The sequence below is a fragment of the Cuculus canorus genome, chromosome 22 (assembly GCF_017976375.1).
Source record: "Cuculus canorus isolate bCucCan1 chromosome 22, bCucCan1.pri, whole genome shotgun sequence".
Lineage (NCBI taxonomy): Eukaryota > Metazoa > Chordata > Aves > Cuculiformes > Cuculidae > Cuculus > Cuculus canorus.
In genome coordinates this window covers 1,717,173-1,972,039 of record NC_071422.1, presented here as the reverse complement: position 1 = coordinate 1,972,039, position 254,867 = coordinate 1,717,173, and the positions used below count along the sequence as shown (strand labels likewise).

Sequence of the window (254,867 nt, the reverse complement as noted above, 5' to 3'; positions counted from 1 at the left end):
ATTACAACATATGGGAGAACATGTGGTTTCTACAAGTTGACGTCCCCATCATCAGACCCTGTGTCCAGTGATGCTTGTGCAGCACGGTCTGCAGTGGAGGGAGTTGAGATGCACCTGAGTTCAGCACATGGTAATGCCCTCAGGACTAAACACCTCTCTCTTCCTTTCCTGCATGGTCACCGTGTTTATGAGCCACCTTAAAGAACAAAGGGTGCAGCACAAATTGCTGACTAACGCGCCTCCAAAGCACAATTCTGACTGCACAGAACCCTTGGTTTTCATAAGCAGTTCAAGGTCTCTCAGGCTTAGTGGCAAATTTAAGAAAGCTTCAAGAGGGTTCCTGTTCAGAGACTCCTTCCACAACTGGCTGCTGCAGGACAACCTGACTTTATGGCTCACGAGCTTCTCTTTTGCCAGCTTCTTCAACCCCAGCTTGCTGCCCCCTTGTCTTTCTATCATATCGTGTCCTATTCTGGACTGCACCTCCTCATCGCTCCAACTCCCTGCCACCAAGATTTGATCATTTTATGCAGGTCTCCACCTCCGCATCCCTTTTTTCCTCCTGGAGGAAAGCCTTGCAGCGCTGCGAGCCTCAGTACCTTCTCTTTGTGCAAAGATGGTCTCCAGACAGGAGAACCCCTGGGCACGTGCCAGGACATCCTGATGGACAACTGAGTGCACCCTCAGCAAGTTTGCAGATGACCTCAAGCTAAGTGGTGTAGTTGCCACACCAGAAGGACGGGCCGTCATTCAGAGGGACCTGGACAGACTGGAGAAGTGGGGCTGTGAGAACCTCATGAGGTTCAACCAGGCCAAGTGTAAGATTCTGCACCTGGGTCAGGGCAATCACTGTTTTCAGTACATGATGGGAGATGATGTGATTGACAGCAGCACTGCAGAGAAGGGCTTGGTGGTGCTGGTTGATGAGAAGCTCAACAGGAGCCGGCAACGTGCACTCGCAGCCCAGAAGGCCAACCGTGTCCTGGGCTGCATCAAAAGCAGCGTGGCCAGCAGGGCGAGGGAGGGGATTCTGCCCCTCTACTCCTCTCCTGTGAGACCTCATCTGGAACACTGTGTCCAGTTCTGGAATCTTCAACGTAAGGAGGAGATGGAGCTGTTGGAACAGGTCCAGAGGAGGCTACAAAGATGATCAGTGGGCTGGAGCACCTTCCCTATGAGGACAGGCTGAGAGAGTTGGGGTTGTTCAGCCTGGAGAAGAGAAGGCTCAGAGGAGATCTTATAGTGACCTTCCAGTACCTGAAGGGGCTACAGGAAAGCTGGAGAGGGGCAGATTTAGACTGGACATTAGGAAGAATTTCTTCACCATGAGAGTGGGGAGGCCCTGGCCCAGGTTGCCCAGGGAAGTTGTGGCTGCCCCATCCCTGGAGGGGTTCAAGGCCAGGTTGGATGGGCCTTGGGCAGCCTGAGCCAGTGGGATGTCCCAGCCCACGGCAGGTGGGTTGGAACTGGATGATCTTTAAGGTCCATTCCAATCCAAACTATTCTATGATTCTATGACACGTGCACCTCTGAATACAGACACCAATTCTGTCCAGACAGACAGGAAAGTACAAACAGCTAAGGAAGAATGAGTTTGGAAACTAAACGTTTTGGCAAGAGGTGTGCCCAACCAAGGCCATGAGGAAAAGTTCATTTCTTCACCACTTAGGTTTTGATTCCAGCTTTGCTATCCAGACTCCCAGAAGCCGTAAGTTCAGGAAGAACAAAGCAGTGGGTGGATGGCACCACAGTCCCTGAACGCAGCTCTGTCTCCTCCCACATCCCAGGCTTGAAGAGAAAACAAATTTGGTGAAGTGGTCCAAGGGCAGCACAGCGAGGAGGCAAGTGGGAAGGCAAAGCAGGGAGGGGCAGCGATGAGAGCTGCAGGCAGAAAGGCTGCCGGCACAAAAAGGCTGCCCAGTGCTCCCAGTAAGGATGGAGGGTGCGTCTGCAAAGGTACGGGGCTGGCTGTCCCCCCACCGCAGGCGAGAAGGAAAGGCAGCACAGCGGGAGGCTGGATGTGCTCCCAGGGGAAGATGCTCGCTCAGCGCCTCTGAACTCACTGCTGACTGATCTGTGAAGCACATTCAAACCCCGACCAGCTGAACCACGCTGCCCAAACCTCCCTTGGACACAGGGGCAGACGCAGAGAGCAAGTTTTGTTCTTTCTCAGTGGCAGCTCATAAAAAAAAGAATTTCTTCTACAGAGATTTTGTTCTTTTTGTTTGTTTGTTTGTTTGTTTTAGGAAGCAGCACATTTTGGTTTAAAGCTACAACCTCAGGTGCCTTCCAACACAATTCATGTATTCAATCCCTAAAACAATTCCACACAAGCAACATCTGCCGGGTAGCTGTAGACCTGCCGAGGGGAGAAGGCAATCCTGTGCTAAACCCGAGTGACTTGGGCTCAATTCCCACTTCGGTTACACATTTCCTGTGTGAAACCAGGCGAGTCATATCAGCTACGATCCGTGTTAGTCCTCGTTTCTAAAATGGGGATACTTCCTTATTCCACAGATGTGTTGTGAGTCACTATTCATGTCTGCGAACCTCTCGGATACTACGGGAAGGGAGACACCCACAGAGATAAACAGCGATCCATATAACCAGAAACAGATGGGAAGGCATCCAGGAGACTGTCTTTACTCATTAAAAATGTCTAGGACTGAACGCTGTGCTTAATAACTTGTACTTAGACCCTACATGGTTTCAACAACTTCCCTTCTCACCTTTCCAGGCAGCAAAGGGCAGCGGGACCTGTACCACCAGGACCACAGACAAACAAAAGCAGTTCTGCCTTTTGCCAGTAAGGCACGTGCAAAGGGTTAATCTATTTTCTTAACTTTAAGCAGTTCTTCCAGAAACGCATTTAAGTCAGAATAGAGTAATTACTGCAAAATCTGCATGTTTTAGAGCTAAATATTCCAAGAAATATCACCACTGAAAAGAAAAGCAACAAGCTCTGTGCAGCCCGGTGAGCGTCAGAGCCCACAGAATCGTGGAATGGTTTGGGTTGGAAGGGACCTCAAAGCCCATCCAGTGCCACCCCCTGCCATGGGCAGGGACACCTCCCACTGGATCAGGGGCTCCAAGCCCCATCCAACCTCGCCCTGAACCCCTCCAGGGATGGGGCAGCCACCACTGCTCTGGGCAGCCTGGGCCAGGGCCTCCCCACCAGAACAGCAAAACATTTCTCCACAAGACCTCATCTCCATCTCCCCTCTGGCAGCTGAAAAACGTTCTCCTCATCCTCTCCCTGCCCTTCTTGATCCAGAGCCCCTCCCCAGCTTTCCTGGAGCCCCTATCAGTACTGGAAGCTGCTCAAAGGTCTCCCCAGAACCCAGATATGGCAGAGAGCAACCGAGAGCTCCCGTCCTCCTGCTCACACTCACACAATGCAGAAGATGCCGCGGTTCCTTCCTACCTCAGCTGACAACACTCAGCTGTGCCCCAACCAATGCAAACTTTAGTTCAGCTTTAAGGCAGCGCCGCTCTTGCTCACAGACCCACGTTTGCTGCCTGGACCGGGTAGTGGCTGCTCCATTTCACTGCAGACAAACTCATGCTTGGGAGCAGGACATTTCACTAACACCGTTTCCATCATTAAGAGCAACTGGGATTTGAAGTCAGGTTCCTGCTGACAGGCAGGGCATGCCAACGTATCGTTCTTATATTCCAGAGGGTTTAGGATTTGGTTTTTTTTACATTTGTAATGAACCTAATCCTGTTTCCTTGCAAGCAAAACTGAAAAAACCCAATTTCTCTCACCATGTTTACGACAACCCTCAAGAACCGTTCAACACCGGTGACTGTGAAGAGGGATTATGTGCATCACCATTGCGTCTCCTCCAGAGGATTGTAAAAATCTCTGCTGCTTTCACTTCTCACACGCTCACTGGTGCAAGAAAGTCATTAGTAAACTAATATTTTGAAACTACTGCTGCGTAATGATTCTTTCAAAATGCATCTCAACTGAGAACTCCAGGCCTGCCAAACCAAGAGTGGGAAGCCAGCTCTTGGCGAGATGGTGGTTCTTTCCAAAGCAATGTGTCTTGCACACAGCTAAAGCAGTAATTGCCTTTCCCTGATAATACGTTCACCCCGCTGAGACTTATGGCTAAACTCATGCATTGAGAAACCTTCCAAAACGTTTCTACATAGTTTCAAACCACAGGAGTGGAAAAAAAAGAAAGGGACAACTACAGTTCAGATGGAGTTTATGATTTCTGCTCAATCTCATAATTGCAGGGTGAATCAGTGGGGGATGAGGTTTCAGTCGATACCACAGCCCCTGCTCTCATGGGCTTTGTAGAGATCAGCTTTGTAGAGATCAGCTGAAAATGGTTTCCCTTGAGCCTCCTCTGGCTTGCTGATGAACCTCACCTCACGGACAGCCTTGCCTTCCTTCCATGGATGCATAAAGCCATGTCTTGCTGAGCACAGGAGTCACCACACACCAGCTGCTCATTTCTCCATTTGCTTTGTGTAAAAGTCAACTGGACAGTGGACAGGGGAGGCCTAATGCACACCCCAGGCAGACAGAGTGAGTGCCCCAGATTATTTTTCAGCGTGAAAGGCAGAATCTTGCTTCAAGATGAAGCACACCCTTCTGCAGAGAGCACTCAGAAAGCCCAGACACCGCTATGAGCAACGTCCTTCCATGTCACTGGCCTTCAGGGTCCGACAATCTGTCCTGGCTCCTATTATTTCATAGAATCACAGAATCACTGAATGGTTTGGGTTGGAAGGGACCTTAAAGCCCATCCAGTTCCACCTCCTGCCATGGGCAGGGACACCTCCCACTGGATCAGGGGCTCCAAGCCCCATCCAACCTGGCCTGGAACCCCTCCAGGGATGGGGCAGCCACCACTGCTCTGGGCACCCTGGGCCAGGGCCTCCCCACCCTCACAGCAAAACATTTCTGCCCAAGATCTCATCTCAATCTCCCCCTTTTCAGCTCAGAACCATTCCCCCTCATCCTATCCCTGCTCTCCCTGATCAAGTGCCCCTCCCCAGCTCTCCCGGAGCCCCTTTCAGCACTGGAAGCTGCTCTAAGGTCTCCCTGGAGTCTTCTCTTCTCCAGGCTGAACAACGCCAACTCTCTCAGCGAGTCTTTGTACGAGAGCTGTCCCAGCCCTCAGATCATCTTTGTGGCCCTCACTTTACAGGTGTAAGAGCAGCCTTGGTTACTCCAGCGTTGGAGAGTGGATGTTTGGATCCCCAGGTAGTCGCTACTCTGCTTCCCCTGCCCCAGGGAACAGTCTCTTCTTGCTGTCTGGTGAACCCTGAGGAGCAGAAGGAAGTGCAGTACGGGAAATTAAACAACGACGTGAACCGCAGTGGAGGTCAGGCCACCAAAATGTTAAGAAACAGATTACAAGCCAACTTTCAGACATCACACTCAATGCTGTGTCATAGCAGTCAGAAAGGACTGGTAAGCAGTAGTCAGGACAAGGAGAGGTCCAAGCCATACCCACTGCACCCTTGCAGCCAGGTTGGTCTGCAGACCTGCAGGAAGTCAGCTCGAGTGCAGGGCATGAAGTTGCTGCTTTGCATTCGAGGACTCTGGGCTCACTGCACACATCTTGATAAGCCCTATGCAAATACCTCTCAGACCCAGAATGTGGCCACACCACAGGCAGAGAGCATCAACTGTGTTTGAGAAGCTAAATTAATATTCCAATAACACAGCAGTGATTTTAGCAGTCAATGAAAAAAAAAATTGGTCTCCAATCAAAATGGAAACAAGTTCATCCCAGCACTTTTCCTATTCCATATTCTCCTGCACCGATACACAGTAAATCCTAGGTCCTGGCTCCTGCTCAAGCACCTGGACTGTGCTGTCCATAGGGAGCAGATTTGGAACCTCTTCTCTCATAGACTTCAGGAGAACAATTAATGCAGTAAGGGGCTGCTCAGCTGGAGAGCCTGGAGCTACAGAAATTAGGTGGTCGGTCATTCGCTATGTAACCCAGAATAGTACGGTACTGAATGAGAGAAAAGAGACAGCAGTGAGGAAGTCAGGACTGTGCATAACGCTGAGATTAATTCCTTTTCCTTGCAGAGTACTCTCCAGGCATTCACACACACACAGATTTTACCACCTGTGATTTAGACCTCACACCAGGCTATGTCACTCCTACCCGGTTTTGCTTCATAAGCACACAGAGAAAGCTCAGCAAAAAGGTTGCAACTGTGGTCTTTTCAGATCGGAGTTACTAATAACTCGTTCAGCCTTCCCCAGCTCTTCACAGCAGGGGTAACGCAGGCACAAGCCTGCATGTCCCAGCTTCTGGCATGATGCTCACCATCTGAATTAATATAAGTCCTTTCCAGCATATTTTGCATTTTCAGAGCAGTGTTCCTCTCCAGGTTCACTAAAGCTGGTGAAGGGGTTGGAGAACAAGTCTTACGAGGAGTGACTGGGGGAACTGGGGTTGTTCAGCTGAAGGGAAAGAAGCTGAGGGGAGACCTTATCCATCTCTACAACTACCTAAAAGAAAGTTGCAGAGAGGTGGGGGTCTCTTGTCCCAAGTGACAGGTGATTGGACAAGAGGGAACGGCCTCGAGCTGCATCAGGGGACGTTTAGATTGGACATTAGGAAATATTTCCTCACAGAAAAGGTTCTCAGGCACAGGCAGAGGCTGCCCAGAGAGGTGGTGGAGTCCCCATCCCTGGAGGGGTTTAAAAGATGTATAAATGAAGTGCGTAGGGATATGATTTAGTAGTGGACAGGTATGGTTGGACTTGATGATCTCAAAGGGCTTTTCCAACCTAACGATTCTATGAAAGAAACAAAATTTGGGGTAAAAAAAGCAACAAGCAACTGTTAACTCAGCCTCTGGGTTTCAGATAGTTGATTCCTGCAGGAGTTGAAGCCATTCCGCAACAAGGAAAACGAGGAATTTTGGTGCATTGCATAGATAAAAGCAGACTGCTTATGACTGGTTGCAGAAATGACCACAAACAAAGGACTGATGGCACATTCAGGCAGTGAGGTGCTACCTTGGTCAAGTGTAAGCAGGGCTGCGCACCACCCTACCCCATGGAGAACTCATCCTTCTTCCATGGTCCAGACAAGTTTGCCCTAATGATGTACTGGCAGGACACAGAGGGGTCAGTGATGTTGCCTGCAAGGCACAGCAAGTTTGTAGGACTGAACAAGTCCAAATGAGGGATTTGAAGACAATGAAAACAATAAAATGAAACATTTAACATGCAAATTCCATCTCTGCTCCTTGATAATTTTACTCTGTGAGCTATTACACAAACTGCTTTCTGTCTCATTAACAATAAAGCAGAAGCAATTAGGCAAAATGCAATAAAACTTCAGCAAAATAAACCAGGCTCCAGGATTATTGTCTAACCTCACTAAAATGACAAAGTCATCTTTCAAGCTGACATCATAAAAAAAGCTTCAGTTTGCTTTGAATACAGAAGCAAGGAGAAGAAATGTTACAGAAAACATCTCTATACAAATATCTCTCATCAGGAGTGGAGGGCATCGGTGGCTGCGAGTTGTATTATCCTTTATCCCTTCGCAGAAATAGTCCAAACCGACAATAAGGCTCTGTCTCTTCATAATCATAACAAAACGGGGCAATGAAGCACAGAATCATGGAATGGGTTGGGTTGGAATGGACCTCAAAGCCCATCCAGTTCCACCCTGTGCCAAGGGCAGGGACACCTCCCCCTGGATCAGGGGCTCCAAGCCCCATCCAACCTGGCCCGGAACCCCTCCAGGGATGGGGCAGCCACCACTGCTCTGGGCAACCTGGACCAGGGCTTCCCACTCTCACAGCAAAACTATTCTTCCTAAAACCTAATCAATCCTAAAGATTAGATTCACATCCTCTTCGGAATGCACTTGCATCCTCCTGCATATTTACATAAACCCCACTGTACGCAACGGCAGACAATGCTCAATCTATTCATCACTTGAGTTGACAAAACAGAAATAAATGCTACGGTTTCCCCAGTTTTTGGTTTGCGGCCCTTTCAGTGCCATCACATGCACACACCCAGGCTGATGCCCTTTCCTCTAATGGTCTAATTATTTTTCCCTGCTGAATTAATTCATGCAAGACTCTACAAGGAGTTTTGGTTTTCTGCCCTTCAGACACGCGTTAGGTCTGAAACCCTAGGTATTTCTCAGCACCGCATCCATGAGTCGGTAGGACTGGGCAGCAAACAGTGCCTTTAAATGCTCTGCCCCCCAGCTGCAAGGTGAGCAGCTCAGAGGTGTTGAACAGAGCCCCTGATCCACCACCTGAAGACAACACAATGTTCTGTGATCCAGGCACTTCCTACACACACACATTCCCAAGGCCTCGCAGACAGGACATCTTCCTGTTGGGTTCTGTATCCATTCCTGTGAGCAGATGAAGATGCTCTGACAGCTGCTGCTGGCTGACACATGGAAAACAAAGCAGAAGCCAACCGAGCTGGAAGCGGGAGCCGCTCCTGCCCGAGCCAAGGCTCCGCACTTGGCAGATGCAGCATCTCCCGTCCTGTCTGGATGGCACGGAGGGGGACTTCTCCTATAATTCACCAAGAGGTGGCAGGTTCATCTCTGTGATATATTACCTACAGCCCAACTCAGAAGTCCATACTTTGTTTTGGCCAGCCCACACATGGTTTCTCTCTTTCTTTTTTCCCCTTTTAATGTTTTCTGGTTTATCCTTTAAAACAAATCATTAAATATCTACGGGGTTTTGTCATTTCCCTCTCTGAGAAAACAAATTTACAGGGCTTTAGCAAACTCTCAGAACACGCCAAGGGCTGCATCCTTCCAGAGTTGAAATGCCAGGCACTGGGAAAGGTGAGAGGCATTTGAAAGGCAGCCAGGAAAATTCAGAGCACCACGTTTGACATGGACAATACTCAAAGAAGCCAAAAGCACGCAGGCCACAACCTCCAGAGCTCCTCGCAGCGTTCCCCCACAGCTTCAGCAAAGCCAACACATGCTCAGCAGAAAGTTTCCACTGAATACAGGAAAAACTTTGCCCTCTCAGCTTGCTTCATCGCACATGATGAGAGCAGAAAGAAGGCACTTTTGCCCGATAAACTCTAACGTATGTGAGGAATGGACCTATCTGTCCCTAGCTCTAGCCCACTCTCCTCAAAAAATATACCCCAAGCCCACCATAAAACAGAGGAAATGCACTTTGAGATTGCACACCCACACGATGTTCCTGAGGCTTTGAGCACCCTGATCTAGTGGGAGGTGTCCCTACCCATGGCAAGGGGGCTGGAACTGGATGAACTTTAAGGTCCCTTCCAGCTGAAACCATTCTATGATGATTCCACGGCAAGCAGACAGCAGCAGGGAACCTTCTCTGCCTGCCCAGCTTCAGCAGAGCTTGGGTGCTGCTGCCTCCAGCAAAAGGACTGAGTTATAACCTGGGGAGCACAAGAGCCAGGCAGAGCCAAGGGAGTTCTGCACTGCAGGGTCGTCCTATAAGTATTCTAACTGTGGTAGGAGCTCCATAGGAGTGGATCTGTTCCTCATACCATTCCGAAATTGTGCTACTTCCATGTCACACAGGGCGAGTTACTCAATCTGCATAACCGTGGCTCAGAAAGGGACAAGTCACCATGGGACAGATCTCTGAGGGACAACTCTGCATAAGGAGGGTTCGGGTTTGGGGTTCCCTGCCTAGAGTTGTCCCCATGGAGAGGTCGCCATGTAGAGCTTTTCCACAAAGACTCGGCTGCAGAGAGTTGTCCCATGGAGAATTGGCCACTCAGAGTTGTCCTAGACCCACTGCAGTTTGCCCAGAGGCTCCAAGCCAGAAGAAAGCAGTTTTCTCCTCCACACAGCAAAAATCAAGCTTATATTTTTTGCCTTCCTTCCCCAGATCACGTCAGGACAGGTGGGTAATCCCTACTGCTGTGCAATTTTGCATCACTTCAGGTCATGACCTCACCAGATCTCACCGGCTACATCAGGATCTGGAAAATATTGGTATTTAGCTACAAGCCCTGCAGGGAAATCCAGGCTGAGACTCAGCAAACGGCTGCCCTGCCCACAAGGAGCAGCTACATCCGTGTCCACAGGCTGGGAGCTTGATGGAAGCTGGTGACTGAAATCTGAGGACCCATCATTAAAGATCCCATAAGCCCTTCTGGGCAACCACAGTCTGAAATTCCCACGCTGTTGGACAGGAGGTTTTTCTTTCCTTGCTGCCCTGCAGCACTATGCGAGGTTGTTGCATGCTCTCACCCAGCTGCCCTTTCTCCATGCCCAAGATTCCAGCAGCAGAAGAGATGCATTGAGTTAACCAAGTTCCTAAGCGGAACTTACCCAGTAAGGATAGAAGACACTATAGAAATACAAATATTAATTCTCTGAATGAGGATGATGCAAAAGCAGGATGTAGATGGGGGATTTGCTACCACTGTCTGCAGCCCCTGATGAGAACGAAAAAAAAGTCACATCTTCGTGAGACCCCACCTGGAGCCCTGTGTCCAGTTCTGGAGTCCTCAGCACAGGAAGGATATGGAGCTGTTGGAGCGAGTTCAGATGAGGCCACGGAGATGATTTGAGGGCTGAAGCACCTCCTATACGAGGATGGGCTGAAAGAGTTAAGCTTGTTCAGCCTGGACAAGAGAAGTCTTCAGGGAGACCTTAGAGCAGCTTCTAGTCCTGAAAGGGGCTCCAGGAGAGCTGAGGAGGGGCTCTTAATAAGCGAGGGCAGGGAGAGGATGAGGGGGAACAGTTTTCAGCTGCAAGAGGGGAGATTGAGATGAGATTTTAGGAAGAAATCTTTTCCTGTGAGGATGGGGAGGCCCTGGCCCAGGTTGCCCAGAGCAGTGGTGGCTGCCCCATCCCTGGAGGGGTTCCAGGCCAGGTTGGATGGGGCTTGGAGCCCCTGATCCAGTGGGAGGTGTCCCTGCCCATGGCTGGGGGTGGGACTGGATGAGCTTAAAGGTCCCTTCCAGGCCAGACCATTCAGTGATTCTATGATACCCAGGTAGCGTGTTCTGCTCTGGACACAGCATCAACGCACAACACAATGCCAGTCTGTACCTTCTTTAACCAGACACAAAGAGGAGATGCTGAAAGATTTCTACTTAAGCGACATTGAAACAATATGCTGGAACCTCAGTGGAAATAATCCAACAAGGAAACTTCCCCCCAGCAATTCAGGAGCAAAGACAATGGGGTTTTTTGCTATCTTCAATGAAAAGAAAGTCAGAAAGAGAAGAAAATGGTTCTTTTATTCCCTACAGGAAAAAACAGAGCTTCTGATCCTATCACTGGGTTGGCAGCCTCCTATTTACAGAAACAGTCCTGTCTTGTTGGGAGCAGGTACTGAAATTCATTTGTATTTTGTCACATAACAGAAATGGTGATAAAAACTAGGAATACACATTACACACTGAGCAAGTGCCTGCCTGTCCCCAACACCACCCTCATCTCAAAGAGCCTCCTTGATAAAGACTTTGCTGTGTTTTCATTACATGGCAGGGGAATTGGTAGACAAGTCAGTTTAACTAACCCAACTTTTCTCAAGATAAATATTGTCTCAGGGAACGCAGGAGTTGCTGAAATGCCATGCCTTGGCAGCTGAGCAGATGGAAGTGGATCAATCAGTGATCTACCAGCTGCAAGAGATGGTGCAGCTCGTGTAGTTTCTCCTCCCCAGCAACATACCTCAACCCTCACTTCACAATGATAACGTACACCCTGCAGATGTCTCTGCGCGCACACACACGTCTACCTACATAAGGGATTCCAAATTACAAGCTGCGCCGCTCTTTGCAAGCAGCTACGAAGGGCGAGAGGACACGTCACCGTCGGAAGATCCTGGCGTTCCTCACACCAGCGGCATGGAGGCTGAGAAGGAAACGTCACGTTTCAGAGCTCTCGTACAGCCAGCAAAGGCCAAACCAAGTCACAAAAAGCAGAAAACATTTTAAATCAAGATATACATTTGTTTAACAGGAAAGAAAGAGGAACCTTGACCGAGTTTGGAGGGAACGTTGTTAGCTTTGCAGGAAGAAAAGAATCAAGTCTGGACAGTGTTTGCTTCCTTGTCATCGCAAGCTCTACAAAACTCCCTTGTGTGCACACACAAAAATACACCTCAAGCCAGTGAAATGAAGCAGCATTTAATGAGAACCAGAATATGGTTTGGCCAATTTCCAGGTGATTTGGCTCTTATTAACAGATACTTCTTGTAGACGAATGCAAATATTTACATAGGGACCCCATCGGCTGAGTGTCCCCTCATAAACCTGTTCCTCAGGAATCCACAGCCCCAGCACTCACTGAGAGAAAACCCAGAGCAGGATTTTCCACATCCTCATCACCTCAGACAGGATCTCCTCTGCACCAGAGAGTCTCCACTCCTAAATCCAATTAGAGTATCAATCAAAAATTCCACATCCCAAACTCCTACATAGGGATGTGGCTGACCAAATAGTCACATCTGCTGCTTCCAATGGGCTGTTGCGCCTCCATCCAAGAGCTGAAGTGTTTTTGGATGGGGAAGCTGCTCTCCACTTTGGTGGGACAAATTTACAGAGCATGTGGCAATATGGCAGGACAAAGAACAATTCTTTACCAAAATGAAGACCTGGAGACTTCTGCTGTGTCTGAGATCCAATGGGTGTTCCTAGTTTTAAAAGTCGATTATAAAACGAGAAATCCGGTGCTACCTTGCCCTTGCCTAGCTCCGAGTCTCCAGGCTGCTTCAGACAAAGCCTCTTCCTTACATTTTCCTTCCCTTTATCTCTGCAAAGATTTGAGAGGTCCAAATGGGATCACACTTCAGGATACAGATCTCGGGTACAAAGTCATATGAGTCCACCACAACATCTGGTGAGACTGCAGTAAGTCATGAGTGGACTTGGAGCGAAGGACGAGCAAGCAGGACCCACCCCAGAAGAGTCTGTGCTACGAGACTTCCATCCTCACCCCGATCCCAAGCAACTGTGCAAACACATCTGAACTCCATAGCATGGGAATGGCCTTAGTGATCTTTGGTTTTGGGCACCTGAATACATCCTTTGGGCAATCCGACCTAGAAGAGGACGAACCTGCCCATGGCAGTGGGTTGGAACTGGCTTTAAGGTCCCTTCCAACCCAAACCATTCTAGGACTGATCAAAGGAAGAACTAATGCATGAGATTTGTGTTAGTTTCACCAATCTACTTCTGTTGCAAAGCAGTTACTTGGACACACCGGTACTCAGGAGAAGCCAACTTTTGTGACTTTCATTAGTGTTTAATTGGCCACTGAAATCATCTAGTGAAGGTACCTGGAGGTGGTAAATTGAGAGGTAATATTGACAGTCATGATTTTTGTTAAAAGCACCTGCAAAGTGACTTACCCCAAACTAAAGGGGAAGGGATCTTATGCACAGTCTGGCCTTCCGGCAACATTTCAGAAGAAACTGTAGATGCTCACATCCACAGACTGGATAAATTACCCTAACATATCAAAGCCATAAGCAAAATGTCATCTCAATGTAGATCGAGACCACTTCAGTGCCACAAAGCTCCACTTTCTAATCCTAATAGACCTATGGAATTTGTTTCTAATGGCTAATGAATTAAGAATCAGCCAATTATGTGTACATTCATTATTATGCTTCTAATGAAATAAAGTCTGAAGTTCTGTTTAATTAGAAATGAGCTCATGCTCGTGGCCGGAGACACCTTTAAAATAACTTTCAACACGACACAACTGAGCTCATCAGGGCTTTGAGCTGGAACGGTATGAAGGAAATTATATTGAGGTGAAATATTAAAGATTTCAAGGCAAATAATATTTTTCAAAGCCTGGTCCCACATCCCCAGCAAAGAAGGTGGAGATGTCTGTGTGCTCATTTCATCCAGGAACGCTGGGATCACATTCCTTTTGCTTAACACAAGGCTCAACAGAAACTGCTTAAGCTTCAGAACAGTTATGTGGCGATATTTTTCAAAGAATCGAAAGGTCTTCAGCAAGAAAAAATTGACAAAAGTTTTCATTAACCATTCCAACTTGATTTTTTTTTTCTTTAAAAGCAAGTTACCTTTCTCTAAGAAATTAAAATACCAGATCATAAAACTGTAGAGAATCTGGATCCAGAAATGATTTATAATTCTCAACCACTGATCCTAAAAGCCTCCTGCTTTGCAAAGCTTCAGGAGGAAGAATGCTTCAGAAACACTGACCTAAGATGAACTCTCACTAATTAAACAGCTAAGAGATCACAAAAAAACCCCAAAACATTATTTTAATGCAAACCAAGAAATCCTTCAGTCAAAGATCACAACCAACTACACATCTGAACTTTACATATAGTGGCTACTCTAAAAACCAACCGAACAATCCCACTTGAAACCATCAAGTCGACATCTGCTGGCAAAATGGATCTTCCACCAGTGCTCATCTCTCCTCCTGGCTCTGCCATAGTGCTATGAGAAATAACAGGAGAAGTTTATGAGTGCACTGACACTCCATTGTTTGTCCTGATGCTTTGGTCAGACCCAGTAATGCTCACATCTGGATTCACAATGGGCTCTCCTGGGATGTCCCATGGCAGCAACATTTTTTTGTAAAATACCATCAACAAAGCACAGCAATAAACCTCTGACCAGGAAAGCCTTCTGTATTGGGCAACTGAAAATGAGCCACAACACCTCCACCTTAACAGAGAATCAGAGAGTCAGAATTATAGAATCATAGAATGGTTTGGGTTGGAAGGGACCTCAAAGCCCATCCAGTTCCACCCATGCCACGGGCAGGGACACCTCCCACTGGGTCAGGGGCTCCAAGCCCCATCCAACCTGGCCTGGAACCCCTCCAGGGATGAGGCAGCCACCACTGCTCTGGGCAACCTGGGCCAGGGCCTCCCCACCCTCACAGCAAAACATTTCTGCCTAAGATCTCATCTCAATCTCCCCTCCTTCAGCTGAAAAATGTTCACTCCCTGATCCAGAGCCTCTCCCCAGCTTTCCTGGAGCCCCTTTCAGTCCCGGAAGCTGCTCTAAGGTCTACAAAGACCCCTCTGATTACTCACAGCAAGCTATTTCTGCTGGGTCCAGGGGCAGATGACTGCCTCTTGAACAACCCTGGACAGAAATACCGAACGCTGTAACAAGACTTCTGTCTCTCCCTTCCCCTCAATGTGCAAAACAACGTCTGCTGATGAGGCAAGTCTGAAACTGCCTCCGTCCTCTTTAGGAAAGGGTAAAAAAATATATTAAAAAAATGTAGATAGGGGCCAGTATTCCTGCTTTAAGCCTGAGATTAAAAAAAAAGGAATAGCTCCAGGCTTTGACAGGAATGAAGAAGACCTTCATTCACCAGTGTCGCTCTGCTTCATGGCTGCTGTGTGCGCAGACACTGCTCACTGGCTTTAGGCAGAGGCTGTCTTTTGTCTGCTCGGCAGCTGAACAGGACAGTTCTGTCACTACAAGTATAAAACAGTGGGGGACAGATTCAAAAATAGGTGTTGGACAAGGTTTTTCTGTGTTCCTGAACAGACGGCCGCAGTCACATCTCGTTAAGGAGGGAAACTCAAGGATCTCTCATTAACGTACCAACCAGCGAGGCTGAGCTGGAGGAAGAGTTCATGGCTTTAAATAGATGAGTTGATATGGTCGGAAACACCCAGAAGAGCTGTCAGCCACACCAGCCCTGTTGCAGGTCAAAAATGCTACAAGAGCAAGTCATCAAAATAAATGAACACCTCTGCCATGAGGAGAGGCTGAGAGAGTTGGGGGTGTGCAGCCTGGAGAAGGCTCCAAGGAGAGCTTAGAGCAGCTTCCAGTGCTGAAAGGGACTCCAGGAAAGCTGGGGAGGGGCTCTGGATCAGGGAGTGCAGGGACAGGATGAGGAGAACAGTTTTCAGCCGCAAGAGGGGAGATTGAGATGAGATCTTAGGCAGAAATGTTTTGCTGTGAGGGTGGGGAGGCCCTGGCCCAGGGTGCCCAGAGCAGTGGTGGCTGCCCCATCCCTGGAGGGGTTCAAGGCCAGGTTGGATGGGGTTTGGAGCCCCTGATCCAGTGGGAGGTGTCCCTGCCCATGGCAGGCAGTAGGACTGGATGGACTTTGAGGTCCCTTCTGACCCAAACCATTCTATGATTCTAAATTAGCAGCTCTTGTGCTGCCAGGGTGGGAAAATGAGGTGCAGCAGTGCAAAAGTACCTGAAGATGCAGTGTAAAAGGGCAGGGAGCTATTAGATCTTGTCGTTTCCCAGCTTCCCCCGCCTTGGTTGGCAAGGCAGTCTACAAGATCAGCAATTCTCTCTGCACATTTCCTTTTGGTTGCCATCGCAGGCTCTTGGGTGCACAGGGTGCACCCCGGAACCAGGGGCAGGATGTGGTCCCACACCTCCTGTGCACGCTGGCTCACCAGTGTGCAACACTCAGCACCCCGGTCACAGCCCAGCGCCCTGAGAGCTCGGAAACCCTGCAGAAAAACATGGCATGAAGGTTGCTTGGATCTCCCCCCAGCTCCTCCACCACCCCAGCAGCTGCCACAAGCCAGCCAGGAGTTTCACTCCACCACCAGGCTGCAAGTAGTGAAGAGCACCTCTATGAACACCTCCCACCATGCTTGCCCCAACGCCCATGGCTCTTCCATCATGCAGAGCTGCAGACCAGAAGGTGGTGCTGCAAGAATGGTGTCGAGGCAACCACCTGCCGTGAGCTGTGGTGGAAGATGCTGAATCATCCTTTGGGCTTCATAAACCCGCACCGCCTATCCACCTGCTCACCCGAAACCAACAGGGTCCAAAGCTGAAGGAACCCAAACAATTAATGAGCCATCTGGGTAGGAGGATTCTTCTGAGGAACCTGAAATTCCGACTTGAGTTTTCTGCTTTGCAAAATTTTCCTCTTTGTGCCTTTTGCATTCATTCATGAACAACAGGATTACGGGGGAGGAGAGCCATAAATACAGCCCTGCTCTCCTTGCAGAGAGAGGATGCTTGGGCAGATAAGTAGCAATCTGACCACACACCCAAAAAGAGAAAAACACATCTTTTCTTTTTCCCTTTTCCTCCTTTTATTCTTGTAAAAGTCAGTTTGGAAGACGCTGCTCCTCCCCACAACACAACTAAGTGGCATTCTTATAACCAAACCTGGGTCCCAGAAATATTACGAAAAATATTCATCCAAAAGAGAGGGAAATTCAAGCCTGAATGTAAAAGTGTTCAATTAAAAGTATATGAACTACATGAAAATTGCACAAGAGCTTCCTTGTTTTCTTCAGAGGGCTTCTGCACAGCTCACAAGACAAATACTACAACCTGTGGTGGTTCCATGGGTTATTCCGCGATGCCAAGTCCTCACAGCAATGAACCAGTGTGCTGTTAGTCCAGCATTTGTCTTGGAAATCCCTATTCTTTGCCCTGGACTGAACCACAAACCACATTCATGCTCAGATTTATGGGGCACTACTGATAGAGAATTTCAGAAGAACAACTACACTGTAGCCCAGACCCTTGATTTTTGGGAGTAAGCATTTCTAGGAAGATTAGAAAGTTGATTTTCAAAATGTGATGCCACAATCGCATGTGGTCTTCAGATATCCACAATTGGTAAGAATCACAGAATCGTACAATGGTTTGGGTTGGAAGGGACCTCAAAGCCCATCCAGTCCCACCCCCTGCCATGGGCAGGGACACCTCCCACTGGATCAGGGGCTCCAAGCCCCATCCAACCTGGCCCTGAACCCCTCCAGCAATGGGGCAGCCACCACTGCTCTGGGCAACCTGGGCAAGGGCCTCCCCACCCTCACAGCAAAACATTTCTTCCTTATATCCAGTCTAAACCTCCTCTCCCTTAGTTTAAAACCATTACTCCCTGTCCTGTCACAATAAGCCTTGCCAGAAGGTCCCTCCCCAGCTTCTCTGGAGCCCCTTTTGGTAGGGTAACGGTCATCTAAAGTCACTCTGGAGCATTCTGTTCTCCAGGTTGAACAAACCCAACTCTCTCAGTCTGTCAAGAAGACCAGAAATAAGCACAAGAAAAGATAGAGCCTGGCCTCCTGCTCAACACCGGCTGCAGAACCTCCCAGACATTCTGCATCAACCTCATCACTTGTCCTTGAGCTAGCTTATCTCTCAGGAAAGCAGAAAATTTAAAGGCTACAAATGGTGGTAGAAGAAGCAGTTCTCTGTTAAGATGTTCCAGTGATTAATTTCTTCTCTGCTAAGATTCTGTTCCTTTTTTCTAGGCTTGTTTTGTTGAGCTTAATCGCCCAAACACTGCATCTAGAAAACTAAATACCAGCTTTTTTTGTTGTTCTTGGATTTCCTCTTTTAGGAGAAATACCCTGACTTTTATAAGCCAAGAATAGATCTTCGTGGGCTCTTCCTAAAGCCAGTCCTATATGTCGTGATTTCCCATCTACAATTACTCCTTGAGATCTACCTGAGGTAAGAGAAACATATTTAAAATTATAGACTTACACAACCCAAACCAAGCCATTGAGTCCATCTCCTGTCCCTGCACAGGACACCCCAATATTCACACCATGGGGCTGAGGGTGTTGGCCAAACGCTGCTGGAATCTTGTCAGGCTTGGTGCTGTGACTGCTTCCCTGGGAGCTGTTTCAGGGCTCCACCACCCTCTGGGGGAAGAACTTTTTCCTATTGTCCAACATAACCCTCTCCTGCCATCTTCCTGCCGTTCCCTCAGGTCCTGTCATTGATCATCAGAGAGAAGAGCTCAGAACCTGCTCCTCCTTCTCCCCTTATGAGGAAGCTGCAGATGGTGATGAGGTCTCTCCTCAGTCTCCTCTTCTCCAGGCTGAACAGACCAAGTGACTACAGCCACTCCTCACACGGCTTCTCCTGCAAACCCTTCACCAACTCCATGCTCTCCTCTAGATGGTCTCCCATAGATTTATGACCTTTTTACCCTGACACCCAAAACTGCACCCAGTGCTCAAAGTGCTGCAAGACAAGCCAGTATCCAAACTGAGCCCAGATATCGTGTTTTGCTTTTTAGCACCATAAGCTTCTCTTTTTCCTTTCTAAAGAATCATGCTGTGAGCAAGTGATGATATTTCCCTCTTACTTCCCTTGCAGCAATCTTTCCTTTGAGTTTGGTGGGGAAGCCTCATCATTTCTTACAGGAGTACAAAAGGATCACCATCTATTTCACTGAGATGTGCTGCAGGTTGATGCCTCCATAGAAAGCTCCAGGAAGCAAGAGGTCTGGAGGGTGCTCGGTACGACATATTCATATGAGAAGGAGAGGAGGTGGAAGATGACAGACTGGCATCCGCTCCTCTGATATCAAGAGGGCTTTGATCTCAAAGAGAACAGGATCTGACTGTGTTTTCACGTATATCATTACACAACCTTTCACTTTCATGATTATAAGAAAGGTGGGGAAAGACTTTTTAGCAGGACCTGTTGCAACAGGACAAGGGGTGATGGTTTTAACTACAAGATTTAAGCTAGATATAATGAAGACATTTTTTACAGTGAGGGAGGTGAGACAAGAGCACAGGTTGCCGAGAGTTAGTGGCTGCCCCATCCCTGGACATATTGAAGGTCAGGTTGGACGGGGCTTTAAGCAACCTGACTGAGCTGAAGGTGTCCCAGCTCACTGCAGGGGATGTCCAAGATGGCCTTTAAAGGTCCCTTCCAACCCAAACTCTTCTATGATTCTATGATCACTGTACTCAAGATGTTTGGCCTTTCGAAGACACTTGACTTCAAAACAACAACTCTGAGATCCTACCACTCTCAGAGACAAACAAGAACCGCTCTTACTCACAGTGAGCTTAGGGGACTTGAGCCATTCCTGCTCCTCCAATTCTTTTGACCTTTACTCCATACTTCACACTCATCCCTAAATCACCACTAAGTGACAGAGGGTCTCAAGGAGATGACACATCTATGCGCTGGACAAGAGGCCAAATGTTTTCTTTGTGAGCTGCTCACATGGTTGGCTGGGCGAGGAGAAATAATGAAGTAGCTCAGCAGAGAAGACTTCTTAAAAACAATGAGCCTGTTTCACATGGTGGCAGCTACAGCAAGAAAATTGTTCCTCCCAAGATGCTGAGATTATTTGGTGACAAAGTGTAAAGGCAGAGTTATTATCTCCTTTCTAGATACTTCTGCAATGCCCACCTCTGCATCACCCAATATCCCCAGCTCTTGTGCCTCTTCCCTGGAGCTCTGAGTACATCCAGACCTTTTAAATCTCCACTCCCTCTCCTAGAGGAACTCTCTCTTTCCTCATTACTTCCCTCAGTCATTGTTTCTCATTGAACATCACAACGGCATCAACTCTGCAAAGCACTGTAGGACACTGTCCACATACAGAATGTGGTGTATCAGCTGTCAGACACATCCAGGAGAAAGGGATACATTCCTGTCCAGTGTTTAATGCAACATTTCAACCTTAGGGCAAAACCCAGCAACAAGAGACCTAATGGGAAAAGTCCTCACGGCAGTGTAGACCTTCATGTATGATCAGTCACTCACCTACATTGTTTCACCCCAGGGTAAAACTGGTAAAGTTCATCTTCTTTCTACAAATCATCTTAAGAAACCAGCCCAAATTAAGGTATAAAACATTGATGTCACAACATACAGAGGAATTTATTTTCAGAAGTAGCTTAAAATAGAGTGTGTTACCTTGCTACAAACATCCCCTCTTTGTTTTGGGAAAGGATGACCTCAGAGCACAAAATGCACTCCTGTGAGGAGAGGCACTTCACACGGTGCGCCAGGACTGCTGCACACCACCGAGCTGAGAGAAAACACCAAAAAAAAGAAGTCCAAAATCATTCTTAACACCATGCTGGCAATGTAGTAAAATCACAGGGCTTAAAAAGAGGAAGGTAAAGGGATAAGACTAAAAAGGGTTTGGAAATAATACTGCATTTCCAACTAAAAGCTGAAAAAATAAAGCTGCATGTAACTTTGGGGAAGGGGTTTGACTTCTGACAGCCAACTCTGGGTCTGAAGGAGAAGGCCCAGAGGATGACAGCAGAGTTGGTAAAGAGTTTAGATGAGAAGCTGTATGAGGAGCAGCTGAAGTCACTGGGTCTGTTCAGCCTGAAGAAGAGGAGACTGAGTGGAGACTGGGAGGTTTGCAGCTTCCCGACAAGAGGAGGAGGAGGAGCAGGTGCTGATCTCTTCTCTCTGGCGACCAATGACAGGACCTGAGGGAATGGCAGGAAGATGCTGGGAGAGGGTTAGGTTGAACATTAGGAAAAAGTTCTTACACCAGAGGGTGGTGGAGCCCTGGAACAGCTTCCAGGGAAGCAGTCACAGCCTGACAAGATTCCAGCAGCATTTGGCCAACGCCCTCAGCCCCACGGTGTGAATGTTGGGGTGTCCTGTGCAGGGACAGGAGCTGGACTCGATGGTCCTTGTGGGTCCCTTCCAACTCAGGACAGTTTATGATTCTGTGAAACAGAATCTGATGAAACGTGAACTCTTGATCTGAAATGCCATTGCTGCTCTGAAGATAGGTCTTAATACAAGGACTTAAGGACATCTGCACCACTGAAGTCAAGGAAAAGGAAAGCAAACCAGCTCTTGGCAGCTGTGTCCACCCCTCTAGACATGCACCCCCAGCACCGATAATGTGCGTTGCCCTTTCCTTGAAATAGGATCCAGCTGGCTCCCGATACAAGGACTTGAGAGGGCATCACATCCTCAAGCATCCACCAAAAACCATCGTTTAATAAAATCTCTGCCAAAAGCAAGTATTTCCCCCAAGCCATGCTGCATCCACTCTGCCCCTCCCTGTGCTCTTTGCACTTTTGTGAAAGCACATGGGAAAATTTATTGGTGGTGACGCTGTTGAATCCTAACAAGATCAAATGGAACCATGAAACCAAGAAAAGAAAAGCTGAATTAAATCAAAAGGGAAAACAGTAGTCACACGAGGTTTATAGAACCACAGAATCATTAAGGTTGGAAAACACTTCTAAGCTGTCATCCTAACACCACCGTGCCTGCTAAACCATGTCCCAAAGTGCCATGTCTACATGTTCTTTGAACATCTAGAGGGATGGAGACTCCACCACTGCCCTGGGCAGCCTCTGCCAGGGCTTCACCACTCCTTCTGTAAAGAAATTCTTTCTAATATCCACTCTAAACCTCCCCTGGCACAACTTGAAGCCATTTCCTCTTGTCCTATCACTTGTTACTTGGGAGAACAGACCAGCACGCACCTCACTACAACCTTTCAGAGAGCTGCAGAGAGTGATAAGGCCTCTCCTCAGGCTCCTATTCTTCACAGGTCCCTCAGCCCCTGTTCTCCAGACCCTTCCCCAGCTCCGTTTCCCTTTTCTGGACACGCTTCAGCCCCTGAAGGTCTTTGATGTAGCGAGGGGACCAAAACTGAACCCAGGATTCGAGGCACAGCCTCACCAGCACCGAGTGCAGGGGGACAATCCCTTCCCTGCTCCTTCTGGCCACACCATGCCTGATCTAAGCCAGGACGCCGTTGGCCTTCTTGGCCACCTGGGCCACCGCTGGCTCATGTTCAACAAGTGACTCTGCTGAGAAGCCTCTGTCAGTGCCCATGGCTGCTGCGTGTGGCTCCACAACAGCAAATCTTCCCATTTAACCGATGAAGATGTAGCAGAACGGTCACAGCATCCACACAGCTACTTTCGCTGTCTTTGAGACTTGTAAAACTCAAAGCCACCTAAATGTTTTGATTGAAGCTTTCCAAGGAAGCTCACTTTGGACTGGTGAATAAACATGAAATGAGTAGAGAGGGATGAATCTGATGGAAAATTACCTCATTTGACAGATACTGTTCTGCAACCTTCGCTATAGCAGATACATATGGGCGAGCACATATGCAATGCCATACAGCTTTGTTTTGTGAAAAATCTGAACAGCTTTTCAGAAATGGAAAACAGTAAAAGAACGAAGCAGTAAAAAAAGTGATGGGAAAAGCCAGTGCCATATGCAAGAAAGAAAAGATACGGCTTTTGGTGAGACAGATGAGTGGAAAAGTACAAGATTGTTCCAGAGGGGAAAAAAAACCCACATGTAGGATGAGGCAATGATGCTACATGGATCACAGAATCATGGAATGGTTTCGGTCAGAAGGGACCTCAAAGCCCATCCAGTCCCACCCCCTGCCATGAGCAGGGACACCTCCCACTGGATCAGGGGCTCCAAGCCCCATCCAACCTGGCCTGGAACCCCTCCAGGGATGGGGCAGCCACCACTGCTCTGGGCAACCTGGGCCAGGGCCTCCCCACCCTTACAGCAAAACATTTCTGCCCAAGATCTCATCTCGGTCTTTCCTCGTGCAGCTTAAAACCTTTACTCCTTGTCCATACCAGAACAGGAGCAGAACTTGGCCGCTGCCAGAGGGGGGGATTTGGTATAACTCTCAAAAAAGAAGCTGCTGAAGAGAAGAAACACATTTGAAGACCCTAGCATGGGGGTAGCTGAGCCACCTACAAATGGGAAACACGGAGAAGGTGACAGGAGATGGATTTACTGACAACAAAAGATGTAAGAGGAGATGGAGAGCTAATGGCTGGTTCTAAATGCTGGGTGTAATATAATTCTTCCTAAAAGGCCAACCAGCCGGAGGCTGGCACACGGCACCACGTCAAAACTATTACTAATAAGTTTTCAACAAAATTCTTTAGACATGTCGTTTTTATTTCACATAAATACAAGCCTGAAAGAGAAATTAATCCTAACTAATCTGATTAAGATTATTGCATCAGTACGGATCATTTACCGGTACCATAAAGTTTTCTTCCCCTCTCCCGAAGAAGAATTTCCTTTGTGTGCCTGCTCTGACCACCACCACATGAGATAGCACAACCAAATATTATTCCATTATGGTTGGGAGAGATTTCATCCACTCAGTGAAATGCAATGAATAAAAATAAAATCATCCACATTAAGGACTCTCTGCAGTGATATTTAAGGCTATTTCCCCCAGAGTAAATCAGTTTTATGTAGTCAGAGTCCTTGAAAATACCAATATTGCAAGCCTGTGTTCACAGAACTTCATTTCTTCTCAAATTCTTTTAACTTTGGGAAAGAGGTCACAAAGGAAGGGACTTGAAGATAGCGCTTCTCACCCAGGCTCACTCTATGACCCAAATGCAACACTGGCCTCCTGCCTCAGTTTCCCTCTTTCCAACACTGGAACAGCGTTTCCGGCACTGTTACACAGGTGCTGGGAATCCTAATTCACGATCAAATCTCTAAAGTCTAAAGTCAAAAGCAATGAGCAATTATTTTTTCTGTTTAAGCTTATATTTCCAGAAACCAAGTTTGATATCAAGAGCTATTCTGACCAACACATAGACATTGAGGTGCAGCTAACAACCAAACCAAGCTTGATGCTCAACCTGAGAGAGGAAGAAGAAACTAGTTCTTGGGTCGAGTTCCTTAGCAACTCATCACCTTTGGGGTCCATCCACTGGTTTTGTTTTCATTTCCAATAGCCACAGGGATACAACCAGGGCCTGTCCACTATATTGCGGTCTCTGGCAGCATCTGCCTCTGCCCTTTGGCGTTATAAATACAAGCTTGGTCTATAAAGCTTCATTTATCAGAACTCATGGACATTCACAAACCCTGGACTACTTTAACCCAATATGGAAACACAGTGTTTAGAATCATGGAATTGTTTGGGTTGGAAGGGACCTCAAAGCCCATCCAGTTCCACCCCTGCCATGGGCAGGGACACCTCCCACTGGATCAGGGGCTCCAAGCCCCATCCAACCTGGCCTTGAACACCCCCAAGGATGGGGCATGGTTTGAGCCAGAAGGCAACAGTCCAAGTAAAGGACACGGACCACCTACCGGGACCCACACTTGCTGCCACCTGCAGCAGCGCCAACACATCCTCCCCATTGCCCACAGCTCCCTCCGCAGCCATGAAACAAAGTGCTTCCCTTCCCCCTGTGTCTCAGCCCCAGACGCTGCTTAATAAGCCAGTATTGGCTGAGCAAAAGAGCAGCTACAAGGTGCGAATGGAAGGTGGGTTTTCCACTGAGAATGAAGGAAAAGACAAAAAATGGAACAAATACATTGGGGAAAAAAGAAAAAAAAAAAATTAGTGTTCTGATTTTCCAAGAAAGCATCGCTTCTACTCTTTCAGACACCTGGCCCCGCATCTAACCAGTCTTGTTCAGGCACCGGGTCTGGTAAATAAACTTATTTCACATTACAAACCTTCAAAGGGGCTGATGAAATCTCTTCCTTTAGGATACAAATCTCATCATCCCACGGAATTTACATCACCTTTGACACCTTTCACTAGGCGAACGCAGCACTGCAGGATGCGCACACCGCCAAAGGGAAGCACGGATTGAGTGGACGTCCAAGGCGTCCAAGCTCTGGCACAATTCAGTATCGTGATAATTGATTTGAATGATGGAACATAGAATGCTTACTAAAATTGCTGCTGATACCAGGCTGGGAAGGGCTGCAAGTACTTCGGAGGCCAGGATTAGGATTCAAAATGATCTTGATAAATTGTAGAAATGGTCTGGAAAAAAAAAAGAGAAAAAGGAAAAGCTAATTCAGGAATGACGAGTGAACAGTGCTACAACAGGAATAATCAATGACATGGAAATTGGAAGGAAACAAATATCAACTCAAAAGGGATATTTTTTTGGAAAAGGATCTCAGGATTACAAACCGAACAGGAGCAAAAACCCATCACGGTGCTGAAAACAACCCCAACATAGAATCACAGGATGGTCTGGGTTGGAAGGGACCTTAAAGCCCATCCAGTTCCACCCCCTGCCATGGGCAGGGACACCTCCCATGTGGCTCCAAGCCCCATCCAACCTGGCCTGGAACTGGGTGGGCTTTGAAGTCCCTTCTGACACAAACCATTCCATGATTCTGTGATAGAGCTCTCATTTAAATATTTGCAGGCACCCTGCTTGCAACAGGAGGATGGGATATAAAAACAGTTTTATTTTTGAACAAATGTGCCTTCCCCCATGGCATGCAAAAAAATTTGTTCACAGGTGAAAGACTGCAACATAAATGCTCTGAGTATTAATTTCTCATTAGAAGTAACCTGCACGGAATAACGATGGGGCTGGAGGGCAGGAGTTTGATGGTGATGAGTGAAAGCATATATTTTTAGCCATTTTCATTGAATGCAAAAATAGATTTCTAATAAGCCGCTCTCTCAGCCCGGCAGGATGCCAACAGCCGCAGCTGAGTCTGCACAGGGCTCCTCACCTGGGCTGGCAAAGGCGCTTACGACTTCCTTCCAGAGCCGGGGGGGCAGTTTGGTCAAGGCTCACCACCAAGGCACAAAATCTTCCCTCTGTAGACCCAGCAAATGGGCAGAGATCTTCACCAACGACTACAAGCCCCTGCTGCCACCCAGCTAGGGTAAGCCAGGAAAAATCCAGTGCCAGCACAAGCATTACAGATGCTTTCAACCAAAGGGAATTTTCATTTTAATATGAAAGTTAAAATAAGAGCATTTCCAAAGCACGCGGTGATGCCAGCCAGTGAGAAAGTGTCCTGGCTGTAGAATCATAGAATCATAAAAAAGTTTGGGTTGGAAGGGACCTTAAAGATCATTCAGTTCCAATCCCCTGCCATGGGCAGGGACACCTCCCACTGGATCAGGCTGCCCAAGGCCCATCCAACCTGGCCTGGAACCCCTCCAGGGATGGGGCAGCCACCACTGCTCTGGGCAACCTGGGCCAGGGCCTCCCCACCCTCACTGCGAAGAATTTCTTCCTTATATCTAGTCTAAATCTGCCCCTCTCCAGTTTATACCCATTGCCCTTCATCCTATCGCTCCAAACCTTTGTAAACAGTCCCTCCACAGCTTTCTTATAGCCCCTTCAGATATCGGAAGGTCACTATAAGGTCTCTTTGGAGCCTTCTCTTCTCCGCCTTAGCAGAGCTTTTCTGTCACATCACTCCTCTACCAACGAGGCTTCTCCAGGACAGCTCTAGTCCCAAAGAGCAGCTGAACTGCCAATGAGAATAAATCCTGGTGTTACCACCTTCCTGATGCATAAACTTCTAAACAGATTTCCTTTCGTACTGTCTTGGAGAAGCCTTTATCGCGATTTACTCGAGCATCCTACGTAATAGTAAGTAGATTTCTACCAATCAGCTACATCAATCTTCCCTGGGAGGCATCTGTCCTATCTGGGTTTTGAACAAAAGATATCAGATTAAAAGGAAAAAGAGGGGCGGAACCCAGCATTCCAGGCACTTTCTATAAAGGAGCTGTTACCATTCACTCTATCAAGGCTGCAGGTTTTCTATTTCCAGGCACTGACCCTCTGAAAACAGTTTGAAAAGAAACTAAATATTCATATCCCAGCCGAGCTGTCCTCGCTCGGCCACAGCAGGGTCGGAGCTCCTATGGCCTTCACTACACAGTGTTGGCAGCACCAGACAAACCAGGCAGCTCGCTACTCTGGCCACCACCTCGGTCGGTGCCTTCACCCAAGGAAGCTTCTCCTTTCTTGTTGCATAAAAGCTTGCTAAATCATTTAGATTTTAAAAAAAAAATCTCTGTTTTGGGTTAAAAATGAAGTCGTAAATCACACAACTGATCTAGCATGGAGATGCGTAGAAAGCCTCCTTTGCAATGGCTCTGAAAGAGGTGATGACACGCCGTTCAGCTCTGCTTTCTGAGGCAGTGGGGGTCTGCAGCGTTCCTGGCAGGATTTCATCCCGTCACCCCCCACCAACGTCACATCCCAAGCAGACTCGCAGGACAAGATGCAAGCAATTAAATGAAAGCATCCACGGTCTTGACTCAGCAGGTGGGAACAGGTACCAGCAAAGCTGTGGTTCTCAGAGGTAACAGCACTGAGGAACTAAATTCCTGCAGTGGCTATTCACCCACTGAGAGAAAAATAATAAACCCCACCATTTATGTAGTATTTCACCCTGCTGAGAGGAAAGAGCTGGAAAGGGCCACTGCTTCAGAGCTTAATTACATCCGATGCTTCTAAGACTGAGGGAAAAGAGTACTTTCGTAAGCCAAAACCCAAAAAGTTAATATATTATACTGCAAGAACACAACATCTTCAAAGCTTTCCCTCCTCACACCCACAAGTGTGAAATCTGAGATTTTTTTTCACTCTCAGTAATGCTTTTTGCTCATTTCTTGCCTGGCCTCATGCTCTTAGAGCAATTAATCAGGATTAATTCACATCAATGTTAAGATTAAGATCACGTCTAACCAGAACTTTCTTGTCATCTTCTTGGGAATTCAACTAAAGCCCACACAATGATGGACCAACCACATTTCCACGTTGGGGTACCTGCTCACCCCTGGGAGCTGGTGCTCTCAGGTGTAACCAGCCTGCAATTTAGAACAACTTTCTCACTCCAGGGAAACTCAGACCATCTCCTTAAGACAGTTTTGTCTTCCTGCACCTCTCCTAACCCCATTATCAGCATTTCTTTATCCAAAACCAGGTTGGCTGAGGCTTTGAGCATCCTGATCCAGTGGGAGGTGTCCCTGCCCATGGCAGGGGGGTTGGAACTGGATGGCCTTTAAGGTCCCTTCTGACACAAACCATCCTGTGATTCCATGGGCTTACGGTTTTCACATTCCCAGGCAGGAAGCAAGACTGAAGCTGTGGTCTGAGATGAATGAGATGCACTTTCAGCATAAGATACTGCAAGTCACAAACAAGTATAAAAAGGAAAACCAAGCCCAGCAGCGTATCCTGCTCTGAAATCAGTGATTTGCAATTGAGAAGGAAATTTCTCAGGATTCCTCCTCCAAACAGGCAGAAATGTTTTGCTGTGAGGGTGGGGAGGCCCTGGCCCAGGTTGCTCAGAGCAGTGGTGGCTGCCCCATCCCTGGAGGGGTTGCAGGACAGGTTGGATGGGGCTTGGAGCCCCTGATCCAGTGGGAGGTGTCCCTTACAGCTTTTTGTAAGACCCAATAGACCAGAAGACCTGGTCTTTCTTGTCTTTTGCTCAGCAGGCTACTGCAAGTCCAAACCAAGTGTTTCAGCAAAGTGGTCATTTGAAAGGGTGGGATGTAACCCCCCTGTAGAGGACAGAACGTGCCTCCTCAGACAGGGAAGGACCTCAGCAGCCTGGCAGGGATCCACAAAACTGCCTTCCAGCCCAGACAATGAGGTGGAGGTCTGCAGCTTCACAAGCACAGTGACATCTTGACTTGAAGACCCTCAGGAGATCTGCAGACCTCGCTTCCCAAGCTTTGTATACACATCATAAACACAATGTTCTCAAAAGAAATCTGCTGTCAAGCATGACATAGTGTTCATGGCAGTTTCTACAGCTACTCATTCATCTTTCCTACAGCCCTATCCACAGCATATCACGAACAACAGAAAAATTATTCATATAGCACATTGCTGGTGCTCGTTGGGTTTACTTTACTGCAATGTGGTATTTTCGAAGCTGTTAAAGATGTTAAAAAGCACGATCTTTGCTTTCAGAAATCATTAAGAGAAACAAATAGAGTCACAGGTATGGTGGGGTCTTGGGCACTTTCTGTAGAGGAAATGTCTTCTGCTGAGCTAAAGGAAGTGGAGGGAGGCTATGAACTGAGATTGAACTAGCAGTTTACGAGTTAGGATGCAATCAGTTATAGAAAAGAGTATCAAAAAGGAAACAGAGTCTCTTTGCAGAACACTGGCCTCCATCTCTGAGCAGAAAGCATCATATAGACATTTATTTCAGTAAAAAATAAGATGGTCAAACCTATGACTGATAAAGATAAAAGTCTTTGCTTAATCTTCCCAGCCATGCAAAATGAAAAATTTCACTTTCCAGCCTCCAAAATACAAATACCCAGGATCCTTCCAAAAGTGCACAAGCAGAAAGGTCACACTACCCCATCACAGAATCATAGAATCATTTGGCTGGAAAAGATGGAGAGCATCAAGTCCAACCGTACCTGTCCACTACTAAACCACATTCCTGAGCACCTCACCCACCCATCTTTTAAACCCCTCCAGGGATGGGGACTCCACCACCGCCCTGGACACCTCGTTCCAGTGCCAGACAACCCTTTCAGTGATGAACGGAGAGATCACACCTCCTGCAGGTCCTACTGCGGTCTGTGTAGTCACACTGAGGTCCAAAGCAGACACCAGAACCTTTGGGGATGGTTAACACTTTAGCAGCCTGATGAAGCTATCCTACGACAAGATGAGCTCTTTTGGCCGCACAGAAACACATTTCCACACTGCCTAGGCTGAAATGCCACAGTATTATCATCTCACTGACAAAGAAGCTCCCACAAATCAGCAGTTTCCATGCTACCACTCACTTTCTTCAACCTTCTCATCTGCGGGACCACATACCAGTGTAACCTCAAGCACAGCATCCAAGATTAATTGTAATTTTTAAGTTTCACTCGTGTCTCCTAGCCGATTTGTACAAATTGCAGCTGGAAGGGGGGTTGCCGTATAACAGATCAAAAATAAGTAGCAATTCTCCTCTGTGCACAGCAGTTCTGTTGTGCTGGATGACACAGACCAAAGAACCACAACTGCACAGCCCAAAGGAGACAAACGGCTGATGCAAACGGAAAACAATGCAGCAAAAGGAAGTCATTCTGTAAGGCAATTACTTTGTTCTTACAGGGGCTTTTTGGGGTATCTTCTTTCCATAGAAAAGTTTCCACTACAGTTATTTAAATGAAACTCGTGTATATTTTTGTCCTCAAACCCATGAGGCTGCGGAGCAGGAGCACTGCTGAAAATCAGTAAAACACTATACAGATGTGCTCAGGTTCAGGTTCTTTGGTCAGAAACGTAGGGAAAATCCAACGAATAACCAAAGCAACCAGAAATCCATTTTCTTAAATCAAATCTTGGGAAGACCTCAAGGTAGCACTTAGCAAAGTCACTGGAGATGGTTTAGGGGGGACAAAACTGTCTGCAACAACATGAAACAGCAAGAGCTTCAAAGGTATCTGCACATGCACACACACCTTCATGGGATGGGGCCAAAGAGGGAAAGGGAAGGGTTCGTGGTTTGGGTTGGAGAGAACCTTTAAGCCCACCCAGTTCCACCCCCTGGAATCTCCCACGGGATCAGGGGCTCCAAGCCCCATCCAACCTGGCCTTGAACCCCTCCAGGGATGGGGCAGCCACCGCTGCTCTGGGCAACCGGGTTGAATGAACACTAGGAAATCCCTCCACCAAGAGTCATCCCATCACCTGAAGCATCTCAAGGGTGGACAAACACCCTGACGCTCCCAGGCTGGAAGCTCTCCTTTCCAGGACGCAGATTTTTCATTACCATCATCTCCATTTTGAGCTCCAGTGGACTTAGGGGAATACATCACCACACAAGAGGAATGTGGTCTGGGTCAGAGCTCAAACCTGAGCCTCCCAGTGATTATGGGATGTCTGTGCCAGCCTCCGGTGCGCTGCAGGCCTTCCCCGGAGTGTGCAGATGGCTGAATATTAAAGCAGCTTTTGCTTCCTGGCACTTTGCAGCAATGCAGTGGCACGAACACCGCATATAAAAGACCATTTCTTCAGAAGATTTACAATCCACCTTTAAACCCTCGAAAGGGGTTAAATAACGTGGCAAGCACGGGTTTCTTGTGGAAAAATGACTCACAGGAAGGATGGCAACAATGCACTGCTATAAAATATTAAACATAATAGGTCTCTCTGCTCAGGACTGGAAGAATAAAAAACAAGGTAAGTGGACCAGTGTTTTTCTCCTGATTCTCGAAGTCACTAATGGCCCTCTGGGTTTGGGAACAGATGTCAACAGTATAGTGCAGGTACCGCAATTTACTCACTGCAAATTATTGCCTGGCATTTAATTAAAATTTTATTGTGGTGATTCCCAGCAGCTCTCTCCGCAGCTCCACACGGAACAGGCTGAGGAGAAAAGTGGATCTTTTGGAGCAAATAAGCCCAGTTCATCAATAAAATACCGTAGCTCTGAAAGAGGAAAAGAAAGTGTGTGGTTATCTGATGTTTTTTCCCTGCGCGGGGGCCCAGCAGTGTTGTTCCCAGCACTGAGCTGAACCAGCCTGAAGTCGGTTGAGGGATGAGCCCAGATCATGGATCACATTCTTCCGCCTGGACTCACCAGCATCCCTTTAGAAGCGGAGGATGGAAGAACCAGACTCAACGGTTCTTTTGCCCAATTTGGGAGGAAAGCACTTTTACTACAAATGCTCCTTATTTACCATTACATTTCATCACCTTGTAGGAATAATCCCAACCTGGTGGGAGGATCTGTCCATCTAAAGTAGACTCCTCAACGGTTTCTGGGGACCTCAACGATTTGAATAACCATTCTTGCTCCCATTGGAGCACTGAGTTCATCAGGGAGTCGGAGGGACAGACACTCCTAATACTTTCAGTAGATGAAGCAGAGGGACCAGTGCTGCTCGGTCCCACACTGCTCCTTCACGAGCTCCACCATGCCCAGATCTTTCACAGTTTCAGCTGGAGGATGGATGGGAGTACCAGATCACCTTTTCTCCTGTCCTGCACATTTTTACTGGTGGTTTCTATAAAAGCCAGCAGCTACAAGCACAACTTTAGGAGACTCAGCAGCTCTGGGGCTTGCATGCAAGCTCCCATATGTCCCAGAGGTCCTGGAAACAACCAGTTCTGCAGAGGTCCCATACATGCTGTTGACTGTAAGGGAAGAAGAAAATCCCATGAGTATCTCATGAGACATATCTGTCTGGGTCATAGATACCGAATCTGTGAGCAAAACAACACAGCCAAGGAAGGAAGCAGTTGCACCCATGACAGCTGATGCTTGATAGCACCAGATTATCCTCAACCTCAGTGCCTTTCTTCTCAGCCAGCTTTGATCCTCAAAAAAAAATAAAAGGAGGGGGAAAAGCCAAAAAAAATATACAAAATATCCTCAGCTGGTTGTGCCTTTAGAAAAACTACCCTCCTGATGCTTGCAGACGTTGCCTGGCAGCCCTGAAGCACAAGACCCAAGGAAAGCAGAGTTTCCATGTCAAGCTGCAACTGCTAAGAAAAATAATGGCAACATCTCTTTGTCCACAGGTGGAGGAAAAAGAGGCTTATGGACACACTGGCTCCAGGGCCAGGATGGATTAACATCATCATCTGCCCTACACCTCACAGCACTGGGAAAAGCACAGCTCTTTGGGCTTAAAACTACGTGTCTCTGAAGACTTGGAATACCCAGAGGCAAAGGAGATATTGGCTCCTCTCTGGAGCCTCAGGGGTTAACACAGGCACTGCTGAGCTGCTCTAAATCAAGCTGCAAACCTTCCCCCCCTAAAGGTATCTGTTGATGCTTCACCTCCCTGTGCAACTACTCTGGAAAGCCAAGGGAGACAGAGCTAGAATGATGAATGCAAAATTAAAAGCTCAATAAATAATTAATTGCTGAGGTCATCAAATTGTACGAATCTGTCCATCTCGCTCTCTGCCCTCCCGTTCATCAGAGGAGTCTCTGTTTCAGCGGTGGGTGAAGTGGTCCTGGAAGAACCATAATTCCTGCATACCACTGCCACGGAGCTTGTAGTGGGTGCCGTATAAATCAATCGTAATAAATCACTTGCTGAAGGTTGTAAAGACTTCAGGAGTGTTAAGCAAACAGAATGCCTCCAGAGATCCCAAAACACAGTGAGAGGCGAGTTTGAGCAACTTATCAAGGTAATTATTAAAAAGCAAAACATCAAATATGTATAGCGTAGACAAAACCTCCTTTCCTCTTTCCGGTATCAGCCTCTCCACAAATGCCAAGGAAAAAGAGCACTCTTAAGGACCACAAATAAAACAAATGGCCTCACCGCCCCCGTATCTCTTTCCCTTCCCCCTGTCTATGCATGGTTGCTCTCTGAGTCTCGACGACGATGCTGAGCTCCTTGAAGCTGGGACCACCTGGCCAGTTTTTCCAATAGGTGTGATTTCCAGCACATGATGGTGATATTCTGGTTATACATAAGTGGTTACTGACAATGAACAAAGATGCCCAGAACCATAGAACAGTTTGGGTTGGAAGGGATTTTAAAGATCATCCAGTTCCAACCCCTCTGCGATGGACAGGGACATCCCACTGGATCAGGCTGCCCAACGCGCATCCACCCTGGCCGGGAACACCTCCAGGGATGGGGCAGCCACAGCTTCCCTGGGCAGCCTGGGCCAGCGCCTCCCAACCCTCATGGTGAAGAAATTCTTCCTTATGTGAAGTCCAAATCTGCCCCTCTCCAGTTTATCCCCATTGCCCCTCGTCCTATCACCACAAACCTTTGTAAACAGTCCCTCTCCAGCTTTCTTGTAGCCCATTTCAGTACTGGAAGGTCGCTATAAGGTCTCCCCAGAGCCTTCTTTTCTCCAGGCTGAACAACCCCAACTCTGTCAGCTTGTCCTCGTATGGGAGGTGCTCCAGCCCTCTGATCATCTTTGGAGCACTCCTCTATGAATGAAAGGATCTGATGTGTTGCACAGCTTCTTGCACCCTCCAGGGACAGGACGCTGAGCCAGGTGAGCCGATGCAATCCAGCATGGCAGGTCCTCATCCTCCAACCAGCAGCAGTGGCTTAATCCCACCTCTGGACCAGGTCAGACCTTGATGGAGGGACTGGAGCACAAGCCTTGTGAGAGGCGGCTGAGGGACCTGGGGTTGTTAAGCCTGGAGGAGGCTGACAGGAGACCGTCATTGCCATCTACAAGTGCCTGGAAGGAGGCTGCAGTGAGGTGCATTTTGGTCTCTTCTCCCAAGTAACAGGCGACAGGATGAGAGGGAATGGCCTCAAGCCTCAAGTTGCACCAGGGCAGGTTCAGATTAGAATCACAGAATCATAGAATCACTAGGTTGGAAGGGACCCACTGGGTCATCAAGTCCAACCATTCATCAGGAAACGTTTCTTCACCTAAACAGTTCTTAGGCAGAGGCTGCCCAGGGAAGTGGTGGAGTCCTCATCCCTGGAGGGGTTTAAAAGACAGGCAGATGAAGTATATCCAAGGATGGTTCAGTAGTGGAGAGATACAGTTGGACGCAACAATCTCAAAGGTCTTTTCCAACCAAATGATTCTATTATAAGGAATAATTACCTCGCAGTATGCAAAACACAATTGGAAGAGAAATAATAGGTTTATTACTACACCAAATAAGGAAAAGGATAAATTTAGCAGCTCAAACTGTAGTTTAGTAAGGTTTAATAGCTAATGTTTGCACAAAATGCCAGAGCTTCAAAGCCTCACGCAAGCGCCCAGGACCTCACTACTTTGTGCTGATACTACAAAATTAGTTTTAAAAGTTCTCCAGAAGTTTCTTCCCAATTAGTGAACAATGTTGTTACTGTATCCATGCAGAAAGGTCATACTGCCTGGGAGGAATACGATGCTACTTGGGTAGTCTCGGGTCCACAGGCTGCTTGGCACGGGAAGCGCATGCTCCAGCTGCTCAGCATCCTCTGCAGTTACACAGAACTGTAGAATCATGGAGTGGTTTGGGTTGGAAGGCACCTCGAAGCCCATACAGTGCCACCCCTGCCACAGGCACGGACACCTCCCACTGGATCGGGGCTCCAAGCCCCATCCAACCTGGCCTTGAACCCCTCCAGGGATGGGGCAGCCACCACTGCTCTGGGCAACCTGGGCCAGGGCCTCCCCACCCTCACGGCAAAACATTTCTGTCTAAGATCTCATCTCAATCTCCCCTCTTGCAGCTGAAAACCATTCCCCTCCTCCCATCCCTTCACTCTCTGATCTACAGCCCCTCCTCAGCTTTCCTGGAGCCCCTTTCAGTACTGTGTGCTTTCCTCACCAAATCCTACCTGCAGGTCAGCGTGCTGAACCACACACAGAGGTGGGGCACAGAAGCTCCCGTGCACGCAGAGCTGAGGTGTGACCCTGAGAACAGGCTCCCAGCTGGAGGTGGCTCCTCCAGGAGCGGCAGGTCCATAGCTCTCCCACCTGCAGTCCACCCCATGCCGTGGTGCACAGGTGATGCTCCTGCACTTGGGCACCATGGAGCATCAACTTCCTAAATCCACCCTCAGCCACGGGGTGAAGCCACATCGTTCTACTCTATAAGAGCCATTTGTGGCCATGGTGCAGCAGGACACCCATTAATGGATCTAAAAACTCCCTACCGACATAACTCGCAGTCTATAACTCTAACTTCTCATATTTCTTTAAGGGTGCAGACCATCCCATCTATCTTCAAAGTTGTTTTCTCTTCACAATAAAAGCTGAAACTGAAACTCCATCATACAATGCAGCACCAGAGTACAAACATCAAACTGCCCTCTTTCCAACATACTCTCCTCTTTACCAACAGGTTGCCCAGAGCAGTGGTGGCTGCCCCATCCCTGGAGGTGTTCCAGGCCAGGTTGGATGGGGCTTGGAGCCCCTGATCCAGTGGGAGGTGTCCCTGCCCTTACAATCCAAACCATTCTATGATTGCACGAGTGTTCCTCGACTCCATTAGAAACACAGCCAGTAAAAATCTCCCCAAAACACTGTTCCCGATTAAAGTGAGCCTTATGAAACCAGTATCACAGCCACTTGCTTAATGTATTTCTCCCTAGAAGAACTTACAGTGTTTCCTTTATGAACACCCAAGCATAACAGTTTCCACAGTGATTACAGAAAAAGCAGTGGTGCCAGAAATAACATTGTTAAATGGAAAACATCCCCTGCACTTGCTCCACTCACACACCCATCGAGCACAAATGGGCTCGTCGGCACCGGGGACGATTCCTCACCGTGACAGCCCCAGCACCGAGTAGAGATCCCAGCGCAAACACAAACAGAGATGGAAATAGAATCAAAAGACCATATCAGGGTCACAAAGATGATCCAAGGGATGGATCATCTCCCATATGAGACAGGCTGAGAGCTGGGGTTGTTCAGCCTGGAGAAGAATCTAAGGAGAACTTAGAGCAGCTTCCAGGACTGAAAGGGGCTCCAGGAAAGTTGGGGAGGGGCTCTGGATCAGGGAGCACAGGGACAGGATGAGGGCAAATGGTTTTCGGCTGCAAGAGTGGAGATTGAGATAAGATCTTAGGCAGAAATGTTTTGCTGTGAGGGTGGGGAGGCCCTGGCCCAGGTTGCCCAGAGCCTCGAGGGGTTCCAGGCCAGGTTGGATGGGGCTTGGAGCCCCTGATCCAGAGGGAAGTGTCCCTGCCCATGGCAGGGTGGAACTGGATGCCCTTCCAACCCAAACCATTCTATGATTCCATCATCACTTTTTAAGCAGATGGGTTGGTGGTGGCCCATGCTGCGTCCTGCCTTGTGAAAGGCGATTTTAGCTCTGACACAGACCTGGTACAAAAGCAGGAAAGGAGAGTACCAAGCACTGGGAGCTTCTCTAAGCCACCCCTCCTCGGCACTCACATTTATTCAATTACTTCACATCTAGGACATGCAGAGCTGAAGTTTCCATTCACATGAAGCTGTGTGTGTAGCTTCAGGACACTTCCATGCTCCTCCTCCCACTCAAGGCTGCTCTACGGATGCCAGTGGACAGAGGCACCACTGCCACGCGGCTGACACTGTTATCTCTGACTTTCCTCATTTATTTACCAAAATAGAGAGAAGGCTTTCAACAAAAACCTTTCTATAGTTCTTTTCTGCAACAAGTGGAGAGGGTTAGACATTGGGAAGAATTTCTTCACCATGAGAGTGGTGAAGCACTGGCCCAGGTTGCCCAGGGAAGCCGTGGCTGCCCCATCCCTGGAGGTGTTCCCAGCGAGGTTGGATGGACCTTGAGCAGCCTGATCCAGTGGGATGTCCCTGCCCATGGCAGGAGGGTTGGAACTGGATGATCTTTAAGGTCTCTCTGGATCCGTTCCAACAGCTCCATGTCCTTCCTGTGCTGAGGACTCCAGAACTGAACACAGGAGTCCACGTGGAGCAGAGGAGCACCTTTATAAACTAACTAGTTTAACGTTCTCCCATGCTAGCTCCTATCTTCTGAACAATTCTGACTTCTGATTAATGCAAATATGAACTCAAAGTTTTTTTCTACCTATGCAGCAAACCCCCACGGGTGGGTGACAGATCAGAACCCGACAGCAGCAGACTACGGCAATGAATTATGGGCGCAAACGTAAAGCAACTCTATTCCATGGAGACAAGGCAACCAACACTTCAGCTGGGACTTTCCCTTAACTTCTTTAAAGACCCAAAACCTGCATAAGGCAGCATAAAACCAACACTGCAGGCAGCTTCTTCAGCAGAAAAACACCACGGCACTGCCTTCAGGTTATGAAGAAACTCTTCAGTTTGGCAGTGATGGTTTTCACCTTCTTCCCTTAGCTGTTCCTGGACACAAACGGCGCCAAGTCAAAGCAGGTTTGCAAAAAAGCTGGCGAGGGCTCAGTTTTAATAAACACTTCTTCAATTAAAGCGGATTACCTTAGGAATGATACAAACCACGGCTGTAAACTCATTAGGCAGTGAGTCATTAGTGTAGGATGCTATCGGATGCAGGATACAGAGGATGCGATCCAGCCTGTAGTGCTGGCAGGTCTGGTACAGAGCAAGGAAGGTTTGGGGCGATTCTCGGATGCCTTTTCCGCGGTGTTTTAAGCTGCCGCTGGTGCACGAGTGCTAAAAAGCATCAGCTTGCCCAGCTTGGAGTGCTCGTGAACCATAACTGTGAAACCTTCCCATAATATGTTTCCAGAGCTATTTGCAGGCAGTCACCGTAGCATGAAGCACTTCAAGTATTATTTAAAATAGCATCAGTTTACTTTTATTTAGCATTTTTGACACGGGTGGAAAAAACTCTGTGGTGTTTCACCAACTGCTGCGGAGGGAGTGTGGCAATGCTCCTGGCACGGAGGGGGAATATTTTCAACCCCCTTTTACAGAAGTGGGAACCAAGGCACGCACTTTTCCACAGAAGGATATCGGCCAGCAACATTCTGAATTCTTGCAGGGTAACTTCCAGCAGAGATCCTTGCTTCCAGAAGAAACGGACGCTTATTCCAAGCTACACTGGTCACACTGTTGTGTCCTAGATAATTTTCTCATGTAAACAGAGTGGTGAAACGGTGGGGAAGAGTGATTTCGTTTCAGGTTTTGTTAATTTTAGCCTGAGAAAGTCACGAAGGAAATACCTGAGCACTCCAGGCCAGTCTGTGGGAGGTAATTAAACACCCGGCTCAACTTCCCTTCCAACTCTGAAAAGCTTCACGTTGTCCTGTAGATACCTACAACTCTTATTTATGCACTCAGTTCTTGTCTGACCATTCATTGCACTGTTTCGTTCCAAAGTCAAATGCTCCACATCCTCCAAATGAAAGCATTTTTCTTTGAAACACAATCAAAATTCTATTTTCCTCTTTAAAACAGGCGAAGACTCAACACATTTTTGATGGGTTCACACACACATGAGAATGCTTTGCCCTGCCCCAAGCACCCCTGACGTCCCCCACAACACAGACCTCTTGGTTCAGAGCAGTGTTCCAGTTGGGAAGCCAAGAGACTCCAAATTACAGTCAAGAAATCCCTTTGCTGCCTCACGTACACAGAATAATTGACGTGAATGGCTCTGCTAAGGGGAGCTGCTGCAGGAACACCATGCGGTGCTCATCCTCCCGGAGGATGGACCCCACTAAGGAACAGGCTTTACTGCTCCATCCTTCCTCGCACCCAGCCAGCTCAGTACCCTGAACTTGCTCCTCTGCAGCCGATCTCACCCGGTGTGGCTGTCGCGAGGGAGTTTATCAGATTTACACCCCTGTGGCCATAGGGTGGAAACTGGAAATCACCGGCCTGTTACGGAGTCACCGCTGACCCAGCCCAGCAGCTGCTTTTGTTTTTCAGGTGGCAGCTGCCATCCCAGTGCTTTCCGAAACACGTGAACTTTATGAAACTTTTTATTTCTACTCGACTCATTTTAGTCCCATCTTCATTTTTTTTTTTCTATAGCTTTAATTTATGTCAGCAAATCTCCCTAGAAGGGAACAAACCCAAAAAAACCTGAACAAAGGGCAGGAGGGAACACAGGAAACCCGTGGGCAGCTATTTAAAAAGGCGGCGATGCCTCATGGAAAACTCTGAAACCCATTCCCGTTAGTGACAGACCTTCTGTGTTGGCCTCAAGACACTCCTTACGTCCCCCGGGCTCCTCACTGTCTGATCCTGAACAGCATGGAATGGGCAGAGCCTTTTTACTCAACTCTGTCTCCTGAGCATCTCCATGCGACTTGGTGCAGGAGGACCCAACCAAAAGTCCAGAGCCCAGAACGTTCCTCCTAGACCCCTCAAAAGCTCCTAGAAGCTCTTCAAGTTTCACAACCCATTCTGTGAACCCTGCACCCCGCTATGTAAGCAACAACCACTCATTCACCTTCACCAGATGAAATGGCTGAAGAACGCACATCATCACTTCCAGCAGTGACGTAGACCTCATTCAACCCACAACTTATCTTACTATATCGCTTTTGAGGAGCACATGTCCAGTCACACGCTCATCTACTTGGCCTTTTACCCCATGACCATACTCTGCTCTTAGAGAGAAATGCAAGCGGCTCACGCCACAACATCCCTTGGGTCGTTTTGTCACCACTGGCTCATGGTTCACGATGATATTGATGACATATGGGGCTATCGAGAGAATAATCATGCATCCGAAGATGAAGAAGGTCAGTCTGTGTGTACCTGAGACTTAAATCTACTGATTCTTATGAAAAGGGACCACAGGCAGGCACAGAGCGAACAGTCATGTCTAGTTTGTGCCTTTTGAGTTCTGCAAAGTAGTGAACTGCCCTTCCAGAGAGACTATCTCAGTAGTGCAGAAGTTGGATTTCAATCCAGCCATAGCAGCGTGGCAGTAAAGACTTGAGGGGAAAACTACACTTAAAACCAGATTTGCTGGGAAAAGAGCCAGGTTCAATTTTATTGGATTCTCCTGAGGTTTCCCCTCTAAACTGCACCACCAAATGAGGGCTCGGCAAACCCTTCCAGGTCTTCATGCATTGTAGAGCAACAGCAGCAAAGAACCCCAAATCCGATGTCAGAATTCCAATGGATCTGGCCAATTTTTCACACACCTTGCCTTCCTGCCTAAAATCTGTAAGTCTAAAGCAGAACAAAATAACTGAAACCCCAAAGCCTCTCTGGGCTGCAAACCTGAATAATGGTTTAATGAGCAGGTGACCCTCCAAAGCCTGAGGAAGGAACAAGGGAAGGTCTGCATAAGTGGTGTGGAAAAGACAAATTAGGATCTAGAGACTGAGGAGCTGCTGGAACTGAAAACCTCATTTACACAGAACAGATTTTTAGACCATCAGTGTACAGTAAGGTTTCCCACAACACTGAAGACAGAACCATAGAATCATTTGGTTGGAAAAGACCTTTGAGATCAACTCCAACCGTACCTGCTCGCTACTAAACCACATCCCTGAGCACTTGGTCTGTCCGTCTTTTAAACCCCTCCAGGATGGGGCCTCCACCACCTCCCTGCGCAGCCTCTGCCGCTGCCTGAGGACCCTTTTGGTAAAGAAATTTTTCATGATGTCTAATCTGAACCCGCCCTGGAGCAAGACACTCTGCTGTGAGTTTGTACCAGTGGCTGACGCCCCTGCTTGCTCCTCCAGCGACAACCTACAAGCACTTTGTGCCCCCACGAGGCAGTACACAAGCTCCAAGGCAAAGAGGAGCGAGCAGCCGCTGCTACTATGAGAAGTCCATTTTGGGAAGGCAGGAAAACTTGATCTCATGTTTTCCTCTTAGTTATCCTTGATTAAAAGCCACTGCACAGTTCCCAGAAAGAAAGTGCCCCCAAACCAAAATTGCTGTACAACTGGAAAGAAAGGTTAGAAAAATACCACCTAGGTGTATTTAAATGGGTTAATTACTGTTCCTATTAGGAAAAAGGCTTCTTGGAAGATGATTTCCATGCAGTAAATACTCAGGGACGCCTCTGCTCACCTCCTTTAGCTCTGCACAGCTGAGCTCTCCCCCTCACCCTGCTGCACGTGCAAGCCCTGCTCGCTTGCTCCGAAAGCTCAGAACAGCGGGCAGTCAGCGCAACCCAGCGCTACGCCAACTACTCCTGGACTTCCTAGGGAGGAGGGGCTGAGCTTGGCTCAGGGCTCTGCAAAGAAAATGAGGCAACCTAGTGGCTAAGGAAGATTTATTGCACATTTACTTTCCCCAAATGTTTCTTGAATGACTGAATAATCCCCTCGTCTCTCTAACCGGGGCCCTCCCTGACACACAATGCCTCTTTTGATGCTCATTAAAAGGTTCACCTTCTGCAGGCGCGTAATTAGAGCCAGGCAGGATAAAAATCTCCATTCTGATTACAGCACCGATTACAGAGACGGAGATCCCAGCCGACTGTGCAAAGCCAGCCTGGGAAAGACCATTTCCTTGAATTCAAGTTGTGGCACAGCGGGAGCGCTAATCACAACCGTGCTCTCACAAGGTGGTCTCGGCAGAGCCCAGGAGAGGGAGCACCAGTGAGAAATCGGTCTGGATTAACAAGTGAAAGGTGGGAAGTGTTCAGCAAGTGTAACAGGCAGGATGGAAAACAGAATAACTATTTCCCTGCATCCCAACCAGCCCTACCGACTGCAGATCCCAGCAGAGTTGTAAAGCTCTACTAACAAGAAGCCTTTTTAAGGAGACAACAGTGGCAAATATCTATTTTAAATAAATTGCTTTCCTTTCCAGAGGGTAATTTTTATTTTTTCCCCCTAAATTTGACCCCCCGTTTGCCAAGAAACCAAATGCTTTAAAGAGCTTTAGAAACAGCGAGTTTGCTGAAACACTTTCTGCATTCAACATGTGCAGCTAAACGCGGCCAGAAGTTCTGACGGCAGAGCTCCTCTGAGCACAGAGTCAGCAGGAACCTTGGTGATTAGGGGAGCTGGAGGAAGCCAGAGGAAAGCCAGCTTTCCTAGCGCAGGAGCTGCCCCAATGTGGCCATGCGACTTTGCCAGTGACGTATGTTAAGGGAGTTCCCAGGAGCCCCTCATTAATGACCTGCCACCCAATCAAGAGGATGGCCACGGTGATTTCCCCAGCTGGGATCCACTTCCCCGCTCTCGCCGATTACTGCTAAACCACCCGTATCAGCGATGCCGCGTCCCCGCAGCTCAGGAACAGCTTTTCAACAGCGCTTGTGTTGTTCACTTCAGAACAAATACTATTTTGGAACCCGTTTCTCTGGGGACTCACCCCACCAGATCCCCTTCAGAGTCCCCCACATCCGATCCCTGCTCGCACACGCTGCAAATGCCGCGAGCCGAACACTGAGCTATTCTATTGACGGCTGCCGTATATTTTTCAAGAGCAAACTCCAAACATTTCTGCGTTTGCTCCCCCCCTCCCCGGCTCCGCTCTCTCCTCCACCCCGGCTGTGAGAACGTGCTTTTGCTCCGACGGGAAAACCAAACGAGCAGAGCCTGCGGTCCTGCCTCTTGTTTTTTCTGCCACACGTGCACCCGGGCAACCACTCATCAGGGCAAGGAGGGGAAGAAAGCTTGTAAAGGTCCCTTGTTAAGATGCTAAAAGCACGGTAGAGAAGCTGCAGCGGGACATACAAATGGATGATGTCCAACACGGAGAAATTAGAAGTGCCCAGCACAGATTAGGATGAAAATGGTCACTCAGTGAGTAAATCCCCTTCCTTTACGCTCCCAGAAGAGGAAGGGGCTCCTCAAATGCATTTCTCACACTTCTGCGTGTGCTGAATGTGTCCCAGAGGACACAAAGCCCAGCCCTGCTACAGCAGTTTGGTGGGAACACACTCAGTAATTTATCAACTGGCAACTTCTGGAAGTTTTTTCTTCGCTGCAGAGTTTACATGAGTCCTCTACAGATTTGGTTCTTCCTTTCCTTAATAAGGACTGCAGTGAATCCCGCACCAGTCCGAGAAGCCTGATGGCAAGCCTTGGAGGCATCTTCTCAGAAAGAAGTCAGGACAGCACATACCAACAATACCCCCCTCCCCGTGGCCTACACCAGTATCTCTGCAACCTCCACTGAAAGATACTTCTGTAGGGATTAAAGATATCATATTGCCAGAAGCCCTTCAGTTAGACCTGTCTGCTAACAAGAGGAAGGAGATGGTCAAAAGTCCTTAAACAGGCTTTGAAGCCTCTTGACACCTGTGAGCCCAGCGAGAACCAAAACACTCACATGAATCCCACCTATTCTTAGTGGGAAAATGCACTTTTGACAACACCGTGAACCTTTTCCTACAAGAATCAGAAAGAATAGTTCCCGGAACACTGAGATTGCGAGAAAAACATGTCAGTCCCCAAAAAGTCCCAACAGCTTTTTAGGAGATCACTGAAGCCTTATTAAAATAAGAGAGAGAGGAGTTAGGACAAAGGGGCTGTCAGGACACACAGACACTGGAGGTTAAAACTGCCTCTGCACCCTGACGCTAACAATCTTTCAACACCAGGGAAACTAAAAGCCTGGAAGCTACAGGTTATCCTCCAGCAGCAGTGCAGGGTTTGGATTGTATTGCTCACACCATAAATCACCGTGTCAGCTGCCCAGCGCTTCCACTTGCCAGTGTAACTGGGTAAAAGTGCCAGGTGCTTCATGATGGTCGGGCAATTAGCTAACGAACGAGGAGGGGCAGGATGAAATAATAATGTATGGTGTCTTTTTCTAGAATAACAATCCACGTATCTGCATAGAGCAGCTCAGCGCCTGCCCGCCTTCCTGATCACACCTCTGGGTGCATCAAAAGGGTTATTAATTTCCATCGAGGAGGATTAAGAAGCTTAAATTGTTAGCACTCATTTAGTCAGACTTAATGCATTTTTAAAGCTGCCTCATTTTATGCTGATGTGCAGGTGCTAATCATCTGTGAGAAACGCTGAAAAGGGATAAAACACCCCAAGGGTCAGCCCCGGGTCCAGGCCCTCCTCCCCACAGCCCGCACGTTCAACCTCCTCACCTGCCGGCGGATACATGCGGCATCATGGAATGGGTTGGGTTGGAAGGGACCTCAAAGCCCATCCACTCCCACCTCCTGCCATGGGCAGGGACATCTCCCACTGGCTCAGGGGCTCCAAGCCCCATCCAACCTGGCCTGGAACCCCTCCAGGGATGGGGCAGCCACCACTGCTCTGGGCAACCTGGGCCAGGGCCTCCCCACCCTCACAGCAAAACATTTCTTCATAAAAACTCATCTCAATCTCCTCTCTTGCAGCACAGTTTGGACTCTGGCTTGGGAAAGCCAGCTCGCTGGGAGCCCAGGCAGGGATTTTACCAGCACAGCTCCCCGCTCGCATCACGTGCCGCCCAAGAACAACCACTCTGCTCCCCACTTGCTTTCCTGTACGAGTGATAAGGAGGAAATCCGTCCCAGACAGACAGACAGACAGACAGCTCAGCCCCACCACACGCTGCAGCCAGCGCAAGTCCCCGGCTTTCAGGACTTTAATTAGAGGTGGATGCCAATTAAGAAGCGGAGCTTCTCCCCGTGCCAGCGCGGGCACTCGTGCTGCCTGGCGGCAGCTCAAGAGCAACAACCCCTCGGTGTTTACAGTGTACGGCAGCCCAGCATCCAGTAACTCCCAGTTCACGCCGTGACCTCACCACCCAGCCATTCCCGTGGGTTATGAGGGCGCTTCATTCCGCCTCGGCGCCTAATTACGCCTCGTCGCCTGCCCTCCGCTCTCAGAGCTAAGACGAAAAATACCATGTCTAGATGTTAAAGCGCACAAACCCACGGACAGAGCCCTGGACCAAGCGGTCGTCCCCGTTACCTGCACTCGCCCCCCGCAGGGATGCTGCCGCTCGCCCATGGCTCTGCCAGGCTGGGACCCTGGGCTCCAGGGGGATCTTCTGCCGGGCTGCAATAGAAAAGGTTACTGTAAAGCTCCTTATTTGGGCAGTGATGTAAAGGGAAGTCGGCCAGGCAGCGCCACCCCCTTTTTCCATTCACTACACATTGTTTCCTGTTGTCAAAAGCAGCGGCTCCGAGGAGGGAATCCTGCTCCCTGCGCTGCCCGGGATGCTGCTGCCCCCCTGCATCCCTGCCCCGGGGAGAGGGGAGCAGGGACAGCTATGCCTGACGGATCCACCGCCTCCCTCCCAGCTCCATCCCTCCCTCCCAGATCCATCCCTCCCTCCTCTCTCCATCCCTGCCTCCCCGCTCCATCTCGGCTCCATCCCTCCCACCTCTCTCCATCCCTCCCTCCCACCTCTCTCCATCCCTCCTTTCCCACTCCATCCCGGCTCCATCCTTCCTTCCCCACTCCATCCCTCCCTCCCGTCTCCGTCCCTCCCTTCCCTCTCCTTCCCCGCCTCTCCACTCCGTCCCTCCCAGCTCCATCCCTCTCTCCATATGCTTCCCTTTCCCTCCCTCCCTTCTTCCACCCTTTCCTTCCCTCCCCATCCTTTCGTCCTCTCCCCATCTCTCCCTCCTCTCTCCATCCTTCCCTCCCCTCTCCATCCCTCCCTCCTCTCTCCATCCTTCCCTCCCCTCTCCATCCCTCCCTCCCTCTTCATCCTTCCCTCCCCTCTCCAGCTCTCCCTCCTCACTCCATTCTTCCCTCCCCTCTCCATCCTTCCCTCCCCTCCCCTCTCCATCTCTCACTCCCCTCTCCAACCCTCCCTCCCGCTTCATCCCTTCCTCCCTGCTCCATCCCTCCCTTCTCTTTCCATCTCTCCCTCCCCTCCCCTCTCCATCCCTTTCTCCCCTCTCCATCCTTCCATCGCTGCCCTCCTCCCTCACATTACCTCCCCTGCTCCCATCTGCCCGTGTTCCCCCCTATCGCTGATGGAGCGGAGCCCAGCACAGGAGCCGCTTCCCTGGGGCTGCAGCCTGGGGAGGGGACAGGGACACGGACAGCCACAGCCCCGGCCGGCCCATCGGGAAGGGGGGGATGCACTCCCAGAGGACCAGGAGTATCCCCAGGAGGACCCTTGAGCATTACCAGGGGACTGGAGAGCATCCCCTAAGGGACCCAAAGGCATCCCCGGGGGACCGGGAGCATCCCCAGGGGGGATCCAAGAGCATCCCCAGGGGACAGGAAAGATTCCCAGTGGGGACCCTTGAGCATCCCCGGGGGAAAAGGAGAGCATCCCTGGAGGGACCCTTGAGCATCACCAGGGGACTGGAGTGTATCCTCTAGGGGACCTTAGAGCATCTGGGGGGGACCCCTGAGCATCCCCCACGTCTGTGGAAGGGCCGGGGAGAAACTCAGAGCTCAGCAGCCAGGCCACAGCGGGAGCGGGCACTGCACCCCTTTTAACTGGTGCTTTGACCCCCAGATGCACCCTGTCTCTTTTTTTTTCTATTTCTCATCTTTTTTTGTCCTTTTTTTTTTTTTTAATCTTTTTTATCTTTCTGTCTTTTTTTTTTTTTTGTCTTGTTTTTTTTTGGAGGGTCTGGGGTTCTTTCCCTGTTTTGTTTCTTTTTTTCCATTTTTATTTTTTTAATCTTTTTTGACTTCTTTTTTCTTTGGTCTTCTATTTTTTTGTCTTCTCTTTAAATCGTTTTCTTCTTTTTTTTTTGAAAGCTATCACTGCCTTAACAAACTACCAGCCTGAGCCTAAAAGGGGGAGACAAAGCACTCCTTCAGAGGCTGCAGGGAAGGCAAACCGATCAGGCAGAGTTTGTCCCTCTTCCACATGGGGCTGCCCAAAGGGTGCCAGTGGCATTTGTCCTGGCTGCCAGGCGGGACCCCAGCTCAGGGCAGCCCCTCGTGAGCTCAGAGGACAATAAGATAACCCTGGGGTTTCAGCCAGGCAGCTGGGAAGAAGCAGAAGAAAGAAACAGGGTAGCCTTGCATCCCAGTCTGGGTTTACATCTGTGCGCTTATGTAGCAAAAAGGTTTTCTGCAGTCATTAGAAGTGCTCCTGTAGATAGAGTTTTATCAACAAAAATGAGAACTCTTCCCAAGGTTATTTATTTTGCTCAGCTCATCAATACACGCTTGATAAACTCATCTTAGCACTGTACGTCCAGCTGGAAAACCAGTCTGTGGTGAAAGCAGGTATCGCTCTAGCAAAACTGCATCTGAATCCCCCGTCTGCAACACAGGCTACTCAAAAAAATCCACCCCCCAAAAGCCCCCACCATTACCAAACCTATCACAGAATCCTAGAATGGGTTGGGTTGGAAGGGACCTCAAAGCCCATCAAGTTCTACCCCCCTGCCACGGGCAGCGACACCTCCCACTGGAGGATCAGGTTGCTCCAAGCCCCATCCAACCTGGCCTTGAACACCCCTACATTCCCATCTGACTCCAGAGTTCATAAAGTCAAGGGTAAGCGAAAAGAAAAGTCACCTAGCAATGAAACGATGATGTGAGGTCTCTATAATGCAAAGGATTATACTGGCAGCTAAACTAGAAACTGAGCAGGATGTGCTTTTTGGAGTGAGCATCAGCATAGTCGTTGCTGCGCTTGGAGAACAGCATGTTGCTCTTGAGAAGAACTAATGATGGGAAACCTGCTCTCGAAACATCAGTTTGGCCCGTTTCCAACCCGCCCCAGAGCAAACTCCTTGTAAACTGCAACCCCAGAATGCTTTCGGTGCTAAAATACCATGTAATACATGCACTTTTTGTGAGTGTATCATCTCCTCAATAGCCCAGTTTCACACTCAATTTCAGCTTCTCTCACTCCGGATAGAAATGAGAATTAGAGCACGATGTAAAAACACTTCGTGGTTTTGTTTGATTTTGCTCCCATGCTGCCCCAGTCCCGTCCCCCCCAGCCTGAGTCACTTTGGTGAAAGCAGGTGTGGTTGCTTAAGGTCTTTAAGGAATCGTACAGATGCAGACACTGGATATGCTCACTGTCCCATAAGGACTCTCAATCAGCACACGTGGAGCGGCCCTGACCCTCCCAAACCTCACTTGACAAACACTGCAGTCGGGTGTGTTCCCCCCTCGAGCGAGCTTCCATATCCCGCTGGCTGCGGTTATGACGCTGCTCTGTCCCAGTCACAGGGGTTACAGCCCCAGCTGCACTTCCAGCCTGCTCCTGGCCATGGAGAGCTGATCATATCCGGAGCTCCACAAGGACCTATTCAGATGGGCCAAGAGCAGCGGAACCAGGTTTGTCACCTAAAGGCCACCTAACGCAACCTGGGCTGACAGAAGGTCATTTTTGGGTTACAGGGTTTGATTCCACAAAACAATGGGACTGGATATGGCAAAGCATCCGCTTCCTTCATCAAATTAAATTCGAGTATTCGGATAGACATGAAATAAAGCAATGTATAGCTCACAGGAGCATGGACAGAAGTGCAAGGACTCCTAATCATAGAATCAAAGAATAGTTTGGGTTGGAAGGAACCTTAAAGATCATCCAGTTCCAACCCCCCTGTCATGGGCAGGGATGCCTCCCACTGGATAAGGCTGCCCAAGGCCCATCCAACCTGGCCTCCAGGGATGGGGCAGCCACAGCTTCCCTGTAGCCTCTTCAGGTACTGGAAGGTCGCTAGAAGATCTCCTCTGAGCCTTCTCTTTTCCAAACTGAACAACCCCAACTCTCTCAGCCTGTCCTCATAGGGAAGGTGCTCCAGCCCTCCAATCATTTTTGTAGCCTCCTCTGGACCTGTTCCAACAGCTCCATATCCCTCTTAAGTTGAGGATTCCAGACCTGGACACATTATTCCAGATGAGGTCTCACAAGAGAGGAACAGAGGGGCAGAATCCCCTCCCTCGCCCTGCTGGCCACGCTGCTTTGGATGCAGCCCAGGACATGGTTGGCCTTCTGGGCTGCGAAGGCCAGAATGAGAAGCAAATGCGGTAAAGAAACGCAAATGCAGTGTCTCATTTCCTCTTTACCAGAGGGAAAGATCAGTTCTATCTCAGCTACTCAGCTTCCAGCAGCAGCCTCATGATGGTTCTGACCTCACTAGGCCAGACAGACCCATCAGCTCTTCCCAACACACCTACCATCCTCCTTCCTTTCTTCGCACATGGGGATGACCTGAGACCTGGCTGTGAGAAGCACTTATTAAACTATCACCTTCCAGCCAGAAGAGCACCCAGCGTGCCCGTGAGACATATCAGCACCTCCGCTCTGATCAACTCGCTCTGCTTGGACAACACAGCCCTAGGAATGCATGAAAATAGCAGCAAGGTGTTAATGCCGCTTTTAAAGTGCACCACACATGGGCACGTTTAAGATTTTCACGCAAAAAAATGCTCTAATTATACTTCTTTCCTTTTCAGCCAGCATCCTTGACCCTGCCCATCATGCCTGACACCCAAGCCACCTCTTTTCCCAGTTACGGAGGTCGATCTCTGCATCCCAACACCCAACAAGGTGAAGGTGTTTTTTCCCTGACGGTACAAACGCAGCCATTCATGGCAACCAACACAAAGGTGTTTGCCTGGTCACGGTGGCTTCTCCTAGGTGGAAGAATGTGGTTTGGCTTAAATGGGAAGAGGAAGGGCCAAGTTCCCCTGAGACTCCTCTTCAGGAACACCCGGGGTTTAGTTCAGGGCACGGAGGGCAGTCTTGTGGAAATCCTTTGTTAGAAACCAGCATTTAGTCAGGAAAGGGATTGTCCTCAGGTCAAGGATGGTTAAACCAACCACATCTCCCTCCCGATTTCAAGGTCAGAGTCCTCCTCCCCTCGCAGTTTAGACTGGTTACGCTGCCTCCCCAGCCCTCACCCACCCCTGCTCACTCCAGCATAGCCCAGGATGTGTAAAAAACGACCCGTTGCCTGAAAAGGCCTCTTTGAAACTCTTCCACCTCTTTTCTTTTTGAGTTCTGTTGGTTTTTCCACCAGTGCTGCTGCTGCGCAGGCATTCCCAGCACCTCGGAGCACCCTCTGGTGCTCTGCACGCTCCCAGCTGCTCCCGAACTCATCCCTCTCTTCCCTGCTGCTAAAATCCATTAACAGAAGCCAAAAGCATGGTCAGGACTTTCAGCTTTGCCACATACGCAACTGCTAGAGCTCCTGTTCCAACAATCCAGTAAGAAAGGAGGTTCCTAGAGAACCCTGCAGAGTGGGAATTGAGGATTTTCGTACCAGTTCTCCCACCGGGCAGCTACCAAACTGCTTCACCTTTCTGTGCCAAAGCCTGCACATATCCGGAAACTGTCTGCGGATTTCCAAATGTGGTTTGTTTTTCTTTTTTTACAGCCCCTCTGCCCAAGGCCACGCAATCGCGCTCCTGACTGAAGTGGGGACAGGGCATACGGTTTTCATGCCATCCATCCCCTCTGGAAGGCTAGAGCGTCAGAAAGCTGTGAACCAAATGTATTTCAGACATATTTAACAACCTTTTACAACCTGACCTGTAAATCCCTACAAGTGAAAGGAGAACTTCACAAGTTTTAAGCTCAGTCCGCACCAGCACCAAGCCCTGAGCTCCTCCTGCTTTTGGGACTCCCACCAGGCCCTTTTCTTGAGGTGTGCTTTTTTCAGAGAGCCTGAGCCCAGAAGCCCATGCCCCTTCGGAGCCATCCCATCAGCAGGCAGGAGTTCAACGCCCAGCAAAGGGCAGTGCCTGTTGGGCTGCCTGGAAGCATCTGAGCTGTGGTTCAGCTCCCCCTTGTCCTGGACCTCAGGAATCACAGGAGCTTGGCCACCAGTACCATCCCTGCAGCCATATGTGCACCTATCGAGCCCAAATGGCCTTTAGCAATTCTCATTGCACTGCTGGAATAATCCATGGACAGGTCTTACAGCACCACCCTATCCTACTTCTATATTTTTGCGCAAGCACCTGAGCAGCTTCCCACTCACCAAACCTGGTTTTGCAAAGTATCTGAGCACAGGTAGTACCCGGGGGGAGCATCTTCAGCACTTAGAAGCTGCCCCTGGATCCTCAGCACTCCCCAGGCATGCTGGAAATGATCAGCCTAAAATGAATAGGAAGGTTGTAGCAAAAAAAAAACCAAAACAAAAAGAAAGGGAAAAAAAACGTGCTGGAAGGTAGCAGAGTCCATTCCCCCGGTGCAAACAGGACTGGCAACTGCGAGTGTCTGGGCTAATAGCTGTGAAGATGCTGCCTCCCCAGGCACTACCTGGCCCCGGGTACTTTGCAAAGGTTTCGTGAGCGTGAAGCTGTGCAGGTGCTTGTGCAGAAATATAAACGTAAGATAAGATGGTACTGGAAGACTTGCATGCGGTTTATTCCTTCTGGGTTTTTTTTTGCTACAACCTTCCTATTCATTTTAGGCTGATCATTTCCAGCATGCCTGGGGAGCGCTGAGGATCCAGGGGCAGCTTCTAAGTGCTGAAGATGCTCCCCCCAGGTACTACCTGTGCTCAGATAGTTTGCAAAACCAGGTTGGGTGAGTGGGAAGCTGCTCAGGTGCTTGTGCAAAAATATAAAAGTAGAGTAAGGTGGTGCTGGAAGACCTGTATGTGGCTTATTTCAGTGGTGCAATAAGCATTGCTTAAGGCCATTTGGTCCCTATAGGTGCACGTACAGCTCTAGGGAGAGGAACCAGGTGTGTGGGCTAATAGCTCTGAAGATGCTCAGCTCCCGCAGGCAGCGCCTGGATCAGTGAAAGGGGGGGAGCCTCTCACTTCCCACATCTGCAAAACTTGGAATAATAGCATTCTTTAACTCAAAAGGCCCCTGTGCTCATCAAACATTTCAAAAGCATGCAGGAGAATCTTCAATTATCCCCCAAAATCATTGTGAAGTTCCATTATTATTCCAACACTTCCATTAAAGACACATGTCCTGGTAAGTAGCAGGCAGGAGGAATCATTATGCTAATTTTAGACAGAGCATCTGCTCAATGTTAAGTCTGAAACTTTGTCTCGAAGAAATCATTTAAATTATTTTTCTTCAGAATTGACATTTGTCAAACAATATGTTGCGTGGAGAAATCGCAGCCAACTATGAGTAATCCCACGAGCACACGCACTTCACCACGGCAAAAAGCGCTTGGGGAGAGAGGTTGCTGCATTTTGGCCTGGCAGGAATTAATGAGGAATTAGCCAGGCTGACGGGCTTCCTGCCCCAAACCATCGCCGCCGCCTCCTGCCGGGGGCACAGACCCTCGCCGCGGGGTGTGCGTTCTCTGTCTGCCTGTGCCCCTGCCTTCTACCTTCAAGCCAGTGCCAGGGTTTACGCAGCCTGCCAGCTCCCCGCCAGCCTCCCGGGCTCGACTCAGCAGCTCCTAGGAAGAGGATCAGCTGGAAAACTGGTTCCCCTCTCCTGCCAGCTCCCTGTCTGCCTCTTGGGCTCTGCTCAGCATCTCCTAGGGAGAAGGGCAGCTGGAAATCTGGAATCTCTCCCCTGCCAGCATCCTGGGCTCTGCTCAACATCTCCAAGGAAGAGAATCAGCTGGAAACCTGGAACCTCTCCCCTATCAGCATCCTGGTCTTTGCTCAGTATCTCCCAGGGAGAAGGGCAGCTAAAAACCTGGTCCTCCTCTCCTGCCAGCTCCCTGCCAGCCTCCTGGGCTCTGCTCAGCATCTCCTAGGAAGAGGACCAGCTGGAAACCTTGTTCCTCTCCCCTGCCAGTTCCCCGTCTGGGCTCTGCTCAGCATCTCCTGGGGAGAAGGGCAGCTGGAATCCCGTGACTTCTCCCCTGCCAGCTCCCTGCCAGCCTCCTGGGCTCAATCAGCATCTTAGGAAGAGGATCAGCTGGAAACCTGAGTCCTCTCCCCTGCCTGCCTCCTGGGTTCTGCTCAACGTCTCTGAGGGAGAAGGGCAGCTGGAAACCTGGAACCTCTCCCCTGCCAGCATCCTGAGCTCTGCCCAGCATCTCCCAGTGAGAGGAAGAGCTGGAAACCTGGTTCCTCTCCCTACAGCCATACGTGCACCTATAGAGACCAAATGGCCTTAAGCAATGCTTATTGCACCACTGGAATAAACCACATACAAGTCTTCCAGCACCATCTTACCCTACAGTTATATTTTTGCACAAGCACCTGAGCAACTTCTCATGCACCAAACCTGGTTTTGCAAAGCACCCAGGTCCAGGCTGTGCCCGGGGAGGCAGCATCTTCACAGCTATTAGCCCAGACACTCGCAGTTGCCAGTCCTGTTTGCACCGGGGAAATGGACTCTGCTACCTTCCAGCACGTTTTTTTTCCCTTTCTTTTCTACAACCTTCCTATTAATTTTAGGCTGATCATTTCCAGCATGCCTGGGGAGCCCTGGGGATCCAGGGGCAGCTTCTAAGGGGTTTGTGAGTCGTAACTAAGAGAAGCAAACCCTGAAAGCTTAAATTTGCTATGCAAATGAGCACACCCCACTGTAAAAATGTAAGATTTACAAATCAAGAAAAAAAGATGGAAACCACCGACATAGAGGACTATACAGTAAACACCTCGATAACCACATCAACGGACACCAAACAGGGTGTTACAGAGTCGGTCCACATGGAGCAGGATGAGTGTCTATACATAATGACTGTTAATTTTAAAAAGAAATAAGCATTTTTACCACATATTTTTAATGACGCTGTATACAGAGGAGTCATCTCCCCCCAAAATAGTTCGAAAAATAAAGTTCCTTATTGCCTTTAAGAAGATAAATAGTCACAACTCAGCATCATGGTGTCTACAGGATGAAGGCTTCTGAATTCTGCCTGGTAGAGCTCATCAGACTCATTAGAAATTGCTCATCTCAAATATCCTGAATGACTTAGTAAAATCAGGCACCGATGCCCAAGCCATCTCCTTCTCAGCTGTCCAGTATGCACAGAGTCCACAAGTATTTGTCAGCCTTTTAGATAAAAGAGCTTAGAATCATAGACTGCTTTGGGTCAGGAGGGCCCTCAAAGCCCATCCAGTCCCACCCCCTGCCATGGGCAGGGACACTCCCACTGGGGCTCCAAGCCCCATCCAACCTGGCCTGGAACCCCTCCAGGGATGGGGCAGTCACAAAGTCATACAAAGAACGAGCAACATTCAGTCATGCTGCCTAAAACCTGTTTCTCCTTAATTTTTACGCTGATGACACTTTTCAAGTAACCACAGCCATCCCTGATGGTGAAATTATCAACTGTCCTATGCAAATATCCTGCTTAGATTCATTTATCCTTAACCATATGACCAATGATGCCCTCACCTTGAATTCCCAAGAACGCTGTGCCCATAACCCCTGAGGCCTTCAGGAGGCAGGGAGTGAAAGCCATAAGCAGTGAGAAGGGGCTTCCAAGCATCAAATGGGAAACCAGACAAAAGGTATTAATAACTACACAAAGTATAAAGAAATTTCTCAAATGGTGGGGAGGCAATAGAGGAAAAAAAATATATATATATATATCCTGGAGAAAGACTGTGCATAAAATGAAACACAGGGCTTGACCTTCCACCAATGTCTATCCCTTTGCTCCCAGTTTATCCCAGTATGTGAGAACTGAGTAACATTCAAAACTTTTTTGCTCCTTCCGCCCTCATCACACACCTCACAGCCCAGTCACACCAAACCATCAACCACCAGCAGCAGAATGGTCCAGTCCAGGCCGACTGATCCGGGATGTCCATGTCCACACGCTCTGGAGCATGTCCAGAGAAGAGCAACAAAGCTGGTGAGGGGGCTGGAGAACAAGTCTTATGAGGAGCGGCTGAGAGAGCTGGGGTTGTTTAGCCTGGAGAAGAGGAGGCTGAGGGGAGACCTTATTACTCTCTACAACTGCCTGAAAGGAGGTTGTGGAGAGGAGGGAGCTGGCCTCTTCTCCCAAGTGACTGAGGACAGGACAAGGGGGAATGGCCTGAAGCTCCGCCAGGGGAGGTTCAGGTTGGATATCAGAAAAAAATTCTTCACAGAAAGAGTCATTGGGTACTGGAACAGCTGCCCAGGGAGGGGGTCGAGTCGCCTTCCCTGGAGGTGTTTAAGGAACGGGTGGATGAAGTGCTTAGGGACATGGTTTAGGGAGTGTTAGGAATGGTTGGACTCGATGATCCAATGGGTCCTTTCCAACCTGGTGATTCTGTGATTCTGTGATTCTGTCCTCCGGGAAAACCAGCCTGGAACGGCCCCAAACTGCTCAAGAGAGCAAAGTGCCACACGGGTTCTTCAAGCCCAGGGGACGTGCGAGCTTTGCTGGGAGAGCAAAGTTATTTGAATGCCATGCTCAGGGAGCGTGACGGGCTTTGAACTTGTGGATGAGTTCCAGGTTTTAAGTCAAACGTCCCAACCCGCTGGTGCTGGGACATGGATACTCCACTCGCAGCTTGCATGCCTCGGTGTGTCTCAGCAGACTGCCAGCACACAGCGGTGTAACTAAAGCCAGGCTTAACCCAAATGCTGCCATCGCTCCTGTTTTATAGGAAAACCACATGCAAAGCGATAGGCAGCTGCTCTTCCACCCCTGCAGGTATGTCCCGCTGTAGCGACAGGCGCCCTGACAGGAGGTGGTGGCTGCAGGCAGTGTGCCCCGTCTCGGACCTTTGGCACTTGCTCGCACTCTGCTGCTTTACCAGCTCGCTCTCAAGTTACTCAGCTCAGCCCAATCTCTGGGAAGCCATGTGAGGAGCGGCTGAAGTCGTTGGGTCTGTTCAGCCTGGAGAACAGAAGACTGAGGGGAGAGCTCATCATGGTCTGCAGCTTCCCGACAAGAGGAGAAGGAGGAGCAGGTGCTGAGCTCTTCTCTCTGATGACCAATGACTGGACCTGAGGGAATGGCAGGAAGATGCCAGGGAAGGGTTAGGTTGGACACTAAGAAAAGGTTCTTCCCCCAGAGGGTGGTGGAGCCCTGGAACAGCTCCCAGGGAAGCAGTCACAGCACCAAGCCTGACAAGATTCCAGCAGCATTTGGCCAACGCCCTCAGCCCCATGGGGTGAATGTTGGGGTGTCCTGTGCAGGGACAGGAGCTGGACTCGATGATCCTTGTGGGTCTCTTCCAACTCAGGAGAGTCTATGATTCTACCTTGCTGACACAGGACCAGAGAGGGAAGCCGGATGCCGCCCAGGGAGGCTGAGGGACTTGGTTGTAGAATTTTTTCATTTGCCCCAGCTGAACTGTCAGGTTCATTTCCTATTTTTAAAGCTTCCCTGTGGGCATCCAGACCTTCAGACGAGTTCTCCTTCCATATCCTTAGTATGTATAAGGAGAAGCATGAGGGTTTACCTAACAATTTGCACATTCGTTTCAATGGAGTAACTCTGAGGTTGACTTTGGCCCCAGTTTCCTGGTGGTGTTTAAATTGGACAGTTTTATGCAACACATGGACTTGCCAAAGAAGAAATAGAATACCCAATGGCACAAGAACCATGGAATAATACATCCTCATTAGAGAAAAATATGACATATCCTCAAGTGCACTCTTGAATGGCACTACATGATGAGACGGATGAATACAAGTTGTGGATGGGGCTGGACAATCATAGAATCATAAAATAGTTTGGGTTGGAAGAGACCTTAAAGATCACCCAGTTCCACACCTCTGCCATGGGCAAGGACATCCCACTGGATCAGGCTGCCCAAGGCCCATCCAACCTGGCCTTGAACACCCCCAGGGATGGGGCAGCCACAACCTCCCTGGGCAACCTGGGCCAGTGTCTCCCCACTCATGATTCTACAATCACAGAATGGTTTGGGTTGGAAAGGAGCATTATGGGTCATCCAGTCCAAATGACAATGACAGGTCTTATTTCCTCCTGGAGACAAAACACTCTCGCATTCCCCAAACCTGCTTCCTCTGCTCGGACCTGAGAAGGCACAAACAACTTTTAGTAAACAGTTCTTCCAAATCCAGTCTATGGAGCAGCAATTTGAAACTCTTAAAATAATTAAAGCAGCAATATCAGCTGTGTGTGCCTGGACTGAAACTCCACAAACACCCGTACAATGCAAAGCCAGGAAATAACACTGCAATGAATTCTCTTGGAAGGGCTGGAGCACCTCCCATATGAGGACAGGCTGAGAGAGCTAGGGTTGTTCAGTCTGGAGAAGAGAAGGCTCCAAGGAGACCTTATAGTTACCCTCAAGTACCTGAAGGGGCTACGGGAAAGCTGGAGAGGGGCTGGTTACAAAGGCTTGTGTGGGGATAGGATATGGGGCAATGGGTACAAACTGGAGAGGGGCAGATTTATACTAGACATAAGGAGGAATTTCTTCACTATGAGAGTGGTGAGGCACTGGAACAGGTTTCCAAGAGAAGTGGTGGCTGCCTCACCCCTGGAGGGGTTCCAGGCCAGGTTGGATGGGGCTTGGAGCCCCTGATCCAGTGGGAGGTGTCCCTGCCTGTGGCAGGGGTCTGGAACTAGGTGATCTTTAAGAACACTGGATAGGCTTAAGCACTGGATAGGCTTTGAGGTCCCTCCCAACCCAAACCATTCCATGATTCTATGATTATTTCCCATGATGAGACTCCGACCAGAAGCTTTTGCTGCTCTTTGCATTAATTGCATTACCTCATTTCCGCTTCTCGCTAAAAAAACTCACAACGTTTTGTCAGCTGACATTCTCTTTCAAGTCAGAATTTGCTATAGAAACCCAAAATAGTTTTATTAGTGGACTCTGTCCTTTTAACCTACTTCAGTACTAAAACATCATAAGTTTTGCATCTGTGGCTGAACACAACGGGACCAGGGGGGTGCATTTGGCCACGAACAGACAGCATCTCTTGATGGGAGCTCAAGAGAGGGCAGGTGACACAGAAAGAGGGGCGTGGGAGGGAAGCATCGTCCAGGCAACAATCATAACTCTATAGTTAAGAGTCAATTGAGGTTTATCATATTTTTAAAGCAGGGATTTTAGTTCTTTGATGTAGAAGAGAAAGCACGCAGCACAGCTTCTCTGAATTTACAGCATTTGGGCTTTAAGTGTAGAAATATGCATCCACTGAATAACAACACTCCAGCTGGTCAAATCTAGGTTCTGTGGCAAGGTTGTTTTTGTCCTAAGTAACACAGGGTCTGAAATACTTCATGCAAAGTCAAAATTCAGTAAAGTCTTAAAAGTAGAATGCACGAGGGGAAATATAATTAGGCAAAATTATGAATGACTGTTGTACCTCACAATGTGCTCCCCTATATTACATTGACTTCTTGACACAACATCTCTGAAGAAGCGCTGTTATGAGACAAGAAAGCAGCCAGCAGGTCGAGAGGGGTCATTCTACCCCTCTACTCCACTCTCGTGAGACCCCACCTGGAGTCCTGTGCCCACTTCCGGAATCCCCAATATAAGAAGGATGTGGTAATGTTGGAATGGGTCCAGAAGAGGCTACAAAGCTGATCCAAGGGCTGGAGCACCTCCTGTACAAAGACAGACCAAGAGAGTTGAGGTTGTTCAGCCTGGAGAAGAGAAGGCTCTGGGGAGACCTTAAAGCAGCTTCCAGTGCTGAAAGGGGCTCCAGGAAAGCTGAGGAGAGGCTCTGGATCAGGAGTGCAGCGATGAGATGAGGGGGAACAGTTTTCAGCTGAAAGAGAGGAGATTGAGATGAGGTCTTAAGCAGAAATGTTTTGCTGTGAGGGTGGGGAGGCCCTGGCCCAGGTTGCCCAGAGCAGTGGTGGCTGCCCCATCCCTGGAGGGGTTCCAGGCCAGGTTGGATGGGGCTTGGAGCCCCTGATCCAGTGGGAGGTGTCCCTGCCCATGGCAGGGGTGGGACTGGATGGGCTTTGAGGTTCCTTTCAACTCAAACCATTCTATGATTCTATGAAATCTTCTATTCACCAGTGGCTGACGTGAGTGGCAGGAGCAGCAGAGCTCACTGCTCACTTGCCATTGTTAAAAATGTGGTAGTTTGAACACTGGGGACTTTAGTTCTTCCAGCAGCCTTGCCTTTTGTTTGGCATCTTTGTGCACTGCTGCAAGCCTGTAAAACACAGTGAAAAAGGGGCTGGGGGTTCTAACCCCACGCACCTTTCCCAATCTGCCCTTCTCAGCAGCACCAGCCTCTAAGCTATTTCAAACAAAAATATATTAATGTCTCTCTTCTGCAGTCTGCTTCCCAGCTGGAATTTATCTCACCCAACTTCAGTTTTCTACAAAGTAAATACCTCTACATCTCCACTTATGGAGGAAGTCCTAGAGTTGATTCACTTCATTGCAAGATATGCATCTAAAGTAGGAGGTGAATCATGCCCTGGAACACTAACTGCAATGGGAGAGTGGATGACTTCTCAACTGGAGAGAGATGAGAGGAGCCCCAACTCTGCTGCACCCACCACGCTGAAATTCCGATAGCGTGCTCTTAAAAGGATGTGTGGATGTGGGTGCATAAGTGTGCATTATTTTACACTTCAACAAACCACTAGAAATGCCACCTGGCTGCTCGCATCGTGGTTCCTGTGTGTTATTCATACATTCAGTTGCACATCGTTCGCCAATGAACTCCATGCAAAAAAAATATACAAATATACACTGCAGACAAGGAAACATTAAGAAGAAATGTTTTCCTGTAAGGGTAGGGAGGTGCTGGCCAAGGTTGCCCAAACTTTCAGAACTGAAATTATATTATAAGTAATTTTTGCTTTGCAGCTACTTTAAGTTCATTCTCCAGTGCAGCACAGAGCCAAGAGTATACAGGTCATAGAATCATGGAATTGGGTTGAAAGGGACCTTAAAGCCCATCCAGTTCCACCCCCTGTCATGGGCAGGGACACCTCCCACTGGATCACGTTGCTCAGAGCGTCATTAGCCAACAGGTCATCTTTGGTTATTTAATTGAGCAGAGAAAGAGTTATTAAATACTTAGCAGTCCTCTCTCTTTGTCTCTAAATTACCTCTTCAACCACAGGAGGTAAGAAGGACAAATCTTGATGCCTTGTTTTAGTTTAGACTTTTTTGCATGTGAAGTAGAAAGACAGAAAAGCATTTTCTGCATCTGAACTCCCATGAGCAAGGCAAAACCAGAGCCGGTCCCAGAATCATAGAATCACCAGGTTGGAAAAGGCCTCTTGGATCATCGAGTCCAACCATTCCTATCTGCCACTAAACCATGTTGCTGAGCACTTAGTCTACCTGTTTTTTAAATACCTCCAGGGGTGACCCTTTCTGTGAAAAATTTCTTTCTGATATCCAGTCTGACCCTCCTCTGGCGCAGCTTGAGGCCATTCCCCCTTGTCCTGTCCTCTGTCACTTGGGAGAAGAGCCCAGCTCCTTCCTCTCCACAACTTCCTTTCAGGTAGTTAAGGAGAGCAATAAGGGGTCCCCTCAGCCTCTTCTCCTCCAGGCTAAACAACCCCGGGTCCCTCAGCTGCTCCCCATAAGACTCGTTCTCCAGCCCCTTCACCAGCTTCCTTGCTCTCCTTGGTGTCTTGGTACACACAGCAGCTGAGTGACAGAATCATACAACCATTTGGGTGGAAAAGACCTTTGAGATCATTGAGTCCAACTGTACCCGTCCACTACTAAACCACACCCCTGAGCCTCCGATCTGCCTGCTTTTTAAACCCCTCCAGGGATGGAGACTTACCTTGGGCAGCCTCTGCCAGGGCTTCACCACTCTTTCAGTGAAGAAGCTCTTTTCTTAATATCCAATCTTATCCTCCTCTGGTGCAACTTTGAGGCCATTTCCTCTCATCCTATCACTTGGTACTTGGGAGAAGAGACCAACGCCCACCTCGCCACAACCTCTTTTCAGGCAGTTGTAGATAGTGATGAGGTCTCCCTTCAGCCTCTTTTTCTCCAGCCTAAACACAGGTCCCTCACTTCAACAGTTTGCTATTACATCAGCTTGTTGTTAACTTAGGACTCGCATATCTGTGCATTTTGGAGGATGAAGCTTTTAAAACTCCTCTGCTCACCCTTGTTACGTTTCCCACTATAACTCCCCCAAAACAGTGTTACACGATGTGAAGAAGCTGCCATGGTCCCTTCTGCAGCCCCTCAGAGACCTCAACCAACAGAAAGATTGCAAAGCCTGAATGTAAAATCAATGCTTCGAACTCAAGGGGTTGGAGAAGAAACACAGAGAGGCAGCGCTTACTGAAAAAGCCTTTTTGAGCTGTCGGGAGCATATGGTGGCCAAATAAAAGGGTGCCTTTCTGTGAGCACGTTTCTGAGGTGCTTGGTGATTTATTTCTAGATGTAGAGAGGCAGGACAGGCACACGGTGAATTTCAAGGCAGAAAAGGGTTGTTGTAAATCAGGTTGTCATTTTTCCTACCTTCTAAAGAATGCCAGAGAGGTTAATTTAAACAGCAAGGTATCTTTCCCACTCAATTTTCTTCTCTCTCTCATGGGTTTGTGGCAGAAGTTGTGTTATTACTTACCTCTAAGGCAGGAGAACAGAAAAGGACTTCTACTGGAGATCAGCCAACCCTTTATGCTGGGTATTAGCAAGAGATGGAGAAAATCTTTGAGCTTTAGGTGATGTCCAGATGTTTTTGCATCTGGTTTAGCATCTCAGACTGGCTTTGGCATCTGATGTGGCATGCACATTCAGGAAAGCAATCCAGACATGCCATGCTCCAAGCTGCTTAACCTTGCAGATGCCTAAACTTGACTAGAGGCCACGTAGCACCTAAAATATCACTCGGTGCTCACATTCAGGCACCCACAGATGCTCAAAAATACCTCAGGCTTTGGAGCTGGGAACCTCCTCCCTGATCTATGTCTCAATCCAAAGGGAAGGCACCTGCTCGAACACCACTCACTAGCGATGGGCAGCCCCCAAATTCAGCAGAGAATCACAGAATCGTGTAGGTTGGAAATGATCTTTAAGATCGGTGAGTCCAACTGTAAACTTAAACCACGTCCTGAAGCACCGCATCCACACCTCTTTTAAATCCCTCCAGGAATGAGGACTCCATCACTTCCCTTGGCAGCCTTTGCCAGTGCTTGACAACCCTTTCCCTAATCTACAATCTAAACCTTCCTCGGTGCAACTTGAGGACATATCCTCTCATCCTATCACCTGTTACTTGGGAGAAGAGCCCAGCGTCCATCTCAGCACAACCTCCTTTCCGGGAGCTGCAGAGAGTGTTGCCTCCTCTTCTCCAGGCTAAACAGCCTCAGGTCCCTCAGCTTCTCCCAGAACCCCTGGGCTCCAGACCCTTCCCAGCTCTGTTTCCCTTCTTTGGATGTGTTCCAGCTCCCCAATGTCCTTCTCATACCCAGGATTAAAGGTGTGGCCTCACCAGCACTGAGTCCAGGGGGAAAGCATGAAGCACAAAAGCTGCTCTTTAACACAGAGAGGAGAGGTGCTGCATGGGAACTGCTGGTGGGCAGCCAGCTCCTCCCAAGAAGCTTTATGTTATCTTGGACGAGAGGTTTGCTGTTTGCCCTACAGACCTGTTCCTGCTCCTCTCACCTCCCACTAGGAAAGCTGGGAGGTGTCACCTTTGGGTGGAAATAGCCGTTATGCCAGAACATGGCTATCACTATCTTAGTCCCCTCTGTGGGCTATATTAGAGCGTGTGATGAAAATCTTACCTTCACACCCACAAAGGAAAACAGACAGTCCGTTTCAGGTGATGGAACCAAGTAACACCCTGCCCAGCTACTCCCAGGCCCATCCCAGGAGCCATCAACCCATCCCAAGCCCACGTGCACAAGCCCAGAGGAATACAGGGCCCAATGTCAGGTGGAGACCCAAACGATGGGCTCAGAGGAAGGGACACACCCTGCCTGGCTCCTCCCAGGGCTGTCCCAGGAGACCCTCAGCCCCAGAGCACAGCTGTGAAACCCACTGAGATGAGTCAGCTGGAGCTCCTTAGGGAATGAGGAGGGGTGGGACCATGTGGATGCAAGGGAAGGGCATTTGGGGATTGCACAACACTTACAGGCGGACACAGCTGGAGAAGGGAGTGACCAAGATGGTTTTGGGAGGGACCTATGTGGTAAGATAGAGGGATAAGGAGATAAAAAGAGCCACCCTCGTGTAAACAGTGCTGGTCAGTACGCTTGTCGAGCCTTGCCCTGGGCATGATGAGTGCACTCTGCCCTATCTTCTATTAAGCTTCATTTCCATTTTCCCTGGCGAGGGGCTCTGTTCTACAGGGGTGTGCATGGCTCTGGCTGCAGCAGCTGGACTGGGACCAGGGGGTGGCGTGTGGCCACTAGCAAAGACCAAATCAGATGGCATGCAAGTACAAGAAGGTACTGGGACATGGGGGGTGGTGCCTCTGCAGGTGAGACCATAGGAAAAACTGCCCGCCAGAGGGACTGGGGTGTCCCGGCCAGCTGCCACAGAGGGGTGTGCGTGGAGACCACAGAATCACAGAATAGTCTGGGTTGGAAGGGACCTTAAAGATCATCCAGTTCCAACCCCCTGCCATGGGCAGGGACACCTTCCACTGGCTCAGGCTGCCCAAGGCCCATCCAACCTGGCCTTGAACACCTCCAGGGATGGGGCAGCCACAGCTTCCCTGGGCAACCTGTGCCAGTGTCTCACCACTCTCATGGTGAAGAAATTCTTCCTAATGTCCACTCTAAATCTGCCCCTCTCCAGTTTGTACGCATTCCCCGTCATCCTATCCCCACAAGCTTTTACCAACAGCACCTCTCCAGCTTTCCTATAGTCCCTTCAGGTACTGAAAGGTCACTATAAGAACTGAGCCTTCTCTTCTCCAGGCTGAACAACCCCAACTCTCTCAGCCTGTCCTCATAGGGAAGGTGCTCCAGCCCTCCGATCATCTTTGTAGCCTCCTCTGGACCCGTTCCAACAGCTCCATCTTCTTCTTACATTAAGATGTTGGTGTGGGAGTGGGTCAGTGTCAGCCACTGGAGCTGCAGTGCTGCACAAGACCACAGTCAACTGCAATACCTCAGCATTGGGGTTTCTTCGGTACAGCGTGTTTAGAACAGCAAAAATGTTTTAGTACCTCTGTGTCACCCATTACAACCAAGAGCTCTGAGAAAGCAACATAAAAATAACTTGTCCATCCAGGAGATCTGAAGCCATAACCTCCTCCAGAAAGCTGCATTCGCCACCAGCTCAGCTGTGCTAAGCTTCCTTCTCTGACTCTGCTTAGACGTTAAAAGACCAGCTTGGAATTTTTTTCTTTTATATATATTATTTTACAGTTCCAATTCAGCAGAGAAAGCTCCTAAAATTTTCCTTCAAGGGCTTAAATATAAGTAATTACAGGCTACAGTCACACAGTATATGCTGGCTGGTAGAGCTCTCTTCGCTGCCAGAAAAGCAGGTCAATTATAAGCAATGAACCACATTACCAGGAGAGAAAGCTGGTTTGAATTCTGGTCAATTAGTGCTAAAACTGTCTTGGAAGAGAAAGGTAAATTGAGCTAATAGAGCTGTGCAGCGAGACCTACATATCTTAGCACGGAGCACAGACAGCAACAGCTTCATTTCTGAGATGGCAGCAATAACGATGCTTTGGCATCAAACCAACTTCAGAGCTGCAGGGTGAAGTTAGTGAGGTTCCAATCCTGTCTCTTCTCACCCTCATCTTAGGGTCTCGATTAAAAAACCCTACCTGCTTAGGAAGGGTGCAGAAACACCTAATTAACTTGAAGGATGTTCTTACATACTTTCCCAGACCGAGGCTCGCGACGAAGTGTAGAGTGTGTAAGGGCTTGCTGGACTCCTGCCATTCTCATGACTGCCACAGCCAGGGAGGAAGAGGAGGAGGAGCAAGCATGAAGCAGGCTTTCTCAGGTCCTCCTTGCAGAGCGCTGGCTCTCCAATAGCCCAGAGATCTCGGACCAGTCACTCGAGTCAGAGTGTTGTGGGAAACCTCCACCCCCCACCCCCACCTTTTGAGTGTGGATTATTAAAAGTAACACAAGCTTCAAGGAAAAGCTTGGAAAGAGAGCATTACTTTGAAAACTTTCTTTTCTCCAGCTGGTAAAACTGCACATCACCTCCCAGAGGCCACGTCTGTAGAAAGCGAGAGCCAGGCATCTCCCCGGTCTCCGTTCACCACTGCTCACAAGGCAGAGAATTGCCCTTTCTGCACTTATTGTCCAAGACGGCAGCAACCGGTTGGATGCGGCAGCTCAGCCAAGCCCAGAGGGTTGACAGAGAGGGAGAATCAAGTAGGCAGTTTGCAGTACATGGAGGGAAAGAAGCAGATGGAAAGCTGAAACTTTACTGACCTAGATTGCCTCCTGCAAGCTGGGAAGGGGCTGGAGCTCCAGCGCTCCTCGTGGCTTGCTCAGTGTCATAGAAAAGCAGAAGAAGACACATGGAGATGGCTCTAAAGAGGCTCTGCGCCACTGGCAGGGGCACTGGACCATGATGTTTAAGCCCTGACTCACTCTGTATGCCCACGTGTACGGGGAGCATCCTTCACAGGCACATTAACATGGTGTGGCTGAGGTGGGAAGGGACTTGCAGAAATCATCTGGTCCAACACCTTGCTCAAGCAGCAACACCTAAAGCAGGTTGCCCAGGACTATTATCTGACACTGAAGTGCTCCAAGGCTTCCCTGCTCCAAAGCCTGCTGGCACTGGGCAAGTCAGAGCATCAAGCATGGACACGGAGAATCTGCTCCTAAGCATCCATCTCTACCCTATGATATGCATCACACTGTGTTCGCCATGTAAGTCCCACCATGCCCTCAAAAACCTTCAGCCTTCCACTGCTGGAGCCAGGAGATGCTGAGATCAGAGACAAGAAAGACATGTTGAATCCACAATATGCCAAATCTGTCCAACAAACCAACAGCGCCATATCAGAAGGTGCTATGGGGGCTTTTGGTCACAGCAAACACCCACAGGCCGAGATGCAGGCAGCATAGAATCATATATTAGAATCACTAGGGTTAAAAAAGATTTCTAAGATCATCAAGTCCCACCACCAGCCCAACACCATCTTGCCATTTCCTCTCATCCTCTCAGTTGTTATTTGGGAGAAGAGACCAGCACCCACCTCGCTACAACCTCCTGTAGAGAGCTATAAGGTCTCCCCTCAGCTTTCTCTTCTCCAGGCTAAACAGTCCAGTTCCCTCAGCTGCTCTTCATAAAATTTATTCTCCAGACCCTTCCTCAGTTTCGTTGCTCTCCTCTGGACAAGCTCCAGAAGCTCAATATCCTCCTTGTGCTCCACCTGCAGAATCACCACATCACGCCTCTGCCTCCCCTGGAAACAAAACTCCTCTCCTTACATCGCAGAGCCATGCGCAACCTCATCGAGCACAAACGTTCATACCCACCAGATCATGAACCGGCACGACAGAAACCATCAGCCGGACACCGCACATCACCAGCCAGATTTACCGTGACACAAAGCTGATTAAGAAAGAAAGGAATCAAGGAGCAAAGCTTTGCCTGGACACAAAGTGCAGACACAGGACACCAATTTGGTGAGACAATGTCCATGACATTTTCCTTCGCTGTCGGTTTTGCTTGGGTTAAATCTAGAACAAAGTAGGGATTGTGAAAGCCCAGGAATACTCGGAGGTGGCTGGCAGCCAGGTTTATTGGCCTGCTCGCTCCTCCAGCCTTTCTTAAAAAGCTCCAAAGCAAAACAACTGCCGCTCAGCCCCGCAGCGACCCACGGAGCCCCTGTTTACAGGCAAACCGCTACAAAAACACCCCACAGCGCTGGAAGACTCAACACCACTTTTTTTTTTTCGCTCTGCTAAATGGTTCGGTGACCTTAAACGGCACAGGCGCTCTCACAAGTGCCTCAGCTGACCTGCTGCTTATCTGAGCAGCTCCCTAATCTGCCGGTCAGCGCTGCAGGACCTGCCCATGGACCTCGGAGCTCTGCAGACACCTCTCTCGGTCATCAGCACCAGCACCTCAAAAGCAGTGCAAATTGGAACATCATCAAAGAAAAACAGAATAATAGAATGGTTTGGGTTGGAAGGAATCATCTAAAGGGAATCATCTAATTCCAACCCCCTCCCATGGGCAGGGACAACTCCCACTGGATCAGGGGCTCCAAGCCCCATCCAACCTGGCCTGGAACCCCTCCAGGGATGGGGCAGCCACCACTGCTCTGGGCAACCTGGCCCAGGGCCTCCCCACCCTCATCGTGAAGTGAGGGAAAAAAATGCTTTTTTTTCGCTTGTTAAGCAGGCAGTGTTTGACTTGCACATGTAAGACTTATTTCTTAAGCAGCCTTGCGTTTTTATACCTCTCCCAGAATGGAGTTTTATTAATAATAGTCATGTCTGTCTCTTTTTTAAATGTTATTAAGATCCACTCAAAGATTTTCCTTGGCAGTGGATTCCAGGGCTTAATTATGCACTGCGTTAACAGGCTTAGTGTTTTCAAATGTAATGTTTAATCTCATTAGAAGCCATGTGCTCTCGCAGTGTCAGGTTAAAAAACAGGAGTAGCGTCTCTTGTCTCTCTGTGTATTGTGTTGATGAGATTGCTTTGTATTGGACATGTGGCCCCTGCCATGCACTTCAAAGTCGTTCTTTCTAGACATTCCACTGATTTATAGAAATCCTTCACATCCATCTCAATGAATGCCAACGAAACTGAACTCCGTCTGTAGTTCCACACTCATCTTAGTAACGCTCCTTGCAGGATTTGGGGAAAAATGAGTTTATGCACTGAAATTCTTCAAACAAATACCATCTCCACCAGGAGATGACAAAATGCTATTGCTTCCAGATCACTGCAGCACAAACCTCACTGCCATACCAGGCCTGCCCAGGTCTAATTGCTTTCAGACAAGTTTTCCATGTAGTCTAAACTGGGTTGATCCATGTGCAGGTTTACACTGGCAAAACGAGAGTTGTACAAAGGGAGAGGTTTCTTGTCAGGCTCTCCACCATGACGTAATACCCACATTTTCTTATCAGTGGCCCCATCGCATGACAACCATGTCTGATCCTGATAAAGACTAAAGATGTACACAGATTTTAGATTCACTTTTCTAAATGCTACTCCTTGACTTTACCTTCACTCACAGACTGTCCTGAGTTGGAAGGAACCCACAAGGACCATCAAGCCCAACTCCTGTCCTTGCGCAGGACATCTCAACATTCACACCGTGGGGCTGAGGGTGTTGACCAAACGCTGCTGGAATCTTGTCAGGCTTGGTGCTGTGACTGCTTCCCTGGGAGCTGTTCCAGGGCTCCACCACCCTCTGCGGGAAGAACATTTTCCTAATGTCCAACCTAACCCTCCCCTGGCATCTCCCTGCCATTCCCTCAGGTCCTGTCACCAGAGAGAAGAGCTCAGCGCCTGCTCCTCCTTCTCCCCTGGTGAGGAAGCTGCAGACCACAATGAGGTCTCCCCTCAGCCTCCTCCAGGCTGAACAGACCAAATAACTTCAGCCGCTCCTCACACAGCTTCCCCTCTAAACCCTCCACCAACTTCGTGCCCTCCTCTGGACTCTCTCCAGTAGCTTTAGATCCTTTTGACCCTGTGGTGCCCCAAACTGCCCCTCAAACTCAAGATGGGGCTGCACTGGTGTGGAGCAGAGCAGGACAATCCTCTCCCTCCCGCAGCTGGTGATGCAGAGCTTGATGAGCTCCAGGACACGGCTGCCCTCTCGGCTGCCAGGACCTGCTCATAACCAGGTCCATACCACCACCCTCCTGTTTTCAGCATTCACGCTCTAGAGACTGAATTTTCTTTATGTACTAAGAACAAACAAGAAAATGAACTTGGTCACCTCACTGCTGGAAGATGTTATTTACTCATCTACTTAATTTTGCTTCTCTGGTATTCTAATAAGAAAAAGAGAAGAAACAAGAAAAAATAAGGGCATTTTGTTTAGCTGTGTCAACATGAAACTGAGCTGGTAAACATCACTCTGAAAACTCAAGTATCTTTTTGAGTTTAAAATTTCCTTCATCTTCCAGGATTCAATGGTCACATGGGATTAAAGCACACCCAAAATATTGAAAAATGCTGACTGCCTTCTTGTCTGGGAGAAGATATATTTTTTTTTTCACTTAAACAGCATAAGAATCCAAACTGAGCAAACAATATCAGAATTGCTCCTATCGCTACAGAACAGAGTTAGAAATATAATTCCAGATGACATCGTATACTTGAGATATATCTTGTTAGAAGTAAAACTATTCCACAGCCAAGAGCTCCCACAAACATTAACAGCAGCATATTGGCTTTCACCTTAGGATTTTCACTGCGTAACAGCCACGTTAGTTTAACACACACATTCAATGTGTCATACGGAGGCAAATTCATCATCCTTAAACTTCTCTGAACAGTAAAACTGTTTACACTGACCAAAGATGACCTCAAGTTGCACCAGGGGAGGTTTAGATTGGATACTAGAAAGAATTTCTTTACCAAACACTGGTCAAGCACTGGCTGCTGTTGCCCAGGGGCAGTGGTGGAGTCTCCATCCCTGGAGAGGCTCAAAAAATGTGTAGCTGTGGCACTTCATGACATGGCTTCGTGGGGTTGGGCTGATGGTTGGACTGGATGAGCTGAGAGGTCTTTTCCAACCTTAATGATTCTGTGATTCTAAGACGACCCATTGCACGCAGATCATATAAAAAGCTGTAGTTCATTTATTCAAGAGGCTCAAATACTGAAATGCATTAAAAATGTCTACGCCAATCCTTGGACTCCATAAAATCAGAGAGTCATAGAATCACCAGGTTGGAAAAGACCTCTTGGATCTTCGAGTCCAACCATTCCTATCTGCCACTAAATCAAGTTCCTGAGCACCTCATCCACCCGTCTTTTAAACACCTCCAGGGATGGTGACTCCCCCCCTCCCTGGGCAGCCTCTGCCAGTGCTTGATGACCCTTTCTGTGAAAAATTTCTTTCCGATATCCAGTCTGAATTTCCCCGGTCACAGGTTGAGGCCATTGCCCCTTGTCCTGTCCCCTGTCTCTTGGGAGAAGAGCCCAGTACTCTCCTCTCTACAACATCCTCTCAGGTAGTTGTAGAGAGCCATAAGATCACCCCTCAGCCTCCTCTTCTCCAGGCTAAACAACCCCAGGGCCCTCAGCTCCTCCTAGTAAGACTTGTTCTCCAGCCCCTTCCCCAGCTTCATCAGACCAAGCTGTCCCACGTCAATCCTCTCCCATAGCCTGTATGTTACCAACATGTGTGCAAGACCACCTTTTCCACCAAACCTAACCAGGTAGTGATGTTCCTCTGCCTAATTTTAGTCACTGTGTTTCTAAACTCATCAAAGGATAATGGAGCCCTTGAGCAAGCGCAAACCGTTCCGGTACAAACTCCATGCGCAGGCAGAGAACTGTCTTGTTAAAACGCACATGGAAACATTTTGCAGAACATCTTTGAAGAAAAATCCAGCAGAGAAACAATCTATCATGAAATCCAATGTATGCGTGAGTGGGCTACGGAGAAAGTGCAATCGTGGTGCTGTTGTTATTTTTTTCAAATGCATGCGAGTGTATTTAAATGATTATGGATGAAAGACAATAAAATATGAAGAATGACATCTGAAAAAGAAGCTTGACTTTCTCTGTCTCTGATTTGTGACTTTTTTTTCAATAGGACTGCTTTTGTTCTTTTTGGATACGTACAGCCTGCCAGTGCAAAAGGGGCTCCAGGAAAGCTGGGGAGGGGCCCTTAATCAGGGGGTGCAGGGATAGGAAAAGGGGGAATGGTTTTCAGCTGGAAGAGGGGAGATTGAGATGAGATCTTAGGCAGAAATGTTTTGCTGTGAGGGTGGGGAGGCCCTGGCCCAGGTTGCCCAGAGCAGTGGTGGCTGCCCCATCCCTGGAGGGGTTCCAGGCCAGGTTGGATGGGGCTTGGAGCCCCTGATCCAGTGGGAGGTGTCCCTGCCCGTGGCAGGGGGTGGAACTGGATGATCTTTAAGGTCCCTTCCAGCCTAAATCATTCTATCATTCTATAATAGCTTTACACAACACTTCCCTTAGAAATAAATATTTTGCCCTGAGTCTTCTAAACACCTTTTGTTTGAAAACTGCAACATTTCAGTGCCCAGGTTTTAGGCCGCTAAAATCTGAAGGACTTTCAGAATAAGAAGACAGTGTAAGAAGATTCCCCACAGAATCACACACAAATGTACAACCAAACCTATGAGCTTGTTCCCTCCCATGATGAATCTCTGCATGAAAACAAAGCGCTGATCTTTGCTAGATCACTCAGAGGTGCATCACGGGCCAAAATTACTGTGATTAAAAATGCTAAATATATTTTAGTTTTACTCTGTTTAACTGCTTGGTTTAATTGCCTTTACAGCATCATTGGGTTAGTGCTGTAGTAAGGATCTGGCCAAATAAAAGAAGACTCTTTCCATACCTAAATATTGGAATTTGTGATCTCAGAGATGCCCAACACGAAGTTCAAGCAGGGGACACAGCCAGAAAGATCTCACACACACTCTGATCCATTTTGAAGAACATAATCCTTTGGAATCTAACTGAATTTTTTAACTTGAAAACCTCTGGGACAACTTTGTACCCACCCCAGCTTCCCAAGCAACTCACTGTAGCATAGAGGAGTATCATGGGAAAGATTCTAAGAATAGGCCCTCTGGTTACCACAGCAAAGAGCCCAAACAAGCTTGGTAATATTTTTGTGCAAACAGAACCTAAATTTCACTTTTTTCTACCCCATGTCCCAAGACCATAACCAGCCATGGTACGTGACAGGTACATATAATTAGAATTCAACCTCTTTTCTCTGCACTGACCTCTGCCTGTCTCTTACCCTCACTTTCAACCTCATTTGCTCACCGACACTCGCTGTTTTAACTCAGTCAAACAGCTCTTTCCATAACTCCGAATGAAAAAAAAACAAACCATCAACAACTTTCTAATTTTGCATCTGCGAACAAACCTCAGAGCCTGGGCACTCTCCAGGAGACCAAGACAACCGACAGTAATAGCTGCACTCTGCTTTTACAAACCTCCTCAGTCGCAGGACCTTGCAAATAAGCATCTGGATTCTCCCACAAAAAAAGGCATTACTCGTTATCAGAGCAAGATCAGTAGCCAATAAGCAATTTCTGAGGGGTGGCAGAGTGATGTGTGGCTGGACCAGGCTTTCAGCTTCCAAAAGCAGGTAAGAGAACCGCAGCACATTTGCTTGCAGCTCCAAAACAAGTGGCATGAGCGTTTTTAACACTTCCTGCTTCTCCAGAGAGGAACGCTGAACTCTCTCAAGGATGAATCCCAGCCATTCTGCAGAGCTGTTTCTTTCGCATCTTGACCAGGTCTTTGCAGTACTAGGGACAAATAGCAACAATGACCCAACTCCAGAAGGCATGGCCCAAAAGCACATGCGCTTGTTTTGGATACGCTATTGTCTTCACCTGACGCCAAGAAGAAGCCATCAACATCAAGATGACTGGAGGCAAATACTGAATCAGTTCTTGAAGCTCTTGGAGCTGATGGTATAATGAGCAAGGCTGGAGATAGATGGGAGGCACAGCCTTGTCCAGGAAGAGCCCAGGCAGAGGTGAAGGTCAGACCTGGAACCACCATGTTGACCAAGATCAACAGTACCCACCCCACTGCTGGAAGATGCTCTTTGCTCACCTACTTATTTTATTGCAGCAGTCTACTAACACTTATCCAGTGAGAATCTAACAATGAACATTAGAGCCAATGCCCTACAAACTCAAAGTACCAGGAGATGCCAAACTGCTCTTAAAAACACGTGACCTGGGCAAAATTGTGCTGGAAGGTGCATGGAAGGAATTCACCAGGATTAAGCTCAAAACAACACTCCAAAGGCTACAAAATTTAACCCCAGAAACTGCTAGAATAAAAGTTTCAGAGCTTACTGACTTAGCCTTCACACAGAATTAAAGGCAATCCAGTAAAAACACAGCCTTATCCTGGTAAGAAATCATCCACACATTTTAATGTGCCACCTGCATACACTGCGCAAATCTACAAGGCCCTAAATATAAACAGACAGCCCTTTCCTGGCTGTTAAAATGAACACTACCTCAGCTTGTTCCCCGAGTAAGCCAAAATTATAGCTGCTTGGAGATCAGAAACATTTTAGGGTGGGACACTCCCCCCCCCTCCTTCATTTTACAGTGTTTGTAGTTTTCTGAATAAGGCATTCATTGTGCCTCAAGCCCAAAGATACCCACCTTGGAGGGAGAGCTAAAATTAGTTTTAACTCTATTCCTGAAGCTGTCAGAAGAAGAGATGGCTCGTGTGGGATGCTAGGGATTCGCCAGGCAAAACAACATCCTGGAGAAGGCTGGGTCCTGTGCGGCACCTCCTGTTGGAAGCCGATGGTTTGGCACATACCCCACATACACACTTGTATACCTGTCCGAAAAAACTTAGTTATTCCTACACACTCCAGCAGGGTAAAGTTATGGCAGCACACACACGCCTGGCCACGCAGCTCTGGGAGCAGAGTAAGCACCAAGACGGAACTAAGGGAGCAGCAACTTCTTTGAATTTAGAATTACAGAATCATTAAGGTTGGAAAAGACCGTTAAGATCATCAAATCTAAGCATCAACACAATACCAACACGCCTACTAAACCATAGATTCATAGAATCATAGAACAGCTTGGGCTGGAATGGACCTTAAAGATCATCCAGTTCCAACTCCCCTGCCATGGGCAGGGACACTTCCCACTGGCTCAGGCTGCCCAAGGCCCATCCAACCTGGCCTTGAACACCTCCAGGGAAGGGGCAGCCACAGCTTCCCTGGGCAACCTGGGCCAGTGTCTCACCACTCTCATGATGAAGAAGTTCTTCCTAATGTCCAGTCTAAATCTGCCCCTCTCCAGTTTATACTTGGTCCTCTTCGTCCTGTCACCACAAGCCTTTATGAATAGCCCCTCTCCAGCTCTCCTGTAGGCCCCCTTCTTGTACTGGAAGGTCAATAAAAGATCTCTGAGCCTTCTCTTCTCCAAGAAGAACACGTTTTACACGTTTTGAACCCCTCCAGTGATAAGAGACTCCACCACTGCCCTGGGCACCTTCTGCCAGCGCTTTACCACTCTTTCAGTAAAGAAATTTTTCCTAAAATCCAATCTAAACCTCCCGAGACGCTATTTCCTCTTGTCTCATCACTTGTTACCAGGTGAAGAATTTCCATTCCAGAAAACCCCAAATCATTTTAAAGGCAGTAAACATGGAGCTGACCTCCCTTATTATGAAATAATAAGCAGATCTGGATGGAGTACGGCATGTTTACCAGCACAGGATCTAGGGAAAAGCAAAAGAAACCTGTTATTCACTCCAAGGGGTGTTAGGGAGTACACGGCAAGAGGTTCCCAGCTGCAGGACAGAGGAACGGCTCAGTCCCCTTGCACATAAAAATCTTGAGCAACTGGATAAGGAAAGCAGAGCCTCCTTGATCACCCTGGCTGGAGTGAAATTGGGTGTATATGTGTACATATATTTATACATGTGTATATATGTGTATATGTGTGTATATGTTTGTATACATGTATATATGTTCATGGTGTGAATGTTGGGGTTGTCCTGTGCAGGGACAGGAGTTGGACTTAATGATCCTTGTGGGTCCCTCCCAAGTCAGGATATTCTATGATTCTATCTGTATCTGTGTGTATACAGATGAACAAATGTCTAGATGTGTCTATAACCTGGGCGCGCCTCGCTCCTCCCAGCGAAGGGCAGGGCGGCAGCATCGCTGGCAGGCAGCGCATGTGGCACATACCCCCCCTTCCCCTTCCCAATCCTTGCTTACATTTCATCTGGTCTACTCAGATTCCAAGGTTTAATAAAATTTAATCCCAGTATGTCTCGCATTAATTAATTAGATCTCGTTCCAAGCCACCGTGCCAATTTCTGAAGTTAGAGTGTTACTCACAGAAGAGTTGGAGCCCGGCTGCCTCCATCCCCCGAGCCGGAGCAGCCCCAGACCAACCAGGGGGTTGCCAGCTGAGTCACTACACAGCAAAGGGATTGGTTACAAAGCACTTTGATTTTTCTCCTCTATTATTTCCCCACTCACCACCCTCAGCAGCAGCGTGGGAGTCCCATACTGGTCAGTTCAGTCGTTACTCATCAAATTGATGAGTTGGGACTAATGGGCTACCAGGTATCATCCCATCCACGTGCTCCAACTGCAGCTCTTTTGCTCCCTTCCCTGTGCTTCTGAGCTCACTTCTCTCTTCAAAACATCCTCAATGAAGGATGTTTTTATTCCCTGATATAAAGAAACCACAAAACTATTGTTTTCACCAGGAATGAGCTGCGGGAAAGCAGGAGAAATGGGGATGCGTTGACATGACAGCAGCATGATTCCCTGTATCTCTTCCAATCGATGAATTCCAACAAGTGTGATGTCCCACCAGAGAATCCTCAAAGCACCACAGCCACACAGCCCTCCCGAAACGTTCTGCTCTCTCTGCTCATCTTCTCCTCTGCCCCAGCAAAGACAGAGGGATCTCAGATGCTCAGTGGCCACAGTGACGAGCACAGCCTAAATGAACCAACCCGGACCGCATCACAAGAGAGATTTCCCACTGCATCACTGTCTGTTTTGCACCATTTCCACACAGTGTAATTAAGTCTGATCTCAGAGGAGTCTCATCGGCGTTGCCTGCTGCCAGTGCGCTGGGCAGGGACCCTGAGCAAGTGCAGTTGTTTACAAACACGTTAAAGCCTATTTCAAACCCATTGTTCCTCGCTCCAGCTGCCCAAGTACTTTTTACTCGGCTCCTGGACTTGGACCAAAAAGAAAAATGACAGATTGCCAAAAAGGACAGAGACGGAGGGGTGGAGGGAGGGAGGGATGCAAAGCGGCTAGACAGCACAGCAGATGAATATATTATCCTGTTGCCTCTGGGAACGGAGGTCAGAAGGCGGCCCAGGCTGAAGAAACACATTGCAAGAAAAACTTGCGAAATTAAAGGCCAGCAAGATAATGAGCTATAACTGCAGGCGAGCAAGGAGCATTCGCTCACTGCGCTGGGTCTGAGCTCTTGCACTGGAGTGTGGCTGCCTGCTGCTCCAAGGGTGCAAAAGCTTTCCCCTCCAATTAGCATTCGCTGATGAGCCAAAAGGCCTGGCCGTGTTGCAGCCGGGCAGTGGCTGCTGCTCTCCGGGAACCTGTGCTTTTCCTTTGGTTCCTCTCAGGTTATTTCCCAGGCTAAAGCTTTTCCATGAGAAAAGCTGTGGCTGCTACCGCACCCCTACCTGCCTCAGCCCATCCCGAGCAACTTTCCAGCTCTTTCACCTGCACGGGGAACGCTGCTGTGCTGCCCATCCTACGCCGACCACATTTTAACTCTGCAAATAACCCATGGCTGCAGATCTGTATGATGTTTTAGCTCTGAAAATAACCCTACGGCTGCAGATCTCAAACGTGCCCCCGGCTCTGTGAACCTGTCTGCAGGCAGCAGCAAGCTACCATAGGATGTGCATCCCTACGGACGAAGCTGTATACTCCAAAACAGGGAACAAACAAAGCCATTTTTCACTCAAGGACTGTGCTCATCTCTCTTAGATCAGCCAGGCGACTCTCAGTCCTTAAAATCCACGCAACACAGGCATCAGAGCCTGGGTTGAGCCTCTGTAACACGCTGGAGGTCAGGGTCGATACCCAGCAGCGCAGCACCTTCTTTTGGAGGTTTGACCAAGAGCTTCATGAGCAGTATTTTATTTCCACAACCCTCCCCAAAGCTGGGCAAGCAGCATCCGCAAGGAGGGTAAAACATCGATAACTGAAGTGACTATGCGAAGGGCACAAGGGAAAAAGGCACAGCTGGAAAGCACCAGGAGAGCAGGCAAGGGAGGACAGGATGTCAGCACTTTCTGGTCATGTCATCCAGCTACAAGGGGGAAGATCCAACAGTGCTTTCTGCTTTTAAATATTTTCCATTAGGCAGCTGCTGGATAAAGAGCCAGAAAGAAAATCACAGCAGCGGGAGAGGCGACCTCCACCCTAGCACCACAACCCACATCTACTGCGTTCAGAGAATTACAGCAAGCACCAGCACGGAGCACAGGCTGCGCTGCCTGAGCAGCTACAAACAAAACCTGTGGCACACTGGAAGCAGAAATGAAGTACAAACCCAAGATCAGTAGCCTGCATCAGTCCTTGCCCCTCAAAACATCTGTTAAATACTCAGCGACCACACGTCTGCTCTAGGAATTGCAAACCTCCAGGGCCGTGACACCTTGGAGGGGCGTAAACCCTGCAGGAAGCTCGGCAGGATGCAAAGCTCCCATCACAAGGTCAGGCAGCGTGGGCACAGGCTCAAGCCCTGCAGCACCACAGCCACGGGCTCTGCGGTCCCTCATGTTCCCAAATCACCGGAGCAAGCACAGGAGTGGAGGCCGAGCTTCTTACCTGGGGACGAGCCGCTACAGGTTCATCGCTGGGATGCTTGGAGGAGACTCAGGTGCTCATACAGTGACCTGGGAAAGGGCGCCTGGGGGAGAAAACATGAGACCTTTATGTAATAAGGCACTTTTAAACCGTTTATAGAACGGGCACAGTCAGAGCCTTTCCAATGGAGATAGATATTTTTATCCCCGTTGGAATAAAACGGGGATAGTTTTAGATATTTTTCTGCTTGTTCCCATTGAGACATTAAGGCCTTTCCTTACTCGCTCTCTCGCTCCTAAGCTGCAATCCCTTCCGCCACTGTTTTGGCCTAATCTTCAAGGCATTTTTCTCTAAGCTGTCCTCCTCTCACATGGGACCTGGACATGAAAGCAAATAATTTTTGAAGAATAACATTGCAGAGATTTTTCCTTACATGTGAAACAATTCATTTCCAGATGTACAAAGACAAGGCGAGCTGGTGACGGGGCTTTATAGTTCTCCTAAAAGCAGATCCTGATTGCAAACTGGACCCCATCCTGACTACTGTAGAGCTGCAAAATAAACACGAGCACTGCCTGCACTCCCCAGCCCTGGCCCTGGCCCAGGGGAGCTGCCTTGGGCAGTCAGGGATTGATCATCCATGCTTAGGGACGTGGTTTAGTAGTGGACAGGTACGGTTGGGCCTGATGATTTCAAAGGTCTTTTCCTACCAAGTGATTCTATGATCCCTTCCAACCTCAGGACCAGTGGGGCTAAGCCTTACTAGAAAACTAAAAATCACAACAGGTTATGTGAAGGTACCAAAAAATGTTCAAAAGGTTAAAGCAGAGCTAAGGAACAAAGTTTTCCATCCGATGCAGGAAGCAAAGCAGTAGGAGGAAACTGCAAGTGGAATCGCCTTCAGCCCCATGGGCAGCAGCCCCGGGCACGGGGACGGCTCCAGCAGTGGCCACAGGCAGCGTCCCCAAGGTGCCCGGGCACCTGAGTGAGCACAAGAGGAGCAACTGCAGCCTGCAAACCATCAGTACGTTTGGGAGAAAAAACAGCTTTACCTTTGCCTGATTCCTTATAGCTGGAGTCTTCTGGGGACTTTAGAGTCAACCATTAGTCCTCATAATTCTCATTTCTTCTCTTAGAAGAATAGATATATGATATGCTAGAGAGCCCAAAGTAAACAACCCAAGGAGCTGCTGATGTATATTGTATATAAGGTCTCCGGTAAAACCTTAGAGCAGCTTCCAGAGCTAAAAGGGGCTCCAGGAAAGCTGGGGAGGGGCTCTGGATCAGAGTGAGCAAGGGCAGGGCAAGGGGAACAGTTTTGACCTGAAAGAGGGGAGATAGAGATGGGATCTTAGCAGTGGTGGCTGCCCCATCCCTGGAGGGGTTCCAGGCCAGGTTGGATGGGGCTTGGAGCCCCTGATCCAGTGGGAGGTGTCCCTGCCCATGGCAGGGGTTGGGACTGGGTGGGCTTTGAGGTCCCTTCCAACCCAAACCATTCAACGATTATTTGATAATCTCAGATAAGCAGAAGAGCGATGAGACCTATTTCCGTGATGTCGAAACTGAGGCAGAGAGGGCTGCACTGATGCCAACGCAGAGCTCACATGGTTGCTATGATCTACCTTCTTCAGTTCTTCCAGGTCTTTCACATACACACATCTTTGGTCACTCTTATTGTCTCTTTAAATTATTTTCTCTCATTACACAGGAGGAAACAACTCCAGACAGGCCAGGCTCTGAGGATTTAATGGAACTAACGCTGTTAGGCCGCCCAGCAATTCTTCATAACATCTTCCCCCCATGCCTTCTGCTGCCAGCAATTAGATTAGATAATTTTAAATCTGTATCCTTATTAGTGGCTTCTCCTGCAAGTGCGCTGCCACACGCATGCAGATGCAGAGTTGGTCAGGAGTAACAGAAACATCCATATGATGTTAGAGCACACACGCACAAGTAACGCAACAGCAGGACAGGGCTGAACATGAATCTTAGAATTGCTTGGTTGGAAAATTTTGAGATTATTGAGTCCAACCGTATCTGTCCACTGCTAAACCAGATCTCTGTGCACCTCATCCGCCCATCTCCTAAACCCCTCCAGGGATGGGGACTCCACTACCTCCAGCACCTCCCTGCTCAGCCTCTGACAGTGCCTGAGAACCCTTTCAGTGAAGAAAGTTTTCCTAATATCCAATCTAACCTCAGTTTGGCACAACTTGAGGCCATTCCCTCGCATGCTATCACCTATCACTTAGGAGAAGAGACCAACACCCACCTCATCACAACGTCCTTTCAGGGAGTTGTAGACAGTGATGAGGTCTCCCCTCACTCTCCTCTTCTCCAGGCTAAACAGCTCCAGGTCCCTCAGCTGCTCCCAAACCCCTGTTCTCCAGCCCCTTCCCCATCTCTGTTCCCTTCTCCGGGCGCGCTCCAGCCCCTCAAGGTCCTTCTTGTAGTGAGAGACCCAAAGGTGAACCCAGGGTTTGAGGTGCATGGTCATTGAGAATAGTTTAAATCATTGAGAACAAAAAGCTAAAAGCACAGATAAAACACCCTTCTCAATAATGCCAGACAAACAGAAAAGCATTTAGATGTTAATCTTGTAACCGTCTTAGAAGAAAATGTTATTTTAATTTCCCAAAACCAAAAAGTGCTACAAAATCAGTTTAACAACCCATAGAGGTTGTGAGTAAATGTTGGTTTTAGCATGAGGACACAGCACCGTGGACACAGCTCCATTAATTCCCAACACACGTACGATAAACAAACAACCCATTTTCTGCTGAATTTTGTTAAGGGGCTTTGTTGTCCCTCTCCCAAACATGAATTCACCTAGGGTTTTGCAGAGCTCTATAAAGTCCCAGCCCAGATCTCCGTCATGCCCTGCTCCTGTCCCCACCTGTCCCCACGCTGTTCCTGGAGAGCCAGCAGCATTCCTAAAACACCAGAAAACACTCACTGCTCTCTCATTTGATGCATATAAAACTCCACTCTCGTGAATACAGGATGGCTCATGGGTGCCCTGTGATATTACAGAGCCCCTTATACCCACCAGCTTCCAGAAGGGAAACAAGGAGCCATCTATGCCTGTCTCCCTGCTACGGCCAGGCACTCACCGCGTGAGGAGATCCACCAAGCTCTGCCAGACCCAGAAAGATCCCACCCTGCACTATTTCTACACAGCCCTCAGCCTGTGTTTCTGCTGTTTTCTTTCCTTCTCTCCCCTTTCTTTCCTCCAGCTAGCAGCATCCAGCGAGGAGGACAGTGGGTGACTCCAAGAGGAAGGCAGACAGGTCCACCTCTCCATCTCTTCTCACTCTCAGTCGGTATTGCCCCCTCCCACCCCCCCAAGAAAAGAGAAGGAATCACATAGCAGGCTGCCAAACTGGTGGAGCAAGGGAAGATCAAGAGCTCCCCAAGATGGGAGAGGGCAAGGAAGGCCTCCTCTGCACCCGTTCCAACAGTTCCTCTGTTTCTTATGTCGGGGATTCCAGAACTGGGCATAGGACTCCAGGGGGGGGTCTCACCAGAGCAGAGTAGAGGGGCAATTCAGTTGCTGAACTGAGTTCCCTGGACCCTCTGCCCCATCCTTCTGGGGACCGACGCATTTAATTATGTGTCCGCAAGCGCACGTGTGGGCTCCTGCAGGCTCTGCCGGGGAACGCAAGGAAAATCTGGCACCAGTACAGTGTTGCTCTATTTTACCTTCTTTACTGCCTTGAAAAACATTTGGCCGTTGCTGGAGAGAGCCAGGCTAGACGCATACATTACAGCTCGCTCCAGAAATAGCACACGCTGCCTTGCACAATTTTGCAGCTAAAAAGCTTCCTTTGAGTTCAGCAGTCTGTCCCTGTCCATGGAACAGCTCTGGAGAAGGCAAATCAGGGCGCTGGAGCCTGTGGCTGAGGATGAATCATTGCAGGAAGGTCTCAGGACTTTGAATGCAAGTGAACAAAGCCTGAGCAGGTTTCATTTCCTCTCCCTCACTGCCAGCTCCTGTGTGTCTTATGCAAAGTGTTTAATGAGCTAATTTGTACATTGGAGAAGAGGTTGTACGTCAAAGCTGAGTTCAGCTTTGGTCTGGCAAATGAAGCTGTCTCTGAGGACAAGAACCCAAGAGCGCTGCCATGCTGGTGCTTCACACAACCTGCCTGGAAGGGAGGGCAGTCTGCAGAACCAGCCCAGGTCAAGGCTTTGCTCTGGAAGCCACAACTTTGAGCAAAACACAATCATTTCTGGTGACAGAGGCCACCCTCAATCCACAAAATATGTATCATTTGTAGTTTGAGTTGGATTCAGGATGGCGATCTCAGCATTAAAAGCTCTTTCTTTTCTCAGGTAGATTCTTACATCTCCAGTCATCCATGAGCACGTGTTGGAAAATCAAAGCGATTCTGGAACAGTGCATGTTTATATCAAATTCTGACCTTTGGGGGATCCCATCTCTGAATAAAGGCAAAGTGTCCTCCACGGTTGTTCAGACACTGCTCAGCGCAGTCCGTGATCAAGCATTAGATCTCAAGCACTAACAGGAGACCACCATCACCTACAAAGCATGACAATGAAACCCCTACTAGCATCCCAGTCTGGTTTTGCAGACAGCATTTTGCAACATAAATGCAACTGAAGTGCTGAAATCATTAAAGAGCCTTCACAGAAATTAAAAAGCATGGTTGATAGCAGGAGGTATGAACCACGATACCAGGAGGTACTGAATGGGCGCATCACGTTCCCACAACCCACCCAACAAGCCCAAAACAGCACGCCAGGCGTGTCAGTCTTGCAGTACCTCCACAAGGAGATCCAGCATCAGTCAGACGGATCCAGCTTAAACCATACTCTCAGACAGCAGAGATCCTTACCGCCCCGACGTCTAATCCCTTTGGCTTTCTAGACCTCCAATGATCTAGCTGCAGCAGCTGGTTTTGGACCATCACAGACATAAGAAATCCTAAACAAATAACCAAAGCATTTTTTTTCCTCCATTCTCTCAATACAACTTGTAGGTGTGAAAAGAAGTCAGAATAAAATAATTATACAATCATAGACTGGTTTGGGTTGGAAAGGACCTCAAAGCCCATCCAGTTCCACCCTCTGCCGTGGGCAGGGACACCTCCCACTGGAGATCAGAGTGATCAAAGCCCCATCCAACCTGGCCTGGAACCCCTCCAGGGATGGGGCAGCCACCACTGCTCTGGGCAACCTGGGCCAGGGCCTCCCCACCCTCACAGCAAAACATTTCTGCCTAAGATTTCATCTCAATCTCCTCTCTTCCAGCTGAAAACCGTTCCCCCTTTTCCTGTCCCTGCCCTCCCTGATCAAGAGCCCCTTCCCAGCTCTCCTCAGTCGTGAGCACGGGGACACCAAAATATGTCATATTAGGTCCTGGGCTCTACCCTGGGCTCTGCCCCAAGTTCTGCAACTTCAGTGTCACCTTATTTACAGTGCAAGGATGAGAGTGACACCCACCAAAGCCTGGCAGGATGCGGCCCCTGCAGCAGGCTGGGTCACGAACTGCACAGGAAGACCAAGCGCTGCCTATGAGGGAAATCCAGACCTCCCTCCTCTCTGTCAGGTCTGGTTTTATAAGCAAAGCTCGCTCTTAAACACGTGCGAGATGAAAACCAGCACACAAGGGCCATCACACACATGCATATCCTGCAAAACACATGGTACCTGGTAGCTACGCCTCTCCTGCTTTCCCCTTCCCCTGCATGAAACTCTTTTTTAGGAAGACAGCACTGTTCAGTGTCCCCATCATTCAGAGAAAAAAAAGAGACAAAGAGTACTGGCACTGAGCCTGCGACAGGAGACAGATGCCATCACCTGGATATCCTAAGCACCTTCCCCAGAGTCTGCAGCTACAGCAAAGGGTTTCTCTGGCTGATGTGGGCTCTTTGCTGGTCATGTCCCCTGCTTCTCCCCACAGCCCCGATTGCCGTCTCGCAGGTTACAGCACTGGATTGTATCATAGAATCACTAATGCTGGAAAAGACCTCCAAGCTCATCCAGTCCAACAGTCAGTCCAACCCCACCGCGCCCACTAAACCATGTCCTGAGTGCCATGCCCACAGACTTTTTGAACCCCTCCAGGGATGGAGACTCCCCCACTGCCCTGGGCAGCCTCTGCCAGGGCTTCACCACTGTGTCAGTAAAGAAATTTTTCCTAATATCCAATCTAAACCTCCCCTGGTGCAACTTGAGACCATTTCCTCTCACCCTATCACTTGGGAGTAACATACTGGGTCATAAGGCTGCAGAGATCATGATCTTCATCCACAACTTGTGATTTACTGCTGTCTGGTGACACCAGTGGCTTTACTGGTGGCATCATTTCACTGTGATGTTCTGGGGACACCAAAACCAGCATTTTCATTTCAGCCTTTACTGCTATGAACTGACAGAGCTGATTCAAACTCCAGAACAGCAGACAGAGCTCTCTCTCTCGCTCTCTCTCTCTTTTCCTACTAAGGCATTACAGACTCTTTTTACATCATTAACCCAGAGATTTTGCCTCGCATACTTGATTTAGTGCTTTATTTAGGGGATTAAAAAAAAAAAGGAAAAAAAGACTGAAGGCTGCTGTTTGCCTCCTGGATTGCAGGAAAACTTTGTTGCTTTGCAACCTGGAAAACCGAGCCCAGCATTTTTTGAAAGTCCTGGGTGGTTGTTATAGCAACATATGCACGTGTGGATGTGGATGCATGTAAAATAGACTCAAACCCAGGTTGTCACGGGCAACACGAGTCAGCTCCAAAGTCATACTAACTTGCCTGGTGTCATCTGAAGGCAGCAGCAGCCAGCTCTGACAGGGACTGGGAAATATCCTCAGAGCTCTTTGCTGGTGCCAGTCACTGGCCGGGTGCTTCTCACAGCTGATTCAGCTCCGAAAGGAGAGGGTGATTTTCTTTCTCCTGTTTGTTTCCCCCCTCCCTTGCAGGCTGCCGCAGCACCTTAACCCAGCTGGGTAAGACAAGCTTATGGCTCCCTCCCAAACAGATGGCTGCAAGGAAGGTCCAAAAATAATCTAACCCATTTGCCTGGGAGTTTTGAGCCTGCTCTGCTGATTGGCAGACCCTCCAGAGACCACCAGAAGAAGCAGATGGTCAAGACATGAGATCAGAGCTGGAGCTGGAGATGTCAATCAATAGGTTGGAGTGCCAGGGACCGGGATGTGGAAGGGAGAAGGCGGCTACAATGGCCCTGAGGAGGCAAAGGTGCACTGTCCCAGGAGGACAGGGGGTTGAGCAATAAGTTTGGTGGCAAAGTCTGGTTTTTGCTTTAAGAAAATAAAAAGCACAGCCTTGTCATGCTGCAAGAGTCAGCCCTTACCTCGTTCCACCCCTGAAAGGATGTGCTGAGCTCCTCATCCATCTCCCCCCGAAACTCTTAAGCAGAAAGAGTCAAACAAAAAGAAGTGAAAGAACAACCGTAGAGCAGTGGTAGAAACAAGAGCTGGCAAAATCATAGATCACAGTAGGTGCAATGCCAGGTTGTAGGGTCTGTAACAAGACTTCTGGGTAAAAAGATGTATTCAGTGCACCTTTTTGGATGTTGAGCACTGATAGCCAGGATTAGAGCATCAAAAGCAAGGCAGCAGCAAAATGATCTCCTTCGTCCCTTTCCAGAGGTTTTTAGCAACAGCACCCTCAGCACAAGGCTGTGACGCAAACCCTTTGGTCCAGAAACCCTCTTCGGGTGAGGGATTCAGGAAGGATTGATGCTAAATGATGTGGTTGAACTACCATATGTCCATGAATCAGCAATGCAGCACCTGGAGGCTGGAAGCACTGGTCCCTTTGGAGAAGTGAGAGGAGCAAAATCCACAGGCACAAGTTTCACTAAAGTCAACCAAAAAAAAAAAAAAAAAAAAAGAAAAAAAGAGGTGGGAGAGAATAGAAGATTGCAAATAACTGATGGGTATAAACACCAGACTGAATAGAAATTATGTAGGGAGTGCAATTTCCTAGTGGGGCAGATGACAAAAAGGATAATTCCACCTGATTATTACTAAAAGAAGGTACCAGAGAGAAGAGACACCTCTGAGCCTGGAACATCTCAGGAAGGTGCTACAGCCCCATTAACACATTTATCACTAGGGCAAAGCCCGTGGAAATGTTCTGTAAGGCTCTGCAACCACTGGCTCCTTGGACAAGGAGAAAATCTGATCTAACCTGTCTCTTCCCCCTCTGATTCCTGCATTTCCAGCAGGTCCTTTCCCCAGAATATTCCGTAATAGCAAGGCTGATGATGAAAAGGCTGATGATAAAGGCTGATGAACAGGCTGCCCAGGGACGTGGTTGAGTCACCATGCCTGGAGGTATTTAAAAGACAGGTGGATGGTTTAGTGGCAGATAAGAACGGTTAGGTTTGATGATCCAAGAGGTCTTTTCCAACCTGGTGATTCTATGATTCTATGATATTTTTCATCCGTGTTCCCTCTGCAGCAGGGCTTCCCATGCTTGGGAGCAACAGCAACAGCAGCAGCTCCTGACCATGCGCTGGAGAGACCTGGCATCATCAGATGCTCCGTGTCTCAAAACAGCCCAGTTACCCTCAGCAGGACAAAAATCACAGTTTACAAAGCCCTGTTCCAGCAAGAACCTTACCTGCACCATCACGGATAGCAAAGAAAACCTGAAGACAGCAGGTTCATGTAATTTCTGCGGTGCATCCAGCACAGCATCACCAGCCGGGCAAGGGAACTGTCCCACTCTGCTCCGCACTGGTGCAGCCGCACCGTGAGCACTCAGGGCAGTTTTGGGTGGCACAGGATAAAAAAAGCTACTGGAGAGTGTCCAGAGGAGGGCACTGAGTCAGTGAAGGTTAGAGAGGAAGCTGTGTGAGGAGCAGCTGAAGTCTGTGCAGCCTGGGGAAGAGGAGACTGAGGGGAGACCTCATCACCATCTGCAGCTTTCTCATAAGGGGACAAGGAGGAGCAGATGCTGAGCTCTTCTCTCTGGTGATCAATGACAGGACCTGAGGGAATGGCAGGAAGATGGCAGGAGAGGGTTAGGTTGGACACTAAGAAAAGGTTCTTCCCCCAGAGGGTGGTGGAGCCTTGGAACAGCTCCCAGGGAAGCAGTAACAGCACCAATCCTGACAAGATTCCAGCAGCATTTGGCCAACGCCCTCAGACCCACGGTGGGAATGTTGGGGTATCCTGTGCAGGGGTAGGAGCTAGACTCAATGATCCTTGTGAGTTCCTTCTAAGTCAGGACATTCCACAGTTCTATGACAGCTCACACCTATTTGCATCTGTGAACGCTGCTGTGCTACAAGGTCAGAGACAGGTATGGCTGGAGTTCCACTAAAGATAACACACAGTAATTCTCCTTTGTGGCTTACTCCATGCATTTACTGTTGATGCAAAGTGCTGCATTAACAAACTCAAAAAAACAAAACCTTTTTATCACAAAATTCATCTTTATCTAAAGCAAATGCTCCTGAAATCCTCTGCACCACCCAAATTCTCTTATCAAATTCTCAGGCCGGGGTAATATTTCAGCATTACCCAAAAGGCACACAGGCTTTGCACAGCCCTCCCTGTGTCTCTAAGGAATGCCTGGGCATCCCACCATGCTCCCTGAATCCTTGATCCCTTCATCTGCAGCATCCCTGCAGGCGCTGGAGAAGCTGCCTGGGAAGACCCTTGCACAAACCCACGGTGGGGGCAGCAGCTTGGGACAAGCCATGCAGAAGCTGCTCTTTGCTGCCTGGAGGCTGGAGGGATGACAGCTGCTCCGCACACCTCTCAGCACCACCTTTCAGGTGACCAGAGAAGCCAAACAATATCAGCTCCTATTTTTGTCTGACACTTGTTGACTTGAAGGCTTCCCTGCCATCAAAGCCAACAAAGACTGAACGCATTGGGCAGCCCCAAGAAGTCTGGACCCCCATCTCCTCTAAACCAGAAACTCCCAACCGCATGCTTCTCGTTAGGAGCCAGACTACTCTAGCGCACAGCTGACCGGGTAATTCCAGCGCTCTGGAGCGTGCCAAGATGACAGCATTTCTGGAGGGAGGCTTGCAGGAGCAGCGGCAGAGCTGCCACCACCACCCTGCTTATCAGCCAGGGCCGAGGGGACCCCACGGAGGCGCACTGGGGTGTATCCTCGAACTCCGACCCCTCCAGGCACAGGCAGCACTTGGAAAGGCTCTTTACAAATAAAGCTGTCATGGATGTAGACATTCGTTACCCCACAGCTTTATTTTTCAACCCGCGGTGCAATGTTGCTGTAAGAAATTGAATACTCGAGCATGAAGTATGTGTTACAGCGTTGCCTTATACAGCAGCAAAGTGATTAATTAAAATTTACAAGACTAATCTAAATGCCTAAACATGTTCCTTGGCGGAAACTCCTATAACCCGCTGCCAATAACATCTCAAACTAACTACAACCCCAAAGTCAACCTTTGGGAGCCATGAAGAGTCTCTTTGCACTAAGCTAGTCAGAATGAAGAGATACGCCAGGATGAGGGAGATCGGTTTTCAGCTGCAAGAGGGGAGATTGAGATGAGATTTTAGGAAGAAATCTTTTCCTGTGAGGGTGGGGAGGCCCTGGCCCAGGTTGCCCAGAGCAGTGGTGGCTGCCCCATCCCTGGAGGGGTTCCAGGCCAGGTTGGATGGGGCTTGGAGCCCCTGATCCAGTGGGAGGTGTCCCTGCCCGTGGCAGAGGGGTGGAACTGGATGGGCTTTGAGGTCCCTTCCAGTCCAAACCATTCTACGAGTCTATGATACGTGATTCTTCAGGAAAAAAAAAGCACATGGTGTGTGTCTGGGATGTCTGGCTTTCCCTGGGAATAGCCCTATCCCAAGTCACAAAGCCCAGTTATGTTAACTTTTAGGATGTGGCACTCAAAAAGCTGTATGAAACAGCGCAAGAGCCAAGTTCACACCCAGCTCTGTGATCCATGAGGTGCTGAGCACGTCCGGCTAACACTGAGCCCTGCCAAACACTTCATAAAATTAGAGACTAAATTATTCCCTGGGAAGATATCTTCATAGAACTCCAGAGGACACACAGATTGATCACCCTTTTTTCCTCTCTCCCTCCATAATCCCTTGTGGAATATAATCCAATAACTTGATACTTTGGGTATTCCTTGAAAATCTAAGACTGAAAATTTCCAGGGGCAAAACTTGAGTCAGGGGGGTAAAAATGGGGCTGACCCTGTTGATTTAAATAGAAAAGATAAAGATTCAGGAAAACATAACAGCTGACTATGGAAGGTTAACGAAGGTGGAACCCATCGAGTTGGTCAGGTCACTGGAGGCTGGTTGCATAAATGGGATGAATGAGAAGGAAGAGACTTTTTAAGGGCTTATCTATTCAATGTGTAAATAACTGCAAAACTTTTAATGTGCTCAACTAATCTCTACACGCTTCTAGAGTAACTCCTTGCATTAGGTGCTCACCCCTAAATGGTTACAGTGTTTTCAAAGCACGCTACTTGCTTACTGGTGATGATTTCACTGCCATGAAATATACCTTGCAACTTTGAATGAGAAGCTTACTCAAATACAGCTCATTTATAACTTTGGTTTAGACACTGAAATTAGTAAGGATCAACTCAGTCCTACTGGAGTAATAGTTTTAGCAGTAGAGTCAAAAGGCAATGGAAAAATCACAGAATCATGGAATGATTTGGATTGGAAGGGACCTCAAAGCCCATCCAGTCCCACCCCTGCCATGGGCAGGGACATCTCCCACCGGATCAGGGGCTCCAAGCCCCATCCAACCTGGCCTTGAACCCCTCCAGGGATGGGGCAGCCACCACTTCCCTGGGCAAAAATCAAATGCTTTACTCTAAGTAGAAATCATCGTGCTGTCCAACCACTCCTCTAAAGAGCCCTTTCTGCTCCACGCTCCAACTGGAAATTTGTCATGGCAGAGCTCCCGGGTTCAGGAAGGAGATCTTTACAGCTCCCATGAAAATTCACTCCATGTTGCCAAGCTACACACACCTGAGAACCGTCATCTGCACACACTTGGGGCTGAAGCCTCCAGCCCCTCCTCGCCTCCTGCATTTGAACTCAGGGCACCGACAGCCCCGCTGCAGCGCACGGTCCCCCAGCGAGGCACAGCGATCACGCTCTGCTTGCAGACACTGCACCAGCTCCTCCAGAAAGGAGCCCTGGACTACAGGGGCACAACCCCACAGGCTCTGGTCTCAGCTCCTCTAGAAACTCATGATAATGCCATGATTTCCATTGGCTGTAATATCGAGCCATGTCTCCTACTGATCGTAAGAGTCAGGCTAATACAACGCAAAACTCCTATAAATGAGATAGCAGAGAAGTTGGGTAAGATTGGTTCCGGCACGGCTGGGAGAAGACTCCAGGACTCCAACTGGATCTGGCAAACCTCACTCAGTCAGATCCATCCTGCAGGAGCCAGGTTTGCTTGTGCTCTCTCGTGCTGCTACACCACCTCCCCAGAGGGACCCCCGTTTTTCACCACATCTGGGCGAGCCGGTAAAGAGCTGTTTCAGCTCATCGGCAAACCTGAGCTGTGTGCCCCCACAAACAGAAAGACCAGCTCATGTAGAGGGGCCAGTTTGCTGGTGCAGCCATTTCCTCGCGCAGCAGCAGCCAGGCAGAAATGGGAAGGCTACCAAGTCCCACAGCCAACGCAGAGCTGCCTCTGGTTGGTTGTTCTACAAAGAGGCTACACAGATGATCCAAGGGCTGGAGCACCTCCCGTACGAGGACAGGCTGAGAGTTGGGGTTGTTCAGCACGGAGAAGAGAAGGCTTCAAGGACCTCAGAGCAGCAGTGCTGGAAGGGGCTTCAGGAAAGCTGGGGAGGGGCTTTTCAGAAGGGTATGGAGTGATAGGATGAGGGGGAATGGCTTTAAAATGGAAGGGGGATAATTTAGATGAGACATTAGGAAGAAATTCTTCGCAGTGAGGGTGGGGAGGCCCTGGCCCAGGTTGCCCAGAGCAGTGGTGGCTGCCCCATCCCTGGAGGGGTTCCAGGCCAGGTTGGATGGGGCTTGGAGCCCCTGATCCAGTGGGAGGTGTTCCTGCCCATGGCAAGGGGTGGGACTGGATGGGCTTTGAGGTCCCTTCCAACTCAAACCATTGTACGATTCTGTGATTCTAAAACTCATTGGAAGCAGAAAGACAGCCTTAAAGAAGGTTTACTATCGAAGTCGAGAAATGCCAAATTTACGGCTGTCTCCTCAAGCTTAATTTTTTCTGCTGTGTGCAAGAACTGGGTTTTACAGACAAGGAAAGGTGTTCTTTTCTCTTTCTCTATAAGTTTTACAGGACTTCTGGCTTCTTCTGTTCCTGGATGGCGAAGGAGCAAGGTGGAGCCCGCCAAGAACCCAAGGCTTGTGCTGTGTGATATCAGACAAGACTGACCTATTATCTGGAATATCTTAATGTGTTTTTTTAATGTTGTTTTTGTGCAATTGCACTTAAATTGTCAGATAATCTAATTCAAATGGGAATATTTCTCCTCCTAAGCAATAGTTCATTGTCCTTAAAAGCACCAACCCCGGGATCTGCTCAGCATAGAGGAATGCCAAGGACTGACAGCCTGGTGGAGAAATGGTCCTGAGACAAACCCAGGATTTTTCTCCCCAGGCTGTTAACTCTTTAAGTGCCCAGACCGACCATTACATTAAAATCTAGTGTGGCTACTAATTTAGCACAGCCATTAAGTGCCCAGAGCTCAGATTTTGCCCATCGCCTCTGTACCTCAAAGCAGCACAGATGCTGTGATGTGACTCAGTGCGTGACATAAGTTCAATTACTTGGGTGTCAACATTTGCAAAATTCATCTATCTATAGCTTCAAAATCACATCTGCTGTTACTGAGCATCTCTAAGCTTACAGCAGTGTTTACTGCATTTTTGTGGATTTTTTTGTTGAAAAAAAAAGGAGAAAATAGGGTTGCGCACCCAAACAGGACCATTCTTACATGTGAAGGCAGGAGAAGATAGTGAATTAAAAGTAACGTGATAAATATTCACAAATATCTGGGCAAGGAAACCTTAGTGAGGGCAGTTGATGAGTATAAACTGGAGAGGGGCAGATTTAGGCTTGATGTAAGGGAGAATTTCTTCGCTATGAGAGTGGTGAGGCACTGGCCCAGGTTGCCCAGAGGAGTGGTGGCTGCCCCATCCCTGGAGGGGTTCCAGGCCAGGTTGGATGGGCCTTGGGCAGCCTGAGCCAGTGGGAGGTGTCCCTGCCCATGGCAGGGGGATTGGAACTGGATGATCTTTAAGGTCCCTTCCAACCCAAACTATTCTGTGATTCTCTGATTCTATGATATAACTACAGGAGCTGAAAATAGCCAACGTGTTCATCTCTAACCAGTTAAATAATTTTATCCCATGCTTCTGTTCAGTGTGGCCCATAGTGTTCACTTATAAAACATTCCATTTAAGAAGGGTTTTTCTCCCTGAGGATGTTGAGTGTTTTACACACTTACACTAAAACCCCCTCCCATCTGTCCTGCCCCACATTGAGTCTCATCTTCCCGCACTCAGTTACTGGGTTCCAGCTCCCTCTTCTCACCATACTCATTTTAGTTGGCCACAATCATGATTTTCTTTCCCCTTGGCTTTAGATCAGTCTTTCCACTTCCCTCAAACCACCCCAGGTCGTTTCCATCACCCCTTAACTCCCAAATGAACCCATTTTCCTCACTCCGGGCAAGGAGGAGAAGTGGTCCCTGCTCCCAGGGCAGCCGGAGATGCTCCCTGCCCTCCCAGGCACCAGGTAGGGCTGCTGTGGTGGCATTTATCACTCCTTTACTGTTACAAGGGCATTGTGTCAGGAGAGCCATTTAAGCTCTATTATAACTCCTTTTGACTGACAGGCACAGAGTAATGAGTGTCATTGCCTGAGGAAGGCCAGAGGAAAAGGAAGCTCTAAATAGACCTGTCAGAGAGATGTTAAAGAGACTTATACATCAGCTAAATCAGAGCCCAACACATAAAAATCTTTTAATCTACCAGTCTTTCAATTTTAAATGTTTACCAAGGCCCAGCATCTATGATTCTGCATAGGTAAAAAGCTTTTTCTTGAAAAATAATTGTAATGACCCTTCTAAGTATACGCCTGGATTTCTTGTCATGAAAAACAAGAAAAAGAGGAGGAGAAAAGCAGCGGCAGGCTGCCAGGGATCCGAATGCTTCAGTAGCTGACAAAAGACAAGAGAATTTGGGCTGATTTTCTCTTTTTTTTTTTTTTGGGGGGGGGAAGGGAGGGACCAGCTTTGGAACGATGAATTCACAAGTTGTTATGGGAACTGGCAGCACAGATGATGCCCCAAAGGAGCACCCAAGAATGTCTACAGGATCTGAAGGGATAATAATGTAACACAAACGCCTGTAATATGCCTGGATTTCACCAAAATTGGATGACAATTTGTAACCTAATCCTCCCAGAGCCCGGGTTGGGTGCCAGCGCGAAGCCAGAGCCCACACAACACATCAGACCCAAACGATGTGGCTCTGGCCCTCTCCCAGCCCTTCTGGCCATCAGGAGAGTGTCCCTCCTTGTTTGTTTATTTACTTTCGCAACACATTCATTTTCCTTCACACTACCTCACATTTTCCAGGCTGGCTGTGCTTGCAAACTCCCGGCCTGGGAGCGCACACATGTGCCGGGGAGAGAGGAGCGGGGGGAGCCGGCAGCTGCGCCAGCGGCACTGCGGATGCTGGAAGCGAAGAGGACACGAGGGACAGGTTTTATTCCTTTAGAAGGTAACCATCAGCTCTGCACAGATGATACGAGCACCTCTCATTACCAGCCTTCTTTTGCATGAGGGGATGTGAAGTTTGGAGGGGGATTGACCCCCTCTGCCCTCACTCCTGCAAACCCCAAGAGAAACGAGTGCTCAGTTGTAGTATCATAGAATCACTAAGGTTGGAAAAGACCTCCAAGATCATAGAATCACAGAATGGTGTGAGTTGGAAGGGGCCTTAAAGATCATCAAACTCCAATCCCCCTCCATGGGCAGGGACACCTCCCACTGGATCAGGTTTCTCCAAGGCCCATCCAACCTGGCCTTGAACACCTCCAGAGATGGAGCAGACACAACCTCCCTGGGCAACCTGTTCCAGTGCCTCCCTCCCTCACTGTGAAGAAATTCCTCCTTATGTCTAGTCTATATCGACCCCTCTCCAATTTATAGCCATCCAACCACCAACACAACACCAACATTCCTGCTGGTGGGCTTCCATCTTTGAGGTAGACAGGGCATCCTGCAGCTCGGCACAGCGTGCAGCAAGTGTTGGGCAGGCTGAGGGCTTTCCCAGCACGGAGACAGATGAAGCCTGGGTTGTTTTCAAAATGGGAAGATGTAAGTCATAAACACCTCCATGCATATTTTGGCTTTTAAAGGACAGTTCCAACACAGGCTGCGTGGAAGAACTCATACTACATAGGTCACACCTAAACCTGGGGTTTACACATCTGTAAGGTGTATTGGGTCTCTGCGTGATACATTCTTCACCATGAGAGCAGTGAGTCACTGGAACGGGTTGCCCAGAGCAGTGGTGGCTGCCCCATCCCTGGAGGGGTTCAAGGCCAAGTTGGATGGGGCTTGGAGCCCTTGATCCAGTGGGAGGTGTCCCTGCACATGGCAGGGGTGGAACTGGATGATCTTTAAGGTCCCTTCCAACCCAAACTATTCTATGATTCTATAAGCCCAGGCAAGACTTGAATTACAGCAATCATACAATGGTCTCAACTTCAGGTAGTGTTTGTAGAACATACAACAGCAGGCCCGATCAGGACCCACACTGTCCATCCGGCTCGGTCAAAGCACCACAGCAACGTCATGTCCTTGCAACAGCCTGGTGTGAGAGCAGATCACAGACGTGCCAGAGTAACCAGGGCCTTCCAGGCGATAAGCAATACACGCAGGGAGATCTTATCACCCTCTACAAATCCCTGGAAGGAGGTTGTGATAAGGTGGGTGCTGGTCTCTTCTCCCAAATAACAAGGGACAGGATGAGAGGAAATGGCCTCGAGTTACTCTAGGGGAGTTTAGATTGGATATCAGGAAAAACTTCTTTACTGACAGAGTGGTGAAGCCCTGGCAGAGGCTGTGCAGGGCAGTGGGGGAGTCTCCATCCCTGGAGGCGGTCAAAAAAGCGTGTGCTCATGGCAGTTTGGGACACGGTTTAGTAGGCACGGTGGTGCTGAGCTGGATGATCTTAGGTCTTTTCCAACCTTAATGATCCTATGCTTCTATGCATGGACTGAAAAGAGCTTGGCCATAACACGAAAGTCATTAGATATAGACACAAAGTTGAGACGTTACTGAGCTCTATAAAAAGCACTCTAAGAAACGCTCCTAGAGCACAAACCCACCTGCCAGCACAGCCACTCAGCTTGTCCCCATGCTTTGTAACTGCAGCTTATGAGATATTCTGAGTTTATGGGAAAATGCTAGAAAAGGAGGTCAGAAGAGTAAAGCAAAGTCCCATATCACCGCAGCCTCTTATTTGTTCAGAATTGATGCCTATGAGATGGGAATCAGCTCAGCAACCAGGCTCGGTTTGCAGGTCTCTGGGGCTGAGGTCTGGAGATAAGAGCAAACCTCACCGTGCTTCCCCGGAGCTGCCACACACATTCAGAATGAACTCCAGTAAAACCATAAAGGTCCCTCTTGATCTGCCTTCCAAAAACCTCTTTCAAGATGTATTTGCTGAGCTGTTTACACAAATTCTTGCAAGTCGGCTTGACAGCACGCCAGGCTGCCATCAACCACGCAAACCGGCTCCCTCATCCCCCCTGCACCTCTCGTGCTCCCACAGGGGCAGCCCAGAGGGAACCCACAAGACCAACCCACTTTCCACGTTGCACACCTGCAACGTGGGCTCTACCCAGGATACACTCACCAGATTTAGGCTTAGAGTATATTTATATTCTCGTTATAAATAAAGTATGCGGCTTGCCATTCAGTCCTGCTTCAGTGTTGGTGCCTTCCTTCCACCTGCTCATCCGAGGCCATTACCTTGTGCTACTTTTCCAGCTGTCCTTTCGGTCTGTGCCAGGAGAGGGCTCTTGGTCTCCTTTCCCTTCCTAACCCTCAGCACACCAAAAGTTACCAACTGCATAAATGACCATGAAAGGAAACATTTCCTGCACCAAGTGCTTGCAGAAGGCACCTTAGAGAGCCCCATAACTTCTACAGAGCATAGAAGACTCATTAGTGATTTTTTTTCTACACTGGAAGACCTTTCCCGGAGTTATGAAGAACCAGAGAACTGAGGGTTTTAACACAGGACCTGCAGTTTGCATTTACCTAGTGATTTTCTGGGACCTCTTGCCAAATGTCTGGCTGCGTGCTCTTCCAGAAGGTAATAAAAAGCCTGCACCACGCTTTCTCTGCAGAACTACTTAATGGGGTTAGGAGGTTCATTCTCAATTTCCTATTAACTCCAATTAAGAAGGCTACATATTCTCCGTATTTGCTGTGGTTTCCCCTTTGTCTAAGCCACCAAGCCCTGCCCTGCCCTTCACCAGCAGACTCGGCGCTCCCCTAGAGCCTCCTGCACTGCCGTGGTTGGCTGTGCTTTGCGTTTTCCTCCTCCCCAGCTTCCTCTTCTCTCCTGAGGATCTCCTGAAGCTCCCACCCAGCCCACTCAGCCAAAGTGTCCCAGCCAGACCTCTCCATCGCCCCAGCGCAACCAGGGTGGCTCATCATCATACTGCCCCTTCCATACATGCTCTCCACCACTCCTCCTCCAGTCCTTCAGAAAGACTGGGAAAGGAAAAAGAGGTCCTTTCCAGATGGGATTCACAGATGTCATAAATTGTCCACATCCATTCCATCTTTGACAAAACCTTGAGGAAACTTGGCAGAGTCCAGGTATCATTACCTATAAATTATGGTCTGTGGACTCAGAGCCATCCTGGACTGGGAGGCTTCCTCAAGTCACATGAAGGTGTTGTGCTCACACTCATCTGCCTGACCTGGGGCCCTTCAGGGAGGGTTCAGTGGGTCACACTTCAGGTCAGCCAGCTCTTCCCTGCTCCATGATGGTTTTCTGACTCAAGACATGTAAGTCAGGAGAGAAGGAGACACTGTGTAGTAGGACAACCCTCGCTGCTCTGGACTTGAAGCAGTCACAACTGCTATGCAGATCTTTCTTGAAGCCAACTCACCCAGACAAGGTTTCTCAACAGACCTCATGCTGGAAAACAAGCTCTTTCCATGATCTGCACTTTCTACTCCAGCCTGAAATGCAAAGCTCCTGACAAGAGCCAGCAATCCTAAGCATTATCTGTCAGAAAAGTTATCCCACCAGCATCACTCTGCTGCAGCTCCACGGACTGTGGTGGACGTGCTCCCTGCACCAACAGTTCTCAGTACCTGAATCAACTCACCACAGAGTCCTCACATCTCTGTCTGAAGAGAAAGGGTGAGCTAAAAGGAAAGCTAATGTTTGCTGGGTTTCTGGAAATCTGATGTTCAGCCATCTTCCTCCCCAAAATCTGTTCTGCAGACACACAGGTTCACAATATTCGTCTGTTGTCATGATCTTTGGATGTGTTGGAGGTAAAAGGGTGTGAGGAAGCACAGCACCAAGGCAAGGAAGGGAAGCAGAGGATTCCTACCCACACAGTGGAAATCTCAGCATTACCAAGATACTGTTTCATCCTCAGACATGAGGTTTTACTGAAGCATTGTCAGGACTTTTTAAGAGGGCAATTTATCACTGAAGACAGTGGTGAAAGAGCATTAAGCTAAATACAGAGGAAAATGCAACAGTCTTCTTCAGAAAGCAGCCTGGCCCTTGAAAGTAAGGGCACTTATGCAGAATCATAGAATCATAGATTAGTTTGGGTTGGAAGCGACCTCAAAGCCCATCCAGTCCCACCCCCTGCCATGGGCAGAGACACCTCCCACTGGATCAGGGGCTCCAAGCCCCATCCAACCTGGCCTGGAACCCCTCCAGGGATGGGGCAGCCACCGCTGCTCTGGGCAACCTGGGCCAGGGCCTCCCCACCCTCACAGCAAAACATTTCTGCCTAAAATCTCATCTCAATCTCCCCTCTTTCAGCTAAAAACTTTTCCCCCTTGTCCTATCTCTGCACTCCCTGATCAAGAACTCCTCTCCAGGGATGGGGCAGCCACAGCTTTCCTGGGCAAACTGTTCCAGGGCCTCACCACCCTCATAGTAAAGAAATTCTTCGTTATGTCTAGCCTGCATCTGGCCCTCTCCAGTTTATACCCGTTCCCTCTCGTCCTGTCCCCACAAGCCTTTGTGAACAGCCCCTCTCCAGCTTTCTTGGAGCCCCTTCAGATACTGGAAGGTCGCTATGAGGTCTCCTCGGAGCTTTCTCTTCTCCAGGCTGAACAACCCCAAGGATTTAAGTGCATCCTCTTGAGCACTCTTCATGCTGCTATAAACAGGACTGCAATGTGTCACTTTGGGCACAGACCCTCTCTTAATTACACCTGCTGCACAGGTAATAAAGCGCAGGGGATGGAGAAGCAGCTAACAAATCACTTCCTTTATCATTACATGAACCACACAGGAAAAACACTGAAAGAAAACCCAGAGAGCAGAGATCCTGTGTCGAGTGTACGATTTACACCGATCAACCCTCCCCCCTGCCCCGAAACCTGCAGCTAAACTTGGACTTGCCCTTGGAAACACTCATTGAGTAAACACCACCAGCGCCCGCTTCCTGCCCTCCAATTCATCCCAACCGGAGCACAAAGTCAAACAAGCTGCTCTCAGAAAGGCAGCGGTGCCCCTTCCATCCGCAACGCAGGGTTGCATTTCTTCCCAAAAAATAAACACAAAGGAGGACAGACAGGCTTCCATCTGACTTTTATCAAAGCCTGGATGAAGGAAGACTTTCAACACTGCCTTCCAAGGAGCCCTTTGTAAAGATGGGAGGCTGGGTAAAAATAACTTGTAATTAGAGTCTAATGAATCAGCAGCAGTTGTCTGGCCAACAGCGCATCAGCTCCATGTGCGAGTTAATCGCTTGATATTCTTTTCATCATGCAAGTGCAGCGCGCCACCGAATTCATGCTCGCTGCCCGCATAAACGGTTTTCCTTACATTTGCAGGTTCGAGCTCCGTTTCAGCCCCGAGACAAACAGGACATGACTTTACCAGACAAGGAAGTCCAAGAAACCAGCAACCTTGCACAGCTTTCAGAGCTGATGCACCTGGAAATACATGAAAGCAGCAGCAGCTCACCCTGTTTTACCCATTTGGGGAGCTTTGTTGCGGCCAAGAACGAAGCTTCGTAAGCAAGGCCAAGCGTTCTCTGTGGCACAGTGGGAATAAAGTCAAACCACCCAAAAATTCCTTGGCAACAACCCCAAGGCTTCACGGCAGTGTTAATTCAGCACATTTCCATGAAACGCTTCTCATTCCCACCCCTCCTTCAAACACACGCACGGAGCTCGTTCCTGTTGTGTTCCAGGACGCGGTTCTACGGGAAAGAAAAACGCTGTGCCATGTTCCTCAGCGGTGGGAATGATGAAACACCTGAGCTCTGCTTTTGAAGCTTGTGTCAGCCCAGATGAGGATTTCAATTTGGCAATGCATCTGCCAGCTCCGACGGCAGGGACCAACACCGCTGCTCAGTCGAGGTGACACGCAGACAAGATGCTTCCTCTGACAGATAAAATAATGAGTGCTCCATGATCTGGGAATCAAATCGCTTTGCTGATGAGTGCAGAGCAAATTTGCAAAGTCTGCAAGGAAAAAAAGATTTTTTTCCTGTTCTAACTGCATGTTCCTCCTGAGATATGAAAATTAAAGTGGATTTTTTTCCTTCTTGCATCTTAATAAAATTCCTCTTAAAGACCATTTCTAAATTTTTAGTTTAGCTTGTGGCTTCAAGTAGGCTAGGGGAGAAAATGAATTTTCAATTCAGAGCACAATCGAAAATGAAACGAAGTCCAGGTTCAGTTAAGAAAGAACAGAAATCGTTGTCCAAAATGTACTTCACTTTACTTCCATTTCACTTCAGAACTATAAAGGATATCAAATAGAATCACAGAGTCATAGAACAGTTTGGGTTGGAAGGGACCTCAAAGCCCATCCAGTCCCACCCCCTGCCATGGGCAGGGACACCTCCCACTGGATCAGGTGGATCAAAGCCTTGTCCAGCCTGGCCTTGAATATAATAATCAGAAATAATCAGAAGTCACTTTTGCTGAGACCTGGACTGAGCATTTTCAGTCCAAAAGGCAGGTCCATGACCAATACCACAGAAAACTTTTCTCTTAATTCATTTTATCCTCTTTCCAGCTAAACTGGTATCAACAAAACACAACCAAAATGTATTCAGATTTAGGCAAGGTGAGCAAAAATTTTGTCTTCTTATTTTATGCATTTTTTCCTTTCCTGTCCTCTCCTCTGAGAGGGAGAAGAGAATGAAGAATTCCTTTAATTCCCCTGCACAAACACACAATAGGAGGACCAGAAGCACACGATGCACTCTGATGCTGCGCCTGCCACCGTTGAACAGCAAGTGCCCTCTGAACGCCGCTGCGTTCCCATTGGCTTTGGCACAATTCAAATAATAACTATTTCAAGACATAAAAGAAGTTCCTACGATGACCAGAGCCCCAAATCAAGTTCTCACTTGATTCCCTTCAGTCCTGGGTGCAGGGTAGCTCATTGCCAGGGATGTGCTTTTGGTATGACTTCAGCTATTTGGAATGAGCTTAAGGAGCTGAGATCCAAAGGGATTTTACAAAGGATACTGAAACACCTTATCCCATCTCACAGGGCAGAAAGTTGCCTCAACAACCCCGGGGAGGTTTTCCTGATGCCCCATGGATTCCAGTGGAAATCTAGAGGTTTTGTGGGTTTAATTTCTACCATCAGAGCTCAAGTGAAATTTTGGCTGATGAATTTCTCTTGATGTACTTAACTCTCCTGAGCTTCAGCATCATTTTCTGAACACATTATCTCTCGTATCAAATAAAAGTCTGAGATCACAGCTATTTACTACAGCACACTACTACTGGACACACAGTATCAATGCCAGTTTGAGGGGGGAGCTGGTTCTTTTTTGGTCTGACCAGTTAAGGTACACAGAAGAGGACTCACAACTTGTTTATTTATGCGTTAACCAGAAAATATATTGATAGAAAGCATAAGGTCACAAAAAGGAAGCATAAAATAAGCATTCAGGTTGGTTTCCCAGTTTCAAGCTTGTTATTTTTGGCTAAATTCCCCACCTTTCTTTTAGAGCAAAGACTGGGTCAGAAGATGACATCCCAATGGAGCAAAGTGTTTTCCTTTTCTTTTCTCATTCTTTTGATCCTCCCTTGTTCTGTAGCAATAGGGCCATGAGCTATTTCCATGCAACAGAAGAGAGCGGATTTAATACAGCGCTGCCTTTTATTCCACAGAAAACAGCACTGGTGGCAGGTCTGGAGCAAGAAACACCAGGAGCTGCTGTAGGAAGGACAAGAGCAAAGCCAAGAATGGCCATGAGAGACTGGGCTCAGAGCTCTTCTACAGCACTGAGGCTGGGACGCAGCGCGCTCTAGTTCAAATAACCCAGATGAGACATAGAAGAAAGGTCAAGACTTAATGGGTTTTAAGCCAGATTTACACTTCACATAAACTGTGAGCAACGCATCCGATGCGCTCTGCTGTCTTCTGCAATTGCACATGCTTTGGAAATGTAGAAACCCTGGGTCAGAAACAAGGCTGCCCACCTCTGTCCCACCAGCACCTGTGCACGGTCCACCCATATATTAGATCTGTTGGCATAGGGGAGAGAGGGGAATGCTCATATGCGTGGCTGGATGACCCACGTACAAGGTGTAAGGAGGGATTTACCTGCTTGGGCTATTCCATTCCCTTCTCAAGAGAGAAGGTGTGGCAACTTCTCAAAGCAAATGCAACCAGTTATTAAATTGCCGGTAGTAAAGTAAACATGTTAGTAAATAATACATATTTATTCAATTTATTAACTATATTAACTTCACATACGCACATTTCTTAGAATCTCAGAAACTTCCTAGACACTCCAGCTTTTACGCCCCACGCTACGATATTCAGGGCTAGAAGTGCCCCAAGGAAAAAAAATAGAATCAGGTAAACCATTCTCATTGCTGAGACTTGTAGAGAAAACATCTACCTCTTACCCAGCTCTTGGCTAAACGTGTTCTGCTGTCACTCTCTGCACTCGAGCACTGCGATTTAGAATCATAGAATAGTTTGGGTTGGGAGGGACCTTAAAGACCATCTAGTTCCAGCTCCCATCATCTAGTTCCAATTCCCATCATCTAGTTCCAACTCTCATCATCTAGTTCCAACCCCACCATTTACTTCCCGCTGTGCTGCAGCAGCAGCACAGCCAACACCTGACCCAAGGTCAGACAGGAACAGTCCTGGAGCCCTCAGCACAAGAAGGACATGGATGTGTTGGAGCGAGTCCAGAGGAGACCACGGAGATGATCTGAGGGTTGGAGCACCTCCCATACGAGGACAGGCTGAAAGAGTTGTGGTTGTTCAGCCTGGAGAAGAGAAGGCTCTGGGGAGACCTTAGAGCAGCTTCCAGGCAGAGGGTTGGAACTGGATGAGCTTTAAGGTTCCTCCTGATCCAAACTATTCTATGATCATGGTCCGAAGACTCACATGACCAATCAAGACTTTGATTCTGGAAGTAACTTAAAGACCGACAGGGTAAATATCCAGACTTAGGAACCGATGTGCAGAACCTAAGGCCAAATAAAAGCAGCTGTTGGGAAATGTTGAGAAAAACAGAAAATATGAGTATGCAATGGTGAGCCCAATTTCAGGCCAAGTTGTGACATCACGTCTCACAGGTCTCCTCATGGAATAAGACGTTCCCTTCCTGAACTAACAGTCAGGAATTACAGCCCTGAACAGAGAAGCAGTAATGTGGGAACATACTTGTAATGCCCACATCATCCCCTCACGTGGGGTGTGTGACTGGCTGGATGCAAACCTGGGTGTCAAAGGACACAGTGGTGAGGCTGTCAGAGAACAGCAAAGACTAAAATCAACGCAGAGAAAGCAGACAGCAGTTGGCCTCAAAGGAGTTAAGATCGTAAGGGGTAGCTTCTCCCCAAAAGAAATATGGAAAGCAGCACAGATGTGGACAGGATGCCCATGACAAACCAAGAAGATAGAGCCCAGCAGGCAAGAAAGGCAAGGAGACTTGGTGGAGGTGAGATGTTTGCAAGCCTAGAGCGTAGCACAGATAGGTCAACCTCTTCGTGTTACTTGTCCACTGTTGTAAGGGCTTTGCACCTTTGAGGAAGAAGTGGATCTTGTTTGACTTGAAAGCCACTTTCCCCAGTCCCTGTCCCAGGCTCCTGGCAGGACCCAGTGCTGCTTGCATGTGCTGAATCCATCCCCAGCTGCCCTGGGAGGCAGCTGTAACACTGCCAGCGGTGTAAGAGCAGAGAGGTGGAGAAATGCCACCCTGTCTGCAGCACAAACTTGGCATCTGGCAGGGACCACCTGGAAAAGCCCAGGGAGAGAAAGCTCAGACACAGCAAGACATGACAGGGCTGGTGTTAATCACTAATCCAACACCAATTTTATCATTTCCTGGCGCATACCCACAAGTACAAGATTTTTTCCATGTTCATGGATATAACAGAGAGCGAAACCTGAGAAAAGTATACGATGATCATAACAGCAGCAGCTTTCTCGATGCATTTATTAAAGTAACATAAGGCCACGATCCTGCTTCCTTCAAGAGGTTGGACAACGCTTTAGTCACCATTAAGATATTGATGTAGCATTATTTTCTCTCTAAGCCCCCTAATTTGCTCTCAATTCATTGTTCAAGGGATTAAGGCCATTTTTTTTAATGAAAACACAAGAAAAGCTCAGTGACAGGAGGCTGAAGGAAGTCTGTGCTATTCACCAGCCACCCAGCCACCCACATGCTATCTTAATTCATCAGCAGACAAAGCCAGCTCTTTGTCTTTGCAGCTCCCTCTATGCCATTCATTCACGGTGAGATATCGCTCCCAGTAATCAGAGCCTGCCTATACAGGGGGAAGGAAAAAAAAAAGAGACAAAACCCATCTAATCAGGCCTTAGACTTAGCCCCATTGTCCCAAAGACAGCTCCTTTAAAAAAAAAAACAATGTATATATAGCGATAAATCTCTATTAAGCACCCTTCCCCTGCAAAGTTGGATGGCGGCTTGTGTAACAGGCGAGCGACTTGGGTATTTTCTTCATATCCGAGATTTTCTGCCACTAATAACAAATCAGCCGAGCATCAAGGGAAAACAACAGTGATTCCCTACAACTTATAAAGAAAGGATACCCACAGTCGAAGGTTGCTTTAACCTTTGCGTCTTCAAATACTTTGTTTTCTCTGTGCTTAAAAAACTACATGTGCGCTTTGCAGCTGTTAATGGGTTAATCTCTAACCATTGTTTTAATTGGATCAACAATTGGCCTTCCGCCACTTCCTTTAGAAGGTTATTCCACGATCTAATAGAAATCAGTGCCAGAAAGTATTTTCCTGAGAATGCGAGCCAGAGGAAACACTCTGGGAATAGATAACGACCCGAGTTTCACAAGGATCAAGTATGGCAATTAATATCATCCTCAGCCAGAGCCATGACAGCTACGACTGCACGCGGTCACACTTCCAGAGCTGCAGCATCTCGGGAATGAGAAGTGAATGGAAGAACTTACTAAAACTTCTGCAGCTTGTACAGATGAAGAAAAAGTTAAAGTAGAAACCAATATCAAATTCTATATCATGCTGTTCTCCTTAGCAGCGAACACATACAGGCAATTTTTACCTTCAGCACAGGGAGGACATAGAGCTGTTGGAGCGAGTCCAGAGGAGGCCACAGAGATGATCCGAGGGCTGGAGCATGTCCTCTACCAGGACAGGCTGAGAGACTTGGGGTTGTTCAGCCTGGAGGAGAGAAGGCTCCAGGGAGACCTTAGAGCAGCTTCCAGTATGAAAGGGGCTCCAGGAAAGCTGGGGAGGGGCTCTGGATCAGGGAGTGCAGGGAGAGGATGAGGGGGAATGGTTTTCAGCTGAAAGAGGGGAGATTGAGATGAGATCTTAGGAAGAAATGTTTTGGGAGGGTGGGGAGGCCCTGGCCCAGGTTGCCCAGAGCAGTGGTGGCTGCCTCATCCCTGGAGGGGTTCCAGGCCAGGTTGGACGGAGCTTGGAGCCCCTGATCCAGTGGGAGGTGTCCCTGCCCATGGCAGGGGTGGGACTGGATGGGCTTTGAGGTCCCGTCCAACCCAACTCATTCTAAGATGCTATGAAAATCCAGATCTTAATTGCATCTTATTTTCTTTTTTATTTTCTATTAAAAACAGCTTAGCACTCAAGACCTGTCTTGTCCCTTTTCCTCAAAAGTAGCCATTATAATTTGCATTCCTCACCGTGGATCAGCCCAAACTGATATCAAACCAGTAAGAAAAGCCCTTTCCATGTTTTGCTTTTTGCTAGCACTTTTTAAACAACAAAAGAAAAAAAACCCAAGATCCTATCAGAATAAAATATCTTGTGTAACTTAACTCTAACAGAAATGTCACTCCTTCCCATCAAGGAAATCAAGTTCTGGAATGCCTGCAGGCATAGCCCCAGCCCTGCACACTTGTGCAACGCACCCAGTGCCTCCGTATGGTTGAACACGTGCTGTGTTTCACAGGCAGCTCACGCGCTGGTGGCACTGAATTCTCCCACAAAAAGATATTCTTTCGGCTAATTTTTTGTGACCTTAAACTTAGCCCGTAGGCATCGGGGGGGGGGGGGGGGGGAGGACACTCTCAGCAGTGAAAACGCCTTTGAGACACGTTTTTGCAGAACTCTCTTTTAAGCACTCACCAGACAGACATTATTATTTATATTCTGGGTGATAACTCATATAACGGTCATCCAGTTGATGTCTCTGTAAACTGGACTATTATTACACACTCAAAAATACATGCCCAAGGAGTCCTTCTAGATTTTACCTTGCACTATGTATGCTTGTTCATGAGTTCCATCACTGGTGTTCACCAGAGTGAGCAACGAGATCCTAAATGTGCTGGATGTGTTTTCCTAATGCTGATATACATATAAATGTGGACAATTTCTGGCATTATGGACATGGCTACATTACATTTAATACTTTTACTCATAAAGTAGTTTTAAGACTGGTATCATTGCCATACAACCTGCAAAAGACCACAAGTAATTGAGTTTTGGATATTAAGAGAGAAAACCCTCTGCTCTGGATTAATCAGGACTTTTGAGGCAACTTCTAAGAAGGTCCCTTTGGTGTTCCCCTATCCTAGCTTTCCAGTCATGGACACAGTAAGACCAAGACATTGCTTGAGGACCCTTGAGCAAGACTACAATGGGCCAGAGGCACATGCCTGGAAAAGGGATTCACAAGAGGAAAAGATTAACCCCTTCCCAGCGCTGAAGCTGACCCACAAGAGGCAATAAAAGGGATTCGCTCCCTACATGACCCATTGAGTAGGTACTGACAAAATACTCCCATTAGCTCTGTGGACAACTTCGATCACAGCTTTTGCACCCCTCCAAGCCCTGATTGACTGCAATCTGCCTCGTTTGCCTTAGGTTACATCTCTCTCCCTTTCCAGCCAAGTGCTTTTATGCAAGTCTCAGACCCTTGGGTCATCAACCCCCTGTGCAACCATGTTCTTCTGTAGATGGAAATTCAATCTAGGACTTTAGAAACAGGCCACTCACACAGGTTTCAAGCCAGAGGAACAGGCGGATGAGGCTAGGTCTGATGCAGAATGCCCTTAATTATCTCCTCAAGGCTTGGTTTGCCTTTTTCCTGCAACCAAGTCTCTGTTGGCACTTTTGAGACATTCTCATCTACAGTCAGAAAGGCTAATTATTAATTAAAGGATACCAGTGCTAAGTGATGCCTCTGTATTTCCTTCTGTCATACAGCTGCTCTTATTTGCTGTATCCTGTGTCTATAATTAACGCTGTCCCAATGCTCTGCTCTTCACATCAATAAAACAGAGGTGGTGGGGATGTATCAACCCTTCTGCTTTATCAGCCACGTACGGGTACCTCTGGATTCCCTTCCCAGAAGGACCTGTTTGAACTCAGCAACAGCAAAAAGGCTGTCAGCCATTTCAGGAATGAAAAGATTAAAAGCTTGACTACACTTACATATGTTTGTCTCAGAGTAAAAGCGAACAGGATTCACACTGCTGGACTGGGGGATCCAGCATTACCAGCATCTACCACATAGAATCATAGAATAGTTTGGGTTGGAAGGGACCTTAAAGATCATCCAGTTCCAACCCCCTCGCCACGGGCAGGGACACCTCCCACTGGATCAGGATGCCCAAGGCCCATCCAACCTGGCCTTGAACACCTCCAGGGATGGGGCAACCACAGCCTCCCTGGGCAACCTGGGCCAGTGTCTCGCCGCTCTCATGGTGAAGAAATTCTTCTCAATGTCTAGTCTAAATCTGTAATGGTTTGGGTTGGAAGGGACCTTAAAGCCCATCCAGTCTCACCCCCTGCCGTGGGCGAGGACACCTTCCACTGGATCAGGGGCTCCAAGCCCCATCCAACCTGGCCTGGAACCCCTCCAGGGATGGGGCAGCCACCACTGCTCTGGACAACCTGTGCTGGTGCCCCTCCATCCTCATCGTGAAGAATTTCTTCCTAATGTCTAACCTAAATCTCGCCCCTTCCAATTTAAAGCTACTCTCCCTTGTGCTATCACTCCATGCCCTTGTAATAAGTCCCTCCCCACATTTCCTGTTGTCCTTTCAGGTACTGGAAGGACGTTCTGAGGTCTCCCTGGAGCGTACTATTCCCCAGGCAGAAAACTAGCTGTGATGGTACCAAAAGAGGTTCTAAATTTGCAGGATACTGAAAAAGATGGGAACTGCTGGGTCAAACTTCTTCTGCAAGAAGTTGCTGCTCATCTCCTGTGTGGAATATGTGGAATGAAAGAAGCATCTCGAATATGTGGAATGGAAGAAGAGGGGAAGGGGAATCTTTGAAGAGAAACATTCAGAGCATCCTAAAAATTACTAGAAACAAGTCTGGAAAAGTTTTTCTGCTGGGAGGAGGGTCTGAAGTAAGAGGAGCAGGGCTGGAGGTGGCCAGGCTGGCCAGTCTCTGTAACTGCACTGTTTGAGCAGAGCGGTGGGGAGGGGACCACAGGAACCACCGGGCTATGAAAAAAGCGGGCTGTCAAACTGGGGACAAGACCTACTCAGTATACGAATGCCAGTGGGACTGTAAAGGAAATAGCTCCCTGGCTTTTCCAGCTGGTGGAAAGCTCTCGCTGCTGCAGCAGCTCTAATAGATGAGAGGGTGCAGCAGGGAATGTGCTCGGAAGCACCACCGAGACGCAGGGCTGGTGCCCAAATCTGCCTGTGGGGTGGGGTGCAGGCTGAGAGGGTTGAAAGTGGAGGAACAAACCAGAAGCATGAAGAAGAATCGAGCAAAGGTGGAGAGCAATGGCAGGGAGGTGCAGGGCTCAGAGCCTGTGCCACTATCACCTAGCAAGCAGGTCAGTTGGTCTCTTCAGCAAACTGAAGGGGAAAGGATCTCTTTAAAACTCATTTTGGGGCATGCTCAAGGCATGCAATACTCTTCAGCTCCTAGCTGGTAGCTCCTCACAACAGTTTCATCTCAGAAGCAATGCATGGGGTTGCAACACCCTTCTCTTCTTCTGAGTTCCCAAACCTCATCAATAAACAACAACAAAGTTTCAGGACAAAAAGAGTGCTGTTAAGGCCTGGAGAAGACAAAAAGCTTTACAGGGTGGATGCAGGCAGCCCACCCAGAGCAGTGCAGACACCAGACAGTTTGCACCAGAAGGGTGGGAAAACTGAGGTTCCTTCTCCAGTGTGGTCCATAAGGATGGACCTGACAGAAGTCCATGTAAGGCTCCTTTGTAGTTACACAATTCATATGTCCAGTAGAAGCCTTATTAGCTTGGGGATCCACAAGGATGGACCTGACAGGTCCATGGTAGGCTCCTTTGAAATTACACTACTCATATTCCCTGTAAAAACCTCATTAGTTTGGGGTCTCTAAGACTGAGAATTGATTTAACTAGGTTTCATTCACTGATTGAGAAATTCAGACCATAACAGAAAGTGGATAAAGAGAAGATTCACACAGCTCACTCCCATGACGATGACAGGCACCACGGGATAGCCCAGACCTTCCCCAAGGAAAGGCTTCAGAACTAGATTGGGAAGTCACACAAAGCTCTTTCTAGCCCATCTCAGCACCACAGTGAAAACACTCCCGATAAACCCAACTTTCCTTAAAACCTGTGTCTGCCTCCATGCAGGCTCGTTTCCTTTAGTTTTGCATCCTATAGTCTCTCCTTCCTTCTCCAGTTCCTCCAAATCATACAATCATAGGATGGTTTGGGCTGGAAGGGACCTCAAAGCCCATCCAGTTCCACCCCTGCCATGGGCAGGGACACCTCCCACTGGATCAGGGGCTCCAAGCCCCATCCAACCTGGCCTGGAACCCCTCCAGGGATGGGGCAGCCACCACTGCTCTGGGCAACCTGGGCCAGGGCCTCCCCACTCCACAGCAAAACTTTTCTGCCTAAAATCTCCCTTCGGCCTTCTCTTCTCAAGGCTAAATAAGCATTTGCACCATGAGAGGAAAGCTGGGAAAAGTGACAGGCATGGGAAACCTCCCGTTTTGATGAGTCAACACCAGTGCTGCACTGGGTGGGCCAAGTGAGCACTACGGAGTAGAAAACTGATATAAAACCCAAAGAGAAGGGAAATTCCAGCCTAGGACACTTAATTCAGTGGGTCAAATCTATTCCCCTGGTGTGAATGCGTAACACAAATGGAACTACAGCAGGGATCAGGCATATTATTAATTCATATTCCATTTCGATTACTGTTTAAAAGCATTGCCCCAGCACGAGCATTACTAGATGCTGTCCATTTGTTTCTCTCTGAGAGCCACAAGAAAAAAAGAGATTAGGTAATTGCAATGCAAGCATGGAATACAATCAAGTGATTTTATGAAATCTAGCCTGCCCCAAACCACAGTTTTTATATTGTTCATAAACACCATCTGCAGATTTGGTTTATAAACAAACATTATGTTTATATTTTGTAAGAATAGCACTTCTTAATGAAGAAAAGATTTTCTTTTGTTGGAGGAACTGACAATCCTAGAAACACTCTCATTCTCCTTTGCAGCTCAGGGTTTCTGCCTAACGTTTTGGAGAAACAAATTTAATCAAATAGAATCATAGAATCTTTAATGTTGGAAAAGATTTCCAGGCTCATCCAGTCCAACTGTCAGACGAACTCCACTGTGCCTGTCAAACCATGTCCTGAAGCGCCACATCTACACATCTTCTGAAGCCCTGGAGACTCTACCACTGCCCTGGGTAGAAACTCACAGGGTAAGAGAAATCGCTACTGAGAAATAGATCCTAAACTGGGAGATTCACAAAGTGAGAGGGTCACAGAAACACGGATACTTGGAAAGGGCTATATAAGCGTATGTCTCTGACAGGAGGGCAAATAGCTTCCTTCAGAGGAGGCAGTGACCCATTCACTAACACCATGCCTGGAGGAAGCTACTTCCAAGTATTTGGCATTGAGGCTATCTTCATAAGCACAAATGTCGACCCTCTTACAAGGCTTTAATGTCAGCTACCAAACAGCTAATTTCAGCTAAAGAACACAGTCCACTAACATCTCATACCTTTGTCTCCAAGCAGATGTTCAACAAAATAGTGTGGTGCCAGACGTGTTTTAAAAACAGCTTTTTCAGTCTTTCAGGCTTTCTCTTCGTTACTGTATTGCAGAAAGACCTCAATAGGAAACTTGAGTTGGCTTTTTCTTTACCACTTGTTGCTTAATATATCCTACAAAACCACCTTTCTTATTTCTTCTTTTGCTAAAAAACCTTGAAACTTTCTTCAGAAGTAAATCTGAGTCTTTTTTTAGCCAGAGCCTAAAAACCTGCCATCTCCAGAGATGTTTCAGAATGGTGCTCACAACAATAAACTGATTTTTATACAGCCACTACCTTGTTTGCTTTCTTCACTGATGTGCAGTTCATAGAATCATAGAATAGTCTGGGTTGGAATGGAGCTCAAAGCCCGTCCAGTTCCACCCCTGCCATGGGCAGGGACACCTCCCACTGGCTCAGGGGCTCCAAGCCCCATCCAACCTGGCCTGGAACCCCTCCAGGGATGGGGCAGCCACCACTGCTCTGGGCAACCTGGGCCAAGGCCTCCCCATCCTCATCATGAAGAAATTCCTCCTTATATCCAGTCTAAATCTGCTCCTCTCCAGTTTATATCCACTGCCCCTCGTCCTATCCCCACACGCCTTTGTGAACAGCCCCTCTCCAGCTTTCTTGGAGCCCCTTCAGATACTGGAAGGTCGCTATGAGGTCTCCTCAGAGCTTTCTCTTCTCCAGGCTGAACAACCCCAAGGATTTAAGTGCTTCCTCTTGAGCACACTTCATGCTGCTATAAACAGGACTGCAATGTGTCACTTTGGGCACAGACCCTCTCTTAATTACACCTGCTGCACAGGTAATAAAGCGCAGGGGATGGAGAAGCAGCTAACAAATCACTTCCTTTATCGTTACAGGAACCACACACGAAAAGCACTGAAAGAAAACCCAGAGAGCAGAGATCCTGTATCCTGGATGATGCCCTTGTACTGATCTATAATTCTCTATCATCATCTCACAGCTCCTGCCAACAATTATGGTATGGGCTGTGTTCCACTTCTCCTGGGAGAAGGAGATTTCAACAGGTTTGTGTATTTTTCTTAGCAGCCTCACACCCACTTTAAGTGCCTTCAAGAGTCTCAAACGGTTATTGCTCTGTCCCGCTGACTAATTTCGATTGCAGTTAGCATTTTGCTTAAACACTTCCTTTTCCGATAGCCGGCTGACTAACAGTGCCTCCTCTGTGTTATCGACAGAGAGAAACCTGGAGGAGTGAGCATACCTCCGTAGGGCTGAATAAAACGTGGCACTGGTGAAATTCAGAGGGGTTTTCCCCACCAATCTTGTGATTCGGTGTACCTTTGTTATGACCTACGACATTTCCTACCAGTTTCTTGTTCAGGGATTCATTAAACAACAAAAGAACAAACAATATGAATTTATTCTACAGCCCGCAAGTCAAGAACTTTATGGTGAATTGTTTCCTTCCTAATGCTTCAACAGAGTGATATTGTTGATACACCATAATAGATAAGAGAATATATAGAGAATAAGGAACAATTCATCTTACCATCACCATCATTATAAGGGCAGGTAGTGATAGCACCACAGGGAATGGCTTTAAATCGGAAGGTGGAAGATTTAGATTAGGAAGAAATTCTTCACAATGAGGGTGGGGAGGCCCTGGCCCAGGTTGCCCAGGGACGTCGTGGCTGCCCCATCCCTGGAGGGGTTCCAGGCCAGGTTGGATGGGGCTTGGAGCCCCTGATCCAGTGGGAGGTGTCCCTGTCCATGGCAGGGGTGGAACTGGATGGGCTTTGAGGTCCCTTCCAAACCATTCTATGATTCTATGAAAAATGACTGCTGTGTCTCCAGGAAGCTCAGCTCTCAGCTATAAAGTGTTTTCTTTACAGAGCACTGCGATCATTATGACATACATGTGGGAGCGATCCCTGCTTCTGGCACTGCTGCCCACTCTGGGCATTTCACAGGGGAACGTGCAAGCAATTTATGAGAAGTTGTTGATTCAGAGAACAGCAGAGAAAGGCCTGGATGACTTCACCTTGGACTGGTTGCAGTGTGCATCACAAAAGACACCTCTGCTCCAAGTTGTGCGCTGCAGCCCTGCACCAGCACAGCCCGGTGACGTTGAAACCAGACTCATAAACGTTGAGGACAAATGAGATGTGCATCACTATTAGAGTCAGGAGAACTTCGCCACAGGGCTGCCTTCCAAGGAAGCAAAGGTTTTGCACCACAGTAGGACAGCGGTAGCACTCTATGGTATCACAGTCACACAATCCACAGACATTTGCTGAAAATGAGGTCATTTCCATCGCAGAGAGGCACATGAGACATTTGTTCCCAGAAAACATATCATGCTACACTAGGGAAAAAGAAAGAGAAGAGATCACTCTAGCTGTGACTTTATTACATCAGATTTGGAGGGGGCGAGAGAAATCTTTCACAATCTACTCTGCAAAGGAGTATCCCTTGGTTTCTGACAGAAAGCATGAATAGCAATTACACTGAGTAATCTCGCTTACCCACCTCTTGTTGAAAGGAGAGGCTCTCAGCTGCCAAGCCCTTAAAGCTAAACCATGAAGTGTAATAATACCCATTTCTTTGGATCTACAGAGCCCACCCAAATCTTCATAAAATGTCCTTAGTTGGAAGGGACCCACGAGGATCATCAAGTCCAGCTCCTGTCCCTGCACAGGACACCCCCAACGTTCACACCGTGGGGCTGAGGGCGTTGGTCAAACACTGCTGGAATCTTGTCAGGCTTGGTGCTGTGACTGCTTCCCTGGGAGCTGTTCCAGGGCTCCACCACCCTCTGCGGGAAGAACTTTCTCCTAATGTCCAATCTAACCCTCCCCTGGCATCTTCCTGTCATTCCTTTGGGTCTTATCACTGGCTGCAGAGAGAAGAGTTCAGCACCTGCTCCTCCTCCTCCACTTGTGAGGAGCTGTAGACCGTGATGGAGTGTCCCCTGAACATGTGCCTCATACACGTTACAGTAAGGAAGGGGAAGGTACCAGTATCTTTGCCAAATGCCTCATTGCTTCAAAAATGTTGAAAAACAACCTAGAGGAGTCAAGAGCCTTTTGGCAACAGCACCCAGAGGAACTCTCCAACCCACCACCTCAGAGAAAACCAGTGACTGTGCCCTGCAGGTCCATGTAGACTCCATCAACCAAGAACAAGCCAAAGCCTCCTGTGTCTGTCTTCTGCAAGACCTGACTTTCTTCTGTGGTGAAAACGCTCTTTCAAGAAACAAAAACACTCAAGGAATTTAGCTGCTTCATTGCTTCTCCTCCAGCCCTTGCTGCAAACTTCTACAACTGCCAATATTCTTCCAAAAGAGATCTCATAGGACAGCAGCTCTGGCTGTTTGAGCAATTGCATTTCAGGAGCTTCTTCCACACATCTCCAGCTTTTAAAGATCTGCCTGTTCATGTTGGATCACTCTCCCAAAACAGCAGGAAAGCAACAACCGAAATAATGTTATAGGCAGGACTCTTTGGTCCCGACCAGATAACAAATACCAACTGTTTTCAGGCTTTTTATACATTATAATGATTCCATGCACTTTCTTAAATACTGCTCCCTTATTGTAGCAGCAGAGAAAGGTGCCTCAACTCCTATACATATCCTCCATGGAAAGAAACAACATGTAATGTTAGTTCTGGCTCTGGTGAACACCCCACCTGTTTGGGTTTCCTCATGATCAACTGAAGGAGCGACTTGCTCCGCATTTCCATGATAACCTCTCCACTAACGTGTAAATCCACCTGCTAAGTTGGTTGACAGTGAAGGGCTGAGTATAAAACTTCGCCAAAGAAAGGAACATTACTGGGTAAAAGGTATCTACCTGCCTTTCTTATCCTCTCCCACCTCGCTCTAAAAGAATGGAGCAGATCTCTGCTGTGTCTCCTCTGCTGGGCTCCAAGCAACCTCAGCAGGTTGGAGTTTTGGATTTTTCATAGAATCATAGAATAGTTTGGGTTGGAAGGGACCTTATAGATCATCCAGTTCCAACCCCCCTGCCATGGGCAGGGACACTTCCCACTGGCTCAGGCTGCCCAAGGCCCATCCAACCTGGCCTGGAACACCTCCAGGGATGGAGCAGCCACAACCTCCCTTGACAACCTGTTCCAGTGTCTCACCGCTCTCATGGTGAAGAAATTCTTCCTAATGTCCAGTCTAAATCTGCCCCTCTCCAGTTTACATCCATTCCCCCTCGTCCTCTCCCCACAAGCCTTTATAAACAGCCCCTCCCCAGCTTTCCTGTAGCCCCTTCAGGTACTGGAAGGTCGCTATAAGAATAGAAAAGTCTGGGTTGGAAGAGACCTTAAAGATCATCTAACCCCAACCTCCCGGCCAGCAACACTTCTTGTGGATCACCATCAGCCCAGTGTAGTAAAGTTATTAAAAAAGAAAAACCCCAAATCACAGGGTTATGACTTCACATGAGCTGCTGGGGTTGGAACTGGATGGGCTTTAAGGCCTCTAAGCCATTCGATGAGTGGGAGGACAACACAGCCCACGGGAGACTCCTGTTCTGAGGAGGATGGACCCATAAAACAGAACTCAAGAAATTATGCCAAGCCCTGACCAGTGTCCCTTCACCTGGAAGGGCTCCATTATGCCACCTCTTTGCCAGTAAAAGAAAGCTGAAGGGCTGCTGTTATTTCAGACTCATTCCCAATGGCCACTTTGGCTGCAGAGGACACCTCTGTCATTGCTGTCACCCTTCCTCCCTCCCACTCTGGTGGCGTATGACACCTGTAACCTCCAGCCTCTGCTCTCCACTGACAACACTGGGCAGATAATTAGAATAAAAGGCTGGGCTGCAATAAAAAAGCATTTTAAACACTAAAAAAAAAGGCATCTAAAGGTTCTGCGAGCAATAGATCAGCACCCATCTGCAATATCAGTATGTCAGCGTCTGCCTGCCACAAACATTAGTCCATAAAAACAAAGGAATAAATCAAGGGACCTGTACACCCAGGCATATTATCTCAGAGAGCACTGCAGGGCTACGAAGCGCTCTCTTTATTTGCTCAGCCAGAACCATTCACTCTGCTCACAAGACAATGTTACAGGATGAGTTATCTTGCAAGTGCCTCCCCGTATATCACCCGATAAACTCGTACACACTGTGACAGCGGTTATCAAATAACTTGGCATCCCAGCAGTCGTCTGCCCTGGTTATGGGCAATTGTTCTGAAACACCCAGTCTCTCTTCTTTTTGCACCCCACGAGCCTACAGCTTTCCCCACCACAGCTCTCACTGCAGTGTCCACCTTCGCTGCTGGCAACGTCGTGGGAAAAAGACTGCATTTCTGTCTGTAATGATAATGACGTCCCTGACTCCAGCCCCAGCACACAGCCACAGAACCATCATAGAATGGATTGGGTTGGCAGGGACCTCAAAGCCCATCCAGTTCCACCCCCTGCCACAGGCAGGGACACCTCCCACTGGATCAGGGGCTCTAAGCCCCATCCAACCTGGCCTGGAACCCCTCCAGGGATGGGGCAGCCACCACTGCTCTGGGCAACCTGGGCCAGGGCCTCCCCACCCTCACAGCAAAATGTTTCTCCCCGAGATCTCATCTCCATTTTCCCTCTTTCAGCTGAAAACCATTCCCGTTGTCCCATCCCTGCACCCTCTGATCAAGAGCCCCTCCCCAGATTTCCTGGAGCCTCTTTCAGTACTGGAAGCTGCTCTAGGGTCTCCGCGGAGTCTTCTCTTCTCAACCCCAACTCTCTCAGCCTGTCCTCATATGGAAGGTGCTCCAGCCCTCGGATCATCTTTGTGGCCTCCTCTGGGCTCTCTAAATGGATGAAGAGCCACAGTCAGACTCTGACCGCTGTGCACGTATTGGGAGGAATGGGCAAAGCAGTGCTTCCACTAAAACTGTCTTTTTTAGCACCCTCTGTAGTGGAAACTTCAGTCCTACATAGGCAGCAAGCCTCGCCTTACACATCTGATTTTGTTCAGGTATTCAGCAGAAAAATCCAGGTTGATCTATCACATAGAGAGGATCAAGCTCTGCTGCCAACCTTACCTTGACCCTCTTCCCATCCATTTCAGGAGCCAAACAAGCTTTGGTGACCCTCTAAGGGCACAGAAACAATGCAAGACCCTTAGCCAGCACCTTCCCACCTCCCTTGACAAAACCACAACAAAACCAGCCGAGAGCGCCTGAGCAACAACTGTCACCTACTTGTAATGGTGAATTAAATGGGAGATGAAAGTTTAGTGATGAATCTTCAACTTCTCCTGACCTCCAGTCTACAGGACCCACACTGCCTGTATTTAAACTACTTCTAAAGAGCCGACTAGAAATTCCTGCAGCCAATAGCCCCCGTGTTCATCTTCCCACCCCAGAGCTGCTCGAGATGAAAGGAAACAAAGGCTGCCGTTGTCATCTGATTTACCCTGGTCTGATGCCCACTGGGCAAAAGGGAGACCAGGCCAGAAGACAATTTCGACACTCATTTCTACTCTAGAATACACACCTTCAACCGAGGTTCTTATTTCAGGAAAGACAAGCAAGAACAATGAGTTTTACATAATGACGTGTAAAGGGGAGAAAAAAGGAAGCTGGACCTGCTATAATTAGAAAGTGCTTACGCCCCCAAAGGCGGCTGCTTGGGCCCACGCATCTCATCACGAGTAGGTGCTCAGCTATATTTACCTCCTGTAAGAAATGTTTAACTTGAGATGAGACACAGAAAACCCCACCAGGATGTGGTAAGTGAGAAGGGAAGTTCACAAGATGTGATCTCTAACTGACATCATTTTGAGGCACATCTGAAACTCAGATGCCTTTTGGGTTTTTTTATGGGCAAGTTACTCAAAAAAAAAAAAAAAAACAAAACCCAAAAAGAGACAGAGATAAAACGAAAGAAAATAGAGGTATTCTTAAGAAAAAAACAAAGCTGCATTAATAGTACAATGCGAGTTTAGAGTCACAGAATCATACAATCATAGAATCATAGAAAAGTTTAGGTTGGAAGGGACCTTAAAGAACATCTAATTCCAACCCCCTGCCATGGGCAGGGACATCCCAGTAGACAAGGGTGCCCAAGCCCCATCCAACCTGGCCTGGAACACCTCCAGGGATGGGGCAGCCACAACTTCCCGGGGCAACCTGTGCCAGTGTCTCACCACTCTCATGGTGAAGAAATTCTTCTTAATGTCCAGTCTAAATGTGCCCCTCTCCTGTTCATACCCATTGCCCCTCGTCCTATCGCCACAAGCCTTTATGAACAGGGGCAGTTCTGATGTGCACTGAGCAACTGAACCCTTCTTTACTGAAGCCCCATCCTCATGCTAAGGGAACCTCCAACGGCGGAGCTGCGACCCTGTGCCCACCACAGCACGGTGCTGCCCAACTGGCCAGTCTCACTTGAGCCAGTCAAGTCCCAGCCGTTACTCTCCTCTGCAGAAATCTTGTGACCCCTGAGTCATTTGTTTGTGGGCTCATCAGCTTTCCTCCTCCTTCACCCACAGCCGGGCTGGGAAACACCATTAAAGTCTTTGCTGACAGTGCTGCACAGAGCAATACTGGAAGAGCTGCCTGCACTAACTCACCTGAGAGCTCTGGGGACAACAGGATCGGTGGTCTGGAGGGGCAGGGAACATCTCTTGCCTCATCTTTCCCACCTTTTTCTCTTTCTTCTCCTTCTTTCATTGACCCCCTGGCCTACAGCTGATTTCCATAGTTCATGGAGTTGGTGGTTCCCAGGATCAGTATCTGCACCATGTGCCTTTGAAGCCATGTAGGCACATGCAGCCACCAAGAGCCATTCCTCTGCACATTCTGTTGCACAACATGAACTTAGAGAGGTGCTGAACAGGAGGTGAACTTGAGAAACAACTTTCTGAGGTCTTCTGGTGGAGGAAAAAGTCTCATGTGGGACCCCACCACCATTTTAGTGAGGTACAAAATATCTAGCAATGACAGAAGAGCAAAAGACGAGTCCCTAGGAGCTGGGGGATCACCAGAAAATTCCCATATTTCAGTACTCTTCAAATAGAGCACTGACTCTAAAGGGAAGAGCATCACAATTTATCCCTGAGTGGCTGGAGCAGGGATTAACAACTGAGGTGGATCCAAAAGCTCAGCAGAGAAAGCACCAATTAAAGAAAAGAAAAAAAAAAAAAAAAGTACTTGTTTACAGTGAGGATTTCTGGAATAATTATTAACACTTTCCAGTACCATCTTCTCCATTTTCTGGACAAGAACGGAGCCAACAGGGCATTGAAGCTACTGGCCTGCAGCCCCCAAGCAGCTGATGAGTCAGGCAGTAACCACAAGTGCTCAAAGATCGTGGACAGGTACAGCTGGAGATCATCATCTCCAAGGTCATCTCCAACCAAGCGATTCTATGATTCTATGAAGTTCCCTAAAGCTCCCTAAAAACCAGCTGAAGTGATTCCATGAGCATGGCCATCACTAAGACAGCTCGCACAACCCAGAGCTTCACGATCACCAACACAGGCTCTGCAACCATCTGTAGCTTCTAGTGAAGACACAAACACCCATTGTGTCACATAAAAGGGCTGTGGGACTTGCCGCAGCGTTAGCACCGAGGCCAATTGATCCCAGGGAAAGTCTGTCTTGTTCAGAGCAAGCTTGGAGGTGTCTATCTTGGGCCGTGCAATGCTGAGTTACTCCATGCATCCATGGGCAAAACCCTTTCATTTGAGCTGGGTATCAACAGGTTAGACACTCAGTCTGAGCCAGTCCCCCATCCGTACCTGATGACTATTTTAGGAGGATCTAAAACACCTCTAAGAGCTCCCAATTTCTCCCAACTGACTATTGAGAGAACCTAAAATGATAACTGGGGAGGGGCTCTTAAACAAGGGTGCAGGATGAAGGGCAATGGTTTTCAGCTGAAAGAGGGGAAATTGAGATGAGGTCCTAGGCAGAAATGTTCTGCTATGAGGGTGGGGAGGCCCTGGCCCAGGCTGCCCAGAGCAGTGGTGGCTGCCCCATCCCTGGAGGGGTTCCAGGCCAGGTTGGATGGGGCTTGGAGATCAGAACCAGATCCAGTAGGGGGTGGAGGCTGGAACTGGATGGGCTTTGAGGTCTCTTCAACCCAAACCATTCTGTGATTCTATGACTTAAAATTTTTAACTATTACATATTTACAATTGCATAAACTTACCCCAGTCCTCTGTCCCTGTATGCACCCAGGAAGAACCATTTACCTTGGGAGAGCTATGGCCAGTCCTCAACCACTAAGAGAAAATAATGTGTAGTCTCTGGTGCACAGACAAACAAAATGAAAAAGCACTGGGAGTTACAGTGCCTTAGCTTCATTATTTGATTAAAATGAGTGAGATCACTTCTGCATGCAGACCTCTTGGGGTACCATAAATGAAGGCAGATTACAGACATCCGACTCTCCAACCTGGTGCCTACAACGTCAGAATGACAATCTAGGATAGAAAAACTTCTTGTAGCACCATTAGTCCTCTCTGCCTCATGCTGTTTCGTGCTTGGTTTCATCCCTGTAAACACCACCACAATCCTCCCCGTGTCCGATAACTGTCATCTCAACACTGCAACACAGATTTCTCCATGAACCTCTAGGGGCTCCAGGAAAGGTGGGGAGAGGCTCTTGATCAGGGGGTGCAGGGAGAGGGTGAGGGGGAACAGTTTTCAGCTGAAAGAGGGGAGATTGAGATGAGATCTTAGGCAGAAATGTTTTGCTGTGAGGGTGGGGAGGCCCTGGCCCAGGGTGCCCAGAGCAGTGGTGGTTGCCCCATCCCTGGAGGGGTTCCAGGCCAGGTTGGATGGGGCTTGGAGCCCCTGATCCAGTGGGAGGTGTCCCTGCCCATGGCAGGGGGTGGCACTGGATGGGCTTTGAGGTCCCTGCCAACCCAAACTAATTAATAATAATTAAATCTTGCCCACTTTCTCTACAGAACGCACCAAAGGCACATCCTTTCTACACATCCGCACAGTGAAACAGCTCATCCACTTGATTCTCACCACCATGGCATGCTTTTCTTCTTGACAGATGTTACCTTGTCATCCAGTATTCTGCTATTGGGCTGCCAGTTTGAGCACCTCACCTTCCACCTCTTTCCTCTCTATAGCATTAAACAAGAACTGCTTGTGTCTGTTTTCCAGGCCCCTCCCAGCACCCGCCAACTCAACCTGTCGCTCCTGCATTTCCAACTGCAGGGTCAAATTCTGTTTTGTGGATGGAACAGAGCAAACCTCCACTGACACTGACTGGTGTTATCAAAAAGATATACTAGGATATATATATCTCCTTCTACGTCTTGTAACCTACCTCTTCAAAGGGAATCACAGAATCATAGAAAAGTTTGGGTTGGAAGGGACCTTAAAGATCATCCAGTTCCAACTCCCCTGCCGTGGGCAGGGACACCTCCCACTGGATCAGGCTGCCCAAGGCCCATCCAACCTGGCCTGGAACACCTCCAGGGATGGGGCAGCCGCAGCTTCCCTGGGCAACCTGGGCCAGGGCCTCACCACTCTCATGGTGAAGAAATTCTTGCTAATCTCCAGCCTAAATGCCATGACAGATTTCGGGCTGGGCCATCTGTGAGACATGACTTCAAAACAGAAGGAAAATAGAGAGCATGGGCATGCTACAATGTTAGTTATTTACAGGCAGCCTACAACAGTATCTCTTGATCAAGATCCTACATAGGAAATACTAAATACCTACCACTTTCTGGAGAGATTTAGAGGTGGAGGCTATGGAGAATAACAAACTTAGAGTGGAAAGTTCTGTGTTTAACTACAAAGAAACACAAGCCTCTATAACACTCCAAATTGCCATCTTTGAGAGGAAACCAAAGGCTCAGCCACAGCCTGGTTCAAGAGATCTGTCTTTAAATTTCCCTCATAGCTAAAAAAAAACACTCTCTGCTCTCTGCCAAAGCTATAGGTTTTTACCTGTGATGTCCCGATGAAAGCCAGAGCCACATAAATATTTCCACAGCTGCTCAAAATGTTTGCTGGATTAGAAGGTTACATGTAGGACACATCTTCAGTTTGTGTTAGTGTTGAGCCTGTCTGCTGAAAATGAAGAGATTGTACTGAGAGGTTTTTTGGCACCAGAGGTCCTCATTTTCACGGATTTTTCTCTACCAGCTACTGGTACCCAGGGCTGTTTCACCTTGTCAACCCCTTTTGGACAAGTGTGGGTTCTCTTTCTGGAAGGGCGGCTCTCTCCCTCCATCCCAACCCTGCTGTAAGGGATACCAGGAGTGTTTTGTGATCCCACCAGAACTTTGCCCTGGGAATGTTCCAATGTGAATCATGGAAGCACCAACAAACAAACAAACAAACAAACGCACCCAAAACAAAAGCAAAAGAATTGCTGTTTTTTACTGAGGAAAGCGTGTTGTCCTTTCTCTCCCTTGCCAGATCCACGCAGCTGGATGGATAAGCATGTTCTGCTCTGCTCAGCAGGGCCATCCAACCCCCAACCTGGGAAATCTACAGCATTTCAGAGAACTATAGAATAGTTTGGTTTAGAAGGCACCTTAAAGATCATCCAGTTCCACTGCCCTGCCATGGGCAGGGACATCCCAGTGGATTAGCCTGGGCAGCCTGCGTCAGTGTCTCACCACCCCTACGGTGAAGAAATTCTTCCTTACGTCCAGTCTAAATCTGCCCCTCTCCAGTTTATACCCATTGCTCCTTCTCTTATCACCACAAGCCTTTGTAAACAGTTCCTCCCCAGCTTTCTTATCACCCCCTCAGGTACTGGAAGGTTGCTATAAGGTCTCTGTGACCTGAGTAGTACCAAAAAAAAGGCATTATTCTTTTTCAGCCGCTTCCCCTCACTCCACGGCTTGGCTGGGGTTTCCTTTTCTTCCACTGAGATACGTTCAGATCTTAGGAAGAATCCAATGCTGTATTTGCCCACTCTTTGCAAAGACAGGGACATGGAAGCTTCCCTCCTCCCAGCCCGAGCTCACCATCATCAAATCTAGCCTGAAGGAAATGTTGCACAAGGCTAAATAATTCAATAGCAGAATTTTACGGCCAGATCAGATGCCAGCCTGTGATAGGTTTGCACGGATTCATTTGGAGGTTTCACCATTTCTCTGGAAGAAGCCAAGACCTTTGCATTTTAATTATCATCACCTTATCAAGCTTCACCTCAAGCTACCTGGAAGAACAAGTAATAGCGATGCATAAATATTTGCTGATGAGCAGCAATGAATGCCGGGAGGGGCAGAAATACAGATAACTCAAAGTGCCTTCACAGAGCTGGGCTGGCAGCATTGCTGCCTTGATACATTGGTTTAATTTTTGGCATGCATCAAAACTCCATAGACACGGTGTTTTTTACTCAGCAAACAAAAAGCTTTGGGGCTTTATTGCTTTTGTCACACCAAAAAAAAAAAAAACAGCATGCAGGTGGAAAGAAATATTTCCAGACTCTCGTTAGGGTATTTATTTCATAGATAAGCATCAAGTCTTGCCTAATCCAGCCTCCTTCCCATTCTCCTGTAGTATGAAACTGTACAGTCACCGTTCCAAGAAGGAATGTACTGTGAAGGCTTGAAATGCTCTGCCTTCTAAATAAATAAAGAAGCACTTTATTTTATTTTATTTCTTCTTATTTTATGCTAAATGTAATGTAATGAAAGTGTGTTGCTTGTCAGTGAGAGAGGGAATTTACCGTTATCTAATATCACTCGGATAATGCAATAAAGTCCCCCCAGAGGTACGTCCCCCCAGCGCCGGCTTCATAAAACACCGAGTTTTACAATTCAGAAGCCAAAATATCAGAAACTTTAACAGGGAGAAAGGACTTCTCAATCAGGTAACTGAGATGCTGTAACAGTCACCTGAGTTTTTTACATCTGTAGCTGCAAATATGTTCTGAAAACCTTAACTTAGAGCAGGTTACAGCTACACAGTGCACGGGAAACGGAAAGGTGCTGTTTCAGATTCGGGTTGGAAAGGATCTCAAAGCCAATCCAGTTCCACCCCCTACCATGGAGGGACACCTCCCACTGGATCAGGGGCTCCAAGCCCCATCCAACCTGGCCTGGAACCCCTGCAGGGATGGGGCAGCCACCACTGCTCTGGGCAACCTGGGCCAGGGCCTCCCCACCCTCACAGAAAATATTTCTCCCTAAGATCTCATCTCAGTCTCCCCTCGTGCAGCTCAAAACCGTTCCCCTCATCCTCTCCCTGCCCTCCCTGATCCAGAGCGCCTCCCCAGCTTTCCTGGAGCCCCTTTCAGCACTGGAAGCTGCTCTAAGGTCTCCCTGAAACCTTCTCTGAACAGCCCCAACTTTCTCAGCCTCTCCTTGTACAGGAGGTGCTCCAGCCCTGATATCACAGATACCAGCTGATTTCCCAGTTAGCTGTTAGCTTCACGCTTTGGTTAAGGTTTGAATTAAGTAAGAAAGCCACCTTTTTCTGTGCTAACTCTTGACGGTCTAGCACATCTTTGTTGATGCGATGCAAGGATGGAGATCTATTTCAGGATTGTCTAGGAAAAGTTAAATTGCATAAGAAGTGCTGCAGCACTAGGTTATTACACACCTACTCCTTGCCTCCCTCCATCCACAGTCACACAGCAATCAGTTGTTTGTACTTGTTGAAGACCACTTTGTACCAGGGAATGATCCTGCCCAGGACCGAGAAAGATGGGCCACTTCGCAGGCTGTGTGGAGAAAGTGACTTTGGACACAAAGAGTTCAGAGAAACCTTGTTCTCTTTATTTAAGAGATTGAAGGGCAAAAAAGACCCTTGATGAACTTTGCGGAATTTATATCAACTTTTCACAATCTAAAGTTTTTAGCCTTTCAGTTCTAACATATCCATTTAACATCAAAAAAGTCTTCCTTCAGAACTGTGATTCCTCCCCATGGGATAACAATTCAACACAAGCAAAGACAACTCATTGCAACAACTCCTGGAGCTTTTAATACAACTGTGACGTTACCCTCACTGCTTTCTTTTAAACGCAAGCTTAGTCTTATAAAACAAGACTGGAAATCCTCCACAGTCCACACTGCACAGATAAATCCCGTGGAGAAAATTAATAACCTTCACGTGCTGAGGCTGCTTTACAAGAAGGTTGGGTGGGAGGCAGGGGAGAGGCGAGGGAGCAGCCAGGTGAGGGATGACCTGTTACAGTTCCCAACCAAGTCCCTCAGTCTTACTTAAATCACTCTTGTCTTCAACCAGAAATGGCAAGCACGCTGCAGTCAAGGAATATAGCAGGTCATAATGGATCTGCTCCCCATCACCAAGAGGGAGAAGCCAAGCAGGAAGGGAGTGGTGGGACAATTTAACGTGCACACTGCTTTGCTACACGGCTACACATCACTGGATGAACTAGCACATCACTGAAGATGGCAAACCTTCCTGTCCAGTGCAAGATGTCCAATCCCTGGATGGGTTCAAGGCCAGGTTGGATGGGGCTTGGAGCCCCTGATCCAGTGTGAGGTGTCCCTGTCCATGGCAGCGGGTGGGACTGGATGGGCTTTGAGGTTCTTTCCAACCCAAACTATTCTATGATTCTGTGACTTAACTGACTGTGCTGTCTCATCTTCCCAAGTCCTCAACACTTTGCAAAGTCGGGTCTACATCATTCCAAGGGAACATGTAAGACTCAGCTTTCATTTCTTTTGCACGTTTTTATTGTTAATGAGACCATTTGTATGAGATAAGAAAGCTCCAGTGTGTCTTCATCTGACACCTGAGTCCTCACTGTGTGGCACCAGGGTTGATAACTCCAGAAATGAATGTGCCACCACACTCCAGGCAGGGGGAAGGAGAAGGGCATCTCTGTGTGAGATGTTACAGCAGCTTCAAATATGCAAGATCTCCGCAAGCCCAAACCAACACGTCAGCGAGAGAGGAGTTGATTCTTCCTGGACCATACTTTTCTAATCACAGAATCACTAGATTGGAAAGGACCCACTGGATCATCGAGTCCAACCATTCCTAACAATCCCTAAACCATACCCGGAATAAAGATTCTGTGAGCCAAATTCTGCCCTTAGAGCACCCAAAATTCTTTAAAAAAAAAAAAAAAGACTGTAAGCAAGCCACAAAACCTGTCCAACTGGGAAGACACAAATCCTGATTTTCAGAAGCCAAAGAACACGTGCAGTAGGATTTGAAGGTGCTCAACAGCTCTGCACGTTAGGGGCAAAACGGTTCTGACCAACCACAACACAGTGTGTCATCTCCTGGAGCCTTGCGGAGTCCATGGAGCTGGTGGGGGTAAATACCAATAAAAATTACTTTAGTTGAAGTTGGCAAATCAAAATCTATTGGAGAGTCCAAATAACTGATGAAAATCAATGTGTTGTGCCTATAAAGTCACCTTTTAAAGTCTATTTAACTGTTAAGCAAACAAGACTCAGCTTCTTCCCAAGAGTATCCATCATGCAGACCAGGATAATGTGGAGAGAAAAAGTAAGGATGGGTGGAAATGTGGGAGAGTTGTTTCTGAACACAATCGTTGTCTTTTAGACATCAGACAATGTCTGTGCTTCTATAAAGTACTTTGTGCTATAAATAAAATGTAATAAAATGTAACAGGACCAACACAGACAAAGCCGGATTTAAAAGTCAAAACAGGTGGAACACAATTCACACATCCCTGGTAAAATCTACACAAAATACATCATGTAAAAAAAAAAACTGAAACATTATTTGGTGGCAGAAAATCATGCATAAATAGCAACTAAAAATACTGCTTAAAGGAGCTCAGGTGTTCTGCAAAGCAACAGCCACCAAAAAACCTCCAAGCATCCATTTAGGTTTTTTAGATCGTTTTAGCTTTTTGGCAGAATTTCGTCGTGGCTTTAAAAACTTTTGACTTGTGGGTCAGGGCTCAGGGATTGTAACAGAATACAAGTTCATGTCAAGGGGCACATTCACTCCAGAGGGTTCACAGCTCTACTGCAAAAGTCATGGGGAGCTGGTGTCTTAAAAACGATAAAAAGCCACTGTTTTAAAGAAAATTCAGAGGAAATACTCTGGGTATTCATCTAGCAAGAAAAACTCCATGAAAATGTGTTATAAATTTACTAAACTCTGTATTATGCAGGACGCAACACAAACCCATAGGCCAAGTACAACGCTGAAATAAAATTCTCATGAAAAATATTGAATCAGCAGAATTGGGAGAGATCTTAAATCAAGTCCAGGTCCAGTCTCTACTATCCACATTGCCATCGAGTATCAAAATATTTCATCATCAAATCATTTAATTCATAGAATCATAGAATCATGGAATGATTTGGGTTGGAAGGGACCCTAAAGCCCATCCAGTTCCAGCCCCCTGGGACCGGCAGGGACACCTCGCACTGGATCAGAGGCTCCAAGCCCCATCCAACCTGGCCTGGAACCCCTCCAGGGATGGGGCAGCCACCACTGCTCTGGGCAACCTGGGCCAGGGCCTCCCCACCCTCACAACAAAACATTTCTTCCCAAAATCTCATCTCCATCTCCCCTCTTTCAGCTCAAAACTATTCCCTCTTATCCTGTCCCTGTACTCCCTGATCCAGAGCCCCTCCCCAGCTTTCCTGGAGCCCCTTTCAGCCCTGGAAGCTGCTCTAAGGTCTCCCCAGAGCCTTCTCCAGATGAACAACTCTCTGAGCGTGAGTTATCTTTCTGAAGACATAAAGCCCTTCATGGAGAAAGGCAAGAGCTGAAACACATGAGCCTCTATCAACTTGAGATTTCTGCACAAATATTTTTCTTCCCCCTTTCTGCACAGGTCCTGTGCTCTCTGCAAGCCTCAGCAGATGGAAAGACAAGCACAAGGGATGGGCTCCCCTTGCACAGGCTCTAAGTGCCCCAACCCCGTGCCAGGAGCCTGCTGGTCGCCATGCTACGCTGCTGAAAAGTGGCAACAAAGCCCGGTACATCTACTACACTGGTCTTTTTACCTCCAGACTTCACCGTGTCTGCTGCTACTTGCAGGGAGGCTCGACTGCTCGCTGTCCGTACGAGTGTAAATGGGCACGACGGAGGCAGTTTGCCAGTCGGCATGAAAACTACTCAACAAAGATGGCCTTGTGTCAATACAGCACATTTACTCATTCCCCTTCTATTTATAATATTTGCTCTGAATGAAACAGCCAGTTGACACCCTCCAGGGGATTCTCTGGTGGCTATAAAAAATATTTTGGAGTGAGAGTCTGGACTTGCATGGATAACACAGCCCCCCAGGCTTGTGGTTCCCCTGTCATTTACTCTTTTGAGGGTCTAACAACTACGGGCTGATTTACGTTGCAAGTCACAGAGAAGTGATTCTTCTCCTGTGCTCAGTGCTGCTGAGGCCACATCTCAAATCCTGGGTTCAGTTTTGGGTCCCCCACTACAAGAAAGACCTTGAGGGGCTGGAGCACATCCAGAGAAGGGAACGGAGCTGGGAAAGGGTTAGAGAACAAGTGTCATGAGGAGCAGCTGAGGGAACCTGGGTTGCTTAGTCTGGAGAAGAGGAGGCTGAGGGGAGATATCATCACTGCCTACAACTGCCTGAAAGGAGGTTGGAGAGTGGTGATTGTTGGTCTCTTTGCCGAAGTGACAGATGATAGGATTTGAGGAAATGGCCTTCAAATTGCACAAGGGCAGGTTAAGACTGGACAATGGGAAAAACATGTTCACCAAAGGGTTTTCAGGCACCGGCAGAGGCTGCCCAGGGAGGTGGTTGGGTTACTGTTCCTGGAGGCGCTTAAAAGATGGGGAGATGAGGTGCTCAGGGATATATATGATTTAGCAGTAGGCAGGTTGGGCTTGATGATCTGTAAGGTCTTTTCCAACCAAGCGATTCTGTGATTCTATAATTCATCATCTTTGATCACTTCCAAAACCGCTTTTTAAAAGCCATCTCTGTGCACCTCTTGGAATTCCGAGTCTCATTTCTCTATAACCCATGCCTGATCATCAAATGGTTTGTGTTGGAAAGGACCTTAAAAGATAATTCAGTTCCAATCTGCTGCCATGGGCAGGGGCACCATGATCCTCGCAACATGCAAAGAGCTATCCTGTATGTCCCTCGTTTTTCTCTAATTGATTTATAAACTTAGCAAGACAGCACGTCCAATTCTAAAGGTTTGGAAAACTCTACACAACATGGACTTCCGAAGTAACCATGTTCTTACATTGCCCTGAATCAACTGAGATGATCCAGTATTTAGAAAATTCTGAATGAGTTTGAGGAGCACAAGAAATCAACAGTCCTAGAAGAGTGAGGAACATGCCAGGACTTTGTACATCCATCAATGTTATTAAAGAAAAGAAGAAAACTCAGCATAGACTTTGATTTTGAAATATGGCCGTGTTTTTATAATTCTATTTGAAAATTCAGTTAATAGAACTTTGAATGAGGCTGAAACAGAACTGTCCTCACCAGATAAGAAAGTAGAAAACACTACATGTTTCACAAAACAGCACAAAAGTAATAAGAAGCTCAAACAAGTTCCTAAATGTCTATAACTGTTCTTAAAACACCACATCCACTGAACACACTCATTTCAGGTGCCGCAGTCCCTTAAGAGTCAGTGATCTAACCCAGAATCTGTGCTCCCTTGATGGTCAATGGAAAGACACAGCACCCCAAGGAGCGCTGTTTCTCTGTAACAAAGTTGTCCTCCAGGTGTGGAACCCTCCCGCTGATGGCAATGATGGGGTCACATTGACCAGCTGAGCCAAGAGCTTCACCTTGTGCCTGAATTTAGGGGAATTAACCTTCCAAAGATGCTGTTCTCTTCCGTTCTCAGGCCACCGGTTTCCCAGATTTTAAATAGCTAAAATAAAAATAAAAAGTCTGTGCTATGCCCAGAGCACGCTCTTGTGTCAGATCCTGGAACAAAAAGTTCTGGGGAAGAGCAACTCCAGGCACCAGTATATGGCCGAGTCCACTCAGATGGAAAGCAGCTTGGCAGAAAAGGACCTGGTGGACACCAAGTTGAACGTAGGGAGGCAATGTGTCCTTGCTGCAAAGAAGGTGAATGGTGTCTTGGGCCGCATTAGACAAAGAATTGCCAGCAAGTTGAAGGAGGTGGTCCTTCCCTTTTGCTTGGCAGTGGTGAGGCCATATCTGGAGTACTGTGATGAGTTCTGGGCTCCACGGTACAGAAAAGTTGTGGACATACTGGAGAGAGTCCAACAAAGGGCCATGAAGATGATTAAGCATCAGGAGCACGAGACATATGAGGAAAGGCTGAGAGAGCTGGGAATTGTTCAGCCTGGAGAAGACAAGGCTCAGGGGGATGTCATCAATGTACACAAAACCTGAAGAACACGCAGAGAGGACAGAGAGAGGCTCTTTCCAGTGGTGCCCAGTGACAAGACCAGTGGCTGTGGGCACACAGAAATCCAGGAGGGTCCCTCTGAACATCAGAAAATGCTTTTGGACTGTGAGGGTGACCAAGCACTGGCACAGGTTGCCCAGGGAGGTTGTGGAGTCTCCATTCTTAAAGATAATCAAATGCCATCTGACATGGTCCTGGGCAACTGGCTCTAGGAGGACCAGCTTGAGCATGGGGTTGGATCAAATGATATCCAGAGATCTCCACCAGCCTCAACAGTTCTGCGATTCTGTGTTCCCATCTGCGTCACTGCTACAGCTCAGTGCTCGAAGTAAAACACAGATAGGTCTTGTTTTATTTTCATCATGGTACAAAGCACCATCCCCCCTTTTTTCTTGGTGCTGCACTATCACATCTTCCTTCCCCCAAGACATAAATTTGGCTTTGAAATTCAGGACAACAGAAAAGCTGCTGCTTTGTCAAGTTGGCAACTTGATGCCGTCGATGCCGAATGCTCCCAGTGACGCCCAGTAAAGGTGACAGATTCTGGTCTGCAGCTGGGACAGCGTCTGCGGGGTTCAGGTGGCTGCTAGGTTTGTTGTCACCCCAGGAAAACCTGTCTTCCCTGTCAATATTAGTTTGAAGCCCAGAGTGCTGCACTCTTCCAGACAGGGCTGCTGGGCTCATCATACCTGAGCAACCATTTGCTCCCACCCATGTATGTGTTGACTAAGACGGATCAGTGCAAAGCAGCTCAGAGTTAGATCCAATAAAAGAACTAAGGGGAGATCCAAAATAGTACATAATTATCTAAAGTGCAGTGTAGGAGGGGTTTAGGGCAACATTCAGGAAAACAAGACAAAATTCACCTTGCTTTTATGTTTTAGAGCTCTGAGAATTCTAGAAAATTGTCCAAGGGCCTTTAAAGCCACATAGAATCATAAATCTTGGAGAATACCTTCAAGATCATCCAATCCAACCAACAACCCTACCCCACCATGCCTACTAAACCATGTCACTAAGTGTCACACCTACATGACTTTTGAAGCCCTCCAGGGATGGAGACTCCACCACTCTTTTAGTAGCGAAGCGAGAGTTTTCCTAATAGCAGATCCAAATCTCCCCTGGTGCAACTTGAGGCCATTTCCTCTTGTCCTATCATCTGTTGCTTGGGAGAAGAGCCCAGCACCCACCTCACCACAACCACCTTTCAGGAGCTGCAGAGAGCGATGAGGTCTCAGCCTCCTCTTCTCCCAGTAAACAATTCCAGTTCCCTCAGCCACTCCTCCTAAGACTTGGGCTCCAGACCCTTCACCAGCTTAGTTCCCCTCCTCTGGATGTGCTCCAGCAGTTCAACACCATTCTTACACTGAGGAGTCCAAAACTGCACTCAGTGCTCAAGGTGGGGCCACATCAGTGTGGGGCAGAGTGGGACAATGCCCTCTCTTGCCCGGATGGCGATGCCGTACTGAACGCACCCCAGAAATGACACCAACCTACTGTCTTCAGGTTTTCTTTGCTATTTTATTACGCAGATATGGTTCTTGCCCCACACGGTTGCTGCTGGGGCACTGCTGGCTCATGATCAACTTGACATCGACCAGAACTCCCGGATCACTTCCTGCAGGGCTGCTTTCCACCCTCTTGCTCCCCAGGCTGTAGGGACACCCAGGGTTGTTGTGTCCCAGGACACGTTAGCACCAACAGTGCCAACAGGAGCACAACTCCACTCTTGCAGCGCCCCATCACGTGAGCACCCATCGACCTGGGTACGTTATCAGAGGGAGTGCTTAAAACCATAGAATCATAGAATGGTTGGAGTTGGAAGGGATCTTAAAGCCTATCCAGTTCCACCCCACTGCCATGAGGGACACTACTCACAAATCAAAATAAACATTTCAAACCTGTTTCAAAGCCCCCGGGATGCATACGATGCAACACACGCAGCACGTCCCCACCCAGGGCTGAGCCATCGCTGTTCTCTGCAGCCCGTGCAGAGGACATGAAGGATCTCAGGTCTGCTGAGCAGCTGAGCATGGCATATGGGCTCCCGGAGCCGCGGCCGATGCCAGAGCCACGCCGGGAGCGTGAGACGGGCAAAGAAAAGCCTGCAACACCACGGGGGGCTCAACAGACCTGGAGCCCTGCCTGAGGCTGCGGGGCAGCGCCGCACTGAGGATAAAGGACATGAGCAGCACGTGCGTTAGACGTCAAGTGAGGAATCGTGAGAGCAGAGCAGGAAAATGCAAAAAAAAAAAAATCAACATTTTGGCATTTTAAGGGATTTTAATCACAAAAATTAGCTGAATGCCTGCAAGCATTTCAAGATGTTGCTTGACAGCTGTAACTCAGAGTCCAGTTTCAAGCTTGGACATGTATAATTCTCTAGAAAAAATCCCTGGAAAACAAATTCTTTTATCAGAGCATCCCATTATTTCCCAAAAAATCTTTTGTGCCTGGGTCCCCAAAGCAGTAGGACTATGAATGCACCAGTGACCACAATTACTTCATTTTCACCCGTAATCAAGAGTTTCCCATGGAAGCCAAGCTTGGAACAAACCACTCAGGGATGTGGTGGAGTCTCCATCCCTGAAGGAGTTCGGAAACTGTGTAGACGTGGCACTTTGGAACATGGTTTAGTAGGCACGGTGGGGTTGGGCTGAAGGCTGGACTGGGTGAGCTTAGAGGCCTTTTCCAGTCTTAATTATTCTATAATTCTATGTAGTCGTACATAGAGTTGGAGCAAAACTTTTGCTCAAGTCTTTCCTTACTGCAAAGCCAGACTGGTTTGTAACCAACAACTGTTGACAACAGATCTTGGGCGGAAATACACAATTTTTCAAGAGAGGACTTGAACAAACAATCCACGTGCCTGCAAAACATTCACGTTCCTGAGAAAGATTTGGTGTTTATCACCCATAACAAGGTCCGGTCCACCAAGTATTTCCCTGAAGAAATCAATCAGCTGGCTGCAAAGACAATACATAGAGCATTTCTTGCTTAAGCTGGAGGAACAGCCTCCCTGTCCACATACCTTAATAAAGTCCAGCCAGGGCAAATTACAGCCTCAGCTCTGGCCTGTCCAGTGTTACAACTTTTGTGAGAATCAAGATAATTCTTATCAGAAAGGTGATAAACACAATCAATCACACTGGCCCAGGTTGCCCAGAGCAGTGGTGGCTGCCCCATCCCTGGAGGGGTTCCAGGCCCGGTTGGATGGGGCTTGGAGCCCCTGATCCAGTGGGAGGTGTCCCTGCCTGTGGCAGGGTGTGAAAATGGATGGGCCTTCCAACTCAAAGCATTCCATGATTCTACGAAAATTGCTGTAATTCCCAAAGTGGATAAATGACATCATTCTCCCTTTCAATCTACATCATCCAGTCATTTTCTGTGTGTATTTGTTCACCAAGCCCCGTTGCTTGTCCTTCCCTGGTTGCTGTGTGGATTCTTTGACATGCAAAATGTGTTTTTTTACCCACAGATTAAAGACACTGAATGAGGGCAAAATATTATTATTATTATTATTATTATTATTATTATTATTATTCACAGTATATCCTCGCAAGAAGCGTGCGCACAAACACACACACACACACAACTTTCCTGGCACAGTGTTATTCAAAATGTAGTTCAACTAAAACAATACCAGACCCCCCTGCTCAGCCGGGACCACAGGCTGGCTCCCGAACATCAAAAAGATTTCAGCACTTAAACCAAACCCTGTTTATGTTATCCCTCCCCACTGCTCCTCTGAGCTTGCTGCACACTCAGCATAGTAGCATGAGGGCAGAAGCAACCAGCAGTGAAGGAAAAGGAGAAGCTCTTGCCTGGAGCAAAACCTGAATGCTTCAAGTCACGAGCAGAAGAGATGCCGGAGCTCTGGAACAACACCAGCTGCTGCTTGCAGCTCCAAACTAGTTTCATCTCCAGCTGCCAAAACCAGCAAACCTTGGTGTTTAGGTTAAAAGCAACACTCATTGTCATTTACTCTGCAATAACTCCACTCTCCCTGCAAACTCTCCGGTACAGCCATGACCATCAAATGTAGACCCTCCACCTTTGCACATCCCAAACTGAAAGCAAAGCACACTCTGGCCACTGTCACCCAGGGAGCACGGATGGAGTAGGAACACAACGGTGATCTGAGAGCTGGAGCACCTCCCATACGAGGCCACGGTGAGAACGTTGCGTTTGGTCAGCCTGGAGAAGGCTCTGGAGAGACCTTAGAGCAGCTTCCAGTGCTAAAAGGGGCTCCAGGAAAGCTGGGGAGGGGCTCTGGATCAGGGAGGGCAGGGACAGGGCAAGGGGGAACAGTTTTCAACTGAAAGAGGGGAGATGGAGATGAGATCTTAGGCAGAAATGTTTTGCTGTGAGGGTGGGGAGACCCTGGCCCAGGTTGCCCAGAGCAGTGGTGGCTGCCCCATCCCTGGAGGCATTCCAGGCCAGGTTGGATGGGGCTTGGAGCCCCTGATCCAGTGGGAGGTGTCCCTGCCCGTGGCAGGGGGTGTCACTGGATGGGCTTTGAGGTCCCTTCCAATGCAAACCACTGTGTGATTCTATGAAATTTTTGAAACAGCAAACACCTGTAATTCTTCCCATTTTAGCAAAGTGCTGGATATAGAAAACACATCCATGCTCAGCAAGACCATCAGTGTCTTTTTCTAAGAGTGCAGGTGCTTCACTGTGGTGCCAAAGGTTCATTTCACCACCACCACGGTCCTGTTGAACCTGTCTGCACGGTGCGGATGGAGACATGACCATAATAAAATTCACTTTGCTGAGGACTCCAAGGCGAACGTGAAAAACTAGCTTAAAAACACAAGTCAAACATTCCAAACAACAAGGGCATCAAAGCCTCCTGGCACCTGTCCTGGTGAATGTGACTGCACTCGAAATTCAATCAAAGTTTCTCACTCCACATTCTTGCTTCTGCGGTAAGTAAAATAAATAAAGAAATACATCAAAACGTTAACGTTTATTTTCACTTACCAGGTCAGCAGAGAGGGAAAAAGAAGAAGGAAGCTACATTTCAGTAGTGTCACTGGAAAGAAATCAAACCAAATCTGAAAGGCCTGTTCCAAAGAAAACTTGGACTTTAAGCTATACCAAATTCTCCAAACAAACAGACAATATTCTGGATGAAATGCAGATGCATGCTGGCCTGCTGGGTTAAGAGAAGTAGAAAAAACACCAAACAAGAACCCCCTTCTGCTCATATACCTCAGGACTAAGTGTCTGGGAAGACCTGCTGGGCCCTTCTCACTGAGCAGATGCTGAGGTCAGTACCTTCGGTTTGTTAGAATCACAGAACTGCTTGGGTGGAAATGACCTTTGAGATCATCAAGCCCAACCGTACCTGTCCACTACTAAAGCATATCCCTAAGCACTTCATTTGCCCATCTTTTAAACCCCTCCAGGGATGGGGACTCCACCACCTCCCTGCGCAGCCTCTGCCAGTGCCTGAGAGCTCTTTCCATGAAGAAATTTTTTCCTGATCCAATCTGAACCTGCCCTGGTGCAACTTGAGGCTGTTCCCTCTTGTCCTTTCACCTGTCACTGGGGAGAAGGGATCAGCATTCACCTCTCTCTCCGCAACCTCCTTTCAGGCAGTTCTAGCCGGAGATGAGGTCTCCCGTCAGCCTCCTCTTTGCTACTCTAAAAATGATCCTCGATGGCAAATCCAGCTCTGCCTGCGATGAAAAATGAGCTTCAACCTGGGACATGCATTTTTGCTACAAAACCTGGGGGAAAAGGCCATCCATGTGAAATTCCATCCAACCGCCTGGAACAGGCAGAGTGAGTCTGCTTTGGGAGGAGGCTGCCCTCTTTTATTTTGCATTTGGTTGGGTTTTTTCTTTAAGGGGTAGGAAATACCCCTTTTGGATTCCTGAATTGGCAATCATTTTTAAACCTTGGGGTTTTTACCCCACTGTAGCTAGAGAATATTCACACCACGTGCAACAACATGATACAAAGTGAAAGCAAATGATTGATTTGGGTTGAACATTGATTGAAATGCTGTGGACAGAGGAAGGGAGGGAGCAGGGAACACTATATCAGCCCATGCTGGGGTTAGCATGGCACAGCAAGACCTGACATTTGTTCCTCATGGAAACACCCTTTATCCTGTAACAAATTTTATCCTATAACAAAGAGGAATTGTACCCCACAAGCTGCCTCTAGAAGTCCAAGCACAGCAGCTGACAGATGAAGTGTTCTCCCTCAGCAATTGACCTTACCACATTGACCTCATGTCCAGCTCACCAAGTTCTTTCTCCTGCTGAGAACATTAAAATAAGCAGGGAAACGAATGGACGAGCAAGCTTTGCTCCAAAGCTCCAGGTTGTTCAAAACATTCTTTACATAAAACCAGAAGAGGAGGGACAAGGTCTGTCAGCTGCCCTTCTGCTTCTTCACTTCCAAACATATCATGTTGTTGTCAGAGCCTTCACAAGCCAACAGACCACAAGCAACAACCAGACCTCTGCGATAATGCTAACCCTTCTACTTCCTCGTCCAACCACTTCTCCACCACCTTCTTCCCAAATGTCTCCATCCTAGCATGTGGACGCACACACAGACAAATAAGTCTGGATTTCTTGGAATGGGTCCAGAGGAGGCTACAAAGATGATCGGAGGGCTGGAGCACTTCCCCTGCGAGGACAGGCTGAGAGAGTTGGGCTTGTTCAGCCTGGAGAAGAGAAGGCTCTGAGGAGATCTTATAGTGACTTTCCAGTACCTGAAGGGGCTACAGGAAAGCTGGAGAGGGGATGTTCACAAAGGCTTGGAGTGATAGAATGAGGGACAATGGGTATAAACCAGAGAGGGGCACATTTAGACTGGACATGAGGAAGAAATTCTTCACCATGAGAGTGGTGAGGCACTGGAACAGGTTGCCCAGGGAAGATGCGGCTGCCCCATCCCTGGAGGTGTTAAAGACCGGGTTGGATGGGCCTTGGGCAGCCTGAGCCACTGGGATGTCCCTGCCCATGGTGGGGTTGGAACTGGATTATCTTTAAGGTCCATTCCAACCCAAACTACTCTGCGATTCTATGATTCTAAGTGTCCTCTTAGCTTGCCTCACTTCTATGGCACAACAAAGCCAACTAACATCATGTCAGTGCACCAAGACCCAACCAAGATTAAATAATGAATTCAACTAATACATTTTTTCTAGACTAACTGATGGCTGAAATTTTTGATCCAGGATCTCATGCTGCCCACCTTCTGAGAAAACATGGATCCCCCATCCTGATGGCAGCACCTGCATTTTCCAACCCTGCATTGATGCGCAGGACCTCAGGGGTTTACTTAAAACTAAGACAACTGACAGAAGACAGAAGTGTCTTGCTCATCATCTTAAACTTGGTATCTTGGAAGGTGGAGAGAAACATTTCTCTGGCAAATCCATCTTTAAAACCCAAACAGAGACTGTGACCAAACGTCAATCACAGGGACCAGGACAAGGTGATGCCATCAGACACAAGTGGGAATCTCATCCCAAAACAGGATTAATTGGAGTTGCATCAGGGCCAATCCACTCCCTGCCACTAGGAACAACTTATGAATCAATAACTTGAAAAATGCTATTTTCTGTTGAGCTACCTCTGACATCTGGAAGCCATGACCCACTAGCTCCATCTATACAGTTATGGGTTTAACTCTTTAAAATAGCTTTTCCATAATCAACTATTGCCATACAATACTTCTACATTCCAAAAGCCACTAAACTTATCTTTATTGGGTAAATCATTTTAAGACCAGCTGAACTATCCAGGTGATCACTTGGCCTTTCACCACTCAGCAAACAGAAATCTTCTTTGTTTACATTTCAAGTTCAACTCACACTTTCCAAATGAAGCAACGTGTTTACCTGAAAAACCCAGAGTCACAAGCTTCTTGAAACGATTTTTTTCGTATTCAGAGGGAGCAGCCAAAGAGAACCGAGTGAGGGCTGAATCTCAAATCAAGCACAACACAAACAAAGGGAAAAGGAAAAGAAAAAAAAAAAAAACAATAAAAGCCAGTGCTGGCCCAGAGCACTCTGGCTTGTGTTACGGGCAACGCCAGCAAGGGAGAACACACACCAGGCGTCAAAATTCAGAGTAAATTATAATGACTCTTCAGGTATGGTCTTCTGGCTTTCCCTGCTCGGAGACGCAGGCAGGGATTTAAGACTCCAAAGAAGCCTTTGAACAGCCCCAGGGGCACTGGGAAATAAAAACCATCCGGAAAGACAGCTGGGAAATATGGCAAGAGAAAGAACCAGTCCATTGCTGAAGGACTCATTTCCATAAGATAAACAGGGAATATCAAAGGATGCATCAGAGGACCTTGTTCAGCCACCCGAGGGATCTTAGGTTCGCAGAAGGCAAAAGCAATGTTTCTAAGCACAGCGCTCACGGCAACGCAGTCAGAGAGCAAGAAAACTTGTACAACACACCGTAAAGATGAGGAAGGAGTAAAATAAACACTGCACAACATTTTGGAGAGGGTATTTGCTACTGTTCCATGCATGCAGGTGAGCTCTGCACGGAGCATCCGTGTCAGTGGTGGTGCTGCCACTGCAGGAACGAGGCTCTTGGGAACACCTCAAGACAGACCAAGATGGGCAAGTCCTCTACGGGGCTTGGAGATGTGGGTCCTAGAGAGGCTGCAGGGCCAGGGATGGATTTTTGCTGGCATCCATCAGGAAGCACTGTTTAGAGAAGGACAAAGGGCTACACCGTCCTTGCCAAAGGGGAGCAGATGGACAGCAACAACACCCAACAGGCCTTGGGAGATCTGCACCGAGAAGGGGGCCATCTGTGCTCTACCATCCCAAAACACACATCCAAGCCCTTTAGAGCCACAGTGACATTTTGTGAGGATCATAGGAAAAAAGGAGAGGAAGGCTCAAGGCACAGGGTCCGTGGGAAATTCTTGTCTGAAGAAATGCCACTCAGGTCAACCATCACCAGCCCTCAACAATGGAAATGAAGAGGCAGGAGAAAAAAGTAAGGGGAGCACAGAGCAGTCTCTCTGGTTATTGCAAAGGACACACTGGAACAGCCAAACAAAAAGTTAATGACAGCATTTGTAGGATTAATTAACACTCATGTTATCAAAGCACCAGAGATTCCAGGCATAATAGCTCCCATGATGACACGTTCCCAAGAAGACAGAAGTCTGCCAGATAAGAAGAAAGAACCCAGTGGGAAGAGACAGAGGACAGACACAAGTGAGAGATACCCTAAGACTGCGATCTCCAGAGTCCAGATGATACAACTCACCTTGGGCCAACCCAGCCTGTTGATACTGTGCACAAACCTCCTGCACAACCCAATGTATTAGAAGACCTGCCTGAGGTTGCAGAGAGCCTGAAGCAATACCACTAATTACAGCATTCATTACATTCATTTTATACATCCCTTGAGATGTTTTCTGCGGAATTCACTGAAGCCGGATCCTAAACAAATCTGCTCCTGTTCATCGGTGCTTGAAGGACCTGCCCAGAGCCACCTCTCACTTAGCAGCTCTTCTCATGCAGGCTTGAAGAGCAAAGGGCTCCTCTTGCCACAGGAGCTGCCAGAAGACTCCGACCTCACTTTTAACAGCATGTATGCACCAGATTGGTCCAAAGAGTGCTGAACCTAACACAAAGCTCTTTCGATTCTGTGGCGCACATGGTAAAGGTCTGCAAAGTTCCTGCCTGTCTGATGACTAGAAGGAATTTCTGGAACACCTACACAGATGAAAGTCAAAAACTCCTGAACATAATCATTAATTTAACAACAAATATTGTCATCTCTGAATCAGCAACATGTGTTTGTTTGAAAGGTGGGCAAAGAGCAGTAGATTTCTTGATAGAGTATAAAATTAATATTTTGGTAGACCTTGGTCTATTTAGTTTACTCCTTTGATTAAAGATGCAGTCAATTAACTGTACCTAAAAAAAAAAAAAAAACTATTTAGGCGCTATTAAAATTAAAAAAAAAAAAATGAGAACTGTCTATCAGGGAACCTGGATGTCTCAACAGACAGGAAAAATATATGGTTACACCTAATTTAGGTATCGAACAGTTCACTGGATCTGACTTCTGTCTTCCCACAGAACTGTATTAACTGTAATTAACTGTAGGATAGAGGGTATCTGATGGAGTTGTGAAACTCACTGTGTATGTTGTGATGCATCAGAAATACATCCACACTATGGACGCAGAGATTTAATGAGAAATGAATAAGCAGAAATTTAACAAAGCTACTGTAAAGGTGTTTCTCACCCTGAGCAATCAGAATTCTCTAAAACAAAGAAAAAACAGCAAAACCCACAAACTTAAGATACTAATCCCAATTCAGTTCTGATGTAACTTTGCTGAGTGCAAAATACGGACTTATATTAGGCTTAAATTTAGCCCAGTAATCCTTCAGGATTTTCCGTATTCGCATTAGTTATTCTATCTTGAAAAAAGATTGAAAGCTTTATGTAGGACTCAGGCAGAGGGGGCAAATTTCTAAGGAACAAAAGTCTTATTCTAATTTAATTGCTTCCCAGCAATAAAAGAACGAGGAGAAAGTGATAAGAAATTCAGACTAAAGACACTGTATTTTAAGCAGAAGAAACACCACCTAGAGTTGTCTCCCATGTTATCACCAGTTCTTTAAGGGCCTGACCCAACTCTTGACTACTGCAAGAAAGGCTGTCATTAACTTTGACCAGGGAAAAAGGAGAGTCTAGAACTGAACAATACCCCCAAAATTGCTCTCAAAATGTCCTGTGAGGTGTGGCTGCTTCTCAACACAAACCTCTGCAATGTCAAACACTTCAAAGGAGAGGTGAGAGCTTCTGCTACGCTCGTTTCAGTGGGAATGGAAATGGGGGTTACATAGAACCACCGAACCGTTCAGATTGGAAGGGAACTTTACAAGTCATCCAGTCCAACTCCTTGCAGGAGCAGGGACATCTTTAACCTGATCAGGTTGCTCAGCACCCCATCCAACCTGACCTTGAATGTCTCCATGGATGGGGCCTCCATTCCCTCCCTGGGTAACCTCCGCCAGACTTCACCACCCTAACTTTAAACATGCTCATGATAACTGCTGTTAGGTGCAAAACGTGAGCGGCAAAGACACCAAAGCCTACCAGGAAAGCAACTAAAGGCAGCCACATGTTGTACAACCCAAGCAAGAAGATGGCAGTGCTGAGCCTGGTGCTGGAACATCAATAATAGCAGGGTCCACATCCATGTTGCACCTAGAAAGAGTCGATGCTTTACATTCTGGCCCCCCAGGATGCTTGCAAAGTATGGCACAAAATACCTTTAGTGAAGAAGAAAATAAAGGGACTGTTTAATTACAATGCCAAATCAATTTTAATGGCTCTTTGAGAATACATCCCGCATGCACAATGTGGGTATTCTGCAAATTGTTGTGGCATAATAAATGATTAGGAGATTACATGTCTTTTTCTTGGGCTTTTATTTCGTCTTCTGCTCTGCAATCCCCTGCTAGTAACACCAGTAAGATGTTTATTTACTCAGGAAGAAAAATAAGCCGAAAGCAAAAGCATTTTCCAGACAAATCCATAATCCCCACTCTTTCCCCTACAGACACTTCAGCATCTCTCTCAAAGGAGGCAAAATTTCAAAGTGTTTCTGTAATCAAAGAGAAGAGCTTGAATTTCAGCAGTCCCGGCCAGCAGGGAGGCAGCGCAGTGAGAAAGCAATGAATTAAGCAGGCGAGGGGAGTGGCAGGACATGGTCCAAGCACCATCCTGACACCTGCATGCACCCCTCTGTGCCACACATCTGCCATGGGGAGGAAAGCCCTCATTTCTTCCAATGGTAACCCACAGGTTTATCTCCTTCCAGTGGCCCAAGTCCACAATTCATGTTTAGCCCAGACTTGTCAAATATTAGGACGGGCTCCTTGGCTCATGCCTTGGTTTAGGCTCATGAGTTCAAGTTACACTGGAGTTATTCATAAGAGTCACAGAATAGTTTGAGTTGGAAGGAACCTCAAAGTCCATCCAGTTCCACCCCCTGCCATAGGCAGGGACACCTCCCACTGGAGCAGACTTCTCAAAGCTCCATCCAACCTGGCCTGGAACCCTTCCAGGGATGGGGCAGCCACCACTGCTCTGGGCAACCTGGGCCAGGGCCTCCCCACCCTCACAGCAAAACACTTCTGCCTAAGATCTCATCTCAATCTCCCCTCTTGCAGCTGAAAACCAACCCCCCTTGTCCTATCACTCCAGGCCCTTGTAGAAAGCCCCTCTCCAGCTTTCCTGGAGCCCCTTTTAGCACTGGAAGCTGCTCTAAGGTCTCCTTGGTGTCTTCTCTTCTCCAGGCTGAGCAACCCCAACTCTCTCAGCCTGTACTCGTACAGGAGGCGCTGCAGCCTTATCTCTTATCTCTGTCACCTTTTCTGGACTCGCTCCAACACATCCATGTCCTTCCTGTGCAGAGGATTCCAGAGCTGGACACAGGGCTCCAGGTGGGGTCTCACCAGAGCGGAGCAGAGGGGCAGAATCCCCTCCCTTGCCCTGCTCGTCCCACTGCTTTGGATGCAGCACAGGACACGGTTACTTTTCTGGGCTGGAAGCACACATTCCTGGCTTATGTTGTGCTTCTCATCCACCACCACCACCAAGTCCTTCTCTTCAGTCCAGAGCAAATCAAAAAGACATCAGAGACTTTGCTATAGAAGACCCCGTCCTGGTTACAGGCACAACATTTCAACCAAGAAACTTTATCACCTCTGACCAGAAAGACAAATACAGAAATGATTATAATGTGTTTATGCCAGCTTAAAAATATGAAATTTCATTTAAAAAAGATGGAACATAAAGAAACACGAACGCACCAAAAGGCAGCAATAGCAAATACTATTCATTAGCCTGTCCTGGTCCCAGACGACCTTTAACACAATAACTGTGGGTCCTTCCTGCCAGCACAGAGCCAGGGCTCCGGGGTGCAGAACATGCTCTGCAGGACCAACGCGCTGCTGTCCCCCCAGAGCCCAGGGGTGGGCAGGGAGCGGGTGGGGAGCCTGGCACAGGTACAACACAGCCACTCACCCTTTCTGTGATAAACAGGAAACTACAAGACCAGGATCAAACCCAGAATAAGCAGGGGAAAAATATTAAAAACCCAACCAAAACCAGAAAAACCCAGTGGCTCAGATTTTCCCAGTCGTTTCCCAAGAACTAAGCACTTCACGTGGCATTTCTCCCCCCCCGCCCCGTTGAAGTTTGGGTTCTGTCTGAGTAAGATCATTCTCCTTTCTGACCAAGGAATAAAAATCCTGTTCAATCATGTGGCAAATCTGGTGCTCATTAATATGTGGTAACTTTTTTCCTTGGTCTACGTCATCAAGATATCTGTTTGCTGACCAGAGGAGCCGTGGCTGCCCCATCCCTGGAGGTGTTCAAGGCCAGGTTGGATGACAACTCCCAGTGTGATCTGATCCAGTGGGAGGTGTCCCTGCCAATGGCAGGAGGGGTGGAAGTGGATGATCTTTAAGGTCTCCTCCAACCGAAACCATTCCACGACTCTGATACAGAGGATGGCAGGCAGGGATTTCTGTTTGGGATAGGATTCCCCGACTTCAGCTCTGTCAAAAGCAAAGGTCACAACCAGCTGTCTGTTCCCTGCGCAGTCGGTGGAGAAACAGGGAAGGATCTTTCCCATCTGAGATAGGTGCCGGAGACAGATGGGCTGATTCACCCTCTGGCACCTCCTGCTTCTGGGAGTTTTGAACGGGTGCCCAACTCTTAGACCATTAAATTAGGTAAAATGAATTCCTTTTTCAAGTTAAAAAGCTCCAAAACAAACTGTAGTATAAAAACTGTGAAACTACAAGGAGGGTACAAAGCCCTAGGATTGCAGAAAATCCCTCCTGGGTTTGTAGCACCTTCTCCTTTGGAAAGACTTACCTATAGTCAGAGAGGCCAAGGATGGGCCTTCATGTTCCTCCTTCTCAAAACTCAGGCTGCTGTTGGGATACCACAGCCCCTGAAAATGCTGCATACAGAATTGTTCTTCTCCCGCTTGCTCTTTCATGTGGATTTGTAGGAGTACCAACAGAAGAGGAGGAAACCTTGAGACTCCTGGGCTTGCCTCTCTCACCCTAGTGGGTACCGGCATTTAAAAGACCTTCTATGAGCCACTCATCTAACACTTGCCCAAGGGAAAAACAAAAATAAATTTACTTTGTTCCACATGTTAAGACAATCTTGCGGCTGCCCCATCCCTGGAGGTGTTCAAGGCCAGATTGGATGAAGCTTGGAGCAACCTGATCCAGTGGGAGGTGTCCCTGTCCATGGCAGGAGGGTCAGAACTAGATGGACTTTAATGTCCCTTCAACCCAAACCATGATACGCCTTGGAGATGCCCTATTAGCTGTCCCTAGCCCTTCCATGAGACATGATCTGTAGAAGCCCTGGCAACGTTCTGGCCAAAAACAGCCAAAAGAGAGCAATTTGGAGCAGGGAACACCCAGACGTTTCCACACCTCCTTAAAGCCCGAAGTGGATTTCCTCTCCTCGCATCTTTTTCTCACAGAGACTGAAAAAACATCTTCAGAGAGGCCTACCAGCCCACTTAGTAGCCTTTGAAAATGCTTCTCCTCCTCCACGTCCTACTGCTGCCACCAGGAGCCTTTCCTGGAGGTAGCTATGCTGAGCCATCACCACACAGTGTCACACAAGCAACACCACACTTTTTTTGCTCGCCGTTTGCTTTTCCTTTTCGCAGTTTTCACACCCACTTGAACATTTGGTCCACTAAATAGGAAGGAAGGACTGAAATCATGCCCAGGCACAAACCCATCAAGGGAGGAGAGAAAAACAAACAGACACTAGTCCTCAGCTGGAAAATTTTCTTTCTTTGCTAGGTAGTTTTTCAAGTTTGAAATCTATGGAGTCTATAAGTTTGAGCTATGGAGTAATTTTGCAGTTTCGGTGTCTGTGTTAAAGAGGGAAACAGCTCGCTCTCTGCGGCTCTGCTTTATTCAAATGAACTGAGGATGTGATAAACAACACTTTCTTGAAAAGCAACACATTGCACAGGACAGCAAAATCAAAGTTGGAGGTGGTTGAGCAGTGCTAAACCTCCGACATTCTCATCAGTGTTTGCATTATTTTATTCTGCAAATGCTGTGAGGTTTTCATCCCAGGTGCTCAAGAGCATCTCTAAACAGGAAAGCTCATGGGTTAGAACCACAGAATAGTTTGCGTTGGGAGAGATCTCAAAGCCCATGCAGTTCCACCTCCTGCCATGGGCAGGGACACCTCCCACTGGATCAGGGCCTCCAAGCTCTATCCAACCTGGCCTTGAGCACCTTCAGGGATGGGGCAGCCACCACTGCTCTGGGCAAACCCTCCAAGCACAGGGGCAGAATCCCCTCCCTCCCTGCTGGCCTCACTGCTTTGGATGCAACCCAGGACACAGATGGCTTTCTGAGCTATGAGTGCACATTGCTGCCTCACCTTGAGCTTCACATCCCCCACTGCCTCAAAGTCCTTCTCTCATGGTTGCTATCAATCCATTCTCCATTCACCTGGCTTGTGTTTGTGCCTGGAATTGCCCCGACCCAGGTGCAGGACTTCACACTTGGCATTGTTGAACTTCACGGGTCCAACCAGCCTGGTGATGCTGCAGCGTTTCTTAACCCCCACATCACTTTACTGTGTTCTCCGATTTGTCCTGGGAGTTTTCTAGACATGGTCTGTGTTTGACCAGTCTGACAGGCCAGGGTGCTGTAACACTCCAATGGAGGACTAAAACACTTGGGAAGAGTTAAAATTAAGTAAGAACAGGCAACGTAATAGCACTTGGACAAAATATTGATAAAGGTGCTCTCAAGGTGGTGACAGGCCTTTAATAAACTAACCGAGATAGCAACAGAGCGTGCTGGGTTTATTTTCACAAGAAAATAGAATATTTTTTAAGAAGTTTGCTGGTTTGAGGCCTCAGTGAAAGGATCCATAATTGTGGGTTAACTGGGCTGGTAAACAGCCCCTTGTGAGCACGACTGTAATTGAGGGTGCGTGGGTCAGGCTGTTTAATTGCTGTCTGCTTGCCTGGAATAGAAACCTTTCCACCACCACCGAAGAAGCTCTCTGCTTCTGATTAAGTAAACAAACTGCCCGGCCCCCAGCTGCGTGATGTCTCAGCGGGGACGTGCAGGGCCAGAGAGCATCCTCGGCCCCTCTCTGCTCACCCACCCTAATTAAACCCCCAAACGAAACAACATGCAAGCCAAAAGACTTGCCAAAAGTCAGAATCAGGGAATAGTATGGGTTGGAAGGGACCTCAAAGATCATCCAGTTCCAGACCCCTGCCACAGGCAGGGACACCTCCCACTGGATCAGGCTGCCCAAGGCCCATCCAACCTGGCCTGGAACCCCTCCAGGGATGGGGCAGCCACCACTGCTCTGGGCAACCTGTTCCATTGTCTCACCACTCTCATGGTGAAGAAATTCTTCCTAATGTCCAGTTTAAATCTGCCCCTCTACAGTTTATACCCATTCCTCCTCATCCTATCACCACAAGCCTTTGTAAAAAGTCCCTCCCCAGCTTTCCTGTAGCCCCTTTCAGTACTAGAAGGTCGCTCTAAGATCTCCTGTGAGCCTTCTCTTCTCCAGGCTGTCCTCATATGGGAGGTGCTCCAGCCCTCCAATCATCTTTGTAGCCTCTTCTGGACCCGTTCCAACAGCTCCATCTCCTTCTTATGTTGAAGATTCCAGAACTGGACACAATAGTCCAGATGAGGTCTCACAAGAGAGGAAAGAGGGGAATAATCACCTCCCTCTAAAGAAGATCGGGGCAGCTGGGAACATGGAGGACCACGGTCCATCCTGAGTCTCTTCTCCCTCTTAGCATCGCTTGGTGCACCTTAGCATCTGCTGTCGTTGCCCTGGTTTGCTGTTTCTCCTTAAGGCAAGCAGCATTTACACAGCGTTTTAGGTGTTTCTGAAATATGGATGCTATTGTGCTATATAAGTCCAATAAAAGTTAATATTTTCCTACTGAGATTCCAAGCAGGAATTTAAAGAGAAAACATAGCCATCAGCCTGTTTGGGATACTGGATTTTACAATTTGATGGCAGCGAGGGTTCCTTGATGCTCCTGGTGCCTGGTTTGATGGCGTTTGGAAAGACAGTGCAGTTTATTCCCACTCTGTAAATTACAGGATCTATCTGTGTTTCCTCCTGCTGTCTGTCAGACTGATTTTAATATGCTCTCCATTATTCTTCTTATCTCCTGTTGAATCCAGACTTTTTACTATGCTTTTTTTTTAATAGAATTTAGGGCCTCTCCTGAATCTCAAAGTGTTCACTCAGAGCCCCCCTTACACCATGCCTTCTGGCAGTGTGTAGGAAAACCTAATTGAAGGGATCTGGGATAATGAATTCATCGAGGCCCCGTGGTGCACAGGGCATCACGGCACAACCATCACCTGCGAATACTGTAACCCAGGTGTACTCTCCACTTTTATTGCTCTTGCCCCCACCGCATTACAGCCAGATTCACCAGTGTGGTCTGGCTGCTCTGGATATTTGGTATGCAAAGCAATTACAAGCCTGGCTGGTTTTATAGCTCCATTGTGTCACTGGGACAGCGCGGCTTGGCTGGAGCAGGCTGGTGAATCTGCTTTTTAGGTTGCACAACCTTTGGAGGAGAGGCTTTGTATTTGTTCTGTGTGCACAGACTTTCCTAATGACGGCAACACCTGATAGTAGAGAGTGTGGCTCATTTTCCAGATCCCTTGCCAAGTGCCAGGTCCTGCACCTGGGGCACAGCAATCCCAGCACAACGCAGGCTGGGTGGAGAATGGATTGAGAGCAGCGCTGAGGAGAAGGACGTGGCATGCTGGGGGAGGAGAAGCTCAACAGGAGCCAATAATGTGCACTCACAGCCCAGAAACCAAATGTGTCCTGGGCTGCATCCAAAGCCGTGGGACCAGCAGGGAGGGAGGGGATTCTGCCCCTCTGCTCTGCTCTGGTGAGACCCCACCTGCAGTTCTGTGTCCAGTTCTGGAGTCCTCAGCACAGGAAGGACATGGAGGTGTTGGAGTGGGTCCAGAGGAGAACATGGAGATGATCTGAGGGCTGGAGCAACTCCCATCCACGGACAGGCTGGGAGGGTTGGGCTTGTTCAGACTGGAGAAGGGAGACCTTAGAGCAGCTTCCAGTGCTGAATGGGGCTCCAGGAAAGCTGGGGAGGGGCTCTGGATCAGAAAGTGCAGGGATAGGATGAGGGGAAATGGTTTTCCGCTGAAAGAGGGGAGATAGAGATTAGATCTTAAGACGAAATGTTTTGCTGTGAGGGTGGGGAGGCCCTGGCCCAGGTTGCCCAGAGCAGCGGTGGCTGCCCCATCCCTGGAGGGGTTCCAGGCCAGGTTGGATGGGGCTTTGAGGACCCTAATCCAGTGAGAGGTGTCCCTGCCCATGGCAGGGGGACTTGGAATTGAATGGACTTCAAAGTCACTTCCAACCCATCCCATTCCATGATTCTATGATCCCTAGTTATTTCTCAAAGCTAGAGATAGCCTGACGCTGCCCCTTCTACGACCACTAACGTAAACCACAGAGCCCAGACCAGCTGGTATTGAGGAATATAGAAATATTTTTGTCTCCAAAATGGGTATTTTTCCCTGTTCGGTCACAAGGAGGGTGTGATGGGTACCAAGGCACAAGGCATTTCTCAGCCTTGGCCGACAGCCACAAGGAATGCTGGCTCAGAAGGAGCTTTTCCTCAAAGTTATTTGAATATCCCGAGATGGATTTAAATGTTGTATTTTTGCAAAGTCAAGTGTGCAAACACCCGAGCACATCGTTTCCAGACATATGGTGGTGTAGTGCCATCCATCAATTGGATAGAAATGGGTTTGCAGAAGCATTTTAGGCTTACACTGACACAGCAGACCAGAAAAACAGAGTCCTAGGGAGACTAGGAAAGTCCTTCCAAGCACTTTTGCCCTTCTGCCCCCGTACAGGAATGCTTTTAAAGACACAAGAAGTGGTCGGCAGGCACCAGGTTTCACACTGGGCAGTTAATAGGAATGAGTGAATGCCACAGGGACTCAGCATTTAACACATTTTTTTCCACACTGAGTTGAAACGTAACATGTTGACTTTTCCAACCTGATGATTCTATGATTCTATACTGACACTTTTAAGCTGATATTATTAAAACAAGGAACGTTATAGCATTAACCAGCCAAATGCATTATTTCTGCTAAAAAAAAGTAAGTGTCAAAACTAAGCCCATTTAGCCGTCAGCTGCAAAGCTTCCATTAAGCCTCAATATTTTCCCCACCCTGGCAGGCAGGCAGCCAGAAAGATCAACAGATATTAGCTAGGTGGGCAGACACACAAACATCTCAATGCCAAGCAAGGTGCCTGGAGAAGTGGAGATGTGAGGTCCGTTGCAGCACGGCGGTCAGGCTGCAGGACAGTGTTAAAGGAACAGGCAGGGTCAACACCATGGAACGGGAAGCGATGGTCAAAGCGTCCTCAGCCTCCTTCCCAAAAAGGATTTCTTTTACCACCAAAAATGCTTCCACCCGTTATATTGAGCATTGCCTTCCTAGCAGCTCCCTGCTGGACAGACCCCCGGGTGACTGTCACGGAAAGCGATGTGTGTGGAGAGACTGAGCAGCAGCGTGGACTCAGTACAGCTGAGCCCACAGCCAGGCAAGCTCCCAGAGTCCATTACTGTGGCTGAATGTCAGCACTTTGATATTTTCTTTACATAAAAAATAGCTCTTTGAGGGCATCTCAGCTAGCATCACCCTTCCATGGAGCTACACAAGGTTCCCTCACCCCGTGTCTCTGCTCCTTCAGCAGGGAAGACATTATTCACCCATAATTTGTGATCCACTTTCAGATCAAGGCCAGGCTGGATGGGCCTTGGGCACCTGATCCAGTGGGATGTCCCTGCCCATCGCAGGGCGGCTGAAACTGGATGATCTTTAAGGTCCCTTCCAACCCAAACCATTCTATGATTCTATAAATAGGTGAAAAGCACAATGCCTGTTATTACTTTTATTAAAGGAGGGCGACAGGACAAAATGCTGTAATTATACAACATTCCCAAGCAAAAAACCCTAAAACAATGCAGCTTTCAGTGATGCTGTGAGAGGGTTCGGTGCTATTAGCATAGAGTAGCACAGAGGAATTTTATCTCTCACATATCTGTGTGCCTAAGTGTGACCTATTCACATGCGCATGGTTCAACTGAAGATACCTGAGAGTGAAAACCCAAAGGAGCGGTTGTCTGACTGACACTCAGAGAGGGCATTAAGAAGACAGATAGACCAAAAACTATTAATTTCTAAATAAATCTATCCTCCTGGTGTGCCTCAAGTGCCTTTTTCTACAACCCCCTACACACATACACACACACACAAATGCATTCACAAATGCACTGCCGCAAAACTAACTGTACAATGACTCAATGCCAACGCAAAAAGAAAAGCGCCTTTTATTCACGGCATCTCACATCAATGGCTACTTTATATTAAAATCAAGGCACATGCTTTCCAAACTTAAAAGCTACAGTGGGGGGGAGAAAAAAAAGTCTTCCTCCTCTGCCATTAACACTTTTCTAGCCACTGCGGTGAGCAGGGCAGAGGTTCCTGCTGGTTCCTGCAGGTGAAGGAGCTTTGCAAGCTGACCTGCAAAGGAGCACATTCTGATAGCTCGTCAGCTGTATGTCATCAAGTGAAAGTCCTGTCCCAACACAGTCACCCCAAAATGGGAAGGAAGGAATTAATGCAAAACATTCCATGAAAAGTGCTGTCCCTAGGATTCACCTTTCCCGCGATGGCTTCTACCAAAAATGTAACAAATGACCCCAAATTCTAGTGGTTTTTGGAAGAGCATGGGATGACTTGACAGCTAAAGGCACACCTCGAGGCAGACAAAACTCCAGTGGACCTCGCATGTTAGTTTTAACCACTTGAAACCCTCATTTATTGAATAAAGCCGCTGGAGTGCCTCTAAGTAATTTACAGTCGAGAGTTCACTTGACCTTGGCATAAATCTTTTCTTTTACCACTTTTGCATCACTTCTGTGATGCAAATAAAGACCGCCTCCTCCCTCATACCACGGGGATATAGTTACAGCCTGCACTAGGGACTTTTTATTGCTTCGAGCTGTTTTGGTGGTGGGAGCTCTGCTGCCTTTCCAGGGTTCCCAGCGCAGCGCGGGGATGTGCCGGCACCTCGGTGCGAGCAGTAAACTGGAAACCCAGCACACTGACAACCTGCCGTCACGATGTCTCAGCACCACTCAGAGAAATACGGGCGGGATGGCATTACAGCTATTTTTCCCTAGGCTATGGAGTCTAAAGATATAGTAGAAGCGGAAAATAAACCAGTGGAATACACGGAAAAAGAAAATAAAAGACTTAAGCTGGAGTCAAAGCAGCAAGACTTGCGTTACTGGAGGAAGCATCACAAGACAGGTGACAGAAATAGTGTGTGGCTGTAGCCAAAACTTGCTTTGAACATAGTCTGAACCTTGCAGAAGCCAGCAAGATTTTAGACTGCATCCCCCCAAAAAAGATGATACAAAGCACAAGTTCAGTACATGACCACTGCCACCACATAAAAGGGGTACTTCTGGCAGAGTTGCCTCACCCCTAGAAAGGGCATCCTCTCAGTGACATCCATCACACTTCCAGAGACAACCCTACCCCCTAACCACAGGATTTTAGGCTACTTCTGTTATTTATCACCTTCCTATTAGTTGTCTGCAGTTCTTAGTGGCTTTGCTCATTCCACTCCAGCACGTGTTAGCCTTTTGTAGAATCACAGAACCGTTTGGTTGGAAAAGACCTTGGAGATCACTGAGACAAGCCGTACCTGTCCACTACTGAACCTCGTCCCTGTGCTCCTCATCCACTCCTCTTTATGCCTCCAGAGAAAACGACTCCACCACCTCTCTGGGCCTCTGCCAGTGCCCGAGAACCCTTAGAGAGAAGAAGTTTTTCCTCATATCCAATCTGAACCTGTCCTGGTGCAACTCTCATCCTATCACTTGTTACGTGGGAGAAAACAACAGCGCCCACCTCATCACAACCTCCTTTCAGGAAGCTGTAGAAAGCGATGAGGTCTCCCCTCAGTCTCCTTTTCTCTAGGTTAAACAGCCCAGTTACCCACATGGCTCACCCCTACTTTCACCCTGTTTTGATGCCAAATTCCCCATATGAGGACGCTGAGGACCAGCCCCACTTTGCCCTGTCCATCTGGCAGCACCCTGGAACAGACCAAGAGGGACAAGGAACCGTTACTTTGCTTTTGCCTTCAGGGCATCAAGCATCACTGCAAAAGCTGCTGCTGATGGCAGAGCACTTCTGGGAAGACAGCGTTAATTAATTTATGTCGGCGAGGACCCTGGGGCTGCAGAACAACTACAGTTCAGGTGCCAACCTGGGAGTGCAAAACTCAGTGGACAGGCTTTAAATTTAAAATCCATAAGAATTATAAATAAGCAGCCTATCATTACATCCTTTCTGTTCCATGATTTGCTTATTTACTTACGAACATTTAAGCAGAAGCCTCCACTCCCCGTTACGGGTGGGTAGGAGAGCCAAGAGTTCAACTGGAAGACAATTCACAGGAGCAGAAAACAATTTCATTCCATGCTGTTCTCATTATATATATTTCTAACACGATAAACAAACATATTTAAAGCTCCTCCTCTCCCCAAACAGCACATTTCCGGACAGCCCCTGCGATCTGTATAATAATCGTCCTACTAAAAGCCCAGTCATTAAAACCCCAGCAAACAGACACCAAACCTTCTTTGCTAAACCACTGTAGCCTAAAACAAAGCAACAAGCACATAAAAAGCTGCATTTCTGAACTGAAGCATCCAACAGACTCTGTGCAGGATAGGATTTATACCAATTATATTATAAAAAGAAAATCACATTGTGATATACAATGAGATCAAGCAAAAATAAAAAGGTCTCAATAGCAGCTCAGTGTCTTCACAATATCTCAAGAAGCCACTGGGCTTGGAAGGAATTTTTGTTCAACACTGACCAGCCCAATATCAAAGGAGCGATGCTGGGAGGAAGAAATAAATTCATATCTGAAGAGCCAGGGTATTGCTATGTAGGTTGACAGCTTCTGAAGTGCTGGAAAATAAAAACAACTGAAGTGCTGGAAAGAAAAAACAACTGCAAATGAGAGAGCAGTGAGGAGGAAGCAAAGCTCACACCCCCTGTGACTCTACCAGAGAGTAAAAGACCACCACTTTGGTGGTGCTGGTGGTCACTGAAGCTGTATATGGAAGAAATGGTCTTTAGAAACATGGAATTTTTATGGTTGGAAAAGACCTCTAAGCTCATCCAGTCCAACCACCAACACAACCCTACTGTGCCTACAAAGCCATGTCCCCAGGTGCCACGGCTACATGTCTTTTGAACCTCTCCAAGGATGGCAACTCCATCGCTATCCTGGGCAGCCTCTGCCAGGGCTTCACCACTCTCAGTAAAGAAATTGTTCTTAATATCCAATCTAAACCTTCCCCGGCACAGCTTAAGGCCATTTTCTGTCATCCTATCACTTGTTATTGGAGAAGAGACCATGATCCACCTCCTTTCTGGGAGCTGCAGAGTGATGAGGTCACCGCTCAGCCTCCTCTTCTCCAAGCTAAAGAGCCCCAGGTCCCTCAGCTGCTCCTCATAATACTCCTCTCAAGACTTTTCATCTTTATGCATAGAACAAGTGGGCTGTTCCTTATAAAAAAGGATCATATCGTGATAATTTATCACATCAAAATACCTTTTGCCAGACAGCAACACCCCCACAGTCCATTACAAGAACGGAATAAATTGCTGGCAACGTTCTTCTGGTCCCAAAATTAAAAGGCATCAAAGAGCAACCACCTATGTTATCAGCACTAGGAGCAGGGATGGCAGGATGGACAGAAAGGAGGAAAAATGCCCCCTCATCCCTTGAGAAATTCCCTGGGATTAGAGCTGAAGTGCAGGGTGGCACCACCCATGGTCACACACGTGAGTTTGCCATTCGGCGCACACAGCAGTCCATAACTTGGAAGGTTTCAGGAAGCAGCCATAGGGATAAACACCATTCATGAAAAAACAACTCCAACGAAAGTGCTCACAACTATATACATGAGCTCTGCTCACAGCACACGCAGCTACACATCACAATTTGAACAGACAGGAAGAAAACTTGGAGATGGTCGACTCCCCTGTACCAAATCAGGGCACAGTGGACTCCAGGAGACTGGTGGAGAAGGAACAGCATCCCGGAGAGGAAGATGTGTCACACACAAACGAGATCAGACTTTGCATCTGCAATGAACGAGACTCCACTTTGCTGGACGTGTAGTCACAAATAATCTTGCACAGAAATATTTGCCAGAACGTTGACCCTCTGACTTCTGTCGAGAACCTGCTCCATCCTTCAAAACAGATTTATTACATGGCCAGGAATCCAAAGACCTTCACCTTCAGAGTATAATTTACTTGAAAGCGTCTTTCCGCAATAAACACCCTGTGATTCTTTCCAGCTCTCTCCAATATGCAAGGTACACCTCTCAATAAAAGAGGTGAGAAGGAGGGGAAGAACATTGCGTGTGATTTGCCAGCAGCTGGAGGATAACATTTATCAGACAATAATAACAACGTGCTCGCTCATCACACTCAGGCGTGAAAGCCAAGGAGCAGGCTGGAGCGCAGAAGAGGCACTCACACTCACTCCAGCACAGCACAAAAGGCTGCAGCCCCCGGCCAGACACGAGCCATGACACACCCCAGCACTGGAGAAAGGCGAAGAGACGCTAAATACACTCTCTTCTTCCTACCATTCTCTTCCCATACTCCACTAGCTCTAAAACAGGCTCCTAAGGGAAAAGTTGCATCAACATGCTCAGCAGCATCTCCTCCCAGAGGACAGCACAGATGCAATGGGGTGTATCTAAAGAACAAAGTTTCCTCTTCCATTTCCAACTGGAATTTCACCAGAACACTAAAAATTTAATTTAATTACTAAGATGGCACCCAAACAATCATTGGAACGTATTCACATCCACTGGGATGACCTGTCAGGTCATGGCCATGTAGGTCACTGCTACTTGGGGCATCTCCTAGCACAGGGTACAATTCATACTGCTCCGTTCCTTCTAGTTTCCTGTCACAAATCTACTTCTTTCCCTTTTTAAAATTAATTTCACACTGAGCGTATTTTGTCTGGAAATAGAAGAAGCAAAGGCTTACTCCATCACCTGCCCCCTGGGCTCTGGCCTTGGGGGTCTCCAGGGCAGAGACTGGAAAGCATCCAGGAGGTGTTTATGGTCTGCAAAGAAATAACCAACCACAATCGGTGCCCTCACTCCCACCCTGCTCTCTCTGCGGCTCCCCAGACAGGTACGTCTTTCAGCTGACAGATGGCCTATTCGGAAAACATTCAAAGATCTCCGCTAAACTTTTAATGAAGATATTTCCAGTATCAGAATTAACACTCTGAGTTCTTTCCACCTGCCTCACCTGGTACCATGACACCCCTCTGGTACCCATGCAGCAAAGAGACCTGAAAATAACTCAATTATAAGCATATGCACTTGGAAAACAGCCACAAAGTAATTATCACAAATCCAAAGAAATTAGAAATGAAAAGAGAAAAATTTACTAGACCTGGTTTTGTCCTTCACACTGCTTAAAGTCTCAGTAGCAGGACTCAGACCAACTGCATCTCCATAAAAGATGCTCCTGTTGAATGTTCATGAGTGAATCCCAGGTTCAGTTTTGGGCCCCTCACTACAAGACAGATATTGAGGAGGTGGAGCGCGTCCAGAGGAGGGGAAGAGAGCTGGGGAAGGGTCTGGAGAACAGGGGTTCTGGGAGCGGCTGAGGCTGTTTAGCCTGGAGAAGAGGAGGCTGAGGGGAGACCTCACTGCACTCTACAACTCCCGGAAATCAGGTTGTGGTGAGGTGGGTGCTGGGCTCCTCTCCCGAGCAACAAAGTGATAGGGTGAGAGGAAATGGCCTCGAGTTGCACCACAGGAGGTTTAGATTGGATATTAGGAAAAATGTCTTTACTGACAGAGCGGTGAATCCCTGGCAGAGGCTGCGCATGGCAGTGGGGGAGTCCCCATCCCTGGAGGAGGAGTTCAAACAATGCGTAGATGTAGCGCTTTGGGACATGGTTTAGTGGACACGGTGGGGTTGGGCTGACAGCTGGACTGGATGAGCTTAGAGGCCTTTTTCAATCTCAATGATACTATAAGAAATTTTACAGAACAGAAAGGGGAGAAAAGCAGCAGTAAAGGGTGGCAGCATCACTGCATGGGTGACACGGCTGGAGGTTCCTGCTGGGTCAGAGCAGCATAACGCACGCTGCCCAGAGCCACGCAGTGCTCTCGCCAGGCAAGGGCACTCCAGCGCACCCTTCACAGCGCTTATCTCACAGGTGCCTTTGAATCAGGCAGAGACAGGAAAGCCTTTCTTCTTCAGGAGAGGTTTCCCCCATCTCCCAGCCTGGCCCTGTCCTCCTCTCCCCCCTGAGCTCCCATGTGCAAAGTCAAGGCTGCCAAACCCTCCCCACCACCCCGGCATCCCACACTCCTCCATCTGCCACACCTCACACATCACCAGGATTTTTCACAGCTCAGGAGCAAAATGTTGCCCTGATGGAAAATGTAAACAATCAGGAAGGGGCATCCACAACAACACCCCCCCCCCCCTTTTTTTTTTGGCCTTTTCTTCCCAACACTGATGCATTAGCTCATTTTTTTTGTGCACTTGTTGTCTGAGCTTGAGAGCTCAGGAAGGCTTTGCTGGAGGAGAGCATTCAGCAACTCTCCATCTTTGTGATGGCAATAAACATTTGCTCCAGCCTCAATCAAATGGTTCATAATGTCCAGGCAGAGCTCGGGCAGGCGAGTGTCCAGACCACAGAGTATCACACTAACAGCAATGCTGCGCAATAAAACTTGCCCCATCTCCTCTCCAGCCAGGAATGGATTTCCTGCTCAGTGCAGCACAAGAAAAACTTGTACAAAGAGGTATGAAATGATCAGGCAGTGTCAAACCAGCCTTTGTCGTGAACATTACAGACATTTCTAAAGCTCTGTCTTGTTCCTTTGGTTGAAGCTTTATGGCTGCTCATTTTTAACAGGAGCCGCTGCACAATGCCTTAATTGTGCAGATCTGCCTGGAAACCCAAACATCCATGTTACAGACGTCTTAGAGATGACAGCCTTCACCGATCCCGTTCGGAATGTCTCAGGGGATCGTCTCTGCAGGAGTGTCTGACTGCGCGAGCAGGCACAGCGCGGAGCTACGCTGCTCAGTCGGGCGATGCCCAGGGACTCTCCGAACGGGCAGATCCACTGTCATGTTGGAGAGGACTGAGATTAATCCAAGACAAAAGGATGAAATTCCTTTTCACATCGCCTCTCTGAACCCACCCAGCTCTTCCAAGGGCACTGCTATCAATAAGTGGAAATCAGCACATCGGAATTTCTAAGACCCTGTTCCTGGCCTAACAGCCAGGCTCAACCCCCTGCTTGTGTGGAAGCTACTGTCCCGACACATTTGTAAGTGTCCTAATGCGGAAATGGAGAAAAACAGTAATAATTGCTCTATGAAGCATTAAGGCTCCCACTTTAACAGTCTTTCAAATTCTTTTTTTCTTCAACTGTGAAGAGTTTTATAGGAAAACCACTGAAGCTTTTTCAAACAGCATTACAACTATGAGTAATCCCATCTCGGGGAAGTGAAGGGAGAAAATGTAAGCGGGAAGGGATGGGGACTGATTTTGCTGGTGCTGAAGTTCCCTCCTTCTACCCCTCTCTCCCCTGGAAAAAACAGGGAAGAAGAAAGAAGAAGTGCTTATAAGTTACAGTGCTTGTAAGGAAAATCAAACACAAGGACTGCAAAAGATAGGAGGAGAAAAAGAATGTAATAAGCCATTCTGGATAAATGTCGGTTGCAAATGGCATAACACTGGGTGAGGGAAAACAGTCCCAAATCCTTTAATATCTTCCAAGGCAGCAAGGCCAGCAGCATTGCTCTACAAGCCCCTGGCCCAGGGACACGGCCGCAGCGGGATGTGGGGTGGCACACAGGGGATAATGCACTGAGCTTTAACTGTGGGTACAGAGCAGACAGGTTTTGGTAGGGAAGAGGCGGCTGCTATCCCAAATGAAACCAACTCAGGCTTTATACTGCAAAGAACAGATTTATCTATATAGGTGCATGGACAGGTACACACACACTTGAAGATAACGATCTCCTCTATTCCCTCTGCATGTCACCTAAACTTTCTCTTGGACTTTTTACAGCAGGCAAGTGTGGGGCGACCCTCTCCTCCTCCCTGGGAAAAATATTTCCTTCCTTTACGTCAGCTGCAAAGAGGATGACAGCTTTATTTCATCGCCTCGTTCTGACTTGCATCAGCCTGGAGAATCTTGAAGCAACACTTTTTACCCCCTGCATCCATATGCTTTAAACAACTGTGGACAATTACAAGAACCCTTACCAGACACTTATAAAAGCTAATGAAATTTTGATTGCTTAACTTTTATTGGTTTTATTTACGCTAATCATTTTACTCCCATTCCAAACTGAGGTCTTATTCTTGACTGTTGCATCTCAGCTCTCTTTGGCGTTGTTGCCTTTCAAGATCTTATTTCATTTTCAATTATTATGCTGGATTATTTCTTCTTCCACTTACATTCTCTTATATTTTCCCAGTTTGGGACACATCTCGCTCTTTGTTACCCATATTGCCAGGCTTCTGGGTTTCATTATATTAATTTTCTGCCACTGTTGATGTTTGTAATACTTCCCAGCTTTGTTTCATTTGGTACTTAAATAATGTGTCATTTATCCTTTCTTCCAGACTATTAATTGTGCTGCTAAATACTTTGCTAATTAAATTACTTAGTATGAAGTAAATACACTTTGAATGCAAATTGCAATGTGAAATTCTTTGTAAGATAAATTTCACATCCTGCCCTATTGCACACATCACCACTTCTCAGTGAATATTTCATGTTTCTTTCCCCTTCCTGCAAATCCATTTTGGGGAAAAAACAGATAAAAGATAAATAAAGAAATAACAAAAGAAAACTAGGATGGCATAATAGTTTCTGCGTTTCTTCTATATTTAATGAAACCCAGCATGTTAAGTAGCCTCTGGGCTGAGGCTCAATGCTTGCTTACTCATTGCTGGATCAGTACTGAGAGGAGTTTATGGAATAAGGAATGACTAAGGAAAACTGGTATTCAGGGGGTTAAAGATCCCTCCCTGATTTTATCAGCCCTTGTTCAACAACAGCCTGCATGCCCAGCCTCTTTAAACTGAACTGTGCATAGAGAATACAGGAACAGGGCTGGTTTATGGTCCCCTCCCTCCACTCCTGCAGGCACAGACTTCGTTGCTCTCACAAGGGAACACAATTCTGAGCTTGGGAACTCCAATTACACCATTCTAGGGAGTTCTGAATAACTAAGATGTTACTGGAGCTCTAAGAGTGTTTTCTACGGTACAGGTCAAACGAATCAAAGAGCATTTCCCAATGCCGTACTGCTCCTCACTCCAGATCGGTATCGGCTCAAACACAAGGTACGATTTGCAAAAACCAGCTGAAAAGCTTTGACACATTCAATGAAATCCAGAGAGAGGAAGAGAGAGAGGAGAGACGGGAGTGCAAATTAAGACTTGAATAATACAAAGTCAGTTGTTTCATTTTTAAGCACAGGATGAAGAGCTAAGCCCTACCAATCAAAACAAAAGCACGCAAAACAACCTTTTCCAAGTTGTTTAGCCAAGATAAGACAAACTGTAAAGTCACCGGCTTGGCTCAACAGGGAACTGAGGAACTCGAGGATTATGTGTGTGCCTGGATTTACAGAAGAACTTCCCCAAAGTAAACCACACCGATAAAACCACCAGGGATCAGCCCAGCAGCTGGTGCTGACCTACTTCCATCACTGTTTGCTGTGCAATGCTGGACTAGGACACAGCGTCAGACATCGGGGACAACGCAAGCACAGCCAGCTTGTGCCGAGATCACTTCTCTCCATGCAGCGTGGAAGATTTTCTAACTGTGTACGTCTTTCTGAAGGGATCAATGACTCTTCACAGCACTGAGGAGCTGAACTTCAGGGAACCTTCACTACCACCACCTCCATCGTCATGTCTCCACCTTCCAAGCAGCATTCATAGAATCATAGAACAGTTCGGGTTGGAAGGGACCTTAAAGATAATCTAGTTCAAATCCCTCTACCATGGGCAGGGACAGGATCCAGCAGATCAGGCTGCCCAAGGCCCATCCAACCAGGCCTTGAACCCCTCCAGGGATGGGGCAGCCACCACTGCTCTGGGCAACCTGGGCCAGGGCCTCCCCACTCTCATGGCGAAGAAATTCCTCTTTATGTCTAGTCTAAATCTGCCCCTCTCCAGTCTATGCTCATTGCCCTGTGTCCTATCACTACTAGCCATTGTAAGCAGTCTACAACTGCCTGAAAGGAGGTTGTAGTGATGTCTGTGTTGGTCTTGTCTCCCATGTAACAAAGCAATAGGATGAGAGGAAATGGCCTGAAGTGGCACCAGGTGAGGTTTCGAGTGGATATCAGAAAAGACTTCTTTACTGAAAAAGAGATGAAGCACTGGCAGAGGCCGCCCAGGGAGTTGGTGGAGTCCCCATCCCTGGAGGGATTTAAAAGACGGGCAGACGAGGTGCTCAGAGATCTGATTTAGTAGTAGATAAGTACGATTGGACTCAAATAATCTCAAAGGTCTTTTCCAACCAAACAATTCTATCACTCTATAAAAATTGACCTAAATAACCCAGAATGATGGGCTGGAAGCTTTTTTGTAAGACAGAAGGTAACCGCCTTGGTGCTCCCCTTACACTTAAAGAGTACGATCCCCATGAAGAGAACAACAGCTCTGAGCTGAAAGAGCAGCCAGCAGCAGAAAGGGGCAGCCCAAAACTATGAAAACTGCTTTTCTAGCCTTCTTGACTCCAATTGAAACAGGGTTTTGACTAGCTGCTGGTTCAAGTGTTGGCTGTCCCAGTCCCACAACCCCAAGCTCCGCACGGCAAAACCCACGCTGCTCTGCCTTCCTCCCAACGCCAGCAGAATTAACAAGAAACAGAGCCGAGCATGCAGCCCGCAGGGAGGAGAATAATAACAGGCAGCTAATTTATGAATAACCCCATTTCTAATCATTACCTAATAATTATTAACAGAACCAAAACATTTTAATCTTCTAGCATGCAGCAATTAAAGGTCTCAGAAGAAAAAAGCCAGGCAATAGGTGGAGAAGCTGTTAAAAACAGAGTATTTGATTCTGTTTCTGTTCCGTGGGTGAGGCTGTGATTGACGGGAGTTCACTGGGAGAGGGAACAGCAACAGCAAAGCAACCGCAGCAGCACTGGGGGGACGACATGCGGACACCACAGCAGTGAAGTGTCTGAAACAGAGCTGAGCCTGCGATGAGGGTTGGAGGACGGCACAGCATCGTCATCGGCCACACAGGGAATGGGCAAATATAAACTAATAAAAAGGGGAATGTTTTTGAGCTAAAAGAAGGGAGATTGAGGTGAGATCTTAGGAAGAAATGTTGTGCTGTGAGGGTGGGGAGGCCCTGGCCCAGGTTGCCCAGAGCAGTGGTGGCTGCCCCATCCCTGGAGGGGTTCCAGGCCAGGTTGGATGGGGCTTGGAGCCCCTGATCCAGTGGGAGGTGTCCCTGCCCATGGCAGGAGGTGGAACTGGATGGGCTTTAAGGTCCCTTCTAATCCAAACCATTCCATGATTCTATGAAAAAGAGCGGGAAAAGAAGAAAAGCAAGTGTCACCCTTTCTGCAGTGACAAGTAAAGAGCTGTCACCACCTCCTCGCAAGCAACATCTAGAGGAGCACTGCGCGACGGCTGATCATTTATTATTCTCCTACAGGTTCATCTGTTGACATTGAATCCCCCTTTTTTTTAATCATTTGGATTTATAACTCTGAAAAACCTTTTATGAATTCAAAATAATTCATACTGAGCACTAAGCAGTCATTGATAAATTATTCATGAAAGGGTTGATTTCACAGGTATGTAACATGTATATGACTTAACAATTTCAAATACATATCCTGCAGTGGTTGCTGCGTAAATACAATACAATGCACACAACACAAGACACCTCAGAAAACTAAAACAATGCAATTCTGTTGTAAACAAAGAAGAAAAAGAAACCCCCAACAGCCTTGCTGCATAAATCAGGTTTATAGTCACCAGAAATTTAGCAGTAATGTGTTCCTGACACATCCACTTTGGATCCCGCACAGACTTCAATCTCCCCCTTCAGTTGTCCTCACCTCCTTTTCATGCTGCATAAAACCAGGATGATTTTATCGTGATTCTTTTTTCTGTTTGAGTACAGAAAGAAATAGTCTTTCACTTTGGCAATACTATCTGGAAATCACCACAATGAGTTGCTACAAAAAGAGAACATGAGGACTGGGAGACCAACCCTGTGAAGTAAGGCTGAGAGAATGGGTTTTTTTCAGCCTTGAGAAGAGAAGGCTTAGAGGAGACTTTATCTCCATGTACCTGTAGGGAAAGGGTGCCTACCAAGAGGATGGAGATTGCCTTGTTACAAAGAGTGACATGGAAAAGACAAGGGGTAACAGGTACAAGTTGCTCCTGGAGATTCCAATTGGATTCCAGAAGAAAATCTTTCGCCATGGGAAGAATTAAACATTGGAATAATCTCCCTAGGGAAGGGGTGGATTCCTCTACGTTGACACTTTCAAGGTTCAGCTTCACAGGGATCTGGGCTTTTAAACTATAGATCACCTAAAGAGGTTGGACCAGATGACGCCTGAGATCCCTTCCAACCTGGCTTTCTGTGATTCTACAAAGAGAATCATACAAAAAAGAAAAAGCCTTTGATACCATCAAGTCCAACCATCCCTGTCCGCTACTAAACCAGACCCCCAAGCACCTCATCTGCCCACTTTTTAAACCCCTCCCGGGATGGGGACTCCACCACCTCCCTGGGCAGCCTCTCCCAGGGCCTGAGAAACCTTTCAGTGAAGGAATTTTTCCTGACGTCTAATCTCAGTCTCTCCCGGTGCAACTTGAGGCCATCTCCTTTCATCCTCTCACTTGTTACGTGGGAGAAGAGCCCAAATAGGCTCTTCATAGGAGAGAACTTTACCATTTAAAAAGCAGTATACAAAGTTATTTCCCGCAGCCCAGTTAAAGAGCAAAGCCTCGTAAAAGACATGACTCCACCAGGGTAAATGTAGTTCAGCGCAAAGGGCAAAGCCTGCAAAGCACAGTGTGTGATGCTGCCAGGAAGCAGCCGCCTCCAAGATAAATGCTCCGGAGCACCCGCTCCTCCTGCCATGGACAGACTGCACAGCTTTTATAGAAAACCATTTACATCAGATTTTCATGCTAATAAAAATAGTGCCAGAATGAACGCCTTGGAAAGTCAAATTCCTGTCTTGGGGAGTCTTAATCCTCTCTCCACGGCAAAGACTGGAAACTCACTTCCAAGTCCAAGCACGCTTTCGCTCCAAAAACTAACTGTAAAACAGCACTGCAGAAGTTGTTAGCATTTCTTTACTTTTGGATCAAACATGTTTAATCCAAGTGTAAAAGGATAAAGGGTTTTTCCACCTAATTCAAAGGCTGCAGACCTCCCTCCAGGATCTGAGGGCAAAGATGGGTTCTTCGTTCCACCTCACACATCCTCACGGCTCATTTACAACCAGATCTGTGAGTCAGTTCACACTCTCTTCACTACCAGGGCAACAAAAATGCCTAAAAGTCATGAAACTTCATCATTTTTGCTAGTGATTCCAATTTAAAAAAAAACTTTGTATGCACAGAAGGGGTAACATTTATTCAAAATGTACATTACCACCATAAATTCAAGCATACGTTGAACAGGAAAGGCCATTTATGCAACTTCTTTCAGCACAGTTTTTCACAGAACTCTTAAAGCTTGAAACACAAGCAGATCACTGAACTTTCAATGAAGACAAGGCCCTGATTTGGCAGTTTATTGCCTCAAATTGAGTAGTGTTTATTCATTCAGGTAGTCCTAAATGGGATCTTGATTAGCTGTGCTGATCCAGCATCACTCAGGACACAAAGCACTGAACGCAGCATCATTCCAATGCCATTGGGCAGGCCAGGATCCCATGATCCCAGCGACATTAGTAGGAAGATCAGCAGTGATTAAAACTTGTCCAAATCTAACCCTCAGGATATAGTTTGATACTCCAGGGGTGATGAGAGGTAACATGGGTTCGAAAAAAGTCCTGCTGTCTCTGCCCCAAAACCACCCCACCACAAACACGCCGAAAGGCAATACCTGGCAGCTCTCAGGGGTCACACTCTCACCCACAAGGGTCAAGCAATCCATAAACAAAGAACAAAATCTGTGCCTGAATTTTCTCTCCAGGTTAAGCCAATCCTGCTGGAAAAAACTCTACTATCTGTGCAGCAAATTGATTCTGAGGACGCTGGTAGCACACTGCAACTGCATCTCTATGGACCGACTCATCCAACCTGAGCTCACTCTCCTGGCTCAAAATCACTTAAAACTTTGGGTAGTTTTGTTTGGGTGACCACTACAACGACTCTCCTCTCATCTGTGCCTTCTCTATTAGTGTAAAGTCAGTTCACGCACAAGCTGTGCACCATCCAGGTGCCAAAGCTGGTGAACCTACTTCATGGCCAACCTGATAGCCTTTGTGTATGAATCCACTTGCAGAACCGTAGCTTGTAATTTCTCTCCTTTCGTTTTTATGCATTTCTTGCAGCCAAAAGATGGTCATGGTTTTGATCCTTGGTTGACGAACCTACCCAAATCCGTTCCAGGTATCTCCATCTGGGCTTCTGAACATTTTGTTGCAGGCAGTGACTGCCGATCCTGCGTCTCATAGAATCACAGAATAATAGAACCATTAAGGTTGGAAAAGACCTCCAAGCTCATCCAGTCCAACTGTCAGCCAAACACCATTGTGCCTATTAAACCATGTCCCAAAGTGCCACATCTACACATTTTTTGAACCCCTCCAGGGATGGAGACTCCAGCACTGCCCTGAACAGCCTCTTCCAATCCTTCACCACGCTTTCCATAAAGAATTTTTTCCGAATATCCAATCTAAATCTGCCCTGGTGAAATCAGAGGCCATTTCCTCTCATTCTATTATTCGATACTTGAGAGAAGAGCCCAGCACCCACCTCACTCTAACCTTTCTTTCAGTGACCTGAAGAGTGATAAGGTCTCCCCTCGGCCTCCTCCAGGTTGAACATTCCAGTTTAAGAGATGCTCCATCCCACACCTATCCCAGCTCAGGTTCCACACCTGAAGTTCAGAGCTTTGCTGCTGTGAGCAATGCCAGCAAGGGCCTGGGACTCTGGGTCCACGCTGGCTTCGGTGGGAGTTTGAAAGACACCCCAGGTCCTGGAGCCTCAATCTGTTAATGTCCCCGTTCGATGGATACAGACAAGCAGATTAAATTAGGAAGGCAAACAGAAAGGCTGCAGGAGACTTATCACTAAATACAATTACCTCTACTTGAAAAAACAACCCGCTGCCAAGTCTGCAGTTGCTAGTAGAGAAAGCTGACTTGAATACAAAAATAAAGACCAATAATGATCAGGATAATTAACATCCAGCAGTACATTTCTCAGAGCCCTCATCAGCAACTGACTCTCACAGTTCTCTGGAAGCACAGCGCCCAGCCTCACCTCCCCGAACACGCTGAAAGATGCTGTTGCTGTACTCTTTTTACAAATATATTAGAGCTTGCATTATTAAAGGATGTTCCAAAGAAAGTGCAAGACAGGAGAATGCTTCGCTCCATGCAAGAGCCAAGGCAAAGGGAGATAAGGGACCTAAAAAAAATCAGGATACAGAAAGATACGGCAAGCTTTTAAGTGAAGATGCATCACGGCACAGCAAACCTAATGACTAACAGCACACTGCAATTTTTCCTTTAGTATTGAAACAATTTTCTTGTCAATATTTTGTTTTGGCTTATGATTTTATTAAATGTTGCAATAATAATCTGTGCTTCCAGTAAGCATGGAAATTAATGAGTCAGATCCTGGACAAGAGCAGAAAAATCTGGGGCCAATTGCCACTTCTGCGATGGAGCTGGTTCACAGCCTGGGACTGATCCAGCCAGGCACTGAGCACCTTGAGCTCAGCGGCTTCAGCAGAGCAGGTGGGTGCCCACAGCACCCGGGCAAAGTGTAGCTGCAGCCGCGGGTGCCTCTGTACCTGCAGGTATTAATTAAACACCAGCCCTGTCGTGCTCTGGCGCAGCAGCAGCATCCACTGCTGAGAACCACAGAGGCAACCAGGGAAAAGCACCAAACCTTCGATTCAAAGTCTTCAACCTTCAACTGGGGAATGAAATTGGGTGTAGGGCAAAAGGGACTCTAAAACTGAGAGCTGGAGCATCTCCCATCCAAGGACAGGCTGAGAGAGGTTGTTCAGCCTGGGGAAGAGGAGGATCCTGGGAGACCTTAAGAGCAGCTTCCAGCACTGAAAGAAGCTCAAGGAAAGTTGGGGAAAGGCTCTGGATCAGGGAGAGCACGGACACGATGAGAGGGAATGGTTTGAGCTGGAAGAGGGGAGACTGAGATGAGATCTTAGGCAGAAATGTTTTGCTGTGAGGGTGGGGAGGCCCTGGCCCAGGTTGCCCAGAGCAGTGGTGGCTGCCCCATCCCTGGAGGGGTTCCAGGCCAGGTTGGATGAGGCTTGGAGCCCCTGATCCAGTGGTAGGTGTCCCTGCCCATGGCAGGGGGTGGGACTGGATGGGCTTTGAGGTCCCTTCCAATCCAAACCATTTGATGATTGACAAGGAGCTCTGGGCAGGAGAACAGCCCAGCAGTGGTGACTATCTGCTTTTAAGATGATTTCCAGGCAGCATCTTCCCCAGGCACCAACACAGCCCTGAGCACACGTGAAGGACGGCAGGGACAGAGTGGTGGCACAGCAAAGGTACCTGGTACAGGGTCTGGCTGCAGGGTCCTGAGCTCCAACCATGCCAACAGCAGGGCTGGCAGAGCAGCCAGCCGGCACAAGCAGCTCTGTGGACAAAGAAGCCCCAAAACACAGGGTTTGCTGCTGGTTCAATGCAAACCCACAAAGAGTTTCCCTCTCTCAGCAGCAGAACATACATAGTGCCAGGAGCAAAATAAAAACACCAAATAAAGACATTTATTGTCCAGGCTGAGTGCAAGTGCTTATACTTAACCCCCAAAACTACTACTTTAAACTGAGTAGGGTTTGTTGCTGGGAAAGGCCAGCGCGAAATCACTCGCCAACAGCATAAAGCTCGCATTCGCGAAGAAATAAAGAGTGCTGAACAGCAAATACAGCAAGATTTCTCATTAATTAAAATCAGTGCAGCTTCTACAAAAATTACAGACAGATAAACAAAAACAATAAAAGAAGGACAGTAGTGACAATTGTCAAACGCTGCAAGGGAAAAGGAGGAAGTAGATGCAGGATTTGTTTTGAAAGGTGGGGAGAGACGGATGGAGCTGGAGGAGGGAGGGGTGCAGGAGGTGACAGTGGGACCTGCCTGCTGCCGGGCTCGGGCAGAACAACAGCACTCATGGCACTGTGTGGTTTAGAAACCCTGTCAGTGGTGGCTAAAGAAAAAGGTTTTAGCTCAAAAAGGGGCCATTTCTATTCTGAACACTACAAATTAACACAGCTCACTTAGCAAATTCAGGCAATGAATGAGGCACAGGTGAAAAATGCTGTGAACAAGCTCTACACGGGAAAGACCCCTCCAACAACCCAGTGAGAAAGCAACACCCAGGAAAGCAGCCCAGCAGCCTGATGCACAGGATGGTGAACAAACAGCGTTCCTCAAACCCCCAACAAAGTGCACACAGCCCGAGACCCTGTGACACAAAGAGGAGTTTGTTTTTTCCAGGGTGCCGCTCAACCCACACCTCTCCGCATGGAAATAACGGAGTAATGCTCACAGTCAGACCTTTTGGAAGGGGACAACCACAGGCATCTTCCTCACCAGCTGGCCACCAGCCTCTAGAAGATGACAGCTTGTGGTCACTCCTGGGAGCCAGGCCTGTCCTCCCTGGAGGATGGGAAGAGATGGCTTCCACTCCGGTCTGGGCTGAAATAGAGCGCCTGAGCTGTCTTCAACTTGTTTTGCAGCTTGGCAATAGTTTGTTCTCTTGGATAAACTTCAGTAGGAAACAAATCTTTAAACAGCCTTTAAATCTCTCGCCCTCCACAGCGAGGCCGGTTCCAGCTGGTGAATCATCCCAGCTGCCGAGCTGCATCCCGCGGCACAGGACAGCCCCGGCCAGCGGGGAACGGCTCCGGGACGGCCATCAGAAAGCTGGAAATGCTGCATGAAAAGGATGGATGAACTGCCCTGGGACACCAGACCCCCTCGGTCCAGTGTCTTGCTGGGAGGGAATATGTGCAGATCTGTCTTGGCATGCGGTGAGAGAATGAACAGAAGAGTGGGAAAATTGCGCATGAGTTTAGGTTGCCAGCCAGGATAAACTGGAAAATTAGGAGTAACTCTCTCCAGTGCAAAAGTCAAGGCTGTCAGTTCTGAACATCAAACCCCTACAGATCTAATTCACCCTTTCTTGCTCTTTATTTTAACCTGTTTGAGGAACAGCATGGAAAAACCTGAGCCGTCCCACATCCTCCATCTGCCAGAGCCTTTGGAGCTCAGGATTCAAGGTGCTATCACCAAAAAAAAAAGGGGAAAGAAATGAAAAAACATGTGGAAAAAAACCCCAAGACAAACCAGCAAAATAACACAGAGGAAGAGTGGCAGCATTAATAGCTATGCAACCACAGTCAACAGATCCACCACAGCCTGGCAGGGTCAGAGCTACCCACGGGCCGTGCCTGGGTATGGTTCTCAAGGACATCCTGCCCGCAGGGCCAGCAGAGGATGGTAAAGCGCCTGGCACACATGGCTGCTGGCAGAGACCGGGCTAACGCAGCGTACGGACCAGGCAAAGCCTGTTTTTTTGGTGCTCCATGGCTTCACCTCTCTCAAACAGAGGTGTGGTGGGCACGCCCTTCAGCAGACACAGCAGGAAGATGTGGGATTCAGCTTCCAGTCTGATGGGCAAAGGGTTTGCAGCCCTGTGTTAGTGTTGTCATAGATTTTTGACTGATGGGGCGATCAAGATGTAGAGGTGACCATCACACAAAGGACCACAGGTAGGATTAGACAAATCCTCTCTCCTCATCACTGCTATAACAATGCAATATGCACCTTCTGAGGTGCGTACAACACAGGTTTTCATAAAACTTAGTCATTCTTGATCAGTAAACCCATCAACCGGCTGCTGAGGCGTTCATGGGCGTTCACCATAGAATTGCTTGGTTGGAAAAGATCTTTAAGATCATCGAGTTCAACCGTACCTGTTTACTACTAAACAAGAACTGAGCACCTCATCTACCCATCCTTTAAACAACTCCAGGGATGCTAACTCACCACTGCCCTGGGCAGCTCAGGTCCAGTGCCTGTGATAAACCTTCTGGTGAAGAAATTTTTCCATATCTCCAATCTAATCCTTGTCTGGTGCAACTTGAGGCTGTTTCCTCTCATCCCATGACTTGTAACTTGGGAGAAGAGACCAGCACTCACCTCACCACAACCTCCTTTCAGGGAACTGTAGAGAACGATGAGGTCTCCCTTCAGCCTCCTCTTCTCCAGGCTAAACAACCTGATTCCTCAGCTGCTCCTGATAGGACTTGTTCTCCAGCCCTGGACTCCCTGCAGCCAAGCTGTCCTGAGTCCTGGCAAAGCTTGGGGGGGATAGGGGTGCAGAGTTTTGGGCTCCCAACAGCTTTCTCTGTAGCATCCATCCTACCCCTCTGCAAATGCTGCTCAACTACACTCTACCCCAAGAAAACCCACTCATCCTCACAGGAGGTTGTGCCAGTCTGAAAGCCCTTCCCACAATGACTGCTCATTCTCCAGCGCACAACAATGCATTTCTTCAATTGGAGCCAGTCCTTTATGGTTTTTTTTTAATAAAAAGGAGAAAAAGTCGGGGGGGGGGGGAAGGTTTCTACTGTCCAACTGTCCAGGCAGTGAGAACAAGTTGCTAATTTTGCCTGATAAAGCCTGGCACTCTCGCAGCCTCACCGACCTTATGTTCTAGACTGGCAACTCTTCTGAAACACAGCAGCACCTTGGCACAGCTCACTGCATCAGATGCTCAAATTCTACAGAGTGAATTAATAAATGGTTAATTTACAACTGCAAAAGGGCACATTAATCAAAGGCCTTAACAAAGGAAAGTTATAAAAGGAAGTTTAAAGCAAAGTTATAAAACAAATCCCTTGTTGTCATAGCAATTCCAGCATTTTCCTGTGGTCCCATTCAGGTAGTTTTATGATACAATATAAAAAAGATGTTTAATCAAAGAATGAGTGTGGTTCTCGAGGCTCTCTGCTTGTGTAACGCATTGGCTCTCTTGGAGCATGAACTGCTGTTTAGCAAAAGCACATAGAACAAACCCAAACACCACACCCACCTCTCCTGAGCAGAAGGGTGGTAGATGTCACAACGAAGGACATTCCATGAGTGCCTTCTCCAGCATCCAAATGGCAAAAAGGATCTGGCCAGCAGGTCAAGGGACGCGATTCTACCTCTCTACTCCCCTTTCACGAGACCCCACCTGAAGCCCTGCATCCAGTTCTGGAATCACCAACATAAGAAAGAGATGGAATTATTCCAACAGGTTCAGAGAAGGCCACGGAGACGATCCGAGGGCTGAAGCACCTCCCATAAGACGACAGGCTGAGGGATGGGTTTGTTCAGCCTAGAGAAGGAAAGGCTGTAGGGAGACCTTAGAGCAGCTTCCAGTACAAAAAGCGGCTCCAGGAAAGCTGGGGAGGGACATTTTACAAGGGTATGGAGTGACAAGATGAGGGGGAAGATTTAGATTAGACATTAGGAAGAAATTCTTCACAGTGAGAGTGGGAAGGCCCTGGGCCAGGGTGCCCAGAGCAGTGGTGGCTGCCCCATCCCTGGAGGGGTTCCAGGCCAGGCTGGATGGAGCTTGGAGCCCCTGATCCAGAGGGAGGCGTCCCTGCCCATGGCAGGGGTGGAACTGGATGGGATTTGAGGTCCCTTCCAACCCAAACCATTCTCTGATTCTATGTAACCTTTTACTTGCAGCAGAAGCAGGAATCTTCCATGTCTCTTCAACCACCCTTTGGGACACCAGTCTGCTTTTCTCCAGCCCGAGATATATCCAGCACTTTGAGTAGGCAGCAAAAGTTTGTTGGGGTCATTTGATTAATATGGCAACATTAATAAGTAAAAACCTTGATGATACTGAGATTTTACAGAAATCTCACAGCAGCTGATCATTTCAGTGAAATAAAATATAAGAAAAATAACACGTTTTTGCATACTGACTTTTTTTCCAGCCATTTAATGCTGAGGGTGTTCTATTGAGTGTCAAAGGTGGACTGGGTAGCATCTTTTTTATCAGCTCCAAATTAACGCTTTTGCTGCACATCCCAAGTTGTCTACAGCTCGAGTGACACCACGTACTTTCAAGAGACAAACTCCATGAGGCTTTTCTGAGTCCACTGCCTGTTTTAAGGCAATGTGCAGTTTTCCTTGGCTTTGCTCCAGTTTTCCCAAAAGCCAGCCTAATCCTCCAGGCTCGCATTGCAGTCCCGGTGGGATCACAACCACCAGGCTCTTGATTCCTCCCTCCTAGCAGCCAGGACCTCCTGCATGCACTAACATCCACTCAAAGAGCGACAAACAAAAATGTTCTCCTCCTCTCATTAGCCAGGAGTTAATTAGAAAAGCTAGGGCAGATAAATACTCAGCTAACATTCTCCCTCATTACTGTCCATGCTATAACAATCAAGGGCAGATGCTTGCATAGCCCTTACTCCTCCATTCATCCCTCCTCCAGGTACCTTCACCCACCACCTACCAGAACAGGTAGCCCCGACATAAAGGACATCTCAAAATTAGCATATTTAATAGTTACTTCTCTTGGCTTTTCTGTAAATGCCTAGCGGACAGGTCTACATTCCTCACTCTCTCATGACTTGCTCCCTACGAGTAACTTTAATTATTTTAATTTCAACTCTTCCATAGCTTTCAACCATAAAATACTTTGCAAAACAGTGCAATGTTATGCATGTCTGTCAAAAATTCCCAGATTTTGCATAAATCATTCTGCTCTTGGCTTGCAAGAAGTGATTCTGTGAAGTGCTGAGGGGATGAAGCCTCCTACGCCTGTGTCCCGCGCTGCTCTGTTCACCTCCCCACCAGCTCCTCCACCACTCCTTGAGCCAAGGGATGCAGTTTCCCAGCTCCGTGCAATGCCCTGCTCCCTCCTGTATTCCTTACGGCACAAAAAGCCCACAGCACGGCTACTCCACCCTGTGTTTCCCCTAGCCTAAATAAGCCTTCTTGCACTTCAGTGGTTTCATGGCTTGGTTTAAAGTCTCAGCTGAAAGGCTCCTTCCAGTTGTGCTTGGATGCCTAATTCTTCACCTGGTCTCCTAAAGCTCACATGTTGGGCTTACGGGACTGTAGGATTCCTGGGTATGTATGTTATCTTCCTATCCACATATCCCCTTAACTTCTGAACCACCATGTTCATAACGACCATATCGGACCAGGAGACAGCAACCCAAAGTATTACTTTCCTACAAACATCATGGAAATAGTACAAGAGGCAACAAAGAGTGACCCTACCCGGGTCATGACTGCGTGAATTTGTTAGATTGCTAATTCAAGAGGAGAACAATATCTTGCATGCCCTAACCAGCCAAAAAGCTTTATTTGCAATTACTAGACACCAGAGAATACGCTCCTCCATCCCCTCCCATGTGGATTCTCTGCTGCCTAATAGCTGTGGAAAGCCAGTCTAAGCTTGTCCTAGAAAGTTGGGGCGTTCATAATACTTCTCTCCAGAGCAGTCTCTGAAACCTTCTTTGAATTTAGGTGGGAAACCAGTAGACCTCAAGACTGAGGAACAGAGGGAAGTGGGATTGTTTAGCCTGGAGAAGAAGGAGGCTGAGGGGAGACCTCATTGTTCTCTGCAGCTCCCAGAAAGAACGTTGTGGTGAGGCAGGTGCTGGGCTCTCCTCCTAAGGAACAAGTGATAGACCAAGAGGAAATGGTCTCAAGTTGCACCACGGGAGGTTAGATTGAATATTAGGAAAATTTTCTTTACTGAAAGAGAGGTGAAGCCCTGGCAGAGGCTGCCCAGGGCAGTGGGGGAGTCTCCACCCCTGCAGGGATTCAAAAAACATGTAGATGTGGCACTTGGGGTCATGGTTTAGCAGGCACAGGAGGGTTGGGCTGATAGTTGGACTGGATGATCTCAGAGGTCTTTTCCAACCTTAATGATTCCATGATTCTAAGACACAAGTCTACTGGAAATGAAACTGCATCCACTCCAGTGGTCAGTAAATGTATTTGTTGTTTTCTCTCTCCATTATTTACTACCACACAATCATTTACGTGAGCAGGGTATTCGCAATCATGCTGGTGAAAGTCATCACGTAAGCCAACAATTTGCTACCTGGCCCCACCTGACCAAATGAGAAGGGGGAAATATTTTTGTGGGTGCCTTCATCTTATATGAAAGAGAGTCTTATTTTCAAATCTTAAATGCTGGAGTTGAAAAGCCGCATGTGGTTCAACATCAGCAGTAAAAGCAATTCCCAGTTAAGCATCTGACAGCAAAATGACTGCAATTCACCGGTGCAAAGGTGATGCCAGGGCAGCTGAAGCACGTCAGTCCTCCAAGATGAAGAGATGCAACTGTGCTATTAAAATAACTATCACTTCTGTTCGCTCGTAAGACCAAAACGAGGACCACAAGAGGGTGAGAGTCCTTCCCTATGAGCAGTGAGTGCAAATGTGTGTATTTTGCACAGCACAGACCATGTCTGACACTTAGACTCCAAGCCCAGCAGTTATAAATTTGTTATCCAAAGGCCTCACCGCCCCTTCAGCCCCACAGAAGCCACCATCCTCCTCTTCACAGCTGCTTCCATCTAGAGAACAGATGATCACTCTCTTTTCTCCCTCAAAACCTTTACTTTGGACCCGGTGTCGCTGCTGTTTGAGATGCTGGTACTTCTCATTGCAGATAACTTAATAAACTCATAGGACGCATTTCGTTTAAATCAGTGCAAATCAAAGGGGCAAACGTGGGGGTCAGAAGAGCATTTGGCATGCTTTCAAGGGAAAACGTATTAACAGGTAGAGTAGCGTTATTAGAGAAAAGGTCTTGACACCACCGCAAAGATACATTCAGTCCGGCACCTCCAACAGCAGTGGGATTAAAAGAAAGTGTGCCTTACTGCCAACAGCCCCAGTGCCCCAAATCTCTGCACGTAACTTATCATTAGTGACACTCTTAATCACAGGCTGAGTTGTAAACAGCCAAAATAATCATCCCTCCTATGCAGAGATCCTTCCTGCTGAGCCCCGACCCTCGCCTGCCTCTGTGGCTTTGAGGCTGCTGCCACAGAGGACTCTGCACAGGCATCAAAGAGCTTCGCAAGGTTTGCTCACAGGAATGATTGTGAGACCTTGAGCAACCTGACCCAGTGGAAGATGTCCCTGCATGTGGCCTAGATGATCACTTCCAACCCAAACCTTTCCTTTTAAGATCTCTAGAGAGTTTTCATAGCGGCCTTCCAGTACTGAAAGGGGCTACAAGAAAGCTGGGGAGGGGCTTTTTACAAGGGTGTGGAGTGGCAGGACGAGGGGAATGGCTTTAAATTGGAAAGGGGAAGATTTAGATTAGACGTTAGAAGGTGGGGAGGCCCTGGCCAAGGTTGCCCAAACCAGTGGTGGCTGCCCCATCCCTGAAGGGGTTCCAGGCCAGGTTGGATGGGGCTTGGAGCCCCTGATCCAGTGGGAGGTGTCTCTGCCCATGGCAGGGGGTGGAAATGGATGGGCTTTGAGGTCCCTTCCAACGCAAACCATTCAGTGATTCTATGATTCTAATTTCATGATTATACACACCAGCATCCACACAAGTGAAAGCTTTCTAGGAGCACATCAGCACTGGTACCTGCACCTTCCTCCTAACGTCACCAACTGCGTTTTCCAAGCCTTGTGCTTGTGGAAAAGCTAGAAAACTAACACGACAACTGCGCTGTGCTCCGGAAATATATTGTATATCGCAAGAAAAGGCTGCTTCGAAGACAGCAGCCTGGGAGGAAAGCAGAGCCAGGCGACTTAGAAAACTTCCCTGCTTCTCCCAGTTAAACGCGCGCTTCTGCTGAACAGGGGATGAAGCCCAGCAGTGTCCGAGAAGAGCTGCAAGCCTTCCCATTTTCACAGCTCACATTGCTGCCCAGAAAACAGCACACACTCACACTCCAACAGCACTTCTGCAAAGCACTAATTAGTGACAGGCTTGCGATGAATATTCCAAATACCATTTCTCTCTAAATCAGTCTCTGTCAGCAAAGGGCAAGAGTTTGAAAGGCTGGGAGTAATTTTGAGGCACTTATGAGAGGAAGGGAAAGAAACTCGAAAGTTGATGGCTCCTTGGTGTTATTTGTGCATCTGATGGTTTGAGAGCAGCAGCGTCACCCATGGGGAAGGTATTGTTGTAACACATAGCGGAGATGAGGTCATTGTGATGATGTAAAGCCTTGTGTGGAAAGTCTGATCACCGCAATTCATTTAGAGAGCTGATATTTTTATTGCAGCGCCCTCCTGTTTTGACAGGCAACTGAAACAAAGATTAAAAGGTGTGAGGGAAAGGGGAGAAAGAGAAAAAAAATACACACTTTGGACTGACATAAGTGAGTTGCAGGAGGGGGGAAAACACAGGACCAGACTGCGCTGCGTTCAGTTCTGGAGTCCTTGGCACAGGAAGGACACAGATCTGTTGGAGTGATTGGAGGATCTGTTGGAGGCCATGAAGATGATCCAATGGCTGGAGCATCTCCCATCTGAGGACAGGTTGGGAGAGCTGAGGTTGTTCAGACTGGGGAAGAGAAGGATCCAGGGAGACCTTAAAGCAGCTTCCAGTATTGAAAAGGCCTCCAGGAAAGCCAGGGAGGGGGTCTCAATAAGAAAATGCAGGGATGGGATGAGGGAGAACAGTCTTCAGCTGCAAGAGGGGAGATAGAGATGAGATCTTGAGCAGAAATGGTTTGCCGTGAGGGTGGGGAGGCCCTGGCCCAGGTTGCCCAGAGCAGTGGTGGGTGCCCCATCCCTGGAGGGGTTCCAGCCGAGGTTGGATGGGGCTTGGAGCCCCTGATCCAGTGGAAGGTGTCCCTGCCCATGGCAGGGAACTGGATGGGCTTTGAGGTCCCTTCCAACCCAAACCATTCTATGATGGAGAAGTGCTGGCCAAGCAAGTGACCTCACACTCAGGGGTTTGTGTGGGGAAAAAAAACGCTTTAATGCTAAACCCAACAACTAAACTGGAGCTTAAAAACCTTCAAGCAACCTCTAAGAAAATAAAAGGACCCCTGTGCATTGTCCCTCCTCACCTGACACTGGGTTTTATTTCTTATTCTTATGAAGTAATTGCAAGGACATGCAGGCTTTGGCTTTAACCACAGCAGAGAAATGATGCATTCTGAACTCAGAAGAAAAGGAGGCAGGAAAAAAAGCAGGCTCCGATTTTCCCACTATTCATGTCAGGTGATATGAGTCATTTATGCCATAAGACAGTAAAAAAGAAGTCTTTTAAGGATTCATAAAAAACATAATGCATGCACAAAAGGCTGCTAAAGAGGCGAGGTTTGCAATTATCAATGTAACTGTATCACTAGCATGCACCTATGCTGAAAGCACTGGGGATTTGAAGCCCTTTTCACAAATATAATATTCTATTTTAAGGATAGAATTGAGCGCTTTAACAGTAACCGGGAAAACTGCCTGGGAAGGCAGAGCAAACCAGTCTGATTCCTGAGCCAGATGGAGCCACTTTGCCCCTGATCAATCACTGTCTGTTATTATCCTTAAATGACCCCCAAAATAAAATCCATCCTGGAAGAAAGACACAATTTTTGCGCTACCCGCTCAGCTTTCGTCGTTGCCACCCTTCCCCCAGACTCTGTGTTTTTAGAAGGAAGAGGGAACGTTACCCATAGCAACTGCAAAATGTCCCATCAGATTCAGATGCTGATTGTTCTATACAAAATTGATCTGACTTCATGCTAATGATTCCAGGAATTAAAATCATTTTATTTCTCCAGTTCCAGCCCACCACACGCTCCTTTCAATCGCTGCTGCTCTCAGGGAGGGACTGACCCTGCCGTGCACCATCTGGACAGGAGCAGGGTCCTGCAAACACCTCCCTCTTTGCCTTGCAACGCTGCTTTTTGTTTGTATAAAACCCAAGATGGGGTTTGATTTCACCCCTCTGCTGTGCCTTGGGTGCAATTCAGCCCGCTTCTATTTGGCCACGAGCTTGAATCCTTGCCCTTCATGTAATGAACCCCACCTAAAAATAAGGAACTGCAAGGCTGGGCAGAAGCACCACTGTAAATAGGGTTTAGATCCGTAATAGAACAAGTAGTGTTCAAATCAACACGTAGTGAGGGTGCTGGATCTTAAAACCGGCTCTGGTTCTGCTCAGATGCAGGGGCTCATTCCAGGGTCCAAATATATATGGACTGTTTTATACATATATATTTACATATGTATAATATATTCTAGATATAACTATACTATATGATAGCTTATATTATATATTTATTATATTATTTTAATATATCTTAATATCTATTATTAATCTATTTTATAGACCGTGTTAAGTGAGGCTTTGAGCAACCTGACCCAATGGGAAGTGTCCCTGCCTATGGCACGGGTTGCAACTCGATGGGCTTTGAGGTGCCTTCCAACCCAAACCATCTTCTGATTCTATCACGAAATTCTCTAATAAATATATTATACCTATTATATATAATACATAAAGATATGATATATAAATATACAATTTTTAATATCTATAATCTCCAGGTATGTGCAATGTGTGATCTATTGCATGAACTGCAAACTAGAAGTTAATTTTGCTATTCCTGAATTCAACTTCTCAACAGTACCGCTCTTCACCACTCTTTCTGGCCACGACATATCTCCCCTTCTTCCTTTAAATTAGAACTGCAGATGAAACTGGATGCCTCAAGGCTTTGTTAATGCCTGTCTGAATCCGGCCCAGCCAGATCTAGTAAGGATTAAAAGCTGTTCTCCTCCCTTGGATGTTAAATGACCTTATTACAGAGCGAGTTTTGTGTTCGCACACCGCTGTGCTCTGCACCAACCAGCAAAGCCAGGAGAGACCTAGAAACGCATAAACCCCACGCTCCGACTCCAAGGCAAAGCTTTCTCCCTGCCCAGGCACAGGTATAATGGGTCTCGGGGAACAAGAAAAAGACTTCAAGGAGGTAAAGTTTATTCATGTCAACAATATTCGGCAGAAATACTGTTGGTACGATGTGGCGTGAGCGGAGGTCAGGGAAGGACACGGGAAGCACATGTTAGATGTAATTTTCCCAGGAAAGCTAAATACGTCCAGAATATCAAACCTGATCTTTTGTGGAGAGCTCCTGTATTTCTTCGACCTTAACAAGCATCAACCAACCCCTCTCCAAAATCCCAGTGTTTCCCAAGGTCAAAGAAAGAAAATCACTATAGGTTTTCCAGTGAACAGGATGGTTGATTTGTAAGGGATATAAACATTTTTCCCTCGGTTGCCATCTCAGGATTCAGCTGGTGGCCTATGAGAACATAGTCCAATTAACTTTTATTAGTATTATTACCATTTTTTAAATGGAAACACATATTCTAGTGGCTTTTGATTCCAGATGCTGCCAAAACCCCCGCCTTGGGCTGCCAGCGAGGTCTCTGCATCCAGAAGCCCCGAAACCCTTGACTGGCAAAAGGAGCAGCAGGGCACACAGCCACTTACCCACTTCATTACACCACCCACAACACGGTTGAGAAGAACTGATGTTGTTTGGGCTAAATTAATGTGCTTTTGGGAAAGGAGTTAATCCTTCTCCTTTTACAAGAGGAGACAACTGCTCCTCCGTAACGCAGAGCTCTTGTTTTCAAATCACTACACTAGCATTAATGCTAATCCGCAGGCTTCCCCGATGCCGCACTGGGTTATCACCAGGATAAAAGCAAGAAGCAGGGCTTAGAGATGAAGGGTTTCACAGGGAGGCCACGTGCGTTGCTGCTTTTCTAGGGTATGAAGTGGGACAGTTGCCACAAATCAGCTCTCGAAACACCCCGGATTGAAAGACACTTGGTCGCAGTCGGGTGGGCGGGTGAGCAACGGTATCTGCGTTACACAAGGGGATTAAGCACTGAGATTAAGGCTCGTATTTTCACAAACTGCTTCGGATTTTGGATGGCTTCATTCTTTATTAAGGCACAAGTCTCTGACAGCTGAAAAATCAGGCATTTGAATGTGTAATTTCAGAGATGATCCAAGGGCTGGAGCACCTCCTGTGCAAGGGACAGGTTGGGAGAGTTGGGGTTGTTCAGCCTGGAGAAGACACCAAGGAGACCATAGAGCAGCTTCCAGTGCTGAAAGGGGCTCCAGGAAAGCTGGGGAGGGGTTCTGATCAGGGAGGGCAGGGATAGGATGAGGGGGGAACAGTTTTCAGCTGAAAGAGAGGAGATTGAGATGAGATCTTCGGCAGAAATGTTTTGCTGTGAGGGTGGGGAGGCCCTGGCCCAGGTTGCCCTGAGAAGTGGTGGCTGCCCCATCCCTGGAGGTGCTGGATGGGCTTGGAGCCCCTGATCCAGCGGGAGGTGTCCCTGCCCACGGCAGGGGTTTGGAACTGGATGGCCTTTAAGGTCCCTTCCAGCCTAAACCATTCTATGATTCTTTGATTTCAGGCAAAAAGGATTGCAGTACTCAAAATTAAAAGCCATTTTTCAGTTATTAGTCCTACTCACTATATACCTTATTTTCCCGCACTAATTAGGCCAATTAAAATTTTCTTACTGTACTTCAAAGACGGGTTGCTATGCCTCTCTATGAAATACTTAAGCAGCACAAAGCAAACTCACAGCACTGCCACCAGTTCTGCTCCACAGCAGGAGCCGAGTCTGCACCCCGGGCGCCCAGCCCTGCGTTACCAGACCATGTGGTTCAAGCAAACCTTCCAAGGAAAGCACGTTTCCTGGCCCGGAGACGTGTACCAACAGAGTCAAGATGCAAATCGTACCAAATCTGCCTCGTAGCCACGCATATTCTTTCCACAGATCCTCCAGCATCCGAGAGTGGAGTGCGGAGGAAGGATGCGTCAGGCTGGCACACAGCGATCAGCAGGCAGCGCTGAACTCACCGCGCTGCTCGCCTCGCACAACCGAACTCCAATAACCTTTCAAGTCCCACCAACTGCCACAACGCCTCTACTCAACACTTCGTCACCCAGCTTCAGCACCGATGGAGTAAATCAAACCCGAGGCATGTGGCTGGGCTGCTTTTCAGCCGTGCCATCTGTACAGGGTCACAGCAATTCCCATGCGAGCAAACACTTTCTTTTCCCATCCCTGGAAGTGTTCAAGGCCAGGTTGGATGGGGCTTGGGGCAACCTGATCCAGCAGGAGTTGTCCCTGCCCATGGCAGGGGGGTAGAATTAGATGGGCCTTACGATCCTTTGCAACCTGAGCCATTCTATGATTCTATGAGTTTATCCAATCCCCAGGTTTTTAAGTGCTTTTTATCTTCAAAAATAGACATTTACAAAAAAAAAAAAAAATCACTAAACCCTTGCTTTCTGCTGCAAGTGAAACAAAATATTCATTTTATTGGTTTACTAGGAGAGTTCACCCCCATTTTCCAACATCTTCGCCTCACTCGCAGTCCTGCCCTCACCCAGGCAGAGCTACCACACAAATTGCTCAGCGCTGGCCCCTCTTGACACTTGAACACAGCGGGCTTCTTTTCAGCCGTAAGAATTTGAATGAAACAGGCAATTCAGCCGAGCCCACGCACACAGTTCACTGTGAGTTCATTTTAATGCAGCCCAACGGCTTTACCTGTCACTGAAACCAACCCAAATAAAACCTCGCTGCTCCGCGCAGATTGTCAGCCCCGTCACGAGCGGGTTTGGCACAGCCCCGCGGGCATCATCCACCCTACAAGCAACCCAGAGAGGGACTCACATCCCCTCAGCCAAGGCGCTTTGTGAGCTGAGCCTCTGCAAACCCTTTACAACGTAGAGCTGGAAGCTCCATCCCTGCTGCCGGAGGACCGCATCATTGGGCTTTCTCACTGCATGTGCTCAATCTCAGCCCAGAGAGCATCACTCTGGGCTGCACCACACCGTCTGTCCCCACTGATCCCCACACAAAGACAGCATCACACTGGGATGAACAGGAAGACAGTGCTTTAGGGCAGCATGTCCAATTACACTGTATCTCGTCCCTGCTAAAACTAAAATAAATATACATACAGACATATCTGTGTGCATTCAAATACATATACCTACACGTCTGAGCGTTTCCTCTCCATCACTGATGCTTTCCTGCCAGGTGTCCAGAGCAAGATGCCGAAGGCAATAATTCCTCCCTATCAGGCTGGTTTCCTTCAGCCAGGGATAAAATCCCAGAGGATCTCACTGAAAGGGACACAGGGAAAAGTGATCCCACCAGCAGAGATCAGATAACGACACGGTCCTTCAGATGTTTCAACTGCTGCACTTCAGAGTTACCTGAATGTTGCAAAGTCAGCATTTTACTCAGAATATCCTGACATTATTTCCCTTAAAGGCCCAGTTTCTGGAGCTCGGTGAGAGTTTCCTTTTTCTTTAACACTGATGGCCCAAAGGAAAAAGAAATAAATAAAAATTGACAGACTAAGAGAGTTGGGGTTGTTCAGCCTGGAGACAAGAAGGCTCCAAGGGGATCTTAGAGCAGCTTCCAGTGCTGAAAGGGGCTCCAGGAAAGCTGGGGAGGGGCTCTGGATCAGAAAGTGCAGGGACAGGACGAGGGGAAACAGTTTTCAGCTGCAAGAGGGGAGATTGAGATGAGATCTTGAGCAGAAATGTTTTGCTGTGAGGGTAGGGAGGCCCTGGCCCAGGGTGCCCAGAGCAGTGGTGGGTGCCCCATCCCTGGAGGGGTTCTAGCCGAGGTTGGATGGGGCTTGGAGCCCCTGATCCAGTGGGAGGTGTCCCTGCCCATGGCAGGTGTGGAACTGGATGGGATTTGAGGTCCCTTCCCACCCAAAATATGATTCTACAAAAACTTGCAACCAAAATCCTCAGAAAACATAGGATAAACTTAAATAAGTAAATAAATAATCAACCCTAAATCTCAAACTCTATTATGCTTAAAACCTCATGGCTTTCAAAGCATTTTCATGAGTTCTGTAGCTCCGATTTATTTTTTCTTCTCATCCTGGCAAATGTTGATGCCGCTAGCCAGGCAGCTGTTTGCAAACAACTGGAAGATGCTGGGAAGGGGGCGTTGGGAGGAGAGAAAACCCCGTAATGTGTAGCAAGAAGCACTGATTCATAAATCTGAGAAGAGTGGCATGAATACGATAACATGCAACCAACGACATTTATTCTCCGGCATCCTCCCAGTACTGAAAAGACTTCAACAAAACCCAGGGGCTGAACAGCCACAACAATACTGGGGCCCACGGGGCATAGTTTAGGAGAGGAAATTAATAGAACTAAATGCAAATAATCATCTCCTGAAAGAGTCTGAACGACCTCCAACAGCAGCGCTTGCCTCAGCAGGCTCCCATTTCCATTTCTGGGGAGCAATATGGCTGGGAATTTCCCTCCTGCCACTGGGGCTGGGTTCAGAGCACAGGGACCCCCCTCCCCAGGAAAAGTCCAAGTCTGGGGATCTCTTTGCTTTATGGAAGGAAAATAAAACAGAAAAAATGGCAGATTTCTCATATATATATATGTATGAGATACACATACATAGCTCTTCTCCCCAGTAACAAATGATAGGACGAGAGGAAACGGCCTCGAGTTGTGCCAGGGGAGGTTTAGATTGGATATTAGGAAAAAATTCTTTCCTGACAGTGTGGTGAAGCCCTGGCAGAGACTGCCCAGGACAGTGCGGGAGTCTCCAGCCCTGGAGGAGTTCAGAAACTGTTTAGATCTGTCTCTTTAGGACATGGTTTAGTAGGCACGGTGGGGTTGGATTGACAGTTGGACTAGATGATCTTGGAGGTTTGTTCCATTCTTAATGATTCTTTGATTTTATAATTCTATGATCTCTCCTGTTTTTCCTCCCTCTCTCTATATAAGAAAATAGCCAGGTGTCCTGGATGACTACTCACCAAAGAGCTGATGGTAGAAACTCTGCAGGTTGGATAATCTGAAATGGGACAAAGCACTTGAACTGGTGCACAAGGGATGCTGGTCCAAGAATGGAGTGTGTTGACCTAATTTTCTTTTCCTTGGTTCTGCTACATTCGTTTCCTAATGCTTTACCAACATCATCCCCCATTCCCATGGTTTGTGTGTGGTTTTAAAGGCCCTCCAACGACTGTCAGTACCCCAACAAGGGAAACCTAGGAAAAAAGACCATCAAACTAAAAACCCCAGACAACATTTCTGTTGTGTAAGGTCACAAAATATTCATAGAATCATAGAATAGTTGGGGTTGGAAGGGATCTTATAGATCATCTAGTTCCAACCCCCTGCCATGGGCAGGGACACCCCACTAAATCAGGCTGCCTCCGAACAAGCGCCGCACACTCATGCATGTACAGACCCCAGAGAGCAACACTGACGTGCCCAGCACAGAACTAAGATCAAATGCCACTTTTTAGAGTAGTTTTTACATTTTTAGTCGACCACTCCATACTTCTAAATCTCTTTGTGCCCCCAAGAGCGTACTCGAGTGCCAGCTGTCCTGTGCCCCACCAGCCTGGGTGCTTGCAGACACTCCACTCCTCCAGAAGCACGGCCCTTTAGCAAACTCTCTGAAAGCATTTTGCCAAATCTGGACCTATTTCCATTTTTCACCACTGCTGGCACGCACCTACCTTCCTGCTAAAGAGCCCACGGCTGCTAGAAATTTTACACATTACATAAGATACATTTTTTCAGCTAAAAGCAAGCTTCTCCAAATGACCACAGTGCCAGCTCATTAAATCAGAGCCTCTCGTTAACAGATTGCCACAGCTACGAACAAAAAATATAGAATCATGGAATGGTTTGATTGGAAGGGACCTCAAAGCCCATCCTGTCCTAACCTTCCTGCCATGGGCAGGGACACCTCCCACTGGATCAGGGGCTCCAAGCCCCATCCAACCTGGCCTGGAACCCCTCCAGGGATGGGGCAGCCACCACTGCTCTGGGCAGCCTGAGCCAGGGCCTGCCCGTCCTCATTTCCTCCTAAAATCTAATCTCAATCTCTCCTTTGTCGGCTTCAAACCGTTTCTCCTCATCCTCTCCCTGCACTCCCTGAACAAGAGCCCCTCAGATTTCCTGGAGCCCCTTTCAGTACTGGGAGACTCCTCCAGGGTCTCTCCTCAGCCTTCTCTTCTCCAGGCTCAAAAATACCACTTCTGTGTCCTTAAAATGCTTTCTCAAAAAACAGAGAAGAGTTTGAGATTCATCTTCCTACTAGTTCAAGATTTCCAGGTTAAAATAACTCTCACAGACTGGTTTTTTACCTGCCAGTCCCTCCTTGTTATGATAAAGATGGGAAAGAGGGGGAAGAGAAAGGCTGAATGTGCCCAGATAACAGAGGATTTACACACCCATGAGAACTGCCCTGTAGCACAACATCGGTTCGAGTAACCAGGAGTTTCCTATCACAGGGACTCAAATAATAAGAAACTGGCTTTCCACCCCAACAGGGCTCCACAAGTAGTTTGACTTTAAGCCTTTTCAGTTATTTTAATTCCAAGAGTTTATCTTTACTGCATGCCAGACTGTCACCTCCTTGCCATGGTGGTTTGGCCCCGTGCCCAAAACGTTTGATGCTTTTGTAAAAACCAAGCTAAGGTGCGGTGCTAAGCTGCAAAAATGTAGAGTTTGGAGCTGGACAGGCATTTTAGAGACCAAAACACCCCCTCTACTAGGGTTTGGAAGGGGATGGATTCGTGTCTAATGACCAGCTGGCAGAGTTGGTGTGACCTTGATGGCCATGATAACCTGTCCCAGCAGAGGGAACAGGAACAGAGACCAACACCACCATCTTCGCCCCAAGCTGCTGGTCCCTGAACAACACTGAAGGAGCTTGCAAGGAGATATGCTTGCTTGGCATCTCCTTTGACAACAGGGCTCTCAACCTAACAACAAAAGTACCCTTGAATCCAGCCCTGACAGTCAGTCTGGAAATGACACTGAAAGCCAGTGCTTCTGCCAAAGAGAAAGCAACAGGGAAAGCTTTATATCATCCCGAGTCAACTGCTGAGGTCTCGAATAAATACCATCTGGAGCTCTCTTGCAGACCTGCTGCCTCTCCTCTCAGATGCAGGATCTACCTAACATAGCGCACGGCAGCTGCAAATCTGGGCAGGCTTCCTGCAAGCCATGAAGCCGATCGTCTTCACCTGCAGAAAACATTGGCTGCGCACAACATGCCGCGAGCGGGAGGAAGTCTGTACAAATTAATTACTTGCCTGAGGCGACTTGATATTTTCCTTAACTAGGTCAAATAAACTGTAGCAAACCACTGTCTCCCTTTCCCTCAAAAAAAAACCCGAGTTGCAGGTTTAATGAACTGAGCTTCCTTCCAAAAATAGTTTTGCAGGTTGAGACTGCAGCTTCTCCTGTGATAGAAGGTGAACACAAAACAGAAAAAGAAGGCAGTGTTGAGCGTGTTGACGCCCAACATGTACAGAACCAGCCTTGGGCGCTTCTAAGCATGAGGAGCAGATGCTGTTTTGATACATTAGGAATAAGACCTTAGGATTTTCACCTTTACGCCATCAGCGGTTCAATGCGGCTCTGGTGTTCCTGTTATCCAGTCTTACCGTCCCAGCTGGAAGAATTTGAAGGTATGATTTCATCTGCCTTGATCCCATGTCATCACTTACACTGGTGTTAACTAGGGATAATGCGCTACTATATCACAGAAGAATCTTCGGCGCTGCTTTTGCACAGAAATACAAGGTGGAATGTATTTCCAGGCAATGGAAGCGTCAGTGTCCAGGCCATGCACGGCGTGGCTGGCATGCTCAATGCACAGGGTGCCACCCCTATTGTCCCTGAGCAAGCAAAGCTTTCAAAATCACTGCTTGGACCATATTTGTCTGGGGACAGACCCAAGGCACAGCATGTGCAGCGAGATGTTCACCTGCAAGAGGTGCTGCTGTACCTAAACAGAGAAATAATCAAAAGGAACATGTCCAATTCCACAGTAACCCAAGAGGCAGAATGAGATGGTGGCTTTTTCTTCAGCAGCCCAGGCTCCAGGGGGAAATCAGCACTAACAAAGAACGCCAGAGTGAGACCGGCCAAAGCTGGCACAGCCCTGCTGGCAACAACAGAAGTAGAACAAAGCCTGAAGAACGTGTCATCCATAGAAGAGCTTCACACACATATGTGGGATGGCCAGAACTGCACCAGCCTTTGTGCTTGAGCTCACTCTTGCTTCATAAAGAAGAGGACAACCTCCCTGACCTGGAAGTCTTCCTCCTCCACAGGAAAACTTACTCAACAAGCTCCTGCAAGGCTGTAAACAACTCTGTACTCTCCATCAAGAGACTGAGAAAGACCACTGAGGGGGTGCCTGGAACCATCTAGAAAATTGTGGAAATACCTGAGTCAAAAGCAGAAGTTTCATTCACCAGTGAGACTCACACCAAGAGTCAGACATGGCAAGAGCACTGCACCTAAAGTCTGACTCATTTTTCTGGATCCATACTAAGACACCAACACTCATATAAGTTTCCCAAGAGGAATCACTTAAAATCGCACTTGTAACTATTCTGAAATCATATTCCCTTTCTTTTGCTGATAGATTCTGCCCAAACCATAACACACCAACCAGCATGGGTAGAGTCAAATGTGTCTATCACACACCTGGATTACATCGAGTTTCTTTTACAGGAGGCAGCACGTGTCTGAAGTCACATCAGTTAAAGAGCTTGCGTAGGGCTGTCAGGCACCCAAGTAAAAATGAACATTGCAATGGGAGGCTGGAGGACCTCCCATCCGAGGACAGGCTGAGAGAGGTGGGCGTGTTCAGCCTGGAGAAGAGAAGGCCCCGAGACCTTAGAGCGACCTTCCAGTACCTCAAGGGGCTACAAGAGACCTGAGAAGGGACTGTTTACAAAGGCTTGTAGTGATAGGACGAGGGGCAATGGGTATAAATTGGAGAGGGACAGATTTATACTAGACATAAGGAAGAATTTCTTTGCGGTGAGAGCAGTGAGACACTGGAACAGGTTGCTGCAGTTGTGGCTGCCCCATGCCTGGAGGTGTTCAAGGTCAGGTTGGATGGACCTTGGGCAGCCTGAGCCAGTGGAAGGTGTCCCTGCCCATGGCAGAGGGGGTGGAACTAGATGATCTTTAACCCAAACTAATCCATGATTCTATGATTCTTAGCATTTTGGGCTTGATGCTCCAGTAAAAAGCTGAAGGTTCTTATTTGCTTCTTCTTATTATTTCCTCAGAGCCCAGGGACTTCTGCACAGACCACAGGGACCTTGAAAGAACCACATCTCACCCAGGTTGGTTTATGGCAAAAATGCAAAGCAGTTAAAATTTGTAATGGGGGATTTGTGTGAAACACTTTGAGCACATTGACCAGGAGTCCTGCATTAGTTTGCCCGGCTCCCAGAAACCATGAAGTGTTGCATTAACAAGCAGAAAATTGAGATGAGCAGGAATTATTTGCACTTTTTGAGGAGTTGCAGAGCTTCTGTCCCAGCATGGGTGTTGCTCACATCCCTACAGCGTACTTGGGGAGAGAAAAAGGAATAGCCAGAAAGAAAATCGCAGATGACCAGTAATACAAACACAATTGATTTATCAGAAACAGCACCGCTGTTCTAAATCAAAGCAGCGAACAGCTACTGTTTGGCACATTAGTTAACAATCAAAATCAACAATTGCTTGCAATATCACTGGTGGCCTATAAAAATCCTCTCCAAAACCACTTCTGGTCCTCTTCCATCAGTCAAGACTCCCAGAAGAACATCCACTCCAGCAGCTAAAGCCACTGAGATTTGTACCAGGATAACACTTGGGTTTCAACCACAGAATTTTGTCCCTCCTAAAGAGCCAGTCTCAATATTCCCAGCAGCACACTGATTCCTCGCAGCGATTTCTGATTTACTCACAGATCCTCAAAGCAACTTTTGTACGACTGCTGGGGCTTCAGGCTTTTGGAAAGCCTCAAATCAACTCACAGCTTAAAAAAAGACACTATTTTTTCAAAAAAAAAAAAAAAAGCAAAAAAAACACCAAAAACAAACACAAAGGCACCAAGACCCAAATCTATTTTCAAAGCAAATAAAATAAATCCCCTCCCCATCCCTGAAAACAAGATCTCTCCTTTATAAGAGATCACAAACTAAAGTCCACCTCCACTTGCAATAAGAATTATTTGTTAGTAAACAAAATACAGGTAAAAATGGAACCTGATAAAGAATTTTCTTCTTGCACTGAGGACTCGACACTGGAAAATGCTGCATTTTACAGAGCAATAAAAAGTGTTTTGAACGAACAGCTGCACTTCACATCTATGTTTAATTAAAAAACAGCTGGGATGAAAAGTGGCTGTTTATCAAGAGCTAATAACTACATTTCCTACTAATCTACAGTGTGTTTCACCAGTGGGGCAACCATGCACTTAAATATATATAGACCTAGCATACATAACTATATATGCATAAATACGGTATGTATTGGCTTTGCAGAGTGGCATGTTCCAACGAGGAGTCTGTCCCCATCAAGGGCTCTTGGTCAGGCATCTAAACAAGTCTTTAAATAAATGGCATTATAAGAAAACCCATCCATCTCGTAGCAGCATATTCCAATCTGCGCAAGCAGCAGCATCGGCAGAGAGAGGCTGAAGGCAGCAGAACCCCCTCCGCTCGCTTCTGCTTTCTGAAGGACTTGAGCATCCTCCCGCTGCCTCCCAAAGCCAGACGAGTGAGAAACCCCCTGCCAGACAGGAAGAAATTAGAGGCAAAGGCTATAAATACAGTGGGAGTGAGGCAGAAGCAGAGAGGTGGGATAATAGGCAGCATTTTAGGCAAAATCTGCTGCACAACTTGGAGGGCATGGGATATTTCTGGGGTCTGCATGGCTTCGTACCCCAGTTTCCGCATCCCTGCAGCCGAGGGGTGCAGGGCTCTGTCTCCGGCTCAGCTCAGTCGCCAGGGTTTCCTCCATAACCTCATTATTACCTTACATTTCTCTACACTTAACAGCTTAAGCCTCTTATCTTCCACATGCTCTGAGTCTATGCAAATAGCGCTAATAAAAGCAAAGGATTCTCATTACAGCACAAATCTCTTCCCAGAGCTGGCTGTGGCCTTTTTTTCTCTAAGCATCAGGAAACAGCCTGGGAAGACAAAGGAGCACAGCCTCAGCAGACAAAAACCAGCAGCGACCAGCTAAAGATACAGCCAGCAGAGCCTTTTATTCACCTCCCACAAGCTCCATCCCTCAAGTTCAAGTTTACGTTCAGAGGGATTCCCAGAAGCCAGCTAAATCTGCCGGGTGTGTTCAAGCAAACACATCCCCACTCCTAAGATTTAACTTCTAGATCAGAAGAAGAACAGGTCTGGAAGAGCAGCCACTGCTCTCTCAGTATCCGAAGGCCCACATGGCAGGTAGTAAAGGAATCCAGTTTTCTCCCTGCGCTTCCCACCACCAGCTGTGCATCCCAGCTACACAACGTGTTATCCGACGCGATGCTACCTCTGACACTCCAGCTCGGCATCTGCTTTCTGCAGGTCTGCCACTGGCCTTTAACCTTTGTGCTATCTCCCCCACCTTTGATCGAGCATCTGGTGAGGCTTAAGGACAATTTATGTGCTACGATTGTATTCAGTGCTAAGCAGATGGAGAGTAAAGACACATCAACCCGCAGACTGGGAATCAAATGCTGAATTCTCTTCCCAGTTGTGAACCAGGGAATGGGGCATCTTCACTCAGTCTCCTCTTTTCCTGTGTAGGTGCCTCCAGTGTCAGTAACATTGGCCATACATAAGAGAGTATGTCTTAAAATGCAGAGATCTTCATAAAAGATAGTGTCAAGGCATGCCAAAATGGTTTTCCTTTTATCTTCTCCTACTAATTAGATGCCTACTAAAAGAAATCATAGAATCATAGAACAGTTTGTGTTAGAAGGGACCTCAAAGCCCATCCAGTTCCACCCCCTGCCATGGGCAGGGACACCTCCCACTGGATCAGGGGCTCCGAGCCCCATCCAACCTGGCCTGGAACTCCTCCAGGGATGGCAGTGGATTCAGCAACTTCCCTGCCCATCAATCAGCATTGTGATAATCAGATAATGACAGACTACAAATAACTATCTAAGCTGGTTTCCCGGTAAGTTTTGCACAGGTTAAAAAGGACACAACAGATCGCCATCAACTAAAGAGGCCAATAGGGATTTATGAGATGTTGTACAGGATCCTTCCCTCCTCGTTGCAGCCTGAAGCTTCTTCCAGTATGGAAACGGGCTCCAGGAAAGCTGGGGAGGGGCTCTGGATCAGGGAGTGCAGAGACAGGATGAGGAGGAATGGTTTTCAGATGCGAGAGGGGAGACTGGGATGAGATCTTAGGGAGAAATGTTTTGCTGTGAGGGTGGTGAGGCCCTGGCCCAGGTTGCCCAGAGCAGTGGTGGCTGCCCCATCCCTGGAGGGGTTCCAGGCCAGGTTGGATGGGGCTTGGAGCCTCTCATCCAGCGGGAGGTGTCCCTGCGTATGGCAGGGAGTGGAAATGGATAGGCTTTGAGGTCCCTTCCAACCCAAACCATTCTGTGATCCTAACGTGGATGGAAACAGTGTGAGCATCCAAATATTTCTGTTAACATCGACAAGATTAGGAAAGATCAGGCAAATATTTCAAAGTATGCCCACATGCATATTCATCTTTATCTGGATGCCGTGTAACACCAGCAAAGCCCATGTCTAATCAGAAATGCTCTGTTTGAAAGCACCGAGCTGCCCTTCACACCACACCAGCCAGCATTTGCTCTCCTTCTTTTTTACCTCTCTCTTCTTTTTTTTAAACACTGTGACTCTTCAAAGAGAATTTTCCACACTTTGGACACATGCTGTGTTGAAAGGCTTGGGAAGCCTTTTTAATTTGAAAAAGGCACCACAGAAAACAGAAACACTTGAAAGGAAAAGCACTCAGGAAATATTAATACGAAAGAGGTGGGATCCATGTGTTTTCCTTTGAAAAGTTCTAATATCTGAAAGCTCAAACATACTTTGACAGACAACAGCAGGGCAGCCAGGATGTATATCAAGGCATTTCTGTTGTCCATGGGTTCTTTTTTCTTTCTTTTTAACTAACTACGCAATGGTGTAAACTGTAGAGCCTCTTTACAATCCATATTTAATAAGACCGTCATGTTTCAACAACTGATTATGCAGACTACAAATATGCAAGGATGCATTTAATTATCTGAAATTACAGAGCTGGGGGTTGCATTTTTTAACACATGGTTGGATGTTTTCTGTTTCGAAAGATCTAAAGCCAATTTACTATGGGAGAAGACTTGGGACCAGCGTCGTGTCAGTGAGGACCCTGGATTGGAGGAATGCAACTATTTATGACAAAACTTCACAAAAGTATTAGCTTCAAAATTAAGTCTCTAAATCTAAGTCAAAAGCATTCACCTCAAAGTACAGGTCGCAGTCATTTAATCAGAGAACTGTAGAATGCCTTGGGTCAAAAGGGACCTCAATGCCCATCCAGTCCCACCCCCTCCCATGGATCCAACCTCCCACTGGATCAGGGGCTCCAAGCCCCATCCAACCTGGCCTGGAACCCCTCCAGGGATGGGGCAGCCACCACTGCTCTGGGCAACCTGGGCCAGGGCCTCCCCACCCTCACAGCAAAACATTTCTGCCTAAGATCTCATCTCCATCTCCCCTCTTGCAGCTGAAAACTGTTCCCCCTTGTCCTGTCCCTGCCCTCCCTCATAAAGAGCCCCTCCCCAGGTTTGTGCTCATCTGAAACATTTTTGAGTTAAAAATGCTAAATACTATGGCAACCTGGGCTGAGGTCAAGTGGACGGCTCCAATAGGAGACAGTGTCCAGATCCTTGGGCTCACAAGCAGGGTTTTGTATAACTCCATTGAGTACAAACACTCATCTCTCCTTCTTGGCTCCTTTACTGTGGCATCATGAGGCCATCACTCCTCAAACCCCAGTGTCTGGGAGATGCCTGGATGTCTCCTTCTCATGGACCAGACCAAACCTAGCACTGCTCTGTCTATGAGCTGCAACAAGAAGACAGAGCCATGGTACAGCCCCCACGTGGTTGCTGCACTATACGAGCGCTGACCTGCTCCTAGGAAGAGCAAGAGCTGGGAGAGAAGAGCAGGGAGGGATTAAAATTCAGTTATGCACCATTTCCTTCCAGATTCAAAATGCTGCTGCAGAGAACGACAGGTCATGCAGGATTTTCATGGCTGAAATGCTTTTGTAACTCAAGTATCTCCCCACTGTCTTTCTCCTGCAGTTACATCCTGAAATGTTATGCCCAACACCTCAACAGTTTCTTAATATTGCTGAAACCACAAATTCACACCAGCTATTTTATCAGATTTCTCCAGTGCCCTTCCAGACGAATACAAAACACCTATTGCCTGGTAAGCCTCGCTCAGAGGAACAATGAAGGATTCCTCATCAGCACGCTGCAAAGGACAAATCCCTTGTCTCGCATCGCCTCAAAAACCCACTATCATTCACATTGTCATCAGGAAACATGGCGTGCCTTCAGCTTCCGAAATCATGCTGCGCTCTTTGTATTGCATCCCATTAGCTCCAAGATAATAAATAATCACAATGCACAGTACTGACATAACATGTCTATTCTTGGAGCACCAAAGAGTTTATGAACGCATGCAAACATCATTAATGCAATTTTGCAAGTGGGGAAACTACACAGAGAGCCTCGGTTATTTTTTCCTGAAGTCCTACAGAGAGCAAAGTAGTGGGAAGTTGTTCCTTCAACACCCTGTGGTGTATTTAGGGGCAGGAAAATCAACAGAGGAGCTAACTGCTCACTTGAGGCTAGCTGGCGAGAAGGTGTGAAAGTTTCTCTCTCTCCCGTATTTCGTTTGTCACTTCGGATCCAGCCAAAGCCGTCAGCGGATGCGGTTTGAAAGCTCTGCGCGAGCGTTCAATGCTTCTCAGAGCCATCAACCACATCATGAGCATCCAAGCAAAACAAACCCACAAAGTGGAGACATAGGGGCTGCATTTCCACCTCATGAACCCAACAACGCTCCCTCAACATGAAATACTAATGAGCAAAGGTGCATGAGAACTATTCTGCCAAAGTCCACAATCCTATGGTCCATGCCTAGCTGACTCCTCAACCAAAAATTAAACCTTTTCCTTCCTAGCACTGAGATCCACGCAGCATCCCCAAGCGACAGCTCATCATGCAGCTAAAAATTATGAGCTTCTATGTCACCAGGATGTTTCTCCAGAAACGCATCTTGGTGAGAAAAATGATAGACTAAGTCAAGAGGCTGTTGGTCAAGAGGTTGGCTCCTTGATGCTTAGGACTAAGCTGAATTCCTCCACCTCCACATTGGAATGGAGAGTAACAGCAAAGCAAGCACACTAGAATACACGACATTAAAGAGGAAATGGTATTCCCAAAACAAATGGAGAAGTGTGAGTTCTGGCAATGGGGACAGATGTTATTTTGTTCTTCCTCCATGAGAAACATCTAGGTGCAAGGTCTGTAGAAGGGGAGGAAAATTCCTTGTACCCAGAGGTGGATTGAATTTACCAGGCATATCTTAGAGCAGCTTCCAGTGCTGAAAGGAGCTCCAGGAAAGCTGGGGAGGGGCTCTTGATCAGGGAGGGAAGGGTTGGAATGAGATGGGCTCTGAGGTCCCTTCCAACCCAAACCATTCTATGATTCTATACCATGTGCCAGGCAATTATTAATTCTTTAAGAATGCATAACATTTATGTACACATCAGCATGAAACAGATATTAAGACATTAGCCTTGACAGGAATACCCAGGGCAACTGAAGAAAGCACAGAGAATGCCTATGTGGCAGAGAAAACTACCAAAAATGACAGCAATAAATATAGAGGGGAATAAAGTAAGATCTGTAAGGCAAAGCACGTGAGCTAAAGCAAGCCTTAATTAACAATACAGAACTGAAGAAGAGCTCTCCAGCGGTTGAGCAAGCAGCCTGGCTCATGGCTTAAACAGTATAGGCTACGCAATTTATTTTTAAGCCAATAAAGAAAAACAAATCTGCTGCCCAAATAAACCAGAACACATTTATACACTTAAAGCAGCAGCTCAAGCTGACAAAATTGGAGCTAAATATTAGGCACACCAGGCATACAAACAACAATCCTCTGTTTCCCATCACTTGGTCTCTCTACTTTGGATGTTGAGATGAGGTGACAGGGAGATGTCACCCCAGCTCTGCCCTGGCTTAGGGCTGGACTGCAGGACAAGGACCACCGCCAGCTGCAGCCGAGCTCCTTGCAGCCTGCTCAGGGCAGAGTTTGAGCCACAGCCCAGCACAGGGGCTTCTCCCACTGGGACGCACAGCAGCAGCGTTGCAGAACAGGACCTGGCCTTGGAGAGCTGCTTCCACATCATAGAATCACAGAATCATACAGGTTGGAAAAGACCTCCGAGATCACCCAGTCCAACATCAGCCCATCCATTGTGCCTATTAAACCATGTCTCAAAGTGCCGCGGCCACACGCTTTTTGAACGCTTCCGGGGATGGAGACTCCCCGACTACCCTGGGCAGCCTCTGCCAGGGCTTAACCACTCTGTCAGCAAGGAAAGTTATCCCAATATCCCATCTACACCTCCCCTGGCATAACTTGAGACCATTTCCTCTCATCTATCACTTGTTACCCGCCAGAAGAGCCCAACACCCACCTCACCACCACTTCCTCCTTTCTGGGAGCCACAGAGAAGGATGTCCCCTCAGCCTCTTCTTCTCCAGGCTAAACAGCCCCAGGTCCTTCAGCCGCCTCTCCTAACCCCTGGGCTCCAGCCCCTTCCCCAGCTCCGTTCCCTTCTCTGGACATGCTCCAGCCCCTCAAAGTCTTTCTTGCACTGAGGGGCCCAAAACTGAACCCAGGCTTCCAGTGCAGCTTGATCCAGCTTCTGAGCCTGACACCTCCCCATGCAAGCAGGTGCTTCTCCACATCCAGTGAGACAAAGGGAAAGAAAAAGGATGCAGCACTGGTTACGTGGGTTACTTATTCCCTGTTCTCTGTGATAATCAGAAATGAAGAGTCTACCCCAGCCAAAACGCAACAGCTCAGTTTGTTAATGCCAAATCACATCCATCCTCCACACGCATTCAGACCTCCTCAGGCAAGCTACTGTAATTCTATTTTATATTTTTGCCGAGTTTAATTAACCAGCCTGGCAGAATATGGACTAAACAAGGCACACTGCGAAAAAGCAGCTCCAGGGCAGCTCCGAGCCACGGAGCTGGTGTGCAGCATCTGGCACCAAGACTTTACCTAAAACTTTCAGAGGAGAAAAGTTTCAGCCAACAAAGTTTCCTTCAGAAAAAAAAGAAGTCGGAGGTAGATTAAGGCAAAACCCAGGAAGAGCAGAATCTCTTATAAAAAAAAGCTTTGTAGAAACAGAAAAACTGATAAATCCTAGTTGTATGCCTGGACCTTATTTTTGGTAGTTTAGCAAAAGGGATAATTTCCATCTTTGAGAAGCTTGCTGGATTTATTACCTCCGAAGACTAAATTTTTGCTCTCTATAATATGGCAGGAATGTCCCAAATGTGAATGACATCACAATAAAGCTTCCCCATCACCAAAGAAAGTTGAGGTCTTTATTTCTTTTTTAAAAAGTATATTTCTTCCACTACTAGATTAAAAAACATGGAATATCAACGTGCAGCTCCTTTATGAGCTAATGCACTGAACATCCAAATGATGCAAAAACTGCTTCCAGGGGTTCATTTCTTCCTCAAGCAGTGCCAGACACACACAAGTGCATATTCATAGAATCACAGAATGGTTTGGTTTGGAAGGGACCTCAAAGCCTATCCATTTCCACCCCCTGCCATGGGCAGGGACACCTCCCACTGGATCAGGGGCTCCAAGCCCCATCCAACCTGGCCTGGAACCCCTCCAGGGATGGGGCAGCCACCACTGCTCTGGGCAACCTGGGCCAGGGCCTCCCCACCCTCAGTAAAACATTTCTTCCTAAGATCTCATCTCAATCTCCCCTCTTGCAGCTGAAAACAATTCTCCCTCAATCCTATCCCTGCACTCCCTGATCCAGAGCCCCTCCCCAGCTTTCCTGGAGCCCCTTTCAGCACTGGAAGCTGCTCTAAGGTCTCCCTGGAGCCTTCTCTTCTCCAGGGTGAACACCCCCAGCTCTCCCAGCCTCTCTTCAGATCGGAGATGCTCCAGCCCTCTGACACAAGCCTGTCCCCATTTCTCTGGGGGCTGCAGGTTCCACAGCCACCGTACACAGCATTTATGAGGAAAGGTCCTTAGCACAACACAGCAAACAGAGCTCATACACTGTTGTTTCTTCCTCTGTTCTCACACAGCTCCCTCACAGTGAAGAATTATTCTACTCTAGCAGATATTTTTTCCATCTTGCCTGAGCACTGGCAACATGGGCAGAGTCAATTCTACTAGCAAGTGTTTTGGGTGGAAGGGGAATTATCTCCAGCATCTCCATCCATGATGCCCTTTGGTGCTTCTGCTGGTTAGAAAGACCACGAGCAGAGATTGAGTTTCTAGCATAGTTGGTTTTCGAGGAATCATACCAACACTGTGATTTTGCAGGGGGTGAGGACAGCAACAGGGTGATGGGGTGATATTCCCGTTGCTGACTGACCTGCAGGATCTGCAAATTCTCATTTGCATCAGGTGAAGAGTTTTGCCTTGCCCTGCTTTGCTTTCAGACAGAGAAAATCTCCATTATCCAGCTTTTTGGTGAAAAATATGAGACCTCTGTCTTCTTTAGTCCACCTAGAAGGAGCCACCCAATTTGAATGAACCCAGTGCTTGAAGAGGCCTTTTTTCCTGTTTCATAGAATCATTAAGGTTGGAAAAGACCTCATACAAGCCAACCATCAACACAACACCTCCAGCCCACTAAACCTTGTCCTGAAGTGCCACGCCTACACACTTTTTGAACCCCTTAGAGGACTCCCCCACTGCCCTGGGCAGCCTCTGCCAGGGCTTCACCACTCTTCCAGTGAAAAATTTCTTCCTATTATCCAATCTAAACCTCTCCTGGCACAACTTCAAGCCACTTCCTCTCACCTTATCGCTTGTTACTTGAGAGAGAAGACCCACATCCACCTCATTAAAACCACCTTTTAGGCAGTTATAGAGAGCAATAAGTTCTCCCCTCAGCCTCCTCTTCTCCAGACTAAATAATCCCAGTTCCCTCAGCTGCTCCTCATAAGACTTGTTCTCCCAACCCTTCCCCAGCCTTGTTCCCCTCCTGAGAAGTGCAGCTCGCCGATATGTCAGAGGGACTGCTGGGGATTCCTGGTATTTTTGCAAAGAGAAGGTACATGAATTCTGCAAAGGGCAAATCCTTCAAAGCTCTTTCCTCTCCATCCAGTTCCATTTCAAGCTCCTCCTGGCTAGAGCCAGCTGTTCCTTGAGCTGGGATCTCTGCAGACTTTGTGACTTTTTCATAGGAGAGGATTCAGATAAACAGCATACAAATGACTGCTCTCGGAAGACTAACGACAGCAGAGTTCACGGCTTCTCACCTTCTCTCCATCTGCTGCAGAAAAAGGACGAAATGGAGAGAGCCTGAAATAGCAACTATTCACCTCCAGCCTGTAAGTCTCGCTGGAAAAGAGGAGCGGAGCAGCCACCGCCCGTAGGGACTGAAAGGGTAAATGTTGTCAAGGGCTGCGGCACCATCGGGGCCATCTCCTCCTATGGCTTCTTCCCAGGCTGGTTGCAAGGCAAGGCAGGAGGCTCTGCAGTGTGGGTAAAGGGCACTGCTGAGAGCTGGGGCACCTCCTGCACCTTGAAAACTCAGTATGGGAACGCAAGCCTGAAGATGGAACACCACCAAGAACGTCTGCAGGGCTGACTGTTAGACCTTCTTGGTTTTCTTATGAAAACTAGGGAAAATATTGAAAAGCATTGCATTTTCATTTGGCAAGGAACTGCTCTCACTGTCCATCAAGATACATCAAAGTTCTCCCACCAGCTTGCACAGAAAACCCCAAATCAGACCATTTAAACTCCTATAAAGATGCTTCTGTTTAAGCAAGCATAGTATAGGCTGAAGCACATGCGCAAAGGTGTTCCTTGCACAACTACTGCACTCAGAAACATCCACTGAAGGAGACAAGAAACCTCACAATGGAACACTTTAATAACAACCCCCACCATGCGCAAGTCCAGTAGTTTTAGTAGAATTAAAGCATCACGGTTGCAGCATAAGGCTTGTAGTGATAGGATGAGGCAGAATGGCTATAAACTGGAGAGGGGTAGATTTAGACTTAGAGATAAGGAAGAATTTCTTCACAATGAGGGTGATGAGGCACTGGCCTAGGTTGCCCAGGGCAGTGGTGGCTGCCCCGTCCCTGGAGGGGTTCGGGGCCAGGTTGGATGGGCCTTGGGGCAGCCTGATCCAGCAGGAGGTGTCCCTGCCCACAGCAGGGGGGTTGGAACTAGATGAACTTTAAGGTCTCTTCCAGCCCAAACTTTTCTATAGTTCTCTGATTCTATGATAACTAAATCTTTTAAAAACACGTCTTTCAAACTGCTCACAACATCCACAACCCCTAGTTCTCTGGTCAGTCCTCTGGCTTTAGCGTGCACCATTTCATTAACATATTTATATTACATAACCTGTAATTTACATACAGGTCATCTCGTTAGAATGTCAAGACATTACAATGGCAAAGAACTTCCCCTATATTCACTGCTGCTGCATCTCTAAATCACTCTGCTTGTGTCTCTCTTACCTACTGCCACCTCTTACCTACTCTGAACTAGTGATGGCAACTCTTATGTCAGGGAAGATAAAAGCCCTGCTGCAGGATGAGTGGAGGAGGATTCAGCCCGACATGTCAGTGACAGCTTTTCCCCTGAATATACCACACGTTTTCATGGGGCAAAGCTGCTACACAGTGATAGAAATCCCTTTAAAAGGAAGGACAAGATGAAGCAGATACTTGTGGATGAGGAGCTCAACATGAGCCAGCAGCTCACAGCTGTGTCCTGGGCTGCAACCAAAGTAGTGGGAGCAGCAGGGACAGGGAGGGGATTCTGCCCCTCTGCTCCACTCTGGTGAGACCTCACCTAGAACCCTGTGTCCAGTTCTGGAGTCCTCAGCACAAGGAGGACATGGAGCTGTTGGAGCGATTCCAGGAGGCCGTGGAGATGATCCAAGGGCTGGAGCACCTCCTGTACGAGGACAGCCTGAGAGAGTTGGGGTTGTTCAGCCTGGAGAAGGGAAGGCTGTGGGGAGACCTTAGAGCAGCTTCCAGTGCTGAAAGGGGCTCCAGGAAAGCTGGGAAGGGGCTTTCTACAAGGGCCTGGATTGATAGGACAAGGGGGTTTGGTTTCCAGCTGAAAGAGGGGAGATTGAGATGAGATCTTAGGCAGAAATGGTTTGCTGTGAAGGTGGGGAGGCCCTGGCCCAGGTTGCCCAGAGAAGTGGTGGCTGCCCCATCCCTGGAGGGGTTCAAGGCCAGGTTGGATGGGGCTTGGAACAACCAGCAGGAGGTGTCCCTGCCCATGGCAGGGGGTTGGAACTGGATGGACTTTCAGCCCCTTTCCAACCCAAACCATTCTATGATGATTCTATGAACCTGAACACTTCATCAGCAGATTCTCCAATGGTGCCTTTGCTTTTACCCTTTAAGATATGCAACTTTTCAGGAGAGATTAAAAATAAACCTAGAGCAGAAAACATAATCACTAAGCTCTAAGTTAGCGCTTAAGATGAAAAGAGCACTGACTCAACTCCCCTAGAACCCAGAGACCCGAGGATATCCAGACTACACAGAGATCCTAGAGCAACGCCAAGGCGTGTCATCAGGAATTACACAGCAGGCAGTGCTATCCTCATACAATCACGCTGCATCATGCCAACGGAGACACCTCAGGTCACGAGGCTCCCTCTCTTCCCAGTTTTTTATGCAAAATCCAAAAGATTAGCTGGAGCTTGTCATGACAACCCACTTTCCCCAAAAAAAGTCAACCCCTAAATTCAAGGTATTTACTGCATTTGTTCTTTAAATGATGTACTTTGATCTCCACCCTGATAACAAGCAAGTAATTGAGGGTAGCCTAAAGCACAGTGGCAGTGTGTTATTCTGCAGCAAGCCTGCGGCTTGGTGTACTTGGCATTCCCACACCCCTAGCTGAACAGAGAACATGACTGTTACAGGGTGGGGGAGTCCAGAAAGGAGGAACCCCAACATCTGCACTCCCAGCTCCATCCACAGCTCTCCCTGATTCTGCAAATGCAGCATCTTTTCTCCTTTTCCAAAAGAAGTAATTCTCACTTAGTATAATTATTGTCAAAAATGCAGCTTGTTTAAAACGCAACGAAGCTGAGCTCAGCTTTCGCCTTCAACTCCTCTTGCAGCTCTGGCAACAATGAGGGCAGAGAGGGCGCAGACCCCTGCGAAGACCCCAGGTTCAGCTGAGAGAGGAGCAACACGGCTGGCAGGAGGAGGAACAGGGGTTTGGCCTGTTCTGCAGACAGAGGTTCCTGGCTGTCAGGAGCAGCCTTTACAGAGGAAGAGCTGGAAGAGAGGTCAGGTAAAAAGGCGCTAAATCACGAATCTAAACCACTGACTCTGTAAGCTTGCCTCTTCCACTGACCCAGGGCCTCACATGGCCGGAACAGAGAAGGCTTCCACCACTCATGAGCTTTGCAAAGTTTGCAGGGTAAGCAAAGAACTGAACACAGCTCCCCAAACAGCAGCCCCAGCTCCCCCCAACCCAGAGGGGAAGAACATCTCAAATTAGGGTCAACCATCCCTCACAATAAAATAATGGCCACAGGCCATCACTTAGCAGTTCACATCAGTATTTCACGAACTATGACCAGAACTGTCAGGCACAACAACTTCATTCTTGCAGCCAGGGATAAGGAAACAAAACCCACACAGCTCTCCCCTGAAGTTCAAAGACAAACACGTTTGCTCCCTTTCCTCTCCTCCAACTGAAAAATTGCAGAGCTGTCTGCTTAGGAGAAAGGTGTGACAGACTAAAAGCCTGTCTGAGACCGACTCTTGCTGAGACAAACTCGAAAACCATCAGATCTTGATTAAATATGTCTCTATAGAAAAGCAGCCTCCTTTTCCTTATAATATAAGAGCCCTTTTGGGGACTGAGTGCCCCAGACACGCGCACTGTAGTCACTGGTCTGCATTCTGACGAGCTCTAAAGTCATCCGTAATTGTTTCTACTTAACACACATTTGATCATTTATACAATGAATTTGGCAAGCCCCACATTCAGCTCCATCATTATGAATTCACTACTGTGCTTTATGCTGGACTCTGAACTCTAAGACTGCCTCTCATTATGATGATGTAGATATGCCCTTAATCTCCTCTTGGTAAGGAAATTGCTCTGTTCTCATCACTGTAATAGCTGGTCGTCACATTTATACTAATTTGAATTCATCTTCCTGACCACAGGGAACCAGAACTTTGTACAAAAGCAACCTAGATCCTCCAGTGCTTCCTCTCCCTTCACAACCCTCCATTCCACCCAGGAAGCCACTTGATGTGTTGTCCACATATCTCACAGAATCATAGAATCATTTGGTTGGAAAAGACCTTTGAGATCATCGAGTCCAACCATACTTGTCCACCATTAAACCAGACCCCTGAGCACCTCATCTGCCCATCTTTTATACACCTCCAGCGATGGGCCCTCCACCATCGCCCTGGGCAGCCTCTGCCAGTGACCAAGAACCCTTTAGGTGAAGAAATTTTTCCTGATTTCTAATCTCAACCTCTCCCGGTGCAACTTGAGGCCATTCCTTCTTGTGCCATCACCTGACACTTGGGAGAAGAGACCAATACCCATCTCGCTAGAACTTTCTTTCAGGGAGCTGTAGACAGTGATGAGGTCTCCCCTCATCCTCCTACTCTTCAGGCTAACCAGTCTCGGTTCCCTCATCCGCCTCCTGTAAGGCTTGTTCCACAGCCCCTTCACCAGCTTCATTACCTTTCTCAGGCTATTCCTCATACTTGCTCCAATCTCAATGTAAGAGAATCTCAGCCCACATACAATCTTCTGGGGACTTTCACAGCCATCCCTACCCTGATAGTTCTCCATGAGCCAATGTCCATTTCCTTCAGTGTATAATCATCCATGGAACACTGTGTCAAACACTTCCAGAAATCTGGAGAGTTGAGCCCCAAAGCGTTTCCCCTGTCTGCAAAATCAGCTCTTACTGAGCAACTGGGATAACCTGGTTTTATCTTTCATTTAATTATGTAATTAAATAGTCATCTGATAGACATCACGCAGGCTTTCACCCCAGCAGGAAGCTGTGATGCAGTTTGTTTGACCCTGCCAAAGGTCTTAAAAAGCCAGTGGATAGATTACATGATAACAGTGAAAACCTGAAAGATATTCCCATGGTCACTTTGTCCTTACAGCTTGGTGGCCAAGTGCAAACTTTTGGAGAAAAGACAGACAATGAAGAAGATTCTAACAAATGCTCCTGGGGAAAGGGCAGGGGACAGTGGGATTTCTTATATCCCATACCAAAACTGTGCAGGGAATACAGGAAGGAAGGCATCCTGCATGGTTTCAATACAACTGGCAGTCTGAAAGACAGGAAATCTCACGTTACGCGGATGTCTAGCAACCCTACCTTGTGGAACACCGTGGGAGCTGGACCAGAGCCTGAATTCCTCCTCTGCTTCCAGCTGATGCGACACATGTAGAGCACATTGGTCAGATCTCAGAGGGTTCAGATGCTCAAGCCTCAGCTTGAAAATGGTGACTAAGATCTACCGCGGTCCTGCATCTCTGCAGCTGCATCTAATCCTATATTAAGGCTCCAGGCAGGAGGCAGCTCCCAGGCTCATTTAACATGTGGGGGAAGCTCTTTATGAGTCCAGCAACTGAGGAAAGATAAAACGTGGCACCAAACTCCAGGCTGGGCCATGCCAAGCACCTCCTCAGAGCCTCAAGCAGGCAGTTCACAATAACAGGAATCGGCATGTTGAGAAAGGACAGGGAGTGTCATGCTGCCCAAACAGGGGATCTCTTCCAGCTGGCTGCATAAACCACTCTGGTCGAGTCCTTCAGGCCTGGTGCTAATGCTCCTGGCCACTTCATCAACCTCCTTCGCTCGCATCGAACAAAATAATATTAGCATAGCACAATGACATCATATCCAGGTGATGCATCTGCCCACGGTTACCTCTGGTGAGGTTACTGGAATCTCACTGGGGAGGTTGGTTCTGCTGGAATAACAGAGCTGTCTGGGCAAGCTGACAGCAGCTTGATCTTCACTGCAGATCCCTCTCTGTGTTTTCTTAGGATTCTGCTAGTAGCAAGAGCAGTATCGAGAGGTTCTCATAAGGCAAGGAAAGCAGATGATTAAAAGGAGAAAAAGTCTCTGATCTTCTCGGAGCAGAACGCTTGGCAGTGCTTGCTCTTGCAAGTTATTCAGCCCAGCACCGAGTCCTGAGTAGCACCTAACACTGCTTGTGACCACCTCAGTGAGCAGCTCTGCTTAAACACTGCATAGATTTAGGAGACTATGAAACATTAATATGATTTGAAAATGAATACAGATGTTACAGATGTGGACAGCTTCATGAAAAAGGGGGACAGTGACACTCAGTGCAACATATGCTCAGGCTGCCACTCCACACGGTGCTCCAAGCACCTGGACCACTGCCCATCCACCTGGCACGACTCCAAGATGCAGATGTTGGAGGGAGGATGGAGGTGGGCTTTCCTGGTAGCTGCAATTCTCCACCCAGAAACCAAAAGTATCAGAATTGATCACTGTTGGGATAAAGGGTGAGTAGGCATTAAGATGAAACCTGCTCACGAGGTACTGTATACTAACACCTACAGGACCAGCTCCACGGCTCCCTGACCCAAAAAAAGATAAAGCAAGTGGATAGAGGACATCTAAAATAGAGCTGCTTCCCTTTCCTGAGATCTTTCAGGAAACACGATACCAACTGCACTTCAAGAACAGCAGTTTCCTCAGGGGGAAACAGGAGGGACCTTGAGAGCCCACTAAGTAGCAGGGAGCTGACTTTGAGGGCAGCGTTGGGGCCATCTCTTGCACCAGGGATACTCTTTACCCAACCAAATTTCTTCATGGCCAGCAGGCACTAAAAGGAAAAAGCAGGACTGCTAAAGGCCCTGTCTCACAGCTGGTGCCAGAAGGAACCATGGGTGGGCTTGCCTGTGCTTGCAGCCCCAGATGTACGGAGTGCTGGGCAATACGGATACCTAGACAGGCATGGTCTCAGCAGACATAAACTTGCTGAAATAAAAGACATGTGCAATCACTCAGAGACAAGCTCCCCACTTCTCAGCAGACTCCGCAGCACATTAAAACCAGTGATTGCAAACAGATCTGACTCCCAGTTACACCAGTTATACCTACGCAGTCAGTCTGGTTTCTTGGGAGTTCCATCAAAGTAACAGAACAGGATTTGTGCCGTGACCCCCAGCGCCCGCTGAGCAGAGGCCAGTGCACCCAGGCCCTGCTCCGGCAGGGATGGGATGCTGCCAACCAAGAGCAAGTGACGGAAGCAGGAAAACAGCAGCAAGTTGCAGCAATTCAAAAGCAATCCTGGGGAAAAGACACCTGAACCCAGCAAGCCTGGAGGGGAATTCTTGTCAGCATGGGGAGGCACATCCCCGTACCCCTTTCCTCCACTCAGGAGCCAAGAAAAACACGTGCTGTATAAACAGAGGCTGTGACAGTCACACCTGTGAGCTCTATTTTGCACAACCTAGCTCTCCCAGGGAGTCCTGCCAGCTGCCTGGCCCATCCCGCAGTGGGATCCCAGGCTCAGCTCTCCTCCCTGGTGTCTCCAAAGAGCTTGGCCCCATAAAGGACTGTCCCTCAGGAGTTTGCAACCTCTCAAACACCTCAAGACTCTCTAAGTAGTAATTTCTATCAATTATGATTGCGCTATCCAGCTCCTTCTCTCAAGAAACTTTAACACCTCCTTTTCAGTGCTCACTCTAGGCTGTCCTACATGCAGAGCCCCCTGAGTCCAAGAGACACTCCCGGGCCATGGGGATCCTTTTTCTCTCCCTCTCTGGCCACACTGAGCCCTATTCTTTCCAACCTTGTTGTTTGACCTCACCTTGAAGAAACTTCTCTGTTCCTGGCAGATCCACCCTTATCCTCATACAAATCTTTCTTTCCCCATATCAACTAGTTCAGTACATGATGACCAAAAGTTCTTTCAACTAGAATCAAAACCAATTCCAGCCAATACCGCCAAACAACCACTGAGACCTCCAGGTAGGTTTCCTCAGCTTTATCAACTTTCTGTCTTAAAACAAGGCTGGTGGTAAATGCTACCTATGATTTTAAAGATAGCAAAGCTTCTTCAGTGACTCAGCCACTTATTTTTCAGGTGATAAATCCCTCCCTGCAGCCACATCCTGCAGACTGGAGCGGTAAATCCACACCGAGCCATCATGACACAAAAAGCAAAGCCGTATTCATAAGTGAGTCGGCACTTGATGCTCAGAGACCTTTGCAGCCAAGATGGGCAGAGCTGCACCCTCCAAAACCCACATCTGCTCCGTGCCCTGCTGGGCTCTGCCACAGCTGCATCGCTGTAGTGACCGCATAAAGTTGCTTCTCCTCCTCTTCATTTTTCTACCCTTGAGGAAACCTCAGTCATTTTTGCAGTCTGCTCATGCGCTGAGAGTGAAACTCCAGTATCAGGCAGGTTTCGAGGTCTCTATGTACCAGACAGGGTCTGGCTCTATGGTAGTGAAACCAAGAGCAAGGAGATTTCTCGCCCATTCAAGCTACCCTTCACTCTCCTGTTAGGGCTTTTAGCCTTACTGGCAAAAGAGAATCATAGAATCACTAGGCTGGAAAAGACCTTTAAAATCACCAAGCGCAACCGTGCCTGTCCACTACTAAACCAGATCCTTGAGAACCTCATATACCCATCTTTTTATACACCTCCAGGGATGGGGACTCCACCACCTCCCTGGGCAGCCTCTGCCAGTGCCTGAGGAGCCTTTCTGTGAAGACATTTTTCCTGATGTCCAATCTGAACCTCCCCTGGTACAACTTGAGGCCATTCCCCCTTGTCCTACCACCCGTCACTTGGGACAAGAGACCAAAACCCACCTCTCTCCAACCTCCTTTCTGGGAGTTGTAGACAGTGATGAGGTCTCCCCTCAGCCTCCTTTTCTCCAGGCTAAACAACCTCAGGTCCCTCAGCTGCTCTTTGTAAGACTTGTTCTCCAGCCCCTTCATCAGTTCCATCACTCTTCTCTGGACGCACTCCAGGACCTCAAGGTCCTTCTTGCAGTGAGGGGCCGAAAACTGAACCCAGGATTTGAGGTGTTGCCTCCCCAGCGCCATGTACAGGGGCAGAACCACTCCAGTGCGGAGGCACGGAGCAGCCAGACCCGGCACCAAGAGAAAGCCAAGGGCAGTGCTGCCACCCATCACAACTAGTGCTGTGATTTGCAGGCACCGAGCCGGGCGAGGGGCTCTGCCATGGAAAACACACAGGGAAAGGAGGAAGGAAAGCAAGAAAAACAAAGACCTTTGCCACTGAACCTTAATAACCGGCAGCAGCCTGTGAGCATCTCTTGTAGAAACCCCTCCTCATTACTAGTAGGCAACTGTATTTTTATCCTGTGGCTTTCTGTTATTGCAGCCACATTCCAGCATGCAACCAGAGACAAAATGCCCCACTGAGCAGCAGAGTTTATTTTAAGGGATGTAACATTTTCCTGCTCTATTTGCATGGGCTGCAGGAAGCAGTGAAATGGCAGGTGCGTTTCCATGAGCCACAAACCAGAAGGCCCAGCGCAAAGCAAACGCTCTTGTCTTGCAAATCTCTGCTGAAAAATAAAGAGCGAGGGAGAGGGTTTTTCCCCCCTGGGGGCCCGTTTTCTAGCTTCTTAGACCTGCAGATGCTCGAGACCTGCTTTGCCAGGAAGGAGATTGGTGCCCACTGGCAGCAGAAGGCAGCGGGCGCAGGCTGAACCGCTGCTCTCATTTGCATACAGGGAAAACTCGTAATTGTTGCCCTGCATGCTGCGCCTTGCAGGAAGCGCAGCCTTCCAGCAGCGCCCTGCAGCCACCTGCTCAGGGTGAGGCCTCGCTCAGGAGTGCACACTCGGTGTGATCTGGAAGCCAGAGCAAGTAATTGTATTTGAATGCAGCTTCTTGAAGCCGCAATGACCGTTTGCACCACAGCAACTTGATTTGCAACATTCATGGTGCAGTTATTTCAGAGAATGATTGAATGGTTTGGGTTGGAAGGGACCTCAAGGATCATCTAGTTCCACCCCCCCTGCCACGGGCAGGGACATCCCACTGGATCAGGCAGCCCAAGGTCCAACCAACCTGGCCTTGAACACCTCCAGGGATGAGGCAGCCACAGCTTCCCTGGGCAACCTGGGCCAGTGTCTCACCACTCTCATGGTGAAGAAATTCCTCCTTATGCATAGTCTAAATCTGCCCCTCTTCAGTTTATACCCATTGCCTCTCATTCTAGCACTACAAGCCCTTGTAAAAAGTCCCTCTCCAGCTTTCTTGTAGCCCCTTCAGGTACCAGTATTTCCTCTGAACTGGTACCTCCAGACCAAACATTACAGTGAATTTTCTCCATGTCACAGCAGGAAATGGAACATTTTCGCTCATCTTTCTTCCATCCTTACACTTCATGACATAATGTAATTTTTTCATACTTTATACCATTCTGTTCTGGCAGGTTATTACCTCATCTTGCAAAGGGAAATAAGAAAAAGTGTGCTATGATGGAAAACAATAAAGATAATAATTAATAATTAATAAATAATAATAAGGTTAGTGTTAAGTATTTAAAAGAAAGGAGCAAGTAGAGAAGGGCATAGAGATGATTCAAGAGCTGAAGCATCTCCCGTACGAGGACAGGCTGAGAGAGTTGGGGTTGTTCAGCCTGGAGAAGAGAAGGCTCAGGGAAGACCTTAGAGCAGCTTCCAGGACTGAAAGGGGCTCCAGGAAAGGTGGGGAGGGGCTCTGGATCAGGGAGTGCAGGGATAGGACAAGGGGGAACAGTTTTCAGCTGAAAGAGGGGAGATTGAGATGAGATCAATTTGCTCTAAAATTTTCTGAGCTAACCCATGGGTCTCAGCGCTGTTCTCACTTTTTCATTCTGCAGAAGACAATGCTCCTCCACCTCCTCCACCCATCCGCACAGTCTTCTTTTCCAAAAGTCTCCCACTATTTGTTGTACCTTGCAAACCTTTCCCATTTTTCTCTTCTACCCATGATGGCTCCTGGTTTTAAGTTTTGTTTCATGGGAGTGAGGAGTTATCCGCATCCACACGCTTCGATGGGCTGCAAAGCCACAGGGCTGATCTGGCCTCCAGGCTGCACTGCCCTGTAAACCCTAAGAAAACAGGAACGTCTGAGTGTAATTCAGAACAGCACAACTCTCCTCTGACTGAAAACAAAAAAAAAAAATCCTGGGCTGCACCAGAAGAAGTGTAACCATCAGGGCGAGAGAGGGGATTCTGCCCCTCTGCTCCACTCTGGTGAAACCTCACCTGGAGCCCTGAGTTCAGCTCTGGAGCCCTCAGCACAGGGAGGACTTGGAGCTGTTGGATAGGGTCCAGAAGAGGCCAAGGAGATGATCCCAGAGCTGAAGCAACTCCCATATGAGGACAGGCTGAGAGAGTTGGGGTTGTTCAGCCTGGAGAAGAGAAGGCTCCAGGGAGAACTTGGAGCAGTTTCCAGTGCTGAAAGTGGCTCCAGGAAAGCTGGGGAGGGGCTCTTGACCAAGGAGGGCAGGGATAGGATGAAGGGGGAATAGCTTTATGCTGGAAGAGGGGAGACTGAGGTGAGATCTTAGGAAGCAATGTTTTGCTGTGAGGGTGGGGAGGCCCTGGCCCAGGTTGCCCAGAGCAGCCGTGGCTGCTCCATTCCTGGAGGGGTTCCAGGCCAGGTTGGATGGGGCTTGGAGCCCCTGATCCAGTGGGAGGTGTCCCTGCCCATGGGAGGGGGTGGAACTGGATGGGCTTTGAGGTCCCTTCCAACTGAAACCATTTTTTAATTCTATGAAATGTTCTGCTTTCACCCAGACTCTTCTTAGCTGTGTGCCACAAGGATGGCCAGAACCACTGGCATGAGAGGGTTTAGGAAACATCCCTGAAAGCCCCATGCTGCCAGTGTACCAAAGCACATTGAACAGCCCCACTCACTGCCTACAAACCATCCTCTGAAGCTCCCCATCACCAGCGATGGGAACCAGGTCTCCTCTTGACACGTCAGCTCTATCAGCACAGCTCCACGCATGCTCCAGCCTCCTCCCTAGGACCAGCCCCAGGGTGTCTCCTCCTAATTAACAGGATTTGCAGACGTATTCTCTGCAAGACTCAGTTCACACACAAATGAAAAGGTGACTCGGCTGTGTGCTCAGGGACTCCTCAGGTTTATATTCACAAAGCACGTGGACACAGACAACATCTACGCAACCATCCATGCAGCCTAACAGCAGAGCTGTTGATGATACAGCCGAGCTTCATCAACATAAATTCTTGCTACAATGGAGAATCTTAGTGAAATCACCTGGCAGAAGCAAAAGCTTCGTTAGCTAAACCTTTCTTAATTGCTCACACAATGGGAGCAATGTGAGCATGGCACAAGGGTATGGGATGTTGAGAAGAAAAGGGCTGGTTGAACACAGCACCACACAAGGTTCAATTTGCTTACTGGAAAAATTAGAGAGAGAGAGAGAGAGAGAGAGAGAGAGAGGAGGGCAGCTCCTCTGGTTTTGTATTACTGACAAATAATGTCACTCTGCCCTGTGTTACACAGTCAATAATTAAAAGACTGCGGGTACCTCCCTAAGGAACACAAAGCTAAAAGCTGGGGGAAGACAAGCCACTGCCACTGTGCCAAAAAAAAAGTCAAATTATCACTTTATTTCACTTACATGGAGTTATTCCTACAATATGGTTTTCTGTTGCAGAACAGCAGAGAGCCCAAAGAGTATTAAATTCCCATTATACATACTAACAGGAAGAATAGAGGGGCACCTTGTGCCCCGTCTCCACAGAAAGGTTAAGGGGAGCCTTGAATTAAAGAACCTGATTGCAAACCTGCGTGCAAGTGCAGTCCCTGCTCCGCAGAACCTGCGTTTCACCTCATCGCACCCTAGTTCTCCAGCAGTGAGACAGATGTACTCCATCGTGCCCTGCTCCCCTGAGAACACAGAATGGTTTGGGTTGGAAGGGACCTCAAAGTCCATCCCATCCACCCCTCTGGCATAAGCAGGGACACCTCCCACTGGATCAGGGGCTTCAAGCCCCATCCAACCATTAACATCTCCAGGGATGGGGCAGCCCGGACTTCCCTGGGCAACCTGGGCCAGGTCCTCCCCATCCTCATCGTAAATAATTTTTCCTAATGTCTAACCTAAATCTTCCCCTTCCAATTTAAATCCCTCATCCTATCACTCCATACCCTTGTAAAAAGTCCCTCCCCAGCGTTCCTGGAGCCGCTTTCAGCACTGGAGGCTGCTCTAAGGGTGATCTGAGGGTTTTCGTGCACAAGAAGGGAAGAGGAGACACAAATCCCATCTCTGTTCTCCAGTAGTCCCTGTGCCACATCGCCTTTGGGACTAGGAGAAGCAAAAAGGGACTCTGTGAGTGCCCCACTTTATAAAACAGGACAAAAACAGGACACGTTATTTTAGCAGCAAACAATAGAGCGATTCACTTTGTCCCCTGCTTTTTCATTCTTTTTGAGTTTTTGGACTCACTAAAGGCACAGGAATTGTTCCTAACTTGCAGCTGAGCGGCAGGTAACCCCTCAGGGTTTCTCCTGTCGTGTTGACAGCACCAATACACTTCCTCAGCGCCAGCAACGCTTTTCAGTGTCACGACAAATTCTGGCTCACATTGCCACCGAGACATTGCTAGAGACTGCAGCAACCCCCTGTGCCTATCCACCGCCCATCGCATCCTCAAATCTCACCTCTGGCAAACAGGACAATGAAATCTGGCAGTGCCACTCGAGAGAGATGGGTTGAAGAAAGCACAGATAGAGATAAAAAGGTGACAGAAGGTGCAAGAGCAACTCAAGGCTCCTCTTATGATACGCCACCTGGAACTCTGTGTTCAGTTCTGGAGTCCTCAGCACAGGAAGGACATGGAGCTGTTGGAGCGAATCCGGAGGAGGCCACGGAAATGATCCAAGGGCTGGAGCAGCTCCTGTACGAGGATAGGCTGGGAGAGTTGGGGTTGTTCAGCCTGGAGAAGAGAAGGCTCCAGAGAGATATTAGAGCAGCTTCCAGTGCTGAAAGGGGCTCCAGGAAAGCTGGGGAGGGGCTCTGGATCAGGGAGGGCAGGGATAGGATGAGGAGGGGCAGGTTTTAGCTGAAAGAGAGCAGACTGAGATGAGATCTTAGGAAGAAATGTTTTGCTGTGAGGGTGGGGAGGCCCTGGCCCAGGTTGCCCAGAGCAGTGGTGGCTGCCCCATCCCTGGAGGGGTTCCAGGCCAGGTTGGATGGGGCTTGGAGCCCCTGATCCAGTGGGAGGTGTCCCTGACCACGGCGAGGAGGGAGAGTGGAACTGGATGGGCTTTGAGGTCCCTTCCAATCCAAACCATCCCATGACTCTATGATTGTAAATCTCTGCATTAGAGGAGTTCACCATTACAGCTTCATGCAAGGGACTCACAGGTGTGTAGCTGCCCTCCCCAGCTGCCTATTCCTCCTGACACTAACCCAGTCTGCTGCCACTTGCCTGTGTCCCTGTCTGCACTAGCCACTTCCCAGAGCTTCTCTGTCTCCTGTGCTGCCAAACGCATCGCTCTGCGGGGCTGCTGGTCTGGCTTTTTCAGTATGTGTGGGCCATATGTTCCTCCTTGGCCAAAACTCAAGGTTCACTTAAATTGTCCCTGGCTCAGAGCCCGCAGATCAAAGTCACCTCCTGCATCTTGGGCTCCCAAATGGCTGCATGACTCGCTGCTACGGTGCAAAGGAGGGACTGTGCTGACAGCAAATGAAGCTTAATGCGAGGAGCTGGGTGGGCTTGGAACCTTCTGTGAGGTGCTATGGTCCAGCCCAGGTGAAGCACAGCCGGAGCATCCAGCTCCAGGAAAGGGACAGCATCCACAGGATGGCCCCAACTCCGAGAGGCACTCACTGTGCACCCACCACCCCCACCAAGACACCTCACAGCCTAGCACGAAAGCTTGGGGTCTAACGTGAAGTTTCTTGTCTGGGTTTGTGCATAACCAAACCTCACTTCGATGGAGCTGAGGCTCACAGGAGTGCTTTCAACACAGACAAGAATACAGTGTGCAGCAGAAATTGGGAGAAATTAACCAATCCACACTCACATGCCACAACTCACCACCCCCTAGATCAGGCTAATGGAGGTGATAAGGCACTGACTCAACAGCTCAGCTTCTCCCAGGGGCAGTGATGAATCCTTGAGGAAGGTGAAACAAGGCTATATCCAACCACCACATACTCTCCATGAGGAGGAAATTCCTCCCTGATGTTCACAGCCAGTCATTTAACCTCATCAATGGAGAGGTGAATCTTCATTTTGCAACCCAAACCGTTTCACATAGAAGTGCCTGAGACCAGAGTTGACCTAGTACCAGTAGGAGCATCCCCTCACTGCTGGCTGGGCATCTCCATCTCACCTTTTCTCCTCCTGCACTGACTGCAGCCTGTGTGCTGGTTCTTACCTTTCACCAACTCCAAACATCCTGCCCATTAGTGACAAAGTGACTTCTTTGGCCCATTTTTATGACACAGCACTAAGAGGAGGTGCAGCCGCTTTCCCTTAAGACTTCAAACATTCACACACTCCCCAAGTCTACTCCTTTCCAGGGTAGGTAATGTTCTCTCCCCAACATCAAATGCAAATGGAGTGATTTTCCTCTTTGAAGTTATCAGCCGTAATCTTCGAGTTTGTCCTTACGTCCAAGCACTTTTAAAGACAATTTATATTAATTGTTCCCACTGCAATTTGGTTCACACACCAAACGCCCTGCATAAAAAATACTCCACCTAAATTCCTGACATGCCCAAACCTTCCATTCATTTGTGCCCACTCACGTCTGGCCCAGGAACATTGGGAATTCATCAGCTCTAATTCCCCACATCCAAACACCAGCAAGGTTGGTCCCCACTTCCCACACAAGGTTTCTGACAAACTTTCCGGTACATTGACCAAACATATTTGGCCTCATGATACCAAGCCAGCCAATAAACGCATCACTCTTCTCCACACAGAGAGGAGAACAAGGCAACAAAGCTTATAACACATGCAGTCTTTGTGAATCATGGTGGCACAGCTTACTTTTTCAGTGTTTGCATCTTCTGGGGAGGGTCCCAGCGTTGCCACCTGGCCCCACACCTCACAGGCTTGGCTGTCTTGACGCATCATTGAGTTTAGTTTCAAAAATATATGTTTGATAGGGTTGACAACAGGCATTCCTGTGAAACAGGGGGAGGGATGCTGTGACTCACACCAGACCTGGAGGCACATCGTGGCACCACTCCATGCCAGAAGGAGCGTTTCTGAGGACATGATGCACAGCTGTGTGGCAGCATCAGAAGTTTTTGTATAAAGTTGCAGTTGGGCTGCAAACATCCTTCAGCAAAGCTGTGAGCAAGAGAAGGAAGGCATGAAGGGACGTGCTGTCAGGGTTCCTAGGGTAGAGAAACACGCGTGTCCAAGCCCCCAGTAGCCCCCAGTAGCTCCGTGGGACACCCAGCACAGGGAGAACATGGAGCTGTTGGAGCAAGTCCAGAGGAGACCACAAAGATGATCTGAGGGCTGGAGCACCTCCCATACGAGGGACAGGCTGAGAGAGTTGGGGTTGTTCAGCCTGGAGAAGAGAAGGCTCCAGGAAGACCTTAGAGCAGCTTCCAACACTGAAAGGGGCTCCAGGAAAGCTAGGGAGGGGGTCCCAATCAGGAAGGGCAGGGAAAGGATGAGGGGAAACGGTTTTCAGCTGAAAGAGAGGAGATTGAGATGAAATCTTAGAAAAAGATGTTTTGCTGTGAGGGTGGGGAGGCCCTGGCCCAGGTTGCCCAGAGCAGTGGTGGCTGCCCCATCCCTGCAGGGGTTCCAGGCCAGGTTGGATGGGGCTTAGAGCCCCTGATCCAGTGGGAGGTGTCCCTGCCCATAGCAGGGCGTGGTACTGGATGGGATTTAATGTCCCTTCCAACCCAAACCATTTCGTGATTCTATGACACCCTGCTGTTTCTCCTGGTACAGAACACACAATTGCTCAGGTTTTAATAGGGAGAAAAAGGAGTTGAAGCTGATACTGGAAATATTCTGCCTTTTCATTTCACTGCTCTGCACAGATTTTTGTGGTCAGTGCCCAGACAGGTAAAAGCCCTCAGGCTCCACATCTCACCCATTTCTTTTGAATGCACACACACTGCACATGCCGGTGCCTGGGCACACGCAGACACTTCTCAGCTTTCTAAGAAGTCCTGAAGAAACCCCGAGCAGCTGACTAAGTCCCCAAACGAACGAGGCTAAGGAGTTCCATCGAGTCGCTGAGAGCTGAAAAGGCTCATTAATCCTCACCCAAATCTACCGACGTTACAAATCCTTTGCTGCTACAAACGCCGTATGTTTTATCACCCTCTGCAGCTCACTGCACGCACTAATTCAGTCTGTTAAGTAACAGATCTATTCTTTACCAGGGAGGTTCAAGCCTCCTTCCCTACACAATGTTCATTTCCCTCAATGGCAATAACTCACCTAAATGCCCACACACCCGACATGGGGCTGAGATGCCACACGGGGCTGAAATGCCATGTCCAACACCACACGGGGCTGGGATGACAGGTCCAACATCACACAGGACTGAGATGCCACATCCAACACCACACGGGGCTGGAATGCCATGTAACACCACACAGGGCTGAGATGCCACATCCAACACGACACAGGGCTGGGATGCCACATGCAACACCACACGGGGCTGAGATGCCACGTCCAACACCATGTGGAGCTGGGATGCCACGTCCAACACTACACGGGGCTGGGATGCCATGTCCAACACCACACGGGGCTGGGATGCCACATCCAACACCACATGGGGCTGGGATGCCACATCCAACACCATATGGGGCTGGGATGCCACATCCAACACCACATGGGGCTGGGATGCTACGTCCAACACCACACGGGGCTGAGATGCCACGTTCAACACCATGTGGGGCTGGAATGCCACGTCCAACACCACGTGGAGCTGGGATGCCATGTCCAACACCACACGGGGCTGAGATGCCACATAGGGCTGGGATGCCACATCCACACTACATGTGGGGCTGGGATGCTACATCCAACACCATAAGGGGCTGGGACACCATGTCCAATGCCACCCAGGGCTGAGATGCCACATCCAACACGATGTGGGGCTGTAGGGCTGCATCCAAGCTACACGCAGAGCTGGGATGCCACATCCACCACTGGCAGCTCTTCACGTGGTGGATGCAGCACCCACAGGATGCCAACAATGGCCTTGACTCAGAAAAACGTTTAAGAACATGATGAAGTACAGCATTATCCAGGATGGCAATTAAACACAAGCTAACAGGCAAGCACATGCTTAAATGCTGTACTGGATGGCAGTGCTTTCGGAAATCAGGGCCTCTTCCAAGGAAGGTGCAGTTGCTGGGCGGATTAACACCGACTTGTTTGTACCACTGTGGTTTGCTTATGTGTGAACAAACCAGGGAGAAAGGAAAACTGGAAACCTCGCACCTCGACTGCCTGCATCAAGCAGCTGGGCTCCTTGCTACTGCCCCATATATTCTGAATTATTCTTCACATCCCATAATGGCTGGTGCAGAACTGAACACCCCTTGTCACATACTCAGACCATCAACATTTGTTCCCAGGTTCAGGGACCTGCCTGGCAGAATGAAGGCCCCCAGCAAAGCACAGAGAGGACGTGGGAGCTGCCAGGACGGTGGGGTGATGCACACCAAGCACCACACTCTATATTAAACCTATTTAATTCTCCCTTTAGCAGAGTTTGGTCATTCTTCCCCTCTCTGTGAACAGCAATGGAACAAGCAGATTCTATCTGTTTTCTCTCCAGGATGCAGCAACAGGAAAGGTCCAAGCCCTGTGTCCAGCAGACCCCTCTGCCCAACCTCATTCCACCTGCATCCCAGATTGTTACAGGTTGCTCTGCAACTGGTGCCTGCGTCTCAGACCTGGCAACTGTGCGAGGGGACTGGAAACACAGTAGAGGGGAAAAAAAAAAGCTCTTTCCCTTTCTTTTCTATTATTATTGGCTTTAGGAAATGTTTTCTCTCCTATTTCTGTCAATAAGACAGGATACAGTTTCAAGAGCAAGAAGCTGCTATAGGGGCAACTGCATCAGCTCCTTTAGCTTTGCTTTGAGCCTACAGCCAGAGGTACCCAGAGCTGAGACTGCTCTGGAGTTTGCAGCAAATCGAGGGGGAAAAAAAGTAAAAACGGCTAAACTGGGTAAAAACAAAAAGTCATTGCACCGAGTTGTCACTAGCAAGGAAGCAGGCGCTGCGTGGGCTTCCACAGGCGAGAAGAGATGCACCAGTCCAGCTCCAGCATCAGCGCTGGCACCAGCTCAGCTCTGCAGAAAAGGAGAAAGCCCAACGGAGACCAGCACACCTCATCTCATCCGAGCAGAGAGGGGCACAGAGATCGTAGTTGCAAAGATCCCCGACTTTACATGACTCCTGCAGAACCAAACCCAGCCCTCAACACCGGAGTACAGAGAGGGGAAGGCAGTCCAAAAGGCAAAATCAGATTTATCAGGCTGCTCTGCTCCCTGCCCCAGTTCGGCTGTGGTTTCCCCAGCTGCAATGTGTTTACGTTTCTAGCAAACTTAATCCCGAACTCCTCGGGTCAGATATTCTAAGAAAGGAAAGGAACTTTATTAATCATGTACTAGAGAGCTGCACCCACAGAGAGAGGCTCAAGGAGCCAGGCTTGGGATGAGATCGCCAGCACTGAAGTTTCCAGCACTGAAATCTCCAGCCCTCCAGGGATTTCTGGATGTATTTTATGTTGTTTTCTGACAATCTGCTTTTTTTAAAAAAATAGGTGTTTTGTAAAACCCTCCTTTTTTCCACCCAATATTCTCAGAGATACTAAGGTAGCATTCAGGCATCTTGCTCGAGTATGAAAGATACTATCTGCAAGAGAATTCAGAGCTTGGCAGGCTGAAAGAAAGCAATTCACCTTCAAGCAAGCCCTCACCTACTACTTCTATGAATAATAACTACATTAATTTTTAAGTGAATAAAATGCAGGAGACCAGAAGTTATTAGCAGCTGCGCTGTGAATACCCTGTGTTAGCGATCTAACACTCGAGCCTGAAAAACAGCCATTGCTAAAAATGAAACCAAAACTTTTCGTTACTTTTCTAAAGTTCTTGCAAGTTAAAACAGTTCTCAGACATGAAAGTACTCCAATATCGTCTCCTCGCAATGTCAGAGATCCATGTGCATCTGTTTTGCCGATCTGTAGGACAGATTGAAAAGCAGATATTGCACATGGCAGAGCCCGTGAGGACAATGAATGGAGATCCCAGGTTTGCTCCCTGCTAGTCTTCACTACGAACTGTCACACTTTCATCTCCAATTTACTTGGGTTCATTCCAACACTGCATTCTATACAGCAACTGAGAAGAGAGCTTCAGGTTAACATTATTTCATGTGCATAGCTACAAACTCCCTTTGTCACAGTGCTCCCAATAAGTATAATTCATAGAATAACAGAATCACTAGGCTGGAGAAGACCTTTGAGATGGTTGAGGCCAACCCTCCCTGTCCATTAAAACAACATATCCCTGAGCACCTCATCCACTCATCTTTTAAACCCCTTCAGGGGTGGTGACCCCACTACCTCTCTGGGCAGACTCTGTCAGTGCCTGAGAACCCTTTTGGTGAGGATATTTTCCCTGGTGTCCAATCTGAACCTGCCCCTGTGCAACCTGAGGCCATTTCTTCTCATCCTATTACCTGTCACTGGGGAGAAGAGCCCAGCACCCACTTCACTACAACCTCATTTCAGAGAGCTGTAGACAAATAAAATTCAATTCCACATGGCCAAAGCAGCAAGGGTGCAAGTGAGACTGAAGCAACATCACAGCACAAGATGCCGAAAGGCTGGTTTGCTGCCCCAGGAACCACAATCACAGAGAAACAGACACTCCTCAGCTCTACAAATTGCATCCAAGAGTTCAGTAGGAGGAAAGTGCGTTGGCTCTTTTCCTTAGCTATGAAGTCTGAGCAGAAAATTTCACTGACAACGTCTTCTTACTGCCGTAGTGTTATTGTCGGCATATCTCCTAAAAGAAATATTCCTGAGGCTGCTGCTCCTTCAGCTTTCAGCGAAGCTGCATTCTAAGCGAAAGCGAGGAACTGAGCCTTTCAGGGCTGGCTGGTGTGGAAGTAAAACTCCATCTAATTCAAATGAGGAAACAATAAAATCTCCTAGCTCTGAGCCTGCACCTCTTGTGATTTTTCCTTGCAAAATGAAGGAAGAATCCAACCTTACAATAATATCATGAGGAACACAGAATATGTAACAGTCTGGATTGAAAGAGACCTTAAAACCCAAGCAGTTCCACTCCCCTGCCACGGGCAGGGACACCTCCCACTGGATCAGGTTCCTCAAACCCCCATTCAACCTGGCCTTGAACACCTCCAGGGATGGGGCATCCGTGACTTCTCTGGCCAACCTGGGCCAGTGCAAATGTGGGGAGGTGGATACCGAAGAGAAGGGAAGAAGCAGAGAATGTCCAACTTAATCAAAGTCACAGTCTGCACTCATTCCTCCGTTTACGCACATTTGTAAAGAGGTTTAATTAAGCTACCACATCTTAAGATGTGATTTTCCAAGCTATATAAGCAATTTATAAGAATCCAGACTGCAAAGGGCAACTTAGGCGCTCATGGTTCTTTGAAAATCCTCAACTGTTGTAACAGGTTTCATTTTCCCCTGCAAATTAGAAGCCTATTTAGCCAAAATAACCCTGGGCCATGTGCAGGAGTTAAGAGATGATCATGACCTTAGTACGAGGGCAGAGTTAAGGTTACTGATTCAGACTTTACTGCTGTGTTCACATGTCGAACAGTCAAATATCCAAAGTGTAAGATAGAGAAAATCAGGGCATCTTCCAGTACACTGGGCAGAGTCACCCAGTGGTGACCAATGTCCCTGTGAATTCAATCAAATAAGCAACCAAATCTGAGACTGGCCAAATTCTTTCACTAAAGCTTTAGATCTGTTTAAGGTATTTAAGATAATCTAAGTCCTTATATTGGCACAAGCTGTTTAAAATGATCTAAGGCTTTAGACTGGATTAAGCTGCTTATGCAGCTTTAAGGTTTTAAAAAGGTTTAGACTGCTAAAAAACATACCCCAAAAAACAGTGGGGTTGTGCATTGGGAGCTGGTTGTACCATGGCATGGGTTTTTATCATGGTGCAAATGCAGAAACAGGTGCATAGGAGGAAAACGTTTCATTTGCAGCACCAAGAGGCAAAGTCAGTCAATATCGAGCCAACAAACACTGAGTTTATGGATGATTTCTATTGGCATAAGTTTGAGAGGAGCAGCACACCCTACTTAAAGCACCAAGAACTCTCTGTCTTCTTTAAAAACAGAAGAAAAAAGGTATCATAGAAAATTACACAAAAACTTAATGCAATGATTCCACCCTGTTAAGAAAAAGCAGACAATGTGCCAGTATACAAACACTACAAATGCAGATTTCCCCTCCTCCTTTCTACTACTTTTATTTCTAACTTTATATCACCAAATACAGAATCCTTCACCACGCTTTTCTTCAGATTAAATCCATCTGCAACCCACAGGAGTCTCTGGGGATATGAGATCATCCGGTAGGAGCAGGGAAGGGAATGTCCCCCTGCACTCGGAGCTGGTGAGGCTGCACATGGAATCTTGGGTTCAGTTTTGGGCCCCTCAGTACAAGAAGGACAGAGAGGAAGGGGAGCGTGTCTGGAAAAAAGGAATGGAGCTGGGAATAAGTCTGGAGCCCAGGGGCTGTGGGACCTGAGGCTGTTTCGCCTGGAGAAGAGAAGGCTGAGGGGAGACCTCGATGCTCTTGTAGACCCCAGAAAGGAGGTTGTGCTGAGATGGGTGCTGGGCTCTTCTCCCAAGTGACAAGTGATGGGATGAGAGGAAATGGCCTCAAGTTGCGCCAGGGGAGGGGTTAGATTGGGCATTAGGAAAAATTTTTTTACTGACAGAGTGGTGAAGCCCCGGCAGAGGCTGTGCAGGGCAGTGGGGGAGTCTCTATTCCTGGAGGGGTTCAAAAGACATGTGCCTGTGGCACTTTGGGACAGGGTTTAGTAGGCACGGCTGTGACAAGCTGACTGTTGGATTGGATGAGCTTAGAGGTCTTTTCCAGCATCAATGATTCTGTGATTCTATGAAAGCCAAGGTGCCCATGGGATGCTGGGACAGTTCCATAACAAGAGCCCATTACCACACTTCCCCTGAGCAATACTTCTGTATTGCAGCGATGCTGGAGCACACAATAGCCAGGAAGGCTCTTCCAGGAGGCCAGGACAGGCTCCACCTTCATCTGTATCTTTGCAGCAGAAACTATTCCCACCCAAATGAATATTTTGCAAGGCTCAAGCCCCACTCTTTAAGTTCATGACCCATATCACTGAGGTGCAGAGCTCTTACCTGCAAGGAGCACTTATTTTCTTCCATCGTCCCTGAGAATTCCAGCTGGGCTCAAAAAATCCCAGAAGTCCCCAATGTTCACTTCTTCACAAGTTGCATGCTCTGGGTCTTTCTCCAGCCCTGCACCTTGGGCTCTCCAATTGCAATCCTACCAAGACTTTTACCTAACCCTAGTTATGCAATGTCATCCTCTCTCAGGACACTGAAAGGCTGCTGGGGTAAAGTCTGCCCAGACGCTGGGGTAAAGTCTGCCCAGACCCTGGGCTCAGCCCCAGACTCTGGGTTCACTCCGAGACCTTAGGCTCAGCCCCAGACCAGACTTTAGGCTCAGCCCCAGACCCTGAGCTCAGCCCCAGATCAGACCTTAAGCTCAGCCCTAGACCCTGGGCTCAGCCTCAAACCAAAGCTTTGGCCTCACCAAGCCTATGAGATGAGGAACCCAGAGTAAAGCTCAGCTCCGACTCCTGGAGCTCAGAGCTCAACTGCAAGGACAAAGCCACCACCCATCCCATGGGGAGCTTATATTTCCTTTCCGAAACACCGTCTGGAAAATCTGGGCCACTCTCCTGCTTGAGGGCACACCTTTTATAAACAGTTGCAAAAACACATCTCATCTTAGCCAGTTGATGTCTACAGTTTCCCCTCCTGCCCTACAGAGGGAATGGTCCCATCCCTCCATGCCACCTAGATGCAGAAAATGCAGTTACACTGGGACAAAGAGCCCTTTTTGTAGCCACTTGCGCACAGGCGCTGTGGTACACAGCCACCCTCTGCTCTCATTTACACAAACATAAAGGCAGAGCATCTGGCCATGTGTCAAAAGTCTTTAATTACATGATCGAGCTTATCTTAAATATCTATTTATTGAAAGTTGTAAATAACACAAGATTGCATTCTATCTGATAAGCATCACGCAGACAAAGGGAAGTTACGATTACATATTCAACCAAACGCTTACTTATTCCATCTTTTGATTGCTTAACTTCACAGCCTTTATGTGATATTGATGTTGGCGTCCTCCCTCTCCCCACACCTTTGCAGTTTGCTCTTGAGAACCAAGTTCATTTTATGGTTATTCAGTCGTCGAGGACTAAACAATTTTTCATCCCAATATGCATTTTTAACTCGGGGCTTTGCTTCTTGAGCCAGCCTCAGTCCCTGAGTAGCTTTTGCAATGGCAAACATTGAGCAAAATCCAAATGACTGGGAAAAAACATATAAATGCTGACAGAAACAGCAGCAGAAGCAACAGAAACCTGCTCTCTACAGTTAACTAAGAAAACTGGCCTCATAGTTTTTAAGTTTACCCAACCTCTTCCTCTGTAAGGAACAACAGGCTGCTCAGGGATGGGTTCCTGCCTCAAAAGCGTACACAGCACCACATAACAAAGTGCAGAATGACTATGGATGCAGACTAATTGCAGCTGCCTTCGAGTTGTCCCTATCTGAGGAATCTGATATGATTTGCACAGCCTTCATAGGTGATAAAATCACCCTGGGAGACAGCGGTGGGAAGCACAAGGCAGCAACAGAACCGATGAGCTGGTTTACCAGGAGAGAACATGAGAACATACCCCTACATCGCACCTCCAAATCGCAACAGCAAAGGCATACAAATCACAGAGCTTTTGTATGGCTTTATCATAACTTGTAACACTCCTGCATTCGTTAACAAGTTAAATTGTGGTGCTGAATTAGATGTCCTGGACATTTAGCTACTTCCCTAGTGTTCACCATGTAAGTTTTCCAGCACACTTTTGAGTTCTGGTGTTATTTACATTATCAATCCCTGCCCAGTTAACAAAGGGCTGTGGAAATCGAATCATGGAAATGCAGATTGTATAAAACAAGAGGTGAAAGGTGCACGGATTTCTTCCCCATGAACACAGCCCAGCCGCCTTCTCTGTGGCCTGTGGTCGGCCGAGCACACTGCCCGTTGCAGACGGCCCAAGTTCACTGTTGTCGCACAATACACCAAAAGGAATCTCCTTTCTGATTTTACCACCTCCTCTGTATGATGGAGCACCCTGAAATCTCCATCAAGACCAGGTTCCATAAAGGTGGAACCTAGACAAACAGCAAGATGACCTTCCTGCTCAACAGCAAACCAGCTAGGCCCGCACCACACAAACCCCCCCTGGCATTTGCTGAAGAGTCAACAAGGAACTAAGGCCAAGAAACAAAACTTTAGCCTTACAGGATGATACATTCCTGTAAAAGCAAAACCAAGGAGTCATTCTTGCCTTAACTGCCTGCGGTTCAGGGAAACACAAGAGACCTTGGGTAACATCAACCCAGCCATCAATGGTTTTAAGCTTTTTTAAGTTTCAGGGTTTATTAGTGATGGTCTTCAGCTGCAAGAGAGGAGATTGAGATGAGATCTTAGGAAGCAATGTTTTGCTCTGAGGGTGGGGAGGCCCTGGCCCAGGTTGCCCAGAGCAGTGGTGGCTGCCCCATCCCTGGAGGGGTTCAAGGCCAGGTTGGATGGGGCTTGGAGCCCCCGATCCAGTGGGAGGTGTCCCTGCCCACAGCAGGAGGTTGAACAGGGTGGGCTTTGAGATGCCTTCCAATCCAAACCAATCTGTGACTCTATGATCAACTATGCCCTGGCACTGGGAGAGCGAGTACATGTGTCTCACTTCACAGACATACGAGTGTGCAGAGGATGGAGGAAAATTAATACTTTTTGTGACTTAGGAGAAAAACTTTCCACAGGACTTTTGCTTCCAGGTTACTATAGCTTCACAAAGGAAAAATAAATCCTATTGATGCTTAATCCACAGAGTAATTGAGGAGTTCAATAATGTATTTTCTGTCCCAGCTGAAAAGCATGTCTTTCACTCACACTATAAACTAAGCTAGGTATATATTAAGCACTCTAAAAAGCAACTCACTTGGCTGTAACAGCAATATCTTCCATTCGTTACCTTATTTATTTATTTTAAGTCTGTGGTTCATGCTCTGCTGACTCTGCCCCCATGCACCTTGCAGCCCGTGAGCCGTACACACTAGCACACTTTCTCATTGCTGTTGAAGCTGGCCCGGGTTCAACGTTCACCCCCTGTAGTGGGTGGTCTGACCCCCAGAGACACCTCCCTCCTCTTGGCATGGCACCACGTCTTGTTTGGAGACACGAAGCCACTCTAAATATTTCCCTTCAATCTGCCAGGACTGCACAGTACAAGTCCTTCACTTGCCAGGTAGTAGATTTTTTTTCACTGAATAAAATTACTGTCTGATACATTAATCTAAGTTATCATCAAATGCCACTATCGGTAAGGTAGAAGCTTGCTGGAGAAGTCCCTGTCGCACAGGGCCATCTGGAGAATTCATTTCTAGCAACAGATTCACTGCAGCAAAGAGTTTTCAGGCAAAACCTGGCCAAACTGCTTTTGAACAGCCATTAAAAACAAAACAATTTGTTTGGCTCAGCAGTTTTCACTCTCCCATAAAATTCACTACGATGCCAGGAGCACATTAAAAACAAAAAAGAACCCCAAAGACCCCAAAACTGAAAACATGCATTAAAAGCACACAAAAAATGGGGTCAATGGTAACACAACATACAGGATTGCAACCCAAATCATTCTATGATTCTATGACTGTGACAATCAACACAGAATCTGGTAAAGGTGATAAGAACAGGGGTGAGGGATGATAAATTTGTTGTCATGGAGTAAAATACAGCAGCAAAGGGGAGTCAGCTGGTGAGGACTAGAAATGTCTTTGAAATACAGATGACGTAGGACGGATGAGAGGGACCAGGTTGGGGCAGGATGGGATTATGCTTGCACAGCTGAGCCTGTCCCAGGAGTCTGTTCTAATGCACGTGAGCCATTATCTACAAGACCATATGAGCTCCAATTTTAAATGTTATTTCAAACATACTAGATCTTTTGATTTCAAATCCATCATTGAGCAGTAACACCCACCAGGATATAGAAAATGTGCTTAAACTCTAAGTGCAACTAAAAAAAGAGAGTTAGAAGGCTTGTTTGTAGCAGAGGTGTATTTTGAAGGACTCTGAGATCATCCCTGACATCATCACGAGTGGCGCTCGCATTTCTCACTCACACTTTGACCAAATGACAAATTCTGCAGTGACTTATTTTCAACAAATCACTTGTTACATCAGGGTTTACTCATTTGTTTTTTTCTGGCAGCCCCCAAACTTGGGCCACGAGTCAGCAGCAGCCCTGGGCCCTTCCTCCAGAGATGCAGGAGATGGTCCAGCCACCTGCGGTTGTCCCTCCACCGGATTTTATTGACCAAGCTCTTTTCAAAGATGCCCACATCAAGAGCTGCCAGTGTGACGACATGGCGCATTGGAGGGGAAGCAAACAAGAGATAATCTCTCCAATGCACTAAAACACCTGGGCTCTTTGAAGGGCAGACAACCCATCTGAAGGTCTTGCATCCCATGGGATTCCTACACAGGGAGCTTGCAAGCAGCCCCGGAGCAGTAGGAATGCGGGATCCTCTTCTCCCAGCTGCAGGGAGAGGCAGAACAGCCAGGACAACTAGGGTCAGGGTCATTCTGGGTTACAACAAACTCATCCAGACCAACCCCAGGCTGGGACCAGCAGCTGGGCTCCTATTTCTGCAGCTCCCCCTCCCTCTGCTCCTGAGGGAGGTCAGCAGCATCCCACTTCCCTCAGCCACAATGGCTTTCACACGTGGCCCCCTGAGAGCCAAAGCGGGCCACGCTGCACACAACGTGCCTCGTTAAATTATTCAAGTCATTGGTAACAGCTCCTGGTCACAGTGTACACCTCCAAACAGCCCAGAGCTCACCACAGCATCCACACCCCTGGAGCTGGGATTGCTCCCGCATCTCACAGCAAGGATCATCTGTGCAACAAAACACGTCTAGGACAGGGGTTACCTGTATGGTGAAACACATTTCACCATCCATTTCCCTACAGCACCGACGTTTGCCCAGCAAAAAGTCATCTAACCCACAAACCAGCGAGCGCTGCTCTGTGCGGTTAGAGCTTAGAGTCAAAAACTTATTACTTGTATTTTCAGTCTGCCAGGGACTCACACTGATCCTGGCCAAACGGCTCCTCCTCCCTCCTCCCCATTTCCCACACAGCAGAAAAAGACGCAGAAAGGTTAAAGGTGAACCAAAAAGGCCGTGCCACTTTCCCCACCACCACCTCAGTCAACCACCGAGATTAGTACTGAGTGAATCCGTGGTTTACATAGTCGCTACGTTTCCATTCCCAGCATAAAAGTTTCTGAACTCTTTAAAGAACTAAATGAAGATATTTGGGCTACAAAATTCTGACAGTAAGCTTAGTAACATGGTCAAACATGGGTGAGTAACAACCAGCTTACATATATTTGTGAAGATCCTCTTCAGAAAACGACTTGCACCTTTAAGCAGTCAAATAAATGACAGTGCTGGGATGTTCTATCCCTTGGAGAATCCACACCAACCCAGCATTATACACCCACCTTAACTGAGATAGCGGCAGATATTTAGCTTTACCTGGAGAAAGAAGACATTTTTTTTGCCCCAAACAAGTCTAGATGGTTCGCACTCCTACCAGCGCAAGGCAGAAAGACTCACTCCCAGATGGTCAAATTAACAATGATGGGTTTAGGTCAGTGTTATGTTCCTGCTCTCCTGGCACCAAGCCCTTCCTCACCAGCTTCTCAACATGAACAGAGATAGCTGAGACTTCTGGTCACTGCTGGAGCAGCCCAGGTCCAGGTGGAAATCCAGAGTTAAAGTGCACCCAAGAAGGAGGCCTTTAAAGCATTCTGAACCTGGGCTCCTCCAGGGCTCCAGAAAATTTCTTGGCCCATCCACAACTACCTCAAATTTCCCAGCAAATATCCCCACATACATTACTCAGCGGGACAGGCCAGCCACAATGTTTACCACAAGGAGCCAAGACGCTAGAGAGCCATTTGAAAGCCATGACCTTGCACATAATGTACATTTATAGGAGTTTTACAACTATTGCAAGCAAAATAACCAAGAGCATCCTTCACAAGCACAATGCCATCAGATAACCTGGGCTTTGTTGCCTTGCAGAACAACAGTTTCATTTCCTTTTCTGTGATGAAAGGTTAAAAGTCAGGCTAATGATACCAACTCGCACCAGTCTCAAGGTATTACAGAGGCTTCATAAAAGAGCAACTCCTGGAAGGACTCGGATGCCACCACCTCTGCAGAGGAGCACACTGGCTCTGGAACTGCACGGGATAAAATCTGCTGTCTCCTGCTTAAGAAACTGGGAGGAGGAGCTGAGCTGGGCCATATATTAAGGGTTCCACGGCCCCAGAGGCAGCAGAACAGAAGCCCATGCCCTGTACAGGAGACAATTTGATAGGAAAAACACCACTTTCCCATCCTTGCCCTCCTTAGTTACCACCTGCTTGGGCTTTCTTGGGAGGTTTCTCATCCAAACCGTTTCCCATCAACCTGAGCGGAGGGAAAGCTCAGGACTGGAGATGAGCAGAAAGCTCCCACATGGCAGAGCTTTGCAGAAATCCCTCTGAGCATGCAGGCTGCCCGAAAGGAGGAAGAAATACTGACCAACCTCCCAGCGTTTTGTTGCAGCTGGGAGGATTTGCAATCTCCAAAAGGAGAAAAAAAATACAGTAGCACTGGTCATGCACATTTGTTGGCAGAGAGTGAAAACCAGAGAGAAAGTCCTGTCTCTGCAGGACCACGAAGCCCTGACGTGAGCCAAGCGTCGCTGCCTCGGCACGAGGGACTGCAAGATGTGTGGAAGCATTTTCTTTGCATCTCAAAGCACAAGGCAGGGGTCAGCAGTACCCAACAGCACTCAGATCTGCCACGGCTGGGATGCAAAGCTCTCACAGCTCCGCACCCAGCCAAAAGTGCTTAGAGTCGTCGTATCCTGCTGCTGCTGCAAAAGCTGATATCTTAACCATATTCTCCTGCATGCAACCCATAATAAACTCCTAATTAAAAATTATCTGCTTTTGGAAAGGGCACATAGACCAGACTGCATATTCAGTTTTGATTACTTTTTATCTGGCAGGTTAGATATTCACAAGTTCTCTTTCTAGGAAGCCTTGAAGGCTTGTTTATATAAAATAAGTCTTTTATTTCATGTGCTTCCCACCCTCGGCTTGCACAATTAATTGGGGTAAACTTTTTGCAGATCCTTTCCTTAACAGTCAGGCAAAAAAAGCTACAGATAATCTTGCACATGTACAGAGAAAAGAAATATATTGCTCAAAGACACTTAAACACACCAAGATATAAATGCAAACTTCCAGACAAAGGGCTAATTTCTGCCCTGAGAGATTCATAGGGCTGAAGGAGCTGAATGATCCCAAGCGAGGGCTGGATTTGGCCTTTGGAGAGGCCACTGCAGTCCCTGCTGCAAGCCCAGGCTCGCAGCTATGGGAACACAGCAGATAAACGCGGAGCCGGAGAGCGGTGGCCAGGTAACGCCTGGGGCTGCCAAACGGCCGCTGCGGATGCCTCCACCTGCCTCTGCCACAGCAGCCCGCCAGCACGGGGAAAACTCCAGCTCCCAGCAAAGGACAAACATCTGAGGATAAGAGCCCAGCGCTGCCAAATTGCCAGCCCCAAGCACGTGCAAACAGAATTAGGCAGGGTGGAAAAAGAAAAGCCAGTACCCAGGCTTTGCGCAGGCAAAGGGGATTCAGCCCCAGGAAGGGCTCAAGCTGTTAAAACGGGGGGGGGGGTGTCAGAATATTATGTTTTAATATGTTTGCAAATGCTGTACCACCAGGTACCAGCTGCTTCTACTCCGCAGGGAGCATAAATGCAGGATGGGAAGCAGAGCAGGGCCTCGGCACAAGCACCCACTTCACCCCAGGAGGATGAGGCTCCCCACGGAGCAACATGTCCATTTTTCCACCGAGGCAGTGACTGGGATGCCCGTGCCGCTCTGCACGCCTGTGTCCCTCTCCCACGGCACCAGCACACGCGGCGTTCGCCTCCCACCGCCCTCAGCAAGAAAAAAAAAATATAATAATCATTATCTATGCACATTGGGCGAAAATGAAATCGCTGTCAAGCGACGATGAATTCATGCGACAGCCAGGGCTTAATTAAGCAGGAGCAAGCAGCGAAGTAGGAGCGAGTGCGGCGGGGACAGGGTTACAGGCTGGCTGCAAGCTGATTGACACCACTAAGGTTACCTCGGGCTTGGGGAGCTCGCCCATCGCGCCATGCACGCAGCCAGCGCGGCCACCCAGGGAATACACACACACACACACACGTATATATATGTGCACACTCAGTGTGCAGCGGACAAGCATTTCGGTAGCAACCTGACACCTTTCGGGAGGCAAAATGGAATCTCACCGTCCGGTTGTGCACCAGCAGCAAGGGAGGTGGGGAGAAAAATATACGGCTTGCGAAAATGCACAGGGAGAACAAAAAAAACCCCAGAGATGCCTACCTTTGCTGGGTGCTGGCAGGAGATCCCGGAGCGTTTGGGGTCGGTGGCTGTTCCCTTCTTTATGAAATGTTCGGCTCAGCCGGTGCTATTTGCATTCTTTCATTAGCACCTGTTTCGAGTAAGGAAGGAGAAAGCTCATGACGAGATCAGCTTCCTTTCAAAATGAATTATTAAATGAAAAAAAAAATAGAGACGCACGCTGCCAAATAATAATAATGCTAATAAAACCAACAAAAAAATAAACCACATGTATATTAAAGCCCAAAGTAGGCAGTTTAATAATGGGAGATCTTGCAGGTTGTGAGCATGCTCCAGCCGGAACAAATCCTTCCTCTGTTATTCCTCGGAATAAAAATAAACCACGAGCAAGAAACCCAAACGGAAGCTTCCTCCTCGAATCCCTGCTGCCGAAAAATATGTAATAAATTCAGCCTGAAGACGCAGCCTCTAATCAGCAGCTGTTTGCTGGATCCCAAGCCAGCCAAAGCCTCTCTTGTCTTTTCCCACTATGAGTCTAGGCCTTTTTGAAAAGGGTTTTAACCTTTTAAAGATACAGTGCACCAATTATCACTTCGGGAGGACTGTCACTCACAGCGCAAAGGAATTAATAAAGCGGCAGCAGCGGCTCAGTCGGAGCAGGGGGAGGTGGGGTTTGCACTGGTAGCTTTTCTTTGGGAATATTACTACATGATTTGGGGGGTTTTAAGAGGATTCCCCCCCCAGCTTTAGAAGAAGAATAATAAATGGAAAACTTGCCACTCAGCTCTTGCATAAATGCACAGTCATTATAAAACGGAGCAGCTGCTGGATGCGATTCAGAGAGCTGGGTGGCCGCTCCTTATCAGGGTTAAATTTGTGGCAACTGAATTTTAGGGATTAACGATTTCCATCCCAGGCGGTGGCGTGAGAGGGTTAATGACATGCAGAGAGGAGCTCTGTCAAGTGCTTCCCATCAAACTAAGGATCAGGCTGCAAAGTTTGAACCTGGCAGCGCTGGCACAGCTAGAAAGCATTCTTCCAGGAGTGGGATTTGGGGTTTTTAGCAAACCCAACCACAGCCCCCAAAAAAGCACAGCCCTCCACTACCAAGTGCCACAAAGTACTGTATGTGGCACAGCTCCCGGTGGGCAACCGGGAGCCAACTGAGCCAACGGGGGTCAGGGGTGTTGGGTCTCCTTGGAGCTGTGGGGTCCCCCCAGAGCTGAGGGCCCCCAAAACCTGGCACCCACAGCAGCGTTCCTGGCAGCCTCACATCCTTCCTGGTGCCACCAGCGCCTGGCCCACCTGGGTGGCAACGGCATCCTCTTGGTGAAGGAGCAAGGAGCCAGGTGCCACCCCTGGGGTGCTGCAGCTCCGCACCCAGCCCTCCTCTCTGGCCAGTGCTCCCCGCAGCCCCTGGTATGCAAACCATCAGGAGCAAGCAGTCCTCCCACTCTCTTCCCCGCTTCTCCTCCTCCTCCTCTTCAGCAGAAAATCATCATATTTCATGTGTCGCTGCTCCAGCCTCGCCAATTGGCTGGGCACTCGCAGGCGGAAATGTCAGGAGCAGCCCAGCATCGGTGCCCGCCCGCGGCCACCCATTCCCAACGGATCCCCGCTGCTTGCAAACCACAGCCCGGGGCAGGGGGCACAGTGCTGGCCAGCAAAACAGGAGAGAAAAGGGATTTTGGTGTTCAGGATGGGGGTTAACGGCACTTTGGCTCAGCCCCGGAGGAATGCAGACTGCCATCAACTTGACCTTGACCTGCACGGTTGTGTTGAGCTGCCAGCAAGAAGCATTTTCTGGATGACGGAGACCCAGCCGCGCTAACCGAGCCCTGCACCAGCTCCACGGGTGCAGCTCGAGTCGCACGGCAGGTACTGTAGCTGCTCGGAGGGATGATGCCTGGCAATCAGACGCTTTCTTTTTTTCACTCATTTTCAAAGTCAGTGCATTTCACAGAATCATAGAATGCTTTGGGTTGGAAGGGACCTTAAAGATCACCCAGGTCCAAGCCCCCTGCCGCTTCTTTACAGCTTGCCCCCTGCTTCCATACCTCTTGAACACGATGTACTAGCATGTTTGTTTATCAGCTGGAGAAGCTGGGATTTGGAAACACAAAGCTACCCAGTGTGGAGCAACCAGCTCCACAGGAAGCTGGTTGCTCCACAACCAAACAGCTTGAAGCAAACAGCTTCAAGCAGGAAGACGGCCCAAGATTTCTCATAATCTGATCACTTTCCTTTGCAAAGCAGAGGAATAAAATCCAAAATTCTTCTTGGGAAATGGAGCAATGGAATAGCAGAATGGAATAATGCTGATGCAAACTGTCATTGACCTCCCCTGCAAACACATCACCCAGAAATGAAAGGTGAACAGATCCAGTGACACTGAAAAATGTTCTCCCAAGGAGCAGCTGAGCCACGCGCATTCCTGTTGGGCTCCGTAGAACAACGGGAGTGTGAGGAGCAGGGGAAATCCGACAGCCAAATGGTAACTCTTATTTCGTTGCTGCTGCTTACACAAGGATAAAAAAATTGCATTGTCATAAAAAATAAAGAGGATTTGAGAGCAGCATTTATGGCACAAATCAGCTTACAAAACCCACAGTTCTCAACTGATTGCAAAAAACCTCAGTAGTAAATGGACAAAATATTGGATGGAAGAGTAATAAGCTCCAAAGCTTCCTTATCTGGGTATCCAAAGAGCAGCCTGCAGCCCAAATCACATCAGCAAGTGGAATCAGCTCCGGGCAGTCCTGCAAGGGAAGCTTGGCACTCACCATTTCCACCATCTACTCTACCTCCTTGTGTCAAGACAAGTGCTTTGGCACAGCAGAAACTCATCACCACTGTGTGTCACTGTAGGCATTAGAACAAGTGCAGTAAGAGAGAAGAAAGAGAGATAATCAGGCTGTTAAACAAAAAAAACCTCAGTCTCAGGCCAGAGCAAACAGGACACACTTCTTCATGCTGGTCTTCCACTTCCAGATTTCAAGAGGAAGCCACACAACAAGATGTTGCATCACCTACACTAGCCTGGACTTCACATGACAGATTACCAAATCTGCCATGGTCAGTCAGCTAGATGCCATGCAGGTCCATGCATGAGAACCTTGGCCAATTAATGGAGTTATAGAAATGATGTCAACATGTTTCCACTATGCTCCTACCAACATCACCACCCAGATCTCCACGTGCCACTTCGCTCTAGCACGCAGACTTTGAGAAGTGTCTTGTCTTCATAGGCCTCACTTTCCAAACCAGCAAGTCACATACAAAACCAGCTGTGCCAAGAACGCATGGTAGAGTTTACTGTAGTCTGCCAAGCTGACATCAGAACTCCTACATGACTGGCAGCAAAACCAGCACAACCATTGCCTCATAACACGGTGCTGGGCAGGCAGCGCTTGAAAGTCTTGTGCAAGCAGGAGCACATAGTCCAACTCCCAAGGAAAACACCGTGCTGCCCAGAATGAAATCCTGTTTGAGCAGGAGACTCTCTTTGAGAAAACATACAATCAGCTTAGAACTTGCCTCTGGTGGCTATCTACCTCCAGAGCTCAGCATGAGCCTCATCACCAGCCTGCATTTACCTGGCTTCAGCTCCTGATGTGGGGAAATTGTCACTCCTGACTGAGCAAAGCCAGAGTCTTGGTTTCATTCCCCATGATGCTTCAATGAGAAGACTCAGAATGAGCAGGAGTTGGAAGAAACGACCTGCTACCAGTTTTGATCTCCATTTTTGCTCTTGTAGACTACTACCACACTACCTTGATCTACATAACAGGCTCAAACAACTCTGCTTCAAGGCGTACTCTTCATTTACTGTCATTCAAGATTTCACCTGACCCCACACAACTCTTACAGATCCTTCTAGAGAAACCCATGCCAGAAGGTGGCACAATAGTTACAGCAAGACCACCACCACCTGATTTACCCCCAGAAACAGAAATAAATATAATCACTTTGCAACCAGTTAGCTAACTACGTTTCAATTCTTTTCATGTGTGCCATGCTGAAGTTGCATCACCCCTTCTTACGGAGAACAGCAAGCATGCAGCATCCATGCACACGTTTTGTACCAATTACCTTGGCATTCTGACCCTTTTTTCTAGTAGCAAAACAAATTCAGCTTTCCTAGAGGTTCAAAAATTGTTATGAATCAACATTAACCACATGGAGAACTCCTTGAATAGCAATGGAAAGACCTGCATTACAAATCACCCACATCTTCATGTGCTGAGCAGCAGAGCAGGGCCTGAACACTCAATGGGTGCATTAGTTCACCACTCCCCACGCAGTGAACCACACCCTCATTAGAGGTGACACAGTCCACCAAAGCTGACCTAATAAGTTCTGGAAGGCTTATTAGTGGTGTTCCACACCGGAGCTGGTCTTGCTGTGAGGTAGCATGACTGCAAAACCATCCTGCTGTGTGGTCATGGAGGGAAGCTGGTTGCAGTCAGTGAAAAACAGGGGCAGGATTCGTAGGATGGGCCAAACAAATGAGACAAAGCAATTAGTTTTCTACTTTTTTTAGGAGGTATATCATAGAATACTATTGGTTGGAAGAGACCCCAAAGCCCGTCCAGTTCCACCCCTGCCATGGGCAGGGACACCTCCCACTGGCTCAGGGGCTCCAAGCCCCATCCAACCTGGCCTGTAACCCCTTCAGGGATGGGGCAGCCACCACTGCTCTGGGCAACCTGGGCCAGGGCCTCCCCACCCTCACAGCAAAATATGTCTTCAAAAGGCCTCATCTAAACCTCTCTCTTTCTATTCATAAAAGCTCGTGGTGATAGGACAAGGGGGAATGGGTACAAACTGGAGAAGGACAGATTTAGGCTTGATATAAGGAAGAACTTCTTCACGATGAGTGGTGAGACACTGGCACAGGTTGCCAAGGGAAGTTGTGGCTGCCCCATCCCTGGAGGTGTTCAAGGCCAGGTTGGATGGGCCTTGGGCAGCCTGAGCCAGTGGGATGTATCTGCCCACGGCAGGGGGGTTGGAACTAGATGATCTTTAAGGTCCTTTCCAACCCTAACGATTCTATGATTCTTTCTGCTTAAAACCACCCCCCCTCTTCCTATCCCTGCCCTCCCTGATCAAGAGCCTCTCCCCAGCTTTCTGTGCTGCTCGCGCACCAGCCACTGGCTGGAGTTTAGAGACTGAAGACATCACCGCACAGCTCATTCGTCTATCTTATTCTCCCATGAAAATGACCTCAAAAAGAATAATAGAGCGCAAAACGTGCTTCAAAACTATTTGACACTGCCTGGTGAATACTTTTCTCTTGACAAAGCTCTCCTACTTAACCCTAAGTGAGCAGGTGAGGAAGAACAGAGGTGCAGGGACCAGCTTAAAGCTTCTCCAAACCCCTGGGAACATTTGCCGAAGGCAGGCGGCCCCTTTCCCCCAGGCACTGAGACGCATGCCTCCGGAATGCTGTGTACATACTGTGCACAGTACAGCGCACATTGCTCAGCAGGATGAGTCTAAGCTCCTTACGTGGGAATTCATGGTTCTGACATTTAATGGGCATTCTCCTGGGAAAAATGACAGAGAGGCATGGGAGACTCCATAGTTGTTGCCTTTTTCTCTTAAACTACCTGTCAAGCCTCCTCAACCAGAAGCAGAAGGTTGTATTTCCTTTTAATTTCTTCACTACTGCTCTTGGGATCAAAAAGGCAAGGTATGGGGCGGTTGTTCTGGTTTTCTTCTTGCTGTTTTTAATAAGTAACAAATCAGAGAATTTTTTGTTTGGAAAAGACCTTTGAGATTGAGTCTAACCATTCCTGTCCACTACTAAAAGATCACAGAATCATAAAATTACAGAACGGTTTTGGTTGGAAGGGACCTTAAAGATCATCCAGTTCCAACCCCCCTGCCATGGGCAGGGACATCCCACTGGCTCAGGCTGCCCAAGGCCCACCAACCTGGCCTGGAACACCTCCAGGGACGGGGCAGCCACAACCTCCCCTGGCAACCTGTGCCAGTGTCTCACCACTCTCATGGTAAAGAAATTCTTCCTAATGTCCAGTCTAAGATATTCCTGAGCTCCTCATCTACCCATCTTTTAACATCTCCAGGGATAGTGACTGCTGGGCAGCCTCTTCCAATGCCTGTTAACTGTTTCAGTGAAGAAATTTTTCATAATATCCAATATAAGCCTCCCCGGCGCAACCTTGAGGCCATAAAAAAATGCGAAGGCAAAGCATGGCTCTGGTTTCAAGCCTTCTGCAGCCACTGCCTTCCTGGGACCTAATGCAGCAAAGCAAATCGCATTCCTGGTGCCACTACATAATACATTGTGTTTGGATTACATACTGTGGTTTAGGAAGATGTAGAAGATAACAGCACATGCGGGGAGAAGGGATGAGTTGTAACCAGGGGAACAGACCACAGGGCTGAGAGTGCTGTCAGAGCCCCCAGTGTCTGTGCCTTAACCCAGTGGCTGGATTATCATCCAGCTTCTCTCAGCACCCACATTGCTCACTGCCACTCGGGGCTTTTGCACAGCAGTGGAGTGGGGAGTAGGATGGTAAAGATAAGATGTTGATGAGTGCCTGATTGCTCTTCACAGCTGGGGTTTTATCTTGGGGAGCTGCTGCCTCCTGCATCGCCCAGCAGCGTGGTCCCAGGCTGGGCAGTGCCATGAGCTGCCCGACTCTTGAAACTTATTCTAAAAACCAAAACCTAATACAACAACAGAAAGATAGTACAAGAGTGTGTGGACAAGGGGTTTATGGAGTTTGCACGAGGGTGGGAGCCTTCCCCATCACTAACCTCACAGCCAGTCCTAACATGTGCCCCAGGGGTTGCCAGGAGCTCTGAAAGGAGCTGCATGAAATACTTGTGTGCAAGACGCTGCACAAAAGAACTTCACCCAATCTGGTGCATTTTGGTTGAAAGAGGCACTGTCTAGTAAGAGGAAATGAGTATCACTGAGCAAACCTGAATGCATTCATTACCAACCTCTCAATTTTTAGTAGAGATGTTTGTCTTGGGTTTTGTTTTTTTTCCATTCCTCCTACTCCTCCAGTTCTCTGCTACGGCAAACTGTATCTGCTGAGAGTACCCACATGTTTGCCTGGATTCTCATTCCACCACCTGTCCTCATTTTTGGATACATATCTCTAAGCTTGTCTGTACACCCAGAGTGAACACATATTAACTATGACTGCTCGAAGAACAACAAACATCTGCAAATATTTGGATAATTTCTAGCGTGTTCCATGATCAGAAGTTACCATCCAATACCAAATGATGGGTGAATCCCAAACGATTCAAGCTTCAGATTGGAAAACTAGTTGATATTCAGGGGAGTTTTTCCTGTCAACTTTGTACCGAGCTCACAACCTCACGTTTTTCAGATCAGACACATTTTTGCCCAATTAACTAAGCAACTGGTACAAAAAAAATACAATCTGTCACCATGTTATAAAGAAAACCAATGCACAGAAAAGACAGCCATAAAAGCTTGTGAGTGAGTAGTCTTGTTTTCATGTTTTTGTTTCGGTCACTAAACAGCAATACCTTGCACCTTAGCATCTATCACCCAAAGTGACATTCAGGGACACAGGCATTAACTCCCTGTCAGTCTCCATGAGGCTGCTGCCAGCAGAGCCCTGCAGTATTGATTCCTCGCCTCCGTTGTCTCACCACTGACTGCGATGCTTCTCAGGGCAAGTTATGGGGCTCTTTAGCACTCTTGCACTGGAGGTTTTGATGATCTCAACTGCCAGGAGTAGAGGGATGAGAGGAATCAGCTTCTTCAGAAGAAATGGTTTGTCTAGATATGACACTAAAGCAAAATTTGAAGTTTGATGAATCCCATCATGATTCCACCTCCATTCTAGCATGAATCCTATTAGATGAGAGCTATAAAAGTAGCTAAGCAGTAGGATGGGCTTTGCTTACTATTGGGGAGGGGTTCCTCTCCTTTTATTTAAATCATTCCTTGTCCTGGTCAAATAAGAGAGCATTATTTAATTCCTCTACAGCACATATGCATTGTGTGTTATCCCTCTACACGGATCCACATTAACCCAACCACAGACAATAACCTCATCCCATTCAGCACAGGAAGCATCATAATCTGCCATGCATTAAAGGTCTAAAAAAACCCTGCCTAATGTTAGAAGAGTCTCAAGCTGTTAAGCTACTACTTAACTGCGCTAATTCACCATGAAGGCTCTCCCATGGCACAGCTAGAGTTGTTTTCACTTTCTAATAATGGACACGTGATTTCGGCCTTTAATGAGTTCCCGAAAAAAAACTGAACCAAAAGGCAAAATCCAAGAGGTTGGTCTGCCCAGGGAGGAAAAAAAATCATAATTAAAATAGTGAATGGACAAAAGAATAAAACTAACTCCAGGGATGATTATAAAACCGTTTAGGTGGAATAGCAAGTGTATTGCTTTCCTGACCCAAAGGGGGTTTAAGCAGCCGGCCTTGCAGTCCATACCCAGGGCTCTACATCACTCTCCCTCCTTCCTGCCCTGCACTGTCAGGAATACTGGGCCCTCATCTTGGATTCAACACAGTGATGATTAAAAAGAAGTATCAACAGAGTCATTCACAAGGGTAGCGCTTTCCCCTGTGAACATCAGAATACACTGCAGATGTTAATGACACCTCATTGTCACAGAACCATTTATTCAGAAACATACAAGCAGAGGGATGGAGAGAGTGAACAGTGAGGAGAGTCAGACAGGCTGAGAGAGTTGGGGTTGTTCAGCCTGGAGAAGAGAAGGCTCCAAGAGGACTTCACAGCGACCTTCCAGTACCTGAAGGGAGCTACAAGAAAGTTGGGAGGGACATTTCACAAAGGCTTAGAGTCATAGGACTAGGGGCAATGGCTATAAATTGGAGAGGAGAAAATTTAGACTAGACATAAGGAGGAATTTCTTCATAATGAGGGTGGTGAGGCACTGGCACAGGTTGCCCAGGGAAGCTGTGGATGCCCCATTCCTGGAGGTGTTCAGGGCCTTGGGCAGCCTGATTCAGCAGGAGGTGTCTAGGCCTATGGCAGGGGGGGTGTAATTAGATAATCTTTAAGGTCCCTTCCAACCCAAACCATTCTATGATTTTGAGTCAGCCCGGAAAGAGTCTACAGGTTCTGACTAAGAACTCTCTGCTATAAGCACTGAGCTAGACAGCCCACAGCCCCAGCGTCCCAGCTGCATCTTGAGTTACCACTGAACCCAAAAAGCCTTCACCAAGATAGATCTAGATTTAAGAATTCTGAAAAAGCCTAGTCTTTAAATAGTTAGTTTCAGGTTTATTTGTTTTAAATCCCAGGTGAGTGTGTTCATCCTCCCTTGCTGCACTGGAGCAAGAGCCAGCACTCAGACCTGCAAGCTGTGCAGCATTAGCACTCCCGTCCTCCTGCCAAGCTCAGCCTCCCACCCTGTGCCCCTGCATGGAAACGCCTCGCCAAGCAGCAAAACCCTAGGGAAACTCATTTAGAGAAGAAAAAGAGACACAGGCACTACCTAAACTATTCTGTGGATATGGACGCAAATTCTGCCCTGCCTCAGAAGTAAAAAGATTTCTGACAGAGCAGCAAAGATGAGCTTCCTTACACATTGGGTTTGAGAAACTGGAGTACAGCACATTTCTCCACACCTTGCCCAGAGTAGGGCTGTGCTGCCATCTCAGGGTTGCAATAACTCAGAAGGATGAACACTGGCAATGATCAGATCCTGGCCTCATGGAGACGTCTGTATCCATGTGCAACCATGAGGAAGGGTGGTTGGAGAATTCAGAGTCCTCTGGTAGCCCCAAAGTGAGTTTGAGGATCAAGACAGCCCAAGCTGTGGGTCTAAGTTCCATCCTAAGGATGGTCCTTGGCTCACGCTTTCCTCTGAACCCAGCCCAGGCTTGGCTTGCAGGAGAGACCTTGTCTGGACCAAACCACACAAGGGACAATTCAGCAGCACAGACGTTTGGATGCCTGTAGCAGGTCCACAGCCCAGCACTGGTAGCAGCACAACCACTGGACCCCTTGTAGGGCTACAAAGATGATCCAAGGGCTGGAGCACCTCCCACACAAGGACAGGCTGAGAGATTTGGGGTTGTTCAGCCTGGAGAAGAGAAGGCTCCGAGGACCTCAGAGCAGCTTCCAGTACCTGAAGGGGCTACAAGAAATCTGAGGAGGGACTGTTCACAAAGGCTTATAGTGATAGGATGAGTGGCAATGGGTATAAACTGGAGAGGGGCAGATTTAGACTAGACATAAGGAAGAATTTCTTCCTTACAAGGGTGATGAGGCACTGGCACAGGTTGCCCAGGGAGGTTGTGGCTGCTCCATCCCTGGAGGTGTTCAAGGCCAGATTGGATGGGCCTTGGGCAGCCTGATCCAGTGGGGTGTCCCTGTCCATGGCAGGGGGGGTGGAACTAGATGATCTTTAATGTCACTTACAACCCAAACTGTTGTATGATTCTCATCCATGACCCACTGAAGAATCACAAGGTTTGCATCTGCCCTAAGCTAACTCACCTCGATGCTCAACAGGACAACACTCCGCACTCTGATTTTGGAACTTGTCCATGTTAAAGTTTTTTACTTAAATACTTCAACACATTTAATTCATTGCACTGTTTTCTAAACAGAAAAATAAGTGCTAAGAACATTTGTGAATTTTTAGATTAAAACCTGCCGCAGGATTGCATTTCAAATTGGACTTAAGGAAAGAAAATTACATTTTGGCCAAAGGCCAAGTTCTCAATTTCTAATTAACCTAATCAAACTTTTCCATAGCCCAATCCTTGATAATTTATATAACCAATTTCACTGAAAAGGACGTTAGAGTGAGCCCTGCACCAAATCAGACAGAAATAACTAGAGAGTTCAAAGGATTTGTTCTCATTAACCCTAGAGAAAATGAGTTCAGCACCGAGCTGAATGGCAGTAGCATGTAGGAGCTCAAAAAATATCTTTTGCAAGGTTGAATAAACACTGGGTTGGTAGATTTTACCAGAGATGGACAGGTAATATTGTTCATTCACATTAAAAATCTATGTTTTTTACACAAGTACCAAGAAGTGACCAGCATACAAGAGAATTCAAGCGTGTAAGAACTTGTATCAATTATTAGACCAGCTAAGCTGTCTGGAACAGAAATAAATTGACCAGCATGCCTAAAACCTTGCTTATTTTTTATCAGTCTGACCAGCTGGTCCACTGGAAGATCCAGTCCTTATGAATTCCTTTAATACCTTTAGACTAGCATGGCAATTACAAAATACGTCACTAATATATACAAGGAATCCACGTTCAGGCTTTCAGAAAGCCTGTTATTACTGACTTTATCAGGAGGATAAACGTCTTATTTCCAGCTAAAAAGCCAGGCTGCCTGAAGAAGCAGTCACTGGGAAGAAATTAATGAAAACATCTTTTGCAGAAACAATTAAATCAAATCTAAATAACTGAAGATCATCACACTCAAGGGAAATGGCATATGCCAACCTGCCTCGGTCCCAGAGGGCTGGAGCAGGATAAATGGGCTGCCCTGTCTTGGAGAGGTCATCTGCTGCTCGTCCAGCTCCCAAACAATAACCTGGGGCATCGCCTTGATCAGGTTTTGTGGCAGATTTTGCTCTGCTGCATGATCTGCCCGCCAAAATCTCTGTCCAGTCTTTTTATTGTTTTACTACAGAATATTCTGCTTTCATTTTGGGTTTCTCTGTCTTCCAGCCTCCCCCTTTTTCCCCTCGTTTCTTTGCCAAGTGGATAATCCTTACTACCACCTTGCCCAGGCGTGCTGATAGCTGCAAAACCACCAAGTCCTGAATGACGTGATGGAGAGAGGCTCAGCACCCAAGAGGTGTTGGGGGGCACAGCAGCAAGAGCAGGAAATTAGAGATTAGCTGACAGCTAAGGAGAGCGATGCACCTAAGGAACGACGCTGTTCTGATGACCCTCAGCAGCTACTGCTGAAGCTTTAGTTCTGCACAGGAATGGGAGCGTTATTTACAGCATCAGCTACCTGCACTCTGATGCATTTACGTGTTTCACTACATAAATATATTCAGTATATATTGAACATAACTACTCGCCATACTGCTGTGAATCACTTTTGATGGTCTAAGCAGGAGTTTTGCTTGCATTAGCTACAAGGACAGGGCTCTGGAAAGAGAGACTGATGTGCACCAAAGGGTGAAGGTAACCAACAGGAAGCAAAAAAGCAGTATTCAGTGTTAAAAATATATCCCGGAAGATATATTTAACTGAAGAAATAACTGTGCTGTTGTACCAGTCCCTGATGTGACCAAAATCCTTCTAAACACATCTCAGAGAAGTGATCTCCAGCAAAGATGCAGAGAACTGTAATGATGGTCACTGAAGCCACAGAGAAAATGTATTACAAGGGACGACTAAAAGAGGACCATTTGTTTGACCTAGCAAAATGCAAGCTAAGCGAAGAGCTATTCCAAGGACAGTATCGGCACAAGACCAATGGGCATAACACAGCCAAGGATTTAATTTAGTCTGCAAGTCTGACATCGTCTTAATGTTTCCCTCCCACAAGAGTAAAAGCAAGAAGTTACAAGACAAAACCTGGTCCCTTTGCAAGATGTCTGAAGGAAAATCTTGGCACTGGGTCAGAGAGGACTTTGACTGGCCAACCTCTGGTTGCCCACCTGCATGCACCAGGGTCTGAGCTCACTGCAAAGCCCCATCATCAGCTACAGTCATCAAGAGGCAACAAGACGTGCAGTCCCCATCACCTCCAGCAAACCAGGAGCACAAACGTAGTTCCTCCGTGGCTTTCTAAAACAATGTTTGTAGCAGAGGGCTTAGCCCTGCATAACCATATCCAGATGAATAATAGTTTTAAACCCCACAATGGAACAAGGAGGAAACAAGAAAAAGTTCAACAAGATGGTCAGGAATAAACATCGGCGCTGGCGGGGGAAGGAATCGGCCTGCTGTGAAAGTCAGAGCCAAATCTGAAGCTACGATGAACCAGTTGTACTACGCTGATCTGGAGCCCAGTAAATGCCTTTGTTTTCTTCAGCAAATGTTTCAGAGAACAGATTCTTGGTGGAAGCAAAAGATTAAAATCATATTTGGCCTCCACTTTTCTTCTGCATGGTTCAAAGACAAACAATTCATCTGGTTTGTTTGGGTTAGAAGGAACAAAATAACACTGCTGTTTAATATTTCAGGTGAGAATTCACAGAGTTTCCTTTGTGTCCAGCACTTGTTATTCCAGATAACATCCTGCTTGGATCAAGAAATAGTTCCAATTAAATTCAAAGCTGTATCAAGCACCCCACTATTCATGAGAATTAATATCTACACAATATTGTGCTTGACATTCTTTGGAGTTTGACCACTAGAAACAGTGAATTAGATTCTGTTTGCATCATAGAGTCACAGAATGGTTTGGGTTGAAAGGGACCTTAAAGCCCATCCAGTCCCACCCCCCTGCCATAGGCAGGGACACCTCCCACTGGAGCGGACTTCTCAAAGCCCCATCCAAGCTAGCCTTGAACCCCGCCAGGGATGGGGCAGCCACCACTGCTCTGGGCAACCCTTGCTGACTCTCTATCCCAGAGAAGCTCATAAATAAACTAATAATCCTGCCATCGGGGCAGGGTTTGTGCAATAAGCAACAAATGATGAGTGGCAACAAGAGGGCACAAACAGAATGATAAAGACAAAACACAGAAACTAGCCAGTCAACTATCCTCAGTGATTCCAATGCCAAGTCCTAAAGCAATTCGCACTCAAACATGAATTTATAGACTGTGTTGTACCCTTATATCTGGCACAAATGTTTCATTTGTAAATGCCATATTTATTCCAGCCTCTTGTACGGGATATTTACAAACAACATGTGTTTGAAATGAGAGGAAATTGTAATTTATGACCCATGTTTTCATTTCTAACACTGCTATAAGCGTTACTAAGGATTTTTAAATGCATCCAGCTATAAAATTTACTCAAGTACCAGTGACCAAAATGAGATTTACTGAGAATAATCATTAGTCCCACTGACATATTTCGTGGATGTAATTTAAGAGTGTCTACAAAGACTACTTAGGTGTCTTTTAGTAAGAAAATGCTCAGGGTCACAGCTTGGCTCCTCTCCACTGACTAAATTACTGTCAAAATAATGGACACTTTGGAGAGCTGAGAAGATGAGAAAGCCAAAATTTGCTCCATAATCAGAGTCTCCATTCGATTTCTCAAACCATCCTGAGAAAGCTGAGGACTTACTTTTCAAAGAAACAAAGGAAAATCAAGTTAACATTACTACAACTGCAACCAAGATACAATATACTCCTATTTGTCTTCTATGGCATTTGTACACCTGAAAAGAACTTTATTCATAGAGGTCAGTGTTCTCTACAGGAGGGGAAAATGAGATCGAGCAGCACAGAGGGCACTGCCTGCTGACTAACAAGTCTGAGAGAGTACCCAGTTGCAAAGAATTTTTAGCCCTGCTGTCCATGCAGGGGTCTGCATTCCTTTGCAGAGATGCAGTGGGCTCCAGCATTTTATGTCCTCCCTGTGCCTGATCTGATGGAATCACGCTTGCCTGCAGAAATCACAGGTGTCATTTTGAAACAGGCAGTCTGCAGCCTTCGCAAAAGTACTTTCTGCAAATTACCTTTAAAACAGCCATTTTTTCGGTTCATTGGCCGAGAAGTAATATTTATACAGGGCTGCTCATCAGAAGACGTCAAATCACAGTTAACAAGAGACAGTCAAATTGGTGCTTCACCTCCCTCCACCTCAAAAAGAGAAGGAAAACCACAAACCCAAAGAAAGAGAAACTAGCAGGAAAGCATGAAGAAACCCATGTTTCTTTCCTTAGTGGGCATAAGCTGTACAAGGATTCTCTGGCATCAGGGTTGAGGAGTGATGTCTCACTCCAGCCCCAAGTGGACCTTCACAGGTTTGTGTGCCCCTTCACTGGCTGCTGCTCCCACTTCAACATCTGGCTGAACCAAAACGGGTCCTTGTGCCCCAGATGAACACAGTCAACATGGAAGAAATCACTTATCACCAGAGCTAGTCATGGCAGATAAAAACAAAGACACACCCCCCCCAGAAATGAGGCATGACAGCAGGGTGGGAAAATGCACCCTGCAGAGACACCTTCTGATGATGAGATCGTAGGAAGAAATGTTTTGATGTGAGGGTGGGGGAGGCCCTGGCCCAGGTTGCCCAGAGCATTGGTGGTTGCCCCATCCCTGGAGGGGTTCCAGGCCATGTTGGATGGGGCTTGGAGCCCCTGATCCAGTGGGAGGTGTCCCTGTCCATGGCAGAGGTGGAACTGGATGGGCTTTAAGGTCCCTTCCAACCCAAACCATTCTATGATTCTGTGAACTCATGCAATTTGACACTGAAACGGTAGGTTAAGGACACAAACAGCCCAGTGTGCCTCCCTCCTGCTGGACAAGTCATTTCAACAGGATTTCTGGAATGATTAGCACAGACTTAACCATTTGCATATATCAAGGCCTGAGTATAAGAAGTTTTCAAGACAGCAGCCTGGCCACAACCACAGGTGGGCTGGGGAGAAACAGCTTCGCAGTAAAATAACACAATTAATGTCACTGAGTAAAAGCAGTAAGGATAAAACAAGACTTTTCCCAGCTTCACATGCAATTCCCTACAGGTTATGGTCACACCTTTCATTTCTTAACACTGGTAACAAAAACTGGTAACTTTTTCTTTTCAATTACATTAACTCCCCTAGAGCATTGGCTGTACAAGAGGAAAACTGAACTGTGGTTGATGACCTTCTGCAAAAAGGGAAAAATGCCTCAGGGCAGGGCTTTTTCTTTAACAAAAAGCCCACAAAGAAAAACTTTTAACTGTTCGATAAATAAAACAAGGGAAGAGGTTGGCTGCTGCTACACCAGCCAGCCATTCGTCTCATCAATAAAGTTACACAAGCAACTGTTGGCAAGTGACAAGCAAGCGCAAACGATGAAGGCCATGGTTTGACAGGTATCTCAGGCATTTTATCAAAGTAAATTGGATCCAGAAACATGAAAGATGGGTTTTGCAAAACACATTGGCTTCAGGGAATTAAATGCTTCTTTCAGTAGAGCAAGACGAGGTCAAGGGATGAGATTCTGCCCCTCAACTTTCACAAGGCTCCACCTGGAGCCCTGCATTTAGCTCTGGAGTCCTCAGCACGGGAAGGACATGGAGCTGTTGGGGCAACTCCAGAGGAGGCGACGGACATGATCCATGGGCTGGAGCCCCTCCCATATGAGGACAGGCTGAGAGAGTTAGGGTTGTTCAAACTGGAGAAGGCTCCAAGTAGGCCTCAGAGCAGCTTCCAGTACTGAAACAGAGTCCAGGAATGCTGGGGAGGAGCTCTGGATCAGAGAGCGCAGGGAGAGGATAAGGGGGAACGGTTTTCAGCTGAAAGAGGAAAGACTGGGATGAGATCTTAGGCAGAAATGTTTTGCTGTGAGGGTGGGGAGGCCCTGGCCCAGGTTGCCCAGAGCAGTGGTGGCTGCCCCATCCCTGGGGGTGTTCAAGGCCAGGTTGGATGGGGCTTGGAGCCCCTGATCCAGTGGGAGGTGTCCCTGTCCATGGCAGGGGATGGGACTGGGTGGGCTTTGATGTCTCTTCCAACCCAAACCATTCTACAATTATGTTTCTTTATCATGTTGTTCAGCAGAGGCAGCTCTATACACAGATATGCTCACACAGAGAGGTATGTGCGCGTATCTATGGATACACGTACACATAGATACCAATATAATGTGTTATTCAGTGACCCAGGGTGCAGCAGGTGGCTGGTTCACGGTCAAGGCCACCACACCACACTTGCTGCTCCCAACCCCACATGCCAAGGCTGGGCTGCCATACTCAGAAAAGACGAGCTATTCTGAGTGCCAAGCTTTGCTTTCCTTTCATCTGCCTTTTGGGCTTCTCAGATGCACATTTTTGAGAATTTTGTGTAAGATAAATACGTATTTCTTTTTTGCAGCCAGTCTGATCACAAGCACACACAGCCCGGCGGGGCTCTTGCAGGGATCACTCAGGTATTTGTCACCTAATCAAATGACATGCTTGCATCTGAGGTTACAGCTTTGCAACTGGTATAAATTGATTTATGTCTGCACATCTGAAAGGGGCAGAGGGCAGGCTCCTTCCCTATCTCAGGCCATTTGATCTTGACTCCTCCTTTGGGGCAGCATCAGCTAATCTGGGAGCAACGAGAAGAAGGTATTTATTATAAAAATGCTCCTGGATGCTAGTTAGTGTGTCTGCTTGTATACATGAGGACAGGAAGGACAGAGGAAAACAACTGTGTCCTCTCCAGTGACGCAATGTAAAGACTTTACACCTAAACAGAGGTGTGCTGTGCGCCATAATGGTCTGTCATCTACTGGACATCAGAGGATCTAATGACCTCAATAGAGGCTTGAAATCAACCCGAGTGATTTATCTTCCCCCTGGACCTCCTCTCCACCACCATGCAGCACAAAAAGAATGCAGCACCAGGCCTCCTGAAAACCTTATTTCTCCTCTTAGATCATCTTCACACAATTGGACAGCCACCCAATGTGTGAAAATAAGTGAACAAGAACACCAATATGCTCATTAAATTGCATTTAGCTCCCATTTTGCAGAAGTTATGACTGGCAGCACATATGCAAGTCAAGACAATCAGCGCTCTTTTGTTTTCTAGCAATATCATCTTCCTGTCCAAATCAAACTTATTTTCTATTGCAATTACAGATGCTGCCAGCAAGTATTAACACAGACTCCAAAAGGGTTCAGGTATTTTAGAGGCTAGAGTTGGTCTGATGATTATATTCTGATTCAGTGTATTTTTCTGTAGCCCTTTAAAGCAAGACTTTACCCATCTTCGTTTCCTTTCCAACCCACTGACTCTTTAACTATTCATTTTATATAATAGAACCATTTAAGTTGGAAAAGACCTTGGAGGTTGAGTCCAACCGTAAACCCAACAATGCCACATCTACCACCAAAACATATCCCTAAGTGCCACATCTCCACATCTTTTAAATACCTCCAGGGATGGTGACTCCACCACTTCCCTGGGCAGCCTGTTCTGATGCTCAAGATGTTTCATATGATACCGTGCATTTCAGATTAGTTTAGTGATGTCTCAGAGCGAAGGTCAGATTTCCGACCCCAAAATTTCTGCATTTGAGAGCGATTTAATTCTTCTCAGTGTCAAATGCACTTGTAACTGGAAATCCATCTTCCTCATTTGCTAATGAGTCTACTCATAACTCCTTCTTGGCTAAGACTCCTTCCAGTTTAACATTTTTTGCCAATCTCTCTCTTTCTCCTGAGAGCTACTAATTTAGCACAGTTTTGTCTTAACTGGCATTTCTACTCACTTGACCTCATGGACTTTTTTTCTCAGTAATTCCACAGCAAATGCACTCAGGGTGCAGTTCCCAAGTTTGCTTTTTTATTACTTAACTTCTCCATAATGTGGATTTTAGTCTGGAACACAAAAATTATTCCTGAGCTTTTTTTATCCAGGGTGTTATCCCTGCAAATTCTCTCTCAACTGAGATAATAAAGTATAGGAGAAATAAAAAAAAGAAAAAAAAAAAAAAAGGATCCACAGGTACCCTCCAAGGACACCAGTCTGGAATGGGTGTGCATCCGAAAAAGTAAAAAATAACAGTTGTTCATTCAATGCTTATATATCACAAATAAATTATACAATACAGTATCACAGTATTTTCATTTTGAAATCAGAGCTGGTGCCTCAGCCTTACCACAGAGAAGCCTTCAAGTCAGAGCATGGCCTCAGGAGACAGGTATTTTAGTGCCTAACTGTTATGGTACCACAGGGCAATACCTGGGGTTTTGTGACCTCAGTGAGATCATATTCCAAATTATACATGCATTCCTGGCTTGCTCATTATGAAATTTATGGCGTCAATGTTTGGAAGATGCTCAGCTGGGAGCTACTGAACCTTACACAGCAGGATCAAGAGGAAGGAATAACCAACCATTAATGGATTGCTAATATCCTAGAAAATTATTTCCCAATTCCTTTTAAAATACACATGCAAACAGTGCCTGGCATGGTTCGTCAACATATGATGACAAATGAAGGCTTGTTTCTGAGCAGAAGCCTGACGTGCCACAGGCGTGGTTAGAAGCATCGCTTCTTCCTCAAACCCCAAACCAACCAGGATCTTCCAGGACAAGCCTGGAATCAGCCCGGGGTGGTTCAGTACCTGTGAAGGCTGGTCTCTGTCTCACACTTCTCAAGAGAAATAATTTCTCCATTTAACAAAGTAATTTAGTTAAACTGCTCCATTTTTTTAATATTGCCATTTAAATACAGTAACCAGAGCCTTCGTTTTTATGGATGTTGGGAGAAACATACGTTACAAGTTATATGCAAACCACAAAGGAAGTATTTTAATTTCCAACAAGCAGCTTTTCTCCTAACCTGAAATAACAATTTTAGCTTGTTTGTGCTCCCAGAAGCCATGAAGTCTGCAGGGCTCCGAAACATTAATTTACCAGGAGGTGTGAGAGAAGGAACACAGCATACCCTCTGTATCTGCTACATCTCTGAAATTAAGAGGCTCTCCTCTAGGAAAGGTGCTTTAATGAAATCTTTTTTTTTTTTTTTTTTTTTAAATTAATGAGCTTTAGGAATGTATTTATGCTGTATTTCAGGGGTTTTTTAATCAGATTACAAAGTCATGTCAAGCACCACAAAAAATATGTTCATATTCTTAGGAGCAGAGAACAGCGTTGTGAGGTTCCTCATCGTTTCTCTAATTAGCAACTGAAAGGATGTTGGCCATTAAGAAAAAAAACACAGCCCTGAAAGCATAGGGTTGTGTCTGCAATCCAGCCTGGTTTCTCTCTGGCTTCTGCACCATCAGCCACAAACATGCTCAGCCCCAGTTCACAATTTGCTGGTGCACAAGCCTCAAACAAACCCAGTGCTTCCTTCTGCAAGACAGGATCAGGAACGTCAGCCCACAGAGTATAAATGGGTCATCCATAAGGTGGTTACTTCCTTTTTTCATACTAGTGCCACAGTTTAAAGAAGACAAAGGAAGACTTTGCTTATTGTCATTTAGTTGATCTTTTCATCAGTTCAAGTTTTTTGGGGAAAAGCCTGTAAGAGCTAGTGAGTGCTGATTCAATCCGTGGAGTCCAGCGACCCTCAGTTCTCCTTCTCCCAGGAATCAGGACTGCTTCTAAATCATAGAGTGGGTTGGCTGGAAGGGACATCAAAGCCCATCCACTCCCACCCCCTGCCACGGGCAGGGACACCTCCCGCTGGATCAGGGGCTCCAAGCCCCATCCAACCTGGCCTGGAACCCCTCCAGGGATGGGGCAGCCACCACTGCTCCGGGCAACCTGGGCCAGGGCCTCCCCACCCTCTCAGCAAAATATTTCTTCCCAAGATCTAATAGCCCCACAGTGAACACATATCATGAAAAAAAGAGGTTGCTATGCAATGAAGTCTCTTAGGGACAAACTTGCTCTTCCAGGCACACGAATTGGAGGGCACACCCAGGACTTCTCTCAGGCTATCAGGTACCTTCCACCAACACATAAATAAAGGATCCCAGAGCCTGATGAATGTCACAGCTTTTTCCTTATTTCCCCCTCTCCTCTCCCTGACTATTCAGATCTTATTGATGCTCCAGCAATTAGTCACCACCAAACCAGCAGTAACAAAGATGGAAACAGCACAAACATGGGTCTACCTATAAAATGGAAACTCAGATTGTGTTGCCTTATAATGACACCAGGCAGAAGTGGTGAGAAAAGCAGAGAAGAGCCCAGCCATGCTCCGCTGAATAGTCCCTCTACCAGCCTTTCACCTGGCAGAATTTCAGTTCGGTTTTCACTCACAGGCCAGGCAGGATGTAATTCAGTTTCCTTTTAGTCCCCACTGGACTTTTTTCCCTGTCCACGTCACAAAGCATACACTTGCATAGCCTTTAATGCAACTGAAATCCTCAGAAATGCAACATAAAAGAAAAGGTCAGGACAGTCAAACACTTGCATTAAAGAGGGTTTTATGAAGTGCAGAAACACCATCCCAGAATTGTCCTGTGTGGGCCAGTTCAATGGTCTGGCAAAAGTACAAGGTCTCTGGGCAGAAGGCTTTGATTTGATGTAGGATGGGAAGAGCTTCCAAGCCCACGACCGCGGTCCATCCCAGCATCGAGAGATAACAGCATCCTTGCCTTGCCCAGGAGTGAATTTGCAAAGGGGCAGGACTCAGGCTACAGTTAAAGAAATGTGGTTTTCTATTCTCTGCAGTACACAGAAACCAGGCACACATTTACCAGGAGGTGTGAGAGAAAGAGGACGAAGAAACCAGGCACAAGGAAAGGACTAAATCTGCATTTAATTTAACCCCCTAAATAAATAAAAGCAACCCAGCCCCTTTTGACGTCCCCTTTCCAAAGCTCTGCAGCAGGCAGAGGAAAGAAACCACAGGAGCAGAGGGGCACCAGCAGCTGCTACCAGCAAGACAAAAGAACCGCGGGGAAGGCTTTCCTGCATTTCCAAGAGAGAGGCAGAGGGAAACCCTGCTCCCAGGTAGCCTTTGCATACAGCTTGGTATGGAAGCAAGGTTTTCCCTGCTGTCATCAAGTGGGATGTGGACATAGCAGGGCAAGAACTGCTTGTGCTGGAGGACAGCACATGGTGAGGGTGACATCTCCTCTCTTATTCTGGCAGCAACAGGGATTTTCTGCCTAAGGCATCCAACCACCTTAATCATAGAACTGTACAGTTGGAAAAGACCTTTGAGATCATAAAGTCAAACTGCACCTGTCCACTGCTAAACCACATCTCTGAGCACCTCCTCTACCTATCTTTTACACTCCTCCAGGGCTGGGAACTCCACCACCACCCTGGGCAGCCCCCGCCAGCACCTCAGAAACCTTCCAGTAAAGAGATTTTTCCCAATAACCAACCTAAGCCTCAAGTTTGCCAGGGGAGTTTGTTTCCTCTCATCCTATCCCTTGTTACTCGGTAGAAGATACCAACACCCACCTCCCCACAACCCCCTCTCAGGGAGTTGCAGAGCCACAGCTGGGCCCCAGGATGCTGAACACACAGGACAGCCCAGAAACCTGACACAGAACCAGCAACTACCTCCCTGATGAAGATCTACACAGGATTTAATAAAATAAATCCATTAGACTATCACTCCTGGATTGTCACAATTGTTAGAGAGTCCAGAGAAAACTCTGGAGATGATCCGATGGCTGGAGCACCTCCCGTACAAGGACAGGCTGGGAGTTGGGCTTGTTCAGCCTGGAGAAGAAAAGGCTCCGAGGAGAACTGGATGGGCTTTGAGGTCCCTTCCAGCCCAAACGATTCCATTGCTCCATGTACCCAAGTGGCTTTTAATTATTTTAAGTCTGGGCTTCTCCACACAAATAAGACACACTTTTATCTTGCCTGAAATGCTGAAATGTGGGCTGAAATAGGAACAAAAACTCCACGCTGGCTGGCAAGGGCAGACCTCAAACCTGGATTTCTCCTTTACCCAGCGGCTGGCTACAAAGTCCAGTCTCCTCAGAAACACAGAAATTAATTATCTGCACTGCAAACACTCTTATTATTACATTTGTTTAGGTTATTCTCTGGTCTTGTGCTATGCTAGCAAAGCACAACAGTCACACAACTGTTTTGCAACACAGAACTGAAATTTTCACAAGAATTACCTTCCCTGCCCTTTAATTTATACAAAATTCAGAGTAGAGTTAATTAACGTGATAATTTAGAGCATAATTTAAAACCACAATAAACTTCAATTTTAAAAATTGATTTTTATCTGGTTCTAGCTCTTTTTCTGATGCTTGTTAAAGGGTGCAGTGATTTAAAGATACACAGTAATTTAGCCTTCATGTCAAATTTGGTACTTTTCTGCTACTTAGAGAACACAAAGTATTCTCTAAGTTTGTCAAGCAATTATAATCCAGATTTTCTCAGTCAGGAGCTATATTTGAAATCCTAATTTATTTAATTTAGGTGCTTTATTATTCTAGGAAATACAGAATGACATGTATTTACAGTTCAATAATCTTTTCAAGATGTCTTTGAGTTGGAATTCAGTAGAAATGCTATAAAACATTTATATATTTATAGACATTATATATACAATATCCAAGTAAATCAACGTAAAATATGTTGTCAAGGCATAAATAATGAATTTTTGAAGCATATCTTGCATATAAAGTTTCGTGCCTGTTATGAGAGGTGCATTAATAGTAGCTGGGAAGCTGACTCTCACAGGCTTACATGATTTTTCAAGCAGATTTAATGTGATCTGAGATGCTCATAAAGCACCTGAAAAATCTAAATATCAAAGTATCACTGAAATAAGGAGTGACATTCCCAGACTCCACAGGTACCTTATTGGGATTTTCTCAGTTCCAAGGTCCTCAGCAAAGGAAAGACACGCAGCTGTTGGGGCAACTCCAGAGGCCGTGGAGGTGATCTGAGGGCTGGAGCACCTCTGCCATGAGGACAGCCTGAGAGAGTCGGGGTTGTTCAGCCTGGGGAAGGCACAGGGGAGACCTCAGAGCAGCTTCCAGTACTGAAGGGGGCTCCAGGAAAGTTGGGGAGGGGCTCTTGATCAGGGAGTGCAGGGACAGGATGAAGGAGAATGGTTTTCAGCTGAAAGAGGGAAGATGGAGATGAGATCTTAGGAAGAAATGTTCTCCTGGGAAGGTGGGGAGGCCCTGGCCCAGGTTGCCCAGAGCAGTGGTGGCTGCCCCATCCCTGGAGGGGTTCCAGGCCAGGTTGGATGGGCCTTGGAGTCCCTGATCCAGTGGGAGGTGTCCCTACCTATGGCAGGAGGTGGAACTGGGTGGGCTTTGATGTCCCTTTCAACCCAAACCATTCAATGATTCTATGATTTTCAAGAATTTTCAGTAACAAAACGTCTTTGGAATTCTGACTCCAAAACTTGGGAGGGAGCAGAGTCCATCCCACCCTGTGTGTCTGCAATTGTAGACTGGAACAAACTCTCCTGGTTTTGTAATTTTTATACTTCAGCTCTGTTTTGTATGAAGAAATCCAAAGGGAACTAAAACCTCTACCAAATATTCAACTGAAAACAAACGTGATAAAGGCAAAAGGTTTAGAGCTTTCACTTTGAAATAACTTCTATTTGAGCTAAAATCAGAACTTCTTCAGAACTCCTCATTTATAGAGCCTAAAAACCCTGCAGATTTGGCACACATGACAGCATGTATGACTAAGCTTGAGCTGATAACCGATGCTGAAGATAAGAGTTATCACTTGAGAAACACTTTTAATATCTTAAAACTCAAAGATGTCCCATGCACAGATTCTGCCACAGCAGTTATTTAAAGCAAGGGATATCAACAACAACTTGACACAGATTTTCCAAATTCCCAATTAAACAGGCAATCCCCACTACTAATTTTGAGAAGAATCTCATTCAAAAAGCCAAAGCATCCAGAAATGTTTACAGAAAGTTTTCCCATGTCTAAAACAGCTGCAAGATGTCCAGCTTCGCACATAATTCCACACTTCCTGCAGCAGCTCAGCACAGCGTGCCTGGGATTTCTTGGCGGCTTTTCTCACCCAGTGCTTTAACCAGGCTCCCAGGTCTTCAGGGCTGATAAGGGGGTTGTCAAGGAAAAACCAACAGCAGGGCAGGACTAAGAGGCAGCTCCTCGCCTCCTCTCTTATCTTTGAGTGCTCAATGTTGGGCAGCTCGGGTACTTCAGCATCTTGGGGCTGGGGGCAGCTGATGGGTGGTAATCGCAGCCGAGACATGAATGCAGAGCATCCCAGCGACCAAGCCAAGATAAACCTCTGCAACAGGCAGAGGGGAATGCGCAGCAAGGAAATTAATTCCCTAGTCTGGGGTTTCACTTCTTCCCACTCCCAGGGCCAGCAGCACTCAACTGGAGCACTGGAACCAGCAGAGGCAATGCCCCTGCCCCAGCACCACTCATCTGACCTGGTACAGCAGCCATGGGAGCCCCTTCCCTGCAAACAGAGCAGGCACGGGGAGAATGGCTGGTTTGTGCTCTGGCTTGTAGCCAGACTTGCCACTTTCTCCTTAACAAGACAGACAGTTGACTGTAAATTGGCATAAAAATATACGCATTTGCATAAATCCTGGGGCAGACCATGCACAGCTCAAGCCTTCTCTTTTTGAAACACGGTGCCTCCTCCTACACAGAGATGGTTATGTGCATACAATGAATAAATAAAAGATAACCTCATAGCATATTCCAAGGGGAGCTTCAACTTTAATAGCAATAAGACGCACAAAGAAGGATGAAGGAGGGCCCTTCAGTGCTGGTATTAACAAAGATCAAAAGAACGTCAGGACATCAGACCCCTCCGAGCTCCTGGTGCTGTGAGCCCTGGCAGAGAGGAAACTGGTGAGACAGGGTCACACATGGGTTCCCAGTGCTCTGCTGGGAAAGCCCCGCAGGCTCCCTAAACTCCTGCAGCAGACTTCAAATTTGGGAAGGACAAAACAAGAAATCCAGTAACAGATGTCTAAAGAGAGAGAGGAAGGGACCTGCTTGGACTCGAGAGTAAAGAAAATGAAGTATGCAAATCATTTCTCGATTTCATACAAAAACACTCCCCCCCCTTTTTTTAAAAAAAAAAAA

The 254,867-nt window shown here is 47.7% G+C and overlaps 1 long non-coding RNA gene across 2 annotated transcripts; it reads right to left on the bottom strand.

The window, feature by feature from the left end:
- Positions 1-25,116: 25,116 nt before the first annotated feature.
- Positions 25,117-229,751, bottom strand: LOC128854286 (uncharacterized). Of its 2 annotated transcripts, XR_008453296.1 has the most exons (4): positions 229,248-229,751; positions 77,841-77,922; positions 45,618-45,704; positions 25,117-25,460 (listed from the first exon to the last, which is right to left on the bottom strand). It is a non-coding gene; the product is annotated as an uncharacterized LOC128854286 (long non-coding RNA). The 2 variants fall into 2 exon arrangements; XR_008453297.1 differs by lacking the exon at positions 45,618-45,704.
- Positions 229,752-254,867: the final 25,116 nt, after the last annotated feature.